At 41.8% G+C, this 255,239-nt stretch overlaps 1 protein-coding gene and 2 pseudogenes across 6 annotated transcripts; 2 read left to right on the forward strand and 1 right to left on the reverse strand.

Annotated features, from left to right (window-relative positions):
* Nucleotides 1-6,667: 6,667 nt before the first annotated feature.
* Nucleotides 6,668-190,204, reverse strand: EFHC2 (EF-hand domain containing 2). Of its 5 annotated transcripts, XM_021080072.2 has the most exons (15): nucleotides 190,059-190,204; nucleotides 161,189-161,377; nucleotides 125,173-125,323; nucleotides 113,723-113,946; nucleotides 110,559-110,810; nucleotides 107,085-107,198; nucleotides 106,476-106,614; nucleotides 100,206-100,371; nucleotides 90,452-90,594; nucleotides 87,788-87,984; nucleotides 84,334-84,464; nucleotides 37,990-38,187; nucleotides 36,204-36,296; nucleotides 23,693-23,798; nucleotides 6,668-6,988 (listed from the first exon to the last, which is right to left on the reverse strand). In XM_021080072.2, exons 1-15 carry the CDS (start codon nucleotides 190,098-190,100, stop codon nucleotides 6,887-6,889), a joined length of 2,247 nt encoding a protein of 748 aa, XP_020935731.1. In that variant the 5' UTR covers nucleotides 190,101-190,204; the 3' UTR covers nucleotides 6,668-6,886. The 5 variants fall into 5 exon arrangements, 3 of the variants coding, with proteins under 3 accessions (XP_020935731.1, XP_084863920.1, XP_084863919.1); XM_085007794.1 differs by lacking the exon at nucleotides 125,173-125,323; XM_085007793.1 differs by lacking the exons at nucleotides 161,189-161,377; nucleotides 190,059-190,204 and adding an exon at nucleotides 135,510-135,991.
* Nucleotides 135,845-140,506, forward strand: LOC102164967 (3'-5' RNA nuclease TATDN2 pseudogene; annotated as a pseudogene). The gene has a single exon (XR_014835289.1). The product of XR_014835289.1 is annotated as a 3'-5' RNA nuclease TATDN2 pseudogene (transcript).
* Nucleotides 190,205-199,805: 9,601 nt separating the features above from the next.
* On the forward strand, nucleotides 199,806-200,200 carry LOC100621665 (large ribosomal subunit protein eL27 pseudogene; annotated as a pseudogene).
* Nucleotides 200,201-255,239: the final 55,039 nt, after the last annotated feature.

Here is a 255,239-nt window from a genome sequence, read left to right on the forward strand (position 1 = left end):
AGCCTTGTTTACCTTGCTTTTCCTGGTCACCTTCCACAAGTGCTCGGCTCCCCCCACAACACAGGCCTTTCTTTTGTCTTTAGGCGAAGATGGTACTGAAGATGATGGCTTAGATCACCCTGGAGAGTGATTTTTCTGGCTATCCTCCATGTATACATGAGGCATACAGGTTAGTAAACTTGGTTTATTTTTCCTCTTGTTCATCTGTCTTTTATTATAGGGAGTCTCACCCGAGAACTCAGAATGGTAGAGGGAAAATTATTTTCCTCTCCAACAACGGGGATGTGTAGAAGGGAGGGATTTCAAAGGAGCATGAGGGAATTTGGGGGGAATAGGTTCACTATCTCGACTGGGATGATGTTTCACAGGTATATAGATGTGTCAGTTTATCAAATCTACACTTTACTAGAGTTCCCGCTGTGGCTCAGAGGAAATGAATCTGACTAGCACCCATGAGGACGCAGGTTTGATCCCTGACCTCACTCAGTGGGTTAACAATCTGGCATTGCCATGAGCTGTGGTGTAGGTGGCAGACGCAGCTCGGATCCTGCGTTGCCGTGGTTCTGGTGTAGGCCGGTGGCTACAGCTCCGATGGGACCCCTAGCCTGGGAACCTCCATATGCCGCGGGTGCGGCCCTATAAAGACAAAAGAAAATGTACACTTTACTATATGCCGTTCATTGTATGTCAATAAAAGCTCTTTTTAAAAAGAAATTAATAAGTAATACACTAGGGACTGTGATTATGAGACAACAAACTACCCTTAGCGAATCTTACCTAAGCTCACAATTACCAACCACACTCTGATGGATTTCAAACATGCATCTCCAGCCCTGACCATTCTGCTGAGATTCCTGTTCATCCAACTGGCTCATCAACATCCACCATTTAGCTATTCTACAGGAACCCTAATGTCACATGCCCAAGGCAGATTTTTTTTTTTTTTTTTTTGGCTGCACCTGCCAGGGAAGTTCCCGGGCCAGGGATCGAATCCACACCACAGCAGTAACCAGAGCCACAACAGTGACAATGCCACATCCTTAACCCACTGAGCCACCAGTGAACTCTCAAGGCAGAATTGTTAATTCCCCCTCAAACTTGATTTTTCTCTGGTATATCCCAGCATGACGAATGGCAACACCTACCTACCTTGCTGCCCAAATAACCTAGTCCTAATTTTGATTTCTTCTTCTCCCTCATCTTCAGTATTCTGATTGTGTCCTGAATCTCCACTTCCCACCAACCTCACAGCATCGCTGACATGATGTGAATCCAAACCACCCATCACTTCTCTGGCAACAGCCTCCTAGTCAGCCTTCTCACTGCCAAACTCACTCTTGTAGTTCACCCACACAAAGCAGCCAGAGAGTTTGAAATACAGACATAATCTTTTCATTCTCCAGATTAAAATCTTTCAGTCATTTTTCATGCCCTTAGGATGAAGTTCAAGCTCTTTCACGAGACTTACACACACAAGGCGGTCCCTATTCTCAACCGGCTCTCCCCAGCAATTGTCGGCTCTTGCCACTTCCCTTCTCTCTCTTCATCTGGGGTTGTCTGCGGCAGTCTGAAATGGCTTGTCAGCTCTGTTCTGTATTCAGTGAATGGCTTCACAGCAAGAATGGAAAACAGGGGTAGCAAGGGGAGGCAAAAAAGCAGGCACAAGTAACCTTATCAAGTTCCTATTACAGTCAGCTGTTCTTGTGCAGGCAAAGTAAGACGAAGGAAACACACAAGATGACTTTGGTGGAACTGTTTCTAAGGAAGAATGTATTTTGTGTTTTTCACTGAGCCATCGGCCCCTCTGGATTTTAATATTATAGTGGGGTCATAACAAGCATTTCCTCTATTGTTGGCTTTACACAGAAGCAAAGCGGTGCTCAGGAAGCTGGGAGATTGATGAATAGTTGGTTTGATGTGTTTGAACCATTCACCACTTTGAGTTAAATGTGCATATTCTGTTCAAAACAGACAATGGGGAGGGGCGGGCCCCCTTTCCCTCTATAACTTGCATAACATCAGGCCTCACTGCTTAAACTAATGAGTATTTAGAAGTAAAGGCTCCTACTGATTCTAGCCCGTCATTAATTCTCTCCTTGCAGAGCCACTGTGGAGTTTTTCATCAGCCACATTTTTCAGCCGTTTCCAGTTGCTTCTGAGCAGCAGTGCTGACCCTTGGCTTCCTGTGTGCCATCCACCACATAATGGGCTCCGAAGTCCCCACAGAAGGAATTTTACTGGGACCCCGGAACAAATGCAAAGGAGATGCACATTCTGGTCTTAGAACTCTTTAGTTTGGGGGAACTTAACTGAATTTGAATGAAAATGTTTATTAAAACCGATATACAACCTGGAAGAAGAAGGTGAGGGGGTGTGAATTACAATTTCTTTTCAACTAATTGCACAGTCAGCACTACCCTTTGTAATCAGGATGTTTGTTCCATTATCACTACAGGTTTATTTGTTAAATAGCTTCATTGAACTTGCCTCAGTAGGTTTTCCATTTTCACACATTGCGTTCTCTTGGGAATTGAGAAGCACTGCGTTTCTGAAGATGCTCACTCAACTTGAAGAGACTCATTTTTGAAAAAGTCTTAACCTTCTTTCAACTCTAAGCAGTTCAAACTTGGCCCAAACAAATATGAGGGCAGAGACTCGTCGCTTGAGTATATGTTTAATATCATCATTTGGAAGCTGTCCTTCTGAAAGACTATTTACAGACCAATTCTGAAGGATATTCAAAATGCAGAAATCTATATTCTTTTTTTTTTTTTTTTTTTTGGCCACATCTGCAGCATGTGTTAAGTTTCCAGGCCAGGGACTGAACTCACACCACAGCTGTCACCAGAGCCACAGCAGTGACCACACAGGCTCTTTAACCCACTGAGCCACCAGGGAACTCCAGGAATCTATATTTTTAACTAAAAAGAATATACATATAATTGGGAACATGACTATTCATTACTCAATGGTTTCTGCACTATTAAGCATCAGAAATATTTTGATGCTACTGCTATTTCATTAGTAGCAATGACTCCAACTGCCAAACTTACAGCAAAATCATAATGTACAGAGGAAGGGTCATGGAAATGAGGAACAAGTGAAAAGGCTATGAATCAGTTCTCACCCAAATTAAGATAAATAAACCCAAGTTGTAAAGGCAAGAGTTTGTTTGTTTGTTTGTTTGTTTGTTTGTTTGTTTTTTTGCTTTTTAGGGCCGCACCTGCAGCATATGGAGGTTCCCAGGCTAAGGGTCAAGTGTGCCGGCCTACACCACAGCCATAGCAATGCAGGATCCAAGCTGTGTCTGTGACCTACAACACAGCTCACAGCAACTCTGGATCCTTAACTCACTGAGCGAGGCCAGGGATCGAACCCACAACCTTATGGTTCCTAATGGGATTCGTTTCCACTGCTCCATGACGGGAACTCCTGTTTGTTTGTTTTTTTTTTTAACTTGGAGAGAATTCATTTTGTTCCATAATTCCCAACTATTTGAAAGAAGAAAGGGCAACTTAAATACCCAAAACTCATGACGGAGGTATCCATACAACTGCCTCGCCTGAAATCTAACTTCAAACAAAGACCAAGAATGGTGCATTTGACATTAATTGGATCAGAGGCAATCCACCAAAACTCAAGTAGGCAAAACGTTTAAGCTATCCTAAAGCTGAAAAGTTACAGTGCTCTTCATCTCTTCTCTATTGTCTAAAATTTTTAACTATTTTATTTAGTAAGCACCAATGTCAACCAACAGACATATCCACAGTGCTTCTCAAACAGGTCCAAATGGGTCAGTTGGGTTAAAAGGGGGGAGGAGGGCAAATAAGCACTGACAACCTCCAGATCTGACAACGATGAGTCCGCAAAACCATTTAATGTGAAGTTCAACAGCTTTTCATCAGTTTCTGATAAAAAGCCATGATGATGTGGGCTTTCAAATGACTTTATCAGTCATTCTCACAGTTCCAGGAATACTAAAAAACAAAAAGGTCTGCCTATATTAACTTTCAGCTCACCCAGACATCCACAGGCGGCACTTGCTTTTCTGTCAAAATGAGAAATATTAGCAGCTAAAAATGTAAGGATACGCAAAGGTTGTGAAACTCCTTTCAAAATTATTACCCAGGAACAATGACAACAGTTGGGATTTCTCTTTTTCAGAGGGATGGGAAGAGGCAGCTAAAAATTTAAGTGTATGCAAAAGTGGTGAAACTTTTAAAAGCTGTTACTCTGGAATAAAGGCAATAGTTTGGATTTCTCTTTTTCAGAGGGTAGAGACAGAAATTACAGCCATCTTCCCCACATCCCCCAGAGATTTGAGTTACAGGGTTTATTTCTGCTGAAAACCAGTTATCTACTGCTTGAAACCTAAGCAGACTGCATCAGCATTTCAGGACCACCTGGGACCAAAGAGGTGGGGGCCAGGAGATTTCCAGATGGATTGTAAGACAATTCCTTGATATTTACATAACGAGAATAAATGTTTTTCCTAAGATAACATTTCCCTTCAGTGCCTTGAGACCACCAGCAAAAGAGGGAGGTACAGAAATTCTATTACATTAATAGTCTTTGTTTTTATGGCTTTGGCATTTATTAACTAGTGGGAGCTGTTTATTGGGTCATAAACTTTACTAATGGGCATATTATCTCTAAATTATAAATCTCCTTCAGTATATGGCTTAGTTATAAAAAGAATAATTATTTAAAGTGTCTGTATGAGTGCAATGTATCATGTTTATCGGCATGATTCCTATAATGGCCATTTAACTGCTAATTGTGGGCTTGCACTGTGAATAACCAGGGCAGTGACACATATCTATGCAACAGAACAAGCAGTTGTCATCCTACAAACTCAGGAGCATATCACTGGCTTGCTTCCTTTACTTTTCTCCTCCCACTTCTCAAAAGAACTGTATTATGAGCCTGCACAAGGTCTGAAATATCTACATATTTTAAATCTTGAGGGAAAGAGAACAGACTGAAGAGTTGAATAGGTAAGTGACAAATGTGTCAGCCTGAAAAGTTCCAGGAAAGTGGCATCTTTCTACAAGCTTGTTCTCTGGGGAATGGAAAATCTTAAAGTGACAAAATGGCTTGGCACTGTCAGTTGTCTTAAAAAAAAAAAAAGACCTGGGACAAAAATCAAGAAGTCAAAATTAGATTTTATGAGTAAATGGTTCTAGTATATATTGAATATTCTAGTTTACCAGAAAATTCTAAGGGATCTATTCTAACAATGGCACATGTAGAAGTATCCTAGGTTTATACAGAGAAATGGCTTCTTGATGAACTTAAATTTAAAAAAAAAATGAAGGTGCCATTGTTGTTGAGCAAATTGGTACATCTGAGTATTAAGAAGCCAGCTCACTTCTAGGCAAAATACTATAGATGTGGCATGAAAGAATACTAAGAAGGGGCCCTTGAGATGTCATCTGTTCCTCTTCTTCCCCTCAGAGCTGTCCCTGAAGGTCAATGTCAACGTCCCTTCTCCATAAGCTTCCATTATCTCTGAGAACACTAGGCAACTGGATTTAGGATACATAGCACCTAACACTGAAGAAGAGGGTAGACTGAGACAAATGCCTCAAAGGGAACTCCCAGAGGTCTGTGGTTATGAGTTGTAATCAAATACACACTACACAACAAAAGTTCTGCTGAGATTCATCCTGTATAGTTCTAGAAGAAAAATACAAATAGGACTAGAAAAAAAAAGAAAGAAAGAAAGAAAGAAAGAAATCACACATACAAAAACAGCACTAGAGAAATGCAAAAGGGAAACATGTCGTCTTAGGATGTTAAAACTTCTGGAATGGGTGGTTACATGTGTGTGGAGAATGAACCAAAAAAGAGTTCTCAAGATCTTCAGTGTTCGCATCCTTAAACAGTTCAGACATAATACCTTTTTGGTGATACTACAGTTATATACTCATGTATATATTCCTAAGTTAACAAGCTAACTTTAGATATTAAAAGGGTATTAAAAACATAAATGCTGGGAATTCCCACTGTGGCTCAGAAGAAACAGATCCAACTAGTATCTGAGGATGTGGGTTTGATCCTGGCCTCACTTAGTAGGTAGGGGATCTGGCGTCGCCATGAGCTGTGCTGTAGGTCACAGACGCAGCTCAGATCTGGCGTTGCCGTGGCTGTGGTGTAGACTGGCACCTACAGCTCCAATTTGACTCCTAGCCTGGGAACCTCCATATGCTGCAGGTGCAGCCGTAAAAAGCAAAAAAAAAAAAAAAAAAAAAAAAAAAACCACGAATAAACAAAACCCATAAATGTTGCATATGTTTTAATTTCTCTCCCAAATTTTTGTGTGCCCGTGTGTGTTGTGGGAGGGGGGATTTTTTTCTTCTCATAGCTTTGCTAATTTCAGAAAATAAATGCCTTCACTCTACAGAGGTTTAAGAATTATTTTTGAAAAGGTGAGTTGCTACAAAGTTTAATTACATAAGTAATAATCTTGTGTCAAAAAGATTTCAAAAAATATTTAATAGAATCACAACTTAATGCTCTGGTATAATCTGATTTTATATTATCATATCTAGCTGTCAAAAGTCATTTTCTTTTTGTGTTGTAATGAATCAAATTATGTTGGATAGAAAATTACCATAAGATTCTTGGTATTAATAAATCATACATATAATAAAAATGCTCAATATTTCTCTAAATGGCATTTTTAATAGTGCTGGTACATTGGCAATATAATATAATGTTCTGAAAAACTGAAATGACAAGAAGAGAGTAATTTTGGTCTATGGATTTTAATACAAACTGTGTTTCTTTTTCGTTTTTAATGGAATTATACTGACTGAAATAAACTTGGCCAAATTAGAGCAGAAAATCAGGAAATCAAAGGGAGTTACCCAAAACTGCATTGTTACTCCTCCTCTAAGCCAAACACGTCCTTTAAAAGGTTTAAATAGCTGATGCATTTCACAGGAATAGGCGATGGCATCCCGAGCCACTCGTCTTCACATCTCTGGAAAAGAAACAAGAGATGGATATAATTAGAACTATGTGTCAAAGCGCAGTTGTGTAAATGCAACATCAGACTGTTCCTTGTTGTTATATAAGCTCTTGGTAAGTAGTTTGTTTTCCAAGCAGACGTTTCTACCATCGATGGGAGAAGTCCTTTCAGATGATAAGGACTCTGTGGCAGAGTGGATTCTTGGGCTTGATCCTCCACCCTTCCCTGTATTCGAATCATACACCGTGCTCTCTGCCATGTGACTCTGCAGAACCTCCTATGGAGTCAACTTTCCTGCCCCTCTGATGTGGACTTGGCAACGTGGCTGCCTTTGGCCTATGTAATCTCAGTAGATATACCACAAACAGAGGCCCAATATGCCTCTGCCATCACCAGGAGAAGAAACACGGCCCAAGATGCTGCTGGTCCCAGAATGACATAGGTGGAAAAAGCCCAGCTGGAATCAAGCCCAGCGGACCTATAGGCCCATGGACAAGAAAAATAAACATCTATTGCCATGAACCACGGAGATCTGGGGCGGGGCGGGGTAGGGGTGGGGTGGGTTGTTATGCAGCATTACTGCAGTGGTGGCTCCTCCTACACTTTATTAAGAACTCAATTTTTAAAATCCAAACTGTTAGCTGTACTGGCTGCTTGGTTGGTTACCATTTCTTCAGTCTAACAGTGAAAGGAGCACTGGATCATTCATGGTATGTTCTTGGGGGATAAGTTACTTTCTATATATGTATGTATAAATCTATACACACATATGCTTTATACATACTGTATATGATACATATATGTGTGTGTATATTTGTTAATTTCAGAAAGTAAATACCTTTACTCTAAAGAAGTTTCAGAATTATTTTGCTAAGGTGGGTTGCGACAAAATTCAATTATATAGGTAATAAACACATGTCAAGGAGATTTAAAAAATCTTGTATCTATAAATCTGTACACACATATGTATACATATACTTTTTATTTATGCGGCAATAGTGAATTGACATTATCATCAATGACGGGGGTGGAGTTTATAACTATGGCTGCTTATATTTCTATTGTCAAGGTTAATTGTTGCACATATCATAGGTGTTAAATCTTTCTCAGTGTTATATTAGTATCCAGAGTCACAAGGTATCACAGAAACTCAAGTAAGAGCTCAATAATCCTATGTGATGCAACCGTGGAAGCAATCTGAGTAAGTGACGTTTCACTTGGGTTTTATGAGATGAAGAGCAGTCCAGCAGGGGACTGAAGTGATGAAGGGTGTGCCAGGCATAGAGAACAGCATAAGCAAAAGCCTGGAAACCTAAAAATCTATTTTCAAGGAAGGGTGAGTAGGGAGTTCCCTTGTGGTACAATGGGTTAGGGGTCCAGTGTTGTCACTACAGTGGCTTGGGTGGCTGTTGGGGCATGGGTTCGATCCCCGGCCCAGGAACTTCCACATGCTGTGGGTATGGCTCAAAAGAAAAAAAAAGAAAGAGTGAGTAGCCCAGTGGGTCTGGGGTACACAATACAACGTGGCAAGAGAAGCAGTTGGAAGGAAAAGATGGGGCCCAACTTGGGTCCCTCTGTGCTAGTTTATACTTTATGCTGTGGCTAAGGAATGTTGCTGGTAGGTCTCACTGAAATCTGATTAGAAATGAGTTTGACAACTCATTGGATGTATAAAGAATGAAATCAAGGGGGAAAACTACTTGGAGCTTACTGTAATAATCCTGGGGAGAGATGACTGTGCCATAACCAGAGCTGCTGAGGCTGGGATGAACAAGAGCTATAACTGAGAGACTTTGCTTTGGTAGAATACACGATACCTAGGCGGTGCCTGATGTGAAGTGTTGATAAAAGAAAGGGCTCATGTAATGGGTTATGCCTCCTCAAAAAAAGATCTGGTGAAGTCTTAACCCCTTGGTACCTCAAAATGTGACCTTTGTATGGAAACAGGGTCGCTGCAGATGTAATTAGCTAAGATGTGGTCATATTGCAGTAGGGCAGATCCCCTAATTCAATATGACTGGCGTCCTTATAAACGACTACAGGTAAGGAGGGTTCCAAGACGTCTAAATTTAGTAGTAGCTGATGATGTCTATAGTAGTTTCCTAGGGCTGTCATAACAAATGATCCCGAGCACAGAGGCTTAAAGCAACAGAAATTTCTTCTGTCACTGTGCCAGAGACCAGGTATTGGCAGGGCTGGTTCTTTGCGGCGGCTCTAAGGGAGCATGCTCCTCTCCTAGGTGCTCATGGTTGATAGCTATGCCTTGAACCTGGCTTGCAGGTCCATCACTCTAATCTCTGCCTCTATCTTGTTCTCTGTGCTTGTGTCTCCGTCTTCACATGGCCTTCTCATAATGACACTAATTCCTGGATCTAGGGGTCATCCTAATCCAGTATGACCTCATCTTACCTTGTAGTACATGTTTTCATTGTATCTGCAAAGAACCTATTTCCAAATAAATTCATGCTGTGAGGTTCTGGGTAGATATAAATTTTGGAGGGATAATATTCAACCAAGGGCAATATTACAAGCACAATAAGGAAAGCAGGAAGAAGATGAGTTTTAAATACTTGTGAGTGTAAAGGACCACAGGGAGAAACTAAGCTCACTTTTGGACATTTTTATTTGAGGTAGCCAAAGGGTATCAAAGGGTATCAAAGTGAAGATTCTGGTAAACACCTGGAAATAGGGTTCTGCATAGCCTGGAGCTAGAGTCCAGAACTGTGTGAAGATGTGGAAGTCACTGAAATATGGGTGATATATAAAACTATGGTAATAACATTGAGGCAGAATCAAATCAGAAGAGCACCAAGGACTAGCATCTCTAACTAAAGCATAAAGCTTTAATTGAAGAGATGATTTATGATGATGACGAACTCACTGCAGACTTTTTCAGGATTATAGGAATCTTATAATTACCTAGTAGTGATGATGAGAAAAGCACTGGATATTTACTATACCACAGGTGCTCTTTTAAGTGTTTTACAAGTATGGCGCTATTTAATTAGTGCAATTTAAAAAATCAGTAAACAGAACTTCAATTAAATAGAGTCAGGAGACCGGAAGAGGAAGCTCTCATGCTCTGCGATGATGGCCAAGCCCAAGAGAGAGAAGAAATATTCCTTTCCTGGCAAGGACTCCGCCAATGAAAAGCCATGAACTTTTTGTTTATCATAGCCCTCCCAACTTCCTTTTCTTCTCTAGAAATGTTCTCCTTCCCCTGCTATGCAGGAACTTGCACTTGGCTCACCATGGTTGCACACGCTGAAATGCAGTTCTCTGCTCATCCCAAAGAAACCCACCTTGGCTAGAGAAATATCTGGCGCTCTATTTGTTTTTAGGTCAATAGTGGGAAAACCCTAAGAGGTAGGTATTATTATGATACCCACCTATAGAAAAAGAAACCAAGGCAAGAGAAGAGTTAAGCAACTTGTTCAGAGTCAGACTGCCAGTAAGTAGAGGAGCCTGGACCATAACCCCAGTATGAGGGCTCCAGAGCTCTGCTGGTCTGCTGGGCTACCCTCCAAAACCCAGGAAAGGAGTGGGCCTCTTCAGAAGCTGCTGGCTCTCATCCTACATGGCTACATTTGGTCCTATCATTTTCAACAAGAAAGTTAAAGAGGAAAAAATGTGATTGTTGAAGTGACCCTATACTTCTCTTTCAAGAATGCCTCCCGTCAGACGTTGGAGGTTGAGCCTAAACTGCTAACCAGCCGTGTAAAGAAGGAAATGACCATTCAGATGGATGACGGCTGAACCAACTCCTAGGGTGTGTTCTGTGCAGTTCATACTATGTGGAACTTAGGAAAATGTCCTTCCTAGGGCAAAAAGCAGCAAATCGTTGTATGTCTGTGTGTGTGCATATACAAAATGTATTTTATGTGTATATATACACAACATACATATATATCTATTTCTAATCAATGAAGGCTGAGATCAATAGTCATTCCACACGTCCTCAAAGATTTCATTATAAAACTTAAAGCAATTTTCACACTTAAGTGATACAGTGTTCCCTTGGTATCTGCAGGGGATTGGTTCTGGGACCCTCTGCAGATCCTAAAATCTGAGGATGCTCAAGTTCTGTACATAAATGGTCTAGTGTTTGCATATAATCTATGCATATTCTCTTGTATCCTTTAAATCATCTCTAGATTACTCATAGTACCTAATACAATGTAAGTGCTATGTAAATAGTTGTAAATACAATGTAAGTACTACGTAAATAATTGATGTGATGCAAATTCAAGCTTTGCTTTTTGGAACTTTCTGGAATTTTTTTTCCCAAATACTTTTGATCCACAGTTGGTTAAATCCGCAAATACAGAACCCATGGATACAGCGGGGTAACTGTATTTTCAAACTTTATCATGTTATAGAAAAATACAGTATAAATATGTGAATTCAAAAATCACTGTTCCCTGATGCCTACACCACAGCCACAGCAATATGGGATTTGAGCCAGATCTGCAACCTACTCCACAGCTTGTGGCAATGCCAGATCCTTAACTCACTGAGCAAGGCCAGGGATTGACCCCACATCCTCATGGATATTAGCTGGGATCTTAACCTGCTGAGCCACAGTGGGAACTCCCTTGACAGGATTTTTTTTTTAAGCTTTCAATAAAAAAGGAGTAATATACATTATGCAACTCATAATAATGCAATGAAATTATATGGGGAATGGATTCTCTAATGAAACAGGTCAGTACTAGAAGATCCTTCCTCATAACTTAAGCAGCAAAAGTTTTGGTTTGTTTGAGGTTTTTTTATTTGTTTATTTTATTTTATTTTTTTTGGCAACGAATAATGATTTAAATCCCAACAACGAAAGAGAAAGAAATAGAACTTACCCTGGAATAATGATAACTCAAGAATTCAGAGATGAGAATTAAACATATTAGCAACAAGCCAGACTTGGCCAAATGAAACTAAGTTAAGTACCCTGAGATTTGAAATTAAGGGTAATTTAAGATGAAAAATAATAGAGGGGAGCAAAATTTGCCACCCCAAAATGTGTCTCTCTGGCATAAGGATTATTTTAAGTTGATCATTTTTAAGAAACAAAAGACTCAGGAAGAGCTTTTACCTCCCACTTAACTGCCTAAAAGAATTCAGATAAAGCGCCTGTTCCAAGAAGGGAGCTATCACCACAGATAACTACATGTGTGGTAGACAGGGAGGAACCCAGTGAAGTCTGCTAAAATTCTTCTCTGTGTCCCATTGTTTCTGCATGGTCCAGCAAACAGTTACTTACCGAGCATTTGCTCTTTTCATTTTCCTGTGAATTGCTTTCTCTTTGCGTGCAGTCCCAGACCCCTGACCCCTTCTCCTTCATCAAGAATGACTTGTATACCTCATTTTGCCTGGCTGTCTTCAGAATCTCTCATGTTTTATATGAATTCCCTGTACATGCATAATTTTGCTTTTTTCTCTCCAGTTAATCTGTCTTAATGTCATTTTAATTATTTAACCAGCCAAAAGTACCTAGAAGAATGGGGGAAAAGTATCCCCCCCAACAATAACAACAGTCCATTTCTTTTCATCCTGATTGCTTTAAACGCCTCTGCTTACGCAATGCTTTCCTAACTGCTCCAGCCCCACTATGCTCTCTCTCCAAAATCAATACCACTTCCCTCAAGTTTATTTCCCTTTGTCACTTTTCTCTAGGTTCTAGGTGAAAGTGACCTTTTCTGCCTAAATACCTGATAAATGCCATAGGCATATTTGCAGTGCTTGAGGAATGCAAGATCCATACATTGGCAACATGATATCGTGATTTAAAATAAGAAATATATATATTTGGTTTTTGTCCCCATTTCTGGAACAGAGCTTTAAAACTCTTGGAATTGCCTAAGTGATGAGAGTGATAAGGTCTCTTTTGTGACCTTATCTAATGAAGCATTTGTGAAAAGCAACTAAGGATGAGGGCTGGTTGCCAGGAGAGCCAACCATGTGATGAGAGGGGCTGGAATTGTACCAGTCCCCCACCTCCACACCCCAAGCCCCCACCTTCAGGGAGGGGAGAAGGGATGGAGATGGGGCTCATTTACCAATGGCCAAGGATTTAATCAACCATGCCTACGTAACGAAGTCTCCATAAAACCCCAAAAGGATGGGGTCCAGAGAGCTTCTGGGTTGGTGGCACGTGGAGATGTGGAGAGCCCAAAAGGGCAAGGAAGCTTGGCGCTCTTTCCCCACACCTTGCCCTATGCATCTCTGCCACCTGGCTGTTTCTAAGTCATAACCTTTTATAATAAACTGGTGATCTAGCAAATAAAATGTTTCTCTGAGTTATATGAGCAGCTCTAGCGTATTAATCAAACCTAAGGAGAAGGTGGTGGGAACCGCCAATCTACAGCCTGTTGGTCAAAGCACAGGGGACAACCTGGACTTGTGAATGACATCTGAAGGAGGGGAGGTAGTCTTCTGGGACTGAGCCTTAACCTGTGGGATCTGATGCCATCTTTAGGCAGACAGTGTCAGAATTGAACTGAACTGTAGGACACTCCGCTGGTGTTGAAAATTGCTTGGTATGGGGGAAAAACACACATTGGAATTAGTATCAGAATTGTAGCTAATCCCCAATTTTAGGGAGATTTTCATAGGTACTAGTTTAAAGAAACTAACAGGAATCAAATTGGGATCCAAAGGAGGGAAGAAGCAGGAGATAAGATTTAAGAAATTTGGGGGTAGGGCATCAATAAAGTAGAGAGAAAAGATACCTTCTTCATAATATTGCCTGTAATCAGGTCCAGCTCATCACATGGTCAATCTCTTTGTAAAATAGAGGCCTTTGGAAACATGAGAAATCCCCACACTACCACAGCCTAATTATTCTAATAAATCTACAAATGTTCCAAACATTACATAATCTTTATGACTAGGCAGTGAGTTAAAATATTCTTTGTCCTCATTGACCTTTTTTATTCATCCCACACCATGAAATTCGAAGAAAGCTCCAGATCATATTGTTTCCCAGCAGTACACATAAGTTTTAAATGGAAATAACTGCATGGTAATTTTACAACAGGGGAGCTCATCCTTAGCTCAATCCCTCCCATTCCAGATAAGTATGAGATTTCTTATTTTCCAGTAAAACAGCCCACCTAAAGGTACATGATGAGAATTTTAAATATCTGTATGTAGCAGGTTCTGCCAGCGCCCCTCCGGATCCTCTCATCCTTTCCACTTCGGCACACACTAGCCTGACTTCCAACCACCAAACAGCACTTTCATTCCTTTTCCTGCAAGCTTCCTTTTGGCCTCAGAGGCCAGCTTTGGCTGCCCCTGTGATATGCCACAAGTGGCTGGGAATTAATTATTCCTGTCCACTTCAAGAGCAGCTCTCAAACAATGACTGATGGGAGTTGATGGATGACTACCACAGCTCCCTTGCACTCTGGGTGAGATAACTCTGAGGAGCATATCAGCCCTGTGTTTCCCAGAGGCATTAAGCTCCAGTCATTCACATTTTTACTTGTTTGATCATATGGCTTGTATCAGCTTCTTCTCTTCCATCTCTCACTTCCCTACTCCCCTGCTAGTGTTCCCTGTGCTTCCTCCAAAAAACTATCCACACTCAAATCCTTGTTTCCAAGTCAACTTCCAGAGGAAGTCAAACAAAGATACAATGCAATTTTGCATTTATCAAAATAATAAAATGTCTACGAAAGTCACAGTAAAGCTTGGAACAAAGCAACTTCTTGACAAACTGGTGGATGGATCCAGACTCTCCAGTGTGACCTCCAGATAACCCAAATCTCAAAACAAAATTCAATTTAATCCGGAGTATAAATAGTATGTGCTACATAGCATTTTCTGGAAGAAGGAAGAACTACAAATTGTAGAAGGAAATTCAGCAACGATGTAAAATCATGACTCTAAAATGGCTAGAAATCATTGTCTGCAAGAGGGTCCCATGACATCTTTCAATCTGGCTGTCACTAGAGCTACTTAAGATGTCATAGAAGTTGGCAATAAATTACTTGTTCATCAATGGTGAAAAAATGTAGCTGTCGATCTGGAAAACCACATATCCTTGAAATGGGAAGCAAAGATGGCACTGGATAGAAACCCAGTAAACAGCAGCTGCCCGGTGAGAACAGCAAAGCTGTGTGTGAGCTCATAGGCCCTGGATTTATTTGCTTTGACATTTTTAAAAGGAAATTTAATTGGATTATGTCTCCTTCTAGTTTAAAATTTTCTACTGTAGTTAGTACTGGCCACCAGATGCATGAGGGGAAAAGATTGGGAGCCAATTAAATTCCACGCTTCACTGAAACAAGGTTATTTTTATTCCTCCCAAATGTAAGGCTGATAGAGTCATGTTAGTGATTTCACTTTTACTCCCCCTCTGCTCACTCAAAAAAAGGAAAATATCTATAAATTGGTAGAAAAATATCCAGTACTATGTATGAAATTGAACTTGTGGTTTTTCTTGGATTGTCTTCTTTCTACTAGGTTGACATGGCCTTGGAAATAATCAAATTAAGTTGACAAAATTCATAAAACAATTAAATTTCAGTAAATCAAACTGAAATTAATTTGGGGAAATTTTTTGCAAATACTTGTTGAGATAATCAAGAGCATTCTAATGACATAAGGAAAAGCTCATCTATAAAACCAGGAAATTTGCTTATGTTTCTATCCATTCCTGCCTTTACTGTAATGCCGATATTTCACAATTGCTTCGCTTTGCTCTAGACCAAGCTTCAGTAGAGTTGTTATCTGTGTGAGCATCACTAAGACACAGTTGTAACTTTTAAACAAGAAACCTTTCCTTGAAATTATATTACAGGGCAAATCAAGTTTTCAAGAAGACATGAATTTTTTTTTTTTAGCTTTAGTGATAGGTTTATTTGTATAATTCAAGTAGACATCCTCCAGCACTTTAAATCACAGTGGATTTCAGCAGTATCATTTCCTACTAGGTTGTTGTTCATGTTATGTAATCAGTACATGTTTACCAGTTATTTTTAAAATCTAATGAGAATGATTAATAATCTTTTCTTTCAACTGTTAAATTCAACCCCAAATATGAAATATAACCTTACTCACTCAAAGAGTTTTAGCTCTTGCCCCTAACTACATAGTCTTGACCTTTAGGAATGCCTTTGCATCTTAGCTTCCTATCTATAAATTGGAAATAATACTTATTCTCGCAAGATGGTTGGGACAATAAAATGTCACAGGGTATTCCACCCTCTAGATGCCTAAAGGAAATCTTCAACAAGTGGGGTATCCAAAGATCCATCCCGAGGTGTGCCCGACTGTCCCCTTCTCCCTATTGTCAAGGCTATATATCATCATCCTGTTGTGACAAGAGAGAATTTTAGAGCCAACTGCTAATGCTTCTGTGGTTCCAATGCTCATAAAACGAAGCCACATCCAATTTTTCTCAGAAACGTCAAAAGATCAGACGCCAGTCACACAGTGCAAGTTATAAAGTTTATATGAGAACCGATTTAGTGTTATTTTTTAAAACGTGACTTCTGAGATTAACCAGGCAGGCTCTAAACAGCGGGACCTCTTTTGCCAGTTTTACAGCTACCATCTGTGAGCAAGCACAATAGAATGGAAATGGGGTCTCTAGGCCGTGACAGCGCCAGGGCAACATGCTGAGACCATAGATAGTCACATAATGGAGTGAGAATTAAATTACAGCCCCAGTGGCTCACCACGGGCTGCTGTGGCGGCCAGGCAGAGGCCCAGCCAAGGGAGCTCCTAAGAATTCAGGCTACAGGCCACCGTCAACAGTCATGGTGGGTGACAGGCAGCTTCCACCCGTCCCCACAGGGAAACCTCTCACTAAAGGGCAGCAGAACTAATCAAAACTGGACTACTGGAGTTCCCATCATGGCTCAGCGGAAACGAATCTAAGTATCCATGAGGACGCAGGTTCGATCCCTGGCCTTGCTCAGTGGGTTAAGGATCCAGCGTTGCTGTGAGCTGTGGTGTAGGTCGCAGATGTGGCTCAGATCCCGCGTTGCTGTGGCTGTGGCTTAGGTGTAGTCCAGAGGCTACAGCTCCGATTCGACCCCTAGCCTGGGAACCTCCATATGCTGCAGGTGCAGCCCTAAAAAGACAAAAGCAAAAACACCCTGGACTACCTACAACCACAGTCCTCTTTGTAAACTTTGCTTATTTGTGGTCGGTCCCCAGTCCTATTAGCTGATGCCGTGTAATGATCACAGACCACGTTATTTGAGCCCCATTTGAGTCAGAGGGACCAGTCCTAACATCCAGCAGACCAAGCTTCAGGAGCCATTAGTCTGGACATTTATGCTGGCTGTGAGGCTTGCTCACCGGAGCCCAGGTCTTTACTCTGGTAACAGACTGTGCTGGGTCATTCTCCATTTGCCTCTCGAGATCTATTTTCTGCCCTTCTTACCAAGCTCTCTGCCCTGGGAGTCTGGCCTCTGTGGATTGCATTACTTCTCAAGCTTCCTTGTTCTCTGGCTTCCAAGAGGGTCCAGCCAATGGGAGGCAGCAAGAGATGAGGGTATAAATTCCACTTCTCCTCTTCCCACCCCCTCCCTGCCCACCATGGTTTGGTACTGGCTACACTCTTCTACCGGCTGCCACTGCTCCAGCTCCTCCACTGAGCTCTGATAATACCAGTCCCTCCCCGATCCTCCAGACCTAGGGATGGCAGAGGCTTCCCACTCTAGCTAGGCTCTGACTGGTTCCCTTAACCCTACTCACTCCTCTGTCCCTTCAATAAATCCACATCCCGACTCCTCTGAGTGTGCCCTGCGTTTCCTGCTAGAACCTCGCTGGTATAGGGACTTAGCCTGCTGTGTCCCCCGGGTGGGGCTGAAGGCTTGGTTCAAGCCTGCTGACTGGCTCCTGATTGCCGAATGGTGTCAACTGCAGGACTCCCCACCACTGTTCCCTGTTTTGGAGAGATGCCCTGCTCCTCCAATCCCATGTCTTGTGTACTACCCCCTACTCAGCCTCTGATTGGCTAAAGCCCGTGGTCCTGTTTCTCTTCTCTTGTCCCTCCACATTCCTGTTCACTGCAGTTAATCAAGCTAGGGAAGGTGTGCCAAACCCCCACCCCTACCATCCATCCTATCCATTAATGCTCATGCAAACAGAATTTGGTGTTGAATCTAGAACTGAGGCACACTCAGTTTTCATCAGCTAAGAGGTCCCTTTTCATAAGATCCCCAGTTCAGAGAAGAGACCCTGTGGATGACAACATTCAGCACAAGAGTAAAGATTATCTAGGTTCTGAATGGTGGCTGGTGCTGGTAACTTCTAGAGAGATATTCATGGTGCCTCCGGAACTTGAGCCGGAGTCAGCCTGTCCAACTCACACACTGGAAGCGGTATACAACTGCCCCACTGCTGGCCTCCACCTGGGCTGTGCTTGAACAGAGCAGCTCATTCTTTCCTGTCCACAGTACTTTAATCTGTCATGTCACAATCAAAGGCTGGGTCACTTTCACCACCTCGTGGATTATGTCCTGAAGTCCCACATATAACTTTTTGGCTTCAGTAGACTCCCTAAGTGTTAGCGATCCTCAGAGCTCTAAGTGAGAGGTTTTTTTTTTTTTTTTTTTTTTTTGGCCAACTGGGCCCCACAGACCTACACATCTGGTCTAACTCCTCTAGTATAACCACTTCCATAACTGTGGCCTCTTCTAGCATAACCATGTCAGTTCCCTGCATGGGAGCAAGATCAGACAATAGCAGAGGAGCAGGTTGCATAGAAGGCTGTGCCACAGGCCAGGCCCCCAGTTGATGCCAAGAATAATCAAGAGTGGTTGGTTGCCGAGATATGATATTCCATCCAGAATCCCCCTGAGGAAGGACTTGGTGGCCCCGCTGTTAAGAGACCCCTTCAGGGACTGCCTCGGCTACAGAGCTGTTTTGGTTGCACAAAGCTATGCTATCCAAAGTCATATCCCTTTCTAAACCAACCCACAGGAATAAAACTAGGCCATTCTGGCCCAACTCAGGCCAGCTCTGAAAGGACATTCTAGCTTCAGAGATCCCTGTGGACCAGCCAAGGCTGTCTCTGGACCTACATCAAAGCTCAACTTCTCCTTCTGCCCGCTCCTATGTCCCTCTCTGCCGTTCCATAGGTTCTGATTGCAAGGACACTCTCAAATAAACATCCTCCACATTAAACTCCACCTACTTGCTGAGGAACCCAACCTACGATAGGCTCTGACCCAGAGTGTCTCAGGACATTATGAGATATCGACATTTAAGTATACTTACATGGTTCAGGAGATACTATACTTTTCATTACTCATTCTACGGCATGAAGTATGCAATATCATGCTCAACCCATGAACACTAAATATTTTCACATGAGATGACAGACTCACTGGTAATATTCCCAAGCTATTTTATATTCTCTTTATGAAACAATAACAAGCTTAGCAGTACCAGAGTGCTTCAGACTCTGGAATCGAATTAAGTTCTCATTATTGGTTAAGTTGATCAGGTGCCATTTTATAACTACGTTCTTCCTTTTTTAATTTTTTTTTTAAACTGCCTCCTTCCTATGTCTCCTGTAGACTGAACTGCTCCTAGGTTTGGTCAGCAGAGTTGATAAGAGACCTTAAGAGTAAAGTTCTTCTCATCATAAATGAGTAATAACTGGAAGAGCCTATTTACTGCTGAAGCACAGGCCTTCTCTGATGCTACATTCCTATTCTCTAACAGTTCTAATTCTTACTTTTATGGCTAGAATCACTGATCTTAGCATTGGAAGTTGACTACTCAAGGCCCAGCCCCCTGACTTGAAGGGGTAAGACATCTCCATTTTAGAAACAATAGTAATAGCTAATATTTGAACCCTTACTACAGGAGAGGTTTTCCAAAAGTCTCTCATGTGTATCGACTCAGTCCTTACAAGCAACCTGATGGAAGTACTACGCGTATCTCCATTTTTGAGATAAGGAGACTTAAAAGGAGACTAACAAAATCACCAAGTTAGTCAATGATAGAGCTAAGGATTTGAGTTCAGCTTCATGTGATTCCAGACCTTCTGCTCCATACTCTCTCTTTCAAGAACCTGAGGACCATGGCTCCGTAACTGTTCCAGTTGACAGAGTAGGTGAGTGATGAAATGGGGCAGGGGTGGCTAAAGGGAAAGTGGATCTTTGGCCTTTTCAGGCAGTGATTCCTCTTCCAACGTGGGTGGTAATCCTTTTGCGAGTCTTTAAATCAATTTAATGGGCAATGAACTGCATTCAAAAGACAGAAGAAGGGAAGAGAGAAGAGAAAAAGAAAAGAATAGAGAAAGAAGGGAAAAGAGAAAGGAAAGAAAAAAAAATCATACAGTTGGAATAGCATTGTTTTGTGAAACTTCTGTTCCATTGTATATGGGCATGCTGGGTTGCTATGAAAAATGTCTTTCTTACTAGAGGCTGTAGTACCCAAAGGTTAATTAAATTTCATTCAAACTTAGTCATCAGGAAAATAAAAATTAAAGTAAAAAGTATTATATATTTTCAGAGGCAAAAATGTGAAAATATTTGAATGTCCATCAAGAGAGAAACAGATAAGAAATTATTCTATATTCATACTATAATATTAAAGAATGGCTTATTAAATCAGCAAAATGCCCCATGGTGTACTATTAAGAAAAACACACTGTAGTTAAATGCATGTGGTATGATGATATTTTTGTGCATTAAGTGATGTACCCCTCAACATGTTAAGTAAACATTTGGGTGGTGGACTGCATGGAATGGAAAAAGAGAGGAGGAGGAGGTAAGGAAAAAAACAACAAAGGCAGTTACTAACTAGAAAAGTTAAGTATTCAGGTTCCCGTAAGAAATAGAGGACATGTGCAAGCTGTGTGTGAGAAGAGTTTAATAAAGAGAATTTACAAATGTGTGGGAAGTGTTTAGGAACACCAACAGGGGATCCTCCAGATGCTCAGGGATGGTAGCAACAGGAAGCCATTACCACCATCTGGGGCAGAAGGGGCATGTGAGGGTGGTTACCAGAACCTGGAGTAGGCAACCGTATGGAGAGAACCTCCAGACAGGTACTGTAGCCCTCGGTAGGAGGAGGCGAGTCCATCTATTTTGACTGTTCGGGGAAGAAGATGATTTCTTTCTCTCTCACCCTCTGCTCTCCTGCTGGTGCATCCCATTTAGCTACCCCAACTGGAGGCCAGAAGGCTAGGGGGGCCCACTGACGAAGCCCACAAAGATCAGCTGTCTATGCCTCAGAGCAGGATAGAGAGGACTACGTGGGACCCCAAGGCTTCTCCAAGGAGATAAAGCTCAAAAAGCCTCTGGCTAAGAATTGCTATACCCTTATCATCCCGCCTGTCTCAGTGTAATTGTTACAGGGTTCCTAAGGACCTCCCCACCCCAGCAACTTGGTCTGCTCCTTCCTGACCCCTACCAGGAAAGGGATATGGCCCACTTGTCACCTCCTTCCTTTGATCAACCTGGCCTACTCCTTCCTGCCCCCTACTAAAAAAGGTATGTAGCCCACTCCTTCCCCCACCCCTATGGGGGCAACATATGCCCTCAACCAACCCAGCAAGTGTATCAGAAGACCCCCATTCTTCCCCAACCAATCAGCAGGTCAACAGGTGTACGGCAAAACCATTCCTTGCCCTCCTTTGTCTTGCCCTCCGTGCACCCAGAGTCAGCTCTCCCTGATCATCAGGGAGTTGGCCCACTGTGTTAACAGTGTCTCTTGCCGCAATAAACTTGTCTTTTCTACACCTTGCTTTAAATCCGGAAAATTCTTTTTCTACCCATGTGCAGAAACCACAATGGGCTGGAGAAAAGTCCCAATGGGACAAATGGATGATATCCAATACAGAAAACTATGACCTTAAATGAAAAGGTAGAACATAAACACCATCTATCATTGTTCTTTTTACATGTAAAAATTACATACTTGCATGGGTACGAATTAAAAGGTTACCAAATGATAAATTTCATTCAAATACCAAATTAAATTTCAAAAGGTTACCAAATGACAATATTTGGTTTTGTGATGGTTTTGTGGACTTAAATCCAGTATCAATAATAATATATTTTAAAGATTTTTTTTTCTTTTTTTTTTTTTGGCAGTAAAACAGACAGAAGTTAAGATTCTAACTCTACTATACACTGGCTGTTCCTCTTAACATCCTCATCTCTAAAATGGGAACGATAAAAATATCTACTCTCAGAAGGCTGTGATGAGGATTAAAGACGAAATTGATTTTGAGGTCTTAGAGCAGTGCTTGACACTTAGTAAATGCTTCAAGTGTTTGCTGTTTTTGTGGTGACAATGGGACATCGAGAGCCCCCTAAGGGGCCTATTTGTCCATGCCCTCTCTCCAATCTACCCATCACCCAGGCAGAGCAAGCTCCTTGTAAAGAGCATACCTGATCACGTCACTCTCTTCTTTGAAGTTTGTCCATGGTCTCCAGACTTTGCAGGATGATGATTCCAAACCTCCCCCAGGCAGGTTATCTCCAGCCTCATTTGTCTCTACTCCCTTTGTGCCTCTGTTCCAGCCACACCAATTCTTTCTGAATCTATACAAGAGTCATGCTGTCCCATGTCCCAGAGCCTCTGCTGGAAACGCCTCTGGGCATACCATGCCACTTTTCCTACTTGGTAAAACTCGTATGATTCCTCATTGAAATTTCAAGCATCACCTCCCCTAAGACTTCCTGTCCCCTCACCTCCCCCAGCCCTCCTCAAGGTAGCAATCATGACTGTCTGTAGATCCCAGAGCAGAGCACAGAACCTGCTGAGCGGATACTTCAACATGACTGGCCTGAGAATTAAATTTGTAAATGAATGAGTTAAGTAACTGCCCCCAAAGTCATTCAGCTAAGTAAGTGGCAGAGTCAGACTTCAACCCCAGCTCTGTTTGATTCCAAAGGCTACCACTGTCTCCCAATCATCTGGAAGTTCTAAGGCTGCCTGACACTCCAGAATAGCTGCATGCCTGAGGGAACTCCCCAAGGACAGTAGACCAGTTCAGGCCAGAATGAGCTGGTCACAGCAGGGACCAGGAGGAATAAATGCCTCCTTTCTGGGAGTATCAACCACATGACATTTGCTTTATCAAGGGACTTTCCCAAGAAAATCAATTTCTGGAGCATGTTAAAACATAAACAAACCACCACCCACCCATCCACTCCTTAAAGACAATTGGTCCAAAGAGATCTTCGAGAATTCAGACAATTCCACAATGTTGAGAGCATCATCTGATCACATGAACTTTGTTTTCCCTAACTAGGCATTTTTCTACTGAATTTTTATTTGAAATTTGGTTCCACTGTGAAATATGCACCCCTCCCCCATTCTATACTGTTTCACCCAAGGCAAACCTGTGTGCGCAGCCACAGATACACTGGGGATTTTTGACATCTGCTCCATTTGAGATTGCTCTTGTGGCTCATGATGATATTACCAGAATCCCTTGATAACAGTGTTTATATCTATTTATAACTGTAACCTATTATCCTATTTTCCATATAATTGGATGCGACTTAGGCTAAAAAACATTCAGCTGCATAAGAAAAGTCATGCTCTCATACAGCAGATGTTCGCTCAGCATGGAAAGTGAATTAGCCTTTAACACAAATACCCAGAAATATATTGTGCTCTTTCCAAAAGCACCGACGTTAATATTTTATATTGAAAACTAATTTCAAGATAAAGGATATTAAAAATGCGAGGGAGGTAGCCACGGCTGTTTTTTAAAAAAGGCATTAATTTTACCTCTTTAAGGTATGATACTGCTTCCAGTTCAGGCATTGGATTCGCTCTCCAGTTCAGGGCACAGAAAAATGACTCGTAATTGATTTGCTTTTCACTGTCTTCAAACCTAAAAATATAATTATAAGATACGATTTGACTCAATCTACAGAATTCAGGACCAAAATGCCAGCTTAAATCTACCATGAAAACACAACATCATTCGATACTAATATTTTTCTTATTTCTTACTAGTTTATTATCTGTTTTTAACCCTCCAGAATATAAGTTCTTTTTTGGTTGTTTTTTTAAATTTTATTTCAACTGTTAATAAAGCACAGTTGATTTACAATGTTGTGCCAATTTCCGCTGCACAACAAAGTGGCTGAGTACATGTATATATGTACATTCTTTTTTATATTATTTTCTTTTTTTTTTTGTCTTTTGTCTTTTTAGGGCCACACCCACGGCATAAGGATGTGCCCAGGCTAGGGGTCGAATCAGAGCTATTGTCGCCGGCCTATGCTACAGCCACAGCAATGCCAGATTCGAGCTGCGTCTGAGACCTACACCACAACTCACAGCAACACCGGATCCTTAACCCACTGAGCGAGGCCAGGGGTCAAACCTGCAACCTAATGGTTCCTAGTCGGATTTGTTTCCGATGCGCCACGATGGGAACTCCTATATTATTTTCCACCATGGTCTATCCCAGGAGACTGGATATACAGTAGGACCATGTTGTTTATCCACAGAATGTAAACTCTTTGAGAGCAGAAACCTCACACATCTAACTCACCAAAGTATCCCCAGCACCTAGATCAACGTTGGCACATGGTAGGTGTTGAATAAATATTTGTCGCAGTTGACACGGAAACAAGTTAATTTATTCAGTAGTTAAGGTTATTGCTATATTTTGTTAAGAGTACTGAACTTCTTCTCAGTTTAATATGGTTATTATACATCAGTAAAATTTTTAAAATGTCCTTGTTTTTCTTAAATTGTATGCCTTTCAAGCCCAGATTCATTTTGTCTACTAATATGTTTTAGGGAAAAAGTCATTTATCATGTAGCCATTAAAGGGGGAAATAGGTTCATAATATATTGTTGCGTGGAAAGGATGTTATAAAATAGTATGTAGAGTTAGGATCTCACTTTAGGCTTATATTTGTATAAAACAGCATTTTAAGTCTAGTAGTAATACACTGAAGTACTAAGAACAGCTAGCTCTGGGAAGAGAGATTATAATTTTTGCTTTTTCTTTGGACTTTTTCTAGATCATCAGAATTGTTTTAAATTTATAATCAGAAAAATTAAGCCCATTTTCATTTTGAAAAAAAGATTATCTTGCACCATAAAACTCTATGTCAAAAATAATCGACTTGGCTACTACGTCCTAATTATGGACACTGGCATAAATTTATCCTTAACCATACAGAGTTTTGGCCATTAAGACCCAATAATTTCAAGACAATTACTACAATGACCTAAACACAAACAAAATACTTCTTATTGTAATATCTCAGTGCTACCTATTCTGAATTCGACCAAACATTCTGCCAATTTCTAAGGCTAAATATATACTGGCTGTGTAACACAATCTGGGGGAGAAAAAGACAAAGGTGGTCCCTCAGGCATTGTTCCAAGCACCCGGCTCCAGGCTCGTGCCCTTCTCTTAGGACCTCTAGCTCAACACACCCCTCCAACCAGCAAGTGAGGTGCGCAAGTTACTACTGCAAAAATGAACAGAGGATAATTAATAACAAGAAAACTCAGTGAAAACAGAAGCAGGGGAAAAAAAACATATTCATAATCAGTCAATAGGCTTTTCCCTTTTTCTCAAAGCATTAAGACAAGAATATTTATTATATTTATAAGTTAATATTACAATCAATACTAATAAACTAGTAAAAATTAGCAATAAATTAAATGTTACAAGGTGAAGTTACATAGACTCATCAACCTAAACAAAGTAGACTAAACAGAGTGATCAGAAGAGGGGAAAGGGAATTCAGTCATTCTTTTGTGTACAGTTTCTTTGGCCAAGGATTCTGGGATACATCTCCAATATGCTGCCCCCAGCCTGTTTAGTCTTTGAATTGTGGCTCACTCAGCATTTGAACTCCTTGAAAGGACATGATCTGTTTATGGAAATATTTGTAGCCAAACTGGAGGACCATTATGTCTTTTATTTGTATGTGTTTTTGGAGAAGAACTAAAACTCAAATCAATTAAAGATGTTCGGTAAGAAACTTTATTACGGTGCCTCCAAGAAAAGTATTCGCCAATACTCTGGTAGAAGCTGAAGTCAAAGAATGAGATCATGGAGGGAATTTTTCCTTCCATACTAAGGACAATGAAGAACCAAGGAGCATACTGCACACAACAGTTATGAGATCTAAGTTATATTTTCTGAAGGTCACTCTAGCAGATATATTGCAAGTACAATGTAGGGCCAAGGCCAAAGTGGTAAGAGCAGTTAGCAGTTTTCTGCAGTCATCTGGACAAGAGGTAATGGCAGCTTGGATGACAGTGGAGGGCAGCGAGGAGTGGTGAGGTCTGAATATATTTGGAGTACAGAATTTCTGAAGGACTGTATATACTATATATCTGAAGGGGAGGGGAGAGAATGAACAGGAATGGATTCAGGACAATTCCTAGGATTTTGCTTGAGCAATTGGGAAAACAGAGCTCCCCTAACCAAGACAGCAAAGACTGCAGGAACTATAGGTTGGGAGAAAATATCAGGAGTTTGGTTTTGGATATGTTACATTTCGATGGGATGTGAGCAGCTGGGTATAGGAATGTGAAGTTCAGGGAGAGGTTTGAGATAGAGGTAGAAATGTGGGAGTCATTAGCATAGAGATGATATTTAAAGCTACCAGCCTTGGAGTTGCTGTCGTGGCACAGTGGTTAACGAATCCGACTAGGAACCATGAGGTTGCGGGTTTGATCCCTGCCCTTGCTCAGTGGGTTAAGGATCCGGCGTTGCCGTGAGCTGTGGTGTAGGTTGCAGACGCGGCTCGGATCCAGCATTGCTGTGGCTGTGGCGTAGGCTGGCGGCTACAGCTCCGATTCAACCCCTAGCCTGGGAACCTCCATATGTCGCGGGAGCGGCCCAAAGAAATAGCAAAAAGACAAAAACAAAACAAAACAAAACAAATAAAGCTACCAGCCTGGAAAGAATGAACGAGATCACCAATGAAAGAAGTCTCTCTATCTGTTCATACATTATAGAATTTAATTGTCGATAAATTCCCATTACATCAATGACAAGAGGTCCTTACTGAATCCTAGAGGTTTCAGAAGTATACTATCCCAGTAATTTGGGAACCAGTCAAAAGACTATCCAACGGGATTTAGAATTACGTCTGGCCTCACCCCCACATACAGCTCACTGATGATCAGTCCTGTAGGTTCTACCACTCTAGCATATCACAAGTCCCTTCTTCTCCATCTTTCCTATTATTCACTGATTCCAAGCCACCATCATCTCTCACCTGGATCTCACCTGGATTACTGCTGCTTCTTCTCCTACCTTGCTGCAGAACATCCTTCCCCAGAATGATCTTTCTAAAACATACATATCAGCTCAATGACTTCCTTGTCGGCAACTCCCCAATGGCTTTCCAATCCACTTAGAATACAAACTGAACTCCTTACCAGGGTTTATCAAACCCTCCATAATCTGGTCCCTGTTGACTTCTCTAATCTCATCTGAAAACTCCCTGCTCACCGTGTTCCAGGTACACTAGCTTTCTTCTAGTTCTCTGAGCATACAAAGGTTGCTCCCGGCAATGGGAGGCATTTGCGGCTTCTGATCCTTTTGACTGGAAAGTCTCAATTCAAACGCTGCTTCCTCAGAAAGGCCTTCCTGAAGTTCCTTTTATCTGAGTCCCCACGTCTAAATTTGCATTTTCTCTGGATGAGGATGGCACTGGATGGGAGGGGAACATTTCTAGAAGTCAGCACTGGAAGTCCTATTATCTGACTTCCTTACCAATCAGTTTGATGTTCACTCGGGCTTACCTGTTAACCCCGGGCCCCCAGCATTCTTCCCTGCCCAACTCATGATATGTCAGACTCAACACATCTAACCATTTACCCACTTCAAAAGAGAGTTGGGAAGGATATTCTTAAATCAAATGATATTCAGGAGCAAAAGCTGTAAGCGAAAGACTACACAGCTTAGAAATGATGTCTAAAATCTTTTTTGAGAAAAAATGTTTGAAAGAGTTCATCTTTCCAAAGTCCCACAGCCAGCCCTCAGGGAAGAATTGAGTAATGTGGCAAAATACTCCAAGTTGTTCTTTTCAGTTCTGTCTTGGAGGGTTTCAACGGATATGCGAATCCCCCCTCCGCACCCCCCCCCCAGAAAAAAGAGGAGCAGGGGATAAAAGAACAAAGAATCTGTCCATTAAAAGGGATAAAATTAGCCAATGTTTCTTGGAGGAAGAATTCTTTGCTCTTGGGGGATAGAGTTGCAGTACATCATGATGGGTCACTCGCAAATATTTATCTCCCTTTCCCACCAAAATCTCACCAAAATGACAAAGAAGAAATAAAAACAGGAGATAATCTTCAATGACAAAGATAGCTGGGACAAAGGGCTACAGTGGACTAGAGATTTCACAATCTCTCAAGATGGAAATCAGTCTGAGGACTGGTAACTGACTTGGCAGAGCTGAGGATGGGAAGCTGAACTCTCAATGTCCATGGCAGAGGCGGGGGCACTTAGAGATTAGTCTCTGCGGCCCACAAACTCTTGAGAGGCTCAGCGATGGCAGACTCTGGGTGCCCGTAAAGGCAGGGATAAGGCGGGAGACTGAAAACAAGGACTCATAAAGCAAGAGCAGCTGGACCCCACGCAGCTCCTTGTGCACTGTATTCTTCTCTGTAGGGGAATGAGGCCTGTTTTCCAGAGAAATTCAAGTCAAGAAACTCTAGTCTTGGGAAGATGAAGTATAACGGGGGGGGTGAGGGGGGGCACAGAACAGTGCATCCTGAACTTGGGTCTCTCAGCCCCCTTCCTTCCCCTTTCCTGTTTCCAGAACACCAGGCGTCATGTTTAAATTCTCCTCTTTTACTCCATCCCACCCTCCTTGCTACCCTGGCAGGAGAAGGAAAGATTTTTCTCTCAATGACCCCAGAGAGATCCCTAGATTGTGGCTTCTGGAGATTCTCTAATGAAAATATGGGCTAGGAGATGGAGGACTCATGCAGTGAAACCCACTAATCAACAAGACGCACCCCCCAGGGCTTCCAACATTAAGGACAGAAGTCAAAACAGTAATAGAAACAAAGGTACCTGGGAACAAAGATAATTCGGGTGGCAGAGGGTAAGATGTGAGATAAGAGAATATATCACACCCATGAAAAAAGAACAGAAGATTACAAAAAAGGAACTAAGAGTTTGCTCTTGGAATAAAAAATATGATAGTGGTAAAGAGATGCAGTACAAGGGGTGGAATATAAAGTTGGGAAAACCCCTTAATAAGTTCATCATAATGACAAAGAGAAATTGGAGAAAAAAAAGATCTAAATTCAAGAGAGCCAAAACCTTGATGACAGGGGTTCTCATAAGAGAAAAATCAAAACAGAGGTGAAGAAATTCACTAAAAATTAATGGAAAATTTCTCAGAGCCAAAAGACAGCGACTCCAGACCAGAAGGACCCATAAACTGTCAAGCATAATGAATCTATAAAGAGACACACACACACACGCACATGCACGCACACCCCCCCACAAGGTCCCATCATGAACGTCCAGAACACCAGGAATAAAGAGAAGATCCTAAGAGCATCCAGAAAGAACACCAGTAATGGGAATCAATATTACGCTAAATTCTCAAGCACCACAACAGGAAGTTAGTAGTAGTATCTAAAAATGAGAAATCCAGAAATAGCAGGATGTACATGCTATTTAAAGGTCTGCAGAAATAGCCAGAAGGACTGAAAGGCTGCTTCTTGAGAATGGGTCTGGGCAGTGGGGAGAGATATGGCTGCAAACTGCTGTTGTTGGAATAGCTTTTTAGAATGACTTTTTTTTGCCTATAAGCATGTTATCAGTTTGATAAAAATAAAAATGGAAGAAATGTTTAAAAAGCAGACGAGAGACCTTCAAATGTGCTTTCCAAGGCAACAAACTTACACAAGCCCAACTTGGAAAGGAAGCAGCACCAGCAGTTGAGAGCATGTCGATGAAGAAATCATCCCCTGGTTTTCCTCCTGATTTTGGACTCCGTGCTCCAAAATTCAGCACACGGCTTCCTCCTCTGGACCACTGATATCGGAGATTTCTCATGGCCTCGTGCGCTGTCAGGCACGGTCTCTAACCATACGCTGTTGGTAGGTGAGCTTGTGAGAAAGAGAAGACTAGGGTACAAAGGGGGACTCCACTTCTAAAAATAGTCCAGGTCGGGAGAGAAGGAACTGGGGCGGGGGGGGGGGCAGTTTAGAGACGGAGAAAGGCTTGACTATGGGGGGGAGGAGTGAGGATAAGTAGATCAATTTCCCCCCAAATATCACTTCCCCAGCCGTCCTCCCTGCTGCCTGACTACAGGTCATCGTTCACCAAATCCTATCCATCCTTTCAAAACAATTCGGAAAAGCCTAGGAATTGCATAGGAATCTATCTCCTTCCTTCGGAGTCATGCTGTGTGTGCTTCTGATAAAAAAACATTAGCATCCTGGTTCTCCATCCGAATCCCCTCCTTCATTCCTCACCAAATGACATCTGACTCTTGCTAAGACAGATTCCTGGTCGGAGGATGAAGGTTTGTCAACCTGGAGGCAATGCTGTCGAAAAGGCTGTGAAGGCAATTCCAAAGACGGGCTTCCTGTGGCAACATGGCTGGAATCGGCACACAGCTTTCCAGGGTGACTGCCCTAAAGGGCAACGCTAATTCTGGCTTTTAAGGGCTTCTGTGCTTGTTAAAGAGTCAGCCTCACGACTTTCAAGTCCCAGCTCACAGTGCTCCAGTGTTTTCCTCAAACCTCCATAAATTCTCCTTTCCCTTTGATACTGGGGCGAGCTACCACTTCCTTCCCTACACAAACGAAAGGGCACGTTTGTGGAAGCAGAGGGAGGGAAGGCGATTTCTCTGGTTCTTCTCTAGATAATAATGACCCCCAAGCAGGCTTCCCGATGTCCCACTAGGTGGGAGTTCTTAGAAGTGAGTCTGATGTGTCACTTGACAGGGGCTCTTGCTCCCCCCCTCCCCAAAATGATGAATGGTTTGAAAACCCCAGAAGCCATCCATCTCCTTGCCACGGGGAATAATGCTGATCTGCTTTATGTCCACCATCTGTGGAGGTAAGAGGCGCAGCAGCAGCTGAATTCTGCTGAAGAGAAACATGGGTTCCCCTCCGCTGCAAAAGCCATCTCAGAACATAGGGGACAGCCTGAAGGCGAGGGAGGGCAGGGAAGACACATTTTTAACGTGCCTGGTTGTGTTTGGTTTCAGTTCCTCACCCAACAAACCCAGGGGTGTTCCCTGAAACACCTGGTGAGGTTCTTAAGGATCAGACGCTTGAGGAAAGGCAGTGCAGCTCGGGGCCACTGTGCCGCGTGGTCACAAAAACTTAGGAGCTGGCAAGATGGCAATGCCCAAGTGGCCGCTGAGTTCACGCCTGTGATCTCACGTCACCAGGCCTGTGAATTAATTGCGACTGTGGTCCCAGCACACATCTCCTCAGTGAGGCGGGTCACAGCTGCCACATGTGGACCATACGCACAGTCCACGCTCTGTTGGTCTGAATGGTTTGAGAATTTGTAAAAAATTTCTTAAACTAAAAAATCACCTCATATTTGAAAAGGGAGAAAGCATCTCTGTGTGTGTGTATGTGTGTGTGTGTGGGGGGGGGGGGAGAGAAGGTGGGAGGGAGAGAAGGGAGTTTCTCTCTGAAAACTTCCCAGCACACCACACACTCTGCCACAACAGCAACCACGTAGTTCAACCCTTGCCCCTCAGCTTCGCTGCCAGGTATTTTTGGGTGAAATCACTTGAGCCCAAACCATGCCTCTGGGAGGGGGGCAGGGGGCGAGGCTGGGTAGAGTATAATGAGACGATTTGAAAACCCTGTTAACTTTTTCCATTTTAACTGATATTTCTGGACGAGGCACCAGCTCTCTTGGGAAGCCAGTTCTAAGGCATTCCATGGAGCCCAGAGCCAGCTGTAAAAGACTAGTTCGGGGCAGAGCTGCTGGGGAAAGAGTTGCACTTGCATTTCCAGCTATTCCAAGTCCCGGTTCCGAAGGCCACGATCAGGGGAGGAGGCTGCCTCTTTACCCCCTGGTCCCACAAGGAGCACAGAATGGAATGACCTCAGAACACTCTCTACCTCTTATGGTTTGAGAACCACAATTTCTGGTTTATTAGCACAGAGGAAACATTCCTACTCAAGTGCATTAATACTCCTCTGAGGGGTCGAGTCCATTTACAGGGATCACATGGGCAGAAGGCAGTGGAGCTGGACTTCAGAAGCGAGTCTGGGGGAAATCCAGCCCCCTGCCCAGCGTACTAGCACAGGACAAGTCTCTGGGACTGCAAAGATGATGAATGAATGGTCGCGTCCCTACCCCTAGGAGCTCAGGCAGAAGCAAAGGTTTAGGGTATTTCCTAGGGAACCATCCTTCTACTTCCGTTCAAGTCTCATCTGGGCTGAGGCCTCCTCTTTCAGGGAGAGAGCCTGTACCTCAGTGTTTGTGCTCCTGAAATGAGGCATCGTGCCTACCATCCACTCAAATGTACCTCTGCATATGCCCAAGGATTTACAAAATATTCTAGGGCCCTGGGCGCTCTGTCAACAGAGTGTCACTCCTATTATGAAGGGGTAGTAGCTACCTCTACATAGAACATTTACGTCTGAGGCTCTGTGCATGAGTGAAATGACTTCGTTTGGCAAGTAAGATGACCTCACACTAGCTACCACAGCACAAACTGACGGGGATGGGGGGTGCTGGGGTAACTGGATGTGAAAAGAGTTTGAGGTCCTGATCCCAGCAGGAGCTCTGCTCATGAGGAGAAGACTTAACTGCAGCACGGGAAAGATGGAAATGGTGAAGAGGGGAGACATCTGAGTACCAAAGCCCAGGGTCGGGAGAAATGCACGGGCAACGATCACTGGGTGAAAGAATCATCCAAATCTTTAGCCATGTCGTCTCCTGATGAGAATTCCCACAGCAGCGGGGCTACGCGGCTGCTCGACAGCGGCCCAGCTCCATCCCGAGGCAGGTAAAACTGCCTCCCGCCCGGCCCCCCCACCCCGGCAGAGCGTGCGCTGAACCAAGTCAACAAACTCCGTGCCTGCCTCCCACGGGAGACCGCAGACGTCAGAGGGGCTCTGGCTTAGCGTGTCACAGGAGGGCTGTGCAGAAAGAGAGTCTGGTCAAGGCTCTGGAAAGCCCTGCGGAGTCTGTAGGGAACAATAAGAATGCAGAATATAAATGTAGGCTGCAGGCTGATGGGCCCATTAGGAATTAGGGCAGTCTTTGAAAGGAGTCTGCGGAGATGATGCAGAACATCAAGCATGTGACCCAAATCGTGGCAGGGCACATTGGAGGGAGAGGGGAATGGGAATGAGACATTTTCTAATCTGATTAGTCTGAAGTTTCCCCTGAGTGTGGAGAAGGGTCACTGCGCAATCCGAGGCAGAGTTAGACTGAACATGGTCTGCTCAGCAGCTCAGAGGGATGACCTCCTCCGAGCTGAGCTGGGCTCGGAGGCGGATGTGTTCTGAGACTGAGACGGCTTCGAAACGCGTTGGGGAATCGGCTTTCTGCCTTTAATGTCAAATCGTAAAGGCAAAGACAAAACAGTCTGCTGAGAGAGTGAGAGGATGGTGACTTGGTGGCCTCGGGGCTGGATAAGAACCATCTAGGTCCTCCAGAGGCCAGGCTCCCACATCACTGGACTTCCCAGGACAACTCATCCTTGAGGCCATCGAGGGATAATCTAATAAACAGCCACAGCTTCCTGACGAAAAGACAGTTTCATGTGTGAAAGGCATGCAGATCCAACTGTTTCAAAACAAGCTGCTTAGAAGTCGAAGGATACAGGTTTCTTTCAGTTTTTTTTCGGAGTCGGAGTGTGTGGTCTGTGGCCCCTGACGGAAACGTCTCTCCTCGTCCCCCGGCGGTATTTAGTACCAGGTGCTGCGGAGCTGGGGAATTTATGTCTGTTTTCTTAATTCACCCTGAGAACTATGAGGAAGGAGGTATTCTTATCTCATTCTAGAGGTGAGGAATCTGGGGTTCAGGCAGGTCAAAGTCACACACAAGATTACCCGGCTAGCAAGTAGACTCAAAGAATATAGGAGCCAAGGTAGGGGTAAAACTATCAAGATGTGACATCCCATGGCTTACGTTCAGGCAGTAAATCAAACAGGTTGGAAGCAGGTCTCTCTATATCTGAGAGGATCAAATGTCTAGTCACAAATCTTCATTATAAGGTAAGCGACAAAAAAATAGAAGAGAAACTAAATAGCGTCATGAGAATCCTTAGAGGAGATAATCACTGCCAGCCAAGCAAATCTAAGAGGCCTTCGTGGATATGGTGCTATTTGAAATGGGTCTTTTTTTTTAATGAGAATTTATTTTTTTAAATTTTTTTGTCTTCTGTCTTTTTAGGGCTGCACCCGTGGCTTATGGAGGTTCCCAGGCTAGGGGTCTAATTGGAGCTGTAGCTGCTGGCCTACGCCACAGCCACAGCAACGCCAGATCCGAGCCACGTCTGTGACCTATACCACAGCTCACGGCAATGCCGCCAGATCCTTAACCCACTGAGCGAGGCCAGGGATTGAACCTAGAACCTCATGGTTCTTATTTGGATTCTTTTCTGCTGCACCATGACGGGAACTCCTGAAACGGGTCTTAAAGCGCAGCAGACGAATTAAACTGGAAGTTATTTCCCACTGAAGAAACAGCAAGAGAAACGGCAAAAAAAGTGGGAAGGCTGGAGGTATCCACGTGAAATGCTAAATGGCCAATTGGCTGGACTATTGGGAATGGGAAGGGGAGCTTTGGGAGTGTGATAACTGTGGAGAAATCTGACTCCTAGACCTGCCTATCTCATCTCAGGTGCCTATTTACACCAGGATGGCCTGTTTATCTCTCATACTGTGGCTAGAAAATAAAAGCAAAGGAGCTGATAGTCTAGAAGATAACCCCAGGTCAATCCAGTGCACAGATGCACATCCAACTGGATTGGCTTCTTCTTGATTCCTCTCCTGATACCTTGGACCCTAGTTCTCCCACATGGAGTTCGTTTTTGTCTGTTCCTTTTGTTTCTTCGTCTCAGATGAGGACTCCCCACTCCAGCCCCTCTTTGAGAATAATGCTCCAATGATTACTCTAAGCCCCCCAATGGAGAAGGGAGGAAAGGAGCTCAAAGCTACAGAGCTTGGTCATTCCTCAGAGAACAAAGAAATGGTACAGAAGGCTTGTGCACTGAAGAGTCACACTGTGATAGGTTTGCTCTTAGGAGGTAATTAGCTGCTATATATAACGATGGATTTAAAAATTTAGAGGCTGGTGGAAGAAAGACCAGTGTGAAGGCCCAGCAAGAGTCAAGAAGAAAGGTGGGTCAAAATAAGAGCGAAGATAGTGGAAACAGAGGGGGAGAGAGTGGATGCAAGCAATAGGAAGGGGGTAAGAAATGTCGAGATGTTCGAATCTACCAGCCATCTGTAGACAATAATTCGAAATGGTTAGAAGCAGAAGATGTATATTTTAAAGGTTGAGGAGTTAAGTCACAGCTCTTCTTCCAGACTAGGCAACTTTGGGCAAAATGTTCTCTCTCTCAACCTCCGCGATCTCATCCAAGATAGGAGGATAACAGTTCTGACCTGACCAAGCTGTCCCTGCAAAGTAAACGAGGTAATGTGTGCAAAGCAATGACAACACTGCCTAGAGCATAGCGCCGATGTTCTCATGTCTGATTTCTCAAGATAAGTAAGTTGGAGGAGACGGTGGAGTCATGTCATGGGAAGCATAAAGACTGCCAGAGTCTGGGTGGCTAGGAGGATGGTGCCAGGTCATCAAAGGTCAGGTTCAACCCAAGAGGTGAGGTGTTTTAGAAAGCAGTTCACTGTGCTTTCCTTTTGCAATGTCACAACCTCTGCACGTGACATCTGGTGCTGCAGTTGGACAAAGTTCTGTGCTAATAACACGAGGTCCTCTGGCTACACGTCTTTAGCCTTTAGAAACTCCTGCTTTGAAAAAAATCTGTCTTAAATTTTACTCTCATACTCTCATAACCAATGCGGTTGTCTATTCTCATTCTGTCCCAAGAATCTGCATGCATGGATGTGGATGTTAAAAAGAGCAACTGATAATTCCTAACAGGCTCGCTAACATTCCAAATCACGACTGACTTTTCCTTTTGTGACACTTACAGGGAGGCGCGTCATCAATAACACCATCGAAACAGTCAAGGGTCAATCAAGGGCTACCAAAGGTGGAGGTAAAACGAGAAATTGTCTCCAAAACAAAAACATGCAGGACATTGCCCGTGAGGGTGGAGTTCTCACTTACTTGGATAGTAAGGCTCCTAGAAGATCATCATTAAAGGGTAACCTGGAGGACTTGCACAGCCTTTTGATGTCTTTGCTGGGTAAGACTTTTTTCCTGCATTAAAACAAAGTAAATGGGCTTTGATTTCCTTTGTGTCTCTTGAGTAATAATTACACGCTATAGGACTAGTGGAAATACAGATGTCTCCTAAAAGTGTGCACATGGAAATCAGTATGAAAGCTGGTACTGGAATCACAGTAAGGAAAAACAGGCATATTGCATTTCCTCAACTTTTTTCCATTTCAGAAGTCACTAGATTCTGTCCTTACAAAGGCCTTTTCCGTCAGGATTCAGATTCTTGGTCGGTGATAGTGAAGCCTATTAAGGCTGCAGGCCACGAGTGTTGCTCTAAGTAATAGATCTGCATTCTTGACCACTAGTCAAAAATGGTTCTGATATTTGAAAACATCTCTTAATTTGACTGGCATCTAGAGCCTCCAACACAAGTATTATATGACTTGAGGGTGTTTTTCTGGTCTTTTCCTTGGACCCAAACCTTCATCTAGAAGTCCCAACTGGGGCCTTAACATTCACCTCAAGTTTTTCTCCAGAGCAGCTCAACAATCACTTCTCCCAGGGGCACAGAAATGCTTGTCCAATGTTCTTCCAGGCATCAGGCAAAATGAGAACCAACAGGAAAGAGAGTGGGCTGCTTTCTTTGCAACAGGTTATAAAATGTTAAGAGAATGTTTATGTCTAGAACCAGAGGGAAGAACCTCAGGGTTGTCTGATCCACTAACCCCATTATTCCCAAGAGGTGTTCTTTGAGTGAGGGAGGGCCAGACTTCTCAGCCTGGGAAGGAGTACCACCAGGGTGGAAGGCAGGGCCAGAGAGTCACACAAAGCTCAGGCCACACAATCCTCTGGGAGGCTCGGGGAAGCTTAAAGATGCAAGGGAAAACACCCTCTTTATAAAAACTCAACAAGGGTGTATTAAGGACTAGGGAAAAAAAACCATATTCACTATTAAGATAATCTATAGGACCTTCAAAGATACTTAGGTTATGCAGGTGGCCACGTGAGGGCAAACTTCAGGTTTGGGGACAAAGGACATGGTCATGGGGAAAAGACATGGCAGTTGTGTGTAGTAACAAAACCAGAGGCTAGAGTTTGAGCTAAGATTTTTCTGACTCCAGATAACTATTTCCTCCCTCACTCCCATATATCAGGTCTGTGGATAAGATGAACACCAAAATATATTAAGATGGGGCTCCAGTTGTTTGTAACAATGACTTAATAAAGCTCAGGATAAACGTCAAAGTATTAGAAACAGATTATGCAGAGATTCATTATTTTCATGAAGAAATAATTTCAAAGAAATTCTACAGAAAGTTTACTTGCAAATCCCCTTTCTGTGTATTATAAAAGTCACATTTATAAATCCCACTTACCACTAAAATAATGTAAGGAGCTGACATCTCAGAATTAAATTTCTAACATTGATTTACTGTGTTTCAACTGAAGGCTTCTAGAAACCAATTAAAAGAAAATGCAAAGGGGCAATCCTATTCTTTTGAAGATACAGGGCCTCCCCTATTCCAACAAGCAAAGCTCACCATCCATCACTATGAAATATTTGTACCTACATAATCTCCAGAAATGATTTAAAGTGGCTCTGCCCAATAGTGAAGTATGAGGAGATATGTCACTTTTCTTTTTGCCTTTTGTGATAAAATACAAATTCCTTCATTACTCAGGTTCACAGAAACGTACATGAATTATTAGAATCAATAAGAGAAAAGCTTACTTCTCCCGATCTTGGTATACGCAGGCAGCAATGAGTCTTTCAAAATTCTCAAAAGCATGTTTCTTGAGCTGTTCATGGGCCTGTGCCATGACGATACATGTATCTGGACATGGTTCCTCAGGCACCCGGTAGTGACGTGCAATGGTTATAAGCTCTTGATCTGTGAGTTTCCCGACAGTTAGATTCATCATTATCTCTCTGAAAAAAGAAAAAAAAAAAAAGTAAAACACTCGTGAATTACATCTAAGACTGTTTCACCTTCCTGTCCATTAAAAAATGCCCAAATCCCATTTTACAAAACTTTATCAACTGCCTAGACGATAGGTTATTTTTCTTTAATTTCTCTACTTAGGGGCAACCGGAAAGCACTCATGCTAGAACGGAAAGCCATAAGCACTACAGCTTATAAATAAAATGGCATTTCGCCCAGTGACAAACTTCTACCAAATAACAGCCTACAATCAGGAAGTAACTTCTTACAGTCCTTGAATAGTCAAAAATCCTGTGACTAAATACATGATTTCATTCGATGCCTATTAATCCTACTTTACACAAAATAGGAACAGACTTGGGGTTCTGGTTTCCCGGCGTCTAAAACTTATAAATCAGTAAGGTAGAAAGGTGTTTCAGAGGTGGGGAAAGCAATTATGCACATTTCTGTAGTAAAAAGTGAACACTGACACACCCTACCGGGGAAAGCAAAAAAGTGAAAAGAGCTGTGTAAAGGTACAATTGTCCCAGTCTTTAGAAGGCAAATGGCACTGAGATTATGTGGCAGAGCAAACAAACAAAAATACCCACAAACGACAAAACATATTAATATGATGAGGCCTCAAAGCCTAACAAATTGGCTGACATGTCTTCAATATATTCTCTATATGAAAGCTATAAACCATGCAACACGCATTACAAAGAATTACATCAAAATGGTTAAAACACAAACTGTTACGGTGATTAAATGAATAGGCTTCCACCATCTAGAAAATCTATTTGCCGGAAATAATTCAATTCCCAAGAACTCCAAATAAATGAGGGTATTCAAGATTTTATTTGTTCCAGAGTTCCCGTTGTGGCGCAGGGGAAACGAATCCAACTAGGAACCATGAGGTTGCGTGTTCAATTCCTGGCCTTGCTCAGTGGGTTAAGGATCTGGCATTGCCGTGAGCTGTGACGTAGGTCACAGACACGGCTCAGATCCTGTATTGCTGTGGTGTAGGCCGGCAGCTGTAGTTCCCATTTGACCCCTAGCCTGGGAACCTCCATATGCTGCGGGTGTGGCTCTAAAAAGCAAAATAAATAAACAAATAAATAAATACTAAAAATCGTTGCAATTCTCACTTAAAATTAAAAAAAATTCTTCTTTTTTGCTATAGACTGGTCTTTTAGAATAATGGATTTTAGTTGTTTCATGTATTTCTTGTCATTTTCACTGTCCTTTAAGAGATCTAGGTTCTTCTGGTCAAGAATTTCTTTAGAGTGTAGGAAAGCCCACAGCTATGATGCCGACCTATCTGAAGGAATTGCATTTCACCTACATCCACTTATTAGGGTCTCTGGGTTTTTTGTTTTGCTTTTGTTTTTTCATAGGAAATGAAGTTCAAATTCAACCAAGAGGACCCTACAATTGCTGCAAGTTCAGTCTGGGTTAGATGATCAATCAGTAACATGGGCCAGCAGCTAATAATCAAATTTTACTTTCCTTGTCAGGGAAAAAAACGTTTGAAATCTTTTTCCTTTTGAGGGTAGAAAACAGCATGAAGAAGCGGCAGCAATAACTAGAAACTTTCCACACACCTTTAACTAAACTTACTTTAGCCCCACCAGGTCATAAAAATTCATTTTCCTTTTCATTGGATATACTGAAATTATCCCGGCCTCAGTGCAGTGAAAATTTCTATCTGCTGGGTTTCTGTACTCTCGGGTTTTAAACAGCTCAGTACTCCACTGCCGTCTTTATGTGAGAATTTCAAACAAGCTGCCCCAGACTGAAAACTGCCCTAGGTCATGCAGGATACCAGAGGCCCCTGAGCAGCTGCCAAGGTGGCCACTGCACCCACATGAGGCAGGTCCTGGCACCAGGGATCCCAACAAAGCAGTGAAAGCCTTGTCCTGCAGACCTCAAGTGGCGGCTACCCCTTTGCCTGTGTCTGCCATGTGTCCCTTCTTTAGGATCTGCCCGCCCATCAGACTTTAATGGGCAGCACCAAGAACAAGGAATCTTTTCAAAAGTAGCGCATTCCATTTCTTTTTTGGTTTTTTGTTTTGTTTTTTAGGGCCACACCTGCAGCATATGGAGGTTCCCAGGCTAGGGATTTAATTGGAGCTGCAGCTACCGGCCTACACCAGAGCCATTGCAACGCCAGATCCGAGCCGTGTCTGGGACCCACACCACAGCTCATGGCAATGCCAGATCCTTAACGATTGAGTGAGGCCAGGCGTCAAACCCGCAACCTCGTGGTTCCTAGTCAGATTTGTTTCCACTGCGCCACGACAGGAATTCCCGTTTCTTTTTATTGTGGTGAAATACATATAACACAAATTTTACCATTAGTGGCATTTAGTGCATTCATCCATAATGGTGTGCAACCATCACCATTATCTGGTCCAAAATATTTTCATCACCCTAAAGAAGCAATCACTCCAGTTTCCTCCTTTCCCCCAGCCCTCTCCTGATCTGGTCACTTTCTATCTCTCCAGACCGGCAAGTCTAGATATTTCCTATAAATGCAGTCATATAGCATGGTTTTTGGTACCTGGCTTTTCTTGCTCAGCATGATGTTTTCATATTCATCCACATTGCTGCAGGTATCAGCACTTCATTCCTTTTTACGGCTGAGGAATGAATGTACCACATTTTGCTTATCTACTCATAGTGTTGCTATGAATATTCATGTACAAGATTTTGTGTGAACACCTGTTTTTAATTCTTTGGGTATATATACCTAGCAGCAAAATAGCTGGGTCATACAGTAATTTTATGTTTAACTTATTGAGGATCCACCAAACTGTTTCCTGCATACCCCATTTTTGTGAGCAGCAGCCACAAAAACAAAGGTCCAACTTCCATCAAACAGAGCCCTTCCTCACTTCAACCTTCAGAGTGAACCTCAAATATGATCTGAGAGCCAAGTTTGACCTTGGCACTTCCTGCTCCTTCATTTAAGGAATTAAAATTAAAACACAGAACATGAAGGAAGATAGTAGGAGTAAAGGAATGTGTGTATATATACATATCTATGTATGACTGGGGCACTATGCTATGCAGCAGAAATTGGCACAACACTGTAAGTCAATTATACTTTAATAAAAATAATAAAAATGCTCTTTAAAAATTAGCTGTAATTATATCGATCTGGTATTTTGTGGTTATTAGCAAGATTATTGGCAATAATCTTAAAAGACTCAAGTGGCAATCATCTTTGCCTTTCCTCAACATTGCACTATGCTCCTGGCGCTGATATTTTATACAAATCATCACAGTAGTATTTAGTTAATCTTACAAGGGATGCTGTAATGATTTTCTCTCCGTTTTTGTAATTAAAGCCATAAGACTCAAAAAAAAAAAAAGCCAAACTCCTCTAGGGTATTGAGGTAACTATGCAGAATTCTGAAACATGAAATGCTAAACAGTTTTAAAGACATAATTCCATTAAAGCCATCCAGTCAAGTAATGGTGAATCAAAACTTCATCTTAAAGCTCTGAATTGCAGGGTATTTTCTTACATATTGAATTGTTACAGTCTAAGCAATGTCTTTCAAAGAAACTAAAAAATTAGTTCCAATGGAGACAAGGGCTCAAGAGTCTAAGCCTTGGGCCCTAAGGCTTATAAGAAAATCCGGGTGTGCCTAAATTAAACCAAGCAGCAATTTTAATGACAATTAGGTAGTGCCCTTTATTATTTAACTGGGTATTCAACAAATAAAATGTGTTGCACTTTCTCTAACCAGAAGCCAGGCACACCTGCTCACATCCCACATTCTCTCAGGCTTTCTCTTACACATGTGGGCCTAACCTGCCCATACAGAGCAGAAAACCCTGCCTTTCCATCCCTTACATCCCAGCCTGGCACATGCTGTTGGACTGATGTGTTAGCAGACAGCAGAGTGGTAGAGACAGCTGGCAGAATATGTTTCAGAGGAAGGAGGAATGGAAAGACAGATCAAAATGGACCCAGTGCAAATGCTGGACCAGATATTGCTACTGGCCGAAGCAGAGCTCAAAACCATTTACAGAGCTCTTCAGTCTCAATGGAGAACAAAGTGTAGCCACTTTGGCTGGGTACTGCCCACCTCCAGGGAGAACATTTATAGACCTATGGTATAAATGGTGTCCCCTAGAGTTGTGTGACATGGTGGCCTCACCAGAGAAGCCAAGGAACTCTGGAGACAAGGGGGAAAAAAGAGGTCACCACAGACTACAAGAAAATCATCTACCCCAGCCTAGGTCACAACCTGTTTGCAATTGGGAGGTGGCATGGTTTAGTGAGGAAAATGTGAGCTTTCAAATTATACAGGCCTGGATTAAAATTCCAGCCCCACTAATTTGCTAGTAAATGCGAACTTTGGTAAATGTTTAACTTTTCTGAGGCTCTGTTCCTTATCTGTGAAATTGGACAAGACCACCTGCTTCATAGCATTTTATTTTATTTCATAGGATGATCCTATTAAACTGTAAGTCAAAGCATGTATCATGCCTCTGTTTAAAACTTGCTGACACTGGGAGTTCCCATTGTGGCACAGGGGAAACAAATCCGACTAGTATCCATGAGGATATGGGTTCGATCCCTGGCCTCTCTCAGTGGGTTAAGGATTTGGTGTTGCCATGAGCTGTGGTGTAGGTCGCAGATGTGGCTCAGATCTTGTGTTACTGTGGCTGTGGTGTAGGCCGGCAGCTGTAGCTCTGACTCGACCCTTAGCCTGGGAACTTCCATAAGCCATGGGTGTGGCCCTAACAAGCAAAAAACAAAACAAAACAAATCCATATGCCCTGGGTGCGGCCCTAAAAAGCAAAACAAAACAAAACAAAACAAAACAAAACAAAAACAAAAAACAAACCAAAAAAACTTGCTGACATTGAATCCAAAAGCCTCAGGTGGCCTACCAGGCCCAAATGATATGGCCCCTCTTCTGCTCTCTCTGGGACCTCAACCCCTCTCTCTCTCTCGGCACCCACCACACCAGGCTCCTTCCTCTTCCTCGAACAAGGCAGTTCCAACTTCAGTGCCCTTGCACTTGATCGTCCCTCTCCTGGGACTGTTCTTCCTCCAAGACGGTTACACAGTTTGGTCTTTCACCACCTGCAGGGCATCTTCTCATTTGCTTGGATGTCATCTTTTCCATGAGGCCTTCTCTGACCAGCTTTTTAAAAATGTGACCTCTCCCCCTCCATAAGCCCGGCATTCCCTAACTCCTTCTCTGCTTTCTTTTCCTCAGTGGCATTCATCACATGCCAACCTAGGGTATGATTTATTTTCTTAGTCTGTATATCGGCTTTTTTCCTCCTACAAGAACCTAAGTTCACAAAGGGCAAAGCTATTTGTCTATTCTGTTCATTCCTGAATCCCCAGCACCTTAAATAGCTCCTGGCACACAGTAAGCACCCTATAATAGATCGTTTTCTGAATAAATGGAAAATGAAGGTTAAGTTAGCAAGGTATGAAAAGCATTTAGCAGAGTGCCTGGAACTATGAATGTTCAATAAACGATAGCAATTTTTACTATCGTCACCATTCCACAGTGAAGAGAGTTTCATGTTGTATTAAACTGGAAGAGTTATTTCCTTTAAGCAAGTTTATCTTGGAAAAATGTGAAATATCTCTGATGACTAAAACCAGAGAATTTATTGCAGAGTGTCAAAGGAAAATGTTTTAAATAGTCAAATTCAGGATTAAGTCTGAAGCGATAAAGTAATAAGCTCCAGGTGTGCCTTCCTTTATAAGAAAGATATATTTGAGAAGCTACACAAATGCTTAATTCTTAGAATTCAAATTAGATGCCCCTTTCACTCTCTATTAGATATAAAGGTACTCTCATCTTCATTTTGGTCATTTTAATTGGCGATGGCACCTTAGCTTTAAATTCCTCTAATTTCTGTCAAGTTGTTAATGACAAGCAAGCACGCTGAACTCTGAAATAAGTCCTTTGGAAACTAAAGTATCTTTCAACAGTATAATAATTACTGCCAAATTTGCCTGCTTTGTAAATTGATTTGGGGATATATTTTCTCAAAGAGACGTTCATCTGCATTGAAAATCATTGACCTTGTTTTCTTATTACAAATAAATGTAAGCAGCTTCTAGTTTGCTATTACTGCTCCAAACTTCACTGCACATCAAATACTATGGCTTTTCCTGTTTTGACATGTGGTGGAATGTACGTGGTAATTTTGATTTATTCAGTTTGAAATCCAGTATGTCTTGGTGCACTCAACTTTGGGGCTGTTTAAGTATAGCCAAATAAAATGAGATATTCTCATGCAGTTAACAGTAATTGCTGTATATTATTAACAATATTCTTCATAGAGTACAATTTTAGAAATGCTTTAAAATGCTCATCTACAATTCTTCTACAATTTGACACAATATGCATTTAAACAAGCTAAGACAAGAGTGGGTTTGGGTTTTTTTTTTTCATTTTTTGTTTTTTAAATCATGTCAAGATTTTTTTGGTAGCAGCAAATGGAAGTCCGGATGATGGTGCTTAACTTGAGATGTGGGCGAAAAAGAATGAATATGCATTTCATTTACAGGCAAAGTGATTCATTTCTTTTTTTTTTTTTCTTTTCTTTTTAGGGCCACACCCGTAGCATATGGAGGTTCCCAGGCTAGGGTGGAATCAGAGCTGTAGCTGCCAGCCTACACCACAGCCACAGCAATGCCAGAACCGAACCACCTATACCACAGCTCATGGCAACGCTTAACCCACTGAATAAAGCCAGGGATCGAACTTGCTTCCTCATGGATGCTTGTCAGATTTGTTAACCACTGAGCCATGACGAGAACTCCCCAAAGTGATTCATTTCTACCATCTTCCTTTTCATTAACATTCATCCCGTGTTCCGGGATTATCTGACTCCAAGCAAACCTCACTTGTTTGGCTTTTTGTTTTTAACTCTTTCTCACTGGCCGTCAGATGTTTTAGGCCACGCTAAGCCCTGTGACAACTGGAGGGACCTTACATGGACGGTGACCTCATTTAAGCCCATGGATATTTACAGGTCACATGACTGGCTGAACACAAGACAGGATCTGTGCCTTTCAGGTCTTAAAATCAACTCTGTAATTCAAGACTTACTCATATCAAAACATATCAAACAAAATATAATCAGATTCTTAATTCTTTCTGAGCACGCACTTTAAAATATAAAGTTTATTGGCTTTATTCCATCATAAAAGGTACATATTTCTAAATATAGAAAATTTGGACAATATATAAAAAAGGAGGAGTTCCTGTAGTGGCTCAGTGGTTAATGAACCCGACTAGCATCCATGAGGACAAAGGTTCGATCCCTGGCCTCGCTTAGTAGGTTAAGGATCTAGTGATGGCATGAGCTGTGGTGTAGGTCACAGATGTGGCTCAGATCCCGTGTTGCTGTGGCTGTGGTGTAGGCCGGGGGCTACAGCTCCAAATGGACCCCTAGCCTGGGAACCTCCATATGACGCCAGTGCGGCCCTAAAAGACAAAAAGACAAAAAAGAAAAAAAAAAAGCCAGGAAAAAACCCTTACCACTCCCACCATCCAAATATAACCAAGTAATCATTCTGATATGCTTCCTCACAGTCTCAAATCTATGCATGGGTATCTAATTGTCTTTTTTTTCTTAATAGTTGTGAACATATTTTCTGTCTGCTTTTTTCATTTAACTAATACATTTCTTGGTAACACATATTTTCTGAAACCAAAATGCTAATGAATCCTTCTCTTAATGGATATTTCAAGGGCTTTTCTCAAAGTTTTATATAAATAATGTCATCATGAACATATTTATGCATAAACATTTGTCTGTATTTAAAGATAGTGTCTCAGAAGTACAATTAGGTGGACAAAAGGACATTTTAAAAAAATCTTGATACCTGGTGTCAAATTGCTTTTACCTTCCCACTGGCAACAAGCAAGAGGCAACATCAACAGATATTATCATTTTGAAAAGTGTTTCCTAACTCATCATGTAAAAATAATGTCTCATTTTAATCAACAGTGATTTGATTATTGAACATCTCTTATTTGCTTAGAAATTACATGTCTTCTGGAGTCTTCTGTCTGCACATGTCCCTTACCTATGTATCCATTCATTCATTCGTTCACTCAACAAACTCTAAATGAGTACTTACTCCATATCTGGCCACATTAACTGATGGAGAATAAAAGAAGAATGAACCAGATTTGACCCCCAGCCCCCAATGCCTGCATCCTAGAGTTAATCATGGGCCAAGAGGAAAGCTAAGTCAACAAGGTAGAAAAAGGGCTGTAATAAATATATGTCCAGCTGAGGAAAAGTACCCCTCATCCAGTCTGGCATGTATACGTGTGAAGGAGGAAAGAGAGGAAGGCTCCATAGCAGAGGTGGCAATGGAACAGACCTTGAAGACGAAAGACAATTTGTGGGTCAGAAAAGTAGGGTGGGGAGGGGAGGGAAGTTGGGGGAAATGGGAGAAAGAATCATATCCCTCGAGATACAAGGAGAGAAAGAGGACAGTCCATCTTAGGAGTTGTACAAAGTACTGGTGATAGGAGCTACCATTTAGCAGGTGCTTAGTGTATGCCACACGCTGATGTAACTGCTTCACATGCATGAACTCATGCAATCTCACAACAACCCTTTAAGTAAGAACTCTGATTATCCCCATTTTACAGATGAGGAACTAAGGCCCAGAGAGCTCCAGTCAATTGCCCAAGAGCTCCAGTAAGTACCGGAGCCAAGATGTGAACCTAGACAGTCAGGACTCTTAGGATGACTAGAACATAAGGAAATGAAGCAAGAGCTAAGTCAGAGAGCTGGCAGGTGGGGCCACCTAGGTTTCCTTCCAGGTGAAGGGACGCTCTCTAAGAGGGTCAAACAAGAGAGCACCAAGAACAAAGAGTTGGACGTGAGAGCACTCAGGAAGCAATGTGAGTGTAGGGATGCCAGCGAGGGCTGCGGGGGCAGAGGAAACAGGGCAAGAGAATGAGCTGAGAGGCATCAACTAGGTTGGATGGGAGTTCAGTGTCTGGGAGACAGGGCTGTCGTGGGAGCTAGCAGACGGGGTGCCTTTTCTACTGAGGTGAGAAAGGAGGGACGCAAAGTTGAGGATGCAAGGGTGTGGGGGAGCTTTGTATTTCAGCACCCCTATATTCTCTGTTAACCTGGAGATGAGGTGTTCTGTGGTGACTGGGAGGAAAATGGTGAAGGTACGAACTTAAGAGTGAGAAAGTTTGAAACATCCATTGTGGGGCATGGGAAAAGGCATAACTAGGCCTTGACTCATCCTTAACTGCTTCTTTATCCTTAACTGCCCACTGATCCATCAACTGGCCAGCCTGTCACCTGTGCCTTTGATTTCTTGGTCCCTGTTGATCCTTTCCCTTCAGCTTACAGAGACGTTCATGTCTCTCCCAACTTAAGACAACAGCAAAACCTAGCTGTTCATCTTCTGCCCAGCTAAGTCAGCCCAGTGGCATCCATCAGACTGGCAGAATCAGTCTCCCAACAGCAGCCTTGTGACAGTAAGGAGCCACAGTAGTGGTCTGACCCTCTTTGGACAAAGTCACCCTCCTGGGGTTCCTGGACAACTAAAGGGGAAGTGGAAAGGAAGAGATCTCAGGAGGAATATACTGATCATTCCTCAAGAGAAGTTCCTGATCATATGGCCCATGGGAGTTAAAGGATCAAACAGGAAAGTAAGAGAGAGGTGATCATGTGCCAACCTCATGAAGATGGAATGTGTCGTGATGGCTCCAAGGGCAATCAGGGGGCTCACATTTTGGTCAAGACTTCTCTGAGGACTTTCTTCCCCTGTGTTCTGTTTTGGTGTTTTCAGTTTTTTATGTACTGTTGCCATTACCTTCTATTGCTGCTTGACTTTTGCAATAAACAGTATACTAGGTTTGCGCTTAGGTTCTGCAATATTTGTTTCCAAATAAGGAACACTGTTCTATGCTTATATTTATTTTGTCCTAAATAATAAGTTTTAAAATAATAAAATAATAAAAAAATAAAAATAATAAAATATATTTATTTTGTCCTAAATAATAAGTTTTAAAATAATATAAAAGTATAAGAAGTTCCACACTGAATCTCTGTACCACCTCAAGCCTAGTCCCACTCCCCCAGATTTTGTTTCACCCAACTTTACTGACATATAAATGACAAAATAATACATATTTAAAGTGTACAGTGCGATTATTTGATATACATATACGCTGTGAAATGATTATTAGATTCTGTGAATATATTTAGAATTCTATCTTGGTTAAGCTGAAATTGCCCTAAAGCATTTAAAACTTATATCTACCTAATTTTCAAAGATAAGGATGAAACAGAATTTTACTCTCAAGATAAAAGTATGGGGAATTCAGCCCTTAGTTTCCCTACTCTCTCTATTTGGCTATTTTATCTGTGGTATAAACCAAGGTGTCTTCCTTTTAAATTTTTCTAATAATAGCATTTGCTTCTTGAAATAATGTTTTATCTTTGAATTCAGATGGATAATCATGTGTGTGTGAGAAAGAGAAACTGTTTTAGTGTTCAGTGCTGTTCCAATTTTTCAAGACAAGATGTCCTCCTTGAGTTCTTAATTTTGACTTTTTAGGCTCTGTGGTCTTTTATTAAAGTAATATATTACTTTGAGTACTTTACTAAAGAAACTATACTATAGTTTGTTTTCTTGAATATTTAAAAACATCTGGGAGTTCCACTGTGATGCAGCAAAAATGAATCCTACTAGTATCCACGAGCGTGCAGGTTCAATCCCTAGCCTCGCTCAGTGAGCTGGGGATCCGGCGTTGTTGTGAGCTGTGGTGCAGGCCAGCAGCTGCAGCTCCAATTCAACCCCTAGTCTGGGAACTTACATATGCCACGGGTGTGGCCCTAAAAAGTAAATAATAAATAAACACACACATACATACATACATTTCTATTGTCTCCATGTACAAAAAACAACTTGTTCTCAATCTGTTCACTCTCAAAGCACTGAAGATTTAAGCCACCGTCTCCTTGCGTTAACTGAAGCCATATCTTTGTGATTTTCGGTCACTGGTTCTGTTGTTGGTGGAGGTTTTTTTAAGTTTTATTTTGTATATATTTTGCCTTGATAAGCCTTATAAGATTCTTATTTTTTAAAAAAATGTTTTGGGCATGCCCATGACACGCTAAAGTTCCCAGTCAGGGATCGAACCCAAGCCACAGCAGTCACAATGCTGTAATCCTTAACTGCTAGGCCACCAGGGAATGCTCAAGAATCTTTTCTTTAAAGATTTATATATATTTATATATTTAAATAATGATTTTTATTTTTTCCATTATAGCTGATTTATAGTGTTCTGTCAATTTTCTGCTGCACAGAAAGGTGACCCAGTGACACATACACATATACATTTTTTTTTCTCACATTATCATGCTCCATCACGAGTGACCACTTTCCGAAGTATTGCCTTTGGAACAGAATCTTTTCTTATATATGACCTCCAAATTTTTCCCAAGGTATATCTAGCAATCCCCTTTCATATATTTTGCATAGAACAAAGTGAAATCTCTTTGATTTCTGGACATGCCATTTTTAGCTTAGAAAGGATTTTTCTTTAAAAATTATCATTACTTTAGTTCCATTTGTTCAATTTCCTCACTACGTACATTTCTGCTCTATTCTTTTTCAAGTTTCATCTCTTTTTTTTTTTTTTTTTGTTGTTGTTGTTGTTGTTGTTGTTGTTGCTATTTCTTGGGCCGCTCCCGCGGCATATGGAGGTTCCCAGGTTAGGGGTCTAATCGGAGCTGTAGCCACCGGCCTACGCCAGAGCCACAGCAACGCGGGATCCGAGCCGCGTCTGCAACCTACACCACAGCTCACGGCAACGCCGGATCGTTAACCCACTGAGCAAGGGCAGGGACCGAACCCGCGACCTCATGGTTCCTAGTCGGATTCGTTAACCACTGCGCCACGACGGGAACTCCTTGTTTTGTTCTGTTTGAGGGTGTTTCTAAAGCTAGTTCTTTGGTTTACTACTGAGTTTTCTGCATTGTCCAGTCTCCTATTAGTGCCTCCTAGTCAGTTTTTACTTCAGAAAATATGTGTTTCGTACATTTTAATATAACTCTTGCCTTCCTTTGGTCTGTTTACTTTTCAAAATGGCCTGCTCTTGTTGAGACCACCATACATCTGGTTGTAACCATAACTAGGTTCTAAAAACAAATAAAAACCAATTTTTTATACAAGAAATCACTTTCAGAATCTGCATGGATTCTCCTACACTGCATGGTTTGGTTTCTCTCTGTTCATACGCCCTTATGAAGACGTTTCTAGCGCGGGCTGGGCATTGGTGTGAAGCTGTACTTAACCAAATTCCACAGGTTCTGTCACAGGATGGGGTGTAAGTGTATCTGGGCCGAGGGCGGGGGGGGTGGTTATTAAGGAAAGGAGGGATCCAGTCACGCCCATCCTCAATAAATGTATCTAAGTCAACAGGAAAGCAGGAGGGAGGGAGGGAGGGGAGACAAGCTTTTGATTCCGAGACCAAGAAGCCAAATTTGAGGTGGAGGATCGGTAGGGAAAGAAGAAACTAAGTTGCAGAGAAAAGGCTGGGAGCCTTGTCCCAATACCCCAAACATTGGCAGAGGGACTCTAAAAGAGCCTCTCCATGCTTGTTGTCCCCAGAGCTGTGCAGGTCACAATCTGAACAGCCCTTACGGTGGTCCTTCCCTAGAACCACTGAATCACATGGAAGCCCCAGGGCAGACTCTTTGGCTTACGCTCAATTGACAGATTGTCATTAAGGCAACTGGGTCTCCTATGCCAGGAAATAAATCAGAAAAGGAAGAAATATAAGTCCATCAATGAATAAAATACTTCCTTATCACAATATGGAGAAGGACAATTTCTTTCTTTCTTTTTTTTTGGCCACACCCATGAAAATATGCAGAAGCTCCTGGGCCAGGGATAGAACCCATGCCACAGCAGTGACCACAGCCACAGCAGCGACAATGCAGATCCTTAACCTGCAGAGCCATCAGGGAACTCCAACCATTTCTTACATTTTATTGTCATGGCCTACTTTTTGATTTGTTCTGGTCTTCTATTAAGACTGCTGAGCTTGGGAGGGAACAGCACTAAAATGAGGATTAAATCACTTATCTGAATTAGAAGTCACAGACAGAACCTAGGCAATTGACCTGACTATGTTTTGACAGTGGCTGGAACTATTAAAGTTTGCCATGTCCGTAAGAGATCATTTTCAGTCCAGGTAACATAATGAGAACTTATTCCTGCCTCCTTGTTTTAAACACCCTGTGCTTAAATTACATAATGAATCCTAGTGTGCAGCTACAGACCATCAGACCTAAAAATAGCAGTTTTAAAATACTAGAAATCATATGCTGATAGCCTCATCTATAAAGCATACGTGGCTCTACATCAAAAATAAAGTAAATATGCTCATCTATTAAGAGTTTGACATTTCTAGAAAAAAAAGAGAAATGAGCTGGAATCAATTAAGATAAAACAAAATCAGGAAGCTGGCTATCAGTCACAAGCCTAACTTGCCTGCCACTTCAGGAGCCATGTCCTCCACCCTGGGCAGGAGGGAGCTTCTCCAGCAGGCGCTGGACATGGTCCTTCCTAAGCCACACAATGGTCACACCCAGGGTCTAGTCTGCCCAGAGCTGACCTGCAGCACCAGTGACTAGCCAGGGTCTCAGCAACTTCAGGCCTGTCTCCTGCAGGCGGAATGAACCCAGACGGTGGCAGCAGGTACAGCCAGAACAGGGAAGGGCCTCCATGCCTCAGGAGGGTGATGAGCTTTAGTCATTTCCATCTCCTCTGCGGGATACTGTGTCACATCCCCCAATTCTCCATTTCTCCCTGTACCTGCAACCATTCCCACGGGACTCTGTTGTTTCACCTTCCAAAGGGGCACGATTTCTTCCCCGCTCCTTGACAACGCGGTCAGCCATAGGACTTGCTCTGGCCAACACAATCATGTGGAAGTCAAGGTGTGCCAGTTCTGAGTCTAAGCCCCAAGAGGTCTTCCATGTTTCTTGTTCCCTGACTGCACGTCCACCGTTGCCCTAAGATTGACCTGCTCAAGTCAGCCCACTGCTCCCTGGAGAAGTAGAGATGTGCGGAATGGAGCTGCCCCAGCTGGGTCCAGCCCAGATGAACTGGCTCCCAACTACCCCACAGATGTATGAGCTAAATAAATGCTTCCTTTGCATGCCACTGCAATTTTGAGGTCATTTGTCAAACAACAAAAGGGTGGCAAAAGATGACTGATCCCCTCTCCCAGGGCCTACCTTCTTGCACTTGCCTCTCCTCCTTTGTGTCGATGTCAGCAAGAGGCATCTTCATGCCTCAGGTTAAGATGGACCTCAGGAAGCTGGGCACCTGGGCCATGGCACATGATGCCCTTAGCAGAAATGCTCTGACTCCACAGCAGTCTGGTGGAATGCTACGGTTGAGTTCTGAGGGATGCTGTCAGAGACAGCCCCCTGGAGCTCGTGTCCCTGGCTGCCCTGTGCCTACCATGCAGCTACCAGAGGGTCCTCTCTGTGAGTGGCCAGGGAAGAATGTCTTTCTTGGGCTCCGCATTAGGATTCCTTCTCCTAAGCAATGGGCTTCATATGTTGCTTCATGCTCACGGTCTCCTGCTTTGTGCTGGCCTGTGGCTGACCTCTGATAAATGCCCATGACTTCAGAGTCTGTAAATACACTCTGTGTGTCAACTCTGCCCTGGATCCACAGTTCTTTCCCACTTTTATTTTTTCCCCTCACTTTTATCATTTGTATATCCATGTTATGAGACAGAAGTGTTGGCATCTTAGTAACTCACTTAAAACCCTTTTCTGAAAAAAAGGCAAAGTATAAATAAATATAAAACCCCATATAATAGAAGAAAAATTGAAGAGGTATATACCCAGGAAAATTTTTAAATCCTACCCCAACTGCTCTCACTCCAGAAGAGAGCCTTCTGGAAAGGATAGAGTCAAGAAAGACTGAAATGAGAGCAGCGATCTCAAGCTTGATACAAACAATTGCTGGACCATCCGGAAGCACACACATGCCTTCTAGACCCAGAAAGTGTTAAGTTCTGTGTGGCCAGTGGTGAGAGGAAGTGAATGGCACGCATGTAACTGGGCATTTACTGGCTTGGTGTTTAACATATTGTAATTCATTTTATCCCCTCAGTCATCTCCTGAATTATTCTCATTTCACAGATGAAGACCATAAGGCATTAGAGAGGCACAATGAGGAGTCAAACTTAGCTAGTTTTACCCTAAATCTTAACTCATGACGAAACTGCTAGACTACCTGGTGCAAATCCCAGCACTGAGACTTAGTACGTGACTTGGGTAGCTTTCTTAAAGCGCTCTGTGCCTCAGTTTTCTCACTGGCAAAATGGGTGTAAGAATCATATGTATTTTTCAGGACAGCTGTGAGGATTAAATAAGCTAATATATAGAAAGCATTTAGTACAGCACTTGTCATGAGGTAAGCAGCATAAACGTTTTAGCTATTTTTTTATTGAAATATAATTGACATGCAATATTATATTAGTTTCAGTTGAACAACACAGTGATTAAATATTGTTACACATTATACTCCATGTAAAGTTACTACAAAATAATGGCTGTTTCCCTATGTGGTACAACATGTCCTTGTTGTTATTTATTTTATTCATACTAGTGTCTGTCTCTTAATAGTATACCCCATCACACCCCGACCCTCCTTCTCTGCACTCGTAACCACTAATTTGTTCTCTATATCTGAGTCCATTTCTGTTCTCTATTTTTTTTCCTCTATTTCACTAAGTTTAATAATCTCTAGGTCCAGCCAGGCTATCACAAATGGCAGAATTTCATCCTTTTTATAGCTGAGTGATATTCTGAATATTTCACACACACACACACACACACACACACACACCATTATCTTCTTTATCCACTCATCTGCTGATGTACACTTAGGTTCCATCTATATCTTGGCAACTGTAAGTAATGCTGCTATGAACATTGGGGTGCATGTACCTTTTCAAATCAGTGTTTGTGTTTCCCTCAGATACATACCCAGGAGTGGAATTGCTGGATCATATCATAGTTCTGTTTTCCGTTGAGGAAACTCCATACTGTTTTCCATTGTAGCTGTACCAATTTTCATTCCTATGAATAGTGTACTAGAGGGGTTCCCTTTTCTCCATATCCTCGCCAACATTTGTTATTTGTAGACTTTTTTTATAACAGCCTTTTTTTTATACAGTTATGGGGTGATATCTCATTGTGGTTTTGATTTGCACCTCTCTGATGACTAGCAATGTCAAGCAATTTTTCATGTGGCTATTGGCCATCTGTGTATCTTCTTTGGAAAAATGTTTCTTCAGGTCTTCTGCCCATTTTTAAATTGAGATCTTGGGTTTATTTCTGGGCTCTCTATTCTGTTCCATTGATTTATGTGTCTGTTTTTTGTGCCAGTACAATGCTATTTTGATGACTGTAGCTTTGCAGTATAGCCTGAAGTCATGGAGCATGAGGCCCCCAGCTTTGTTCCTTTTTCTCAAGATTGCTTTGGGAATCTGGGGTATTTTTTGGTTCCATACACATTTTAGGATTATTCTAGTTCTGTGAAAAATGTCATGGGTATTTCCATAGGGATTACATTAAATCTATGGATTGTTTTGGATAGTATGGACATTTTAACAATATTAATGCTTCCAATCTAAGAATACAAAATATCTATTTCTTATTGTTTTCAAACTCCTTCATTAATGTTTTATAGTTTTCAGAATAGAGGTCTTCCATTTCTTTGGTGAAGTTTATTCCTAAGTTTTTCATTCTTTCTGATGCACTTGTAAATGGGATTGTTTCCTTAATTTCTCTGATAGCTCATTATTAGTGTATTAAAAAAGCAATAAATTTCTGTATGTTACTAATGTATCCTGAAACTTTACTGAATTATTTATTAGTTCTAATGGTTTTTGGGTGGAGACTTCAGGCTTTTCTATATGGAGTAACATGTCACCTGCAAATAGTGACAGTTTTACTTCTTCCCTTCCTATTTAGATGCCTTTTATTTCTTTCTTGTCTCACTGCTGTGACTAGGACTATGTTAAATAGAAGTGGCAAGAGTGCACATCACATCCTTGTCTTGTTCCTGATTTTGGAGAAAAAGCTTTCAGTTTTTCACCATTGGGTCTGATATGAGCTGTCAGCTTGTCATAAATGGCTTTTATTATGTTGGACATGTTCTCTTTAAACCAACTTTGATGAGTTTTTATCATAAATGGACACTGAATTTTGGCAGGTGTTTTTTATGCATCTATTGAGATGATTATATAATTTTTATCCACCTTTTTTCTTAATGTGGTATATCACACTGATTGATTTGCAAATAACTGACCCATCTTTGCATCCCTGGAATAAATCCCACTTAATTGTGGTGTATGATCCTTTTTACATACTGTTGAATTTAATTGGTTAACATTTTGTTGAGGACTTCTGAATCTATATTCATCAGAGATACTGGCCTGAATTCTTTTTTTTCTAGTGTCTTTGTTTGGTTTTTGTATCAGGTAATGGTGGCCTCATGGAATGAATGTGGAAATGTTCTATCCTCTTCAATTTTTTGGAATAGTTTGAGAAGGATAGGCATTAGCTCTTGTTTACATATCTGGGAGAACTCCCATGTGAAGCCAGCTGGTGCTGGAGTTTTATCTGCTGGGAGTTTTTTCAAAAATCATCATTATAAATTCAATTTCACTACTAGTGTTTGGTCTATTCAGAATGTCTATTTGTTTCTGTTCTAGTCTTGGATGGTTGTATATTTTTAGAAATTTGTCCATTTCTTCTAGGTTGTCCAATTTGTTGGCATATAACTGTTCATAGTATTATTCTCTTATGATTTTTTTTTTATCTCTGTGGTATTGGTTTTTATTTCTCCGCCTTCATTTATTATTTTATTTAGATCCTCTCTCTTTTCTTCTTGATGAGCCTGGCTAAAAGTTTATAAATTTTATTTTTCTTTTCAAAGAACTGGCTCTCGGTTTCAGGGAACTTTTTCTATTGGGTTTATTTATTTATTTATTTATTTGGTCTCTATTTTATTTATATCCTCTCTGATTTTTATTACTTCCTTCCTTTTGCTGACTCCGGGCTTTGTTTGTTCTTCTTTTTCTAATTCCTTTAGCTAAAAGGTTAGGTTGTTTGAGATTTTTCTTATTTCTGAAGGAGGCCTATACTGCTATAACTTTCCCTCTCAGAAGTGCTTTTTACTACATTCCACAGATTTTGGAAAGTTCTGTTTACATTTTCATTTCTTGCAAGGTATTTTCTGATTTCTTCATGACCCATTTGTTTTTTAGCAGAATGTTGTTCCATCACGTGTTTCTGCTTTTCCCATTTTTCTTCTTGTATTTGATTTCTAGTTTCATATTATTGTGGTCAGAAAAAATGCGTGGTAAAATTTCTTAAATTTGCTGAGACTTGTTTTGTGGCCTAGCATGCGCTCTATCCTGGAGAATGTTCCATGTGCACTTGAAAAGGATGTGTATTCCGCTATTTTGGGATGGAATATCCTGTAGATATCTATTAAGTCCAACTGGTGTATGATGTCATATAAAACCACTGTTGCCTTACTGATTTTCTGTCTGGATATGTCCATTGATGTCACTGAGGTGTTAACATCCTCTAATACTAGTGTATTGTTGTCAATTTCTCTGTTTAGGTCTGTTAATATTTGTTTTATATATTTAGATGCCCCTGTATTTAGTGCACATATGTCAATAAGTATAATACCCTCTTCTTATATTGATCCTTTTATCATTATATAATGCCCTTCTTTGTCTTTCGTTATAGACCTTAAAGTTTGCTTCACCTGAGCATTGCTTTCTTATTGTTTCCATCTACATGAAATATCTTTTTCCATACCCACACTTTCAGTATATGTGTCTTTAGTTCTGAAGTGAGTCTCTTGTAAGCAGCTATGGGTCTTGTTTTTTATCCAGCCACCCTATGTCTTTTGATTGGAGCATTTATCCCATTGACATCTACAGAAATTATTAACGTGGACTTCCTGTTGTGGCTTGGGGGTAACAAACCTGACTTGTATCCATGAGGATGTGGTTTGATCCCTGGCCCCAGTTAGTGGGTTAAGGATCCAGCGTTGCTGTGAGTTGCAGTGTAGGTCACAGATGTGACTTGGATCTCATGCAGCTGTGGCTGTGGTGTAGCCAGCAGCTGTAGCTCTGATTCAAACTCTAGTCTGGGAACTTCCATATGCTATGGGTGTGGCCCTAAAAACCAAAAAAAGAAAAAAGAAAAACATTATTGATGTATATATTGTATATATACTTATTACCATTTTGTTATTTGTTTTATGGTTGTTCTTGTAGTCTTCCCTGTTCTTTTCTTTCTTTCTTTTTTTTTTTTTTTTGTCTTTTTAGGGCTGCACCTGTGGCCTATGGAGGTTCCCAGGTTAGGAGTCTAATAGAAGCTGTTGCTGCTGGTCTATGCCAGAGCCACAGCAATGCCAGATCCAAGCTGCATCTGTGACCTACACCACAGCTCACGGCAATGCTGGATCCTTAACCCACTGAGCGAGGCCAGGAATCGAACCCTCAACCTCATGTTTCCTAGTCGGATTTGTTTCCGCTGTGCCACAACAGGAACTTTTTTCTTTCTTTTTTTTTTTCTTTTCTTCTTTTAGTTTCCTCCCTTGTGGCTTGATTACTTTCTTTAGCGGTATGCTTATGTTCCTACCCCTCTTGTTTTTGTGTATTTATTGTAAGTTTTTGATTTGTGATTACCATGGGGTTCATATAAGTTGACATATAACTATATTTGCTTTAAACAGTGAGTCTTAAGTTCAAACACATTCTAAAAGATCTACATTTTTTACTCCCTTCCCTGACACTGTTTCTGATGTCATATTTTACATTTCCATGTTTATCTCTTTATTGGTTATTGTAGTTATACTTGACATTAAAATTTTTTGTCTTTTAATCTTTGTACTAATTTACCTACATGGTGGTCCTCAACCTTTAGTATATATTTGCCTTTGATAGTGGGATTTCTCCTTTCCTATAGATACTTACTGTTATAATCTTTTCTTTTCCACTTAGAGAAGACCCTTTAACATTTCTTTCAGAGTTGGTTTGGTACTGATGAACTCTTTTAGTTTTTGCTTGTCTAAGAAGTTCTTCATCTTTCCTTCAATTATAAATGATAATCTTGTTGGATAGAGTATCCTAGCTTGCAGGGGTTTTTGTTGTTGTTGTTGTGTTTTGTGGGTTTTTTTTTATTTTCAGCACTTTACATATATCATGACACTCCCTTCTGGCCTGCAGAGTTTCTGCAGAAAAATCATCTGATAAGACTTGCAAAGAGTCCCTTTGCATATGACTCTTTGTTTTTCTCCTGCTGCCTTTAGAATTCTCTTTAACTTCTGCCATTTTAATTATGATATGTCATGGTGTGGGTCTGTTTGGATTCACTTTGTTTGGGACCCTCTGTGCTTCTTGTACCTGGAAATTTGTTTCCTTTTTTTATATTTATATTTAAAAGTTTTACTTTTTATTATTATATTTATATCTTTTCACTGAATGAAAGATTCTTTAAATTCTATAGTGCTTTACAACTTTCAAAAGTTCCCAAAAATTACATTAATAAGTTTCACACACGATTTTATGTAATCCTGTAATAATTTTTTTCCCTCTGCCCCAATTGACCCTCGCCCTTCCCTCTCTCCATTGGTAACCACTAGGAGTCACTTCTTTTTTGTTTTATGCACAAGATTATTATATTTTTTAGATTCCACCTATAAGTGAGATCATACAGTACTTGTCTTTCTCTGACTTCACTTAGCATAATACCCTCCAAGTCAATCTATGTTGCTGCAAATGGCAACATTTCATTTTTTTATGGCTGGGTAGCATTTCATTGTGTGTATATATATATACATACCACATCTTCTTTATCCATTCATCTCTTAATGGACCCTTAGTTTGCTTTCATATCTTGGCAATTGTAAATAATGCTGCCATAAACACTGGGGTGTACGTATCTTTTCAAATTTTAGTAGTTTTGGGGTTTTTTTCAGATATATACCCAGGCATAGAATTGCTGGGTCATATGGTAGTCCTATTTTTAGTTTCTTGAGAAACCTCCATACTGTTTTCCATAGTGGCTAAAAGAATTTACATTCCCACCAACAGTGTATGAAGGTTCCCTTTTCTTTACATCCTTGGCGATATTTGTTGTGTCCTTTTTGATTTTCTACTTCCTTGTTAAAATTCTCATTGTGTTCATTTTTTCCCCTGATTCGCTCAGCATTCTTATTATTAATGCTTTGAATTCTTTATCTGTTAAATTGTTTATTTCTGTTTCAAGGGGTTTTTTTCCCCCAGAGGTTTTTCTTGTACACTTCCGACTGAGACAAATTTTTCTGTCTTCTCATTTTGCCTCTCTCTCTCTCTCTCTCTCTCTCTCTCTCTCTGAAATTAGGTGAAACAGCTATCTATGGTGGTCCTAAAGAGATATCTTTGTATGGGAGCATCCCTATACAGCTGCACATGCCCAGTGGCTTTGGTGAAAGAGCTGGGTTTGATGTGAACACAGATCACATCTTTCTTCAAGATGTGCTGGAAGCTATCACCTTGGTAGGAGATGGGGCTGGAGATGGAGGAATAAAGGCAGAGATAGGTGTGAGGTGGGGCTTCTCCTCAGCTCAGGGACCATCACCACCCTATCAAAGGCAGAGTCAGGTCCCAAGTTGCTGGAGCAGAAATCCTGAAGGTCATGTCTGAGCAGGCTCAGTTCCATTTAAGTGTGTGGTGTTGCCTCTCTCAGCAGCAACCTTACCCCACAGAGGAGCAGTGCTGGAACAAGAAGGCTGGTGTGGGTATTTGGTGAGGGTTGAGGCATGGGCTGTGCTTATCTGGCCACTGTCAGGAATCTAGACTGCCTTTGATGCACCACCTGTGTGATCTCCAGAAATGGCTGTCCCCTCCCTGCTCAGACTGCTTAGAGTTTGAACCACCTCAGTGTCTCATGGCTAGGCTTTTTCCTCAGTCATGGCATCCCTCAATCCAGCATGGAGCTGCAATGTAAGGCAAGTAGTGCTGGAGCATTCACTTGGCTCAGGCTGGGGCTTGTGCTGGGGTGGTTGCAAGAAACTAATTAGCCACCTATGTGGTTTTAATCACCCTCTCTGACCTCTTTCAGAGCAAGCAAGCATTAGTGTGCTCCTCATAAGCCAACTCCATGCTTCTCACAGCCTTCCTTAGTGACAGTGGCACTCTAACCAAGGGGGCTCATGCTCCCTTTGTTAGACCTCAGATCGGAGACACCCAACAGGTGGCATGAACTACTCACTTCCCATGGAGGGTCTCCACCAGCGTAACCTCCCTTTTATTCTGAATCCTCTCCCAGGGCCACAGGTCCCAACCTGATGGCTTCTCTTCCCTTCCTACCCAATTCCATATGAATCTTTCTCATAGCCTTGATTGTATGGGAGTCTTTCTGCTAGTTTTCAGTTTTGAGTGAGAACTGTTCCACATGTAGATGTATTTTTGATGTGTCTGTGCAGGGAGGAGAGCATGTCCTCTTACTCTGCTATCTTGATACAGGTCTCCAAAATCAAGGATTAGCTATTATAATTACTAGAAAGTATTAGAATAAACTGCCCTTCAGGAAAGGCCAAAATCAGTTAAGACTCCCCTTTTGACAGGATCCTAAGTACTATGTGAATGAAAACTGAATACAAACAAAGGTCACTGCCTTTGTTCATGCATGTATTCATTTATTTTTCAACTAATGTGCATGAGGGAATAAAAAGATGTGCTGAGCGACACCAGCCATAAATGCAATGAGGTCAAGGAAGCAGGGATCACTGTGAGCTGGGCTGGTCAAGAAAATCTTAAGAGAAGAAATGGAAACTTTCTCTTCAAGGGTAGGAGAAAGCTGGGCAGCAAAGGAGAGACACCCACTCCCCTCCAAAATGGTGTGGAAAGAGAATGATATAGATTGGCCCAGAAATAGTAGTACCAGGTCCCACAGTGGTTGATGGAGGTTCACAGATGAGGCTGGCATTCTCTGAGGGCAGCTCATTCATCTTGGAACCTCTATCAACCACCATGGGACCTGATACAGAATAGCTACCTAATATATATTTACTGAATGAATGAATGAATGAATGATAAATGTACATAGCTAAACATCACACTATGAAGCACACCTTCCATAACTGAGTTGCATAATTTACGCTGATGAAAATCAGCCAGATGGGATTGGCCCTGTGGTGGCCCAAGTGTCATTTCCTCCCTGCCCTGTAGTATTCTACTATCATTTTACATCATAATTTTTACATCATAATTCTCCCCCTTAGGAACTAAAATTTAGCATATAGTTACTGTTCTCATTTTTAAAAAATAAAATTTGGACTCTAATTAAAGAAAGCCTGGGTGGCACTAACCCAGTCGTTTGTTAGCAACTAATGGCCACACAGTTGCCTTGCTATTATTCATAGAAACTTCATTTAGAAAAGAGACCATTAGAACACTGTATTTTGGATGAAATAGTAGTTTCACTGTTAACGATTTACCCACTCCCACAAGAATATAATCATGGAAAAAGAAATAAAAGAAACACAGTATAAATATATATGTATATATAAAACCTCAGAAAAGGAGTTGGTCCTTTTTCCACTCTTTAGAAACATAAAAAAATAGTCTATCTGTTTTGGCACAACATTATATAGTTTATTTACTCTAAAATGCCAAGAATTTTTTCTAGCATCCTATAAAACTCAAGGCTTTAAGAATGGATATGCTTCAAAAATAGAAAGAGAAAAGCCTGAGAGTTATTAAGATTTTTAAATAGTGGAGCTGATTTAACTAGGTCTATACGAGCAAAGCCAAATCCACTTCAACATAGGTATTAATAATGATGTGACATTCTCCAATAATGTGTCTAGTCTGTATTTTCTCCAGTGTAACTTTAGAGAGTCTGTATGATGTGGTAGAGAGATTATGTGTGGCAAAATGGTAGATGAGACAGCAATTAAAACGCACACTCCAGGCTGAGTTTGCAAAAAATGGAAAGAAAACATGCCAGATACCAAGGTAAAGAGGGAGTTGATAATATAGCCAGAGAAGAAGGTGTACAAACTAAGAGGGTGGCACCTGGGGGAGGTGGAAATCAAACACTATTAGGAGGTAAGAGCTTGGATTTTAATGTTCACTCAGGCACAAGACACAACAAGGCTTCTGGCCAAGGAAAGTAGCAATTTGGAACTCCTACACATGAAACCTGGGTATAAAGCTAGAACTATTAAAGACTGCAATTGAAATGAAAGAAGGATTAATAAATTCTAACATTTTACAGAGATGACAATGAACCTTTTCTCTGCATCTCTGTATAAAAAGGGAGGGAGAGAGGAAAAAAGGGATGGAGGGATGGAGGGAAGAAGGAAGGAAGGAAAGGATAGACAGATTACCTGATAGAACTCAAAGCCAATATTCTGCCTAATACGAATTTGTAGTACATACTTATTTTACCCACTATAGAAAGCTCCAAGGCAATACATTAATATCAAAATTAAGATTAAATTAAATTCAGTTTATAAGCATGTCTGGAGAGACAAAATCAATACTCTTGCTGGATGCTAAAATTAGTGGGTGAAAGCTTTGAGGGAAAGCAGGATTTGCACAGTCTCAAAGTATCTCTCTTAATGTATGTATTCACTATGAAAGGAAAGACGCAGAAATTTGACAAATACCATCTTAATAAAGTGACCCAGGTCAATATCACCAGTAATAAGACATATCGACATCATGAGCCCCTTGATACGATGCACTAAGAAGGATGCATCATTTCTGCAGCATTCGTGCCAAAAATGCATGATCTTAGTCCAACCATGAGAAAGTATCAGAAAAATCCAAATCGAGGGACATTTGATAAACTACCTAATTCACAAAACTTAACAATATCAAGGTCATAAAAGACAAGGAAAGAATGAGGCACTGTTACAGATCACAAAAGACTAAGAAGAAACAACAACTAATGCAATGTGGGATCCTAAATAGGATCCTGGGAAAGAAAAAAAAGACACTGGTAAAATTCAAATAAATTGTCCCAGTGTTAACTTCCTGGCTTTGGTAACAGCACTATGGTAAGATGCTAACATTGGAAGAAGCTGGGTAGGAGTATATGGGAACTCTCTGTACTATTCTGTAACTGTTCTGTAAGTCTACAATTAGTTCAAAACAAAAGCTACTCTGAAAGGCTAACTCAAGCAACAAAGGAACAAGGAAGTGGAGGAAGAAAGTCCAGTTTAAGATGAGCTTAGAAGACAAAAGGAAATAATCCACCATGAATGAGAGTCAGCAGATGTAACAGAAGGACTAGTACCCCCATGAACTGGGGACAACAGAACAAAAATCAGTAATGGACTATGAAATTATTATGATTACAATGACAGAAGAGATAAAAATGGAGAAACAATAAGAACAAAATGTCATGGAAAATAATAGAAAAATTTAAAACACATACATGCATGCATGTGTGCACACACAGATGCACACAAAACTAAACAGCATTTAGCGAACTGGAAGGTACACTGAATCAATGAACTGAATGATGAATTTTAGGAAAATTCCAAGAATGCAGCACATAATAAAGAATAAATGAAAAGAAGCAATGAGAGGTTAAAAGACATGGAAAAGAGAGAGAAGTCTGACAACTGGTTAAGAGGAAAACAGCTTCAGGGTTTGAGAAGAAAAACAAGAGAGAATGGGTAAGAGATAATAGCTGAGAATAATTCTCAGACTGAAAAATTACAAATAGTACCCAGAGACACTGTAATGAAACTTCAGAATACCAAAAACAAAGAGGCAACCAGAAGGAAAAAAAGGCATATGACTACAAGGGAACAATTACATTAATAAGAAATTTACCAACAACCACAACGGAGGGCAATAGAAGACAAGAGAATAATATCTTCAAAAGGTCAAGGGAAAGTAACTATAAATCTAGAATTATTTACCCAGTTAAACTTCAAAAATAGAAGAAAAACACATTTCAGAAGATGAGGTTACTCATTTGCAATAAATAGCAAAGAACTGGTATCATGAAAACCATACTCTCCAACTAAATGTAACAAAAAGAGATAAAAAGAACTATAAGAAAGCTAATGTCATACACATTTGGAAACTTACAAACAATTAATTGGCCAATTTTAGGAAATATTTACATATGAAGGACAATAAACATTTAACACACTGAAGCCAAAGTAGTACTTACAAGACAAATCAAAGTCTCAAATAAGAAAATAAAGACTGATATGATAATTAGTGAAACAAATGTCCAACTCAAGAAATTAGAAAATAAACACAGAGGAAACAGAAAAAAGGACATAATAAAAATAAGAGTAGGAATTAAACAGAAGAGTAAAAAGAAGAGGATTAACAAATTGAAATCTGGTTCTTTTTAAAATTAATCAAATAACTTAAAAAAACAGAAAAGGCACAAATCAACAGTAATAGGGCTAAAAAGGTGATAAAATTTCAAAATTAGATGAAATGGAAAAGTTTGTAGAAAATATATAATTTTCAAAACCTACTCAAGAAAAAATAGAAATCTGGAATAACATGTATTCTCCTTAGAGAAAGTGAGTCATTGGTTAAAAACCCACCCCCAGAGAAAAAGGAAGGGCTACACGATTTTACATGCAACTTCTACAAAACCTTCAGAGAACTACTAATACCTAACTTTTACAGAAAGTGAATGTTCTGAAATTTATGAGACTGTTATAAAGCTCTGATATCTAAACTGGACAAGATAGTTATGAGAAAGAAAACATATAGGCCTATTTCCTTTATGAAAAAAGATGTGAAAAACATAAATAAAATATCTTAATCTCCCGAAAACTTATGACGAGCAAAGTATTTAATGATTAAATATTAGAAATGCCTCTTTTAAAATCAGGAAAAAGATAAGGATACTTGCTGTTATTACCTGTCTTACGTATTACATTCCAGCTCCTAGCCACTACAGTAACAAAAATAGAAAGAAATCATATGGATTAAAAAGGAAGAAGCCGATCTGTCATTATTTATAGTTTATATGATATGGTCCAAAATAAAATCCAAAAGAACCCACAGACTCTGAGGACTCAAAAGAGAAAATGAGATCAGCATACTCCCCCCAAAAAAACAACAACAAAAAAATCCAAACACAAAAATCAATAGCATTCATATATACCAGCAACAACCAATTAGAAAATGTAATTTTAAAGTTAAAAGGCACTATTTTTGATGGCAAAAAAAAACTATACAGCATTATAAAATAAGTTATACTATAGTCAGGGATGGGAAATCTCTAGAGTTGTTACAACAATTCTGCCCCTACTAATCTACAAATTCAACACAATTCCAGTCAAAATCCAATTTGGCTTTTTAAAGAATTAGAAAAAGTAGCTATAAAAATGATATGGAAAATTAAAAGCCTAAGAACATTCAGAAGAAAAATAAGAACCGTGCTAAATATCACGACTTATCATGATGCTACAGTAATATATTAAAACAGGTGGTACTAGCCTAGGGCTAGATAAGTCGAAAAATTTAACAAGGTAGAGAGCTTAGAAACAGATTCATATTGATATGGGACTAAGAAATGCGTCAGATACGTCAACACAAACCACTGGGGGAAAAGGGATAGACTTAATGCATGGTGCTGGAATGATTGGAAATTCATACGCTATTCATGATTTCTTAAAGAGGATGCAAAATTCACAAACCATAAAGGAAAAATGTATGTAAATTCATCTAAAATTAAAAATTTAAACTTCCACATAACAAAAAACACCATACAGGAAGTGTGAAGAGAAGCCCAGACACAGAACACAACTGCAATGCACAAAACCAACAGAGGACTTGCATGCAAAATGTATCAAGAACAAAGCAATAAGACTTAAATCCCAACAAAAAAATGAGAAGTATGTAAAATACAAAAATATAAATTGGTGCTTCCACTTGGAAGAAAAATTTAACAATATTTAGTGAAGTTTAAGATACCCATAGCCTATAGTCCAGCAATTCTACTTCTAGGTTCCTATTCCAGAGAAACTAGCACATAGCCACAGAGACGTGTACGAGGATGTTTCCTTGCAGCTGTTCATAATAGTAAACTAGCTGTTCGTAAGTATAGGAGACTGAAGAATGATTCCCAGTGCTACACAGAAGGATCTCACTGCTCATCCATTCCAAAGGCAATAGACTGCATCTCAACCCCAAGCTCCCAGTCCAACCTACTCCTTTCCCCTCCCCCTTGGCAATCACAAGTCTCTTCTCCAAGTCCATGATGTTCTTTTCTGTGGAAAGGTTCATTTGTGCCACATATTAGATACCAGATATGAGTGCTATCATATGGTATTTGTCTTTCTCTTTCTGACTTACTTCACTCAGTATGAGAGTCTCTCATTCCATCCATGTTGCTGCAGCACTGGGAACTATGCCCCGTCACTTATGATGGAGCATGATAATGTGTGAAAACAGAATATGTACATGTATGTGTAACTGGGTCACCATGCTGTACAGTAGAAAAAATAATTTATTGGGGAAATAAAATAAATAAAAAGGAATTTGGGTATTAAAAAAAAAAAAAGAATGATTCCCAAAGATATCAGGTCCTAATCTCTAGAAACTATGCATGTGACTTTATCTGGAAAAAGGGTCTTGGCGATGTGATTAATTTAAGATCATGAAATAGATTACCTTGGATTATCCAGATGGGTATTAACTGTCATAATATGTATCCTTTTAAGAGAAAGCATGAATCTCTCTCCCTTTCTCTCTCTCTCTCTCCCTCTCCCTCTCTCACATACACACACACACACACAAGGAGGAAGTGATGTGAAGACAAAGGCAGAGATTGGAGTAATACCACAAGCCAAGGAATGCCTGCAGCCACAGAAACTGAAGAATCAAGGATCAGATTCTCCCATAGAACCTCCAGAGGGAGCACGACCCTGCCGACACCTTGATCTTGGCCCAGTGGTATTGATTTGGGACTTCTGGCCTCCAGAACTGTGAGAGAATAAAATTGTGTTGTTTTAAGCCACCTAGTTTGTGGTAATTTGTTACAGTGGCCATAGAAAACCAGGAAATTGGTAAATTGTAGTTTATTCATAAAGTGGAATACTATAGAACAATGAGAATAAACAAACGAGAGCTACATGTATTAACATGGAAATAACTCAAAATTACACGCTGACTGAAAACAGCAAGTCACAAAAGGATATATACAGTTTACCACTACATATATATATTTTCTGGCCACATCCACAGCATGCAGAAGTTCCCAGGGCAGGGATTAAACCTGAGCCACATCAGTGACAACACTGAATCCTTAACCACTAGGCCCCCAGGAAACTCCCTACCATTATGTATATTTTTAAATGCACAAAAAATATTATAAATTTTTTATACGTATATATGTGGAAAAACTAAGCATGGGGATTATATACACATGTTGATACTGGGAATGGAAAGGGATGTTGAGGGAGCAGGCATTCGCTGTATACCCACTCCTTATTTTTTTAAAAGAGATAAAAAATGTAGAAAAATGTTAACATCTGCTAATTCTGGGTAATGGGTAAACAGTGTCTTTCAGTGCATTTTGGTATATTTAAAAATTTAATATTTACAGTTTTATTTAAGTTTTGAAAGAGAGAATATAAATTAGACTTAGTAAGAATTTAAAACTTTTGCTCTTCAAAACTTTTTTAAGGGAATAAAATCACAAGCCACTGACAAATATACGATATTTGGCAATCATATATCTGATAGAGGACTTTTATCCAGAATAAATAAAGACCTCTCAAAACAGGAGCAAGAAAAAAAATGTTTGGAGAAAAGACCTGAAATCCCCTCTGGCTTCACCAAAGATTTATGGATAGCAAAGACGCTCACGAAAATATGTTTAACATCATTAATCATCAGGAAAATTCAAAGAAAATTACAATGAAATACTATGACACATCTATTAAAATGGCTATATTAAACAGACAGACCATACCGAGTCTGGTAAGCATGTAGAGAAACTGGAATTCTCAAAGGCTCTTGGTAAAAATGAAAATGATATAATCACTTTGAAAAACAATTTGGGAAGTAAAAGCCGAACAAACTGAAAAATCAACAACTCTTCTTAACTCCATCAGAGAAGGGAGGTCACTGGGCAAACCACTGGCCCTCAAACTGCAAAGACAGACATACAGATACAGAGAATCAGGACAGACTAGAAACCCACAAGCAGAAACCCCTGTGGGAACCAGCAGCAGGGTAGGAAAATCTGAACTATAATTAATGAATTTCTGGAGGCTATGTGTGAACAAATCTAAGAGAGAAAAACGCCAGGGGAACCCAGTTATGGAGGGAGCCCCACACTTCTGTGAGTTTTATCTTTAAGAGCTTAACCTGGTTATCGCAGTGAATAGCAAACACAAATACCCTCTGGCCTCTGGCAGGAAACTAACCATTCTGAAATATGCAAGATCATTCTGTTCCTCCTAACAAAGTCAGCCTCTTCAAGGGAAACCATTTTACCAGAGCATAACCTATTGGGTTTTTGAAGGAAAGTACTCAACTCTAGCCCCTCTCAGAGCCCTCCACATGAGGGAAGGGAAATACCCCAACCTAGCCTTTTCCGTGCATCCTAGAGGGGTGGAGAAGAAAACCGAAAGGTACTTATTTAGGAAGTTCACAGCTGAGAGGCACAGACACAGTAAAAAGACTCAGGCCTAGTCACAGCAATAGAGAACACTCCCCCCCCCCGCCCCCCGCCGCCCCATAGCTTAGCACCACATCACTGAAGGCGTATTTACCAGAGTTTGTTTTATCTAGCACATCATGTCTGTATTTCAATAAAAAATTACAAGGCACAGTAAAAGGCAAAATACACAGAGCTAGCACCAGAACCAGAATGCTGTAATTATCAGTCTGTGAATTTAAGATGGCTATGATTAGCATGCTAAGAACTCTAATTCAAAAAGTAGATACCGTGCAAGAACGCATGGATTATGTAAGGAGAGAGATGGAAATTCTAAGAAGTAATCAAGAAGAAAGAGTAGAGCTCAAAAACACTAATAGAAATGAAGAATGCCTTTGATGGGCTCATTAATAATAGTTGAGGAAAGAATCTTTGCATTTGAGGATAGAAATATCAACAGAAACATCCCAAACTGGAAAAAATGAAACAGAATATCCAAGAACTTTTGGAAAACAACAAAAGGTTAAAACATATGTGTAATGGGGGAGTTCCCGTCGTGGTGCAGTGGTTAACGAATCCGACTAGGAGCCATGAGGTTGCGGGTTCGGTCCCTGCCCTTGCTCAGTGGGTTAACTCCAATTGGACCCCTAGCCTGGGAACCTCCATATGCTGCAGAAGTGGCCCAAAGAAATAGCAAAAAGACAAAAAAAAAAAATGTGTGTAATGGGAATACCAGAAGGGACAGCAGAAATATGTAAAGCAATAATGACTGAGAATTTCCCCAAATTAATGTCAGACACCAAACCATGGATCCAGGAGCTGAGAGAATACCAGGCAAGAAAAATGCTCCCCCCAAACTACCCCTGAGCAAATCCTATTTAATTTGTAGAAAGTCAAAGATTAAAAAAAATCTTGGAAAGATTTTCAGAGGGAAGAAATACTTTGCCTACAGAGGAGCAAAGACGAGAATTACTTCCTACTTCTCAGAAACCATGCAAAAAGCACAGAGAGAGTGATGTGAAATATTTAAAGTGTTGAGAGAAAAAAACCGCCAAGCTAGAATTCTGTAAAACTACTCTTCAAAAGTGAGGGAGAAATAAAGTCTTTCTCAGACAAATATTGCGGGAATTTGCTGTCAGTAGACCTGCCTTGCAAGAATATTAAAGGAAGTTTTCCAAAAAGAATGAAATTGACATAGGTCAGAAACGTGGACCTACATAAAGAAATAGCATTAGAGAAGGAATAAGTAAAAGTCAATCAAAAAAACTGATTTTTAAGTGATCTAACACAATTTGTTCAAAACAATAGCAACAGTGTATGCAACTGCGTGTACATACACATATATAAATATATACATGCTTCTGTGTAAGTGAAATGAATGACAGTAATATTATTACGAGGCTCTCTCACCGCCCATGGAGTGATATAGTGTTATTTAAAAGTGGACTTGGATTAATTATAAATGTATACAGGATGACAAACTCTGGAGCAACCACTAAAAAAGATGCCATTTATAATGGCACGCGTTAGTATCAAATATCTAGGCGAAAATATAACAAAAGATATAAAAAAATCATCTTAAAAGTGACAACAACAAAACCAGTTTGGTAGCTTCTCAAAAAGTTAAGATGTGCCTACCATATCATCCAGACATTCTGCTCCTAGGTATTTACTCAAGAGAAAGCATTCTTTCCACTTTGGCAGGGGGCGGGGCGGGGGGTGCCAAGGAGGCAGATGTGATGGAACGTTCTGTATCTTTATTAATGTGGTGGTAGTTACGCAACTCTAGGAATGTATCACAATCAGAGAACTGTACAGTAAAAACAGTGATTCTTAGTGTATGTCAATTTCAAAATAAATTAGTATTGAAAAAAGCAAATGTGTGCTTGGAAAATGAGGCCACATCTTCTTCTTTGAATGGAAAACTCATCTAAATTCATAAAAGCCCCCACCTCACCTGGCTCAGTTCAGGTAGGAGGAAAGTTTATTACTATTCTTCCAGATGGAAGGTACACCTACAAAGAATCTTTACTTTTTTTAATATATAGATATATATTCTGTGTTTAAACTAGTGTGGAGATTTTCTTTCACAAGAGCAACTTCTAAGGTATGGCACAGGATTTCTCCAGCTCCGCAATTAAAGAACTGGGAAGCCATGACTCTGGGGGCACTAAAAGATACCAAATTGTCTCTCAAAAAATTAAAAAATCATGTACTTAATTTGAGGGCTGCATATTTTCAGTATTCTAACTCCATGGAGTGTGCGGGTGCATGCTGTTAATACTGCTCTTTAACAAATTAATATTGTTTATTTGGCTCTTTTACAAATTACCCTAAAAGTCAACAGCTTAAAACAACTATTCTGTTATGTTCATGGATTCTGTGGGTCAGGAATTCAGAGCACAAAAGAATGCTTGGAGTTTCAACCTGGAAGATTCTGTAACTGGGGCTTGAATTACGTGAAGGTATCTTTGCTTCTAAGTCCAGCGCATGGCAAGGGACATCAGCTGAGATCTCAGTTCAGGCTGTCACTTGAAATACCTACACATGGTTTTCCCATGCGGCTTGGGCTTCTTCACAGCATGGCAAACTCAAGGTGGGAAAACTTCCTGCTTGGTAGCACAGGGCTCCAAAAGCAAGTGTCACATCAGACAATGTAGAAGCTGCATCTTTTCTGACCTGGCCTCAGAGGTCACACAGCATCACCTCTGTCACATTTTAATGATTACAAGTAAATCACAAAACTAGTCAAGATTCAAGTGGACTTGGCAAAGACCCCACCACTCAGGAAGAAGTGTCAAGTGCATACTATAGATGAACATGTTGGATGCGACACTGTTGCAGTCATCTTTAGACAATGCAATCTGTCATGCATGTGTACTATACAGTTTCCTTCACTTAACAAGATCACTGGTACCCAGCATTTCTCAGTCAACTGGGATATTCACGTAGTGAGGATACTTCAATTCGCAAGAAGTGAGAATGTACTACATAAGGAAACTGATCAGCACTTCTGTTTCCTTTGCAAAGGAGAGTGTACAGTTTTAATAGTCAAAATTATGCCACAGAAGAAGAAAATGAATTAGTAAAACACTGTCACTAATTTAATAAGAATTTGAAAAACTTTTAAACTCTTCCATTTCAAAATAATATTTTAAAGCTATGGATTTTTTTTTACTTTAAAACATTCTGGTCTGTATTAGAAAATTTTCAAATAAGCATTTTAACAATATAAGTAAAATAAACCTCGCTTATCCCACAGCTCACACAAAATTTAATTTGAGATGAATCATAGACTTAAAAGCTAAAATCATAAAGCTGTTAGGGGAAAACATAGAAGAATATCTTGGTGACTTTGAGGTAGCCAAAGACATCTTAAACAGATTACAGAAAGCAATAACTTTAAAAGAAAAGACTGACAATTTGGACTTCATCAACATTTAAAATATATACAGTATTCATCAAAGGACACCACTGAGAAAGTAAATAGGAAAGCCAGAGATTGGGAGAAAAACATTTGCAAAACATGCATCTGAGAAATGACTAGTATCCACGAAATATGAACAACTCCTCTAACTCAATAATAAAACAACAAAAAACAGTAAAAATTGGCAAAAGATCTGAAAAGACATTTGATAAAAAATATATATAGACATACATATACACACACACACACACACACACAAACACACATGTATATATACTACACACACAAAGAGCCAATAAACACATGAAAAAAGTGCTCAACATCACGGGTTATCAGGAAAATGCAAACCAAACTACAATGGGACACCACTACGTACCTACCAGATGGCTCCAATTAAAAAGCCTAATAATACTGAATGCTGGCAAGGTTGTGAAGCAATTAGAACCTTGTACATTGTTAAGGGAAATGTAAACTGGTAATAATCACTTCGGTAAAAGGTCTGGCAGTTCCTTAAAAAACTAAACATACACCTATGTTCTAGCAATTCCATTCATAGTTATGGAACCGAGACCAAAAAATGCTGCTCACAAACTATTACATTTAGAATGGATAAACAATAAGATCCTACTGTATAGCACAGGGAATCATGTCCAGCCTCCTGGGATGGACCATGATGGAAAATAATATAAGAAAATAATGTAAGAAAAGGAGTGTATATATATATATGACTGGGTCACTTTGCTGTCCAGCAGAAACTGGCACAACATTATAAATCAACTATCATTTAATTTTAAAAATGTTTAATAAACATTTGTACAAGCATGTTCAGAGCAGGTTTATTTATATTAGTCAAAAATTGTATCCATTAACAGGGGAAAGAATAAACAAATTGTAGTATATGCATGCAATGGAATACTACTCAGAAATATAAAGGAATGAATTATTGATATGCCCAACAATATGGATAAATCTCACAATAAGAGAATTCACAAAGAATATAGCCTGTATGATTCCATTTACATGAAATTCTAGAATAGGAAAATACCATCTATAGTGAAAAAAATCATAAAAGTGTTTACCTTTTAAATGGGGGATGTAGTCAGGGATTGACTGAGATGGAGTGTGAGGAACTTTCTGGGGGATGGTAATACCATGAGTCCTAACAGGGATTTGGATTGCATAGGTATATGCATTTGTCAAAATTCAGCAAATGTACACTTAAGGTTTGTGTATTTTATTGAATATAAAGTTTTCATCAGGAGTTTCCGTCGTGGTTCAGCGGAAACCAATCTGACTAGTATCCATGAGTATGCAGGTTCGATCCCTGGCCTCCCTCAGTGGGTTAAGGATCCGGCATTACCATGAGCTGTGGTATAGGTTGCAGATGTGGCTCAGATCTGATGTTGCTGTGGCTGTGGCATAGGCCAGCAGCTACAGCTCTGATTAGACCCCTAGTCTGGGAAGCTCCATATGCCGTGGGTGTGGCCCTAAAAAGACCAAAAAAAAAAAAAAAAAAAAGGTTTCATCAAAAAAATGAATATTTAGAGGGAAGTAACTTACATCTGTGATTTTCTTTGAAATGCACCAAAGTTAAGATGGATTAATGGGTGGATAGAGGGGTGTATGAAAGGAGAGATGCATGATGAAGCAAATATAGTAAAATATTAATGATATAATCTAAGCAGTGGGTATGTGGGTATTCACTGTTCAATCCTTTCAAATTTTTCCCAATGTTTTAAAAAGTTCATAAAATGTTTGGGGAAAATAAATGGGTAAGACTTTGTTGCTAATTTGATGAGAATCTGAAAATTATAAAAACTATTCCATCCCAAATTTAATTTCAAAGCTCCATAATTTTGTAACAAAAATATAAAATATTCCGGCTCATAATAGAAGAAATTTAAGTAAGCACATTAAAATTATTTTACTTTAATCAATAATAAGAGTAGAACATCAAATGAAACAACTCATATCCTGCTCTACGATTCTGAGACTCTTGACTCTTGCTCAGAACATTCTGCCAGCATTTGCCATTAGCTCTTTCTGGACACCAGAGCAAGGAAAAAAAAATGTTCACTGCTCTTTGCCCAGGCCTTTTGGTTTTATTTGCTTGAACTTTATTTATCTTAAAAATTTTTTTTTTTACAATTGCTCATTGTTAAAAAAAGAAAATCAAAGAATAAGGCAGCTTGGTGTGTAGCCTGCTAGGATTTCTTCAAAGGATACACAATCCTTGAAATATTTATATAAATACACATGCACACATAACCTTTAGATTTCTGGCATAAATAGGATCATATTTTTTTCCCACTGTACAGCAAGGGGATCAAATTATCCTTACATGTATACATTACAATTACAGTTTTTTCCCCACCCTTTCTTCTGTTGCAACATGAGTATCTAGACAAAGTTCTCAATGCTATTCAGCAGGATCTCCTTGTAAATCTATTCTAGGTTGTGTCTGATAAGCCCAAGCTCCCCATCCCTCCCACTCCCTCCCCCTCCCATCAGGCAACCACAAGTCTCTTCTCCAAGTCCATGATTTTCTTTTCTGAGGAGATGTTCATTTGTGCTGGATATTAGATTCCAGTTATAAGTGATATCATATGGTATTTGTCTTTGTCTTTCTGGCTCATGTCACTCAGGATGCGATTCTCTAGTTCCATCCATGTTGCTGCAAATGGCATGATGTCATCCTTTTTTATGGCTGAGTAGTAGTCCATTGTGTATATATACCACCTCTTCCGAATCCAGTCATCTGTCGATGGACATTTGGGTTGTTTCCATGTCCTGGCTATTGTGAATAGTGCTGCAATGAACATGCGGGTGCATGTGTCTCTTTTAAGTAGAGTTTTGTCCGGATAGATGCCCAAGAGTGGGATTGCGGGGTCACATGGAAGTTCTATGTATAGATTTCTAAGGTATCTCCAAACTGTTCTCCATAGTGGCTGTACCAGCTTACCTTCCCACCAACAGTGCAGGAAGGTTCCCTTTTCTCCACAACCCCTCCAGCACTTGTTATTTGTGGACTTATTAATGATGGCCATTCTGACTGGTGTGAGGTGGTATCTCATGGTTGTTTTGATTTGCATTTCTCTTATAATCAGCGATGTTGAGCATTTTTTCATGTGTTTGTTGGCCATCTGTATATCTTCTTTGGAGAAATGTCTATTCAGGTCTTTTGCCCATTTTTCCATTGATTGATTGGCTTTTTTGCTGTTGGGTTGTATAAGTTGTTTATATATTCTAGAGATTAAGCCCTTGTCGGGTGCATCATTTGAAACTATTTTCTCCCATTCTATAAGTTGTCTTTCTGTTTTCTTTTGGGTTTCCTTTGCTGTGCAAAAGCTTTTCAGTTTGATGAGGTCCCATGGGTTTATTTTTGCTCTAATTTCTATTGCTTTGGGAGACTGACCTGAGAAAATATTCATGATGTTGATGTCAGAGAGTGTTTTGCCTATGTTTTCTTCTAGGAGTTTGATGGTGTCCTGTCGTATATTTAAGTCTTTCAGCCATTTGGAGTTTATTTTTGTGCATGGTGTGAGGGTGTGTTCTAGTTTCATTGCTTTGCATGCAGCTGTCCAGGTTTCCCAGCAATGCTTGCTGAATAGACTTTCTTTTTCCCATTTGACGTTCTTGCCTCCCTTGTCAAAGATGAATTGACCCTAGGTGTCAGGGTTTATTTCTGGGTTCTCTATTCTGTTCCATTGGTCTGTCTGTCTGTTTTGGTACCAGTACCACACTGTTTTGATGACTGTGGCTTTGTAGTATTTCTTGAAGTCTGGGAGAGTTATGCCTCCTGCTTGGTTTTTGTTTCTCAGGATTGCTTTGGCGATTCTGGGTCTTTTGTGGTTCCATATAAAAGTTTGGATTGTTTGTTCTAGTTCTGTGAAAAATGTCATGGGTAATTTGATAGGGATTGCATTGAATCTGTAGATTGCTTTGGGTAGGATGGCCATTTTCACAATATTGATTTTTCCAATCCAGGAACATGGAATATCTTTCCATTTCTTTACATCTTCTTTGATTTCTTTGATTAAAGTTTTATAGTTCTCGGCATATAGGTCCTTTACCTCTTTGGTCAGGTGTATTCCGAGGTATTTGATTTTGTGAGGGGCAATTTTAAAAGGTATCGTATTTTTGTATTCCTTTCCTAATAGTTCATTGCTGGTATACAGAAATGCAACTGACTTCTGAATGTTAATCTTATATCCTGCCACTTTGCTGAATTTATTAATCAGTTCAAGGAGTTTTGGGGTTGAGTCCTTAGGGTTTTCTAGGTATAGTATCATGTCATCTGCATACAGTGACAGTTTGATCTCTTCTCTTCCTATGTGGATGCCTTTTATTTCTTTTGTTTGTCTAATTGCTGTGGCTAGGACTTCCAAAACTATGTTGAAGAGCAGTGGTGAGAGTGGGCATCCCTGTCTTGTTCCAGATTTGAGTGAGAAGGCTTTTAGTTTTTCCCCATTGAGTATTATATTTGCTGTGGGTTTATCATAAATGGCTTTGATTATATTCAGGAATGTTCCCTCTATACCCACTTTGGCGAGGGTCTTGATCATGAATGGATGTTGAACTTTGTCAAATGCTTTTTCTGCGTCTATTGAGATGATCATATGTAAAATCTTTATTATTAATCCATTCTTTGTCTGCTGATTTGAAAATGTCTCCATACCTTAGAATAAAGTCCATAAAAAAGGAGTCTTTATGGGCTCTATTCTCTACTTCACTGATATTTCAGTTTATTCCTCTATTAGTATACATTAGTGTTTTCAAATATCTCTAAATTATATAAAATATAGTATCTAGACTTTAATATTCTTCATTTTCAACATTTTTTAATCCCTGATTTTTGAGGGAGCTCATAATCAATAAGTCAATTTTTCTCCCCTAACTGTGTGAAATAAAACCAAATCTAACAACAGCAACAACAAGAACTCACATCGTAATTCTGATTAGAACTGCTTCAAATCTTGATTATTTTGGACAGATCAGAGTTTTCAAAATAGTGTTTTCCCATTCAGAGATATATTTAAGTTTTGAAATTGTATTCATTTTAGCTTTACACACTTCTTGTCCAATTTATCCCAGAGTATTTCGTAATTTTTGTTCTATAGGGAATAGCATCCCCTATCACCTAACATTTCCTGTTTATTACTAGTATAGAGTAAAATTATTGGGTTTTTTTTTTGTTTTTTTTTTGTTTTTTTTGCTTTTTAGGGCCACACCCATGGCATATGGAAGTTCCTGGGCTAGGGGCTGAATCAGAGTTGGCGCTGGCCACAGCCACAGCCATAACCGCACCAGATCTGAGCTGAGTCCACAACCTACACCACAGCTCACAGCAACACCAGATCCTTAACCCACTGAGTGAGGCCAGGGGTTGAACCCATGTCCTCATGCATACTAGCCAGGTTCGTAACCCAGTAAGCCACAACAGGAACTCCTAAAACTACTGCTTTTTCTGTAGTTTTCCTATGTTTTGCTACTCTCCTGAATATTCTTAATACTTCTGACCATTTTTAAATTGAGTCTCTTGGATTTTTAGATACACAATCATATTTAGGTTCTAATTTAAAAATCAGTCTTCGGTTCTATTTTTTAAGGCTATTTACATAGTGATTCCCTAATGTCTATTTCCACTATACCTAGGATAATCAAATAATGGAATTTAATGGCTGGAAGGAACCTTATAATGATCTAATCCAAGGGTTACCTAGTCAAGTACCTACTGGGATATGCAAGGAAGATAAATGGGAGAAAGTATAAGACAACAAGGAATTGGACTGGTAAAAAATGGAGAGAACAGGCACTGTCCGAGGAAGACAGCTGCCTCTCACCCCCAACTTACTGTTGACATGGAAAAATGTAGGCCCAGTTTCTATTTTTTAAGAAGTCAGAAATATAGATTTTTTTTATGTTTAAACTCCTAATTAAAAAAAAATTAAGTAAAAGCCAAACAAAACACAATCGCCAGCTATCAATCCATAAATTTGAAGCTAATCCAATGCCTTCATTTAAGGCAATTTAAACTCAAAGGTGTGTCAGAGATTGCAAAAGTAGTGGAGCATAGGAGATGACTTTGTGTTTTGTTTAGCCGCTTGGGTGGATCAGAACAATGTTTGCAAAGTGCTAAAACTAGGCCAATGTTTTCTTGGTTTGGTTACAAACCAGTTTAGTCCCTAATACTGACATTTTATGCCCCCTGTTTGGCTCATCTCGGCTTGGATTTGCTATCACGGCAATTGCAAAGGGTACCTTTTTTTTTTTTTTTTTTTTTTTTATTTTGGCTGTGCCTGAGGCATGTGGAGTTTCCTGAGCCAGGGATCAAACCCATGCCACAGCAGCAGCCAGAGCCACATCAGTGACAATGCTGGATCCTTAACCCACTGAGCTATCAGGGAACTCCAAGGGTACCTTTTAAATCACCCATCTGTGTATTTGGGGAAATTATCACATTAGAGTCTCTGTCACCCCAACATGGAAGTCAGAGCTCAATTTCCCAGACTTCCTTACAGTTGGAAACACTCACACGAGACTTTCGCTTGGAAGGGATTAACAGGAGCAAACCTGCTAGGTGTTTGGTGTCAGAGTGGTCCAGCTTTCAGGGGTAGCAAAGGGCATGAGGTTGCCCAAAGCAGTGATAGTGATGGCTGTGGCAAAGCCATTGGCAGCAGTGCAAATGTAGCAATGAGTGTGGGTGGTGCCGTAGTAACAGAGGCCATTTTCTCATCAGACAAGTTCTGCAGCCCAGTTCCGGGCACTGTTCCTAGAATTTAGCCTCAAGCTTGTTTCTCCAGCTTTTCCAAAGATACTGTGAACCACCCAGGATCCTTTTAATAAATTCCTTTCCTCCTTAACTAGCCAGAGAAGATCTGCTTTTTAAAACTAAGCCCTCACCAATACAAACAACACCATCAGGCAATGACAGAATCAAATCAAAGATCTCGGTCTTTTTGATTCCCAGGCCAGTATTTTTTTCCATGACATCACATTATTTATATTTAATGCTTTTAGGAAGGTTCAAAATGCTGTTTTCAAAAATGTATGCTGAGGCTCACATCTTAAAGATATGGTATGGACACTATCAAAGTGTCTATTTGGTTCATGATGGGAGTACATGTTTGAATGCTTCGGGAATTTGTTTTTATTTCTATTCATTTCTATTCACAGACTAGTGGCTTCCTTAAAAGATGTTAGACTTATTAGAAAAGCACCAGGAACAATGTACATAGAGTTGTTCAAAAAAAGATAGGGCAAAACCACATAAAAGGAGAGATAATTGTCTGAGATAAAGCAGGATGAGATCATTACAATGTTCTAAGCATTAAATTTACAATCTTCCTTGAAGTAAAGGACAGTAATGGGGTGGACTACATGAATGTTTCCCAACCTTCATCCACCAGCGATGACGTCTACTTTCCACCTTCACAGCCTCCAAGATTTTAAAGGGTTTCTTCCAACTTTATTTATGTTTTCAATGACCACATCAAGAGTAAATGCACAACTTATTGAACTACCAAAAACAGGACACAGCGTCTTCCTACTACTGTATTTTTTTTTTTTTTTTTTTTTTTTTTTTTTTTTTTTGCTGCACCCACAGCCTATGGAAGTTCTCAGGCCAGGGACTGAACCCATGCCACAGCAGCGACCTGAGCCACAGCACTGACAAGGATGGATCCTTAACCCACTGCACCACAAGGGAACTCCAGATTCCTACTGCTATTTTTGATGACTATTTCGAATTACTGCAACTACCGGGTAAAGGGTTTTCCTTTTCTAGTATCCACTATGCACTACAGTTTGCTACAATAAGAACTTTATATACATGATCAGATTTATTCATCACAACAGCTCTGTGCAGTAGGTATTATTATCATCCCCATTTTGTAGGTGAAAACATTGTTCAGCAACTTACTCAAGGCCACCAAGCCAACAAAGGGCAGGGCTGAGATCTGGAGACAAGTCTGCCAGTCTAAAATCAGGTCTATTTACTACAGTATGCCACCTCTCTCAGAAAGAATTTTAATTTTACGAGAAAGAAAATTTCCTTGCAGCTCTAAATCTCAGAAGGGATGCATTACATGGTTGCTCACAGGAAAAACCCCTGATCCTGCAACTCATCCTGGGGGCTGAGGAAGAACTGGATAACAGTTTACTGCATGTTATTGAGGCCCGAGACACTGGGTGCTGGAGCTCTTTGGGAAAGACACGAGGGTGAACTGGGCATGGGTCCTGTCCTCTGAGGCTCCACCCAGGTAGGGGAGAGACGTGAGCATCAGGCACAAAGAAGATCAAAATACACGCAGGCTACATGGGGCAGGGGTCATCTCTGATGGGGAGATCAAGGCTCGGGGAGGTGGCTAGAGGGAGGGAGTGGCCACATCTGCCCTGGCACGGGGCCCTCGCTGTTGCTGTTGTGGGTGGTTCAGAGTCCAGGGCCCACATCAGGAAGCCTCAGCCTGCCTGTGTTCCCAATTGCAGGAAACACCAGCCCTGCCAAGCCTAGTCCCTGCCTGGCTCCCTGCTGAAATCTGTGCCGCTGTTGTGGAGGCTCTGAGAAGGGCTCATGGCACTCTCTTCACTAACAATCAACAGGCCAATCTGATGGACCAGGAAAAAAGGGTCCCGGAGAAAGAGGCCCAGCCTGGAGGCAGAACCGGTGACCCCCCCAAGGCAGAAGAGACACACTCCCTCCCCAAACTGCCTTCTGCTTTCACCTGTCTCTGCGTTCCTTCAGGTCACCTTTGAGGCAAATATCTCGGGAAGGCCCACAAGTTAATCCATTAGTCCATTATCAACCTATTAGCCTGCAAGGTTTCCCTAAGAAGAGGAGCAAATCTCTGAGAAAAAAGCAAATGTCCGGGGCTTGGACCACTGCCCAGGGCAGCAAGCCCAGGCTCTGAGCCCTCAGGTACGTACTGAGAGGGACGTGCATGGAAGCAGGGGAGAGAACCAGGGCCGCAGAGGTGAAGCTCAGAGGCCTACGCTGCTATCCTGCCTCTGCCTGCCCCACTCTACTATTTCAGTGCACAAATTTGTTTTTGTTTTTGTTTTTGTTTTTGTCTTTTTGTCTTTTCTAGGGCCGCACCCACAGCATATGGAGGTTCCCAGGCTAGATGTTGAGTCGGAGCTGTAGCCGCTGGCCTACACCACAGCCACAACAACAAGGGATCTGAGCCACGTCTTTAACCTACACCACAGCTCACGGCAACACCGGATCCTTAACCCACTGAGCAAGGCCAGGGATTGAACCCGCAACCTCATGGTTCCTAGTCGGATTCGTTAACCACTGAGCCACGACGGGAACTCCTATGCCAATGAACAAATTTGAAAAGGGAACATTTTATAGGTATAATTAACCACCTACATTTTAAGGGTTTCAGAACGTCAGGGTCTGGAGGGGGCCTTAGAGATCACTGTATGGACAAAAGCGTGAGGTGCAGGTAGGTGAAGTGAGTTGCCCAAGTCACCTGACTTGTGAGGGTCAGGGACTAGCTCGCCCTGACGCCCTGACAGTCAGAGATAGATTTCCTTTCCCCTGGGCAAGGTAATCAATTATTTACTTGTTTGCTGCAAACTTTAGACAGTGTTCCTTGAGAAATAGGACCATTCATTAAATTATTCAACAAACATCTATTGTACTTGGCAGGCACTGGTTGTGGAGGCAGGGAAGTAAACAAATAACTCAAGAGGGGCTACCAGTGGATAAGACACGAAGAGCACTTAGCACGATGTATGGTGCAGAGTAAGTGCTCGATACATGGTGACGTCTACAAAGGAAAACTCTTCGAGTCAGATGGCAACAAGGGCAGAGAGGTGGGCAAGGCTGGGATCATGACCCAACTCTCACAAAACACTAGAAGGGCGGGATGGGCCCTAGAGCAAAGGAACGACATGCTCGGATTTTAGGAAGATGGCTCTGGCAGAGCTTCAGAGGATGAAAATTAGGAAAAGGAGAGTAGTCGCGTAGCTCTCAAGAGAGTCCAAGTGAACAGATGAAACGCTGAACTGCAACAGTGAAGCTGTGGATGGAGACAGGTGGTTTAGGAAGTGCAGTTTCAAGAGGCTGGGAGAGGTTGAGGTAGGGGGAGGGGAAAGACAAGGCAGACCCGGGCCCAGGCCCCATGGACAGGTGTGGTGGCCTTTACCAAGATAAGGGTCCCTGGCTACAACTTTATGGGAGAAGAAAATGAGATCAAGTTAGAGAAAATTATTTTGGGACGCCTAAGGGACAGCCAAAGGGGAGATATGCCGGAGGTGTTTGTGTTTCCAGATCTATAGGTCAAGAAACACGTCTGAGCCTGGGGAATTAAGGCCGGAGAAAAAGAAGTGATGACACTGGAAACAGAGTCGCATCACTCAAGGCCCTGCTGACTGCAATGAAGTATTTGGATCTTAGTGTAAGAATGATGACACGCCACTGCAGGGTTAAGCCAGGTAGAGTCTGATCTGATTTTCATCTTAAGGAATTTCTGGCTGGGAGAGGGTCTAAATATCTGTAGTTGGTTCTTTCTGAGCATCTGGGGCCTTGCGGTCACCCTGCAGTCACACAGTGTGGCTGTCCTTTATTCCACCCACAGTTAGGGTCAGGCCTCTGTCCACAGAGCAACTTTTCCTCCTCAGATCTCCTGCCTGACCTAAGTGCTTCCCCCAAAGCCCCAAAAACTCACTAAAGTGTCTCTGACAGCCTTTGCTAGAGTGCTAGGAGAATGGATGCTTTGGTGAAAGAACACCAAATAGTAAAAGGAAACCACTCCTCATTTCTGATGGAAATTCGTTTTCTCCTCCACTGCTCTCCATCAGTCCACGGCCTGAGCGATTGTCTTTGCTCTTTACCCAGTCTCCATTTAGTTTCCAAAAGGCCATGAACATGTGTACCGCGATGAACTATAACAAAGAACTATAAATTCTCATTGATCCCAGAAGCTTGGGGATTCTAAACAATAAAAATACGTCCTCTGACTGCTGCTCTCAAAAGAACACTTCGGAGACACAGAAGAGCTTTGTTAACACGACAAATGAGCTCTGGGGACCCTCTGGGCCTAAGGGTGGGCGCAGGTATCGATGCACTAGGCAACTTCAGACACAAAGTCAGAGAGACCTCCTGCCACCCTCTCTTGGGCGCACGTCTTCATGTCTCAGCCACATCTTGACTGCATCAAGCCGGGTTTCCTACATAGCTTTCAGCCACTATTGTTTTCAGGAGCCAGAAGTCTCAGCCTAAAGAGAAAGTCCCCTTTGTTCTCCATCCATGATTTAATTTACATTCTCCTGAACGCTCCATTCACTTTCTTTTCAGGCTAAGAAGTCTTGCAATTGTACCAGACCCTGAATGTGAATTTCCCTGTGTTTCTGCTGTTTGGAAATTTGCCTAGGTCAGTCACTGGACAGTCCTAAAATTCAGCTCGACCTTAGAGAAAATCTTTATTGTTCATGATTTCTTATAATATTTCTAGCCACTGTCAGTTTCCCCTCGATTTCTACACTTTTAGGTCTTTAAAAATACAGAGATGGGTGTGAGCGTGCATACACAAAGATTCACACACATCACCTTCTCCCTGATAATTGGCGAAGGTTCCACTCTCTCTTCCAGCTGGATCACATTCTTAGGGCAATGGTGCTCAGATTTCAGAGGGGTGCTCTGGGCTCCACCGTTTTCGGCCTTTCTCGCTCAGATGCATCCTTCCTGGCCCTGCCCTGATTCTTCAACACCATGCATGATTCACAGGACACTGTGCCTTACTATGCTTTCGTCTTTCTGTTCTCCCGCCATGAACTTCTTTTATTTGCAAATGCATAAAACCTGAAATGGGCAAAACTTGATCGCAAAGTAATACGAATGTAAGGAAATACCAATACTTCATAAAAAGTGTGTAGGAAATTAATTAGGAAATGCTAGGGAAGAAATCGTTCTTTCTGTTCTTCGGACACTCCTGAGAAGCAAAAAGGTTCCTGCTAGCAGAGCATGGCTTACCTGAAGGTATTATAATCCACCATCTTCGTGTGCTTACAGTCAGCGGCTGTAAACACCTGCTTGAGCTCTCTGGATTTTGATTCCTCTTCTTTTACCTTTTGTAGGGCAAGTTTAATGTTGCTCCTAGGAAACTGGAAGGGAGAAAAGAAAAATATTTAAGACAGGGACTCAATCTTTCTGATGGCCAGCACAGACTGCATACTGTGAACCTGGACTTAGCTGGGGACATCTTTCCATAGAGACCAGCACACACAGAGAAGACACGACTAGATTTGGACCTCTTCAGCGAAGGCTCTAGAACAACAAGTGACATTAGCAAAGGCCCAGATCAGAGAGAAATGAGCTTAAGGGACAGCAGGCCACAGGAATCAGAAAAGAGCCCCTACTCCTACCTTAGCCTCCTCCCCTTAACCCTTGGACATTGACCCTACTGGAGACAATGGGGATCCAAAGTTGAATAAGAGAACCTCCACTTTTTTCCAGCTCTTTAGAGTGGGCCCTCTAGAACTGCTGGCCACCAGGCGATACACGGAGCAGAGCGAGCCTGGGTACCAAGGGTCTACATGCACTGCAGTCCGCTTACGCTCACTCCCCAGGCAGCCCTCAGTTCCCGTCTCCTACACCGTGATTTGGTTTTTGACTCTGGAAGAATATGTCTCATTTGATCCAGTAAAGCATAAGGCTGTAACAAATTACAGTGAGGAGCTAAAAAAAAGGAGAAGACTAAATACAAAAATAAAAACACTGATGGTATCTTAGTATCAAGCTCCCTCTCTGCCACCAGGGGGGCCGGCACCTTCTGCAGCCCCCCCACTCCCTCTCTTTTTTGCATTTCCTTTAATCTCTTTCTATAATAGGATCTATTAGCTCTTTCGAAAAGACTCCCCAGACTGGTATTAATCTTTCTCTGCTTTAGAACATCCCTGTTGAGGGTAGCTTTAAAATAATGCACTTTTCATTTGGGATGCTAATACCAGATAATGTCCTACACTGCTTTTATCTTCCTAAAAGGAGAAAAGCCCTTTATGTCTCTCTAATATATATATGCATCTATTTATCTATCTATACACACATACACATATTTATGTGTGTGTATATGACATATAATGTATATATTATATATATTCGTGCTATATATATTTTATATTAAAGTAGTTTTTATACATGTATTTTATCATATATATTCATGCTGTATATATATCTTTTATTTAAAGTACAGGTTAGGGGAGTTCCCGTCGTGGCACAGTGGTTAACGAATCCGACTAGGAACCATGAGGTTGCGGGTTCGGTCCCTGCCCTTGCTCAGTGGGTTAACGATCCGGCATTGCCGTGAGCTGTGGTGTAGGTTGCAGACGCGGCTCGGATCCTGCGTTGCTGTGGCTCTGGCGTAGGCCAGTGGCTACAGCTCCGATTTGACCCCTAGCCTGGGAACCTCCATATGCCGTGGGAGCAGCCCAAAGAAATAGCAAAAAAAAAAAAAAATAATATAAAGTACAGGTTATATATATATATATATAATTACATATATATTCATGCTATATATATATATATTTTTTTAAACATTAAAGTACAGGTGGAGTTCCCGTCGTGGCACAGTAGAAACAAATCTGAGTAGGAACCATGAGGACGCGGGTTTGATCCCTGGCCTCACTCAGTAGGTTATGGATCTGGCATTGCCGTAATCTGTGGTGTAGGCCGAAGATGTGGCTCGGATCCTGCCTGGCTGTGATTATGGCAAAGGCTGGCAGCTATAGCTCCAACTGGACCCCTAGCCTGGGAACCTCCATATGCCACAAGTGCAGCCCTAAAAGGCAAAACAAACAAACAAACAAAAAACAGTTCTTTAAACAAAAAAAGAAAAAAATTTAAAATACAGGTTTTCCCCGTGTTCAAAAATAAAGCTCTAATTTACAATAGCTACTGTAAATTGTACACTGACTGAGCTTGCCATAGGCCACATAAAGCTAAGCACTTAAAACACATCATGCATCTAATCTTCACAGCAAATCTCTGTCACAGGCCCTGTTCGTGCTCCCATTATAAAGATGAGGAAACGTGAGATCCAGGCAAGACACATGCCTAAGGCCCCTCAGCTTTTAAGGAGTCAGGTTTCCTAGCCAAGCCTGCTGGTCTCCAGAAATCTAACTGTCCTCTCATTGGGCCTCTCACCTGAACTCCGTGCTCTTGAAGGGTCACCGGCTGGCGGAACTGAGCCAGGTTCCTGACACTGCAAAGGGGGAGCTGGCGTGGCAGCCCTGGAGGGCGCTGCCCAAGCCTGCCATCAAGAGAGCCACACGGACAAGAGCACTGTTAGCTGACAGCCCCCAGCTGCTGCTCCTTCGGGATCTCTGCAGCGCTGCAGCTTTCCGAGATCCCACCGAGACCACACTCTCCCCAGACTCTCCCCAGCCAGGGACTGAGCATGAGCTGGGCCATTCCTGCCTGATGTGTGGCTTCTCTGATGCTCAGGCTTTGCTCCGGGCTCCCCATCAGCCTGGTGGATATTTTCTCAGAGCTGTGCTGTGTCTGAGGCTCTCCCCACCCCCATCCTCCCGCCTTTCTTCCTCTTCCTCAGGGGTCAGACCAACCTCCCAGTCTCTCCCCCTACTCTTGCTCCCTCCCCCTTGATGCTTCCTGTGTGTGCCCCTCAACCTCACCCCTGAGCCTTTTATACATAAATGAAAGAGAATTGGTACTGTGGACATATATAATTGGCACACAGATATTATTATTTGCAGGCAGACCTTTTTAATAAGTTACTTCTAGATAATTCTTCAATACTGGGCAATGGTTCTGAAACACACGGGTTTGCCCACCAAACTAGTCTACCCTTTAAAAATCAAGATTTTGTCAACATGTTATTTTTACTGAAAAGCCCGGCCACAACAGTACTCTCAGTAATAGTACCCATCTGCCATCTTATTTCAAATGAAAAATCCCTTTGAGCTCACTGCGGCCAATTTGTCCTTGCAGGCTCATTGAGGCCTCAGGTGGCTCCTGTTATGGGAAGCTGCAACCCCAGCAACTTTCAGATTCCCCTGGGGTTTCTGTTTGTTCGGGTCTTGGCCTTCTCTGCAGGCCTGTGCCAATTAACTGGGACGGCACAGTGTGTGGCACCAGATTTTCTTCCTTTCCGATCGTCGCTGAATTTCTTTCTGAAGATAATGTCAGAGTCAGCAGAAAACCCAGGAAACTTGATTCAGCCCTGGGCCTGCCTCCTGCCTGCGCCTGGCATCCGTGATGCTGGGCAGCGGAGAACCCAGCACGTAAACAGAGGAGACCGGGCCCTGGCCTCTGTGACGGGACCTGCGGCCAAGTCGTGCAGATCCATTATTCATGCCCACATGTGCGAATGCACAATGCAAAACGGGGGGCAAGATGAAGAAGAAAAGGCCTGGAGTAAGAAAAACACAGGCTGCAGAGTGCTGGGAGGCGAGCCGAGAATGACACAAACCTTATCTGAATTTTTTTCCATGTAGTTTAAGGTGTACTCATCAGCGTTGAGCAGCAGAAACAGGTAGCCATTCACGTCCACTTTGGCTCCAACATACAGCTCCTCGGCCTTGACGTATTCCGAGAACTCACTTTTAAAGACTTCTTGTCCAGGCTTCTTAACACGAGTTCTTTTCAAGAACATCCCACCAGTATATCCTGCGGAAGAAGAGAGGAAAAGTGAAGGAGGAGCCTTTGTTCTTCAAAGAACCATTCCACTTGCCTTTAGAGGTACTTCGTGCTCAAACACGGGCCATACAACTTAGCTGGGAACTCACATTGCCCGTAGTACTTAAGGGAAGAATGAGGCAGCAGGCGAAGAAATGAGACTTCCCAGGTGAGCGTGTCAAGAGGAAAGATCATAGTATGGCATTCCAGCCTTTTCTTGCCTCGCTCTACTCCCTTCCCATTCCAAACACTTTAAACAAACACTAAGCGAGGACGTGCTCTGTGTCGCGCAGTGACCTAGGCACCAGGACATCGGGAACATCTTAGGGTATGTTTGAACACAACCACATAGAACATTTCTCATCTGAGCTTATTTCCACCTATTTGTCCCAGATGATGTCTCCTGCTTATTCTGACTCACTGATTAAATGTCAGATGCCCCATTTCTGGAAAGGAACTCACCTAATTGTTTGCAGATAACTATGGGAGCCCCCTTTACTCTTTTTTCCTACAGGCAAACTATCTTTGCTTCTTTTAGCAATGCCGCAGTTTTCTTCCTTTCCAGAATTCTCACCATTTCATCTCCTCTTTTCTGGGCCTCTTGGAAGGTGGTGAGCAGAGGTGAACACGGAACTCCACTATTTTCTAACTAATACTGAATTGAAATCTTCCGACCTGTGCACACAACCCAAGACCAGATGAGCTTTGGGGATCAGCTTCATCACACTCCTACCACATTCAGAAACCAGAGGTGGTGCAAAGACACAGGCTTTGGAGCCGAACAGAGCTGGAGCCCACCGTGGCTCTGTCATTTGTTTGCTGGATGATCTTTAGGAGTTATTTCATCTCTCTGGACCTCTCCGAATTCTCATCAGTAAATGGGAAGAACATTTGGGGGAGGCGGGTGGCGGGAGCAGATTGCCTGCCGCGGGAAACACAGTTACCAGAAGGCTCCAACTGCTATGTTCTGAAATCTATCCCCAGATTTGTGCCCAGGTCATGCTTCCCACAGGTGGCTGCCAACACCTGACTGAGCAAGGCAGCGACACCAAGGCCTATGCCTGCAAGATGGGGGCTCCTCCGACTGGTGGCTTTGGCTGCAGGACTCCCGGTCAGCCTTAGCAAAACTTTCGCAGTGGTTCACTAGAGTCGAAGACTTTGCCCCCTTTGCCTTTCCTCTGTCCTTCACAGGAGTCATTCGTGCACTGCAGTCCTGCAGTCTGGCGGCTTTCCTGGCCTCGTCTGGCTCCTGCCATGTTTTCCCTCACTGGCATTTCCCCTAATAAATCTCTTGCACGTTTAAACTCATCTTGGGGTTTGCCTCTTGGCGGACCTGGATTCATCCAAACTTCACCTCATAAAGGTCTTACAACGATAATAGTGCGTGCTCATCCAGGGCTGCTATTATAACGCAGCAGCTTGCGGCTGACTGCCATCCTCCTTTCTGTTTGATGAATGCTGTCATTTGTTTGGCCAGATCGTCCCCATTCTAGCTGTATAGAGTTGATTGTTTGACCTTTCGGGGTATGACTTTATATTCATCCTTATTTGATTTCATACTTTAGGATTTGATCCATTATTCAAATCACTGTGGAGCCTGATTTAGTTATACAAATTATTCATTATTCATTGGTGTGCTGAGTGGCTCATACTAGCTCATAAGGGCTGACTGTGAAATGTTCAGGGATTTTGCAAGCCAGTTGTTGAGCTGTTGGCTGCTTGAAATTGGCCATGGTTTGGGTATTTAACATCATGGAAATTGACAAATTGTACAAAATAGGGCTAGTGAACCAGCACACCACTGATTATTCTTCCCAAATGTGTGTCTTCAACACAGGTTGTAAACATGTTGGGACAAAGAAGAGAGCCCTAGAGTTCTATAATTTATAGGTCAAAATCAGTGACTCTCCCCAGCAACGGCCACCGTATCGGTCCACTGCAGTGATGCATTCCATTCCGTGGGCCTGGGAGCGGGAACCCTGCAACAGCCTCGACAGACAGACAAGCCAGCGGGAAAGAGGTTCTAAAGATTAAAATGGCTACTCTGGGATTCTTGTCTTAGAGTTAAAAATTCTCCAAGTGATCCTATCAAGAATACAGATTTCTTCTTACCCCGCTAGCTATGAGTGAAACGTGGTAGCCAGACCATGATTTTGAAGTCCCTGGATTCCACAGTGGTGCCTCGGAGGCCACAGAGGAAGTGGGAAGAGTGCCTAAAAGGAGGTGTCCTAGTCGTCCAGTCCTGAGCCAACCCAAACTCTTCCTCTTTTATAATTTTATATGTCTGGGCTCCCATTTAAGAGATCTTCGTAAATTGAACTTCAGTGGTTTTTAAAAAAATGGAAGCCACTATCTTAGATCATCTAAGCTATAAAAATCAGATCACATCGCCTAACTTTCAACATGAAGAGATACGTGATTATTCTGAGTAAATTGCTAGGAGAGGTATGTCTCTTACCTGAATTCCTCTCTATTGGTTCGAACACTGAAATTGTGTCATCACTGAGAAAATATGAAATAACAAACATCCTTTCCACGTCAGCACACTTGTGTGTGATTAGTTTTGCAAAAAACCGGAGTGTGTTGCTTATGTTGCCATAGCTAAATGGAAGAAAAATGAGGGTTATAGCATTATGTAAGTAACCTTCCACACATTATGCATGTAAAAAAGTCTGCAAAAGGTATGCATGCTGTACTGCTTCTTATTGAGGCATAACTGACATATAACGTTGTATTAGTTTCAGGTGTACAACACAATGATTTGATGTTTGTATATATTATAAGATGATCACCACAATAAATCTAGGTAACATCCATCACCACACTTAGTTAAAAAAATTTTTTTCGGAGTTCCCGACGTGGCGCAGTGGTTAACGAATCCGACTAGGAACCATGAGGTTGTGGGTTTGATCCCTGCCCTTGCTCAGTGGGTTAACAATCCGGCCTTGCCGTGAGCTGTGGTGTAGGTTGCAGACACGGCTCAGATCCCGCGTTGCTGTGGCTCTGGCGTAGGCCAGTGGCTACATCTCCGATTCGACCCCTAGCCTGGGAACCTCCATATGCCGCGGGAGTGGCCCAAGAAATAGCAAAAAGCCAAAAAAAAAATTTTTTTCTTGTGATGATAGCTTTTAAGATCTACCCTCTCAGCAACTTTGAAATACATATTATAGTATTATGAGCCACAGTCACCATGCTATACATTACATCCCACTGGCTTATTTACAACCGGAAGTTTGTACCTTTACCCCTTTCACCCACCTCCTATCCCACAGGTGTGCTATGAGGGTTTTGTTTTGTTTTGTTTTTGTTTGTTTTTTGGGGGTTTTTTTTTGTTGTTGGTTTTTTCTTTTTTTCTTTTTTTTTTTTTTTGTCCTTTTGGCTTTTCTAGGGCCGCTCCCGAGGCATATGGAGGTTCCCAGGCTAGGGGTCCAATCGGCCACCGGCCTACACCACAGCCACAGCAATGCAGGATCCGAGCCAAGTCTGTGACCTACACCATAGCAATGCCGGATCCTTACCCCCCTGAGCAAGGCCAGGGATCAAACCCGAAACCTCATGGTTCCTAGTCGGATTCGTTAACCACTGAGCTACGACAGGAACTCCAGGTGTGCTATGTTTTGAGAGACTAGTATAAATTCTCCAGAGGTTGAGAAAGTTCAACCATCTTCTTATTAAGGCTCTAAATCTATGTGCAGAGACATCTTCGCAGTTTATTAAAATATCTCTTATTCTTTCGATGTCTAGTGTAACACATTGGGAAGATATGCCCAAAATAAATGTCATAAACACACTGCTCAAACCATGTGCATTAAACGGTTGCTCCCTACTCACAAGGCTGGTCAACGATCCAATCATCAGGCCAGCCACTATGCTCTGCTGGTGCCTGGAGCCACCTCCCCGATTCACTACCCACTTCCTCATGCCCGCTTCTTTTCCTTCTTCCGATCCCACAGCCTCTCCTCTCTGACTCACGATCCCAGCTCCCCAGCATTCCGCTAACTCCCTTCAAAGGAAAATTTACCTTTTCCCTTTCAAATGCTGTATTAATAGACCTTCCCTTTCATAACACTTATCACCCATATCATAAGTTGCCGTTTCAAGTCCATTTTCTGAGGGCAAGGACTGCATCTTATTAATTGTTGTCTAAAATAACACGTTTTACATTCTAAGCACTCGACAAATGTTTATAGAAAGTTGCTATAAGATCCGTAGATTGAAATTTGCACTTAGAATTCTAAGGATGGCAGTTCCCTGGTGGCTCAGCAGGTTGATGGTCTGGTGTTGTCACTGCTATGGCTCTGGTTACTGCTGTAGTGCAGGTTTGATCCCTGCCCCGGGCAACTTCCACATGCCACGGGTCAGCCAAAAAAAAAAAAAATTTCTATGCATGAGTAGAAGAGTCTACTAGACTGAATATAGGATCAAATTCTGGAATCGAAAGTTCTCCAAACTGATTGCCTGGTCACTGAAAGTCACTTATGGGCTGTTAGGAGAAGGTGTCTGTAGGTATCAGCTAGTGAAAGGTGCACTTCAGAACAAACACCAAACCCTCTGGGAGGGCTTTGATAACCAAAACCACTACCCCAAGGAGGCACAGAGTAAAATAAACCAGGTCCTTCGCCTCTTCCCTGTCACACCTCTAAGCAGAGAGGTGCTTCACTTTCAGAGTCTCCTGTGCTGAAATGCCTTCTTTCCTTCTGGTCACAGTGATTTGCAGAGGCAGAAGGTGCTTTTCTCTGCTCCTTTCTCTTGATTAGGGAAGCAGGGCTGAAAGAGCATGGCGCTCTTGATTTCCCAGCTTGAGGCCTCAAGTGAGATGGAAAACAGCAATTTGGAAGGCGAGCCCCAGGACGGCCCAGGCAAAACAGCCAGATCTGTTTTCTTAGTCCCTAGTTTCCCAGGCTTCAGACAAACCTCGTACAGCATGGGCGGGGGCAGCTATGTCTTTGTCAACCATCTTCTCTGGCACACAATTGGATTTAAAAGTAACAAATAGATTTGAGAACCCTCCTCTCACGGAAGACCCATAACTTTTACAGATGCCTGAAATAGCACTGAAGCAACTGAATGAGGCCAAATGAACACTACTGCAAATTTAGCTTCTTAGAACTTAAATTTGTAAGTGTGTATGTGAAGCATGGACTTTTCATGTTTAATATGCCTTTTGTTCCAGCTAATTCTAGTGTTCTGGACAGCTTATCAATCAGGAATATTATCTATTCAAACAAAATCTTTAGACTAGCACTTCATAACCTTTATTGTATATGAAAGTCACCTGGGGAGCTTGTTAAAGATACAGAATCCAGAGTCCCACCCCCCCAGAGATATGAGCTCAGTAGTTAGCCTGCATCTCCAAAATCCTGCATTTTTAATAAGGCCCCCAGGAGATTCTGCTGAAGTCACTCCTAGAGCACCCTTTGAAAAACACTTGCAAGTATCTTCAGATATTTCCTTGACTAAAAAGTGCTGATTATCGTAACGTCTCTAGACACTCTTTTTATCACAATACTCCTAGCACTCAAAAAACATTAGCATTTTCTCTGTTTCCTATCATAGCACCTACACTGCTCATTCTGACTTTCTGGCCCATTAATAGATTCAAATACATATACACACAGCTATTTGTCATGACTACCTATAATGCACTCTCTACTCAAGTGACACAAGCCACTTCATTTAGTGTCCCACACTGTGCTGTTGCTACTTCAAGGCCTTCACTTGGTGTCATCCCCTCCCCTCCTCCTCATCATTTCCTAAGCCTGCCCAGAGTCCTGTCTATCCATGTGGGCCCCACTCAGTAGAGCTCTCCTTGACCATGGCTGCTGGCTGCCTCTCCAGCTGACCACCCACCCATGCCTCCTGAACGTCATTATCTATGGCACTCAATTGAGCTGTATAGACTTGTATTCTTGGCTGTCTTTTTAATGTATTTATTCCCAATGTCTCAAAATAAATGATAAATTCCTAGGTCCAGCAGTCATGTCTTAACTCTTCTATACACAGCCCACAATTATCTATACTCGTTTTCTTGAATTCTTCTTCCATTCTCTCTTAAATTGACTTCCAATAGGTTTGCTCTACTTAAACTACCCTTGTCAAGGTCAGCAACGATCTCCACGATACTGATTCCAATGGTTTCTTTTGGGGTCTAACTTGATGAATCTGCAGCGGTTGGTACAAATGCTCATGCCTTCTTCCAGGACACTCTTATTTCACGTGGCTTGCAGGTCCTGTATTCTCTTGGTTTTGCTTCTACCTCTCTGCTCGCTCCTTTTCAGTATCCTTTGCTGGTTCCTCCTTTTTTCCCTCAGTCTCTTACTTTGGGGTGTCCTGGGGCTAACAAGGAATAACTTGGGGAGTTCCCTTCATGGCTCAGCAGTTAACGAACCTGACTAGGATCCATGAGGATGCAGATTCGATCCCTGGCCTCACTCGGTGGGTTAAGGACCTGGTGTTGCCATGAGCTGTGTGCGGTGTACGTCGCAGATGTGGATCGGATCCCATGTTGCTGCGGCTGTGGTGCAGGCCGGCAGCTGTAGCTCTTATTGGACCCTTGGTGTGGGAACTTGCATATACTGCAAGTGTGCTCCAAAAAGCAAAAAAAAAAAAAAAAAAAAGAAAAAAGAGTAACTTGGTCATTTATTTCTCTGTATATATTCACTCCTTTGATGATTGCTTTTAGTTTCAGGCTTTAAATACTATCTACATGCTAATGATTTCCAAAGGTCTATCTCTAGTCTGACTTATCTCCCGAACCTCAGACTCCTATGTCCAACTGTCAACTCAATACCCTCACTTGATATCTAACAGACATCTCAAACTTAACTAGCTCCAAAACTCAACTTCTGCTCAGTAGATGGCGACTCCATCTTTCTAGCTGGAGAAACCTTGGGAGTCATCTTTATCTCCTCTCTTCTTTCACATCTCATATCTAATCTGCCAGAAAGTGCTACTGGCTCAACCTTCAAAATATTTCCAGAATCTGCTATTTCTCAAAATTTCCATAACTCATCCAGATTAAGCCATCATAACTTTTCTCCTGGACTCCTGGAGTAGTCTGTGAATCAAACTGGTCTTTGATTCCATCATTGCCCTTCTATAGCCTACTGTCAGTGGGACATCCAGAGTCATTCTTTTCATATGTAAATCAGATCAAATCATTCCTCTGCTCAAATCTCCCAAGGAGTCCCCCTTATCACTTGAAGTCAAAAGAACCCTTACAATGGTCTGCAAGGCCCTACGTGCTCTGACCACATATTACTTCTCTTCATCTGTCTACTCTGCCCATTACTCATCTTTTCTAACCTTGTTGGCCTCCTGCCTGCTCCTTGTGGATCCCAAGCCTGCTCCATGCTCAGGGTCTCTACACTATTCCTTCTGCCTAGAACATGTTTCCTCTCCTCAGTAAGGTCTATCCAGACCACACTGTTTAAAATTGAAACCAGGGGAGCTCCTCAGCCCCACACTCTAAGTTACCCTTTATTCTTTTCATAGAAACTTACTACTTTCTTTATTTTTTCCATGGTACTTTAATAACTTCCATAAATTACAGAATATAGTTACGCATTACCTTTTTTGTTTAGTATCTGCCTACCTCCCAGCTAGAATGTAAGTTCTCTGAGGGCCAGGCTTTGTGTCTTTTTTGTTCACTGATGTATTCCAAGCCCCAAGACCAGTGTTTGGCACAAAGTGGGCACTCAGTTAGTATCTGTTGAATAAGAAAATGAACGGCTCACTCAGGGCTACATACATACTGAAAACCTTACAGAAGCTATAGCTATAGTCTTATGCTTAGAAGAGACATGAATGCTTATCTTTACTGATGGGAAAAACTTTTTTTTTTGCTTTTCAGGGCTGTACCTGTGGCATATGGAAGTTCCCAAGCTAGGGGTCTAATCTGCACTGTACTTGCTGGCCTATGCCACAGCCACGCTGGATCCGAGCCGCATCTGTAACCTATACCACAGCTCACAGCCACACCAGATCCTTAACCCACTGAGTGGAGCCAGGGATCGAACCTGCATCTTCATGGATACTAGTTGGGCTTGTTTCAGCTGAGCCACAACGGGAACTCCAAAAGCTTCTTAAAAGAGGGAAAAAAATGACTTATGGAGACAGCAGATCGACAATATCTGAAACAAGTCAGCGACTAAGATGAAATCATAATTTTTTAGATGTTATATGATTATGAACGCACAGCTATGGACTAACAGCCTTCCGGGGAGGAAGTCATCTATCTCTTCTATCCATCACTAAGAACTAAAAGGGTGAATGCTCATACTACTTATTCACTTATTCATCATTCCTCCTCTTATTGAACAAAATATTTATTGAACCCCAAGTATATAGCCAGCACTGCCCTAACTCTGAGAGAAGCAATAAAGCCAGTCCCTGCCCTCAAAGAGCTTTTGGTCAAGACATAAACAAGTAACTGCCACACACCATGGTAAGTACAGGTTCTGTGGCGAGAATAGTCAATGCCAGGAGTCAGACTTCCCTGAGTTCATATCCTAGTTCAAGTAAAAGTTAGCTGTGCGAGCTTGGGCAGATCCTCTGAGCCTCAGTTTCCTCATGTGAAGAATGGATACGATGATAATATCTACTTTACGAGGTTGTTCCGAAGAGTAAACGAAATCAAGTACTGTGGTTATGAGCACACCGTAACCTCAAATTGCTTGTTGTTAGTAATATTATTATTATTAGAGGTATGATCACAGTACTGTGAGCACAAAGGGAACAGAGTACCTAATTCAGCCAGCCAGGTGCAGCAAGAAAGATAGGATTCTGGTTCTCCCAAGTCAGACTAGACAATCTGCCCAGGAGGCCACCGCAGTGAATTTTTACCCAGACCATAAAGGTTTTCATTCCATCAAAAACCTCAGATGATTTAATTTGAAACTATCTCCTCCAATGACTCACAGTAGATCACCATTAACTTCATACAACAATTGGCCGGTAACTTTTAAATAGCAGGATATATAATCAATATATGTCATGTACTATGATTGCATGTCTCAATTCATGCTTTATTTATTTGCATTAAGAAACTGTTCTTTGTATGCTTTGTGAGATCATCTTCCTTAGGTTCTCACGGTTTTAAAACCAAGGGTTATTCAAACTCATGTGTAAGTCTCCAGCTGAATGTGCCAGTTTCTATGGAAACAAGGTCACTGTGTGGGAGGAGCTTGAGGGAAGTATATTCCTGGCATGGAACGAAGAGTGGACAGAAAGAAAAGAAATTAGAGCCATTTGTGCCTGTACCACCGTCCTCCAGCCACAACAGGACAAGAACGTGGAATGCTGTCTACAGGCAGTGCTCTGTGGGCCAGTTGACATGGTGCAGACAGAGAGAGAGACGAAGGCAACTACCCACAAGGAATTGTTTTCCCCCTGGGTTCCAGAAGCAACACCCTGGATCGTGTTTCATCTTGTTTACTTATAAGAAAAATTCCCTCTCCTTTTACAATAGGGACATTCTTCCTGCCCGCCTCCTTCGGGTGGCTGCCCTTAAAAACAGCAGTCAGTGAAAAGTATCCATCAGAGGTCCTGCCCTCAAACCTTCCTGAAAACATGGCTATCTAGAAGGGAGGACAGAGTACGGGTTTGTGTCCCTCTTCCGTGAAGGAAATCAGTGGTTCTCAAACCCTGGTCAAACCCATCATCAGAACCTCCTGGAAGGGCTGTTAAAACCCAGTACCAGGTTCCACCCCCAGGGATTTGACCCCAGTAGGTCTGGGGTGAGGCACAAGAATGTGTATTACTAACTGGTGTGGGGGCCACACTGTGAGCAGCATCAACCTTGAAACTTAGAAACCCACATTGAGAGTCCTTAAAAGTAAAAGATTATTTCTTAGAAGACAAAGGACATCACGTCATGGCAAAGGTAGCCTTTTAGACATGCTACGCAATTCTTAACATAGTTTCACTGTGTTTATGGTCATAGCAAAAGTATACTCTCTACTTCAAAATATTCCACGACAGCATCCGACGCCATTAAATGTTATCCAATTCAGGATCCTGCCTTCTGCTGCTGCTGCTGCTCTTACTACAGGTTGCCTTTATCATTCCTTCACCGATTCTCCCGATCCGTTATTTCCCTCACCCAGGACTTGAATGTTTAGCCCGCCTCCTATTCAAGCATCTGCAACATGTGTCCGCCACTCTTCCCCGCGCCCACGACTCCTTTCTCCAGGGCCTCCTTTCCCTGCAGAAAAAGTAGCCATGGGCAGGGCCCACATCTATACACAGGAGTCAGGGGCAGATTTTTTCTCGTGTGTATTAGGAATACTTTTGAAAGTGCCTCTTTTGAAATTATATTCCACTCTGTGAGCAATCTATGGTTCCTAAACTCAACCAAGGCTCTCAAATTAAAACCACATCGGTTGCCAATTAACATTCTAAAAAACACTTATAAATCACAGACACTGCTACAGCCTATGGGCCAAATATAGCCAGCCGTCTGTTTTCATAGGGCCTATGAGCTAAGAATGGTTTTTATATTTTTTAATGGTTGAAAACAATCAAAAGAATAATATTTTGTGATATGTAAAAATTATATGAAATTCAAATGTCAGTGTCCATAAGCAGTTTTATTGCAATGTAGTTACGCATTTATTTGCGGACTGTCTGTGGCTGCTTTCATGCTACAACAGTAGAGCTAAGTGGTCCTGACAGAGGCCGCATGGTCTGCAAAGCTGAAAATATTTGCCATCTGATCCTTTAAGAAAGTTTGCTGACCCCTACTCTACACCATTTCCTAGGGACCATCCTGAGAAGATATATCTAGATAGATAGATAAGACATACGGAAAGACATACACACACACACACACACACACACACACACACACACATATATACTTACACATGGAAAGGCAACATTGATTGGGGATAACATGGCTCTAGGGGATTCCAGATGACACATTAAAATAACCACTCAGTGTGAGCATGTGGAGAAAAGGGAACTCTGGTGCGCTATTGGTGAGAATGTAAACGGGTGCACCCATTATAGAAATCAGTATGGAGGTTCCTCAAAAAATTAAAAACAGAATTACCACGGAACTCCACTTCTGGGTGTATATGCAAAGGAAATGAAATCGCTGTCTCCAAAAGATATCTGTATCCCCAAGTTCGCTGTAGTATTAGTGGCAATAGCTAAGACAGGGAAACAACCTAAGGGTCGGCTGACACATAATGGAATGTTATTCCATGCACAACATAATGGAATATTACTCAACCATAAAAAAGAAGGAAATCTAGCCATTTGTGGGAAAAACAAAACAAAACAAAACAAATATGGGTGGACCTTGAGGGCATTACGCCAAGTGAAATAAGTCAGACAGAGAAAGACGAATATTGCATGATCTCACTTAGGTAATGAATTTAAAAAATCCAAACTCATATAAAACAGAGATCAGACTGGTGGTTGCCAGAGGTAGTGGGGTTAGGGGTTTAGGAGGATGGGGTGAAGGTGATCAAAAGGTACATACTTCCAACTCTTAAGAGAAATAATTCCTGGGGCATAATGTATAGCGTGGAAACCACAGTAAACAATAATGTGGAGTTCCCGTCATGGTTCAGCAGAAACGAAGCTGACTAGCATTCGTGACGACGCAGGTTCCATCTCTGGCCTCCCTCAGTGAGTTGGGGGATCCGGAGTTTCCGTGAGCTGTGGTGTAGGTCGCAGATGCAGCTCGGACCCCGCGTTGCTGTGGCTGTGGTGTAGGCTGGCGGCAACAGCTCTGATTCGACCCCTAGCCTGGGAACATCCATATGCCATGGGTGCGGCCCTTAAAAAAAAAAAAAGACAAAAAAACCCCAAATGATAACGTATGTCTGAAAGTTTCTAAGAGAGTAAATCTTAAAAGTTCTCATCACAAAACACTGTGAAACTATATGAGGTGATGGATGTTAATCAATCTTATTATGGAGATCATTTTTCAATATATACATATATGGAATCACTATGTTGTATACTTTAAAGTCACACAATGTTATATGGTGATTACTTCTCAATAAAGCTGAAAAAAATCAATAAAATAACCACTGATAATACTGACATATTAATCAAGTGCATTCAAAAGCTATAACAACATATCCCTGGACATGAAATTAGATAAATTAAGTGGCATCTGTGTTGTCATGAGGACAATAGTATAAACCCCGAAGACATCTGGGAAAGGATCAGACTGAAATAATGGTTCCCTCAAGCACCTGTCTTTTTCCATGAACTTCTTGAAGTTCCTCCGATGAGGGGTGGGCACAAGGCCTATGCAGGAGCGGAGAGAGTCCTCTTCAGAACCAAAGCCAGTGTAAGGTGGAAATTTCCTTTCTATTTTTGGAGGAGGCGGGGCCTTGCATGAAATGGAGGTAAAGTTCTCTATAACAAAACAAAGGCAGATGAAACATCAATATTTTTTTTTGCCCTGATTAGGGTTGTTTTGAAAGGTTTGTTATGTTTTCAAGATGAACATGAAGATCTTTGTAGACTATTTTAAACTCTTTCAAAAAAAAACACAGCAAAATCCTGTGAGGGTAGGTTTCAATCATGTTTACAAAAACCACAGAACTCACTCAATAATCGCCATTGGTTCAAACGAAAGAAAAAAAAAAACTGTGTCAAATAAGTAAACATTTATCTTCTGTCATCACATCCCCATTTTAGAATATTTTTTGTTCTTCCCTGATTTTTCCAACAATACGAAAATTCAAACTTGGAACTTTATGCGACCCATTCCACATTTGAACCTACAATGAAGCCCTCTCCTATCTCGAGTCAACACTCACTAATCAAATTCCTTTCCAAACAGCACTGACTCCTGACTATTTTGCCTTTACCTTCCCCATCTGATGCCCCCTCCTCCTGTGCCTACTTTTTAAGCCCTCTCTCCTTCCTCCAGCTCAACTCCAAGCCATGGCACTTCACCATCTAGGTCAAAAACAAAAGCAGAACTTCTCACTGGCCACCACTCCAGGTTGCTTTTGTTACTGCCCCAGAAAAGACTGTAATTGTACCAAAATGTGACAAAGCAAAAAAAAAATCTTTTTAAATAAATGATAAACAAGAAAAAAACTTTTAAAAACAGACACTGCCTACTCTCTAAGGGAGTATTAAGTGGTAAATACTGTTGACTTCCTTCATTCATTTATCATCTGTGAGAAAGGAAGGATGGAGAGAGAGCAGGAGACATGTCTCTAACAGCCTAGGAGCTGTTAGGTTCTCATTTGTGAGGCTGTACAATCTCTGAGAAGAAAGCGTGCTCCCCAAAGCAAGTAACACATCGACTCATAGATTCCAGTCACCTGTGTCTGTCCCACCACAAATGACAAAGAAGATGCCAGGGTCTTTCTAAAAACCAACCAAAACAAAGGCACGAAACAAAACAAGTCACGGAATCTAATTTCAACTTCTTCCCCAAGGCTGACTATCATCTAGGTGTTTCCACTTGTGACTGAAAGGAGTTTCACATAAGCCAGCACTTCCCTTTCCACTGCCAGAGTTCTAACAGAAGGAAGAGTACAGAGTTAGCACACGTCTCCAACTGAAAATGTGCATCAATTTGTCATCCAAGGCAACCTAACTCAAGATTGAGGGATTTGGGATACTGATTTGGTCCAAAGGTTAAGGGGCTGCTGCTGCTTCTAACTCTGATTTGAAAACATTTGCAACCTCCACATTTCCTTAGACTTCCTAACAGCCTTTGTCTGAAATCTCCTCGAGCATAATCCCCACAAGAGCATTGTTCCAGCCTAACAGAAGCTGCTTACAGAAGACATACTGGCAAAGAGAAGGCCATCAAATATTTCTCACTGGCTCAGGGGAAGGGGGCAGCCAGACCGCTGGTATGGAAGTGACTGGTGAGTCTCTGCTATTGCTATTTTTGTGGCAATTAAAGAGAAGCCTTGGTCATAGAGAGAAAAGTTCAAATCTTGGAATTAGGCAGAATTACAGTAGACTCTATCATTGGTAATCACTACATGAAACACACCACTAACTGGTGCATTCGTTTTAGGAAAAGGACCATAGGGATGGCAGGGACAGCTCTACGTGATTATTAGAAAATTGGGGCATGATCGGTTTCTTCTAATAGGGGACATAGCCATACAACTCTATATACACACCTAAGCATTCTAACCAAAAGAGGACACACATTGAATCTCAAAGTAATTAAGAATGCATTCTACACCTCCCTCCAAAATTATAGGTTTTATAATACAGTGTTGTTTTCTCAACTACATAATTTTTGCAATAGATTCAAGTAACAAAAGAATCAATTTAGAGCTTTCCTCTGCACCCACAGTGCCATCTAGTGTATAAATGCCGAGAGCTCTTCCACTCCACCATGTCCGACTTTTGAAACAATCCAATCTTTTTGGATATCCTGACCTAAGATTTTATTTTTCTGGGTAACTGCGTATATTCACAAAGGTTTGGACTTAGCACCTGAATAAGTCTCTTGTCTTCAGTTCTCCATCATCTCAGCATCCTGCATGTTTCAGGGGTTTAAAAAAAATCTGATGAAAAAGTATACAAAATTTTTTTGCAAAGCAGCTTCCCAAATACAATTCTTAAAGTGATACTCTGCTGGCTCCTGAGATACATGTCTTTCAAAGAGTCTGATTCTTCTAACTCCAAGAGACTTGTAAAAACATAAATACTGAAGGTCCATCCACAACTGACTAGATGGCAACAAATATACAGAGAGGCAATAGATTTTTAAAAGAATAAATCTTAGTGCTCCTTTCAGTGATTCACTAGTCACCATCTCATTTGGAAACAATGCTGGGAAAAGCCTTCAATGGCCTCAAAGGTCATCTCCAAGGTTCAAGTAACCCAGATGTGAACCCAGGTTTGGGGCCGGCCTTAAGTTTGGAGATTTGGGCAGAAGTTCGTCAAGATCAAGAATGTCAAACGATTAAGACAAAATTAGGCCCAGGGTCTTGGAATGGGGCCCCTGCAAAGAAAGAACCCTAATGCTTAAGCTTCATTAACTTCAAGGTAAATCCACCTCTGCTTGTACCCAATACCCAAGTCAAATGATTCTGGTATATAGCACATTCATTTTTGTGTCAAATAATCAGTGAGTCACATAATTTTCTAGCTCTAGGCAGAGAACCCTTAGAAATCACCTAATCCTCAACTCTCTTCACTTCACTGGGGAAATTTTTTATTAAAAAAGCAAAACTGTCAGGTCCATCAAGGCCATGCTGTGAGACCAGAAGCTAATTCTACCCCTGTCGCTGTACCTTGGGATGGCTAATTTGCTCAAATGATCATTAAACTCTCATATTGGATGCCTGCTGCTTCTAGCACCAAGAGTTCAGAAATGGCCATAAATGACCACAAAATTAAAGGTGCTTTAAGTTTTTTTCTCATCCTTTGTGTCAGTAACCTAGTAAGTATTCAAGACCAATGCAAATGAATGGTCTTATTACTAGTTTGGTGGTCCCAACCACGAAGAATCAATAAGAAAGTCCTCTTATAGACCAATAGTAACCCAAGGCAGGAATTCTAGGAAAGAACAGTTTCCATACACATCCCTGCGCTTTCAGTGAAAGAAACACCTGCTAGAGCCCCTGGAGCCTTTTCCAACCTTCATGCTACAGGAAAGTCCAACAGGCCTCCATCTGCCAGTCTGTGTTCATGCACATGAAATAATGAGGGAGTGACGTGCCACAGCCTGGCAGGCAAGCCCAGGCCAGTGGGATGGCCAAGCTGCCTAGTAGGGGAGTCACACTGGACTGTTTTGTGGAAGAAGTTGCCTTATCTTAGAATCCTTAATTGCACAAACGAATCTCATCTTTTTAGGAGTCAGATTGGGCTTTACACAGGGATATGTGTATCTCTTGGAAGTCTATCAAGCCCTCTGCTTCTACATAAATAGCAAGCTTACTCATGCACCTTTCTTAGGACTGTGGCCAACTCTGTCTCTTAATCCTTCTGCCATCTTTTCTCCCCCAAAGTATCCTGGGGCAGCATTAGGTAAGAAAAGGTACTGCAGCACCAAGGCTACATACTGCCTTTGAAATCTGCCCCGGCTTCCTCTGAGGGAGGTCCCTAGCTGTGGTGGCAGTTGTTGGCTCCTTCCTGTGGAGTGGAGATACCATGTATTCTAGTGACCACGGTTACTGACAAGGAAGGAAATGTGACCACAATTATTGCCAGGGCTTTATCCGGGTTTGGGCTGCAAGGATGACACAATATAAGGCATAAAATTTGGTCGGATGAATTTTTAGAACCAGATGAGTTATAAACAAAATTAAAATCTCAGAAGTAATTGCATCTAAGTAATATTACGTCTATTAATTGAATGTTACCAAAATGTCAGGAAAAGCAAATGTAAAGATTATCAGAGAATACTGATGCACTCCCGTCTTCCCCAAATTATGGACGTAACTGCTAGGCATTAGTTACATTAAGTACACTGTTGTTACTCAAGAAATGTGTAATAATAGTGTCTGTTAAATGGGATATTTTAACATATGTTATGAGAAATACAAAAAGTCAGCATGACTATAAAATGCATCATAATTTTGTATTTGCATAATTTTCCGTTTAAATGCATAATGCTCACGTTACATTAGCTTTAAAGGCACAAATGACTTTTTTTTTTTTTACATAATACAGTACGTCTATAGAGTAAACGAAAGAAGTGAGCAGAAAGAAATTAAGCACTAGGGCTCAACTGAAATGGACCACAGGACATGGGAAGCTGACAGATTTGCTGACGGCTAGAACTGGAGCACCCCGGTGAATTCACTCTGCCTCTGAAAGTTCTCTTCTAACCCGTTAAGAGACCAACAATGCACCATGTCTCTCCAGCACGACGTTCATTTTCCCAAATGCAACCCTTATATTCTCAAAATCAAGCTGACAAACATCAACCCAATGCTGGACTTCAAAGGATCATATGATGTTTTGGAACATTTACCACATCCTTTACATTAAGGTAATCTTTCAGTGGGACACAGGTAAATATTTTCAGTGACTCATGTTATATATATAAATGTGCATATGTATATATTTATAAATATAAATTTATATTTTTATATATATATCATTTTTCTGAATTTTCTTCTCTATACTGAAGACATGTTGATTCTGAATAGGCATTTGTATTTATTAAAGGCCAAATTATCTTTCCCAGCTCTCTAAGGGTCCCTAGCAACTTCTCTACTATAGGCACTACCTGCACATTCCTGACTGCATCTTGTTCCGAGTCCCCAAAACAAGTATGCCCAACTGTGTCCACGAAAGAGAACTAATTATAGAAAATCATATGAGAAGAGGCCACCGATTTGGACCCAGGGGCCCACACATTTTGACAAATCTGGCATGCGGATGCAGTGGAACCAAAGAGCGAAATTGAGAGTCTTTTTTTTTTTTTTAATTCTAACCCCTTTGTGCGCTGTGTGCCTTCTCCCATAATATAAAGATTCCCAAGAGGCCAGCAATACTATGCAGTGGGGACACCAAGACACACAGGGTGGGCCTTGTCTCATTCTAGAGACACAGCCCCCTTGTCTTTTAGGAAGCAGTATCCATCCTGGCTCCTATCTCATGGCTCAGGGAAGGGTGCTCATATAAATACTCCAAGGTTCAGAGAGGCCTATGGGAACAAGAATCCCCCAGCCGAGTGCCAAGCCCCAATCGGGGAGGCTGGCAACTTTCACCACCTCCACTTAGCCAAGCACCTGCAGGTACCTGGAGCCTGAGGTAGAGGGCCCAGGAAGAGGGCAGAGCTGGCTGGCAGGATTAACAAATGGAAGGTTTCACCTCAGATCTTCCACCAGCTTCTATGACTCTTATAACATCGTACAACATGCAGTAGGTCCTAGCTCCCCTTTCCAGTCTAGAAACTCCTTATGCAACTCTGTAGCTCCTACGTCTACTGCATCCAGCAGGTGCTTAATAAACTGCCGGTTTTCCTTCTGAATTGAACGAACCTGATCTGAATGGAATGGACATCTACAAAGAGAGAAGCTGGAAAACTGGCTGCGCCTCACCAGGAAAGGCGGACAAAACTGGCACAAGAGAATTCCCCAGAGAACTCAAATAAGTACATGCACTGTGGTAAGCCAACATTCAGTGAAAAGAAAAGCATTTAGATTTCCATTTCAATTGCTTGACCAAAGCATTTACCCATACTCTGGCGAGGCAGAGGGCTGGATGGGAATATGGAAGCCCTTGGAATGGAAGTTCAAGTCTTGGCGCACTCTTCACTTGCTACATGACCTTTGACAAGTAAGCCCCTTGTAAGCCACAGTTTTCTCACCTCTAAAATGGAGGTATTGAGCCTACCCTTCTAGAATTGCTGTTAGCAATAAATAAGACAACAAACACCCGGTAGTTAGCAAATGTTCAATCAACAGTAGCTATTATGACTTTAGCATTTGAAACTCAAGAGTAAGATCAATCTTAACTAAGGAACAAAGATTCTAAGTTTTAAATATAATTTTCTAATTGATAGAGGTATCACTTACCAATTCCATATTTAGTCTTATAATAAGTCTTCGTGAATTCATCACAGTCACAAAGGAGCACTTTTCTTCCCCACACATTGATGGTGGTTCCTATGGACAGGTCACTATCTTTGTAAAACTCTTGGTCTAAATTTCCTAGCTAATAAAAACAAAGGGGCATGACATTGGCACCACAGACCCACCAAAGACCTTGGCACCCCTTCCCAAAAGAAAAAAGAAAACAAATGATATCATTTATAACCAAATGTTTTGGCCCCACCTATGGCATGAGGAAGTTCCCAAGCCAGGGATCGAACCTGTGCCACAGCAATGACGCCAGATCCTTAACTACTAGGCTACCAGGGAACTCCATATAACCAAACTTTTAAAATAAAATCAATATTAACATATCAGAACATTCTTTTAGCAATGCAGTGCTACGAAATGGCAATGCATATGTTTATATACGCACTTAAGCATGTTTACCATTGGTAACAGCAGGGCAACACATACATTTATACATTCATTGACTTCAATCCATCTCCCAGAAGAATACATAAGTCACCCCACATGCCAGGTTCTAGGTAAGTCACACTGGAAATAGTGATGATAAAGTGTGAAGTTCCTTACCTTGTATTTATCCAACAGGTAGCTATACACTCGTCTCCGTGACAAGCCACCATACACGTTGAGAACTGTTCTGTCTGCTATCTGGCCTGGTTGATAAACTCCAGGCGGGCCATACTAGAAGATAAAAATCAAATCAAGATTGGGTGGATGGATGGAGTTCCCACTGTGGCTCAGCAGGATGTGGGTTTGATCCCTGGCCTCTCTCAGTGGGTCAAGGATCCAGCATTGCCATGAGCTGTGGTGTAGATCACAGACATGGCTTGGATCCCACACTGCTATGGCTGTGGCGTAAGCCGGCAGCTGTAGCTCTGATTAGACCTCTAGCCTGGGAACTTCCAGATGCCACGGGTGTGGCCCTAAAAAACAAAAAAGAAAAAAAAAAAGATTGGGTGGACGGCCTCTAAACACACAAACCCTGGTCCTGCTGAGGGACTCAAGCAGGAATGGGCATCTTCTCTGCCATCCCCAGGAAGAGAGGACACACACTCCAGCCACCGTTTCCGATCCCATGCTTCCCAATTCCGTGGGCTGCTCTATACTCCATGCATCCTTCGAGGCCCTGATGAAGCCCCACCCTTCCCTGTGCCCTCTCCTATCCTCCTGACCTGTCCCCCGTCCAAACTCCCATATCGCCTACCATGGGGTTAAACCACTTTTTGCGGTTCTTTAACTGCTTCATTGGCAGTCATCTTTTCATGAAACGCCTGACGGAGGAACCCTGCCTTGTCTTCCTTTTTTTTACTTGCCTAGCACCCTGCCCGATGCTGAGCAAGGACGCGCTTGCTGGCTGAGAGAGGCACAGTGGTGGGGTAGCAAGAACAACGGAGTGCAGTCGGCCTCTGACAGAAACTGCGGCCGGGAGCAAGACAGGGCACTCCCTGGTTCCACATGTACTGGAGGTGGTCCAGGCAGGAACTATCTTAACCAACTCAGAGAAACGAAGCGTGATCAGTCTATCCCATACAAATGAAAAACCTGAATCGTCCCTGATACCTGCCACATAAAATGGAAGTTGATTTCTCTGTGCTACCCAGCAGGTCCCCACTGGCCAGTCATTCCACATACTACAGTGCGCATATGCCAATCCCAAACCCCCAGTCCACCCCGCCCCCAGAAGCCCGTGAGAAGCTATATGGGAAAAGAATCTGAAAAACAATGGATGTGTGAACACGTATAACTGAATCACTTTGGTGTCCAGCAGAAATGATCTCAACCTTAAAAATCAACTCTACTTCAGTAAAACTTTAAAAAATGCAAAGAAATGTAAATTGAAACATGAGAACTTATGGCGTGTGGGGTGTAAGTAAGCCACGTGACATGGAAAAACAATACATTGGCATGTGAACCCTCTCTTTGCCACTTCCTAGCTACAGGACGTGGGGCCAGGAATAGATCTTCTCAGAACTTCAGTGCTGTCATCTATTTGCAACAGTACACACTCCTTTCCTGATTTCTCAAAGGACGTGGTACCTATTAGGGGAACACCCAGCACTACTGTATCTCTTCCCCCATGAGAATAGAAGCTCCGTGCAGCAGGACTTAATCCATTTTCTTTCTCAGTATAACCCAGAGCTGGCACAGAGCTGACACTCAATAAGTATTTGTTGAATGAATGAATAAATGAAGCCACTGCTGTCGAGGAACACTGAAAATGTCAGGTGTGTCATTATTATTTTATATTTAGCCTATTTTTCTTTTTTTTTTTTTTTTTTTTTTTTTTTGGTCTTTTTGCTATTTCTTTGGGCCGCTCTCGCAGCATATGGAGGTTCCCAGGCTAGGGGTCAAATCGGAGCTGTAGTCACTGGCCTACGCCAGAGCCACAGCAACGCGGGATCCGAGCCACGTCTGCAACCTACACCACAGCTCACGGCAAGGCCGGATTGTTAACCCACTGAGCAAGGGCAGGGACCGAACCCGCAACCTCATGGTTCCTAGTCGGATTCGTTAACCACTGCACCACGACGGGAACTCCAGCCTATTTTTCAAAGCCATCCTAAAAACAGGCTTCCCTGCCACCTCCTAGCCACCCACTTTGCATACCCCAGAGTTCCCTCCAGGACAAATCCTGCCCCCAGTCCAACAAACAACACAGCAGGGCTTCGGCAGTGACTCAAAGAAACTCCTGTGATAACCAAATAACCAATGGTTGTTTGCATCAGAAATTAGTGTTACAGTACTCTTTCCGTAGTACTAAGAATTAAGTTTAAAAATACTTTACCCAAATAAGAAATAAAATAGAACACAGAGCTGTGAATAAGCCTTAATGTTTTCATGTGTCCTTAGAAGTGTTTATACGTCCTTAGTCAGTGCTTTTTACTATATGATCTCATCCAATCTTTACAGTTATCTCAGGAGGGAAGCCTAGTTACCTGCATTTTAGAGACTGGCAAATAGCTCAGAGAGGTTAATGACTTGCCCAAGGTCACAGGGCTATTAAGTGGCAGACCCACAGGTCTCTCTCTCTTTTTTTAAACAGCTGCACCTGTGGCATATGAAGGTCCCAGGCCAGGGGTTGAATCAAAGTTGCAGCTGGGGCCTATGCCACAGCAACACTGGATCCAAGCCACATCTGCAATATACACTGCAGCTTATGGCAACACCAGATCCTTAATCTGCTGAGCAAGGCCAGGGATTGAACCTGCATCCTCACAGAGACAACATCGGGTCCTAACCTGCTAAGCCATAATCGGAACTCCAGAGCCGCAATTCTAACCCAAGTCTTCTGTCTCTGTGCCATTCCTGCTATACCCAAGTTACATTAGCTCTCAAATGGCCATAAATATGTGTAAAATCAGTCTGAGAATTCTTTTTGAACAGTAAATAAAATGTAAAAGCTATCATTGTTGCTAGCCAGAGGCTAGTTGGGGACTGGTGGCTACCTTCAGAAGCATCACTCTTGTGTATATGTTTGTGTGTGTGTGTGTGTGTGTGCGCGCGTTCACAACCCAGACCAATACAATGGGATCTCTTCGGTAGGCTATAAAGACCAGAGGCCAGTGGCCTGCCCAAGGCCATGAGCAATTCTTTTTTTCTTTTTTTCTTTTGACTGTGCCCATGGCATGCGGAAGTTCCCGTGCCAGGGATCAAACCAGCGTCACAGCAGCAACCCAAGCCACGGCAGTGACAACACCCGATCCTTAACCCACTGCGTCACAAAGGAACTTCATGAGCAATCCTTTTACTAGACAGTCATTTGCCTTCAAAAGACTCGTTGTGAACTCCATGATGAATAGGCAGTTCTCTTGCATCTGACTTTTTTCCTTCACTTGCCTTATGTCCTGAATATCCCCCCGTTTGTCATATCCCCTGTATTACTTTCATAGATGTATATTAATAGAGGGCACAGAATGAAAAGTCTTCCAAACACCTGCACTAATACATGGTAACTTGTCATCACACATGACATTCCAGACAGTGAGTGACTAGAATCTTCACAGGCAAACTCAGAAAAGTGGTCGCGTGTGGCCTGCTCACCTTTGGTAGCTTTCTCCTCTGGAGGAACAATGACATAGCATCTCTTCCCGAGTTATGCGGCATCACTTCTTTGATTTCGATGGTATCATCAGACAGAAAATAATGCAGGATGAGTTCTCTGCGGTCCCCAAACAACGAGCCCGAGTCATCCCACAGGCAGAAGAAGCGCAAAACCTTCCTGTCATACTCAAGGAACTGTTTGAGGGTGTCAAAGGACTCATAGGGGCGTAAGGGCTCCACGCAGTCTAGCTTCTGCAAATGGGGAAAGGGTTAATGATAGCTGCAGCCTTTCCACAGTTGTTTCCGGGATGCAAGCCATCAGAGAACATAAAGATATTTTGTCCATAGACCATTCTGTGATTTTTTAAAAATTCCCACTAACAACATACATGATAGGCGTATATAACCAGCCTTGACCTTAGAAATACAGACAATCAAGTGTTAGGAAGCTTTTCATTACACAGTGGTTTTTTAATACACTCAAATATATTTCTACAATGTTTTTGAAAATGGCCTTTTCTCAGACTTAAAATTCTTATTTAAGAACAGACAAAGCTAATACACGGTGACAGCAATTAGAAGAGTTACTGCCTCTGGGTAGGGCATTGGTCGGAAAGGTGGATGAGCGAACTCTGTGGGGCGATGGAAATATTCTCTCTTGATTTTCGTGTCGGTTACTAAATTGTATACATTTTTCCAAACTTGTCAGTGTGTATGCTTAAGATTTGGACATCTGAGTCTATGTTAATTCTATTTCAACCAAAAGATTTTTCACTGAAAATTCATATATATCCTTCTTACTCATCCAAAGATTTTTGTGAAGGTAAAAAGGGAAGAAAATACATTCATGGTTTTATTTTGCTCAAAAGCTTTAGATAGCGAGGATCTGAAAGCCATGGAAACGGGAGCAGAGCAAATGGAGAATGTTCCAATCAGCAGGGAGCCACTGGGCACGGGCTCCAACCCCCAAGCCAGGACCCACTAGCCTGGGGTCTTCTTGGTGCAATTCTTCTCTAGCTGCACACTCTCAGCTCCATCTTGGAGCAAAACTGCCCCCATTCTATCTAATGTGGCATAACAGGATCACTACATAAAGAAGGGCTGACTAGCAAGAGAGATGTGGTCCCACATTGGGTTATGTAACCTTACTTGTAAATTCTCAAAATTTTCTATCTGTCCAGGGCAGTCTAGGTGCAGACTTAATCCCAAGACAGTGGGGGAGACACGATAACCTTCCAGAGGCTCTTCTGTCTTATTCGTCACATTTAAATGAAATCACAAGATCTCTACTTTCATCTATTGAAAAATGTTTCCTTGGCACGATAAGGCCTCTAAGAAATGCATTATTGATTATACACCGTCGAGGCTCTTTTCAGTTCAAGTTAAATTGTTTAATTTTAACTTTACATTTCAAGGCAGCAAACACTGGAGAAGTAAATGCATTAAAGTCAATATGAAAGCCTCTTATTAAGCTCCTAATTTTCCACAGATTTCTGTATTTATTGAAGAGCTTTCTCCCTGAGGGAATAAGCACTAAAATTATTCTCCCAATCTGAAAGGAAATTGTTTAAAACATTTCTTGCCTGCTCTTGGTATTTAGTCTTGATTCCTGGAACAAAAGATTTTTTTTTTCTTTATAAACCTATGAAACCACACAGTGTTTTATGTATTTCATATAATGCATCATCATTCACAATCACTATCGTGTAATACCACTGTTAGGGAATGAGTGTAGCCAGATGCAAAGTGGTAATGGTATAGATCCATTTATTTTAGGTTCTCTCTGCTAGTTCTAAAGACTTCTGTATTTATCTAGAGTCTTTCTTCTAGGGCGTTTGGAAAAAAATGAACATGAATCCCAACCATAAATCTTGCACGCCAACACACACAAGTATAATGCCACAAGGATTTTGCCTTCAATATTCCAGGATCAACAATATATATTTCTCAGGAGGGTTGTACGCCTACAACATTAAAGGATAATTCTGCTGGGGCTAGGAGGCAGGAACAGATGAATGATCCTGCGTGCAGCTTTTAACAAGAGATCAAAGCAGAATCAAAGAAGAATTTTATTCTAAATTTTATCTTTCTGCAAAGAAGTTAATTACAAGTTTTAGAAACAATAAAAATGAGACTAAGCTAACCTATAGGGATAGAAATGGGAACAGTGCTTATCCCTGGGTAAGGAGAAGGAGAGATTGGAAAAAGGCACGCAGGAACTTTCTAGGGGAATGGAAATGTTCTATATCATGATTTTGAGTGTGGCTTACATGGGTGTACGCACTGGTTAAGACCTATTAAACTGTATTATTATTTTCCGTGTATTTTATTGTGTATAATCATACTTCAATGAAAAGAGAAAAGAGAAACAAATGCCAATAATGAAAATCCGGATAAGAAGCAAGAGATGGGTGTTCAAGTCTCAGCAAGAAGACTGGTGAGGTATGTGACCTTGCACATGACACCTACCCTTCTGAGTATTCAGATTCTCCTGTTAAACATAAAATTTGGGCCAAGGGATCATTAAAAAAAAAAAAAAAAAACAACTTTGGAAATACTACAATAATACCACTAACACTGATTCTTCCCTCCCTACACTAACTAGGGTCAGACCTTGAAATCAAGCATCCTGTCATCATGGGGGTACATTGGAATCATGGCCCTCCTCACTCCTGAATATCTCTGTGTCTGATACCACTATAAAGGGGGGGGGGGGGCATCCCGAGGAAGAAGGGAAAAGGTATACCCAAAGCTTGGTTCAGTAAATCAGTAGCACAGAAGCAAACAATCATCCCAGGGTCAGGCAACTGAAATGGGGTAAGAAAAGCCAGGTACGTGTGGGCCCAACTCTTCCACTGTCAGTGACCACAAAACCCCTCGTGGGCTCTTAGAAACACTGTCCCATGCGGGCAGTTCACTGCAGACTCTTACTGCCTGCCAGGGAGGCTGTCCGTGGAGGGAAGTGGGGGCGGAGGCAGAGAGTGACTCTTTCCTACACTGACGCCAACACCCAGCCTCCCTCCAGCCCAAAGGAAAACAGGACAACTCCAATGACCATGGCCCCCAAAGCTCGTTCACATCTGCCTCACAAGTACCAATACCTTTTACTGGCTCCAAAGGGATTCTCATCCTGAAGACAAAAGGCCATGGACAAATCAACTCACCTCTCTCCGGGTCTTCATGTAAGGATCTTCTGGACACTGTCCTGGGGGGTTTAATTTGACTCCTATTTTCTTCAAAAAGTTTTTTGTGAAAGTATCACAGTCATAAATCTTGAAGGTTCGACCATATAAGACAATGTCTACGTTGATATTGAAATGATACACGGTATAAAACTGATCCTCATCAGGAGGTGGGAGAGAAATCCGATGACGGCGGATAAAAATTCCTATGGTGGGACATGAAATACAGTTGTTTCAGCATGTGGCAAACCAGAAAGAGATCACAGCACATCTTTATAACAACCCTGAATGCACCACAGTAAAGCGGGCAAAGGGCTGGTTCTTGGAGGCAGTAGCATCCGTACGTTCAAACTCCGAGGGTGCCAGAGGAAGCTGAGACTTCTGAAGCCGCTTGCATGTTGTTCGCCTTGCATGTTGTTCGAGCTGCCTCAGTGGTGCTAGGAAAGGACTTGTTTTTATGGCCACACCTGTGGCACATGTGAGTTCCTGGGCCAGAGACTGAATTTGAGCTGCAGCTGCAACCTACGCCACAGCTACAATGCTGGATTCTTAACCCACTGTGCCACAGCAGGAATTCCAGGAAGGACTTGAATAAACCATAAAGACTAGGGCAGGAGGGAAGGAGGAGGGGTAAAACAGAGTGGCCTACTGAGCCAGACACTGTCATCATGTCTTTTCCCAAAATAGGCATGCTCACTTTCACCTACTAGCACTCAATGAGAGCAGACCAAACAAGCAACTAAGACATTTCTAACTTCTACAAGTATGAATGACTTTATGCTTCTTTGAAGCTTCTTAGAATCTTCTTTCCTCTACCGACCTCTTCCTCCTTTAGAGCCAACAATCCCCACAAAGTGAGGGTTATCAGAGGCTTCACAGTTTTAGACGGTGCTCTGAGCTAAAGGTTCTGGATCCTGTCCCATCTTCAACTTCCAACCCTATGATGCCCATTCACTTCTTCTCTTGAGAATATGGACCTCGGGTCCCCAAGTATCCCCAAGTGGTAATTAGCCACTGGAGGTAAAAAGGTTCCCTAACTGGATGAATGTACCAACTACACCATACCATACCCAACTCAGCCAAACACTGCTGAAACCTGTTGTCAAGAATTGTTAAGGGTTTGAGATTTTATTCTACTTGCAATTTATTCTGCCAGTTTGCCCACTATAGTTTCAGGGATGCTGGTAGAAGACATGAGATGCTTTGTTTAGAGACAAGCAACAGTTTATTACTCACAGTAATAACAGCAACCAGAACATCAGCATTTTGTACCAATTCCCACAGGATGACCCAACAAGGGCCAGGTAACTTCTGTACATGGGGTGGGTTACCTTATAAGACAGGAACCCTGGGCTGAGGGAACCCAAATCTTTTAAAATGGGCAACAGCATGCCTGGCTTTTCTGTCAGAGGGAAAGATGATCTTTATAAGACTGGACAGTAAACATATCTGCCCTTTGTTCTGGAGAGAGATACCACCTCTATCTTTCAAGGCTGTGAGCAAACCTGTACGTTGCTCCAGAAAGGAAAAACTCTCTTTTGTCTTCCAAAGCTAGGTGCTATATATAAACATCCTTGAAAAGACAGTCCGGAACAAAGAGCAGTCAGTACCTCTGCTTCCAAGATCCACAGAAATGCAAGATACCCGTAGAGATCTGAACCTCAACATCTGTAGAGTGACTTAAGCCTGAGAATCTACTCCAGGAACAAAGACACAAGGAGAAATGGCAAGCAGAGCAAACTGAGGCTCTAATGGTTCAAGAAAAATTGGCTTGTGTAACCTCTGTATAAAGATGTCAAGCAATCTTCTTCATATTTTATATAGCACTGAGAATGGTGCCTTTTCCCAAAGTCTAGAAATGCTTGGAAATTATTCATTCCTTATTCATTAAGGAACATTTAATGAATATCTTTATGTGCCAGGAAGTGTGCTGAGCTCTGTTCCATTATTCTACTAATCATCTTTTCACTATGTTGAGAGGAAATTAACTAAAATCATTTTCATCTTCTTTTCTTTGCAGCAATTTTTAATTACTTGGTACATTAAATTAAAATAATAAAACTATAAAATTAGAACAGGCCTAGAATATTTTTAAATGTACTACATAAAAGATGATACAATTTTACTGCAAAAAATTATACTTCAATTAGCCCTTAATTCATGCCACCGAAAACAGTATGCAAATTATTTAATCATTCAAGATTAGACATTTAGAACAAATTGCATACTTAAACACCCATAAAAGCATGGGCATTTCAGGTATTTTCAGGAACCATTATACAGCTCTTTAAAAATACTTATATTGTGACAGTTTTTAAAATATATAAGATGTATTCACCAGCCAGAGCTTCTTTAGGAATTCCATCTATCTCGCATTTGTACTTCATTATAAAAATTCAAATAAGTAAATAAGTGCTGATTTCTGATTTGAAGTCTGTTCTATGACTTCAAATAGGAATCCTATATTTTTCGAAGTGGGAAGAACTGGCCCACCCACTGAGCTTTTAAGTAATAATCATCACAGTCATCATCATAGCCCTGGGATGTGCTTTCATACGTGTTTCTCCTTTAATCTCCAATAATCCCATGAGGCAGATAATGCATGAAATACAAATATTCACTTTACGGATGAGAAAATCAAAGCTCAGAGTAGTTAAGGGACGCGCCCAAGGTCACATCCTCATAAATGACAGAAAGAGGTCTTGAATCTGGGTTTTTAAGCTCTAAGTAAATACCATTGCTTTCCACAGTTTGCACTGGACTGTATGTCACTGTGCTACAGCCACAGATTACTTAAGCGGAGGAGTGGAGGGAGTGTCTCAGGTGAAACAGGACAGAAATGGGGAGAAGAGTTGCCAGCCGCCATGAAAGAGAGATGCTGGAGCTCTTCTTCCAAAAGAAGTGCCTCTCACTTCCCTAAGAGTAAATTTCTGGAGAGGGCCCACTTGCCAGTGGCAGCAATCCCCACCCCAGGGCCAACACCACTGAGTCCCCTGCCCCTCCCTCCGCTTCCCTGAGGCATCCATGTATCTGTGACCTTCGCACTCTTCCTTATCCTTGGCCCCTTCTCTCGCTAGATGGTTCTCAGAAGACGCCAGGGAAGTTCTCTGTGGTAACAAGAGAGAGTCCCGACCATTCATGGGTTGAAAAAAGAAGGCAGGTCTAACACTAAATGAGAAAATTTTAGAAAACAAGAAATCCAAAGTCACAATGCCATGTTAATCAGAAAACTAACGTGGGCTGTTTCAAGTGTACAGTTACACATGAGAGCCTTCAAAGATATATCTGTGGGATCTCTCAACTGTGTCCTTTGGGGATTGAAATTTCTAGTTATTGGCATTTGTATGGTTATAGTCTTCCATGATAAATGGCAGAAACTCCACCAGCAGCAGTTTGTCCCGGAATATCAAAGAAACATGCAGGATGCCATGTCTTTGGCACAGGCTGATGAGCACCTGAGATCAGCAAGGTATATAAATAAAAACATTACAAAATGGAAAGACAACAAACAAAAGCATGATATTTGCCCTTTAAATTTTCAGATGTTTAACGTCTTAATTAGCCCATAAAGACAATTCGGGCCCATGTCCAGGCATCAGGTGTCTGCCTTTAAACTCTTCCTATCTTCATATTTTACATCTCTCTTACTTTTAAAGATCCTGCTATATGACTATACTCTGCAAGTTTTAACTTTCTAACATTTCCCCGTGGTTTAGATCAAAACGATGATATATCCACTTACATTTAATGCGTTTTCATTTCATTCAGTTGGGAATTGCTTTAGATCTTTGTTCATACACTAAATTTAGATTTTAGGAATTCAACCTTCAAGAATTAAGACTCCAACCTCTTACCTCTATCTTAACGTTAAGTATGTTTAGTTTTATTTTAGTAACACTGCAGACCTACGGTACATCCAAGTCTAGATGCGGGCATTTCTTAGGTGAATAAATATACAGGTGGAATTGCCACTTGTCGTCAGATCTACTAAAGTCTGTATCCTAAAACTACTAAGAGCATTCACTGTGATCAGACCTGATAGAGTATATTTTCCTCTTGTGTTCACTATAACTTCTTCACTAAAATTACTATTCCATTTTCATTCTTATAGAATGTCATCTCTGTGGAGTTTTGGCTTCATAAGAATAATTTTTTTTGATATAGCTTAGCCTGACACTGGCCTTGCAGCAAAAGCATAGAACTTTTTGAATTCTCTATCTCTGACCATAATAAGAAACAATAATCCTCTGCCCCTCCTCCCAGCCACTGAAGGAGCCCCAAATGATAGCATTTGGGGAGGCCTGTCCTCTCGCATTACCACCTTCTTGCAGTTTTCCTTACATACCTCCATGATCCACTCCCAAATACCTCCCGACTCCTCGCCTCACTGCTCTCCTACCTCTTTATCTCATGCTGTTCCTTCCAGCTAATGTGCCTTCCTTTTCCATCTTTAGCTAGAGAAACTTTTGCGGTACCAGTCAAATGCCTTCTTCTCTAATAGACATTGGTGTTTTCTCCTCTGATCCCTCCGAGTACCATTTATGATGCCTATACTGTGTTGTGGACATTGTCTAGCACTTTTCCTTTCCTTTTTTCCTCCCTCCCTCCCTTTCTTCAACAAATTTATGGAGCAGCCACCATGCACCAAGCGCTTATCTTCACAGACCAGAGACTCATCTCCACCCCTAAATTCTGCTCTGTTCCATTCAGTGACAATGCCCACCCCAAGGTCCACCCTCTGGGACTATCAGATTTAGCAAAATGAAGGATGTGATGTCTGGTTAAATTTGAATTCCAGATAAACAATGAACAATTTCTAGTATAAGTATGTCCCATGCAACATTTGGGACATAGTTATAGTAACAACTTCAAATTTAACCAGATGTCCTGTGTGTTTTATCTGGCAACCATACTACCACCACCACCCTACCATTCCAGTTTATGGGCTGCATGCTTATAGGAAATGCCCAATAACAATAAATGACTTCTATTCTGTGATTAATTTGCTTGATTTAGGTACAGTATCTTAAAATATAAATAAAAACATATATAAAATATATAAATATATATACATTAAAATATACCTCTATGCTTATATAAGTATATACAAATATATATATGTATACATGATATGTAAATTATATACATAAATGTGTACATTTTATATATATATAAAATACTACCCCACTGAGGGGCCAAAAGAGGTCACTAGTGGAGATCAGTATGCTCCCTTTCTTTTTTGTTTTGTTTTGTTTTGTTTTTTGGCAATGCCTGATGCATGTGGACGTTCCCAGGCTAGGGATCAAACCCACACCGCAGCAGTGACCACAGCCGCTGCAATGATGACGCCAGATCCTTAACCTGCTGCACCACAAGGGCACTCCAAGATCAGTACTCTCAACCAAGGATGCACTGAGAATCAAGTAGAAGCCACTTTTTGACCCCAAGCCTACAGAATCAGAAATTTGGGGGGTGGACCAGGAGGTTCTGACGATCACTCTCCACTAAAAACAACTAGTATAGACCTTATCAGAAAACCATGGCATATTTCTAATGGTTATCCTTTCTTTACCACAGATTAGTTTGGACTTGGCAGTATTTGACAAACAATTGCTCTGTTAGACAGTTGCAGCTAAAACTACTGGGATTAACCTCTGACATTCTTGGCTTGGTATAATGTTGTTTTAACTATATTCCAGAGCAGCAACAAACTCTATAAATATAACACATCAAACCCAAAAGAGAATGATGTCCTGGCAAGAAATGAAAGCAAGCCTTGAAGCGCAACAGTGACTTGACTTTTAACACACATATATCTCTCTGCCAACGGGGATTTGTGAATATGTTGTACTGATTAGAAGCTGCACAAAACCAAATGCCTGTTTTGGCACTATGCTAAGGGATGCCCCTTTTGTTTCTGGCTTATTCCAAACCACCCCCCTCCCTAAAAAAAATCACGTGATAGGCAAAGCAACTAAAAGGAAGGCTATAATTCATCCGGGTGCACTAATTTCTGAATGGTCAGCGAGACAAAAAAACCCAGGTGCACCTGATCTCCCAATTCATTTGGAAAATATAGAAACCTTACGGCAGTAACACGAGCACCATCAGAGCACAGCGCCTAAATGTGACCCCCTAGCCTCTTCCAAGGGCCCACAGGCGTGTGGAAGGCAGTCCTAGGACACAACTGAAAGAAACACTACCTACCCCATCGCACCAAAGTCTGAGCCACTGGCTCAGTACGCTCATTTCCTTTTTCCCAATCATTTAATTTAGGAAAGCTTGAAGGACTCATTTAAATGAATTTCCAATGTATCCTCTGTTCTAACGGACCCTCCTTAACAAGAATAGCCATATTAAATATTTTAAGAGAGACTGGTTTCTCGCTAAACAAAGCTTGATGACAGAGTGGTTATTTGTGTTTGCTCTCCACAAAGCCCACCAGGTATCTCCACTCTGCTAACAAATTCAGTCTCGTTACATTCTGTGATTACTGTGTATTTTGTACATACCCCCTGATTAGAGTGAGCCAATCAGAAATTCTGAAAATTTCAAGAGAGATTTTAAAATGGTCTTTTCCTGGGGTTTTTCTTCCAAGTCTTTCTCAGTAACATTCCCACCTACTTACATAAAAATTATTTTCAAATAAATCATTATAACTATCTTCGATTGGCCTTTGGAATCTGCCCATGTGAGATTTTAAATTAAGAGACAGAAGGAATCAAAAGTCTTAATAAAAGCCTTTCCAAGATCCTCATAGAGGCTGAATTTCATTTTTCTTCTTGGAGTTTAATAAAACTAAGATTTACTGGACAGGGGCCAGTGAGCTACAGGAATATGAACTTTTGCTTGCAAAGTAGTAACAATAAAAACACAATATAAGTCACTAATGCAGGTTCAGGATGTCCTATGACCTCTAGTCTATCACCTGTGTAAATCTGATGTCATGTGGGAAAGTCAATCAAAAAATAAGCAGGAGTTCCCATCGTGGCTTACCAGAAACGAATCTGACTGGCATCCATGAGGATGTAGGTTCGATCCCTGGCCTCACTCAGTGGGTTAAGGATCCAGCATTGCCATGAGCTGTGGTATAGGTCACAGACGCAGCTCAGATCTGGCATTGCTGTGGCTGTGGTGTAGGCCAGCGGCTACAGCTCCAATTTGCCCCCTAACCTGTGAATCTCCATATGCCGTGGGTACAGTCCTAAAAAAAAAAAAGGCAAAAAATAAGCAAAGCTTGGGAGTTCCCATTGTGGCACAGTGGGTTAAGGATCCAGTGTTGCTGCAGCTGTGGTATAGGTTGCCTCTGTGGCTTGGATTCAATCCCGAGCCAGGAAACTTTCATACGCCATGGATGGGGCGGGGTGGGGGGGGAGCAAAGTTTTGTTAGGGAACATTGGAGTAAAATATTTAAGTGAAAATTTATAAGAAAAAATTTTTTTGCTAAAGCAATAATGTCACTTACCTAGACAAATGCACTTAAGTGAAACAGATCCTCATAGAAATTAAAAGTTATCAATTTTCTGTTTTGAAAGAATTAAACATTTTCTAATCCATTCCTGTCGATATTTAAAAACTGCATTATATATATTCAAAATGACCCTAAAGAGTAAAATGAAATGTCACACTTCCAACCTTAAAAGTTTGTGAAAACCTTTTCTTAAATATCAAAGCATTTCCATACTTCCTAAAAGATTTATCCTTAAGCCATAAGCTCTCCAAATACAAGCCAGGATGTAGATATTATATCAGAACAAAGAATAATGAGGACAAATCATACTGTCTCCCCATACCAGTCCTCGCCTTCTCCCTCCACTAGTAAAACCAAACACAACCCTAAATCGAATCTTCTTCCTTTCTTTCCACCACCTCAACAGTGACTCTTTCCCAGCATGGTAGAATAGCCTGATGCTGTTCATGATCTGGGCACTCTTGATTCGCAATCCACATCTCTAGTCTCGACTTGTTTCCTGAAAGCACATCCCAAATCTTCACCTGCCTTGGAGGCGTCACCATACAGATGTCCCAACACAACTTCCAAAGCCTCGTGACCCAAACAAACACAGCCCAGCTCCAACCCCAATGCTGCTCCTTACCCCACGCTGGGGCTTGACACATCACTATTCTTTCAACCCCAGCATGAGCTCTGAGGTGATCAGTTAAGATGCAGGGTTGGGGGGGGGGGGGGAATGTATACATGTAAGGATAACTTGATCCCCTTGCTGTACAGTGGGGAAAAAAAAAAAAAAGATGCAGATTGAGCAAGTTACTTCTCTAAGCCTGTTTCTTTTCTGTAAAAGCTGATGGTTACCTATTTCAGAAGGTCAGTGGGGTGATTAAATGAGATAATGATAAAGTAGGTACGTTTTGTTTTCTGGATTTTAGGGCCACACCTGAGGCATACGGAGATTCCCAGGCTAGGGGTCGAATCGCAGCCTTAGCTGCTGGCCTACACCACAGCAACACAGGATCCGAGCCACATCTGCCACAGCTTGTGGCAACACTGCATCCTGAACCCACTGAGCAAGGCCAGGGATGGAACCCACATCCTCATGGATACTAGTCCAGTTCTCAACCTGCTAAGCCACAATAGGAATTCCAAAGTAGACACTTTATTCATTAGATATTCCCCTTCTCACTCTCTCTATTTAATCACTGGGCAAAGCCTAGCAACTACCAAAAAAAAAAAAAAAAAGTCTCTAAAATCTTTCCCCTATTTTCCATCCGTACTATCACTGTCCTGGTTTGTGTACTCAGCATTTCTAGCCTGAATAATTGCAAAATTCTTAGACTAGTCACCTTGCTCCCTTTCCTTGCTTGCCTATAAGCCCCATGATATAGGGATATAAAGAGTCTTATTCCTTTTGTCCATTTTCCCAAAACCCAGCACAGTGCCTAGCACAGAGCAGGTATTCAACAAACACTTTATTACAATGCTGACTGGCTCCAAAGTAATCATCCATACAGAGTGAAGCCATGCTCTAAGAAAAATCTCAATCTCATGAGTGTTTAAGGAAGTCCTTTGCATACTGACTGATCACATTATACTCAGAAGCCTATGATCCTAAAATTTCTGTTTCTCCCCTGGGAACCCACTGTGGTATATCAATATGAGGGCATTGGACACAGATTAGCAGTTTGTAAGCAAAATGTTTATTCAACATAGGCAGAAAAATCATGTGTTAAATAACAGTAATTTTGTAATTAAGAAGAGTGCGTGCAAGTTAAACTATAGAAAGAGAGGGCTGGAAGGACCAAGAGACACTCGGGTTCATTATGCATTAAATATACATAAGGTACCTGGGTTCTAAGTATTCATAATACACTTAATATACAAAAGGCAATAAATATTCATGAGCACTCAATATTCATGAGGCCTTAATTCAGCCACTCATTTAATGGTGACACCCTTTCTGGGCCCATGTGTCCTTTGCCCAAGAAACACAAAGAGGAGTTCCCATTGTGGCTCAGCAGTAATGAACCCGACTAGTATCCATGAGGACATGGGTTGGATCTCTGGCCTTGCTCAGTGGGTTAAGGATCTGGCATTGCTGTGAATTAGGGTGTAGGTCACAGGCACAGCTCAGATCCCATGTTGCTGTGGCTCTGGTGTACGCTGGCAGCTACAGCTCCGATTTGACTCCTAGCCTGGGAACTTCCGTATGCTACAGGTGTGGTTCTAAAAAGACAAAAAAAGAAAGACAGACAGACAAATAAAACCCATCATTATTCAGCAGGCCTACTGGCAAGCTATAGCTGTGGCCAGGCCCACCTGTCCCAACATCGTTCCGACAAAGTGTGTGCCATTAGCCTAATGTCCCTTCTGTCTGTTGTCTTCCTTGAACTTCAACTCTGGTCTCTAAACCACACTGTTATCAGCAAAGGCTGATGCAACAGAAAGAGAGAGAGAGAGAGGACCACTGCTTACCCCAGGATTCAGGCAGGGTGGTCCTTCTACCCACTTGTACCTTGCCCAAAGTGTGTGAACCTCTCTGCCAGAAAATTCTTCCTCTTAGTGACCTGAATTCTGACCCCCTAGGTCCTATCCTTGAGGATACAGAAAACTAGGTCAGCCCTCCTCCACATGACAACCCTTTAGATTCCTTAAGACATCAGGCACACATAAGTCTTCCCTTTACAGACAATATCCTTTTCACTGTTCTGCCTTAAGCATGATCGATTTGCAGTCCTTTCACCATCATGGTTGCTGTCCTATGAAGGCATCCAGAACTCAGAATCATCCCAAGTAAAGGACTCAGAGCACACGCAGAAGAAACCAGTCACCTCCCTTGACCTCTGCCTTGCTTTTACTAATGCAGCCTAGGATCAGCTCTCTGGTGGTCACATCACAGAGCTAACTCTTGTCTGGCCGAAGCAGAGCATGCATAAAGAAGACTGGCATGCGTGGGGCGAGGGAACGATGGTCCTCTCTGGAAGCGCTATGAAAGTCTGTGGTCAACAGCTATGAAGATGAGAAGAGTGCTTGAAGCAAATGATGGGGAATTCAAGAAAGGAGAGAGAACACCAGTCTGGAAGTGGCAGTAGGGACCAGTCTTCTCTCCTCCTCTGAGGGTGTGGTGAAAGAGGTAATGTGGTCATAGCAAAAAGACAAAAGAGTCTGAAGAAAAAAGTCAAAGACACAAGAGTGTTTGCTCATACTAGAGCAACACATGAAAGGATACCAGTGTGCCACAGAAGAGCGAGTGAAACGGCAATGCTGACATGTGGGGACAGAAAGCCGGTAAGTCACCATCAAAAACGACAAGCTAATAGTATGTTTATATTCACCACTGTCATAAAATTAGATACCTATGCAGTAGCATGGGGTCGTTTAAAAAGCGAGAGAGGGAGTTCCCGTTGTGGCGCAGTGGTTAACGAATCTGACCAGGAACCATGAGGTAGCGGGTTCGATCCCTGGCCTTGCTCTGTGGGTTAAGGATCCAGCGTTGCTGTGAGCTGTGGTGTGGGTCGCAGATGCAGCTCGGATCCCGTGCTGCTGTGGCTGTGGTGTAGGCCGGCAGCTACAGCTCCACTTCAACCCCTAGCCTGGGAACCTCCATATGGCGCACGTGCAGCCCTTAAAAATAATAATAATAGAAATTTCCGTCGTGGCTCAGTGGTTAGCGAATCCGACTAGGAACCATGAGGTTTCAGGTTCGATCCCTGCCCTTGCTCAGTGGGTTAAGGATCCGGCGTTGCTGTGAGCTGTGGTGTAGGTCACAGACGTGGCTCAGATCCCTCGTTGCTGTGGCTGTGGTATAGGCTTGTGGCTACAGCTCCGATTCAACCCCTAGCCTGGGAACCTCCATAGGCCACAGGTTCGACCCTAGAAAAGGCAAAAAGACCCCCCAAAAAAAAAAGGCGAGAGAAAAGTAGTATATAAAGGTAGGAGTTAGAAGTGAAAGACCCATAACTCTGCTTTAAATAGATACCTTTAGGCAGTCCGCTATTTTTCAGCGCTGGCTCATTTACTTGAATTGTGTCATCTTCAAGGTAGAAATAGATTTTATAACATCTTATTCTATAGTTTTCTTGACTTTTATCAGGCACTTCATCTTCTAAATAGGCATCAAAAGATAATACCTGTTGGAATCATAATGAGGCAGTAAAAAATGAAAAAAATTCAGCAAACTTAAAGTCAGTAAAGCTACTACCTGTGTATTTTTTGTTAATGTAAAAAAAAAAGTTGAGGAATTTTTGCAAGAAGACATTCTCCACATCAGCTATAAGACTGAATATACAATCTAGGTTACAGTATGTAAAGATTATTTTGTATTTTCATCACCGTCTGGTTAGAATGAGGAAATGATATTCAAGCAATAAATCCATCAGTCAGCTCTGCCATAAATTGAACTAGCATCTGTCTTTGAAATTTCACAGTGAGATTCTATATGTATGTGTTACAAACAATATTCCTTCCCACAAGATGGATATAAGTTTTGTCATTTTTTCGCATTAAAAATAACACAAAGCTACCTTGGTTCTAGGATAAAATTATTCTGACTTCTGGTCCTGCTGATTGCTTGCCTGGAGGCAATTCAGAGGCAGAACAGAAATTTTTCCAATGCACTGGAGATCGCACCCTACACTTCTTCAGGAACCTCAAAAAGCCTAGCTCAATGCTAGACCCAGTCTTATCTTATTGTGTGTGTGGGAGTGAGGGGGGAGATAGATGTGGGTAGAAGAAGTGGATTCTGAAGTTGTTACAATAAAAATCAGAGAAAGTCAAAATATACTGTGCCTCCGAGAAAGTACAAGACAGACCACTTCCCTCTCAGGTTGAAGCAGAAGACTGACTGTCTCTCCAGTTGAAGACCAGTTGAAATAGCTTCCTTAGGTTTAAGTGCCATGTTGTATGAATAATACGTATCTTTAACCATTAAAATCACTCTCAACACAGTGACCTGCTCATACACACTAAGAAAGACACGGTAGGAGTTCCCATCGCAGCTCAGTGGTTAATGAACCCGACTAGTATCCTCACTCAGTGGGTTAAGGATTCAGCGTTGCCATGAGCTGTGGTGTAGGTTGCAGACGAAGCTCGGATCCAGTGTTGCTGTGGCTGTGGTGTAGGCTGGCAGCTACAGCTCCAATTCGACCCCTAGACTAGGAACCTCCATATGCTACGGGTGAGACCCTAAATAGACAGAAAAAGAAAGACACAGTAATTGAGGACAACAGAGAGAACAGTAGATTCAGGCTACCATTTCAACTTGACTTGGGGCACAGGCTCCTTGAGAGCTCCATTTTAATACTTCCTTTGCTCTCATTTTTGTTCAATTTTTATAATTAAAGTTGCAAGAGTTAATTGTGCCTACCAGGTTAATTCAACATAAACAATATGATATATATGAGTGAGTCTGTTAGGTGCAATCTACTCTCTAGTGGTGGTCAGTTACCCTAATTAAGACTACATGCTCAGAGTTCCCGTCATGGTGCAGGGGAAACAAATTCTTTTTTTTTTTTTTTTTTTTTGCTATTTCTTGGGCCGCTCCCACTGCATATGGAGGTTCCCAGGCTAGGGGTCCAATCGGAGCTGTGGCCACTGGCCTACGCCAGAGCCACAGCAACGCAAGATCCGAGCCACGTCTGCAATCTACACCATAGCTCATGGCAACGCCGGATCGTTAACCCACTGAGCAAGGGCAGGGACCGAACCCGCAACCTCATGGTTCCTAGTCGGATTCGTTAACCACTGCGCCACAACGGGAACTCCGGAAACGAATTCGACTAGGAACCATCGGGTTGAGGGTTCGATCCCTGGCCTTGCTCAGAGGGTTAAGGATCCGGCGTTGCCGTGAGCTGTGGTGTAGGTCGCAGATGCAGCTCAGGTCCTGCTTTTCTGTGGCCGTGGCGTAGGCCAGCAGCTGTAGCTCTGATTCAACCCCTAGCCTGGAAACCTCCATATACTTTGGATGTGGCCCTAAAAAAAAAAAAAAAAAAAAGGCAATATGCTCCAGGATCACTTAGCAAATTTCCATCAGAAACCCATACCTCAGAAGAGGCTGACAAAATACTTCAGCAGTTTATCAATGATCCACAAAACAAGCTTTGTTAACTACCATAAAGAATATCAGAAGTGAGTTTTAGTCAAATAATTAGACTCAAAATGAATGGATCAGTTATAAATATTGACCACAATACTGTCTTTACCACAACAGGTTCTAGGAATCTAGTGAGCCCAGAGATTCATACCCTTCCAAATGGCATCTTTGGTTTCATTCCAAAATGGTCCTAAGTTCTACTCTTTCTTGGGGGAATTTATCTGGCCTGATTCCAGTTAGCTAAACCCCCTACTAAAATGTTGTCATATTTGTGTCGAGTGCACATTTCCGGTAGGATGCTATTGCATGGGTTTCCTTCTGGGGTGATAAAAATGTCTTGGAACTAGATAGAGGAAATGGTATATATAACACTGTGAATATACTAGATGCCACTGAATTGCACACTTTCAAATGGCTAATATAGAGTTCCCATTGTGGCTTGGTGGTAACGAACCCAACTAGTATCCATGAGGATGCGAGACTGATCCCGGGCCTCAATCAGTAGGTTAAGGATCCACTGTTGCCATGAGCTGTGGTGTAGGTTGCAGATGTGGCTCCGTTCTGGCATTGCTGTGGCTGTGGTGTAAGCCAGCAGCTACAGGTGCAATTCGACCCCTAGCCTGGGAACTTCCATATGCCATGGGTGTGGCCCTAAAATGACAAAAAAATAAAAGATAGTAAAATAAGTTAATTTTAGGTTATGTGACTGTTACCTCATTTTTTAAAAAAAGATGTTGGCGGCTGAGTTGTTTTGAAGACTAAAACGGTAAATTTTATATTATATGAATTGTATCTCAAATTTTAAAAGTATTAGGAAAAAAGGATGCTGGAACACCTAAAAGGAGGAGAGCTGGCGCTCCATCAAGCTTTTAGTAAAGGTAGTGAGGAGGAGCAAAACATGCCACCCTAGAATACGCCACTTAGGAATGTAGATTATTTTGAGCTGAAGACAATCAGAGCCTAGCAGACTCCGAAAGAACTTGTTACCGCCTCCTTAACTGTCTGAAAGAATTTAGATTGGGAACCTACACCAGGAAAAGAGCTATTACCAGAGAAAACTTTTTACATCAGAAAGACTTATCAGCACGGTGTGGCAATCACTTTACCAAACACTTGGTCTTCTCATCTTTTTCCCCTTTGAAGCCCCAGACTCCCACACCTGTCTCCTTAGCTTGGGATGGTATCTAAGCATCAGTTAACCTGACTGCCAAGGAAGTTCTGTTCTTTTTTTTTTTTTTTTTTTTTTCTTACTGTGCCTGTGGCATCCAGAAGTTCCCAGGCCAGAGATGGAACTCATGCCATGGCAGTGACCTCAGCCACAGCAGTGACAACACCAGATCCTTAACTGGTTAGGCTACCAGGGAACTCCAAGAACAGCTTTAAGTTTAGGTTTAAAAATTGAACAGATAGTACAGAGAATTTCCCATGTATCTTCCCCAGGCCCACACCCAGTTTTCCCTGCTTAACATCTTAACATTGGTGTGGTACATTTGTTACAATTAATGAACCAGTCCTTATATGTTATTATTAACATAATAATAATCCAGTGACAAGGCTGGATCTCAACCCTCTAGGCTACCAGGGAACTCCAAAGCATCTCATACTTTTATGGGCTCCCCTTTGTACAAAATACCCTTTTCCCCCATTAATATGTTTTATATCGATTTAATTATTAGTCCAACCAAAGAATCTAGACAGGAAGAAGGGAAAAGCTTTCTGCTCCTACAGTAGTATTCAACCCCCAATTTTTTTCTTGAAATCGGGCAGGAAAGTGTAGCAAGAATACTCATATCTCACCTACCTCTATGTACTGAATGCTACTGCTAATAAATTTGTGTATGACCAAACTGCCACAGATCAGTTGACAACATTGTCATGTTTGTAATCACTAAATATTTATCAAACAAATAATTCATTAAAAGAGAATAAAGGGAGTTCCCATTGTGGCTAAGTAGATAATGAACCCAACTAGTATCCATGAGGATGCAGGTTCGATCCCTGGCCCTGTTCAGTGGATTAAGGATCCAGTGTTGCTGTGAGCTGCGGTGTAGGTCACAGACGTGGCTCGGATCTGGCATTGCTGTGGCTGTGGCGTAGGCCGGCAGCTGCAGCTCTGATTCAACCTCTAGCCTGGGAACCTCCATATGCTGCGGATGCAGCCCTGAAAAAGAAAAAAAAAAAAAAAAAAGAGAGAGAATAAAAGATGCTAGGTGGAAACAAAGAAAGAGAAAGACATTATTTTAGGCTGGCCTTCAGTACTTCTAGAAGAGAAACAGACTGATATTTCATGTTCTGGTCCCCTGAGAATACAGGGCTGACGAACTCTAGCATGAAAGGTAGAGAGCAAGTCAGAGCGGGAGCGATGGAAAGATAGGAAAGGAAGACGGAGGGGAAACTGTAAAATGCAGCAAAGTAAAAACTGGAGGGAAGAGACACCAAACACATTAAAAGTGATCTCACGAAGGTGAAAAACTTAATTGCAATGGAACTTGATGCATCAGAGAATCCAGAGAGAAGGATCTAAAGTAAAAATTGCTTGAAATGAAATTTTATGGAAACATAATTATGATACGAGTTTTCATCATAATTTATGATGTCAAGCAGAGACTAGATAAATAAGGTCCTAGAGGATGTAATTGGCTGTAATTTTCTTGAAAACGAAAGGTAAATGTCACTTGGCAAGCTGTGTGATCTTCGGTTCCCCACAGGCCTCTACAAGCCCTGTATTATATGAGGTTACCTGCCTGATTCCCGAGGCCTGTGGATTTTCTGAAGCAAGCCAAGAGGATATAACATCTGAAATCTATTAGCTTTAAATAATAGATACGTGATATTTCCTCATTATAAATGAAAAAAAATTAATGTTAACATTTCTGAAATCAGAATCCTCTTACAATTAAAGCCAAGAGAAACTCAAAGCGGTCAGGAATGCATTTCAATGAGGAACATAGATGTAACTTGATGTAAGTTGTAAATTGAGCCTTGTGGGGAAGGAGTTAATTCTATTTTCCTGTCAACTGAGTACTTGGCTTTGCATTGCACATCCCAAATAGCTGGATTTTAACATCAACTTGGAGTCCTAATTGTAACTGAAAATGTTTTCAACATGATTCCTGTCTGATTTAGCAATGACACAAAAATAATTGTGTGTAGAAAATTGTCCATCGCAGGCTAGGCAATGCAATAAGGCAAAAACAAAAGCCTAATCGCTCAGAAAAAATCACAGAATTTTCAAGGATGGTGATGTTGGTATGACCAATGCTTGAGTCATAACGACTATTACTCAGGAACCAAAAATCTAAGTGTCAAAAACTTACTTACAGCTGAATTTCTAGAGAAACTGGTAGGAAGGAAAAAAGCATTAGTAATGTTCAATAAGGCTCAACATTTTATAAGAGATCAGCATCAAAAGTCTAAGTTTAAAATGTTCTCTTTGAGGAAAAAGGCTCAAATTGTGAAGTACTAAAGAAAGTGCATAATAGTAAAGACAAATGCACGCTATTATAGGTTAGTTAGTAGACAATAAAAATTTGCGTACATTTAATGCAGTGTTGCTTACTCTTCCTGTAAAACCTGTTATTAAATCACTGGTTTTTCTTAGGATTACAGAATCTGAGAATTAAGGAAATAAACCACAATGAATTTTGTACTGCATATAGAGAGGATGGCTCCTTTATATGTGACAATGGTATATTTAAAGACATTTATCATAGGTAAAGGGGAGTAGAATATAACACCCCAAAACATGCCTCTTTGGTATAAGAATTATCTTGAGCTCATTATTTTTAAGAAACAGCAGACAATGGAGAAGCTCTGAAATCTGGGTAAAAGTTACCCTGATTTGTAAGAGACATTTAGATTTATGAGGGAAATCTTCCTTTGTAAGGATGTCTCCCTCTCTGGACTGGGGAGAGGAAGATGACCAAATCTCTAGAAACTGATCAATGGAGAAGGCATGGACTTAAATCTGCATAACGGCTATACCATCCTTTTAGGTGCTTTGCCAGATAACCTCCCATAACTGGCTCCCCCACCCTAACATCTTTTGTTTTTAGCTGGAGCTAAGTATTTAGGGTGGTGGCTTGGGCCATTTTGGGGAGTTTACTCCGTTTTCCTGCTATCTCCCACGTGTACAGGAGGTCTGCATGCTATTAAACTTATTTGTTTTCCTCCTGTGAGGCTGTCTTCATCACAGGGGGGCGGCATCTCAGCCAAGAACCTTGAAAGGCAAAGGGAACATTATTTTTCCTTCCCTACATAGGCTAATTCACACACACACAAAAAAAAAAAAAAAAAAATCTAGTAAATTTAAAATACATAAACCATAGTTCTTGACCACAAAATTATTACAACTTAAAGGCACTGTGTAATTATAAACGAATATTGTCACCCTTAATAATTACCAAGGAAAATAAATTTTAAAATACAAAAAAATAAATGCAGAATTTAATAAAATTCAAAGAGGTACAAACCTGTAAGATACAGGCAAATCTGTAATCTTGGGTAAATTACTGGATATAGATTATTACGTAAGAGAATTTAAAAAGAGCTAGCTCAGGTAAAGGTACTAGCTAAGTGATTCTCAGCCTTGGCTTCTCAATAGGAACTTTAAAAATTTTTAAAAGACCATATCTGAGCCTAAAGGAATTAAACTGGAATCTTGGAGGCAATTAACAGGGGCATTTTTTTTTTTTAAAGCTCCACAAGTAATTCCGAAATGCAGTCACAATGAGCAATGGACTGAAAAAAACTTTTTCAAAGTGCAAAAATTTGTCATAGGGAGAACAAGTAGAAAGCAAAAAAGGATGGAAGCACAAATAGATAAATCTGAAAGGAGAAAAACAACTGCAATAAATAAATCTGAGACTTTTTAAAAATAAATAGTATACATAAGATTCTAGTGTGGGGAAGGAAAAAAAATCTTTCCCCATCTATGTTTTTCTGGCTGGTCTAAAAAATTAAATTGACATGAGATAGATTAACAGGAGAAAAACCAAATTTCATTATATATCCATGGGGTTTCATAAGAATATGAGGCCCTAGGACAAGTTAGGCGATTGACGCTTATTTGCCATTTGAGAGAATGGAGTAGGGGTTTGGGACTTCCAAGAGTAGGAAGGCAATTCACAGGAAAATTAAAAAGAGCAAATGTTTGATAAACAAATGTTTGCTGGGCCGTATAGAAACAATGAGGCACAGAAGGGAATTTTCACCAACACTGCAATTGCTAGGTTCCTCCCTGACCAGCACACCTAGTTCATATTACATTTTATTTATCACTGTGATTGTTCCCTTCCTGGAACAGTCCTCTAAATTCTTTCAGACAGTTAGGGGGAAGGTCAAAGGTTCTTTCTGAGTCTTTTGGGCCTTGACTGTTTTCAGCTCACAATAATCCACATGTCAAAGAAACACTATTTGGGGTGGCAAATTTTGCTCCCCTATGCTAACAAACGTAATCAAAAAAAAAGAGTATAAATAAATAAAATCAGAAATGAGATAGTGAATAGCATAGAGATGTAATAAATTATAAGATGTAAGTTATCCTATAATAAATGACTCAAGCCTCTATGAAAATAAATCCTAAAACCACGATTAAATACAAGATTTTCTGTAAGAACTGTGAATTATCAAAACGCAATGAATAAGCTAATAACTGAGTAAGAAGTAAAAAAAAAAAAAAAAATTACAAAAGTATTGCCCCAACAAAGGCTCCAACCAGCATGATTTTTTTCAAACGTTCAAGGAAAAGAAAATTACCACTTTATACAAATTCCCATACCAAAAAAGATAAAGCCACAAAGGTGAACTCCAATGCCTGATAGACAAACCATTAAGAAAAAGTAAACTGTGGAGTAATAGTTGTCACCCTGGCTTCACATCAGAATCATCTGCACAGCTTTTTAAAATCCTGATGTTTAGGCCACATCTACACCTACACACACCCACACACAATAAAATCAGAATCTCTCAGATCGGGCCCAGGCATTAGTGATTTTCAAAGTTCCCCAAGTGATTACAATGTGCAAGCCAAGGTTGAGAGCTACTCCTCCACAGCAATTTCCCTGCTTATGATTATAGAAAAAAGATTCTACTAAAATACAAGCAAGCAGAATTCAAGAGTCTGCTACAGTTATAAGTCCATTACAGAAAAAGCAGCATTTTCCTCATAGATGCAAAGATGCTTCTAAATTAGGGAGTAAGAGCAAATATGTAATGATCTCATACTGTTTCCTACCACATACATTTTAAAATTCAAGAGTAATTCCTTAACAGAATTAAAAAGCATCTGCTTTAAAACAATAGCCTAAATATCCAGTATTATATTCAATTAAACTATGTGTCTACTATAACCAGGAACAGAACACAAGTGCTCCTACCAACATCATGATTTAATATTGCTTTTAGGAGCTCTGGACAATGTAAGAAATAAAAATATTAGCAAGAGAGAGACAAAATCATCATAGGCAAAAAAATAACGGCATAAGCAAAGCCTGAAAAACTAAAACTAAATAAAAGATTTCAGCATAATCACAACTGAATCAAAACCATTCTTATGTACTAGCAATAACCAGCTGAAAATACAATGGAAGGAAGAAGTATATTCACAACAGAATAAAAATTTACAAAACACTTAAAGTTTGGTTTAATGTAAACTCTGTGACCCACATCAAACTCTAAAAATATTTACTAAAAGATACAGGAGAATTTGACTAATAATAGGACAGTTGAAGTATATTATGGATAAGCAGACTAAAATCACAGATTTCAAGGGGATATTTCATTGGTGTTTTGGAAGGACCTGAAAAAAACAATCTGAATTCCACCTCATGAAATAAACAGGTCAGTCTATTAAAGATAATTATGAAAATTAAGGGTAATGTCAGACCTAACTCTCCCAGATTTTATACCTTACTATAACGCTTCATTACTAAAACAGAGCAAAACCAGATTAGTAAGAGACATACTATTACGTAAAAAAGAATAGATGGTCTGGAAATAGATTCTATTACACATAGGAATTTAACACCTGATCAAAGAGGAGTCATATCAATAAGCAAAAAATGTACTAATTTGAAAAAGCATCACTGTATATCTCCCCCTAAATAAATTATAACCCAAAATGAATACCAGATGGATTATCAGCTTAAATATCACAAATCAATCCCTTTTACCCTCCAAAAAAATTATATATGTGTTAAAGCCTTGAAAAGGAAGATGACTATTCTAGGCTTAGGAGAAAAAGAAAATTATGAAAAGAAAAATGTTAAAGTCTAACTACAAAACAAGTTATGACTTCAACAGGTTAAAGTATAATTTAAAAACAAGCAATACATGCATAAAAATTTTAGAAACTATGACAAAAGTTTATTTTATAAAAAATGTTTAAAGATCCTAAAAGAGAAATGAAAACAGAACTTAAAATGCACAACAGAGGATCAATAAGAAAAAGAAAATGTTCCCTCTAAAAAATTATTAGGTAAGTATGAATTAACACTGAGGTACTGGTTTTGTCTGTTTCTCCTACTAAATGAGCCTGGAAGGATTATTCGCTACCCATGGGATTTTAAATTAATACACTTCTTCTGAGGGAATGTGGTGCTCTGAGGAACAATTTTCAAATTCCTGTACTTCTTCTCAGGAACTCCATTTCTGGGCATATAGCCCAAAGAAACAAACCAAAATATAGAGAAACGTATGTGCAAAGATGTTCTCTGCAGCTTTTTTTTTTTTTGCCCTCCACCTGCGGAACCTGCGCTACGGTGGTGACCCGCCATAGCAATGACAATGCGGGATCCTTAAGCCGCTCACCACCAGGGAACTCCCTGCAGCATTTTTTTTTAATTCCAGAAAAAATTAAAGATGTGACAAGAAAGGAAGGGTTTCGGTGAATCGCGGCACATCTATGTATTCCATGGACTATCTTGAAGGCACTAATTATGTTTTTGAAAACGATAGCGCAATAAGAAAAATGCTTAGGATACGTGGAAATAACTCAGTGAAAAACAAAAACATGACTGAAAATGGTAATGTACTACAATTACAACCATGTTTTCACGAGCATGTATATTTAACACTTGTTTTAAAAATCATAACTGTATTTTTCAAAAAGACCGGGGGGTGGGGGTGGGGAGGGACAGAATGCAAGCAATGGCGGCGGCTCCAATGGCGGGCTGGTTGGCACGTAGGGTGGGGGGAGGGGTAGCTGTGGGGAGGAGGGCACAAACCTGAGGTAGAGGCAAAAGGGCACCACGCCGTGGGTAGGGGGGAGTGCTTCCGGTGGCCAGGGCTGGTGGGCGGGATGATCTCTGCCCTTCCCCCTCTCTTTCAGCGCTGGGTTCGGCACTGCCCTCTTGCACATCCTTGGCAGCGTGGACCTCAGGGCCACCAGCTGAGCTCAGGAACCCCTGTGCGGGGTCCCTAAAGCCCTTTGCAGCCTTTTTGAGGGCTCTGGCATCTCACCAGGGCCTTCTATTCCAAACCAAATGGAAGAGCTGTCTAGGTCCGGAAGTGCTCTGAACTCCGGAAGTACTTTGACGGCCGGAAGTAGTTCTGTGCAAAAAAAAGTGCTTCTTAATCCCGGAAGCTCACTCTGGGCTCGGACGCCATGCCGAGCGCTCCGTGAGTCTTGGGTCTTTGTGACTTTTCTAAATCGCTTTGCGATCTCAAACTCAGCGGAAGGCCTCCAACATCTCTGGAACACTGAGAACTGTGATGGGCGGGTGAAAGAAAGGAGAACCATCTCTAAGCTGTGGGAGCGGCACGCGGTCGAGTACCACAGGAGCGGCGCTTAGGTAGGGTCCCCCAGCAAACGCCTCGGGGCGGGGGGCCCACGTGGCCCCCTCCAGCCGGCCAGCTGACAGCTGTGCACTACTTTCGGGAGAGACTAGCAGCCCTAGGTGCCTGAAAGCCTAAAAGGAGGACCTTGTGGCCTTCTAGCCAAGGTTTTGCGGAGCTCATCGGGCCAGGGAAATTCCTCCTCCTCCTCCTCCTCCTCCTCCTCCTCCACCTTTTCCTCCTCCTCCTCCTCCTCCTCCTTCTCTTCCTACGCTTCCCACTCCTCAGGCTCGAGTGTGAGTGGAGCAGCCGCCAAAGACTGCTTTGATTCGGAACACTTGGGGTTCCCTTCGACCTCCGTGGAATCCCCTCAGCGCCATCCGCTTTGCTCTGCTAGCCCCTTTCTGGAAGAAATGGCTTCTCTAGAAGACTACAGCTTTAAGATTATTCCCAAACAGAGTTCCGGTACCTCCACAAACTCTGAATTTGCAGCCAGCACTGAGGATCAAAATAACGAGCCTGAGAAAGCAAACGGGGGCCAGAGAAGGTGGGGTGGAGAGCCAGACCAAAGCTCTTCAATGATCTACGTGAATGCGATCCAGGGCATCCTGGGCACATTGATACCAGAAGAAGAGGCCGTCGCTAGTACAATATGGAGCCCAGGACAGCATGCCAATCCTGAAGAAGAACCAGCTGGGACTGCCCTCTTCTCTGCTCCTCAAAGTAGGAACGTGTCAGCCCCAGAGGTCAGAGTGGGGGAGATGGAGATGGACGACTTCTTTGACAGAAGAATGATGACACCTCCTGAGGAGAAACTCTGTGAGAAGCCATTTGGTGACCAAAGGACATTCATCTTTGAAAAGAGCTCTCCAGCCCTCCAATTTCCAGATAGACGTGACTATCATTCAGAAATCCAGGTGCCTCAAGAAAGGGGTATGGTGATTGAGCACCCTTGCTCAGGAAGGGACTGGTCTGATGTGGATGAGGTTTCTGCATTCAGATTCCCTCAGGAGGAATCCGCCTCACTCAGTCTCCCGAGAGTTTCACAGCCTTCGTCCTTCACACCCGAGCCTGTCATGTTCTGGCCTAATTTGTACAGTGGCCCTTGGCATGACTCTACCAGCTACTGGACCAGCAGTCCCAAGCCTCCCAGCTATCCTTCCCTGGGCGGCGGCGGCGGCGGCGGCAGCAGCAGCAGCATCAGCAGCATCAGCAGCATCAGCAGCAGCATCAGCAGCAGCATCAGCATCACCTCTCAAGCTGGGATAAGCAGCCAGAGCTACTTGAGTGATTATTCCTTCAATTCCACCGTGCACTCTCCAGACTGGTCCAGAGATCTGAAGGCCTCAGAGCAAAGTCCATCCCTGAATTTGCCACTTTGTTTCTCCACAAGTTCAGAAGCAGAGGTGAAGGAGACAAGATGCCAGCTCCAAGAGGAGACATCATCACGCCCTTGGGGAAGATACGTATCTCGCCCCCTGCCAAGGAGCCACTGGGAGCAAAGCCTAGAGAAGGGTTTCATTGATACCCACTGTCACCTCGACATGCTCTATTCCAAGCTGTCTTTCAAAGGAACCTTTAACAAGTTCAGAAAAATCTACAGCCGCTCCTTCCCTAAGGAGTTTCATGGCTGCATCTCCGATTTCTGTGATCCTCGCACGCTAAAGGATGGCCTATGGGAGGAGCTGCTGAAAGAGGATCTGGTTTGGGGGGCCTTTGGCTGCCACCCCCATTTTGCACGTTACTATAATGAGAGCCAAGAAAGAAGTATTTTGCAAGCCTTACGCCACCCCAAGGCTGTAGCATTCGGAGAAATTGGCCTGGATTACTCCTACAAGTGCACCACACCTGTCCCACAGCAGCACAAGATATTTGAGAGACAGCTGCAGCTGGCCGTGTCTCTAAACAAGCCCATGGTGATCCACTGCCGAGAAGCTGACAGAGATCTGCTGGGCATCTTGAAAAAATTTGTGCCCTCCGACTTCAAGATCCATCGGCACTGCTTCACTGGCAGTTACTCAGTCATCCAGCCCCTTCTGGAGTACTTCCCCAACATGTCTGTGGGCTTCACAGCAGTCCTGACTTACAGTTCCGCCTGGGAGGCCCGAGATGCTCTGAAGAAGATCCCGCTGGAGAGAGTCATCGTGGAAACAGATTCTCCCTACTTCCTCCCTCGGGGGGTTCCCAAAAGCCTCTGCCAGTTTGCCCACCCCGGCCTGGCCCTGCACACCGTTCGAGAGATTGCCAGAATCAAAGATCAGCCACTCTCCCACACCTTGGCCACCTTACGAGACAACACGAGTCGTCTCTACAGCCTTTAAGCGGAGAAGGCACAGTCAGGAGTCTTCCAGAAAAGGGGGGCCAGCGACCTGACAACACAGACTTGGGCTGAACTCTGCCAATGTCCCAAGTGAAGGATGGGTTCGACAAGCCCATTGGAACAGGACAGGATGTCTTCCTCAGAACTTCTTAAGACTTCTGCTTCTGGCTGGTAGGGTGGGGTGCAGTGGGGTGGGAGGAGGGCTAAGGGGATGGGATCAGGGGCTTTCCTCCCAGCCCAGTTGTGCCAGGGTATTTGATAAAGAAGAAAAGAGTTCCATAGGGTTCAAGTTTGCTAATCCAAATCCCTGTTCTCTGCAGCCTGTGTTTTTTGAGCAGTTGGTGAATAGTCACCCTCCTACTTGTCTTCAAAAGGAAAGAAAGCAAGGAATGTTGGATTGTAAAAGTAAGCTAGGTGATTTGTTCCATTTATCCCAAAATGTATTTCTTATCATAGGAGTTCTATAGTCCATATGGTTTGTTGTTAAATTTGTACATCTAGTGACTGTTCAACTTACAAGTTCTTATTTTTAAAGATAACTAGCTGTAGCGTTTCATCTAAGAGGAAACCAATTTAGTAAAAATTAGTTAATAGTCATAATGTGCCAAGGGGAGCTGTGGGGGAGCTTAGAGTGATAGGAGCCAAGCTGGTTGAATCTTAGAACCACTGAGACGAGTTTGGAATCTGAACTGAACTCCCAGCACTTGGGTAATTCCACAGCTCTTCAGATAGCCAGCATGTAATAACCAACTCTTCAGTCAAGTTGCTCTGATCCTTAACAAGGCCCAAATGTATACCACTTAGAAATGCTATTTTCTAGGACAGAAACAGAGGAGAGCTTCAGCTGCCCACTTGGCAAACATCCGTCTTTCCTGAGAAATTACAGTGAGCTCACATTTTAAGAAAAATATTTGCGTTTAGAAATTGAAGTTTGCTAGCCAAAGCGCACACCTAAGTCCAGGAGTCCCATTACCAGACGAGATGTTCCATTTTTAAAATGCTCCAGGCTTCTCTAGGTTCCTCTGTGCCCATGTATATGGACCCAGAAAAACTCAGCTGGCTCGTCACCATTTGGTCCACAGTTCAAAAGAATCTTCCACAGAGGAGCCTTCCCTGACTGCCAATCTATGGTGTTTGCCTCATCTGGGAGGAAAAAAAATCCTGGACTGCTTCTTTGGATTTGATCGTAGCACTTGGCCCTGTCGGACTGAGATTGTGTTGTTAATTGATGTATGTGTTCACTGGTTATCTTCCCTACTAGGTTGTAAGTTGACAAGCATGTGGGTCACATTCACACTGTACGTACATCCAACGGCAGATTAGTGCCTGGATCAGAGCAGGCACTCAGCAAAGGCTTCTTGAATTAACATATGAATGAATAACTGACTTTGTTAACACCTGGTACTATTCGGGTAAGGTGGCAGATATTAGTAAGAGAATGAGAAATAAGGCATCCTAGTTCCAGCAACCCTCTTTAATTTACAAGGCAAGGCAAGGTTTAAAGGCCACCTATACTCTGCCGTAGATGTCATCTATAATAAAAGAAAGACATGTCAAAGCTTAAGCCCTACCACAAATTTTGACAGTTCATTTCCTGTAAGTAACACTGACTAAGCCTAGATTTTCCCCTTTGCTGGGAATCCAGTCTTTTGAGAAGAAAGCATAAGAAAACTGTAGCTCAAGTTCTTCACTCTCCTTAGTAGAACAAAAGAAGCTGATGCAATGTTAAAAGTGCAGTTTGATTATGTTTTTCAGGGTTAGGAGAATTTCCAAAATTAAGCCAATGTTTTGAGTTAAGAAGGTTTTGCTTTTTTTCCACCTAATGGTACACTTTAAAACAGACTTTGCTCAAAGTGTGTCCATCAACCCACTCAAGCCCTGAGCTTTTGATAAATGGTTTTAGAAACGAGAGTTCCATGGACACATATTTTTGATAATAACTAGTTGTACATAGTTCCAGAGTTGTTTCTTCTTTCTCTCACAAGTCCTGTGATATGCTCATGTGAGCTACAAATACCCAAGAAAGTGTTTCTCCAAGTTACTTCTACATTAATTTAACTTGAGTTACAATTCAATGAGCTCAAGTTCTTTGGAAACGTGAGCTTGGGAAAGGCAGCCTTAGTCACACCCTTCCTGCTGCGATGCCCTCATCACTTTTCGTACCTGTCTCTGCTCATCACAGTCTGACATCTTTCATTTACCTTTCTCACCATATAAGATCTGTAGAGAACAATGTGATGAATCTGATCCTAGCGAAGGGACATTACCAAGTGGGCATTTTAAAAATGGGTGTGAGTGAACGGCTGCATTTGTAAGTACACAATCAACAAGATAAACAGGATAGACACATAGAATTCAAGCAAGTTTCTTCTTCCAAAAAAAAAAAGATCTCCTCTTTTTAATTTTTGTTTTTTCCATTATAGATGGTTTATGGTGTTCTGTCAGTTTCTGCTATACAGCAAAGTGACCCAGTTACACATAAAAGATCTCCTCTTTATATGGAGAAAATACTTGTCCTACACCTGCTCCTCTCTTCTACATTTTTGATGGCAAATGCCAACTACACCCTAAAGTGTTTCCAACTGGCAGGAGAGAGCCTTGCCATGATTCAGCTTTATTGTCTTTAGGAACGGGAGTGAGCAATACCATCTTCTCTGACTGTAGTATATCCAGAGTGGCCTAAGGCAAAAATCACCATCTTCCTTTACTTCTTTCATACACGCAGTTAAAGAACACTTCATCTATTCATGTTACTAGTTAAAAAATAAATAAATAAAAACAAGCAAACAAAAAAAAAAAAACAAAAAACAAAAAACCCCACACCAAAAAAAAAAATACAAAACACAAAAAATCCACAAAAACAAAAAAACCTCCTCCTGGTGGGCAAAATTTGAGCACTCTGTAAATAGTTTTCCACTAAAGTGGTGGATATTCCATTGAATCTCAAAGAATGGTTATTTAGTATTCATACGTTTGTATGGCACTCGATGTGTCTCCGCTCCCGTTCTGGAGACATCAGAGAGCCGTGAAGGCAGCCGGTGATCTAGAAATTCAATTTGCCGTTAGTGGTCCCTGGGCCATCAGTCAGCCCAGAGTCACCGGGCCTCTCAGGCCCATTAACAGGTTCCCTGAACCTTGGCGGTCTTTTCACTGCACGTCGATACTGTGCTTCACTTAAATTTTAGAAAGACAGCAATTTCTACCCTTTTAAGCTCAAAAAGAACAAACTGCTCACTTTGTCTTGGGAGATAGGAGGATTCTGGTTTTTTTTTTTTTTTTTTCACTTGGTCTTCATTCGTATCTGACTTTGAAATGAGTACCTGCTTATTGTTGAATTTTTGAGACTTCTAAAGAGCACAAGGTGAGGGGGAAAAGTTCATAATCTTACTACTTAGACAATCATTTTAACCACTGGAGTAGCTCTTTGGAGTTTTTCTCCATTTCCACAGTTAATTGGCCAATTTCAGCATTGTACTCCTTGAGTCAACTCTGCCAATTAATATTTACTATAATATGCAGTTCATGATTAGCATAATAAGCAGTACATTTTACTTCCTCTAAAGTTGTGATTTATATTATTTTGTGTATTTTTGTTTGCTTTCCTGAGCAAACAAGCTAGAAGTTTGTTAATTCTGTTGTTTGTTTTTAAGACTCAACTATGACTTTCTGTTCAGATCTATTGTGTTTACAGATTTATAAAATTCAGCTTTTAAGTTTATTAATTTTTTCCTTCAGCTCTCAGATGTCTGGGGGTTTTTTTCTGTTTTTTTCCTAACGATTTAAGTTAAATGCTTGATTCATTTTTAATTTGAGGGGAAAGAACAGAGCATTCAATACTATAAATTTGCCTTAAATTATAACTCTGCTGTATCCATAGGATTTTTTATTTTAATGAAGTTTATATTCTCATTGTAAAAATTAATACATATGCATTCCAAAAATATGAAAATAGGAACAGAAAGAAGGGTAGGATACTTTTACTACCTAGAACCTACTGTTCTGTTAATGTCTTTAACATAATTGTGATTCTGTATCAAATTACATATACTTTTAGAAAATTCATATTTCCCTGATTATGTCAAATTATATGTACTTTTTAAAAAATGCATATGTTTTCATACCCATACTCACTGAAGATTTATATGCCACAAAATCCCAGCACCAATCTGTAAGCAATGTTCATGTTCGGGTGTATTTTTACTTTACAATCTTTTTTTTTAAATGTAGTTTAAAACACAAAGTATGTATGTTTATTAATCAGAGTTAAAGAAGGGATATTTACAGGTCCTAGAGAAAGATGATATAAGGGGGCTTTTTTCCTCTGGATTGAGAGATTTCAACTCTATTCATTATTTCAATTTGTAAAGAATTGTCAGTTGAAGTGTTAATTCCAAAAATTAACATCTATTGGAATTCACCTGAATGGAGAAAAAGAATTATCATCTCTTTTAATATCCCTGTCTTGCATTTGTCGTTTTATTATTGTTGATTATTCTTCATCTTCCAATAAACATTTAAAACATTTACATTGTTTTCAAGTTTATTTATATTTGTAATGACGTATAAGTTTGTTTGCATTGCTCATCACTAACCCTTTTATTTCATGACATCCCCCATGACTGAACTGTTTAATTTGCTTTATAATTGGCTGGAGTACATGTTCGAGCAGTTTTCTCAGGAAAAGTATGTGGATGACATATTTGCGAAAAATCAGAGAACACCTTTCTGCTGCATTCACTAATAACACCTTGGCTGAGTCTAGAATTTCTGGATCACAAACATTTTCCCCTAAAAGTTAGAGACACAGCCTCATTGTCTTCCGGTATTTAACAATGCAGAGAATTCTGATGTCAACTTGCCTTCTTTGGAGGTGAAGCTACTTTTTCTCACAGGATGCTAGGTAATTTCTTTGCTTTATCCTTGAAATTAACATAAAAATGGCCAGACTATCTAATTATTTGTCTCTCTCTTGTTATTTTCTCTGTACAAAGTAAGCATTTGATCTGTAGATCTGTGTCTTTTTATAGTCCATAAAGTTGGTTTTGTTTGTATTATTTTCTTGTGGTATGCTTGATTCAGTTGCTTTTAATCTAGTTTCTAATTCTTGAGGAACAATTGTCTATATATTAGAGCTCCATCCTCTGTCCAACTTTTCATTACCTATTTCATCACTCTTCTCTCTTTTTCCTTTGCATTTTGGGAGAATTTCTCAAGTTTGCCTTTTTAGCACTCATCTCATTTTCTCCAGCTTCAGTTTTTTTCTTTACTACACATAATTCATTTTTTTCTTTAGTTTCCTCACATTTCTTCTTTCTTCAGCAAGCTCCCTTTCCCTCTTCAGCTACAGTCTTATTCAGCAATATTTTAAATGTATTCTCTTGTTCTTTTTTCTCCTTCCAGCCTTCATTTCGGTTTGCTTTAACTGCTTACCTTAGTTTGTATACTTCTTTGCACTCAATAGAAAGCACAAAGCAAACTGTTATCAAAAATACTCATTTTTCTATAGAAAGCATACTTTTAGAACAAATTTTTTTCCTCCTCTGCCTCTTAAATGCAATGTTCTCCTCCATTTATGCTGCGGAGCCTTTTCAGAAACCTTCTGTTGGGTTTCTTTGTTCATCCTTGAACAAAGAGCAGTCTATCCAGGCTGGTGTTTTTCTAAAAATAGGGTGGGCAGGTCTTCTTTCCCTTCCTTCACCGGCCTTCCAACATTCTGATTCCTCCTCTCAGTGGGAGGCTGGTTGATAGAAATTCTAACACAGCACGTTAAGAGAAGCAGGAAGGAAGCTGGGGCCACAGAGAGTCCTCTGCAGGAAAAACTTCAGATGTTTTCATACAAACATTTTATAAATTGACCTGGCCACCACTCTGGAAACGTAGGTGTGTTGCCTGTCACATCGGAGAAATACCCTAATGCAGGGCCTGCTTTTTCCTTCAGTGTGACTATTCCTGCGCCTCCTAGTGACCATCTTAATCCATCAAGAGCTGTGAAAGTAAACCAAGTGGAAGCCGCCACAGGTTGTCCTAATCCCCCCAATTCGATCCTTGTCACTTTCTTAGGAAGTAAAACTGCAAGTTGGTTTTGGTTTATTTCTTCAATATGATTTCATCTGCACTATATCTAGCGGAGATTCTTCACAGTTTGCAGCATGAAGATGGAACTCCTTCTTGGCTTCCAACACTGAAAGGTTTTCTCCATATTTAAAAATTTTGCAGTCATTTTAATTGGGATTGTGAAGGTGGAAAGGTTCATATAAACATCAAGGCCTAAGTTAAAATCTCACTCCAAATTCTCATTTTTTTCACACTTTTTTTTTGATAAATTTATGTTTCTATGGATACTGTGTTTAACTAGGCATATCTTATTTTAGGAAATTCAAGTTATACAAATCTGAATCTCATTTAGCTTGCTGAACATAAGATGATATGGTCAATAAAATTAAATTCAATAAATAAATGACAAAAAACACAAATTATAGAATGATGATTTCCTGAAAATGTTTTGTATTATAAAAATATTATCATCCTAAATCTATAATTTATCCTCCAATTTTCATGACTAAATCTAGAGTAAGATGATATGTACCTATATGGACAGAATAAGCATTCATCAAAATTATTTTTACTTGCCTGCTTCTTAAGACCTGATTTTGTGGTGTATAAAAGGGGGGAAAGATGTGAACTAGAATGCTAGAATATTGTTCTTGTAGCTTTATCACGCATTAACCATACAACTGGTGCAAACCACTTAAACCCTTTGTTCGCTGGTTAAACTTTTAGGAAAAATTAGAAAATCAACACTTGCTAACCATAGGATGGTATAACACTATTTAAAGGATTAAGAAAATTATGTATATATAACAGCGATTTGGAGAGAAAATGAGTGTATAAAAATACTGAATAATATATAAATCAGTGTAGGATGCAAAGCTAGAAGCTTAAAAATACTGTCAAAACCACATCTAAAATTGTCTTTTCACATCCTTATGGAATCTATTGAGCAAAGCAACTTAAAAACAGTTGATATTACTGAGAAGCAGTTCAAACCCAATGCTTAAAATCAGACTTTCTGGAAAAATAATTAGGCCTGGAAGAAGGCAATCACCCAATCCAACAGAGATCACATTGCTAATCATGGGGCTTCATAAATCGAATAGAGAAGAAGGAATATTCAAATATTCAATATTAAAGATACAAAAGAAAAATAGTACCTAAAATATAAATATAAGCGATAAAGGAAAAACATTTGATTTTATATATATATATATAAAATTTACCAAATATTACATGTATATTCAGAGGAAATAGGAGAACTGAGGAAAAAACTCTTTCATGCCATCATTTTGAAATATTAAGTATTTTAAAAGGATGGATTTCACCCAAAAGAGTGAGAAGAAAGATGCTTAGATGCCTTTCATATTTTCCAGTCAAAAGAATCTATTCTATAATTCTAATAACTACTCAATAAGCTGGACTCCCCTGTACACTGGATTACTGTACTGATTTCAAAGTATGTTATTTACTTCCCACAAGTGCATCAACAGCTGGGATCACAAAATGGATAGTTGATAATGGAAAGGCTCCTGTATCAAGAGCAAAGTAACACAGACCAATCCAGTTACAGAGCACCTGCTTAAGTTCAAAGCTCTATGTGGAGGGCACCACATTGAATAACACCATCTCTCCAGCTACAAGGATTACACAGTCAAGAGCGATTAGACCTTATGCAAATAATTGCAAAAGAGGATACCTCCAAATAATAATAATGCACTGGAGATGAAGCGAAAAGCCATTAGGAAAGACTCAATAATATTCTTACACATCCATTCGGTAGACATTGCTGAGCACCTGCTATGTGTCAGGCACTGTGCTAGGCTCTGAGAATTCAAGGATCAATGAAAAGAGCCAACACCGAATAAGCACTTATAATGGGTCAGGCGATGTGTTAAGTGCTTTTTAAACTCTTATCCCTTCACTTTTCACAACATACCTATAATACAGGTGATACTGTGATCCTTATCTTACAGAAGTCAAAGTTTAGGATGTTAAATCATATACCCAAGGTCTCAAGGCAAGCAAATAGGACTCCTGGGATTAGAACTCAGGCTGCCTAGCTCCAGAGGCCACAGGTTAACCATTATCTCCTGAACTGCCACAAAATCCCTACCATACTTCAGCTCAGTGGCAGACACAGAGAGGAGTAATAGGGCTATTCTAACAGGGGGTTGAAAATGCTCCAGCAGAAGGCGGAAGTGCTGAACCACCCAAGAGCATCATGAGGAAGGCATCACAGTGGAGGTGACATGTGAAATGAGTCGTCAAGGCTGAGAGAACAGGGAGTTCCCATTGTGGCTCAGTGGGTTATGAACCCGACTAGGATCCACGAGGATGCGGGTCTGATCCCCGGCCTCGCTCAGTGGGTAAACGATCCAGCGTTGCCATGAGCTGTGGTGTAGGTCGCAGACACGGCTTGGCTCCTGCATTGCTGTCGCTGTGGTGTAGGCGGGCAGCTGCAGCTCCGATTCAGCCCTTAGCCTGGGAACTTCCATATGCTACAGGTGCAGCCCTAAAAAAAAACAAAACAAAGCAAAAAAAGACTGGGAGATGAAAGAAGAACTGCATGCGTGGACAAGCAGGTAAGGGCATTCTCTGCAGAGGGAAGCAGCTGTACGACGTTACAAGGGCACAGGAGGCTACGGTATGTGGGGTCCTGCGAGTCGTTCTGCGGGGCTGAGGGCTGCATGGGGAAGGGGCAGAAGAGCAGATGAGATGGGCAAGGTACAAGAGCCAAAAGACAGATGCTCTCTGGGCCATGCAGTTAGGTCATAGGATGCTAAACATTTTTAGAAAGTTAACTCTATAGTAGAGTGGACAGTTGAAAAGGGGAATCCGACTGTAGGCAGGGATGCAGATGTAGAGGCTACTCTCTGGGTGAAAGATAGAAAACAGGGCAGCAGCAGTGGCTGTGGAAAGGAGACTGATGAAAGGAAGATCTCAGAAATGAGACAGGACTGGGATCAACTGAGCAGTGACAAGAGGATTCTCTTGTTTAAATATAAACAAAAATATATTATTTACGAAGTTAATGTTTAGAGGTAACTCTTAATAAGCAGCCAGTGCGGTCACGGCTCAGCATGGCGATATATTCAAAGAAAGGCTGGGCAACCAACAGCAACTGAAAAGCCGGTCTCATCTTAGATCTCTGAAGACACTCTAAAGGTGATCCAATTTATGCTCCACATCTCCACTTCTCAAAAGATGCCTTTCCTCTCTTTTCAAGTTTTACAAGTCTCACATTTCCTCACCATCGGCTCTGACATCTTTCTCTCCCTCTTTCCCTCCTCCCCCCAACTTCTCCAGCCCTTTTGCCTTTCCTATATCCCCCAAAGCCTGAGAATCTGACTGAAAACTTCAGAAGAATCCTTAGCGGATGGAGGAGGGGAAAAAGGGGAATGAGCAAAGGCCAATTTTTGCTCAGCAGGAATGGTGTGGGCAAAAGGAGAAAGCTGGGAACACACAATAATACCATCCCCGGAGTTTCGGGGCGCAGCAGAAACGAATCCGACGAGGAACCATGAGGTCGCGGGTTGGATCCCTGGCCTCGCTCAGTGGGTTAGGGATCCGGCGTGGCCGTGAGCTGTGGTGTAGATCACAGACGTGGCTCAGATCTGGCGTTGCTGTAGGCCGGCAGCTGTAGCTCCAATTGGACCCCTAGCCTGGGAACCTCTGTATGCCATAGGTGTGGCCCTAAATAGACAAAAGATAAATAATAATAATAATAATAATAATAATAATAATACCATCCCCATTACATATCAGTAAGAACCAAAGCTTCAAGCTTCAATTAATAAAGCTGACTGTAAGAGCCAACTTGACCAGAATTGAAAATAATTTTTGAGCTATACATAGGACCTCATTGCTCATCCATTCTAAATGTAATAGTCCTACCGTACAGCACAGGGAACTATATCCAACCTCTTGGGACACATGATGGAAGACAGAATGAGAAAATAATGTGTATATACGTATGAGTGGGTCACTATGCTATATAGCAAAAATTGACACGACACTGTAAATCAACTATACTTTAATGAAAATAAAATAAATAGGAGTTACCACTGTGACCCAAGGGGATTGACAGCATCTTAGGAGCCCTGGGACACAGGTTCAACCCCCGGCCTGGCACAGGGGGTTAAGGATCCTGCGTTGCCACAGCTGCAGCTCAGATCTGATCTCTGGGCCTGGGAACTCCGTATACCGCAAGGTGGCCAAAAAAGAATAAGTAAATTCATTTTTAAAAAAACAAAAAAAGAGAATAATTTTTGAAATTCAAACACAAATGCAAAAAAAAAATTTTTTTTTTCTTTTTAGGGCCACACCTGCACCATGAGTAAGTTCTCAGGCTATGGGCTAAATCAGAGCTGCAGCTGCCAGCCTACACCACAGCCACAGCAACGCTGGATCCAAGCCACATCTGCGACCTACACCACAGCTCACCGCCACACCAGATTCTTAACCCACTGAGCAAGGCCAGGGATCGAACCCGGGCCCTCATGGATGCTAGCTGGGTTCGTTAACCACTAAGCCACAACAGAACTCCTCAAATGTAAAAATAAATGCTCTGGTAATCATCAGAAAAATGCAAACCAAAACCACAATGAGATATCACCTCACACATGTCAGAATGACTATCATCAAAACATCTGCAAATAACAAATGTTGGCTAAAATGTGGAGAAAAGGGAACCCTTGTATACACTGCTAGCGGAAGTATAAACTGGTACAGCCACTATGAAAAACAGCATAGAGGTTCCTCAAAAAACTAAAAACAGAACCACCATGTGATCTAGAAATTACATTCCTGGGCCTATATCTGAAAAAAAAAAAAAAAAATGAAAACACTAATTGGAAAAGACACATGCATCCCAATGTTCATAGTAGCATTATTTAAACAGCCAAAATATGGAAGCAATCCAAGTGTCTATCAACACATGAATGGATAAAGAAAGTGTGGTAGGTATATGTATATGGTGTGGTATACATATGTGGTATGTACATATGTGTATGTATATGTATTATACATATGTACAATCCAAGTGTCTTATTTAAACAGCCAAAATATGGAAGCAATCCAAGTGTCTATCAGCACATGAATGGATAAAGCAGGTGTGGTCGGCATATGTATACATACATATGTGTATGTATTATAATATAATATACATATACACACAGAGAGCCTCCCATAAGGGGGGTGTTGCAGGAGGGCCATGTTCCCCAGGGGCACCCCAACCAATGTACACAGAGTTCACTTTCAACAACATTCCATTCAGGGAGACACATGTACCCTGGGTCCAACCCTAGAGGTAACAGGGAAGGAAAAGACACTGGCAGTAACAACAATGACAATGACGAGGGTTATGATGATACTTCTACTTCCCTAAGAAGAGAAGTCGGCAATCCCATCACAAGGTTTAGAACAGAAGACGACAAAGTAGGGAAAGGGAAGAAAGCTAAACAGGGCGCACACGATGGAAGATGAATCAAAATGCGTGAAAGGCAAGAGAATGAGATGAAGAGACAGATGAACTCCAATAAAAGAGAGAAAGAGGAGTTCCCACTGTGGCTCAGCAGAAATGACCCCAACCAGTATCCATGAGGTTGCAGGTTCCATCCCTGGCCTTGCTCAGCGGGTTAAGGATCCGGCGTTGCCGTGAGCGGTGGTGTAGGTCACAGACATGGCTTGGATCCCGCGTGGCTGTGGATGTGGTGGTGGCCAGTGGCTACAGCTCCGATTCGACCCCTAGCCTGGGAACCTCCATATGCCGCAGGTACAGCCATAAAAGAAAAACAAAATTGTCTTAATAAGAGAGAGAAAGAACTAGAGAAAAAGGTCAAAAGATGGAAGGGGAAAGAATAAGGCAGTTGAGGGGGGGAAGTAAGAAAAAGAAATGGGAAGACATTGAAAAAATAACGGAGATCAGCATCTCTGCCTCCCTTTCAATAATGTGCAAATCATGCCGTCCCTGCCGCCTCCCCATTTCTGATGTCCTAGAATGAACAGCCATGCGCCCTCAATTATTTATACCTCTGATAAAACGTTTATGATAATGACATGTGTCCCTGAAGAATCCTCTTTATTAAAAGAACTATTACCGCACTAAATAGCACAATGAATTTCTTCGTCAGAATAGGTATTTAAATAGAGGAGCATAATCAAACTAAGTAGAAGGATATGAACAATTCTAACGTATTTAAATTTAAAAATTAACAATTCGAAATGTTTTAAAACCTCTGAAGAGAGTTAGGAGAATAATTTATTTTTTTAAAAAAATAAAACCTGGCGTGTTTAAAAATAAAGGGATATCAAGCCAGAGACGACTGAAAAACGATTACACAGCTACCCAGAAATCTGCCCACGGTGAACTGTTACATGAACTGGCTGCACTTTGTTTATATACGTCCATCTTATCAAAGCTGTGCCTCAAATCTTAAATCCCACACAGTGGGCCCGACTCCAGAGGAGACACACTCTAGGATTTCATGTCCATGAAGTTCAAGAACAGGCAAAGCTCCTCTGTGGTGGTGGAAGGCAGAGCAATGGAAGAGGGCTGAATGGAAGGGGGCTGAATGGAAGGGGGCATGAGGGAACTTTCTGAAGTGGTAGAGATGTCTCAACAGTGTCTGGGGTGGTAGTTCCCTGTGTATCCCTTTGTTAGAACTCATGGGACTATAAGCTGAAAACGGGCGCATTTTATCACATGTAAATTACACCTCAATATGGTTGATTAAAATGAAGACTCAATCAATCAAATCCTGGAGTTCTCTTGCAGGGCAGCGGGTTTAGGATCTAGCGCTGTCACTGCAGGGGCTTGGGTGGCTGCTGTGGTGCAGATTCAATCCCCGGCCTGCAAACATGGCCAAAATAAAATAAAATAAAATAAAATTCTAAAGGAATAGTTATTCTGTATCCTGGTTGTGGTAGTTACATGAATATGTACATGTGAAAATTTTTCATAGGACCATAAACTAAGTGGGCAATGTGAGGGCATGTAAAAACTGGTGAAATTCAATTAAGGTCTGCAAGTGTAGTATTATACCTATGTCAATTTCCTGGTTTTGATAATGCTCTATTATTATATAAGATGTTATCATCGGGGGAAGCTGGGAAAAGAGTACCCAGGAACTTAAACCATTTTCATGGGGTTTTTTTTTTTGGTAAGTCCAAAACTAATTCAAAAAAAATTTTTTTTAAAAGAACACAGATTAATAGTATTTGTACCTTCACCTACCACCAGTGTTACAAAAGGGAAGAATCCTGCAAATACAAAATTCAGGAAGGTAAATTATTATTACCATTATTATTAGTCTTTTTAGGGCCGCACCTGCACAATATGGAGGTTCCCATGCTAGGGGTCGAATCGGAGCTGTAGTGTTTTTAAAAAAATTCCAAAAAACCTGCAGCAGGAATGAATTCAGAGAGGGAAGGTAGATAAGTAAGCATACAAGATTAAAAATTCAGAACAAAATGTAAATCAGCCTAAAATGTAAGTAAACCAATCAAACAGTAACGATTAGTTCTTAAATTGTGGACTAATATGTTACACATGACAAAGATTCTGTGCTCCCAAAAATCCCAAAAAATCCGTGGGCACAGAGAACCACCATGTGAAGAAGCAGCAAGAGAGCAGCCGTCTGCAAGCCAATGAGAGAGGCCTTAAGAGAAACCAATACTGCCAGCACCTTGATCTTGGACTTCTAACCTCCAGATATGTGAGAAAATACATTTCTGTGGTTGAAGGTACTCTATCTACGGTATTTTGGTATAGCACCTCTAGAAGACTAATATATTAAAGTATAATTCATCTGCCACAAAATTTACCTCCTATAAAGTATCCAGTTCAATGTCTTTTAGTAAATTTATAGAGCTGTGTAATCATTACCACAATCCAGTTTTGTGGGGTTTTTTTTGTTTTATTTTGTTTTTTGTCTTTTTGTCTTTTTAGGGCTGCACCCACAATATGGAGGTTCCTAGGCTAGGAGTCGAATCGGAGCTGTAGCCGTCGGCCTACACCACAGTCACAGCAATGCCAGACCCTTAACCCACTGAGCGAGGCCAGGGATTGAACCCGACGCCTCATGGATACTAGTTGGATTGCTTCCACTGCACCACGATGGGAAGTCCCACAGTCCAGCTTAGAACCTTTCCATCACCCCCAAAATAGTCTCTCTCTCACTGCCGGCCCCAGGTAACTACTGATCTGCTTTCTCTGATATATTTGCCTTTTTTAGGATTTCAGATAGATGGACTCATATAATATGAAGTCTTCTGTGTCTGCTTTATTTCACTGAGTAAGTTTTTGAGCTGTATCCATATTGTGTTATATACCAGTAGCTGCTTTTACTTGACAAAGAGTTTCCATTGTATGGCTAAACCACATTTTGGTGATCCATCCATCAGCTGATAGAAATGTGGGTAGTTCCCTATTTTTGGCTATTACGAACAATGATGCTATAATTTGATTTATAATGTGATTATAAAGGTAATCACATACCAGTTTTTTTGTGTGACTATGTGCTTTAATTTCTCTTAGAAATATATTTAGGACTGGAATTAACTGAGTCATGTGGTGAGCATATGCTTAAGTATTTAAGAAACTGCCAAACTGCCTTCTGAAATGGCAGTATCATTTTACGTTCCTATCAGGAATATATAAAAGTTGCAGTTTTTCCACATCCTTGCTAACACCTGGTATTGTCTGTCTCTCTCTCTTTTTTTTTTTTTTTTTTTTTTTTTGTCTTTTTGCCTTTTCTAGGGCTATACCCGGAGGTTCCCAGGCTAGAGGTTGAATCGGAGCTGTTTACCACCAGCTTACACCACAGCCACAGCAACGCCGGATCCAAGCCACATCTGCGACCTACACCACACCTCGTGGCAACACCGGATCCTTCACCCACTGCGCGAGGCCAGGGATCAAACCTGCAACCTCATGGTTCCTAGTCAGATTCGTTAGCCACTGAGCCACGACAGGAACTTCTTGTCTGTCTTTTTAAGTTATAGCCATTCTAATGGGTGTGCAGTGGTAGTTACACAAGTTTAAGCTCAAAAAGACAATTTTAACTTCAGGCTAATGAGAATAAGCCACAGGCCTAGTTATTGATAAAAGTTTAACCCTGAGGAGGGAGAGTTCTAAAATTTTGTTTAGTAACTAAACTCTAAGTTTTAGAACAGAAGAGAGGAAGAACTCTCTCTCCTTCAATAACAAACTCATTTTGAACCTCATTCTTTTTATTTCAGAAAGACTTATTCCAAATTTGGGGATTTTTTGAAAATTAAATACCTATTTTTTTGGCTGTGCCCGCAGCATACAGAACTTCCTGGGCCAGGGATCAAAGCCGTGCCACAGCAATGACAACGTCAGATCCTTAACACGCTGTACCACCAGGGAACTCCCATTAAATACCTTTTACACTTCAAAAGATTAGAGAAAGCCATAATATATGATAAAATTGGAAACTTTATCAGTTTATTATAAATTTCAAAGAATGCAACTTTGTGTTTTAGTGAGAAATGCAGAATACATAGCTGGGAATTTGGAGTATGATGCATTTGATTTCAGGCAAGCCATCTGACTCCTTCTTTAAAATTAAACAGGAGTTCCTATTGTGGCTCAGTGGTTAACGAGCCCAACTAGTATCCTTGAGGATGCAGGTTGGATCCCTGACCTCGCTCAGTGGGTTAAGGATCTGGCGTTGCCGTGAGCTGTGGTATAGGTCATAGACACGGCTCGGATCTGGTGTGGCTGTAGCTGTGGTGTAGGTCAGCGGCTGCAGCTCTGATTCGACCCCTAGTCTAGGAGCCTCCATATGCCGCAAGTGCGGCCCTAAAAAGCAAAAAAAAAAAAAATTGGATTTACATGGTGGTACCCTGCAATTACACTGTGTTATAAATATATGCACTGGTGTCTTATAAAATGATTTTAACCAATTTCAGATAATCTGAAAATTACAGAAACTTACAGAAACTTTTTCAATTGACATTCTGGGTATGGTTTAAAGGCATAATATCTAACATATTTTATAGTTATTTTTAAATTTTAATTGTATACTATTTTTATATACTCTGATTATATTTTGTATTCCTGGTTGGCTTTAAGCAAAACTTCAAGGACCTGTAGTCATGTATTGTTCTCTGCCAATCATACGAAATTTTAATGTACTTGATTGTACCTTGATCCCCCTGCAGGAAAATTTAAAATGTTGGCTGGTATTGGGTGAGAAAGAAAAAAAAGCAGCCCCTGACATCCAGGAGCCAGCCTGGCACTATCAGCTGGACTTGGTGGTGCTGCTACAAGTAGGTCTGGCAGCCACAGCAAAACCTTGCTGTTCTCTCTGCCAAACATGAGCATTTTCAGAGAATACCAGCCTCGGACAAAGCCGCTCTGTGACAATGGATCAAGACAAAAGAGAGAGAGAGACCACTCCACAGCTACATCTGAACCCACAGAGAACACAAACATTGTCCAAGCCACAAAATGCCAAACACCCCCCAGTCCAAGCTCACAGGAGTGATGGCTGCTTCTCTCCCAATTATAGATGGAGCCTCACGCTAGTCTACTGTCGCTATAAGTGAGAATTACTAAGATACACAATCATTTGAAAATGTGAAGAACTGAATATTTTCCCAAAGAGGAAATGCAGATGGCCAAGAGGCACATGAAAAGATGCTCAACATCATGAATCATCACGGAAATACAAATCAAAGCCACAATGAGATAGCACCTCACACCTGTCAGATGATGGCTATCATCAAAAAGAACACAGGTGACAAGTGTTGGCAAGGATGTGGAGAAAAGGGAACTCTTGTACACTGTTGGTGGAAACGTAAACTGGTGCAGTCACTGTGGAAAATAATACAGACAAGAAGCTAAAAACAGAACTACTATATGACCCAGGCATTCCACTCTTGGGTCTATGTCCGAAAAAAACAAAAACATTAATTGGAAAAAATACATGTGTCCCAATGCTCATAGCAGCATTATTTATAGTGGCCAAGATGTGGAGGCAACTTAAGAGTCCATCGAAAGAGGAATGGCTCAAGAAAAAGTAGTATATGTATACAATGGAATATTACTCAGCCATTAAAAGAGAATGAAATGTTGCCATTTGCAGCAACATGGATGGACTTGGAAGGCATTACGCTAATAAGCAAAATTAGTCAGACAGAGAAAGACAAATACTGTATGATATCACTTATATGTGGAATCTAAAAAACACAACAAACTAGTGACTGTAACAAAAAAAAAAAAAAAAAGCAGACCCACAGATATAGAGAACAAAGTAGTGTTACCAGTGGAGAGAAAGGAAAGGGGCAACACAGAGGTCAGAGGCAGGGGATTAAGAGGTACAAACTCCCAGGTGTAAAATAAGCTACAAGGATATATTATACAACATGGGGAATACAGCCACAATTTTATAATAACTCTAAACGGAATACAACCTTGAAAAATTGTGAATCACTGTATTATACACCTGTGGCATATAATAGTGTACAACGACACTTTCATTTTAAAAAGATACACAATCATGGCAGTAGCCTTGCTTCTTGACAGCACCCCATCCAAGGCCTCACTTCCTTAAATCGTCTCCAAAATTACCTAATACAGGCCCAAGACTTATTATAGGCTTTCCAACACCTGCTTACTTAGGTATCCCACAGTCCCCCGGGGGTATGTGTTTTCCCTCTCACTGCCACAAGTAATAAACCACTTTGTTCAATTAAAAATATATACCTCGAGGTGACCCAAGAGATGAAATGATATTTAAAATTTTTATGTTTATATTGTTCAAAGTACAGAGACCTACACAGTATTACATAAACAATCAGCTCGCCGCAAACCCAATGTCAGTGAATGCAAAGTGGTACAAATTCTAATTCTGTGGTCAGTAGTTTTGATCATCATTACCATGTTTACAGTAGGTGGAAAAAAAAATGAAATACTGTTTTTCAACGCACGCATACCCCATAGGATCAATCCTTATCCTGCCACTTACTATAAGGGAGTCGTTTGCAAATCAGCAAACAAATGAGGCTAACTGGGAACCACTGACAAATGAAAAGGAATGAGAGCATAATTGTTGAGTCTATGTAAATGATGCTTAACACCCAGATAAAAGTCATCAAAAAGCATTCAGTCATTGGAGTATTTCTCACTGGCCTTTTTCTAAAAGCAGCTAATGAGAGATCATACATGGCAGCAACAGCAGCATACCATACACACTACTAAATGCCAAACTTCAATCAATAATGAAGCAGTAGGTGCCTGATGTAATTAGAAAGAGCCTCGGGCCAGGACATCCAGGGTCTGGCCTCAGTTCTAGGATGAACAAGCTGAATTTGCCTTTCTCTAGTCACAGACTAAATGTCACAGACTAAGACTTAAGTCTTAAGCATAGACTGCTAGAGGCAAACAGGCACGCGCAACCAGCTAGCCAAGCCCCGTACCACGGTCAAGGAACCTGAGGCTCAGGGGGGTGAAGTGACTGTGCCAATGATGGCAAAGACAATTAGTTCCAGGGCCTCCAACACGCAGCCTCAGGACCCCGGCCCCAGCCCCACTTCTGGCAAATGATCCCTCATTGACAAAATGAGACCAATCATCCACGTGTGTTTCTTCCTAATAGAGGTGCTGGGAGGCCGACTGGAACTAACAGGTGGAGTGAATATGTGCTGGCTTGTATTTAAGTCAGTTCGATGAAATAACTAGTCTCTGGGCAGTGGGTGCAGTATCAGGCAAAATTATGTTTGGCTGTTTGCATAAATCCTCCCAATGCCAGGGGTTGTAAGCAAGAACATTCTCCTTAGTGGGGGGCAGGGGGGTGCCCTCCCCATGTTTCAGGATGTAAAATAAAAATTCACTTTCGGTCCCCAGCTACTCAACAGCAGTAGCACCTCTGGATCAGGTCTGGCCCTAGGGTGAGGCAACTTCAAACATCCAAGATTAATGCAAAAAATCCATGACAAACAAAACATCCACATGATAAATAAAGATGGAATCAGTATTACCGATTTTTCCTTCTGCCTCAGGCGCTATTATGGCTCAGCATGGCACAGTTACCCATCTTTATTTAACATGTTGGTGTTTTGCTCATCATGAATTTTTTGCATTGATTTTTACGGTATTTCATTGAAGTATTATCTAGCTGAGTACTGAGTTTTGGGGGTGCCCCTCAATTGAACACTCAAGACAAGTGCCTAGCTTGTTTACCTTCATCCAGTGCTGCTCCCGGTCCCTGGGACAACCCAAAACACCCCGATGCATTTCCTAAGGCCTCCCAGGTGGAGAATCTCTGAAATAGGAGCTAATTTTTCTCATATAACAAGAAGTCCAGAAAGGGCAGGAAAAACATACCAGCTGAGCCTGACTCTTCTTTTTTTTTTTTTTTTTTTCTTAGGGCCACACCTGCAGCATATGGAAGTTCCCAGGCTAGGGGCTGAACTGGAGCTCCAGCTGCCGGCCTACACCACAGCCACAGCAATGCCAGCTCTGAGCCACATCTGCGACCTATGCTGTAGCTCGTGGCAACGCCAGATCCTAAGCAAGGCCGGGATCAAACCCACATCCTCACAGACACTATGTCAAGTTCTTAACCTGCTGAGCCACAACTGGAACTCCTGTCTGACACTTTCAAAATTTTATGATTTTTATTTTTTCCATTACAGTTGATTTACAGTGTTCTGTCAATTTCTACTGTACAGCAAAGTGATACATTCATACATATTTATAGATACACATAAATTCTTTTTCTCACGTTATCCTCCATCATGTTCCATCACAAGTGACTGGATATAGTTCCCTGTGCTGTGCAGCAGGATCAGCCTGACTCTTTTAATTAGAAAAATAACTTCGCCTCACCCAGTTAATTTTCACTCACATATCACTGGCCAGAAATGAGTCAAGGGGCCCGGCCCTAGCTGCAGGGAGCCTGGGGAGGTGAACGCCTTTAAGTGGGCACATCTCCAACCTGAAGAAAACTGATGTTCTTGCCATAAGCATAAAGCGAGAGCAAAGAAAAGATAAACAGCTAGAAATGCCTGCCATGAGGCCTGTGCAGGACAATAAATGCTGGCGCTTTGGGGGGCGTTGTGAGTAGTATCTTCTCTGCTTATGAGCTGAGGGTCCACCTGAGCAGAGCACTTTAATGGTGACGTTTAGAATTGTGCATAAAAATGGCAGTGCTGTCTGAGCTTGTGCTCCACAGAAGCAGAGCCTGAAACAGGGAGTTAGATGCATGACATTTATTACGGGCACACTCTTGGGAGGGAGCTGCAAGGGAGCAAGGAGAACAGCCAAGCAAGGATGTGCTCTCATTGGGCATCTGGCCTGGGCCTACGGCACAAGGGGCTAGGAGCCTAAATCATGACCCAGGACTGCCCTGCCCTCAAGAAGCTCAGCCTTTTACCCTCGACCAAGCAGTCAGCCACTTACTACCCGGTCTGGTGGTGAAGGGGTCGCCATTGTAACCTCCCAAGTCACCCCTCTGGGTGATGCGATACCCACTGGCCAAGAGCAATGCTCCACAGAGGCTTATAGGTGTGAGCTGGCTGCCAAAGCACCTGCTGCTGCTGTGGGGGATGGGTGCCCCACCCCTAACCTGGATCTGGGTGGGCACCAGGAGCACCTATGACAAATGTTAATTCTGATACACTTGCCAGAGAACTGCCTTTATTTCTACTTTGCATTGTTCGAGAATGTAACCCTAGATATAGTGCTATGATTAAAAAGCTATTGGAGGCGTTCCTGTCGTGGCGCAGTGGAAATCCGACTAGGAACCATGAGGTTGCGGGGTCGATTCCAGGCCTCGCAGTGGGTTAAGGATCCGGCATTGCCATGAGCTGTGGCGTAGGTCACAGACACAGCTGGGCTCAGATCTGGTGTTGCTGTGGCTGTGGCACAGGCCGGCAGCTGTAGCTCTGATTCAGCCTCTAGTCTGGGAACCTCCATATGCTGTGGCTGCAGCCCTAAAAAAGCAAAAAAATAAAATAAAATAAATAAAAAGCTATTGGAAAAACTGGCCACGAGTTCAAAGTGTCTCATTTTCGAGAAAAATGATTAACAGGTGTTGACTCGTTTTGTTGAACCACAAATGTAGAAAAGTGCTTTATAATTCGCTCTGTGTATTAACTGAGTAGACCCAGTCTGTGGTTCACAATCTCATCAGAGCACGTAAATATTTCATAGTCTTAGTGTCTCATTTAAAGCCCAATGAATATTTAATTGAAGTTGACCAACAAAATAACTGAAAGAATTATGTTGCATTTAGTTAGGCCTGAAATGAGGAAGCTCTTCATTTTCTCAAGTAGTTTGAAGCTAAAATGATTCCAGCTTCATGAAATATTCTACATAATTTTATAAGTAATTAAAGGGCTATAAAATAGGCTTGAAAGGCACGTATTAAATATTGAGAAAAACATGAAATAAAATGAATTTTCAACTTTAAATGCAAGAGATTAGTTTAATATATTGTGAAACTACATTATTTATTCAGTGGTGGATATGTTTAAACTATTGTCAATATCCTCTTCTGACACAAGAAGTGAAACTAAAATTTTTTCTTTGACCCTTGCAAATTAAATATTCTAGAAAGATGATGTGCAAACACCTATAAGATTGATATTAACAGGAAACCACACACGATCCTTCCAAGCAAGTTGGCCCAGAGATTGTTTTTGAACTCTGGGTCCAGCACTAAGCCATGTAATGAAAATAATCAAAGAAAGAGAAATATTGGTCCACGCTCCAAGAAGACATGGTTTCCCAGGAAAGAAGCTTCCCCACAGTCTGTGAGATCTCCATAAGTGTCAGAACTGGGCTTCCAAAGAAATAAGCACTTTGACTGACCTAACTCAGATGACATGGGTTATGTTCCTTCTACCAAATTTGGAGACATTTTCATTGGAATCCAAGTTTTGCAACCAATCCATAGTAAGAAGGTGCTAAAAAAAACTACCCGGTAAATTTAGCACACTAAGGTTTAAATTCTTTAGTCCTGAATTCTTTTTTTTAATAACAAGAACTAAATAATCCCACAAGAAGTTCTTTTTTGGAAAACAGGCCACAGGGCACGACACAAGATTGTGTCATAAACTGAGCACATCCACATAGCAGCCTTATGAGAAATAACTGGTCACCTTGTTTTTCCCTTTGATCTTAGTCCCTTGTTAAGATGGTCAAATGGATCGCCTACTTCCACTGTTAATATGCCAGTATACGCGCATGTATATGTGTACAAACATATCACTTAAGAAGTTCAGACTCTTATCTAATAATGGCACCCTCTTTCCTGCAGTAATTCTTCCCATGTCATCCTTTGGTTCTCAGGGATAGGGAACCATAATTCGTATGGGGAAAAAAGAAGAGAAGGCACTTTTCTGTTGCTATGCAATGGCACGCTCGGAATCAAACAAAATTCTTTAGTTAATGGCAGTCACTATGCAAAAGTGGCAATTTGACCAGACTCTTACTGTCTATAGGAGGGTAGACTATCCCGTCCAGGGCAGGAGCTGAGGGAATGGTTGATGCGCATTGGCCAAGAGGGGTGATGAGGATCTGGCATCCTAGAACCAAGGCGCCTGGTCAGAAACAGGCTCAGGGATAACTTTTCTTCGTTTAGAGTATTTCAGCTCTAGAATCTATCATTCCAGACAAAAAACTACATTTACACTGAAGACTCTTATTTTCTCCCACCTATGGAACATTTAGTACATGTAATTATTTTCAGGCTGCACGTCTCCCAACGTCACGTGACTTACCTGTTTATCAAAAGCCACCCAGGATGGTAAGCCAGTTCCCATTTCTTTAGGAAATACACTATATTTTGGCTTCATCTTTTGTCCGAGAAGCAGTTCTCCACCAATCCCTGGCTTATCTTCACTCACCAGCATCCTCACATTGTTGCAAAAGCCCCAATGTTGAGATTTGTGGAATTTCTCCTTTCCTATCTGTGAACATAAGAGATAACAGAAAATGGCCAACGTTACTCTTTGTGACTTGACTTCTTTGTTTTAAAAGGTAAACACATTTCCCATCATTCGTTTTTTCCCATCACAAAATGCATTTGAGAGTGGCAAATAATGATGATCAACCTTTATCATGAAGTTGTGTCTCATCTTCAGTTCAATTCATTTTAACAAATGCAAAACCTGGAAAAGCAATAAGAATAACCCCAATGCTCCATGCTACTTAAAACATTTAAAAATAACTATTACTGGAGTGCCCGTCTGGCACAGCAGAAACAAATCCAGCTAGGATCCATGAGGTTGCAGGTTTGATCCCTGGCCTCGCTCAGTGGGTTAAGGAACTGGCGTTGCCGTGAGCTGTGCTGTAGGTCACAGACGTGGCTTGGATCCCGTGTTGCTGTGGCTCTGGTGTAAACAGGCAGCTGTAGCTCTGATTTGACCCCTAGCCTGGGAACCTCCATATGTCGCAGTTGCGGCCCTAAAAAAGCAAATAAAATAACTATGACTGCAAGTGAACATTGAGGACATTAGCTTGCTAATTGGTCTGTGCTACTTATTTGCCAAGAATGCAAATGGGGGCAGGGGGACTCCTCTACTCCAGAGTAAAAATGTAATGGTTTTCCCGCAGAAGTCTAAATATTATTTTCAACCAGAGAATAAAATCTTTTCCTCATTAAAGTAAATGTCACAGGAAATTCCTCAGAGCTGACATTCTCCTCTTAATTGCAGAAAAGAAGGGCACATAAAATTTGATCATTTCATATACATGAAGTCTGAAAATATTAAAAAATAGAGTAATATTTATGGATAATATAAGCATGGAAATGATACACAGCAAATTCAAGATAATATAATATCTATGATAATACATGATACATGAAACAATAAATATCACATCATATAGTGAACATTCACGTAGGCCACAATCTTGTATAATAAAATAAAACATTTCAGATACAATGAAAGGCCTCTCTCAGAGTTCATGCCCAATGCCTCCCTCTCAGAGGTAACCAGTATCTTGAATTTGCTGCTTGAACTTTAATACTTTGCCAGGATTGTACACAGCCAGGGCAACGATCTCTTACAAAGCATGATGTATTGGCAGAGAAGTCTGAAAGGAAGTTCAAAAATACTTTGTTTCAAGGCAACCTTCGAAATGGGATAAAATATTTGCAAAGAATACACCTGATGAGGGGTTAATATCCAAAATATATAAAGAACTCATACAGCTCAATAATAAAAAAATCTGCTTAGACATTTTTCCAAAGAAGACATACAGCCAACAGGTACATGCAAAAGTGTTCAACATCACGAATCATCAGGGAAATGCAAATCAAAACCACTATGAGACATCACTTCACACCTGTTAGGCTGGCTATTGTCAAAAAGACAAGGAATAACAAGTGTTGGTGAAGATGTGGAGAAAGGGAATCCTTGGGCAGTGTCGGTGGCAACACATGCTGGTGCAACTGCTATGGAAAAGAGGATGGAGGTTCCTCAGAAAACTAAACAGAGAACTACCATATGATCCAGCAATGCCAGTTCTGGGTATTTATGCAAAGAAAATGAAAACACTAACACTAAAGCTGTGTGCACCACCATGTTCATGTGCAGCATTATTTGCCACAGCCAAAACACAGCCACAACCTAAATGGCCATTAATGGATGAGTGAATAAAGAGAATGTGGTATATGGATACGATGGATATTATTCAGCCATGAAAAAGAATGAAATCCTGCCATTTGCAACAACAGGGATGGACCTGGAGGGCATTACACTAAGTGAAATTAGAGAAAGACACATAGCCTATGATCTCACTTATATATGGAATCTTAAAAAAATGAAATAAAAAATTTCAAAAACCAAGCTCATAGATACAGAGAACAGACTGGTGGTTGCCAGAGGTGGAGGGTGGGGGCAGGGCAAAATGGGTGAAGGGGGTGAAAAGGTACAAACTGCCAGTTATAAAATAAGTCCTGGGTGTGCAATGTGTAGCATGGTGACCGTAGTTAAAAATACTCTATTGCATATCTGAAGGTTGCTAATAGAGTAAATCTGAGGAGTTCTCATCACCAGAAAAAAACAATTTCTTAACCCCATGTGGTAGTAGATGCTAACTGGATTTATTGTGATCATTTTGCAATATATACACATATCGAATCATTACACTGTACACGTGCAACCAATATAAAATGTCATCTACAACTCCAAAAGAATTACTCAACATGAAAAGAAGAGAAAGGAAGAGACAAGACCTCACTTCCTCTTAGAGAGACTGCAGCCTGGGAGACCCAGGTAGGGCCTGAGTATTCTTGCCTGGGGGAGCCAGGGCCACAACAGCCACCTCAGGGCAGATGAACAGCCCAGCTCGAAGGCCATGGCAGGAAAGCTAGAGGCAGTGGTAAAGATGGTGACCTGCAGCCTGGCTCTGTCCCATAGAAAATCCATTGCCACTACCTCCGGCCTCAGCCCATTCCTCGCTCTCTCTCGCACGCGGGCACGCTCACGCGCGTGCTCTCTCTCTCTCTCACACACACACACACACATTCACACTCACTCAGTTTGCCACAGTCAGTTCCAAATCACCACAGCAAAGCAAAAGCTGGGTTGGTTAAGATGAATGGCGGAATAACACAGAATGTTATAAAAATGTCCCCTCTGGCAGAGCAAGTAATTTCAGGTAAACACAAACTCACCTCAGGTCAAACCAACAAATGTTTCTTAACCATTTACTATATTCCTAGCTTTATGCCAGACAGACTACTCAGAAGAAGCTAAGACTCAACCTCTGCCCTGAAGAGGAAACGCACTATCTTGTTGATGAGTTAAGGTTTAGATATATAAAACAACCAGGAAGCAGTAGAGCTACATTTGAGACCACTTACTATGAGCTAGACCCTTTACTGAGGGTTTCATATACATTACCTAATTTCACCATCACAAAACTACTTGAGATGCATTATAACTGCCATTTCACCAGTGAGGAAAGCGGGGCAGAGACAGGCAGACTAGCACATCCATGGTTATACAGTTTAACTCGTGGAGCCTGCACCTGAACCTAAGTTCATTAACTCTAAACTCTGGTAAGTTTATGCCCAGAGCCATAAACCAATGGGCTGGAGTAGTACTGTTAAGGTCTTGCAGGTAGCTGGATAGTGTCTTTTTTTTTTTTTGCTTCTTAGGGCCGCACTGTGGCATATGGAGGTTCCCAGGCTAGGGGTCGAATTGGAGCTATAGCTGCCGGTCTACACCGGAGCCACAGCAATGCAGGATCTGAGCCGCCATCTGTGACCTACACCACAGCTCACAGCAACACTGGATCCTTAACCCACTGAGCAAGGCCAGAGATCGAACCTGCAACCTCATGGTTCCTAGTCAGATGCGTTTCTGCTGCACCATGATGGGAAGTCCTAGATACTGTCTTAAACCTGGAGCAATGGGACGAATTAGGACAGGAGGAGCAAGGATGCTCTGTGCACAGAGTTATGAGTCATGTACCACAGCTGAGCTGACAGCATCCAGTGTGAGGAGCAAGAGAGGAGTGAGTCTAAATAAAAAGGACAAGTTCATGTTTGGAAGAGGGTGAGACAGAGGAGAAAGTGTAAGGAGGCCCAGAGATGGGATTGAGATGGCAGAATAGAAGGATTGGAACTCAACTTCTCTCCTAAAAACAACAAAATTTACAACTAAATGCTGAGCAATCTTCAACCAAATGGACCGGAAACTTTCAAAAAGATATCCTACTCCAAAAGACAATGAGGAGGCCACATCAAGAGGTAGGAGGGGTGATTACACGATATAAGCAACCCCATACCTTCCAGGAGGAAAGCCCCACAGACTGGAAAGTAACTGGTTCACAGAGACTCACCTGCAGGAGTGAGAGTTCTGAGCCCCACATCAAACTCCCACGTGTGGGGATCTGGCACTGGGAGAAAGAGCCCCCAGAGCATCTGGCATTGAAGGCCAGTGGGGCTTGTGCATAGGAGCTCCGCAGGACTGGGGGAAATAGAGACCCCATTCTTAAAAGGCACACACAGACTTTCACATGCACTGGGTCCCAGGGCAAAGCAAAGTCTCCATAGGAATCTGGGTCAAACCTGACTACAGTTCTTGGAGGATCTCCAGGGAAAACAGGAGTGAATGTGGCTTGTTGTGGTGGAAGGACATTGAAGGCAAAGCTCCTGGGAATATTCAGCAGCTGCCCTTCTCTGGAGGTGGCCATTTTGGAAAAATCTGGCCCCATACGTCAGTCAGTCAGCCGCTGAGAAGCCCCAGGGAAAACAACAATCCAGGTGGGATCACAGCCCTGCCCCTCAAGTAAACAGGCTTCCTAAAGACCCCTCAGGCACAGAGCTTCCCCTAATCCCATCCAGAGGCTAAGCCCCACCCACCAGAGGGATTAGAATCAGCTCCACCTACCAGTGGGCAGGCATCAGCCCCTCCCATCAAGAAGCCTACAGCAAGCCCCCATACCAACTTCAGCCACAAAGGGGACAGACACCAGAAGTAAGAGAGGCTACAACTCTTATCTGTCAAAAGGACACCACACCAAAAATCTATAGAAATGAAAAGACAGAGAACTATAACTTAGATGAGGGAGAAAGGAAAAAACCCCAGAAAATCAGCTAAGTGATAAGTAGATTCTCAGCCTCCAGGAAAAAGACTTTAGACTGCTGGTGCTGAAGAGGATTCAAGACATTGGAAATAAACTGGAGGCAAAGATGGATAACTTACAGGAAACACTGACCAAAGAGACACAAAATATAAAACTTAAACAAGAAGAGATGCAAAATACAGTAACTGAAATAAAAAATTCACTAGAAGCAGCTAACAGCAGAATACAGGAGGCAGAAGAACGAATAAGCAAGGTGGAGGACAGATTAGTAGAAATTACGAATGTGGAACAGAAAAGAGAAAAAAGATTGAAAACAAATGAAGAGAGTCTCAGAGAACTCTGGGACAACATTAAATGCACCAACATCCATATTATAGGGGCGCAAGAAGGGGACAGAAAAAATATTCCAAGAGATAATAGCCGAAAACTTCCCTCACATGGGAAAGGAACCACTCACTCAAATCCAGGAAACACAACGAGTACTATATAAAATAAACCCAAGGAGGAATACACCGAGACACATATTAATCAAACTGACCAAAATGAAAGACAAAGAGAAAATCTTGAAAGCAGCTAGGGAAAAGAAACAAATAACATATACAGGAACCCTAATAAGGTTACTGGCAGATTTTTCAGCAGAAACTCTGCAGGCCAGAAGGGAGTCACATGATATACTTAACGTGATGAAAGGAAAAAACCTCCAACCAAGATTACTTTACCCAGCAAGGCTCTCATTCAGATTTGAAGAAGAAATCAAAAGCCTCACAGAGAAGCAAAAGCTGAGAGAATTCAGCAACACTAAATCATCCTTACAACAAATACTAAAGGAACTTCTCTGGGCAGAAAAGAAAAGGCAGCAACAGGAAACAAAAATACCACAAATGACAAGGCTCACCAGTAAAGGTATATATACAGTAAAGGTACAAAATCATCCACACACAATTATGCCACCAAAATCAGAAATCGTGAGAAGAGGAGGGTACAAATGCAGGACAATGGAGATGCACTTGCAATTAAGAGACCAACAACTTAAAACAATCTCTTATATATATAGACTCTTATATCAAAACTTCAGAATCACTGCAAACCAAAAATCTACAATTGATACACAAATAAGAAAAATCAACGCAAATACAACACTAAAGATAGTCATCAAACCAGAAGAGGAGAGAACAAGAGAAGAAGGGAAGAAAAAAGAGCAAAAAAAAAAAAAAATCCAAAGCAATTAATAAAATGGCAATAAGAACATACATATCAATAATTACCTTAAATGTGGATGGACTCAACGCCCCAACCAAAAGACATAGACTGGCTGAATGGATGCAAAAATAAGACCCATAATTATGCTGTCTTCAAGAAACCCACTTTACTTCTAGGGACACATGCAAATTGAAAGTGAGAGGATGGAAGAAAATATTCCATGCAAACGGGAATCAAAAGCTGGAGTAGCAATACTCATATCAGACAAAATAGACTTTAAAATGAAGAATATTTTAAGGGACAAGGAAGGTCACTACCTAATGATCAAAGGATCAATCCAAGAAGAAGATATAACAATTTTAACTATCTACGCACCTGACAAAGGTTCACCACAATATATAAGGCAACTGCAAACAACCTTAAAAGGACAAATCGACAATAACACAGTAATAGTGGGGGACTTTAACACCCCACTTACAGCAATGAACAGATCATCCAGACAGAAAACCAATAAGGAAACACAGGCCCTGAATGAAGCATTAAACCAGATGGATTCAATAGATATTTATAGGACATTCCATCCAAAAGCAACAGATTACACATTCTTCTCAAATGCACATGGAACATTCTCTAAGACTGATCACATCCTGGGCTACAAATCCAACCCTGGTAACTTTAAGAAAATTGAAATCATATCAAGCATCTTTTCTGACCACAACGCTATATGACTGGAAATCAACAACAAGAAAAAAACTGCAAGAAACACAAACATGTGGAGATTCAACAACATGCTACTAAACAACCAATGGAAGAGAAATAGAAGCGGAAATTTAAAAATACCTAGAAGCAAATGACAACGAAGATACAACATTCCAAAACCTATGGGATGCAGCAAAAGCGGTTCTAAGAGGAAAGTTTATAGCAATACAAGCCCACCTCAGGAAACAAGAAAAAGCTCAAATAAACGACCTAACGTTACATCTAAAGCAGCTAGAGAGAAGAACAGACAAGACCTAAAGTTACTAGAAGGAAAGAAATCATAAAGATCAGAGCAGAAATCAATGAAATAGAAATGAAGAAAACCATAGAAAAGATCAATGAAATGAGAAGCTGGTTCTTTGAAAAGATCAACAAAATTGATAAACCCTTAGCCAGACTTATCGAGAAAAAAAGAGAAGACTCAAATCAACAAAATTAGAAATGAAAAAGGAGAAGTAACAACAGACATCACAGAAATACTAAGGATCATAAGAGACCTACTATATGCAACTATACACCAATAAAATGGAAAACCTAGAAGAAATGGACAAATAAATTCTCAGAAAGGTACAATCTTCCAAGACTAAACCAAGATGAAATAGAAAAGATGAACGGACCAGTCACGAGTACTGAAATTGAAACTGTGATTAAAAAACTTCCAACAAACAAAAGTCCAGGACCAGAGGGCTTCACAGGCAAATTCTATCAAACATTTAGAGAAGAGCTAATTCCCATCCTTCTGAAACTATTCCAAAAAATTGCAGAGGAAGGGATACTCCCAAACTCATTCTATGAGGCCACCATCACCCTCATACCAAAACCAGACAAAGATACCACAACAAAAGAAAACTACAGGCCAATTTCACTGATGAACATCATGCAAAAATCCTCAAGAAAATACTAGCAAACCGCATCCAACAATACATAAAAGGATTGTACATCATGATCAACTGGGATTTATCCCAGGGATGCAAGCATTCTTCAATATCCGCAAATCCATCAGTGTGATACACCACATTAACAAACTGAAGAATAAAAACCATATGATCCTCTCAATAGATGCGGAAAAAGCCTTTGACAAAATCCAACACCCATTTCTGATCAAAACCCTTCAGAAAGTGGGCATAGAGGGAACCTACCTCAACATAATAAAGGCCATATATGACAAACCCACAGCTAACATCATTCTCAATGGTGAAAAGCTAAAAGAATTCCCACTGAGATCAGGAACAAGACAAGGATGTCCACTCCCACCACTACTCTTCAACATAGTTTTGGAAGTCCTAACCACAGCAATCAGAGAAGTAAAAGAGATAAAAGGAATCCAAATTGGAAAGGAAGAAGTAAAACTATCACTATTTGCAGATGACATGATACTATACCTAGAGAATCCTAAGGACTCTACCAGAAAACTGTTAGAGCTCATCCACGAATTTGGCAAAGTCGCAGGATACAAAATTAAACACAGAAATCGATGGCATTTCTGTATACTAACAATGAAAAATCAGAAAGAGAAATTAGGGAAGCAATCCCATTTACCATCGCATCCAAAAGAATAAAATACCTAGGAGTAAACCTACCTAAAAGAGACAAAAGACCTGTACTCTGAAAACTGTAAGACACTGATGAAATAAATCAAAGAGGACACAAATAGATGGAAAGACATACCATGCTCTTGGATGGGAAGAGTTAATATTATCAAAATGACTATACCACCTAAGGCAATATACAGATTCAATGCAATCCCTATTAAATTACCAAAGACATTTTTCACAGAACTCGAACAAAATATGCTAAAGTTTGTTTGGAAGCACAAAAGACCCAGAATAGCCAAAGATATCCCATAAAAGAAAAATGGAGCTGGAGGAATCAGGCTCCCAGACTTCAGACTATACTACAAAGCAACAATCATCAAAACCATATGGTACTGGCACAAAGACAGACCTATAGATGCGTGGAAGAGGAAAGAAAGCCCAAAATTCAACCCACGCACCTACAGCCAACTCATCTATGACAAAGGAGGCAAAAACATATAATGGAGAAAAGACAGCCTGTTCAATAAGCGGTGCTGGGAAAACTAGACAGCCGCATGGAAAAGAATGAAATTAGAACACTCCCTAACACCATACACAAAAATAAACTCCAAATGGATTCAAAACCTAGATATAAGACCAGACACTATAAAACTCTTAGAGGAAAACATAGACCAAACACTCTCTGACATAAACGACAGCAACATCTTCTCAGATCCACCTCTTAGAGTAATGACAGTAAAAACAAAAATAAACAAATGGGACTTAATTAAACTTAAAAGTTTCTGCACAGCAAAGGAAACTCTAAATAGCACGAAAAGACAATCCACAGAATGGGAGAAAATCTTTGCAAATTAATTGACTGACAAGGGATTAATCTCCAAAATTTATAAACACCTTCTGCAGATCCATGGGCATGAATTTCATCATGGCGGCCCCATCCTCATGACCTCATCTAAATCTAATGACCTCCTAAGGCCCCCTCTCCAAATATATCATCATGCTGGGGCTTCAAGATATGGATTTAGGAAAGACACACAGCACCAGATGTACAAACAGCACCGCAGATTCTGAAAACATATCGTTGGTGAAAAATGGTAGCTACAGCATACAGTATCATTTATACATCTTTTACAAACCAAAAAAATGCTACATATTTCACAAGAACACATACAGATTCAAGAATGTGCCTCCAAGACGTTTGTAAGTCAGTCTGTATAAAGTAGAAAGGGAGTGAGATTAGGGATTGAGAATGACAAGGAATAAAAATACCTAAAACAAGAGACCTTGCACAGATCAATGACAATATTGTGCCATAAATGGAGGGACACAATTAATTCACCTCTTTGCACCTGACATTTTAAAAAATGATGGATGGAATGAGAAGTGAGAGGTAGGCAGGCGAAGCAAGGTGCTAGTGCAGCTGAGAAGCACAAGGTGAGAAAGGCCTGCACAAGGGTGAAGACAATGGGAATGGGAAGGAAGGGACTTCCTACAGGGCAGGGACCTTTGAAACTTGACCTTGAAGAAGTACAAGTTTGATCTTTTCAGATGAGTACATTTGTACAATGCAAAAAAATTAATTATAAAAAATTGAAATAGGGAGTCCCCGTCATGGCTCAGTGGTTAGCGAATCCAACAGGGAACCATGAGGTTGTGGTTCGATCCCTGGTCTTGCTCAGTGGGTTAAGGATCCGGCATTGCCGTGAGCTGTGGTATAGGTCACAGACGCAGCTCAGATCCCGAGTTGCTGTGGCTCTGCATAGGCTGGCAGCTACAGCTCCAACTGGACCCCTAGCCTGGGAACCTCCATATGCTACGGGTGTGGCCCTAGAAAAGACAAAAAGACCAAAAAAAAAATGAAATAAAAAACAAAGATATAAAAACTTCTAAGCCCAGTGATCACACCCTCAGATATCATGGCAATATCAAATTGCTATATAAGTTTCTAAAGGCTCCCAATATCGCAAACACACACCATACTTGGAGTAGCGTTGCTACTCTAGACATCAGGGAAAAAAGCCAACATCTGTGATTGGATGTGTTAAGAAAGGAAGAGTGATGGGAGGTGACTTGAAAGTTTCATGCCAGCCTCACTTCCGCTTTGGAAAGGGGAGGGGGAGAACAGAAAAGGCAATAAGGAGAAGAGTTCCCATTGTGGCTCAGCAGTAATGAACCCAACTAGTATCCATGAGGACGCAGGTTTGATCCCTGGCCTCGCTCAGTGGGTTAAGGATCCAGCGTTGGCAAGAGCTGTAGTTTAGGTCACAGATTCGACTTGGATCCTGCATTGCTATCGCTGGTGTAGGCCGGCAGCTGAACTGTAATTCAGCCCCTAGCCCGGGAACTTTCATGGGTGCAGGCCTAGAAAGACGAAAGACAAAAAAAAAAAAAAAAAAAAAAAAGCAGTAAGGAGGACAAAAGTACTTTTATCTCCTGGCTCCTTCGCCTACATCTCACTGCAGCTTCCAAACATGGTTATAACAGCACTGGTTGAGTTTCTCATTTCTGAAGGAAACTGAAGCAGTGGATTAGGGATGAAGTGCCCTCAGGGCGGCTGGTCTTTCCTTTCCTGGTCACCATCACAGCAGCAAGGGGAAGAGAAGAGACTGGTAGAAGCAAAGATCAAAGGAGGTGTACCTGCTTCCCGGCCCCCCAATAATACACATACACAACTGCTGGGAACGTGTCAGTACATTTTTGTCCAGCTAGTGCCAGTGACTAGGTATACTATACAATGGGACCTCTGCCTTTAAACATAAGATCTATCCTGCTGTACAGCACAGGGAACTATATCTAGTTTCTTGTGATGGAATATGATGGAGGATAATGGGAGGGAAAGAATATATGCTTTTATACATATATATATTCTTTTCCTGGGTCACTGCTATACAGCAGAAACTGACAGAATACTGTAAACTAACTATAATGGAAAAAATAAAAATCATAAAACATTTTAAAAAATAAACACTCAAGAGAAAAAAAAAAGATCTACCAATGCTATGAAAAGGGAAAAGAAACCACAATGTGCAAAATTCAGAAGGTAATTCAACCAAGTCCCTGCTAAACTGATGAGCAATTCTCTATCCAAAGAGTAATAGCTAGATATTTGTTAAATATTTCCAATTCTTTTGCTAAATAAAATGAAGTCAGCCAGACCAAAGTCTTAAATACGTTTAATATGAAAAGAACTATTACAAAAACCCTGCCAAAACTCTTGGTTTGTGAGTTGCGAATTCACACATTCAAACTCAACACAGCAACAATACACACAGGCTTCCTTAAAGCTCAGTAATGTCAATTTCTATGGTTATTCTCATCAGCACAACATGCAAAATTCCATTTCTGCACTATCGGAGTATTAACTTGAAATTTCAGTTCAAAATTCTATACCTCAGGTTACCAAAGTGGAAACCATGGGCAGGGGGGCATGTAAGTTAGGGGGATGGGATTGACATATACACACCATTATATATAAAATAGGTAGCTAACCAGGACCTACTGCATAGCACAGGGAAATCTAGTCAATATTCTGTAATAATCTACATGGGAAAAAAATGGATATATATATATATATATCTCATATAAATACAAATGATTCACTTTGCTGCATACCTGAAACTGATACAACATTGTTAAATCAACTATACTCCAATAAATTTTGTTCTAATTCTATACCTCAGAAAGTAATTGCTTGACGATTTGTTTGGTACGATGCAAAAATACATAGCACACCTGTTTCAAAATGTTTGCCCTAGGAATTCCCGTCGTGGCTCAGTGGTGAACAAACCCGACTAGGAACCATGAGGTTGCAGGTTCGATCCCTGGCCTCACTCAGTGGGTTAAGGATCCAGCGTTGCCGTGAGCTGGGGTGTAGGTCGAAGACACAGCTCAGATCCTGAGTTGCTGTGGCTGTGGTGTAGGCCGGCAGCTTCAGCTCTGATTCGACCCCTAGCCTGGGAACCTCCATATGCCACAGGTGTGGCCCTAAAAAGCAAAAACAAAAACAAAAACAAAAATGTTTGCCCTTCCCAAGACACACACACACACACACACACACACACACACACACACACACACACACACACGCATGCACACATACAAACTTGAGATTTGCCATTATAATCTCTTTGGCTCACCTGTCAACCTGCTAGTGACTGTGAAATGGTACTCAATCTCAGTCCAAAGAAATTTAGCAAATGATAAAATCGGGAACATACTAGCCTCAGATCCAGTATTCCTTTACCTCCTTGGGTCCTATTCCACTGATGGCACCACTGCTGGAAAGGCAGCAGCCAAATCCAGACTCTCCTTGATGTTTCCCAGCAAATAAATAGCTGATACCACCATCCCTTCCTTGTTGCTCAAGACTGGAAGAGCAAGTCTATCACATGATTGGGTGGATTAATGAATAATCAATAAGCTGCCAAGGCCATTATGGAAACAGTAAAGCTAACCCGAACAGCGTCGGGAGTTGTTTATCCATTGTATAATCTCTCTTTCAGAGCTCCAGCACATCAGAGTCTCCTTGCTTCTATCTTAACTGCATAATATCTTAAAAGCCAGATATTTCACAACCTTATACGACAAAGGCAAGAAGAATAAGGTACTTGGTAAGAACCCAAGTGCTCACTGAGGTCACCAGGAGCTAGAAGCCAATGTCTACAGATGTGACTATCACTCCGGGGGCCATCAGAGCTGACATGTGTAGCACTCCTCTAAGTACTTTAGAAGCACTAAATTCTTTTAATTCTCAGAGCAGATCTCTGAATATGCTATTATGACCCCCATTTTACAGATGGGGACACTCCGGCACAAAGAGGTAATTTGCCCAAGGTCAGCCCACCGGTATAAATAGTTGAATCCAGGATGAAAACTCAGTGCCTGAGCCCTTAAGCAATCGGCCTTGCATTGTTGGAGCCCCCGTCCAGAAAAGGAATAGACCTCCCTTTGTTCAAAGTCATCTGGATGGAATGACGACTTTTGCTTTTGACAAATACAGTAATGGAAATGACCTCTGTGACCTGGAAGGGAGGGAACACGTCAGATAACTGGACCTGGACTCAATCCCTTAAAAAGCAGAACACGGAGTAAAGGGTGCTGGAGAAACCCTTTTGTAGCCACCAAAAGTCACTAAAACGGTGGGGCCTGAAGAGAGCCAGTTAAAGATTTAATATTTCGATATATATCAACAGCACTTATTTTTCCAACTACTTTTTAAGGTTGATGGAAAATATGACATAGAATTACCTAAAACTATTGTTCTTAGAGATTCCTGCCTGATCAGGGTGGGAACTAGTTTGCTTCTACTTCATGAATAGTTTTTTTTCCTCTCCCTTCAGAGCATATTTATTTTAGAAATTCATTCTCTCTTTTCTTATTTTCTGTAGTTTTATGGAGCAAAAAAGTCATTCAGCAAATACTGTGACCCTCCCAGAGAAAATAACAACAAAATTGCCTCGGGTAGAGCGGGATCTTAGCGCTTGGAACCAGAAGAACACGAAAGCTATCATTACTTATTAATGAAGCTAAATCACTCAAAAAGAAACCCCAAATGTAAAAATCTCATTTAAGAAAGTCAAACAAAAGAAACCTTCTAACATTTTTCAAGCTAATGTTCCCCTTTCCAAACCCAACTTGCAAAAATGTTGTGCTCCCGATTCTTAGCCATCGACTCAATATAACAATATGAGTGGGTTTATGTCTTTAATAATATATTTAAATCAGGAGAGGGACAGATAAAGTTAAACCAGTAAGATCTAGAAAGCTGTACAGCCCCTTCCTCAGAAAATGCTACATATTTTTTCTCTAAATAATTCAACTCAAAGCACTGATCCATAAAAAGAATGCTAAAGACTTTGCCCAAAGCCGGTTAGCATCACTGGCTCACCACAGCTGATCAGTTCATTCATTCCCAAATTCCTTCTCCCTGGCCCCTTGTATCCATTTAGAAGCTAGAAAAGGCTAAAAATCCATGTGTTTCTTCAGCCTCCTTTTCAGAAGTCTGTCCTGGGATTCTGGAAAAGGCTCTTGTCCTCTTGAGCCAAGGGACAAATGCAGGTGATGCTGCCCCTAGGTCATCTCTTCTGGCCTTGAGATGTCTACACAGCAGCCACACTGGGATCCTGGCAGGAAGGTGGAGGTGGGGATTACAGAGAGGCTGACTCAAAGTTGAGCCTTTAAATGTATGCCAACAGCACCTCCCTTCAGATGTGCTGCTTCGTAATAAATAAATACATAAATCCCCGCTTGTTTAAGCCTCTACTGGTCAGGGATTCCATTACTTGCAGTGTGAAGCATTACAAATTAATGCATTTAGTCTCGACAAACTGTGCTTTAACACCTTTTTTTAAAAAAGCAGAATAAGATTATTAAGGGGTCTAAAGGGTAATTTTCTTTATATGTTGAGAAAAACAAATTATCTTCTCAAACTTTGAGCACAACAACTATTAGCACAATTTATCACCTTCACTGACATAAGGGCTTGGAGATTAATTCTAGAATTTATGATAAGAACTACTGATAAGAACAATCTCAAGGCAGCAGTGAGCTGTACACACAGGAGCAGTGCATCTGGAGATGGAACCAGGAGTTTATGATCTGTCCCAGTACCTTCGTTATAGATATTATGGAAGAAAATCTATGTCAAGGTCAAACCAGAGAGTTGTACGTGGAATCGAGGTTCATGAGTATGAGAGTGTATGTGTATTAGGAGTAGGGAGGCTGAAGTAAGCTCCTGTAATAACATACTGGCTGTGGTAGCATCTGGTGCAAGTTGATAGTTAAAGTTTGAGCATCAAAAAACAAAGCAGGAGCTCCCATCATGGCTTAGAGGAAATGAATCTGTCTAATATCCATGAGGACACGGGTACAATCCCCAGCCTCGCTCAGGGGGTTAAGCATCCGGCGTTGCCATGAGCTGTGGTGTAGGTCGAAGATGCGGCTCAGATCTAAGCGTTGCTGTGGCTGTGGTGTAGGCCAGCATCTACAGCTCCGATTTGACCTCTAGCCTGGGAACCTCCATATACTGTGGGTGTGGCCCTAAACACACACACACACACACACACACACACACACACACACAAAAGTACCTGCAACACAGTACAACAATCACATCTGACCTCCCTCTCCCCCAGCAAAGAATCTGTGGGCTTTAAGTACCATGGGCCACTCGGGGTAAGGCCTAAGGATTCAAAAACCCTGGGTCAGAGTGGTGGGGTGAGATACAAGGGCAGCACAACTTCCAAATATACTTCATTAATTGCTAAAGACTTTCAGGGACAGAGGAAGCCTTTTCCCATAGCTGCGAGGACAGTGGATGATGGAGGCACAAGGGTAGGAGAGGGTGGTGATTGTGTCCTTGTGCTGAGTGTGTTTTAGGACTGGAATCTGAACATTTGCATCAACAGCCCCTCATGCCACAAGATCAAGATTAAAGCAAAAATTGTAACATAATCTGATACTCCTGACAATGATATTTAAAAGTGGGTAAAGTCATAGGGACCTAAATGGAAGTGAGGTTTCCACAGTGCATTTGAAGGGATACAACACTGATAGCAACAGACCATAATCTATGGAAATCATGTATATATACTGCAATACCCAGAACCACCACTATGAAAACTATACTAAGAAATAGACTCAAGGAGTTCCCGTCATGGCACAGCAGAAATGAATCTGACTAGGAACTATGAGGTTGCGGGTTTGATCCTTGGCCTCACTCAGTGGGTTAAGGATCTGGTGTTGCCGTGAGCTGTGGTGTAGGTCGCAGATGTGGCTCAGATCCTGCGTTGCTGTGGCTGTGGTGTAGGCCAGCGGCTACATCTCCCATTTGACCCCTAGCCTGGGAACCCCCATATGCCACAGGTGCAGCCCTAAAAAACAAAAAACAAAAAAGGAAAGAAACTCAAAAACACTATAAATAAATCAAGATAGGATCCTTAAAAAAAAAAAAATGGGAGTTCCCGTCGTGGCTCAGTGGTTAATGAATCTGACTAGGAACCATGAGGTTGCAGGTTCAATCCCTGGCCTCACTCAGTGGGTTAAGGATCTGGCGTTGCCATGAACTATGGTGTAGGTTGCAGACATGGCTCAGATCTGGCATTGCTGTGGCTGTGGCATAGGCCAGCAGCTACAGCTCTGATTAGACCCCTAGCCTGGGAACCTCCATATGCCATGGGTGCGGCCCTAAAAAGACAAAAAAAAAAAAAAAATGTTCCAGTTGCCCACAGGAAGGAAAGAAAAATAAACAGAAAACATAATAATATATCAGATACAAGCATTAACAAACCAATAATCATCTTAAATGTAAATGATATAAATACATTAATCAAAAGACAGATTTGAAGAGTGGATTTTTCTTTTTCTTTTTAGGGCTATACCCGCAGCACATGGAGGTTCCCATGCTAGGGGTCGAATTGGGCTACAGCTGCCGGCCTACACCACAGCCACAGCAACATCAGATCTGAGATGTGTCTGCGACCACACCATAGCTCATGGCAACGCCAGATCCTTAACTCACTGAGCAAGGCCAGGAATCAAACCTGCATCCTCATGGCTGCTAGTCAGATTTGTTTCCAATGAGCCATGATGGGAACTCCACAGAGTGGGTTTTAAAAACATGACAAATAACATACTGTCTTCAGGAAACTCATTTCAAATTCAATGATATAGGTCAGTTGAAAGTAGAAAGATAGAAAAAGATAATCAGGGAAACACTAATTTTAAAAAGTAGGAATGGCTATGTCAGTATCTGATAAACTAGACTTCAGAGCAAAGAAAATTTCTAGAGAAAAGAGGGACATTACCTAATGATAAAAGAATCAATCTACCAGGAAGACACAACAAACTTAAATGTGCATGCAGCAAACAACAGAACCTCAAAATATATGGAACAAAACCAATAGAGCTGAAAAGAGAAATAGGTAAAACCACAATTATAGTTGGGGGCTTCAAAGAAACTGTGGTAGATAGACAGAATACTACTCAGCAATTAAAATGAATGAAGAGGAGTTCCCCTCATGCATGGCTCAATAGTTAATGAACCCAACTAGTATCCATGAGGACACAGGTTCAATCCCTGGCCTCACTCGGTGGGTTAAGGATCTGGCGTTGCTGTGAGCTCTGTAGTGTAGGTCACAGACGAGGCTCAGATCCTGCGTTGCTGTGGCTGTGATGTGGGCCGGCAGCTGCAGCTCTGATTCAGTCCCTAGCCTGGGAACCTCCATATGCTGTGAGTATGGCCCCAAAAAGACAAAAAAAAAAAAAAAAAAAAAAAAAAAAAAGAGAGAGAGAGAGAGAGAGAGAAATACACTCGCACCAATGAGTTCAAGTAAATCTGGGAAAAATCTGAATAAGGTTGGTTGATTACATTAATGTTAATATCTTGGTGGTGCTACTATACTATTGTTTTGCAATACATTCCCAATGGGAAACTGGATAAAGGACATACAGGATCTTTCGATGTCATTTCTTACAACTGCATGTAGATCTACAATTATCTCCATAAAAATTTCAATTAACAATAAAAGAGAGGGTTTCCCCTCCTCAGTAACGAGGAGAGGCTCTACTCAGGTGCCTGTTATAAGATGTTAAGTATGAACATGAGTACAGATGAGCAACGAATGCCAAGAGTCTCACAGAAATGATATGGAAATAGTCTTATAAATGACCAAACATCTCTGTTTCAATTACCACACTCAAGTGAAGAAGGAAAGGCACTCTAAATTAACCATTAAGCCATGTGAATCCCACCCCCCCCCCAAAAAAAAATTCTAGCAGCTGTGAGCATTGGGATGCCAAACACATAGGAAAGCAAAGAATTTGTTTGGCCTTCAACTAGCCATGCTTGTTACTTGGTCACTGTGGCGGTCCCGGGCCAAATTCAGGCATCCTGGGGCCTGGTTAATGAGGGAGTGAAAATTCCCACCTCTCCTTTCCTTTGACCTTGGGGAACCCCCTCCCCCCTGCAAAGTTGTCTCTGCTCTTTCTCCAGCTGTAGGGACATGATAAACTCAGGAAATGACTCAAGAAATTCCTTTACATTTGCATTAGTGTGTATCTGGAAGCCTGTTCTCAGGAGACTGGCCTCCTAAACGGTCCTGCCTGATGAATGCTCAGAGGAAAAACATGGTTGTAAGAAGTTGTGACGTCTGGAACTGAGGCAGCCATCTTGCAACCATGAGGTCACAAGCCTAAGAAAGAAAAACCAACATTCAGAAGACAGCAGAATGGAGAGATAACAAGAATCTGAGTACTTTGACATTCATCAGCCACTTCTCTAGAGTTCTTAATACATGAGACAATTAATTTGGCTTAAGCCACTGTTAGTCATGTATTCTGTTACTTACAGGCAAACGTACCCTAAGTGACACAGCCATAAAGTTTAGGACAGAATACAAAAGCCACCAAAGTCAGGACTTCCCTTGTGGTATAGCAGATTAAGGATCCAGCATTATCACTGCAGTGGCTTGGGTTGCTGTTGTGGCACGGGTTCAATCCCTGGCCCAGGAACTTCCACATGCCACAGGTGTGGCCCCCCAAAAAAAACCCCACAAAAAACAAAAACAAAAGTGACTAAAGTTAGGTGTTTGATTCCCGAATAGGCAGAGTGACTCTAATTTCCAAAATGCAAGCCAACATTTAGGAATAGCAATGGAGTTGTCCATCATTTCCAAAGTACGAACAGCAGCTTTAAGAAGTGGCCCAGTCTGAAATTGTGCAATTTCAAGGACATTTCAGTGGTTACCAGGAACGAGTTACAGAAGTCTAAATCAAAACCATCCTGCGATCTGGCACAGTAAACACCTACTTTTTCTCTGTCCAGAAATTCTGCACCACCAATTGCTTTCTTTGGATATTTATTTCTTTTAACAGTTGCATTGAGGTGTAATTTATATATCATGGTAGTTCTATTTTAAGGGGTTTTTTTGGGGAACCTCCATATTGTTTTCCACAGTGGCTGCACCAATTTACACTCCCATCAATAGTGTACAAGGGTTCCCTTTCCTCCGCATCCTCTCCTCTTGTTATCTGTGGTCTTTTTGGTGATAGCGATTTTGAGAGGTATGAGGTGATGTCTCACTGTGGTTTTGGTTTACATTTCTCTGATGATTACTGATGTTGAGCAGACTTCTCATGGTCCTGTCGGCCATCTGTATGTATGTCTTCTTTGGAGAAGTGTCTATTTAGGTCTTCTGCTCATTTTTTTTTTTTTTTTTACATTTCAGAAATATACTTTTTGCCCTAATTTTAATTTTTTTAAACATTATTGTAGCTGACTTCACAATGTTGTATTAGTTTCAGGTGTATAGCAAAGTGAATCAATTATAGGTAGATAGCTACACATTCTTTTTTCCCATATAGGTTATTACAAACTATGTAGATTTCCCTGTGCCATACAGTAGGTTTTTGTTAATTCTCTCTTTCACAGTCCTGTCTATATTATTTCCATCCTCCTAATTCCTCCCTGGTCCTCTGTGGTAACTATAACGTTGGTTTTGAAATCTGTGACTTTGTTTCTGTTTTATAAATAAGTTTTTCTGTATCACTTTTATTAAAGTCTACACATAAGTGATAAAATATTTGTCTTTCTCTGATTTACTTCACTCGGTACGATAATTTCTATGTCTATCCATGTTGCTTCAAATGGCATTATTTCATTCTTTTTTATGGCTAAATAATACTCCACTGTATTTTTGGCTTTTTATTTCAGCATTAGGTGTGATAGTGAAAGACTGGAAATAGCGCACCTATGCATCAAAAGGGGATGGGTTAAATGAACTATATATACTATGTCCACACAATGGAATGCTGTGTAGCTACGCATGCCAATGGAACAAGGGTAGCTCCATATACTACTAGGAAGAAATCTCTAAGATATACCGTTAAAAGGAAAACTGGAAGGTGCAAGGGAATATGTAGAGTATGCTCTTATTTAATAAGAGACCATGTGAATATATTTAAGAATCTGCTGTTTTAAAAACCAAAAATAAATAAAGGAAGGATAACCCAAAGGTCAACAGTCTTTATAATGGTACTTACAGAGGGAGGGAGGGAGGGAGGGAGGGAACAAGACTGATGGGATAGGGAGAAAAGCCAGACTTGTCTGAATGTAACTCACTTTGTAAATTTGACTTTTTAAACCACACAACTGTTTTACATTATATTAAAACAAAACTTTTTTAAGTTAAAAATTTACAGCAAAGTGAAACAAATGGAAGTAACTCAGTATCAAGTTAGTGACTTAACCGTACTGTCTGGAATCATTTAAATGAAATTAAAACCCAATAATGTGACCACACATTCTGGGTTAGATCCGAAAAACCTTAACCACAAAAAAATCTTTTTTTTTTTTAACTACGAAGAAATCTTAAACGACTCTGAAAACTCAAATTGCTAATAATAATGTTATTAATAATCAAAAACTATTATAGGGGTAAGTATTTTTATTTATAGTAGGAGAAGGTAATTATGCTAATGTCCTTATGAATCAACATTTTCAAAGAAGTTAAATAAAAATTCTACAGTCCTTAATTTGCATTTGAAATATCAGCTTGGATTCAAGTGGCATTTTATCTTTAAAAATGTATACACGTTCTCTAGCCTTGTTTTAAGAGAATGAAAATTCAAGCCACAGACTGGGAGAAAATATTTGTAAACCACGTAGCCAAAAATGGACTTGTACTCAGAATGTATAATGAACTCTCAACAGTAAGGAAACATACAATCCAATTAAAGATGGGCAGAAGCCATGAACAGACATTTCACCAAAGAGAATATAGGGATGGCAAATAAGCACATGAAAAGATATTCGACATCATTCATAAGCCATTAGGGAAATAAAAGTTTAAATTAGGATGAGTTACCACTATACACCTATGAGATTGACCAAAATCCAAAATACTGGTGATGCCAAATGCTCTCAAGAATTTGGGTTCGTTGCTGGTGGGAATGCAAAATGGTACAGCCACTCTAAAGACAGTGCAGCAATTTCTTTACTTATGGCCAGTTCCATACTTTACATATGTGAAGTCAAGTATCCTGCCGTTCATAGAAAAGTAGCAAGCATTTTGCTGCAATTTTCACCTTCTCACCTATATAAGCAAAGCTTTCCTTGTTTAACAGGTATCAAGAGAAAGGCGAGAAATCTTCTCATTTCAGGTGAAAATGAAATCTGTGTGTGCTTATCTCTGACTCAGAATTGTGTGTCTATGTGGCACAAGTGTATGTTTCACAATGAAGAGCTAATTTTTACTTTATTTTTAATTTTTAAGAAATCAGATTCCTATGGAACATCAGTGCATAGGGAGATCAAGATTATGACCTATATTTGAGCCTGATCATGTCAGTCAGTAAAAAATCTTAATCTTTAGGTGTCACATAAAACTATACCTTAGGGAAAAAATACTTTTTCTATTTCTTTAATTTTATATCTCTATAAGATGATGGCTGTTCACTAAACTTATTGTAATAATTATTTCATGAGATATCTAAGTCCAATCAATCAATATGCTGTACACTTTAAACTTATACAGTGCTATATGTAAATTTCATCTCCATACAACTGGAAGGGAAAAAGAGAGGAAGAAATACAAAGCAAGAAAATTGATACATAAATTCAAAAATAATGTTCAATTGTAATTTTGTATTTCATACTATTTTAGACTAATAACTCATGATCTTGAAAAAAATTTTTCTTAGGCTATATTTTTATTCATATTGCTTTGTCAATATGATTTTAGTAGCTTTGCTTATTAAACGTTGTCTATATCTTCATGGGTGCTTTTACGCTGCACTCATGTCATGTGAAAGTTCCCAGGTCAGGGATCAAACCCACGCCACAGCAGCAACTCAAGCCACTGCAGTGACAACATGAGATCCTTAACCTGCTGAGCCACAAGGGAACTCCCTATATATATATATATATATATATATATTTTTTTTTTTTTTTTTTTTTTTGCTTTTTAGGGCTGCCCCAAGCATATGGAAGTTCCCGGGCTAGGGACTGAATAGGAGCTGCAGCTCCCAGCCTACACCACAGCCACAGCCACAGCCACGCCAGATCCTTAACCCACTGAACGAGGCCAGGGGTTTCACAGACATCCTCATGGATCCTAGTTGGGTACGGTAACTGCAGAGCCATGACGGGAACTCCTATTTTCATGTTTGAAACACCATTAATCAAAATAAATTTGTAACCTCTATTTAAATTAAATCAACTGAGCATACTTTTTGAAAAAGTAAATCCCACCTTGGATTAAACCAATTATTAAGGGGAAAAAGGGGGGAAAAAATCAAGTAGGACATTTTAAAACAAGAAAAAAAAAAAACAGTTCCCATTGTGGCTTAATGGGTTATGAACCCAACTAGTATCCATGAGGACCCAGGTTTGATCCCTGTGAGCTGTGGTGTAGGTCACAGATGTGGTTCGGACCTGGTATTGCTGTGGCTATGATAAGAGGCCGGCAGCAGCTCCGATTCGACCCCTAGCCTGGGAACTTCGGCCCTAAACAGTAAAATTAATTAAATAAATTAATTAAAAAAAAAGTAAAACCTAAGAAAGGCTGATTAGGATCTGTTGAGGCTTCCTGAAGGGTGAGTGGCTAGATTTGGCCTTGAAGGATGCTGAAGATCAGAACTGAAATAAGAATTGGTGTAGATGGCTCTAAAGAGAGTGTTTTTCAAAGGCTGAGGGTAAACCACAGTCACAAATAGGTGTTAGTGCCACGCAGTTCGGGTACACGTGACAGCAACAAAATTTCATGAGACAATTCTGACTCTTCCCAGCACAAAACACTGAATTTTTTTTTTTATTCTATTCTAGTCTATCCTGCTTCTTTTTGTTCTTCTTCTTTTTTTTTTTTTCCCCTAAATGCTGGTCATGATTTATTAGATTGATCTCACAAAACTCTAATGGCCTGGGGTTTGAGGTGAAGGGGTTGGGACCTGAGGCAGGTTACTTTAAGGCAATGGAACTGACCACTAAGAACTTAGCGAGGAATCTGTAGGCAGAATTTTAGGCTGGAAAACCCTCTACCTTGTGAGTAAGGCGACTGTTTTATGATCATATAAATTTGAATTATCTAACATCACATGATGAAGTCATTACATATACTACTATGTATTACTCATAGGTTTTCTCTCTCAGTTGTTTATCACTTAAATTGCTGGTAAATCTCCCAAAGAGTGAATTTTTTTTTCCTACATTACTACAGAGGCTTACATTAGTCTGGATAAAAATAAATTTCAAGGTATTTCTATAAGGGAGACAGATTCTAAATTTCTGTTGTATTTTAGCACAGTGAATTCAAATAATCTCTTTTTCTTCTTACGGAAGCAGTTGCTTCACCATAAATTAGATGATGGACCTTTTACAACAAACCCCCCTAAAACGGTGGCAAGGTAGCGTCATAAAAAAAACAAAGTGTGCTCCTCATTATTCATTAGAGGCGTTCAGGATCAGCTACACAACCATCTGTCTAAAACGCTGTCGAAAGGATTTTCAGCTTTGGCTGGAACTGTCCCTTTCAACTCTAATATCCTATCATTTTTGACAATATGCCTGAGATTCTCTTAGCTCAGTACAAATCCAGCATGTAAATTGTTGGGGAAAAGATACCTCGTGTCTGGAATTCAGTTGTGACGCTTTCCCTAAGGTTTTCAATTAATTCACAGAAAAAATGATTTTAATGTCATCAGTGGTACAAATGCTTATATTTTGGAAAGCACAGGGCTGCTGCTTGTAGTTCAGAGATAAAAGCAGAGGTCACATGGCACCGAGCTGTGGAAAGAAATCAATCCACTGCTCATGACTGACGACCAGCAGCTAATGAAGGAGGAAAGCGAATTCCTTTTTCAATTTCTAAAAAAAAGCAGTAGAAGTAAAAGTTAGTCAGCCTGTGTTATAATTTTAAACCCAAACAGCCAGCAATTATGCTAACTCCAGGAGGCCAAGGTTGCTTTCTTGATAATTTAATTCAGCAAGCAATGCTCTGTGATAGGTAGGAGGGAGGTGGAGATAAAAAGGCCAGATTTGGCTCTCTGACCATTCGGTGCCAGAGAGCATCCCATCTTTTAACTAAGCGCAAGTTTTTTAAAAAAATATTAATTTTCTGGCAACACATGGCACATTTAGTCCCCAGGCTAGTGTAACAATTTTTTTTTTTAATGCAGCCACCTGCTTTGGGCACATACTAGGATACTCAATATATAAATATTGATTTGTTGAATGATAGCCCCAGGTATCTAATAAGTATACTGATTCCCCAGCGCACATGCACAAACACACACTCACACACACTTCTATTGGTCTGAGGCATAAAGTAAATAAATACTATTTTAAATACACTCACACGTCTAGAAGCAGACACGCCTATATTTTGGATACTTGATTTATGACAAAAGCAGCTTCACAGAGAAGTGGAGTAAGAGTGGCCATTTCCAAATCTGTGTTAATGACAAGACAACAGGACCCAAATGGAGTCCCTTATGCTAAGCCCCAGGTCACCAAACTGAAACTTAACTGAGTTACAGTTTTAGTTCTCCCAGAAACAGAATCTCAAACCAGTCAACCATGAATCTGGATCAGCATGAGTTAGGTAATCCGTCTGATAAACCCCTATCATTCCCTAATAAGGAAAGTAACCTTACAATAACCAATCTGGTTTTTGCCTACTACAACTTTCCTATAAAATCTCTTCCCTTGCATAGCTCTTCAGAGCTCCTTTCTATCTACCTGACTCATGAACCACTGAATAAATCCAATAAGCTCTTTAAAATTTACTCAGGGAGTTCCTGCCATGGTGCAGCAGAAATGAATCTGACTAGGAACCATGAGGTTGCAGGTTCGATCCCTGGCCTTGCTCGGTGGGTTAAGGATCCGGTGTTGCCATGGGCTGTGGTGTGGGTCGCAGATGCAGCTAGGATCTGGCCTTGCTGTGGCTGTGGTGTAGGCCGGCAGCTGTAGCTCTGATTAGACCCTTGGCCTGGGAACCTCCATATGCCACGGTTGCAGCCCTAAAAAATAAATTAATTCATTAAATAAAATAAAATTTACTCAATTTTGTTCTTTAAATGCTTCTGGGTTAATTGAATATCCATATGGGAAGAAATACAACCTGACCCCTACTTCTTTTCATACACACACACACACACACGTATTCTAGTTGGATTATAGATCTAAAAGTGAAAGGAAAAAAACAACCCAATTTCTGGAATATTACACAGGAAAACAGCATCACGAACTTGGTGTAAGGAACTATTTCTTAAATAGGAAACATGAAAGCACTCATCTGAAGGAAAAATTCTTCATCAAAAACACCATTAGAGAATAAAAAGGCCAACGGCAGACTCAAAAGATATTCACAACACACATCTGACAAGGGAGTCATACCCCAAATCAATCCAGAACTCCCATAAATCACTAAGAAAAATGCAGGCAACCCAATCAAAATTAAACAAAAAATAAATAGGCACGACACAGAAGAGAACATAAATGACTGATAAATGGGTGAAATGTGCTCCATTTCATTAGGAAGCAGGGAATCAGACATTTAAACTACAGAGTCACACTACACCCAGTAATCAAAATAACGAAAATTTAAAAGACAGTTTTGCGTGTTAGAATATGGAGCAACAGAACTTAAAATGCTGTGGGAATTTAAACTGGTATAGGCCTTGTGACAGCATCCACCAAAGTTGAACATAAGAATGTCATTTGAGGAGCTCCCATTGTGGCTCGGCAGGAACAAACCCAACTAGTACCCATGAGGACTTGAGTCTGATCCCTGGCCTCACTCAGTGGGTTAAGGATCTGGTATTGCCATGGCCATGGCATAGGCCAGCAGCTACAGCTCTGATTGGACCCCTAGCCTGGGAACTTCTATATGCTACAGGTGCAGCCCTAAAAAGACAAAAAAAGAATATCATTTGAAAATTTTAAAAATATATTAAAAAAAGAACTTTACTAAAAAAAAATTACCTTTTGATCTGACAATTATACTGAGAGACACAAACAGTCAAAGCAAACTATTCTTAATAATCCCAAACAAACCAAATCTCTATCAAGAGTAAAATGTGTATACAAATGTCATACAATGGAATACTACAGAGCAATAAAAATATACAAACTATCTCTACACACAGCCACATGAATGAATCTCACAAACAATGCTGAGCTAAAAAAAAAAAAAAAAAAAAAAAAAGCCAGTCACTGGAGTTCCCTGGTGGCTCAGCTGGTTAAGGATTCAGCGTTGTCACAGCTGTGACTCAGGTCAGCATGGACACCACCATGGTTCGATCCCTGGCCCAGGAACTTCCGCACATCATGGGCAGGGCCAAAAAGAAAAAAAAAAGGGCGGGTTACAAACGAATAAACACCAGACATTTTCATTGATACAAAGTTCAAAAGCAAACCAAACCTAACTATAGCAGCAGCAGCCAGCAGAGTGGCTGCCTTTGGAGAGTGCGGAAGGGGTAATGACCACAAAGGGTCATAGGTAAGGCTGCCATGTAAAATTCAAGCTGCTCTGTGATATCTGAATTTCAGATTAAGAACAAAGAATCTTTTCATATAAGTAGGTCCCATGCCAATCTTTGGGACATGGTTTTTCGTGGGGGGTTTATTTTGGGGGGAGGGGGCATGCCTAAAGCATGCAGAAATTCCTTGGCCACGGATCAAATCCACACCACAGCAGTGACAACCCAAGCCACAGCAGTAACACCACCAGATCCTTAGGTTGATGCTTTTGGAGTCCTGGTAATATTTCCTTCCTCCCTCCCTCCCTCTCTTCCTTTCTTTTTTTTTTAAATTTTATGGCCACACCTGTGGCATATGGAAGTTCCCAGGGCAGGGAATGAATCTGAGCCACAGCTGGGACATATGCCACAGCTGCAGCAACGCCAGATTCTTTAACTCACTGCACCGGGTGAAGGATGGAACCTGCGCCTCCTCAGCAGCCTGAACCACTGCAGTGGGATTCTTAACTCACTGTGCCACAGTGGAAACTCCCAATATTTTCTTTCTGGATAGTCGCTCTGTGATCATCCACTGTGCATTTTTCTATACATTTGTTATACTTCACAATAAAAAAGGTTAAAAAAAAAAGCAAAAGTACACTCAGAACAGCCTTGCAGATTTTAAAATATCTCATCCAACCACTGTTTTCCCTTCCCACTCCTCATCAGTACGTGTGAGCTGTGGTACTTCTGCAGGAGATGGGCGTTGGGAAGCTGAAGTGTTGCTGGGCCCAAAGCGGTGGGCTCTACACTCAATTTTTATTACAATTACTTTTACACAGCACGCTTCTTCACTTCTGGAATCGTTTTTCATGCCATGCCTTTCAGGAGTCTCATTTGTGGGGCTGACTTAATTTTGCCAAAGGGCAACACTAGGTTGGGAGGCCAGCCTCTACCCATCGGCCAAGCAATGCACATGCCAGTGTTCACGAAGCAAGTTGGACTGGCCAACCTAGCCGGGGGGGGGGGGGGGTGGCGGGGGGGGGGGTCAGGATGCAGTGGCCTGAAGCTGTCAGGAAAACTGGTACTTTAGGGACAACAACTTGGATACAAACACTGGTCAGCATCCATAATGTCCAGCGCTTCAATCTGCTGCCTGCTTTCTCAACCGAGATTTACGCAAATACCTTGAGGAGCTCCATGCAGTTGCCTCCCATCTGTGCATTACTTACCTTCTTCCTACAGACACAACTGGAAACCCGAGCAAAGAGGCGCAACCAGCACAAACAAAAACCTGAATCATTTTCAGAAGATGCTCTTTACTGGCAAAAGTTCTTTCATGCTCAGGTTTTTAATGTTGCTGTGTTGAGTTGTTTTGCTGTGGTTTCACCTGGTTCTGAAATGAACCACTCCCAATTCTAAATGAAGAAAAAACTCCTCCAAGTGTGGATCCTTCTATCAAGTTTAGGATCCACCTCTATAGGCTAGTGGAACCCTTACTTACCGGGGCCCCTACCAGCCTTGAGAATGCCAGATTTCTTCACTTTAGCAACAGAAACTCATTCACAAAGGGTATTAAGGATAGTGAGTAGGCTCCCGGGCTGTGAAGACCGGTTGCCTGGAAGAAACCCAGCTTTACCGCTGAAATTGTGTAGCTCTGGCCAGTGCGTGAATAACGCATCGCTCTGTGCCTCAGTTTCCTCCACTGTAAAAATTGGAATTTAAAATAGTATCTAATACAAACAGCTGTTGGGCGCATCTAATACCGTGTAAGGAGATTAAAGCACAGTGCCTGGCACACCTTAAATACTCAACAATGATTATCACCGACACTACCAATGGCTAGTGGGTCCTGCCACCACCTCATAAAGATTCAACTTATATGCTTAAAGTAGGTAAAGCATCCGGATGCAGTTGGAGAGAGGCGCGGAGGAAGGTAGAGAGGAAGGGTTCCACCAGCCTACAAAGTTTAGTCCAAGTTGCGCCCAAACCACACAAGGCGAAGCTGCGTCAGGAAGCCTCAAGGAGAAGCTGGGAAGTGGCCACGCCTGGACCCCAGACTCCAACCGGGACCACTGACTTCGGCGCCCTCACTACTCACGTTGCGGTTGAAGCTATTGCCAGGCAGCAGCGGCAGGGCCATGGCTTTGAGCGGCCAAGGGTCAAGGGTCCGAGAAGAAGGGCCTGCGGGCAGCGGCTAGCTGGCGGCAGCGTTGTTTGACCCGCCGCCCCCCCCACACACACACCACGTTACCTAGAGACGGGAGGCGGTGTCACGGGAGGAGGCGGGGCTTCGGGGGCCGGGGCGGGGCCAGGCGGAAAGTTCCCCGCGCGCGCCTCCCCCCGCCCACCCCACCCTCTCGGCCGGGTACCGGTCTCCTGAGGGTTTTCTCTCCACACGCATTGTGAACACACAAAGGCTGACAACCATGCCGTCCCCCGCCCCCGCCGCCGCTTTCGGGTTTAACCCTTTGAAAGGGCTAAGCCTCTCCTGTACTGAAGCTCCTCTGATTCTTGCACATTTCTCGCCATTTGGTTATTAAATTTATTTCAAACACACAGAGACGTCCAGAAAAATAATATCACCCCTGTGCTCCCTGAAATGCAACACCAGTTAATGTTAATTTACGTCAGCATTTATTTTGTAATTAAAACGTTCCAGATGAAGCCAAAGCCACCTGGACCCCATCCGTCGCCCTCACTCCCACCCCCATCACCAAGAAAACCCACTCGGCGGTAACCATCATGCTCAGGCCTTCCTCTGACGTTTTTAGAGTTGAACTAAACATTTGTAAGATGCTCGTTTCCGGTCCAATCCTAGGGGGCAGGGGCAGGTGGCACAAAAAGTGGCCCTCTGTCACTCCATCATGCACCCAAGATGGCCAAGGCAGGAGCTCCTGGATTCCTCTCCCAGGAATCCTCCAGCTAATCCCTCCCTGAGTCTTCCTCTGTTGGTTGGACACGGGACTGAGGTTTCTCTCAGCCACCACCTCCTCTGTGTCAGTCGAGACCCCATTATTTCTTGTCTGGTTTTCTTTTAAAATGAAAACCGAAAACAAAAACTCCAACTAACTGATCTTGCCTCCAGGGCCATCCTCTTCTATAATTCATGATGCATCTGTTATTCTTCTGCTTCAGTATTCTTCTAGCCTTCCTGCCGCCTTCCCGAGGCAGGCCAACTCCGGAGCCCACTCAGAGCCTCTGTCGGGGGCGCCCGCGACGCCTTCCATCCCTTTCTCTGCCCCCCACCCCCGACTCCGGCTCTGAGAAACCCCTGGCGGTTTCTAACCCAGGCTCTGCGGTCTCTCCCCTCCGGAATTTTGCAACTGTCACTATCTGCAAGAAACACCCTTCCTTCCTATCTGTCACCTGGGTAGCCCCTTCTTATCTTTCAGAAACTTGGTTCAGCGTGGGAGAGAGGTGTGGAAGGCTTTGCCATTTCTGGAAAAATGTTCCTCCACCTTCCCCACCCCGCTGCCATCGGTATTAGGTGCCCATCCTACGGTGGATTTGGTGCACTGCATTGTCAGCACGCAGTGCCTGACTCCCTTCAAATGCCCCCAAATACTTCCAGGGCAGGGACTCTATCTCCTTTTGTAGGCGTAATAAAAACGTACAATACTGTTTTTCCTGTGTTTGTAACCTTTACACTGTCAAATTCTGCACCTCCTTTTTTCACCTAAGATTTTGTTTTTGAAATTTCTACATGTCATCACATGTAGATCCATTTCATTCATTGTAAATGAATTGTATGGTTATAGCACAAATTACTCATCCATCTGTTGTCATCTGTTGATGTCATCTGTTGATGACAATGAAGTTGCTCCAATTTTTCACTTGTTATCAACAATGCTGCAGAGAGCAATCCTCTCCTGCTTCTTTGGGGCTTATCTAGGCTACATACCTAAAGGCAGAATTGTTCACACCTTCAGCTGTACTAAACTAGATTTTGCAAAACAAACTCCAGAATCTTTGAACCAGTTAAGAAAGTTCCTCTTTCACTTTCATCCGTTCAACAACAGGTATTATCAAATTGTATAATTTTGAATAATCATCTGAATAAATGTGAAACAGTATGCCATTGTATTTTGTTTCTCCCCAATTCCTAGTGCAATTGGTCATCTTTTCACGTGGTTGTTACTTTTTTCTGGGACTCGTTCATTCATATCCTTCGCTGATTTTTCTATTTGAACATGTGTAATTTTAAAAATATATTCTGGGGGTTCTCCTGTTAAGACCCTGACATAGTGTCCTTGAGGATGCGGATTTGATCTCTGGCCTCACTCGATGGGTTAAGAATCCGGCATTGCCATGAGCTGTGGTGTAGGTCGCAGACGTGGCTCAGATCTGGCATTGCTGGAGCTGTGGCGTAGGCCGGCAGCTGCAGCTCTGTTTCAACCCCTGGCCCGGGGAAATTCCATATGCCTCGGGTGCGACTAGAAAAAGAAAAAGAAAATATATTCTGGCTGCTAATCCTAGGCATAGCAAATATCTTCTCACCATTTGTAGTTTGTCTTTCCATTTATAGATTTCTTTATTGTACGTGACTATATCATTTTACCTCTATTCAAATACATCATTCTTTCCCATTATGGTTTGTGCTTTGTATGTGAATTCAAAAAATCCTATAGAACAAAATTATTCCCCTACATGTTCTTACAAATATTTTCAATGTTTCTTTCTTCTTACTTTTTAAATGGAAATAAGTTCAAACCAATAGAAAAATTGCAAGAAAAGTACAAAGAACTCCTGTTTACCCTTCTCCCGGATTCCCCCAATGGTTTATATTTTACCATATCTGTTTTATCATTCCCTCTAATATACACAATTTTTCCATTTTAGAGTAAGTAGCAGACACCATGCCCCTTTACCCCTAAATATGACAGTGTATATTTCCTAATAACAAGGACATTCTCTTATGTAACCTACATATGCATGATAATCAAAATATGAAAATTGGTATCAATAAAGTACTATTTCCTAATCTAAAATATTTAATTCCAATTTTGTCTAATGTCCCAAAATGTTCTCTTTAACAACAACAACAAGAAAACAGTTTAAAAAATCTGGTTCAGGAAGGTCCCGTGTGGCACAGTGGGTTAAGGATCTAGCATTGCTGCAGCTGCAGCTCAGGTGGGGCCTACAGCACAGGTTGGATCCCTGGCCCAGGAAGCTCCGCGTGCCACAGGTGCAGCCAAAAACATATACGTATCTCTGGTCCAGAATCTCATCTAACATCACATATTAATTGTCGTGTCTCTTTCTTCTCCTTTGAACAGCGCTTCCATCTTTCTTTGTCTTTCTGACCTTGATATTGTCGAAGAGAATAGGCCAGATATTTGGCAGAATGTCCTTCAGTTTAGGTTTGACCAGTGTGTTCTCCCGAGTAGACTACTGGCTTTTTGTTCAGGCATTTTATCAGGAACTCCCCAAAAGAAGTGCTATGTCCTTCTCATTCATCAAAAGAGCAGGTACAAAATGTCCATTTTAACCTTCAGTACTGAAGTTAACCTTGATTGCTTGGTTCAGAGAGTGCATGCCAAGTTTCTCCACTATAGTGACTTTTTTTTTTTTGGCCTTTCTAATCAGTAAGAATTCTGTGAGGAGATCATGGGGAACTATGTAAATACCAAATTCCTCATTAAACCACTAGCATCAATTGGTGATTTTGCCCAAATCAGTTATTTCCATGGTGGTTGCCAAAGGGTGATTTCTTAACGCCATCATTCCTTGCACATATATTAGTTGACATTCTACCATAAGATAAGGAAGAACTGTTCCTTCTCTCCATACATTTATTTATTCATTAACTTATATCAGAATGGTCTAGAGATTACTGTTTCATTCAGTAGATCATAATCCATTACTATTATTATTTACTTGGGTGTTAAAAGTGTCCTACATTTGATCAGTGGAAGAACCGCTAAGCTGACTCCTTTGTCCTTTTGATTGTCCCCACCATTTTTTTTTTTTCTGCCGCACCCACAGCATATGGAAGCTCCTGGGCCAGGGATCACATCCAAGCCACAGCTGCAGCCATGACAGGCCCTTAACCTACTGCACTGCAGTGGGAACTCTTGCCCCCACCATTTTTCAAGCACTTCTTTGAGCTCTGTCACTAACAAGATATCTGAGATATCTATAGATACAGGTAAATATAGATAGGCAGAGATAGCGCTGTCTCTTTCCATTTCTGTCTTTGGATAGATGGATACAGATATAGATATATGTAAAAATGGATGTAATAAAACTCATGAATTTATACTGATAAGTCTGATTCCAGTCAACACAATAGAGTCCATGCTCCAGTTTCCCTTTTCACGCCTATCATGCGCTTCTCAAACTGCAGGAAACCTGATTCTAACTACCCTGAAAACATGGACTTATTTGCTCCATACTAAGAGACCCCCCAAAAGCAGTTCCAGAATATCAAACTCATGCCATTGTGAAAACAAACCTATGAAGGAGAGAGTTCAATGTATGTTTTCAGGGTTTTTTTTCCCTTCAGTCTTAAGTATATAGTCAAATCCTGGGTTCTAAAATGCCTCTCATCCTCCCTTCCCTGTTTAGAGTAATTATGTTACTTCTGTTACTCTTTTGGAAAACAGTCTGGCTCATTCTGTTCCCATTTTTAGCCCACACCAAGTTTTTTGTCCATCCTTGTCTATTTCTTCTTTGTCTTTCTTATTTTGTAGTTGTTTTTCTCCTTTTCGGGGTTGATTAATTGAGCTAGTGGTTTATATACTTTGTTACTTTCTTCAAAGAACCAGGATTTTTATTTATTGGTGGGACCTACTGTTTCCTATGCCTAATCTTCATTATTTCTCCGGTTTTACCTTTGTGTTTTTCTTCCTTGTACTTTCTGTTGACGCATCAGTGGTTCTTTCTCTTGCTTCTTAAGTTGATATGTCATTCATTTTATTTTTATTGATATGTGTTTACAGGTATGACATTTTCCTCCGATCCCTCCTTTAAATGCCTCCCATAGTCTCTGCTATGCAGTGTTTTCATTACTTGCGTGTTTGCTTGTTAAAGCTACTCTATAATGTTGGCTTGTATTTTCCCTGTCACTCAAGAGTTGTTTAATAGAAGACATTTACATTTCTAGTTGAAAAATCTTTTTTGTTGCCTTGTGATAATAACGTATTGCTTGCAATACTTCTGTTGTATAGAACTTATTGTCACATTCTTTGTGACCTAATAGTTGATGGATTTCTGTAACTATTCTGAGAAGGAAGGCATACTCTCTATTATTGGGTCCTAAAGTTCACTATAGATCAATGAGATCTATTTTTTGATTATGTTATTTACTTCCTCTATATCCTTACTTATATTTCTGCCATTTGCTCTGCACTGGGGATGCCCTGTTAACAGTCTCCTATTAGCAATCTGTTTCTGTCCATATCATCTTGCATCTGTAGTTTCTGCTTTTTAAAGAATTTGGTGCATAGATTTTCATAGCTCTTATACCTACATAGTGAAATCGGATTTTAGCATTACAAGATATACTTTTTTGTCAGGTTTAATTATTTTTTTTGTCCTGAATTCTACTTTGTTTGCTATAAAAGATCACAGTCTCCACTTACTTATTATTTACATTTGCCCATGCCTTTATTTTTAGCCTGACTGAATCATTTTGATTTAGATGTAGCCTCCATACACCGCATATTTGGGTCTTGCTTTGTGAGCCATGTTGAAAATATTTTACTTTTTTTTTTTTTTTTTGTCTTTTTGCTATTTCTTTGGGCCGCTCCCACGGCATATGGAGGTTCCCAGGCTAGGGGTCGAATTGGAGCTGTAGCCACCGGCCTACGCCAGAGCCACAGCAACACGGGATCTGAGCCGCGTCTGCAACCTACACCACAGCTCACGGCAACGCCGGATCGTTAACCCACTGAGCAAGGCCAGGGATCGAACCCGCAACCTCATGGTTTCTAGTCGGATTCGTTAACCACTGCGCCACGACGGGAACTCCTGATTAACTTCTTGAAGAGACTTGAACATCTTCAATGTTACCAAATAGTATTAAATGTTTTAACAGTGATTAGAGCCAACACACTGAACTTATCGTTTCAATAAACATACTTTGATTTCTAGAAGTTTCCCTCCTTCTTTTTAAGTCTGTATGTTCTTTCCTTTAAATAGGGTCCTCGTCTTACAATTTCTTTTGCATATTTTCTCTTTAATCATTTTAAAAATACTTAATTCAGGGTTCTTAACCAACAAGTCTACCCTTTTATTCCACTTCCCCTCTTTCCTGTGTTGGCTGACTCTTCTTCATGGCAGATTGTTCCCTCGTGTGTTTATAAATGATGATCCCATCCATGTGGCAAGAAGCAGAGCTGCGACTCCCACCTTCTGATTCCAAGTTCGCTGTCCTCTTCCATATGCCACAGCTCACACACTGACCACTGCACAGTCACAGCCACACTCCACGTGCAGAAAGCCTCTGCCTGCTGCAAGGGATAGTTGCCAACCAGAAAAGCATCTGTAAGAAGAATGACTTTCTTAAGAGAGTCACAGAACAAAATATCATATATTAGAACTCTCTGAAACTCATCTAGGGCCTGAGGCTGCCACACACACCCATCTGTTGCCCTGGTTGTTCACACATGCTATCTCCTCTGAGCACACGGACACCCCCACTTTTGTACATCTGGAGACACTCCCACACACTGTGTCCCATACACACATAGAGCCTTATATGCATTAATTCAATAATGTTTTGTTTAGCAGAGATTTATTGAGCATCTACTCTGATGTTCCATGCCTGCTTCCAAACAATGGGATAAACCAGCCATTAGGACAAGAGTGAACACTTCTCAACAGCCCAGATGGGAGATTCTCAGTCCTCTGTAACTTGCAACTTTTCTTCTTGCTTTGTTTTTCTTCCACAACACCTGTCTTGCCACTCCTCCTCCTGTGACACATCTACCACAAAGGAATATCTGAAATAGCATGTATCTCTTTTTAAAATACATTGAAGGTACCTAGCTCTGAGAATTCCAAGACACCCCCTGAAATAACTGAAGACACTTGGGGGCATGTCAGGACCAGCGCTGCAAAGCGCTGTTATTGATGTTCAAAGAACCTGTGTTACATACACCCGTGGATCAAGAAAGCGCAGGGGAGGCCAGCAGAGCTAACACTTCTGAGCAAGCCCCAACCAGCCTATGAGCGAGGACATAGTTGCCCAGTTGGAGAATTTCTTTTGAGGAATGAGGTCACCCTGCAATCTAGAGCCTTTCCACAAGATGCAAGAGCCCTTGGCAGCAGGAGGGCGTGCCTTTGACAATATTTCTGCAGGAACTTCCTTTTCTCCCCCATTGAAGCCTTGCCTCTCAAATCTCCCTTGTCCTTATGTTCTCATAAATATCACTGCCCCATTCCTCTGAGCGCCTGAGAGTTGACCCTCTTCATTATTTTGTGCTCACTTGGGTGACATCCACATTTCAAGTCCTCAACCTGAGCATTTAAAAGAAGAATTCGCACCAATCCTTCACAAACTCTTCCAAAACATACAAGAGAAAGGAGCGCTTCCAAACACATCCTATTAGGCCAGTGTTACCCTGACACCAACACCAGACAGAAGTATCACAAGAAAAGCTATGAATATCCCTCATGAATAGAGACACAGAAATCCTCAATAAAATACTAGCAAGCCAAATCCATCCATATATAAAAAGGATTATACATCATGACCAAGAGGGATTTATTCCAAGAATGAAAAACTGGTTTAGCATCTGAAAATTAACTGATATATCACATGAATAGAATGAAGGACAAAACCCATATGTGATCATCACAACAGACATAGAAAAGGCATTAGGCAAAATCCGACACCCTCTTTTTTTTTTTTTTTTTTTGTCTTTTTGCCATTTCTTGGGCCACTCCCGCGGCATATGGAGGTTCCCAGGCTAGGGGTCAAATCGGAGCTGTAGCCACCGGCCTATACCATAGCCACAGCAATGCAGGATCCGAGCCGCGTCTGCAACCTACACCACAGCTCACGGCAACACCGGATCGTTAACCCACTGAGCAAGGGCAGGGACCGAACCCGCAACCTCATGATTCCTAGTCGGATTCATTAACCACAGCGCCACGAGGGGAACTCCCGACACCCTTCTTTGATAAAAACACTCAACAAACTAAGAATAGAGGGAACGTCTTCAACCTAATATAAGCCTCACATGAAAAAAAATGAAGCTAACATCACAACTGCTCTCTAAGATTAGGAATAAGACAAAGATGTTCGCTTTTGCCATTCTGTTCAACATTGCTCTGGAGGATATCTGATCAACACACAGAAATCAACTGTATTTCTATACATTAACAATGAACAATTTGAAAACTAAATGAACACTTACAATAGCATCGAAAAGAATAAAATTCCTGAAGAATCAATTTAACAAAAGAAGTACAAGACTCCTATACTAAAAACTACAAAACATCAATGAAAGAAACTAAAGAAAGACCTAAATAAATGGAAAGATATCCGCTTCATGGTTTGGAAGAAATATTGGTAAGATTGCAATGCTCTTTAGATGGATCTAAAAATTCAACGCAATCACTGTCAAAATTTAAAATTCTTTTTTTGCAGAAATGGGCAAGCTGATCTGGAAATTCATATGGAAATGCGAGGGACCCAGAATAGTCAAAACAGAAAAAGAAGAACAAAGTTGGGGGACGCACACTTCCCAATTTCAAAACTTACTACAGAGCTGCAATGATCAAGGCAGTGTGCTACCGATATAAAGTCTACACACACATCAACAGAATAAAGTTGAGAGTCCAGAAATAAACTCATATCTTTGGTCAACTGATTTTTGACAAGGGTGCCAAGATAATTCACTGAGGGAAAGAATAAGCTTTTCCACAAAGAGGGCTGAAACAACTGGATATCCATATCTAAAGAATGAATTTGTATCCCTGCTATATGCCAATATGTGGTCATTACACTAGATACAAAAATTAAGTTAAAATGGACCAGAGACCTACATGTAAGAGCAAAAACTATACAATTCATGGAAGAAAATATAAGAGTAAATCTTTTTTTTTTTTTTTTTTTTTTGTCTTTTTGCCTTTTCTTGAGCCGCTCCCTCAGCATATGGAGGTTCCCAGGCTAGGGGTCTAATTGAAGCTGTAGCCGCCGGCCTATTCCACAGCCACAGCCACAGCCACGCCATATCTGAGCCGTGTTTACAACCTACACCACAGCTCACTGGCAACGCCGGATCCTTAACCCACTGAGCAAGGCCAGGGATCAAACCCGCAACCTCATGGTTCCTAGTCGGATTCGGTAACCACTGAGCCACGATGGGAACTCCAGGAGTAAGTCTTTTTGAACTTGGTTTAGGCAATGGTTTTCTTGGTTATGACACCTAAAGTATCAAGCAGCAAAAGAAAAATATGAATTGATTTCATCAAAATTTAAAACTTTCATGCTTCATGGAGTTCCTGTCATGGCTCAGTAGAATCAAATCTGACTAGTAACCATGAGGACGCAGGTGCCATCCCTGGCCTCACGGAGTGGGTTGAGGATCGGGTGTTGTGTGGCTATGGTGTAGGCCTGAAGCTATAGCTCCAATTGGACCCCTAGCCTGTAAACCTCCATAAGCTAAAAAATGGACAAAAAAAAAAAAAAAACTTTCATGTTTCAGAGGACCTCTCAAGAAAATGAAAAGACAATTCAGACAAAAGGAGGAAATACTTGAAAATCATATATCTGCTAAGGAACTTGTTTCTAGGATATATAAAGAACTCTTACAATTCAATAAAAAAGACAAGTAACCCAATTAAAAAATGGGCAAAAGGCTTTTTGCTCTAGGCCGTAATGGTTGCTGCCCAAATGGGCAAGTTCATGAAACCAGGGAAGGTGGTGCTGGTCCTGGCTGGTTGCTACTCCAGATGCAAAGCGGTCATTGTAAAAAACATTGATGATGGCACCTCAGACCAACCCTATAGCCACGCTCTGGTGACTGGAATTGATTGCTGTCCCACACAGTGACAGCTGCCATGGGCAAGAAGAAAACTGCCAAGAGGTCAAAGATGAAGTCTTTTGTGAAAGTTTATAATCACATCATGCCCACAAGGTACATCCCCTTAGACAAAACTGTTGTCCATAAGGAGGTGTTCGGAGACCATGCTCTCAAACTCAAGGCTCGGCAAGAGGCCAAGATCAAGTTCTAGGAAAGATTCAAAACCAGCAAAAACAAATGGTTCTTCCAGAAGCTGCAGTTTTAGGTCTGTCTTATTTCAGTCATTAAAATTACAAAAAAAAAAAAAAAATGGACCAGGGACTTGAATAAGACATTTCTCCAAAGAAAATATACAAAATGGCCAGTAAACACATGCAAAGATGTTCAATATCATTAGCTGTTCGTGAAATGAATATCAAAATCACAATGGGATGCTACCTAACACCCACTAGACTGGTTATACTCAAAAAGATGGACAATAACAAGTGTTGGTGCAGATGTGGAAAATTTTGAACCTGCATACATTCCTGATGGGGATGTTAATATTGCATCTGCTTTGGAAAAACATCTGTTAGTTTCTCAAAAAGTTAAACACAGAGTTACCATATGACCCAGAAAATTCATCTTGAGGTATATGTTCAGGAGAACTGAAAACATATATCCACACAAAAACTTGTATGTGAATGTTCATAGTAACATTATTGATAAGAGTTAAAAAGTAAAATTCACCCAAATGTCCATCAATTGATGAATGGATATGCAAACTGTGGTATGTACATACAATGGAGCATTATTTGGCCACAAATTTATATAAATTAACTGATACATATTAATGCATCAGCTGAGCAACCTTGAAAACATCATGCAGAGTGACAAACAAGAGATACAAAAGGCTATTTATTGTATAAGTTCCTCATATGGAATATTCAAAATAGGCAAATACATAAAGACTGTAGATTAGTGGTTGCTAAGGGTTGGGGCAGGGGTAATGGGGAGCAATTGTTAGTTTCTTTTACGTGACAAATGGTGATCAATCCACGACTTGTGAATATATTAAAAGCCCCTAAATTGTACACTTTAAAACATGAACTTTGGGAGTTCTCTTGCGGTGCAGTGGTTTAAGGACCTGGTGTTGTCACTGCAATGGCTTCAGTTGCTGGTTTGATCCCTGGCCTGGGAACTTTCACATGCTGCAGGCATGGCCAAAAAATATATACATTAAAGTAAATAAAAGGCGAACTTTGGGGTATGTGAATTTTCTTTCAATAAAGCTATAAGCAAACATTTTACATTAATTAAAATTAAATAATAATTAATTTAAAGTTTAATTAATTAAATTTAAAATTCATTTCCTTGGTTGCACTAGCCACATTTCAAGAGCACAATAGCCATATATGGCTAGCAGCTACCATACTGGGGACACAGATACAGAACATTTTTGGTTATCCCTGAGAGTTAACAAAATACAGCAAGTATATAGGTATAACTGATTTACTTTTCTATACATCTGAAACTGATACAATACTGTTAAGTCAACTGTACACAAATAAAATGTATAAAAGAAAGAAAGAAAATTATCAGGCACATGCAGTGTAAGGGTCTTATTTGAATTCTTTTTTGAACAAACAGTAAAATAAAGTTGCGAAAATGGGTAACATTTGAATATTGAGTGAATATTGGCTATATTAAGGAATTACTGTTACTTTTTTTAGGTTTGACAATAATATCATGGTTATGTTTTCTGGAAGCACTTATCTTTTAGAGATAAATACTAAAGTACTTATGGATGAAATGATACAGTGTTTGGGATTTGCTTCGAAATAACCCAGGGGTCAGAAGATCAGCAAAAATAGATATAACAAAACTGGCCATGAACCAATAATGGTTGAATTTCAACAATAGGTGTCTGGGAGCTTCTTATGCTCTTCTTTTTTATCTTTGAAAATGCTTAAAAATTCTCATAGTAAACAGTCAATAAACAAAAAGGCAGCCACTACTTATTTATATCTAATTGATTATTATGTCATGAAAAAAGTGTTGTCATATTTTCTAATTTTTTGAAAGAATTCAGAAATCCAGATTCTTATATAAAACCTTTGGCGTTTCATTGCTGGTTCATTTGCTTAATCCTAAGGCACAAAAAAACAATCATATCTGGAGCTTGGGTTCAGCATACAACCCACACTCTACAAGGTCCAATCTGGAATAATCAATAGAATTAAATTAATGGATTCTGAGGTCATCCATCATGAAAGTGATTTTATGTGGAGCACATAATTAATACTGTGTACCTCATTTTTAAAAATTATGACCTATTTCAAAAAGGTACGAAGAATAATAAAATAATCACTCATATGCCTGTTTTGCAGCCTGAACAAAATTTACTATTTAGCCATATTTGCTTCACAAAGGAATAAAATGTTCTAGATACCATTAATGTCCTCTTTCTGCCTCTCCTTGATCCCATTCCCTCTGCTTCTCCAAATAACACTATCCGGAACTTTGTGCCCACCTTTCCAACCAAATTTACAGACTTTCGCTACAGCTATATGTATTCATAAACAATAAATGTATTGCTTTCCTGTTTCCAGATTTTAAATAAGTTTCTTTTTTTAAAAAAAATCAATTGCATTTCTATCTACCAACAACAAACAGCTAGAAAACTAACTTTTTATGAGACCATTTAGAATAATATCAAAAGTAATATGTATCTAAGAATAAATCTACCAAAAGATCAGCAAGACATTTAGGAAGAAAATGACAAACTGCATTGAAAGGCATTAAAGAAGACCTAACTAAATGGAGAGATATATTACATTCATGGGCTGGAAAATTCAATATCATGAAGATATCAATTCTCCTTAATGTCATTCTAGTCACAATCCCAAGAGACATAAAGTGGAGGGGGAAAAAAATCAAGTTGGAGAAGACAACAGAGAGAACGCTCCAGGGATATCAATTTCAAAAACACAGGAAAGCAAACTATATAGTGTTGAGCTGTGCAAACATATATGCAAACAATAATGAAAAGTAAGAATATGAGAAGTAGAAATACATAAGAGTTACAACTGAGGAGGAAGAGAACAGAAATTCAAAGGTAATGCTCATGTTCTATTTCTTTCTTTTTCTTGTTCATTTTATTTTGTCTTTTTGCCATTTCTTGGGCCGCTCCCATGGCATATGGAGGTTCCCAGGCTAGGGGTCAAATCAGAGCTGTAGCTGCCGGCCTACACCACAACCACAGCCACACCGGATCCAAGCCGCGGCTGCGACCTATACCACAGCTCACGGCAACGCCAGATCCTTAACCCACTGAGCAGGGCCAGGGATCAAACCCGTAACCTCATGGTTCCTAGTCGGATTCGTTAACCACTGCACCACGACGGGAACTCCTAAAGTTCTATTTCTTAAACAGGGCGATGTGGACGTGACTGCTCATTATATGAAAATTCTTCATACCTTACAGATGTGTTATAAATATTCTTTGGTGTTCAATCAATATGTAATAAAAACTAATTTCTAAAAAATGATGAGATACACCTATAACGCTACTCTGGACATGTCAAAAGTATATATGGTTAAGTGATAATGTTAAAAACCTTTATGCACAATACTAAATAAAGTATGTACCAAAATCTCAATAGCGGCTATGCAAAATATTACATAGAATATTTACAAATTGTTGCTAGTGGAAATAAGCACCAAAATGTTATGTATATTACATAAAATATGCACCTAATTTTAATAATGGTTATGTATGTTAATTAAATATGCACCTAATTTTAATAATGGTTATGTATAATATTAAATAAAATGTGTGCCAAATTAACAGTGGTTAGGTCCTAGGGGAAGTTTGGTAATCCTTAATTTACTCTCTTGTGTGGGAGCTAGAATTTTTACAATTCATCATCAGGAAAAAAAAAAGAAAAAATGTAGTCACAAAGAATCACAGACTTGCAGGATGTATTCAAAGTATATTATATGGAGAAAAGACTTCATGAATTAAAAGAGAAAAATCCTGAAAGCAAAGCAAAAATCAACAAGGGGGTGGGTTCTTGAAGTAACCTAGGCATGGGGTCAAGTGGGGTGGCCAAAGAACTAAAAAGAAAGGGCTAGATTCAAAACTGCTTCATGGAAGGGCGTTAGGGGCAGTGAAACAAGAAAGAGCCTAGAGGAGTTCCCGTCGTAGCTCAGTGGTTAACGAATCCGACTAGGAACCATGAGGTTGTGGGTTCGATCCCTGGCCTTGCTCAGTGGGTTAAGGATCCAGCATTGCCGGTGAGCTGTGGTGTAGATTGCAAAGGTGGCTCGGATCCTGCGTTACTGTGGCTGTGGCGTAGGCCGGCAGCTACAGCTCCGATTCGACCCCTAGCCTGGGAACCTCCATATGCCATGGGAGCGGCCCTAGAAAAAGCAAAAAAAAAAAAAAAAAAAAAAAAAAGAAAGAAAGAGCCTAGGGACTTCCCTGGTGGCTCAGCGGGTTTGGGATCTGGTATTGTCACTGCTCTGGCTCAGATTACTGTTGATTCAATCCCATGCCATGGGCGTGGCCAGAAAGAAAGGGAAAGACCCTAAATCTCAGGGGTGTGGTAGAAAGAGGGGAAGATGTGCTTTTGGGGGAGGTAGAAATTATATGTCTGAGACAAAATAGCAAACTTACTATGGTCTCTTTTTATAAATGAAAATATATTGGAGTTCCCGTTGTGGCTCAGTGGTTAACGAACTCATGAGTATCCATGAGGACAATGGCTCCATCCTTGACCCTGCTCAGAGCATTAAGGATCCGGGGTTGCCGTGAGCTGTGGTGTAGGTGGCAGACGCGGCTCAGATCCGGCGTGGCTGTGGCTGTGGTGTAGGCCGGCGGCTGTAGCTCTGATTAGACCCTTGGCCTGGGAACCTCCATATGCCGTGGGTGCAGCCATTAAAAAAGACAAAAAAAGAAAAAGAAAGAAAGAAAGAAAAAGAAATTAGAGGTACAGAGAATTTGAGCAACTTGTCCAAGTTACTCAGCTGACGAGTGGTAGAAGCAGAATCCCAGCCATGCACATCCAAAGGCTTGGCTGCTATACAGCCATACCTCTTTTTTTTTTTTTTTTAACTTAAAAAAATTTTTTTAAAATTTTTATTGAAAACACTGTACTTCTTGATATCCATTAGGCAGTGTCCAGTTCCGCTTCTTTGATATTAGTGGTCAAAGGACTTTAAAGAAGAGGTTATCACTAAGGACAGAATATTTGGGAGTATTTTACATAGAGATAGCTGTTGAAATTGAAAATGAGTTCTCTGATAAGAGATTATAAATAATGCAAAGCAGAGAACCGAAGAAGAGATCTTGGAAAATTGACCCTTTTACTGCTACTATTATCTTAACAAAGTCAAGTGACTTGAGAGAAAAGACAAGATTTCGAGAAAGACAAGTTCAAATCCCAGCTCTGCTACTTGCCAGCTGGGTGATCTCGGGGAAAACCGCTTAACCTCTCTGTGCTGTAGTTCCTCATCTGTAAAATAGGTGGTCATGAGAATTGCATGAAAATAGATGTACTTAGTATTGTAGCAGCCACATAATTGGTGCTCAATAAGTGCTACTTATTTTGTATTAGATTTGTATTGTATTCTAATTTTGTATTAGAAACAGGAAGGTCAGAGGCTGAGAAAGTAGTATTTAGACATGTAAACATACTGTTGGGTTTTTTTGGGGGGGGGGGTTGTTTTTTGCTTTTTAAGGCCACACCCTCGGCACATGGAGGCTCCCAGGCTAGGGGTCAAATCCGAGCTGTAGCTGCCGGCCTACACCACAGCCACAGCAACGCTGGATCCGAGCTGCATCTGCGAAGTACACCACAGCTCATGGTAACGCCAGATCCTTAACCCACTGAGTGGGCCCAGGGATCAAACCTCATGGATACCAGTCAGATTTGTTTCCACCACACCACAACAGGAACTCCCCATAAACATATTGTTGAAACTCTAAAGAAATGTTCTTTTTCCTGATATTTTCATAAAAGTTCTCCATTTCCTATCACAAGCTAATCTCTCTCCTGCCTCCCAATTACCAAATCATGCATCATTTTATTATTTCCCTTCTAAGTAGAGATGCCCTTTCCTTCTTTCCTTTCTTTCTCTTCTCTAGGTGAATCACAGGAGTGAGAAAGCAAGGAAATAGAGCAGATCTGAGAACTGTACCACAAAGAAACCCCGTAAAAGAAATGTGTTAATTCTTTTTAAAATTAAAAAAAATTGAGAAAAGGCCAGTAAACTATCAAAAAGGATGAGGAAAAATTGAAATATGAATTCTAGAAATAACCAATGTTATCACTAAAATTAAAACCTTGATGGACAGGTTAAGGAATTGGATCTGTCTGAAGCGAGAAGTGAGGACTGGAAAGATATTTCTCAGGAAATTTCCCATAATGCAACACAAAGAGACAAAGAGCTGGAAACTATGAGTGAGAGATAAAAGAGGCATGTGGAAAAGCATGAAAAGGTCCAACATACACTTAAGAGAGTTCCAGAAAGAGAAATTAAAGAGAGTGTGGAAAAAGAAACTTCCATATCACTTATAACTGGAATCTAATATCCAGCACAAATGAACATCTCCTCAGAAAAGAAAATCATGGACTTGGAGAAGAGACTTGTGGTTGCCTGATGGGAGGGGGAGGGCGTGGGAGGGATCGGGAGCTTGGGCTTATCAGACACAACCTAGAATAGATTTATAAGGAGATCCTGCTGAATAGCATTGAGAACTATGTCTAGATACTCATGTCGCAACAGAAGAAAGGGTGGGGGAAAAAACTGTAACTGCAATGTATACATCTAAGGATGACCTGACCCCCTTGCTGTACAGTGGGAAAATAATAATAAAAAAAGAAAAAAAAGAAAAAGAAAAAGAAAAAGAAACTTCCAAGTTGTAATGACTAAGGATTTTCCACCATGCTTGAAAGACATGAATCTTTTAGTTACAGGAAAACAGCAGATGTCAATCCAAATAAATAAAAATAAATTCCAGCCACAAAAGCTCACCATGAAAACTCATCAAAATATGCAATCAACAAGCCACCATCAACACTGTAGAGAAACATAGTTAAAGACCAGTGAACAAAAACGAGTGATGCTGGAACTCATATGTTGTCAGTGAGAAGATCAAATGGTAGAACTTCTCTGGGAAATCATTCAGCAGTTTCTTATAAGATTAAACATACATTTATCATGTGACCCAGAAATGCATCTCCTAGGTGTCTAAAGAAATGAACTTATATGCTGAAAAACCTGTGTGCACTCGAACACTTGTGTGCAAATGTTTATCATGGCTTTAGCTGCGATAGCCCAGAACTGGAAACAACACAAATGTCCTTCAATGAGTAAACAAGCTGTGATACATCCATAAAATCGACCACGACTCAGCTATAAAAATGAACTGCCCATACATGCAACATGCTGGATAAATCTCAAATGCATTTTGCTAAGTGAAGGAAATTTGACATAAGGTTCCATATGGTATGAGTCCATGTATATGACTTTCCTGAAAAAAACAAAACCGTAGTGATGGAGAACAGATCCATGGTTGCCAGGGCTTAGAGGTAGGGGCAGAGTATGACTATAAAAGGGAGCATGAGAAGGTTTGGGGTGTTGCAACTGTTCTTTATGCTGATTGTGGTAGGGGATAACATAAATTGACATGTATTAAAATTTATAGAACCAGGAGTTCCCAACGTGGCACAGCGGAAATAAGTCTAAGAAACATGAGGTTGCAGGTTCGATCCCTGGCCTCACTCAGTGGGTTAAGGATCCGGCGTTGCTGTGAGCTGCAGTGCAGGTTGCAGACGTGGCTCAGATCCCATGTTGCTGTGGCTGTGGCATACAGCTCTAATTCAGTCCCTAGCCTGGGAACCTCCATATGCCACCAGTGTGGCCCTAAAAAGCAATAAATAAAAATAAAATTTATAGAAACCATACATCAAAAAAGGTCAGTCTTACTATATGATAATTTTAACAATGAGAAGCGGAAACTCTGAATAAATCAATAACCTTGAAGAAATAAAAAAGACAATCTAAGATCTACTGTTAAAACATCACCAGGCCCAAAGGGTTTAATAGGATATGACTCCTAACCCTTCAAAGAAGAGATATTCTCCTTGTCACACTGATCATGAACTTCTAAAAATATTGTTTCCAACTCTTTATTATGCTAAACGCTAATGCTGATATCAGACAAAAAGAGTGTGAAGAAGAAAGAAGAGAAAAAGGAAAGGAGGAAGGGAAAGGAAAAGAGACTAAGAAAAAACTATAAATGAATATCGCTATGAACACAGATGCTAAAATCCTAAATAAAATCTTTGAGGCGTTCCCGTCGTGGCTTAGCCGTAACGAATCTGACTAGTATCCATGAGGACACAGGTTTGATCCCTGGCCTCGTTCAGTGGGTTAAGGATCTGGCATTGCTGTGGCTGTGGCATAGGCCAGTGGCTACAGCTCCAATTTGACCCCTAGCATGGGAACCTCTAGATGTTGTAGGTGCAGCCCTGAAGAGACCAAAAAAAAAAAGAAAGAAAGAAAACTTCAAAAACGGAACCTACCATGTGATCCAACAATCCCACTCCTGGGCATATATCTGGACAAAACTTTTTCAAAAAGATAAATGCACCCATATGTTCACAGCAGCACTATTCACAATAGCTAAAACATGGAAACAACCTAAATGTCCATCAACAGATATATGGATTAAGAAGATATGGTGTATACACACAATGGAAGACTACTCAGCCATAAAAAAGAACAAAATAATGCCATTTGCAGCAACATGGATGCATCTAGTGATTCTCATACTAAATGAAGTCAGTCAGAAAGAGAAAGACAAATACCATATGATATCACTGACATGTGGAATCTAACATATGGCACATGGAGTTCCCCTCATGGCACAATGGAAATGAATCTAAGAACCATGAGGTTGCTGGTTCGATCCCTGGCCTCGCTCAGTGGGTTAAGGATCCTCCGGCATTGCCATGAGTGGTGGTGTAGGTCACAGACACGGCTTGGATCTGGCATTGCTGTGGCTGTGGCATAAGCCTGGCAGCTGTAGTAGCTCTGATTAGACCCCTAGCCTGGGAACCTCCATATGCTGCGAGTGTGGCCTTAAAAAAAAGGAAAAATAATAATAAAATAAAATATGGCACAAATGATCTTGTCTACAGAACAGAAACAGACTCACATATAGAGAACAGACTTGCGGTTGCCAAGGGGGAGAGAGAGGGGGAAGGAGTGGGATGGACTGGGATTTGGGGGGTTAATAGATGCAAACTATTACATTTAGAATAGACAAGCAATGAGCTCCTACTGTACAGCACAGGGAACTATATCCAATCTCTTGGTATAGGCCATGAAGGAAGATAATATGAGAAAAAGAATGTATATCTATGTATGTATGTATGGCTGGATGACTTTGCTGTACAGCAGAAATTGACACAACATTGTAAATCAACTGTACTTTAATAAAACAATTTTTTTAATTTAAGAAAAAAGAAAATGGAACCTACCAACATATTGAACGAAAGACACATCCTGACAAGGAACAAAAGAAAATCCCTAAAGAGTATTTTTGGCTGTAGAAGAACTCAATAAAACAAAAGCTCAAGCTAAGTTGATAAAGGAACAAAATAAGACAGGTATGGGGCTAAGGGAAGACGCTATGTATATGCAGTGTATTGAAATGTGCAGAAAAAGATCTGTGTTTCTATTGCAGGCGATATTAGACAGTAGATATTCTTTTTACTTTATTGAAGTACAGTTGATTTACAATGTTGTGTTAATTTCTGCTGTATAACAAAGTGATGCAGTTATACATATACGTATATCCATTCTTTTTTCTATATAGGTGATTACAGAATGAGTAGAGTTTCCTACTAACAGCAGGCCCCCATTGACCATCCATTCCATATACCACACTGTGCAGAAGCCAGTCCCGAACCCCTAATCCACCCCTCCCCCCCAAACTTTCCCCTTTGGTAACCATAAGTTTGGTTTCAATGTCTGTGAGTCTGAGTCTGTTTGGAAATAAATTCATTTGTATCATCTTTTTTAGATTCCACATATAAGTTATATCATATGGTATTTGTCTCTCTCTTTCTGACTTCACTTAGTATGAGAATCTCTAGTTGCATCCATGTTGTTGCAAATGGCATTATTTTGTTCTTTTTTCTGGCTGAGTAGTATTCCATTGGACATACGTACCACATCTTCTTCATCCATTCATCTGTTGATGGACATTTAAAAGACAGTAGATGTTCTTTAAAATCCGCCACTAGGGGACATATATAAAGCCTACATATCCCTATCTCTATCTTCATCTCTATCTCTATATCTATATAAAGTCTTGGAATAGCAAGAAAGCTTTTCTTGAGCTGGACTTTGGATACCTCTCTAGTATCTTTCCACACTGACTGTGCCCAACATATTATTCACCAGCAAACCCAGTGAGGCTCTCAGTAATACACAAAATCCCTGGTGTTTCTTATCTCTGGGCCTCTGTGTTTCCTGCCCCCAACCTCCTGGTCAGTTACCACTTGTCCTTGTCATACCTAGCCTCTCTCTTCCAAGAGAACTCCTCCATTTGCAAAGTCTCCTGCACGGGTCACCAGCATACATATTCTTGTCCATAGATGTGTTTTTCTCTCCAACTGAGCTGAAAGGTCCATAAGGGTAGAGACCCCATCTGACTCAGAACCATCTTAGCAGAGTTCCCATTGTGGCTCAGTGGGCTAAGAACCTGACATAGTGTCCATGAGGATGTGGGTTCCATCCCCGACCTCACTCAGTGGGTCTAGGATCCTACACTGAAGCAGACTGTAGGCTTAGGTCACAAATGTGGCTTGGATCCAGTGTGGCCATGTCTCTGGCATAGGTCTGCAGCTGTAGCTCTGATCTGACCCCTAGCCCAGGAATTGCCATGTGCCACAGGCGCAGCTGTAAAAAATTTTTTAAAAAATCATCTTAGGAGTTCCTGTCATGGTGCAGTGGTTAACGAATCCGACTAAGAACCATGCGGTTGCGGGTTCGATCCCTGGCCTTGCTCAGTGGGTCGAGGATCCGGTGTTGCCGTGAGCTGTGGTGTAGGTCGCAGACGCGGCTCGGATCCCGAGTTGCTGTGGCTGTGGCGTGGGCAGGCAGCTACAGCTCCAATTCGACCCCTAGCCTGGGAACCTCCACATGCCACGGGAGCGGCCCTAGAAAAGGCAAAAAGACAAAAAAAAATCATCTTAGCCTGTAGCCCAGTAGAAGCTCAATATCCCTTTTTGCCTGAACTGAACCTGAAACACAGAAAATACATTTTTTAAATCAACCAATGACAAATTGATTTTTTATACAAATGAGAAATGCTCTGTATAAAAAAAACTTCAAGGAATCTATCAAAGTGCAAAGAAGAAAGCTGCCCATCCCCTAGAGTCCCCAGCACATGGCAAGATCCAGCATCTACAGAATATGATGGAAACAGAGGATGTAACAGGCAATATACTCTGAAATAAGTGCATAAGAATACAACTGGACTAGCCCGCTAAGTGTAATACAACATATGAAATTTAATAATATTTTAACTTGAGAAAGAAAACCTGAAGTGAATCCGCAGGAATTTTATGAACCATCCATGAATGTTTCTGCACCATGAACGGTATTAGGGAGCTTTTAAAAGTGATTCAAACTCCCAGGCAGATGATCAGCATTTGGGGAAGTAGTTAACAACTTCAATTACTGTGTCATTTGGGAACTGGTTAAGGAGTTCCCAAGAGGAAAGAAAAGTTTTACTCAGAAACAAAATGTATTGAGTTAAGCAATAGGGAGTTCAAAAACAATTATTATTAAGAGCTTCACTGTTTTTTTTAAACTTTGCAAAATTGGTTTTCATTACTTTCACTCTTGGTTCAATGAAAAGGCTTTTAAATTGGCTCTTTTTAGGATTTAATAAGCTCCTTAAAAGTCATGCAAATATTTCTTAAGTCCTGAAATAAGCTTCTACTGCATCCAAAAGCACCCATCTGAAAAGGGTGATTCCAATCAATGGAATTTAAGAGATGCGCCACCGAATTGAAGGATTACTTAGTGAGATTCTGTACTTACCTACAGAATACAATGTAGGAGAGCCACCGCCCCCGGCTTTTCTGGACGTTGCAGTCCGGTAGAAATGCGTTCATTCATTCCGCAAGTATTTTCCACAAAAGATGACAATGTGCTCAGCGCTGTACAATACACAGTGGTTGTGATGGTTCCGTCACACCGGGGGTAAATGATGAGATAAGAGATGGCTTTGGACTGATAGTCACAGAGCTCAAGCGTTTCATCAGTGAGGTCTCTGCCATTGGGGTAGCATCATTAACAGAGAGGAAATTCATGAGGGCAACTAGATGAGGTTTGGTGTTACCAAGATTTTTTTTCAGTTGCCTGGTCTCACAACTTCAGAGCAAATGGTGTCTGTTTTGGGGGGTTTTGTTTTTGTTTTTTTTAAGCACCCACAGCATGAAGAAGTTCTGGCTCCGGGGACTGAACCCCCGCCACAGCAGCATCATGAGCCGCTGCAGTGACAATGCCACATCCTTAATCGGTTGTGCCACCAGCGGAACTCCCAGATGGTGTCTGTTTTAAGTAAACAGATTTTTGAGACCCATCTGAGGACGTCATCAAAAAAACTGTCAATGCTCAGTTCACGCCAGCTCAGAACTCTACTGCAATTGGTTTCCAGACCCTGAACATAAGGGTCCTGCTTCGTAGATGCTTTCCAGAAAGAGGGATAGAACTGATAAGGGTCTGAACTCTGGAACCAGGCTGTCTGATTTCGATCCCAGCCTCTCGACCCCTCGCAAGCTATGTGATCATGGACTACTGACTAAATCTCTCTGTGCCTCTGTTTCCTCATCTTTAAAATGGGGATAACAATACTGCCTATATAAAAATGTGAGGCTTAAATTGAATAGCAGAAGCTTGATAATTGTTAAGTATCTTATTTTCCAAGTGAGGAAATGGAAAGAATAGAGGGCCATGGATAAAATACGAGTGAAGGAGCACACTTATGGGGTAGGAGGGAGATGGACAGCCAGAGAGGAAAGCAGCCAGAGGACAGAAAAACTGAAAGGGAGATGACAGATTGCGGTGCTCTAGAAAACAAGGAAAGAGAGTCTCGAGAAACAGGAAGCCAACAGCTTCAGACACAGCAGTTGAAGGAGAAAAGGCCATTGTATTTGGGAAGTAGGAGGTCTTTGCTGATCTTTCAGCGACCGGCACCACTGGCCAGTACTGCTTCCTTGTTATCTGGTTTGCTTTGAAGTAGTACAACTCTTAGCCCTTTGCTGCTTCCTCTGTGATCATAGTTGGTCGATGTCGTAAAAGATGAAATACGGGAGTTTCCGTGGTGGCGCAGCAGAAATGAATCCAGCTAGGAACCATGAAGTTGCGGGTTCAATCCCTGGCCTCACTCAGTGGGTTAAGGATCCAGCGTTGCCGTGAACTGTGGTGTAGGTCGCAGACGGGGCTCGGATCTGGCGTTGCTGTGGCTGGGGTGTAGGCCAACAGATGCAGCTCCAATTCAACCCCTAGCCTGGGAAGCTCCATATGCTGCGGGTGCAGCCCTAAAAAAACAAAAAACAAAAAACAAAAAAAAACAAAAAAAGAAAAAAAAAGATGAAATTGTGTGTCATGAGAGACTGTCTGGCTCCATACTGGCTCTAGCAAGAGCTGAACCAATGATTCTTAACTTCACATTTTCAAAATGCCAGGACTTGTATTTTTTATAATAATACAAACTCATCATTAGGTGATGATGATGAATAATAATGAGTAAGGTAGTGCTCTACTTTTCAGAAAATTTTCCAGGGCACGATCTCACTCAGTTATATCTCAGAGTACCACGATGAATGAACGGTCTTGCAAACATATATCTGAAATCATCTATGAATCAAATAGATGCCTAGCAATTCATTGAACATTTCTGCTTTTTGTCACATGCTAAGGTACACTCTGGGAATTGGTGGATGGTTAGATCTAGTCTTGAAACCCAAAGTTCAGGAGAGAGAGGTCAACAATTTTAATGGAACATGATCGGTCTATGGAAGCAGTGGGCACAAAATATGATGTGCAAACTGACAAAGGAAGGACCCCACTTGGCCTGGAGGATCTTAGACGCTGCACTGAGGAGGTGACATTTGAAGTGAATCTTGAAGGCCGAGCAAGGATTTTCCAGGTGAAGAGGAGAGAAAAGGAGGATCTCACTTTGGGGGAAAGTGAATCACAGGTGTCTTGACATCAAAACAGAATATCCCCAGAAAGCTGCGCGGAGATGTTTCATTGTCAATTACAGCACGCAGACGCTTTAAGTTTAGAAAGAATCAGCTGGCTTATGGTGGGGGGGGGGGGGATTTCAACTTCTAACTCTATTTCGTTTTCTAGAATTCTGTATGTAACAATGAACTTTTGTTAAAGCAGACTCGGCTTTAACCAGATACTTGTAGCACATCAAATAGGAAGATGTGCCAGGAGACCCGGGTTCGATCCCTAGCCTGGGAGCTTCCACATGCTGCGGGTGTGGGCTTTCCCCCCCAAAAAATTTTTTTAAATAAATAAAGATAATATTTTTTTTTAAAAAAAGAATGCTTTTCAAGGAAGGTCATAAAAGCACTCAGATTTTGTACTTGAGGGTGTTATCAGGCGTCCCAGGGAAGGCTCCCAGGATTCAGCATATGGATGTACTCACAACTAAGACGTGTCACAGTGAAAGGACACGATCAGCACAGGGAAAAGGCGCGTGGGGCAAAGTCCAGGGAAGACCAGGGGCAGTTTGCCAAGAGTGTGCTCCCAGAGGGGTCACAAATGAGTTATGACAACACACATGAAATGTTGCCAATTATGGGAGCTCATTAGAGATACAGTACCCAGGGTTTTTATTGGGGGCTGGTCACGTAGGCATCCCTTGCTTGGCACATACCCAAATGCCACACTCCCACAAGGCAAGCAGGTGTTCAGCATAAACCTTAATGTTTGCACAAACAGTTTAGGCCCGACCAGCCGCTCTTATCAGTTCTGGAAATGGTGGGAACTCTCCTGATATCCAAGTTCCCAGACTCCAGCCAAGGCCCAATCTTGTAAGCAGTCCTTTCCAAGGATAGGCAATGAGGTGTTCTGTGTTAACTCTTTTCTACCCTAAGGGTAAGATTTGTCTCATGAGTACCTGTTTTCTTTCTTCCTGGGTTGTATCATCATTTCATTCTCTTAAGATCTAAAGCACCAGCATACTAGCAGAACGGATCAACATATATTTGTATTTTGAGTGAGTGTGTGTGTGTGTGTGTGTGTAAAATAATCATTGTACCTGAGTCAGCCTAAACATTTTGGGTTGCAAATGTTGTCTGGAGTCTTTCCTTTATGGCTACTCCATTTTGAAATCCTCATCCAGATGAGAAAATAGAAGAAGGCATTCTTGGAGTTCCCATCGTGGCTCAGTAGTAACAAACCCGACTAGTATCCATGAGGACGCCGGCTCGATCCCCGGCCTCGCTCAGTGGGTTAAAGATCTGGTGTTGCCGTGAGCTGTGGCGCAGAACACAGATGCAGCTTGGATCTGGTGTTGCTGTGGCTGTGGTGTAGGCTGGCAGCTGCAGCTCCAATTTGACCCCTAGCCTGGGAACTTCCATATGCTTCAGGTGTGGCCCTGAAAAAAAAAAAAAAAAAAAAAAACCCACAGAAACAAAAACAAAGCAAGCAAGCATTCTGTGGCCTACTACCAATGTTCTATTTTAAAATCATCCTTCAGTCATTAAAATTTGCTTCACCTTCCTACTGGACAGCACAGGGAACTACATCTAATCTCTTGGGATAGAACATGATGGAAGATAAGATGATAAACAATGTATATACATGTATGACTGAGTGCCTTGGCTGTACAGCAGAAATTGACACACTGTAAATCAACTATACTTTATGAAAATAAAATAAATTTTTAAAAGTTTGCTTCTCCTGCTCTTTTTTTTTTTTTTTTTTTTTTTTTTTGCCACACCTCATGGAATTTCCTGGGCCAGGGATCATATCGGCAATGCCAGATCCTTAACCCACTGCACCAGGCCAGGGATTGAACCCTCGCCACCACAGAGACAAAGCAGCATGCTCAACCCACTGCACCACAGTGGGAACTCCCTGCTACACTTGCTCTTAATTAACATCAGTTTTCTATATACAGTTGCTTGTGGAGAGAACAGAAAAATACACCTCTGAGCAACGCGTCGTCTTCATTTTGGTCACATTTTTTTCCTATAATGTCGACAACTCATTTGTCATATGAAATGGTAATTACATTTTTAGCACTGAGTCTGCTTATGAGTCTGATTTTAACTTCTCTTTCTTCGTTTACTGTGTGGTTGACATGTATGTGACACACGATCCTATACAAAGCAAGGTCAAAGCTTCCCAAGCTGGGAAATATTTGAAATCAGTGATAATCACATGTTAGTCAAATAAAACTCTCACTTCCTGAGAATTGTTCTATATCATCTGATGCCCAAATCTCATAGATCGGTTACCTTTAATTTTTTACTCCCAGATGATTATTTCAAATAATGACCCTCCTAGATACATTCTTCTTCAAACCCTTATCCCCCCAACACTGATTTCAATTGATTATGTATATATTTTTATTTCTTCATGGAATAATGATGTATTAAATGTATATCACATGGCTTTTAGGTGTCAGGTATACACATAATGAAGAAAACAAGGTCACTATCCTCAAGGCATTAAAAGTCTAATAAAAGTCAAAAAGGCTTAAAAAATCCAAAAATCTAGAAAACAGGGCACCGAGAAGGTAGAGTCAGAAAAGGTTTCAGACACATGAATTTAGTCTTGAAAGATAAGTAGGAATTCATTAGAGAATCTCCAATATTCCGCATATACAATACTTATAGAGGAGGAAAACTTTCTTCTAGGATCTTTTTTCTTTTCTTTTTTTCTTTTTTTGCTTTTTAGGACTGCACCCAAGGTTCCCAGGCTAGGGGTTGAATTGGAGCTGCACCTGTTGGCCTACACCACAGGCACAGCAATGCCAGATCCGAGCTGCATCTGTGACCTACACCACAGCTCACAGCAATGCCAGATCCTTAACCCACTGAGAGAGGCCAGGGATCGAACCTTCGTCCTCGAGGATACTAGTCAGGCTTGTTACCGCTGAGCCACAACGGGAACTCCCTCTTCTAGGATCTTTGGCTGGCCTAATAACTAAATTGACATAAGACAGATTAACAGGAGAAAAACAAATGGAATTCAGATTTACTGGAGCTCACAAAAATGACCAAAATAAGGAGCTTTCATACCTTTTAGACAAAGAAATAATACATTTGTGAAGAATTTACAAAACAAAGAATTTGTTGGACTTAGGATAGTAAGTTAATGAAGAAGCAACAATGTGAGTTCATAGAGCCTTCTCGGCCCTAAATCCCCTGTCTCTGGTGATAAGGATACTCTCTCCCCTCGTGGTACCAGGGAGGGTACCTCTCACATGATAGATTTATTTCCTGATGTCAGGGAGACAAAGAAGAGTCAGAGGGTCTTTCTTGCACCAGCTGTTTCTTAAGCCTTTTTTTCGTCTTTTTTTTTTTTTTTTTTTTTTTAAGGGCCGCACCCACAGCATATGAAGGTTCGCAGGCTAGGGGTCCAATCGGAGCTATAGCTGCCAGCCCAAACCACAGCCACAGCAACACGGGATCCGAGCTGCATCTGCGCCCTACCCCACAGCTCATGGCCACGCCGGATCCTTAACCCACTGAGCAACAGCAGGGATCAATTCTTCGTCCCCATGGACGCTAGTCAGATTCATTACTACTGAGCCACAACAGGAACTCCCCTTAAGTAACTTTAATTCAAAAGGATGAATGTGCCAAAGTGGCATATTTAGAGGTGGCCTGCCCTGAATCCCATCAGACCCAAAGAATGGCATGTTCCAGGAACTACCAGCTTGCCAAGGGGTGAGGCATGTGACAAGAGATAGAACCGAAAAGATTATTAGAGGCCAGAACACTTAGGCTTGTGAATGTTGATGTCCTGTAGGCAATGTTTAATCCTTCAAGAATATTAAGCAAGAAAAAGATCTAATAAGGATTATCTTAGGAAAAAATATCTCTCGGGGCAGACTGAAGGGGGTTAAAGCAGACACGATGGAGTCCAATTAGGAAGAAGTTGGCTAATCCCAATAGGGAATTCGGAGGGCTCAACCTCAAGAGAGAATTACTTATTCCTAACTCCAGACTATCTTTTTTAAACATTTACTTATTCAAGTATAGTTGATTTCCAATGTTAATTTCTGTTGTACAGCAAAGTGACTCAGTTATACATATGTATACATTCTTTTTCATATTCTTTTCCATTATGGTTTATCAGAGGATATTGAATACAGGTCCCTGTGCTATAGAGTAGGACCCTGTTGTTTATCCATTCTGCACGTAAGCGTTTGCATCTGCTAATTCCAAACTCCCAGTCCTTCCCTCCCGCTACCACTTCCCCTTGGCAACCACAAGTCTCTTTGTGAATTCAAGGCCATCTTTACGCTATCTTCAAAAAAGCGACTTTGAGGGGCTTAGACATCTGTAAAAGACCATCTCTCGGGATCATCCTGAGTAACAGCTACCCACTGTCTAGCAGAGTGGCCAGTCACACGAGAGGTGCTTTGCAACACTTCCCTTTTCCCCTTTTCAAAAGTAAGGAAAGGAGCTCCCGTTGTGGCTCAGCAGGTTAAGAACCCAACAAGGATCCATGAGGACGTGGGTTCCATCCCTGGCCTCCCTCAGTGGGTTAAGGATCCTGCGTTGCTGTGGCTGTGGTGTAGGCCGGCAGCTATAGCTCCGATTCAATCCCTAGCCTGGGAACTTCCATATGCTGCAGGTGTGGCCCTAAAAAGCAAAAAAAGGAAATGGAAAGAAAAGTACGGAAAACATCTTGCTTTTACTTCCTTAGATTCATGGGTCACGTGACCGTCGTGGCGGTGGTGTGGGCGTGAGTGAGACGAGCTGGTGATGGTGAACCTGACGGAAGAGCCTGCAATGGACAGGAGACTGAGGACCACGGGACGCCAAGGAGACTGATATGGGCGTTTTAAAAAATTAACTCTTTCATGGGACAAAAACAAATCCGTGAATAAAGGTGAGTTGTAAAAAAAGGCGACGTGCCAAAGTCTATTTTAAAAAACTGAAAAATCTGCTCTAGTCTACTCCCATCTTCCTAAGTAGCCAGTGTTACGAATGTGTGTGTATATAAAATAGATAATTAAGAAGGACCTCCTGCATAGCACAGCAAAATCTACTCAACAGTCAGTGATAACCTATGTAGGAAAAGAGAACGGATATATGTATAGGTACAATTGAGTCCCTTTGCTGTACACAGGAAACTAACACAATATTGTAGGTCAACGATATGCCAATAAAATTTAAATAAACTGTCTCTTTCCAAATTTCTTTAATACACTTGAACATGTATGTGCAAGATGGGGTTGTTGATTGTTTTGTTTGAAAAAAAAATCACATTATACCTTTTGTTGTACAACTCGCTTTTTCCACCCAAATGTATCCCTTGGGGATCATCTTAGCACATGAAACTTTGTCCTTTCTAACCAAGGCACAGAATTTCAGAGTGTGGTGAAATTATACATTTACCATGATGGAGGATAATGCGAAAAAAAGACTGTATATAAATATATAACTGGGCCACTTTGCTGAACAGCAGAAATTGACAGAACAGTGTAAATCAACTATAATAAAACTTTAAAAAAAATCATACATTTAACCAGGCTCCTACTGATGGACTTTCAAGTTGCTATTATTTTTATCGGTACTAGAATTGCTACTGCAAAGTGCTATAATTTCCAACCTTGTGTATTTATCTTTGAATGAGTGTATACGTATTTCTGAATAATAGGTTCCTGGAAGTAGAGTCAATAATAGGTATTTCCAACTTTCACGAATAACATTGCATCTCTTTTGCCCAGGGGTTCCCACCTGAATTAGAGACAGTTGCCCTTCTGTGTTACAAGGGAAATTTGTGAAAAACAACTGCGCCCACTCCCCCTGGACCATCCTGACATGCTCACCCCCGCCAGACTCCAGCGGCTAGAGAAAGGGGGGAAACGGTATGTGCAGTTCCCTGGGTGATTTTGTTCCATGCCTTCCTCTCTTGAGGACCATTGCTTTGGCTTTTCTAATTAGGAGACTGATGCTCTGAGTTAATTCACTTTCCACTGGAGAGAGCGGCATTGGCCACAAACCCTATGAGAGAAAACACTCCTTTAATATTCGCTGGCCCTGTATTCTTCAAGAAGCACCTCTTTTTTTCCCCCAGAGTCAACATCGTTTAATGTGAACACCTCCTGGTTCAAAAGAATAAGTCTGTGATGGTGGACGAAGCAGGAGAGAACCCAAGAGTTTTTCTATTTCATGTCCAGGCCTTTAGTCCAAACCATATTTAACCATCTAGAGCCTAAGTGCCTCCCTCGCTTCATCCTCGTCCCAACCCCATACTGCAGGTGACTTTTCTGAAAACTCATCAATAAGAATGTTAATATTGGGAGTTCCCGTCGTGGTGCAGTGGTTAACGAATCCGACTAGGAACCATGAGGTTGCGGGTTCAGTCCCTGCCCTTGCTCAGTGGGTTAACAATCCGGCGTTGCCGTGAGCTGTGGTGTAGGTTGCAGACGCGGCTCGGATCCCATGTTGCTGTGGCTCTGGCTAGGCCGGTGGCTACAGCTCCAATTTGACCCCTAGCCTGGGAACCTCCATATGCCGCAGGAGAGGCCCAAGAAATAGCTAAAAAGACAAAAAAATTTAAAAAAAAAAAGAATGTTAATATTTATATACAAAAAAAGTAAGTAGACAAAACAGCAAGATGGCTTCAATAAGATGGGAACCTGAAACTGGACATAAAAGGCAAAAAGACGGTTTCACCCCTTTTTGTAACTTTCAGACAAGCAATCGAATCTTTCTGTGACTTTCTTGAAAAAGAAACTTGAACGTCAAGGGTCAATGCACTTTCCTAGAACTCAAAGGTCCAAGATCTAAAAGAAAGGACCAAACTTCAGAAACTGGGACTAATCATCTAAGAAGAGAGAAAAATGGAAGCTGGGGATATTTTTTAAAATAGCTTCCAAGCACAGGAAACACAACAGCATGGAGAAGAATCAATAGCTGCTGTCGGTTTTCACCAGGAATGAGTCACTTAGAGATTTGAATTACACATAAAGACAGATTTATCGCATTGCTTAAAGCAACCTTTCGTTCTGGTTCAAGCATTTAGATGCATTTAAAAGAGAGATAATAGATTATCCTTTCCTTCTGGAATGAGAAGTTATATGAAAATTGTGCCAAGTAGTATTTATGCCACCCCCAACTCTTCAGCCTCCCCTACTTCTTCTTCTTCTTCTTCTTTTTTTTTTTTTTTTTTTTTTTTTTGCTTTTTAGGGCCACACCCGTGGCATATGGAAGTTCCTGGGCTAGGGGTCCAATCAGAGCTACAGCTGCCCGCCTACACCACAGCAACACTGGATCCCAGCCTCGTCTGCGGCCTACACCACAGCTCACGGCAACGCCGGAGCCTTAACCCACTGAGCGAGGTCAAGGATCGAACCCACAGTCTCGTGGTTCCTAGTTGGATTTGTTTCCGCTGTGCCGCAGCGGGAACTCCAGCCTCCCCTCCTTCTGACAAAGCCTCTCCTTAACCAAACCTGAATCAGGCTCCTCCGAGTCCTCTTCTCAACCAGGCCCCAACCTTGGGTTCTGTCTTTGGCCCCCAGTGTTAGCAAGAATCCTGCTGGGTCTGTTTAGCAAAAATCCCCACTCTCCATACCAAAGTCCTTTTCTCTCACTTTCCATATCTTATCACTCTGGCCAGTCTGGCCTGAAGACAGAAATCCCATCAGGTCCATTTGTATTCAGATTGGGGCCTAATCGCACACTGAAAACTCCCACTGCAGTGGTGCCCAGAGAATGAGGTCTACCTTTTTATCTTTACCAAGCCTATGGGAGGTTATCAGGAAAAGCCGGTAACCTTTACCCCGAGGATAAATCTGCCATGCAGATTAGATCCTTGCCTCCTCCACTGATAAGCGTGCCTAGAGGTTAAGGCTTCTCTCTCTTCCTGATACAGTGAGAGAGGCTGACAAATGGAGGTTTCCCTTATAAATATACATTTCTCTTTCAGAGGGTAACTTCTGCTTGGTTTTCAGATCTTCTCCTATTTCTTACCTTTCTTAAAAATAACTAGCTTCGAGTTCCCGCTGTGGCACGGTGGGTTAAGAATCTGACTGCAGTGGCTCGGGTCACTGTGGAGGTGCTGGTTTGATCTGGTGTTGCCCCAGCTGTTGCTTAGATTCAGTCCCCGGCCTGGGAACTTCCATGTACCACAGGTGCAGCCACAGAATAAAATAATAAGATAAGATAAGATAAGAAAAGATAAGATAAGATAAGATGAGATAAGATAAGATAACCAGCTCCAGAGAATCCTTATGCCAGAGGCATATTTTGGGGTGGGAAATTCTGCTCCCCTTCAGTGGTAATAATAATATTTACCTTCCTTCACCCTCAGCCTCTTCCCCATTCATTTGTTGCTCTCTGAGGAGAAGAGGAGCAAAGACTTAAGTGTCCCCCTACCCTGCTGATGAGTCCTTGGTGGCTCATCTTGGGGGCTGCTTTGGTGATTACTTGCCCACGGGTCTGATCAAAACTTTTGAGGAGTGCCTTTGTGGCACAGCAGATTAAGGATCCGCCATCGTCACGGCAGTGGTTCCAGGCTGCTGTACCTCAAGTTCAATGCCTCGTCCAGGAACTTCCACATGCTGCGGGTGCAAACAAAAACAAAACACAAAACCCCAACGTTTGAAACAAGAAAGTGGAAAGGTTTATTTACTTTCTCAACCAATGGTTGCCTTTGACCCTGTGAACTGAGCTCTGGCACTCGCCAGCAGCCTCTACATGGATTCAGCTATGAGCCACTGCAGCTGCCAACCTGCAACACCCACTGAGCAGGGGAACCTCAGGAGTGAGCCCCTCTGTGCTCTGGGGAAACTGGAAGAACAGGCCTTTAGAAAGTCAGATCGTTTTAGGAGAAGATTTTATGTGCCCAATTCTTGCATCTCCTCCTATCTAGAAAACCACTAGAATCCTTCATGGTGACGTCTGCTCCTTGGGACTGCCAGTGACCTTCAGGAGATCAGCCACAAACTTTTGCAAAATGCGTGTGTGCTGCACGCCCCTCCCTCCCACCTTGATCTTATCCTGATATTCCCCCTCTTCCTCCTTGGGTCTTATTACAGCCCCGTCTGAACACCACCCAAGGATTCACATCTGTGAATGCGGTCACCTCCAAGCGTGAGAGCCGGTGAGTCCTGCAAAAACTCAGGATGCTGGCCCGGTAGCGGAGGTGCACATCAAAGGAATGATTTCAGCGAGCCCGGGCCTCTTTTGTTCCTGCTCCCTGCCCTTTGTGGCAAAAACTCCTATATATCCCAGCTCCTCCCTCACCACCTTGGGGGCTACCTGAGATGCTGCCTCCTGGGCTTAAGTCCTAATTTCACCCCAAATAAAACTTAACTCTCAACTTTCAGGTTGTGTGTTTTTTTGGTCAACAACCCCATTCTCAGTCCAGTGGGAAGAGAGGAAGGATGATCTCACTCTTGCCATTACATTTGTGAATCATGCAAATGTCACTTTGTCATGCATGTTACTGCTGAGCCTCGCCTCCCCCATCCTTTAGCTGTCAGATTTTGGACACAAGCAGGAAAACAGACAGGTCAACGGGGTCAACCTGTCTTCCTTAACAAAACAACAAAAGTGATATATGCATACAGTGATGTTTGTCCCGGCCGATTTAGAGACACAAATGTGCACAATAGTGCAGAGATTAAGACTATGGGCTCTGGACCCAGACTACCTAGCCCAAATGCCTGCCCTGCCACTGTATCTCCCAGGAATGCTTTAGGCTGCAAGTGACAGAAAAGCAAACCAGCAGTGGTTTAAAGAAACAGTTCGTTTTTCTCCCATTATACAAAGTCTAAAAACAGGCGGGGCCTGGCATTGCTTTGCAGGCTTCACAGTGTGTTGGGGACATGGCTCAGATCGTCAGTGTCAGAAAACGGGACACGTGAACATGAGGCCATCTCGACAAGGCTCTTGACTTCTGCAGAAGGGCATGGGTGCTCAGAAAGCACGCACAAAGAAGCAGAGACCCTCCCTATTTCTCCTGAAGGCAAGTGATGGACCTGTCCCCTTCCCATGGGTCAGGTCAGGGCGCACATTCTTCTCGGTTGGCTCATTTGAAACGAATTGTTACTGGGAGAAGAGGGAAAGGGGGGGGTTGCAGGAAGGCGATTCAGCTGAAACCAGAGCAAAATGGAGTCCCCAAGATTTCCTTAGGTTGAAAAGACATTATGTTACTTTCCACAAGTGTCAGGTCTAGCATCTCTGCAATTCTTTGGACCTTTCACTTATGCTTGAAAGATGGTGAGATGGCTGCATAACCTTAAATTGTCTCTCCCGTATTTGTCTTTTCTGTATTCAAGGGGATGATCTACGAAGTCTTTGCTAGAAACAAGCCGCAAACTTCTGCTTAGGTCTCGTTGGCCTCTCCTCACAGCAAAGAAAGCTGGGGAAGCAGAATATGGCTTTTCTCATCTAATGATGAAGGTAGACAAGGGAGAAAGTGTTGGAAACAGGCATTGAGTTTGCTAACCAGAGGAGCTGCTTACGACCTGGACGGTCTTGGGCAGATTACACCCTTGTCTCACCTCAGTTTTCTCATCAATACTGGGTATAATAATAACATTTACTTCATAAGTTTTGCTGTGAGTATGAAGTCAGGTATCATAGATGCATGTTTAGAACAGTGCCTAGACCCTAGGAAGTCCTTGATTGTGGTAGATATTATTTAAAAATAAAACATAACCAAAATGTGTATCACAACAGGCTCAATTATGTCAATAAGTGTGTCTTTGTTTGGGGCTGCTATGATAGAATACCATAGAATGGGTGGTTTGTAAACAAAAGAAATTTATTTCCCCCAGTTCTGGAGGCTGGGAAGTCCAAGATCAAGGTGTTGGCAGATTCAGTGTCTGGTGAACAGCCTGCTTCCTGGCTTACAAATGACCATCTTCTCCCTTTGTCCTCACAGGTCAGAGGAGACCAGGGAGCTCACTGGAGTCTCTTCATCAGGGCACTAATCTCATTCCTGAGGACCTCACCCTCATGACCTCATTTCTCCCAAACCTCACCTCCAAATACTATCATAGTGGGGATTAGATTTTGATAGGTACATTCAGTCTAGAGCATTCCACTGACCCAACTGAAATACTAGGTAGCCATGAAGATGTCAACGGATCGTGATTGGCACTGAAAGATCTACCACATATTGTTCAGTGGATACAACCAGGTAAAGGACAATACAGAAACTATGACCCCTGTTATATAAAATTATACTCAGAGGAGTGAAATTAGTATAAAAAGAAACATCATTTTCATGGATCAGAGATCTCTGAGGGCCTCAACTACTTCCCACTTAGGTGAATCTTGTGCCATTTTCAGACAAAGAGTTGACTTTGTTCCCTGAGGAGATGACTTAAAACTTTTTTTAAATGTCCTGGAAGATTTTAAGAAATCATCAAGACATCTCATTTACAATTGTGAAGCTGAGTTCCAGAGAGCGTTTGACTCAATGAGTATGCCCTATATGGTTAAGAATTTGGATTTTTATTAGAAAGAAAATCAAATCTTTAAGTGGCACACCTTAACTTCTCATTTTGACAAGTCAGACAATGTTCCCCATAGAGAATGCTAATTTTAATTTGCATATTCAAATACTCAAATACTAGAATCCTCAGGTTTTTTTCTTAACAGTCCAAGAAATGTAGACAATTTGTTTTCTCTGAAAGTATCCTTCTGTCTATGTCCCAAAGGTGGCTCTGATGGCTTCAGACAGACCCTCTCATCCTATCACTGAGACCCATTACTTCTCTGGCTGATTTTCAGGGCCAGTTTTCTGTTACTAAAATAGAAGTGTTGACCAAACTCTTTAACAGTAAGAGTTTATCAACCTCTAAGCTTGAGCTTCAATGTAAAGGAGCACTACCTTTCAGGGTTTCATTGTATTTTTTATTTTTTCAATCTCTTTCGTCTTTTTGTCTTTTTAGGGCCGCACCTGCGGCATGTGGAGGTTCCCAGGTTAGGGGTCCAATCGGAGCTGCAGCCGCCGGCCTACACCACAGCCACAGCATCTCGGGATCCGAGCTGCATCTGCGGCCTACACCACAGCTCGCGGCAACACCGGATCCGTAACCTACTGAGCGAGGCCAGGGATGACACCCGCGTCCTCAAGGATGCTAGTCGGGTTCACTAACCACTGAGCCATGATGGGAACTCCCAGGGATTCGTTTTAAAGTTGTACCCTCTCAGTAAAATATTCAGTGTGATTTGGAAGAGCAGATCCTCCATAGGGTTTGTCTATTTCACAGGCCTCTGAACTCAGGTGCACAGGGAAGAACAGATCAGGCAGAAGTCGAAGCTAGAATTTAGACTGGAGAGTAGAACTGCAGATGAGATTTAAATGACATGCTAATTGCTAAGAGACCTGGGAGAGCCTTGCCAAATGTTATGCAACATCCAGGAGCCAGGACCCTGGGCACCAAAGACGCCCGTGGTTCCCCAAGTGTCTACACCTCGCTTGCTTCACCTGTTTCACTTCAGGGCCCGCCAGCCTGACCTTGCCTTCAGTCCCTCCATTTCTTAGGCTCGAAGGCATTCTCTGGCCACCAGAGCCAGCTTTGCCTGCCAGGATTTCATGCCCCACCCCCACCACAGCAACCTTCAACCAAAGTCGGTCAGGAGTAAAGGATATGCAAAGGCATCAGCTTCCTTGCCTTCCAGGCAGGATAACTCATTTTCTAAAGTTCGGCGGGAGTGAACCCCAGTTGCCCACAGTGGCAACTTGCTCAAGAATGGACCATGGACCGGCTACCTGCTCCTCCCTTCTCCCTTCCCTACCAGTGTTTCCTGGGATCGCCTTCAGAATAAACTACCTGCTTTCCAAATCCTTGTCTCAGAACTGCCTCTGGGAGAATCCCAATGTGGAGGTGTCCCCTACTCCAGCCTGATCCGGGCAAGGAATATGCTCTAACATCTAAGAGATGAAAATTCCCCAAGTTTCTTGAAAGGTTAGTGTCTGTCCCAACGCATCCCCTGAAACCAAGCAGAGGGTCCTCAGTCACAAACATCACTTGAGATTTTTCCACAGTAGCCATTTACATCAGGGCAGCAACGAAGCCCATTAAACGAAAGCGGTAACCTTCTGGGAATTTGGCCAAGTTGACAGAATATTTCACTTCCCCAAGGGACCCCAGCAAATGTGTGGTTTCATCTGGTCCCCAGGGTATTTAGAGGCTGTATTTTGGGATTGGTCTGGTGTGTTTGAATCGTGGAGGTACCACCATCTCCCTTAAGGACTGGATAATAACCATGCCGTGAATTTGCATAGCACTTTTACTCCTTTAAGTGTGTTAATACGTCGTATTTTGTCTTATTTTGTTTTCCAAGACTTCTCCCATCAAGAAATTGCTCCTCTTTTTCAATCAGAATTTTTGTCAACCACACCGTATCTCTCTGTTCCCTTGGGATTTATAGACCAAATAACTCCCTCCTTCGTGATAACACCTTTCAATAGCTGTAGATCGCAGCCATAGCCCATTCCTTTCCCTCCTTTCATGCTTTTATCCATCAAATTCACTTCAAGCCTATTGAAAGTCGGGGGGGGGGGGGGGAGAAAGAGTGCCAGAAAGCACCATAAAACTCCATCGGCAGTGTCTTCAATATACCTTGTCTATTTCCTCATTCTTCTTGCCTGCCATTTCTTTAGTTATTTTTGTGCCTCTTCTCTGGTTTCAAGAGAAAACAAATATCCTAGGTCAAAATGTCAGCCACATCACAGTGAGGAAAAAAAAAAAATTCAACTCTCAGGCCTGCAGAGTCTCTCTCTCTCTCTTTTTTTTTTTTTTTTTTTGTCTTTTTGTCTTTTCTAGGGCCGATCCAGCAGCCTATGGAGGTTCCCAGGCTAGGGGTCGAATCAGAGCCTTAGCCGCCGGCCTATGCCAGAGCCACAGCAACGCGGGATCCGAGCCACGTCTATGACCTACCCCACAGCTCACAGCAATGCCGGATCCTTAACCCACTGAGCAAGACCAGGGATCAAACCTGCATCCTCATGGATCCTAGTCGGATTCATTAACCACTGAGCCACGACGGGAACTCCTGCAGAGTCTCTTTAAGACAAAACCAAAACGATGTTGAAGAGCAGTGGTGAGAGTGGGCATCCCTGTCTTGTTCCAGATTTGAGTGAGAAGGCTTTCAGTTTTTCCCCATTGAGGATTATATTTGCTGTGGGTTTATCATAAATGGCTTTGATTATATTCAGGAATGTTCCCTCTATACCCACTTTGGCGAGGGTCTTGATCATGAATGGATGTTGAACTTTGTCAAATGCTTTTTCTGCATCTATTGAGATGATCATATGATTTTTGACTTTTTTTTTGTTAATGTGGTGTATGATGCTGATTGATTTGCGTATGTTGAACCATCCTTGTGAACCTGGGATGAACCCAACCTGGTCATGGTGTATAATTTTTTTGGTATGTTGTTGGATTCGGTTGGCTAAGATTTTGTTGAGAATTTTTGCATCTATATTCATCAATGATATTGGGCGATAGTTTTCTTTTTTGGTGGTATCTCTGCCTGGTTTTGGAATGAGGGTGATGGTGGCATCATAGAATGTCTGGTTATAAGAGAAATGCAAATCAAAACTACCATGAGATATCACCTCACACCAGTCAGAATGGCCATCATTAATAAATCCACAGATAACAAGTGCTGGAGGAGCTGTGGAGAAAAGGGAACCCTCCTGCACTGCTGGTGGGAATGTAAACTGGTACAGCCACTATGGAGAACAGTTTGGAGATACCTTAGAAATCTATACATAGAACTTCCATATGACCCTGCAATACCACTCTTGGGCATTTATCCGGACAAAGCTCTACTTAAAAGAGACACTTGCACCCGCATGTTCATTGCAGCACTATTCACAATAGCCAGGACATGGAAACAATCCAAATGTCCATCGACAGATGATTGGATTCGGAAGATGTGGTATATATACACAATGGAATACGACTCAGCCATAAAAAAGGATGACATAATGCCATTTGTAGCAACATGGATGGAACTAGAGAATCTCATCCTGAGTGAAATGAGCCAGAAAGACAAAGACAAATACCATATGATATCACTTATAACTGGAATCTAATAGCCAGCACAAATGAACATCTCCTCAGAAAAGAAAATCATGGACTTGGAGAAGAGACTTGTGGCTGCCTGATGGGAGGGGGAGGGATCGGGAGCTTGGGCGTATCAGACACAACTTAGAATAGATTTACAAGGAGATCCCGCTGAATAGCATTGAGAACTTTGTCTAGATACTCATGTTGCAACAGAAGAAAGGGTGGGGGAAAAACTGTAATTGCAATGTATACATATAAGGATAACCTGACCCCCTTGCTGTACAGTGGGAAAATAAAAATAAAAAAAAAATAAATAAAAGTGCATACTTTCTTAGAAAAAAAAAAAAAAAGACAAAACCAATTCTAGCCATCTCAGCTTTCCTTGCCTTTCTTTGCTTTCCTCCATTTCTGGTTGAAGGCATTTAAATCCTTCTGTACCATGCCTACAAAATGAAATAATACAGCTAATGTGGACTTAGGGATTTCTCTTCCTCATAGGCCATTTAGACATCTTAATCTGACAGGCCTGAGAGTTGAGAATAGTTCCCTGTAACTGTACACACACACATACACACACACACACACACGCACACGCACACACACACACACACACACTCCCACGTCTGGGCCATTCTGCCTTTCTGCTGCTCACCACCCCACTCTCGATCAGAATCCAGTCTCCATGGGACTGGGCCATAGCCAATCTCCCACCAGGCTGTGTCCTAGATTCAGCTTCTGCCTCAATTAAGGAAACATGGGAGACAAAGCAGCACTTATTTTTAAATTAAAAAGCCTCCTGGCTTCCTCCCTTACAGACTGTCCGGAGTATGCTGCCCTGATCAAAGCCGCTTTGAACGCTCTTCTGCTCTGGCAGGCAAGAGAAAGGACGTTGCCTGTAGAAAACGCCCATGTAAAGCATTAGAGCATCAGGACCATGTGAGGGGCGGAAGTCCACGTGGAGGAAGCTCGAAAGTTTGTTTGTCTTCATTCCAGGAGTTCTCAAAGAACGTGATTAAAAATATGTTTCATGGTTCTAATTCTTTTTACTTATCTAATTGTATGGGCTTTTCTTGTTTCTCATTTATTATTTGATTGATTGATTCTTCTCTTTTTTCCTTTTTAAATTAATTCCCCCCCTTGGATGTTCTTTCTCAAAAATCCCATTTGTTTCACTTTTCATCACCCCTTCATCCCCAGTCTTTCAACTGCATCCTCTGCTTCTCCATATCTTCTCTTTAAAAAGAAAACAAAGCATCACTGACTCATCTGTTATTTCATACCATTTCTCATCCCCTCTAAAACGGATCTGAAAAAAATTGTTAGAAGTAGTGTGATTCAGGAGTTCCTGCCGTGGCTCAGCGGTTCACAAACCCGCCTAGTATCCATGAGGATGCGGGTTCGATCCCCGGCCTCATGCAGTGGATTAAGGATCCCACGTTGCCATGAGCTGTGGTGTAGGCCAGCAGGTGTAGCTCTGATTCAACCCCTAGCCTGGGAACTTCCATATGCTGCCAGTGCAGCCCTAAAAAACCAACCAACCAACCAAAGTAGTATGATTCATAATAGACCCAAATGGGAAACAACCCAAATATCCATCAACTGATAAGTAAACAAATTATGATATATCCATACAAGAAATATTACCAGCAATAATGAAGAATGAACTACTGATAAATACAACATCATGAGTGAATTTCAAAATAATTGTTGAGCCAAAAAGAAGTCAGACATAAAGGGGTATATACTGCATAATTCCACTTAGATGAAGTTCAAGAATAGGCAAAACGAATCTATGGTGATAGGAATCACAACAGCGGTTCTGGGCAGATAGGGAATTGAATGGGAGGAAACATGAGGGCACTTTGGGGGGTGATGGGAATAATATTCTTTATCTTGATTAGGGAGTGTTTGCATTTGTTGAAACTCATCAAACTATATATGCGCTAGATCTGTGCATTTTACAGTCTGTCAATTATATCTTGATGTTTATTTTTATTTTGCTTTTTAAGGCTGCACTCTTGGCATATGGAAGTTCCCAGGCTAGCGCTTGAATTGAAGCTGCAGCTGCTGGCCCACACCACAGCCACAGCCATGTGGGATCCGAGCCGCATCTACGACCTACACCACAGCTCACGGCAATGCCGGATCCTTAGCCCACTGAGCAAGGCCAAGGATCGAACCCACACCCTCATGGATACTAGTCAGATTTGCAATCTGCTGAGTCACAACAGGACTCCCTATATCTTGATTTTTTTTTTTTTTTTTTTTTTTGTCTTTTGTTGTTGTTGTTGTTGCTATTTCTTGGGCCGCTCCTGCGGCATATGGAGGTTCCCAGGCTAGGGGTTGAATCGGAGCTGTAGCCACCAGCCTACACCAGAGCCACAGCAACGCTGGATCCGAGCCGCGTCTGCAACCTACACCACAGCTCACGGCAACGCCGGATCGTTAACCCACTGAGCAAGGGCAGGGACTGAACCCGCAACCTCATGGTTCCTAGTCGGATTCGTTAACCACTGCGCCACAACGGGAACTCCTATATCTTGATTTTTAAGGGAATGTTTTAAAGAATAAATAGGAGTTCCCGTCGTGGCGCAGTGGTTAACGAATCCGATTAGGAACCATGAGGTTGCGGGTTCGGTCCCTGCCCTTGCTCAGTGGGTTAACGATCCGGCGTTGCCGTGAGCTGTGGTGTAGGTTGCAGACGCGGCTCGGATCCCACGTTGCTGTGGCTCTGGTGTAGGCTGGTGGCTGCAGCTCCAATTCGACCCCTAGCCTGGGAACCTCCATATGCCGCGGGAGCGGCCCAAAAAGACAAAAAAAAAAAAAAATAAAGAATAAATAAAGGAGGTAATTATTAACTGTGGTATTTGCATAGCATGGCTTATAATGTGACTATTTATAATTATTTTTCTGATTTGATACCGGAGGTGTGGCCAAAATGTCAGAGTGGGAAAACCTTGAGCTCTCTTGCTTCCATGGGCACACCAAAATTGCCATGATTTACAGAACAACTATCTATGAAAGCAACAGGATAACTAGCAGAAAATTTTTTCCACAACTAAAGATATAAAGAACAGCAACAAGATGGGTAGAAGGGGCAGATGCAACATAGTCAAGACATGTAGCCCCAGGTGATCCACAAAGAGAAGGATGATCACGATTGCAGATGTTCTTCCCAAAGAGTGAGGGGTCCAAGGCCCACATCAGGCTCCCCAGCCTACGGGTCCTGCACCAGGAAGACAAGTCCCCAGAACGCCTGGCTTTGAAGGCCAGCGGGATTTGCCTATAGGAGAACTGGAGGGCTGCAGGAAACAGAGACTCTGCTATTAAAGGGTGCCTGCAAAATCTCGCACACCTCAAGACCCAGTAGAGGAGTCAATTTGTTTTGGGTTTTTTTTGTTTGTTTTTTGGGGTTTTGTTGTCTTTTTGCCATTTCTTGGGCTGCTCCCGTGGCATATTCAACCCCCCAGGCTAGGGGGTTGAATCGGAGCTGTAGCTGCCGGCCTACGCCAAAGCCACAGCCATGCCAGATCCGAACCTCGTCTGCGACTCACACCACAGCTCACGGCAATGCCAGATCCTTAACCCACTGAGCAAGGCCAGGGATCGAACCCGAAACCTCATGGTTCCTCGTTGGATTCGTCAACCACTGCGCCACAACGGGAACTCCAGTGGAGGAGTCATTTGGAAGGACCCTGGGTCAGGCCCATGTGCTGATCTTGAGGCACCTTCCAGAAAAGCAAGAAGTAACTAGGACTCTCCCCGAGGATGTAGGAGCTTATTCTACCACGAGGACACAGGTGCCAGCAAGTGCTATTTTGGAATCCTCCCTTTAGCTTATAACCACCAGGGGCTTACCCACCCACCAGCCAGTCGGCACCAGTCCAGGAGCCCCCCCCCCGACCAGCAGGTGGCAGCCTCTCCATGAGGTAGGGCCTGGCAGCCAACCGGCTGGGGACAAGTCCCGCATACCCGCTCACCCAGAGTATGCAGTCCCCCCTCAACAGAAGGGCACCTCAGCCCACATAAGAGGCACCACTAGATCATACAGCTCTGATGTGCTGCTGGGCCATATAGGCTGTGTCCTACATAAAACCACTTCTCTAAGATCAGGAAATGTAACCAATTGACCAAATACATACAAATATACAGAGAATTAGGCAAAATGACGTGACAAAAGAATATGTTAAAAAAATACATAAGATAAAACTCCAGAAGAAGAACAAAGCAAAATGGAGATAATCAACCTACCTGATAAAGAGTTCAAGGTAATAATCATAAAAACGCTCAATGAACTCAAGGAAAAGCTGGATGAACACAGTGAGTGTAACAGTTAGAAAATATAAAGAAGAACCACACAGAACTGAATACACAAAAACTGAATTTAAACACACACTAGAATGAATTGACAGTAAATTAGATGATACATAACAGATTAGTGAACCGGAAGACAGAGTAGTGGAAATCACCCAAGTTGAGCAGAAAAGAGAATTTTTTATTTTTTATTTATTTATTTATTTTTATTTTTTTGTCTTTTTGCCTTTTGTAGGGCTGCTCTCTTGGCATATGGAGGTTCCCAGGCTAGGGGTCGAATCAGAGCTGTAGCCGCCGGCCTATGCCAGAGCCACAGTAACGTGGGATCCAAGCCGCATCTGCAAACCTACACCACAGCTCACAGCAACACCAGATCCATAACCCACTGAGAAAGGCCAGGGATTGAACCCGCAACCTCATGGTTCCTAGTCGGATTCATTAACCACTACGCCATGACGGGAACTCTGAGAATTTTTTTAAATGAGGAGCATTTAAGAGATCCCTGGTACAGCATCAAACATGCTAGTATTGATATTACAGGGTGAGATCTGTAATAATCAGATATCAAACGATCTAACAGAAAAAGAGTTCAGAAGTTCCTACTGTGGCACAGTGGGTTAAGAATCCTTCCACAGCAGCTCAGGGTGCTGCAGAGGCACAGGTTCGATCCCTGGCCCAGGAACCTCCATGTGCCATGGGTGCAGCCATTAAAAAACAACAACAACAACAAAAAAGAGTCCGGGTTAGGGTTACCAGAAGTGGGGGCTGGGGGGAAGGGGGAATTGGATGAAGGTGGTCAAAAAGTACAACCTTCCAGTTATAAGATAAATAAGTACTAGGGATATAATATGCAAGGTGATAAATATAACACTGCTGTGTGTTATATACAAGGGTTAAGAGAATAAATCCTAGGCGTTTTCATCACAAGGAAAACCTTTCTTTATTTTTCTTTTATTTTATATCTATATGAGATGATGGATATTCACTAAATATTGCAATAATACTTTCATGATGTATGCAAGTGAAATCACTATGCTGTACACATTAAACTCATAAGTGTTGTATGTCAATTATATTCAATAAAGCTGGAAGAAGAAAATCAATATCCAATATCTTCCCCCCAAAAAATCATTTTTCTGAAGACTAATAATGGGGAAATGCTTAAATGTGAAAAAGGCAGGATGTGAAATCATCCGTAAGAATGGCCCTTTTCTTCATAGGAAACGGTTTTACACAGCATATGCATGGAGTAAGACGAGGAGTTTTTTAAAAATGAAAAGGCAAGAGCATTCCTCTGCTTTCCATCTAAGAGATAGCGCCTTCTCGAATGTTTGATTCTGATGGTTACACAAAGCAGGATCTTAAATAATTCTTCCAGAAAACCGCAAGCTGTGCCTATTTAGTATGGTCCCCTGAAAGTTCATACTGGGTTGGCCAGAAAATGAAGGGATCTTGGAAGTCTGCTTTGTTTTTCTTCCCAAAGTCCCAGTGTTTGGCTCAGCAGACCTCTCATTTGGTTTCTGTCCCTTTGTGCAAGTGGCCAGAGCCCTGTAAGCCTACGCTGCTGAGGGCCAATGACCATCACATGCGGTGAATTACGGTAGCCAAGCTGTCGGTGCAGGGTTTCCTATCCAAGCTACCAACCTCAGTAATTTCGAAAAAGCAAAATAACTGTGAGAAAGCTGAGATCCATAAAGAATGCTACTGATAAGCCACATTCCTTTCAATAAGCATCTGATGGGAATGGCAGGTTTGTTTTTTGTTTTGTTTTTTTCCCAGATCGGTTTAGCTGAAGAAAGTGCAAAACCTTTAAGAGATGATAGTGGGTTTATCTTGGTGATTCTTAGACTTTTTTTTTTTTTTTCAGAGATGATACGAAGAAGCTGATCACTCTTGAAAAGAAAAAGAAACTAAGCAGCAGGTAAAAGGAACTAAAGCATGACAGGGTCTTGATAGATACCAATCAAGAAGAAAGTGAATTAAAAAAAAAAGAATAAAAACTTGGGAAGGACGGACTACATTTTCCCATTCTCTCCTCCTTTTCTTAATTCACTGATGACTGTACCTTTAGGGGAGAATCAATTCTCATTTTTGTGGTGATATAGGAATAGTTCTCCTTGCTTGACTAGTTCGATTCCTGTTTTGAGGAAGGGTGGCGTTGCGGGGGTGAAGATGGAGGAAGCAGAGTTCTCGTCGTGGCTCAGTGGTTAACGAATCCAACTAGGAACCATGACGTTGCAGGTTCGATCCCTGGCCTTGCTCAGTGGGTTAAGGATCTGGCGTTGCCGTGAGCTGTAGTGTAGGTCGCAGATGCAGCTCGGATCCCGAGTGGCTGTGGCTGTGGTGTAGGCCGGTGGCTACAGCTCCGATTGGACCCCTAGCCTGGGAACCTCCATATGCCACGGGAACGGCCCAAGAAATTGGAAAAAGACAAAAAATAAATAAATAAAAAAAATTTTAAAAAAAGATGGAGGAAGCGGTGAAGAGATGGAGCACGGATGATTATTGGGGCAGTGAAACTATTCTGTATGACACCATAATGATGGATACGCGTCATTATACATTTGTCCAAACGCATTGAATGTACAATAAGAAGAATGAGCTCTAATGTAAACCATGGACTTTGGGTGATAATGATATGTCAGCGCAGGCTCATCAACTGTAACAAATGTTACCGCTCTATGGGGATGTTGATAATGGAGGAGACTATACCTGCATGGTGACAACTGGTATACAAGAAATCTCTGTACCTTCCTCTCCATTTTGCTGTGAACCTAAAACTGCTGTACAAAAATCAAGTCTTTGATAAAGAATTTTTTTTGCGGGGGGGCTGTGCCCACGGCAAGCAGAAGTTCCTGGGCCAGGGATCAAACCTGTGCCGTAGCAGTGACAGCACCTGATCCTTAACCACTAGGCCGCCAGGGAACTCCTTTAATAACGAAATGTTAAAGAAAGAGAAATAATAATGATAAATTTTCTTAAAGAAGTGTGGTGTTGGAGTAGACACCGTTATTTGCATACGCAGTATCCATTTCCCCTTTCTTCCTTCCTAACAGAAGCCAATTCTGTTCAAGCATCCTGCTCACTTCCCCAGAGCCCCACTGACTCAGGAGAAACTGACTCCTTCGTCAGCTCCAGGAAAAGGTCTTGATTAGGCTCAGCTATTCAGGGTTACCCCATCATTCTTACCAGGGATGGGTTCAGAAACCCAGGCTTAAGGGCAATCAGGGCAGGGCATTCCCCAAGCAACTGTGGTCACATGACCTTACCCTGCCCACCCCCAATCACACTGTAGGAAAGGACTTTTAGGCCATGGTTGCGGAAGCTGCTCTCTTGCTCTCTCCCACTGAACGTAAGCAAGGAAGCACATTGTCCGAGGTGCTGCTGGCACTGGCAGCCACTTTGCAGCTATGAGGGAAGCTGAAGACCAAAACAAAAACCAAAAAATAAAAATAAAAAAACACATGAAGGAAAGCAGAGCCAAGAGAATTGAGAGAATAGTGCCTGAGGCTTGTATTACCTTTGGACATGGTAATAGATTTCCTTATTTTTAAGCCAATTTGAGCCTTATTTTTGTTACCTGCCCCTAGAAGTAACCTGCCTGATACAGAGGTTCCCTACTTGCTGCATATAAATTGGTTTTTATATCATCTTTTGTTCACATATATCTATAATTATTTTTGCTGCACTCTTTGGCAACCAAGTATTTTCAAAACATATCATACTTAGTCAATTGTGTTAGTAATATAATAATAATAAGGCACCAAAAGACTAACCAAAATCCTACACTCACAGGATTTGATCGAACGGGCCAAACTGGCCAGTCATGTATTTATTCATCCAACAAGGAGTTATTGAGGGGCAAATATGCATCAGGCATTAAATAATGTGAAATCCGCTGCACCCTGATTCTGTCCCTTTAAATTACATTGAGTACAAAGAAAATAGGGCAATCTGTGATTATGCATATATTCATTACAAACTACTGCACAAATATTTGGCTCATAACTATGAGTTAAATGGTATGACATTTCCATGGGAAAATTAATTACTTGAACATGTGTTGTATAAAATATGTCAAATCATTTATTTGGATGTTGTAGACTGCATATTAGATTTTAACCAAAGGAAATACAAGAGAAATAAACATGAAATGCACATTCTGCACATCATAAATGTCATGTCATGCCCAAGGGCCTATCCCAAGTGAACCATTTTTTTCTAGATGAAGAGAATGGCAGCTGAAAGATCATAAGATCACAGATCCAAAGAAGGGAGTCAGATTGCCATGAGTTCTTCGTGTATTAAGGTTCGCACCTATTGATAACTGGTCTATTTAAAGCCGAAATTTCATACATATAGCTAGTGTAAAGAATGAACAGATTAATCACTGCAGATACCAAACTGTCATCTTATTTTAGATGGAACTCTATCCATTTAGTTTGGAATTCTAGCTGCCTAGGAATAAAAAAGAAAGATTTATGATGTGATATGAGTACCTACATTCTGATGCTTTTTATGGTTTCAAGCAATTTTGAGGCAGAAGGATCTATATAAAGATCTGTAGGTTAGAGACTATAACAAATGCCACTCGAGATAGACATGCGATACCACAGTAAATGATGGCACAAGATAACTAAATGGAAAAAAAGAAACCAGTGAAGTCAGATATATGCACGAACAAAATGAAGCTCGTATTTTGTACTGAGAGCAAAGAAACTGTTCATGAATGGAAAGGAAATTGCACTCTGTGTGCTCCAGAGGGAACCTGCTTCTTCAGTCACACAGCAGGACCTTCTTCATACTGAGATAGAGACAGGGTAAGAGTGACACCCATCCCATAACCTGACCATGGTATAGCAGGTTGTTATTATATATGCTTTGGCTTTAGGCCAAAAGATGTGTCCTGTACAATATCCAAGCTCACAGAATTAGGATGTCGCATGTCCAATTTCTGATTCACAAAATGGTATTTGTCCTCCAAGTCAGAGAATTTACAAACGGCCTCATGAATTTCTCATTTTCTTAACTTTAGGACAAGCATCCTCTAGACTAGACTTTTTGTTGGTGGCGGCAGTGGTGGTCTTTTTAGGGCCGTGCCTGCGGCATATGGAAGTTCCCAGGCCAGGTGTTGAATCGCAGCCACACGGGATCAGAGCGGCTTCTGCCACCTACTCCACAGCTCACAGCAACACTGGATCCTTAACCCACTGGGCGAGGCCAGGGATCGAACCCGCATCCTCATGGATACTAGTCAGGTTTGTTACCACTGAGCCACGATGGGAACTCCTAGGCTAGACTTATTGACTTGAACACATTTGCATTGAGACCGTACCTTTTCTGTAAGGCACTGAAATGCATTCTTTTGCTCTGGTTAAGTCTTTACATACGAACGAGTATTATCAAAATTGCAGTGGATGAGGGGAGTTCGCCAAGAGTAATGTTCTCAGAGGCTGTGGACGTTTTGCTTTAGAGAGCAATAACAAAACCTCTTCGGTGTTAATTTGGACACAGTCCATGGTGTGAACTACTTTTAAGTATGTGGGTGGAGGGCACGGTATTGTTTATTTTAAAAAGCAGGAGGATATGTGTGGGGTGGAGTGGAGGAATGGATAAAGAAATGTTCTCTGGTAAAGCCAGTAACCTACACCTGCAATGGTTAATTTTATATGTTAATTGGACTGAGCCACTGGATGCCCAAATATTCGGTTAAACATTATTCTGGGTGTGTCTGCGAGGGTGCGAGGGTGTTTCTGGATGAGGTTAACATTTTTTTTTTTTTTTTGGTCTTTTTCGGGCCGCACCTGTGGCATATGGAGGTTCCCAGCTAGGGGTCCAATCGGAGCTACAGCTGCCGGCCTACACCACAGCCACAGACATGCGGAATTCGAGCCCACATATGGCATCTGCCACCTACACCACAGCTCACGACAACGCTGGATCCTTAACCCCCTGAGCAAGGCCAGGGATCGAACCCACGTCCTCATGGATGCTAGTTGGGATCGTTAACCACTGAGCCAGGCTGGGAACTCCTGGATGAGGTTAACAGTTGAATTGGTAGACTAAAGAAAGCAGATTGTCCTCCCCAATATGGTGAGCCTCATCTAATAAGTTGAAGACCTGATTAGAACAAAAAAGCTGCATAAGGGAGCACTCTCTCTGCCTGACTCTCCTCAAACGGGGACATCAGTCTTCTGCCTTTGAACTCAGACTCAGGCTGAAACTCTATTACCGGCTTTCCTGGTTCTCAGAAGTTGGTACTTAGCCTGGAACTGCACTACTGCCTCTCCTAGGTCTCTAGCTTGCTGACTGTAGATCTTGGCTCTTAGCCTCCTTAATCACGTGATCCAATTCCTTATAATAACTATACCGATTCTGTTTTCCCAGAAAATCCAGACTAATACACAAACCTATTGAATCTGGTACCCAGAGTGGAGCATCTTTTAGCACGCTCATTTCTATATGAGAAAATGTATCATTATTTTCTTGATTCTTTAGTTTGGAAATGAACAATTAATGACGACAAAGAATACATGTCAAGTTTAACAGTATTATTCAAATAACTAAAAAAATTTCATGTATGATCTAATATTTTCACTTACCAGCAAGAATACTAAATATCACAGTTTGCACCTTGCTTAACTGTTTTATTTTATCTTATTTTATTTTTATTATTATTACTTTTTTTTGTCTTTTGTCTTTATAGGGCCACACCCATGGCATATGGAGGTTCCCAGGCTAGGGGTCCAATTTGAGCTGTTGCTGCCGGCCTGCACCACAGCCACAGCAATGCCAGATCCGAGCTGTATCTGCAACCTACACCACAGCTCATGGCAATGCCAGATTCTTAACCCACTGAGTGAGGCCAGGGATCGAACCCGCAACCTCACGGTTCCTAGTTGGATTCGTCTCCGCTGCGCCACAATGGGAACTCCTTAACTGTTTTATTTTTATCTTTTGTCACTATTATTATCTTTTTGACTGCACCCATGGCATATGAAAGTTCCCAGGCCAGGGACTGAATCTGAGTTGCGGCTGCGACCTACACCACAGCTGCGGCAATGCTGGGTCTTTAACCCACCACAGTGGGCCAGGGATCGAACCTGCGCCTGTGCAGCAACCCGAGCTGCTGCAGTGGGGTCTGTAACTCACTGCACCACAGTGGGCACTCCCTTCACTGTCTTAAAGTTTAAAAACATACAAACTCAAAGTGGTAACAGAGATCGATGCATCGCATGTTCTGTTTCTTCTGGTTTACACTCCCTGTGATATTTTTTTTTTTCTAATCTGCTCTTTATTCTCAGAAATATGCAGTACCACGGGAATTAGAGACAAAAACTGCTCCTGCGAGAGCTCTATGACTTATGAACCATTACAAACGTCCTCTCCTGTCCGACAGAAAAAAGACAAATACAGTATGAATTTATCACTTAGGTGTGGCACCCCCAAAGGCCAAACATATACAACCGGAGAGTAACATGGTGGTTGCCAGAGGCTGGGGGTGGGGGGAATGGGGAGATGCTGGTCAAAGGATCCAAACTCAGAGCTAGCAGCTTAACCAATTCCCAGGAACTAAGGTACGGCATGGCGATTGTAGCTTATAATATCGCATCATATACTTAGATGTTGCTAAGAGACTAAAATTTAAATGTTCTCACCACAAGAAAGAAATGGTAATTATGTGACAGGATGGAGGTGTTCGCTAATGTTATGGTGCTAATCATTTTACAATACATAACTGTACCAAGTTAGCACATTATACGTACACTTCAAGCTTACGCAATGTGTCAATTACATCTCAGTAAAGCTGGGGCGGGGAAGAACAGAAAAGGTAAAAGGCTAAAAAGTAACTCAAAAAGTTAGAAATAAAACCAGTAGAAGGAAGGAATTTTTTAAAAGGAAGATGAGAAACCAGTAAAACAGAATACCAAGCCAAACCAAAAGGAACCAAATGAAACACTAGTTTTTTATACGAATACGAAGATGACAAATAGACATGCTAGATACACCAGGATAGGCGTCACCTCATAAACTTAATTGTTATGGTAACAGATAATTATTGTTTGGGGAGGTTGGCCACCGCCCCCCTCCCCCAAGCATGTCCAGGTTTGTTCCTGGACCAGGCATCAAACCTGCACCACAGCAGTGACAGTGCTGGATCCCTAACCCACTGAGCTACCAGGGAACTCCAACAGATAATTATTGTTAACGTTTGTATTTCTTCTCATGTATAACTGAATCCATACATTTTAGGGGCTGACTAGATAACCAGGAGTCCTCCAAACTGACTTCCGTGTAGCATACAACATTTATTAAATGAGAAGTAATAACGGTGGGCTAATTTGGAGCTTCTAACTTATTATTACAATGCAACTCTAACCAAAGCTTTTGTTTAGATATAAAACATGTGCAGTGCTATAGCCGTTAGTCACATGTGACTACTGATCACTTGAAATGTAGCTAGTCCAAACTGAGCTGTACTGTAAGTGGAAAAAACACACCTAGCATGAAAAAAATCATATAAACTATTAAATAATTTTTATATTGATTACATATTGAAATAATATTTCAGATGGATTGGGGGTAAATAAAACATATTTATAACATTAATTCATATATTTATTTTTATTTTTAAAATGTAAATCCTGGGAAATTTAAAATAACATATGTGTGGCGTTCCCTTCGCGGCTCAGAGGTTAACGAACCTGACTAGGATCCATGAGGATACAGGTTCCATCCCTGGCCTTGCTTAGCGGGTTACGGATCTGGCATCGCCATGAGCTGTGGTGTAGGTTGCAGATGCGGCTCAGATCCCGCGTTGCTGTGGCAGTCTGGGAACCTCCATATGCTGCAGGTGCAGCCCTAAAATAGCAAAAATAGAAAAAAAAAATAAAACAAAACACGTGGCTTGCATTCTTTTCTTTTGGACAGCACTGCCCTAGACTGACCATAGCTTTGGGGAGGGAGGGGTATTTTAGGACTGACCTCATTTAGTGCAAGGACATTATTTGTCCATTCAAGGTGAAAACAGAAAGCCGAAAGAAGGCTACGCCACTTTAATATTGTTTTAAAATTTCCTATAGACAAGGCACTCACTTACTGCTCGCACTCAAGGTCTGATGTCTCCCCTCCTCTACCCTTGATATGCCACTAAATCAAACTAGTTTAGCTCACACCCCTGGAGGGTCCTCACCTTGCCCACAGACTGCTCAGCTGGACGTTCATGGTTCTGTCATGGGGTCCTTGCCCCGTTTCTCCATCCCTGCTCCCATCGCCAGGCTCTGTTAACACTGTTTCCTCTCACCCAGAGTTGCATCTGAAATGCTCAACCATCTGCCTCTTCCAGCTCAAGAACCACCCACCTCCCCCATCTTCCTCCAAGACTCCAGTGCTCCGGGATCTCTTCTCTTTCCACGCTTTCCCCACTCTCTTGCCCGACTTGAGGCAAGCATGGTCTGTGCTCTTGCCTTGAGTGAACGAATGGCACTCCGTCATTACTCAGAAAATTGTATGTGGGGGGGGGTGTAGGTACCATCAAGAGGTTCTTAAATAGCTTGGATTTACATGTCATTTTCGCCTCATTCTGGGCTTAGCACAATGTTATGACATTTTAGATGTTCGAAGGATAACTGATTAATGAGTAAATAAATGAATGATTGGCATCAGGGGTTAGACTGATTAAAATGAGTTCATCTGTGAGTGACAGATCGGGTAAAATCATCCATATTTGCCCAAGACAGAAGTGTGTTTTTCTCTTGCATAGTTGTCTGAGCAGATGAAACAAAGCTCTTGGGATACTCCACTATGTAGGGTGCCTTGACTCCTTCCAGCTTTGGGTCTGCCGTTCCTAGGCTATGACCCTCATCCTCCGGGTTCAAGAGCACATCTCATACCACAGCATCAATAAGAACAAGATAGTTAAGGATGCATTTAACAAAAGAAGTGCACGGCTTGTACACCAAAACCTACAAAACATCATTGAAAGAAATTAAAGCTTTTTTTTTTTTTTTTTGGTCTTTTTGCTATTTCTTTGGGCCGCTTCCGCGGCATATAGAGGTTCCCAGGCTAGGGGTCCAATCGGAGCTGTAGCCACCGGCCTCCGCCAGCGCCACAGCAACGCGGGATCCGAGCCGCGTCTGTGACCTACACCACAGCCGGATCCTTAACCCACTGAGCGAGGGCAGGGACCGAACCCACAACCTCATGGTTCCTAGTCGGATTCGTTAACCACTGCACCACGACGGGAACTCCCATTAAAGCATATTTAATTGAATTAAAAGACATCTTGTGTTCATGGGTCAGAAGACTTAATATCGTTAAGATCAAAATAGATCCCCCCCAAACTGATCTAGATTTGACATAATCCTAATCAAAATGCTAATTAACTTCTTTGCAGAAATCGACAAGCTGATCCTAAAATTCCCATGGAAATGCAACAGATGCAGAATAGCCACAACGAGCTTTCAAAAGAAGACCGAAGTTGGAGGAATGAAACCTGCCAATTTCAATACTTACCACAAAGCCACAGCAATCAAGACAGTGTGGTACAAGCATAAGGATAGGCCAAGGGAATAAAAGTCCAGAAATAAACATTCACATTTATAGTCAGTTGATTTTTTTTTTTTTTTTTTTGGCTGCATCCATAGCATGCAGAAGTTCCAGGGCCAGGAATCAAACCTGAGCCACACCAGCGACAACACCAGATCCTTATTCCACTGAGCCACCAGGGAACTCCAATAGTCAATTGATTTTGGGCAAGGAAAATAATTTTCTTTTCAATAAATGGTACTGAAACAACAGGATATACACATGCAAAAAAAAAACAACAACATAAAAAAACCTATGCTACATCCCTACCTCTCACTACATATAAAAATTAACTCAACATCAATCCTAAAACTAAAGTTAATAGCAAAAACTGTAAAGCTCTTAGATGAAAACATACTTCTCTCGTGACGCTGGATTTGGCAATAGATACTCAGACATGACATCAAAAGCAAAAGCAACCAAAGGAAAAATAGATAAATGAAACTTCATCAAAATCTAAAACTTGTGCATCAAAGGATACTATCACGAAAGTGAAAAGGCCACCAAACAGAATGGGAGAAAATATTTGCAAGTCATATCTCTGATAAAGAATTTGTATTCAGGATATACAAAGAACTTATAATTTAACAGCAACAAGAAAAGACAAGTACCCCTATTTTTTAAATGGCAGAGGACTTTCTCACAATATGGTGGTCTCACAGTAATTAGAATTCTTACATGCAGGGAGCATTCTAAGTAGCAAAGGCAGGAGTTCCCGTCGTGGCTCAGTGGTTAATGAATCCGACTAGGAACCATGAGGGTGTGGGTTCGATCCCTGGCCTCGATCAGTGGGTTAAGAATCTGGTGATGCCATGAGCTGTGGTGTAGGTTGCAGACATGGCTCGGATCCCGCGTGGCTGTGGCTCTGGCATCGGCCGGTGGCTACAGCTCCGATTCGACCCCTAGCCTGGGAACCTCCATATGCCACGGGAGTGGCCCAAGAAAAAGCAAAAAGACAAAAAAAAAAAAAAGTAGTAAAGGCAGAAGCTATAGATGTCTTCATTCCTAGTCTTGGAAGCCACCCAGCATTACTTCTGCTACATTTTATTAGTCAAAATAACTCAGAGGGCCAACCCAGGTCTGAGGTGGGGCGGGGGCAGGGGAAGACTCCTCTTCTTGATAGAGTTGTGACCAGGTCACAGTGCAAAAGAGCTCATGGGATAGGAGAGGGTTTTGTGGCCATCTTTGGAAATACAATCTATCACAGCCATCAAGTGCCGCAAACAAGCTGTATACTGCACAGTTCCAGAATGTACCATTTGCCCAGACGGCAAAGTAAATAGAGCTGAGCAGTATACAACCAGCATTATGGGTCTCCACAGCCCTAGACACTCACACACATATGTTGATCATTAAAAAGTAAGTCACGGATGTGTACATACAATGTTACACCACTTGCACAACGTTCAAAATGTCAAACAGGTTGTTCCCATCATGGCTCAGTGGTTAACAGACCCAACTAGTATCCATGAGGGCGTGGGTTCGATTCCTGGCCTCGCTCATTGGATTAAGGATCCAGTGTTGCCGTGACCTGTGGGGTAGGTCACAGATGCGGCTCGGACCTGCCGTTGCTGTGGCTGTGGCACAGGCCAGCAGCTATAGCTCCAATTTGACCGCTAGCCTGGGAACTTGCATAAGCCGCGGGTGCGGCCCTAAAAAGACAAAAGACAAAAAAAGAAATAAAAATAAAAAAGCAAAATGTCAAATAGAAAAACGTATTATTTCAGGATACAGAAAAATATAATTAGCCTGTAAAGACAAGCAAGGAAATTACAAACACAAAAATGAAGAAAGGCCTGGAGGATGTGGTTTTTAAGAGCAAAGAAGATACAGACACTTGAGTGGTCTTGGTAATAGCCTGTCGCTTCGGCTGGATGGTAGCTACGTGAGTATTTGTCAGCTATACGACATTCTTTTGTAGGTACAAAATTAAGAAGGAAAACAAATAAATGATATAATAAAATAGAAAAAGTAAATAAAGATTGATGCTGGACAGTAGCAGCCTCTGGAGCAATGAAAAGGGATATGAGAAGAAGAGGCTATTGGGAATCCAGCAGTATTTATTACGTTGTCTTGGTAAGTACTTCTCACATTTTTCTTTATACTTTATAAATTGATTACACACCTCCTTTTGTTTATGGCTCGGAAATGATGTCTACCATAGAATCAGCAGGAAACAGAATGGGGCCTTAACAAGAATTATTCCCATCTGGGGAGACCTCGTGGTACCCCAGAATATACAAGAGAGGCAACGTCTAAACTTATTCTAGAAAGGCCGTAGGTAAGCTTGCCAACAAAGCAGAAAGACCTACTCAGCTTCTCCCTCCAGGATACAAGATGATAACGTTAAACTCCATCTAAACCAAGAGCACTAAATAGAAAAGTTGAAGTGGGAGAGCATCACAATGGCAAGAAATCTATTTTGCACTGAGTATCATCGAAAACGGTGGCAGATGTCATCCTATCGTTACCTGTGTGGGAAGAAAACATGGAGAAGAAAGAGTCCACTGTTCAAAGACCACTCATTGTGTTTGTATCGTGGTTAAATGTAAAAGATCACCCAGCCGCGTGAAAGGGACACCATTTCCGTGTTTAGCCGCTTCCATTGTAACGGCAGCAATCACATGGGAAGAGCCTATTGTGCTCTTTCAACTCCTAAATTTCCATCCCGCATTCTCAAGAGTCACTCAGAAGCAAAGAGGACCTGAGGAATGCAGTGTCTGTCACGCGTCCCTCTCTTTTCAGAGAATCGGGACGGCGTTCGGCAAGAGGTAGGTTTTGAGAAAGCCAGGCGCACGCAGACGGAACGATCTAGGTCATTTGTTGTGACAGTAACTAAGAAATTGAGTTAGCGATATTTCCACAAAAGAACACGTTTCTAAGGAGAACAAGGACTCGCATTGTGTGAGGATGAAAACTACGCGTGGCTCAGGTTTTCACAAAAGCCTGGGCTCTGTTTTTCGCAGGCTGGTTCACGGGCGTAGTGGAATATACGGCGGGAGTTGTAGGCACAGAATTTTTCCCACATCTAGTCAAACGCATAGGCGAAGGCTTATGCGTTTCTACAATTTTTAACGCTTCTAAAATTTTTAAGCAGTCTTGAGGAAACAATGACAGAGGCAGACAGCCACTGTGATGTGCCTCCCGCGTTCCCTTCTTCTAGAAAGAGCCCTCCGCATTTAAGATAAACTACTCCTTCCCCACCCAGGTGCTCTCACTGGGGCGACCAGCCATACGTGTGGCCATGTCACCCCTGTGACCTTACATCCCCCACCCCACGCCCCTTTTTGCTTTTTAGCAGTGTCTGTGGCATGCGGCAGTTCCCGGGCCAGGGATCGAACCTGCGCCACAGCAGTTACTGACAACCCCGGAACCTTATCCCGCTAGGTCACCGAGGGAACTCCATCCCATTCCAACTTGAACTGAAGCAGTCCCTCTTGGCGAGCAACCCCGGTCCAAGCCCTTTCATCTGGATTCTTTCAATAGGCAGCTGGTCTCTGTACTCCCATGCTTGTCTCTCGTTCATTTTCCACACAGAAGCCAGAACCGAATGCAGATCAGATACTGTTACTCTGCTTTGCAAAACCTTCTAGTGGTTTCCCATCTCATACTCATTCAAAGTCAAAGGCTTTATCAGGACCCACAAAGCCCCCTGTGTTCTGCCTTGCCTCCCTGGCTTCATGGCCCAGTACCGTTGCCCTTGCTCACTCTGGTTCAGTCTCAGTGGCCTCGCTGGTGTTCCTCGCACATGCCCAGTGCAGGCCTACCTCGGTCCTCTGCACTTGCTCTTGTCTCCAGCTCCAGTTATTCGCATGGCTCACCCCCTTTCTTCCTTCAAGTCTTTGCTCAAACATCACCTCCTAGAGCTCCCACTGCGGCACAGTGGGTTAAGAGCCCGGCTGCAGTGGCTCCGGTCATGTTCAATCCCTGGCCTAGAGCAGTGAGTTAAAGGATCCGGAGGTGCCACAGCTGCAGTGTAGGTCGCAGCTGTGGCTCAGATTCAATCCCTGGCCTGAGAATTTCCATATGCTGTGGGTGTGGCCAAAAAAAAAAAGTCTTCTCCCTCTTAAGGCCTTCCCTGACTGCTCTATTTGTTTTTGTTTTATTTTGTCTTTTGTCTTTTTAGGGCGGCACCTACGGCCTATGGAGGTTCCCAGGCTAGTGGTCCAATCGGAGCTGCAGCTGCCGGCCTACACCATAGCCACAGCAACACAGAATCCGAGCCACGTCTACAAACTACACCAGAGATCTCAGCAACACCGGATCCTTAACCCACTGAGCAGGGCCAGGGATTGAACCTGTGTCCTCATGGATACTAGTTGGGTTTGTTAACCACTGAGCCAGGACAGGAACTCCTAACTGCTCTATTTAAATTGCAATATCCGGAGATCCCGTTGTGGCTCAGTGGAAACGAATCTGACTAGTATCCATGAGGATGCAGGTTCGATCCCTGGCCTCGCTCAGTGGGTTAAGGATTTGGCATCACAGTGAGCTGTGGTGTAGGTCACAGACGAGGCTCAGATCTGGCATTGCTGGGGCTGTGGCATAGCCTGGGAGCTACAGCTCCAATTTGACCCCTAGCCTGGGAAACTTCATGTGCTGCTGGCATGGACCTAAAAACCAAAGTAAAATAAAATAAAATAATAAAATAAAATAAATTGCAACATCCCCCCACCGCCAGGACACCCTATCCCCCTTCTAGGCTTGATTTTTTTTCCTTCCATAGCACTTATGTCTTCCTGATATACTATCACGTGTTCCTCGTTCCTTTTGTTTACTGTCTGAATTTCCTCCCCTAAAATATAAAAAGAGGGCTTTTTCTCATCTTTCTTTCCCTGCTATTCCAGCATCTAGAACAAGGTCTGGCATGCCACGGATACTCCATGGATATTTGTTTTACGAATCAAATGAATGAAATCTGGGAAGATGAGAGCAGGCAGCTGACATCCATGGACAAGTCTTCTGGGCAAATCTGTCTAAAAGAGGAAAAGTGACACAGAGAAACCAGCACACTCCACCCTAGTGGGGGACTAGCTTCTGTCACTCTACTGCCAGAAGCCTGCTGCGTCTCAGCCTCTATCAGGGTTGTCTACATGAGCCAATAAACTAATCCCTCTTTTTCCCGAAGGTCGTTGCAGGTGGGGTTCTGTCACTGGCAACCACAAAGGTTCTAACGTGTGAGCGTTCTCTGCACAGACGTACCCAGAGCAAATTTTTCCTTTTACTAAGTAAAAGCCCCTCCGAGTCATCTACATCCTCAGCTCTGCCTGACTTAATACCTGACTCCACGCTAGGAGGCTGCTGTTGGGACACGGTTTGCAGTCATCTGAAAGCTCTCTGTTCACCAACCTTGTGCAAAGCAGGATAGAGAGACAAGGCAGGGTGGGCGAGTGCTGCCTCCTGCCTCCTGCTTCACCCCATCCGGCCCTTTGCTGGTCCAGCTCCATGGCCACCCACAGCCCAAACACCTGACCTCTACATGCTCACATACCGGCCTGTGTTGTCCCACCTCCTCTCTCTACATCACCTACCCGCAGTCAGAAATCGATGACGAAGAAGGAGGAAACCAAGGGTACTGTGACACCTCAAGAGCATCTCTGCCACCGATCGAAGTGTCCCAACTAGCCAGTTGGGAAACAGCAGCTCAGAAAAAGCACCATATGTGCTCTTTGTTTTGCAAAACGGCCAGCCAGCCAAATGAAAAAAAAGGATTCCGAGGATTTGAGACAGTTGATTGCCAGTGTTCTAAGAGCCTGAACAAAAACATGCGATGTGATAATGGACCTACTTAATAATTTCTAAGCCAACAGGACTACGCACCTGCCAGTGCTGTTAATGAACCCCATCGTTCTTCCACCCAATCATTCACTTAACAAACAGGAGTAGAATCCCCATTATCCGAGTCAGACATTCCCAGGTCCTGGGCCCTGAATGGGGCTCCCCATCTGGAACGAGAGACAGACACGCACCCATAGCGTGGTAAAGATACATGAGGCGCAGGATACTTTGTTAAGGGCTATGGAGAAACGTCTTATCTCGTTTTGAGGAGCCCAGCAAAACATCCCAGAGGAGACAATGCCCATAGCGAAGAAGCAGAAGTTAGCCCAAGAAAGGAGCGGAAGAACATTCTAAGAAAAGAGGCAGCACAGAGCAAAGGCGTGGAATAAAGGGAAGACGAGGATGGCGGGGGGGGGGCGGGGAGGAATAGTGCAGAAAGGACTGAGAATATGGTACCGTGCCTCCCAGCACCCCCTGCAAGGAAGGACTTGACACCCCAGCAGCGGGCAGACAGCCTTCAGCATCCCACCCCCCACCCCAGGGTCTGCCTCCCCTGCAGAGAACCCCCAAATCCAAAAAACACCCTCTTCTGGGGACAACCCACATACCGTGAGAGATTGAGGCAAGGGCTTTACGGACGCGTCATCTTTTTCTTTTTCTTTTTCTTTTCTTTTTTTTTTTTTTTTTTTTGGCCACCCCTCAGTTCCCGGGCCATGGATCGGATCGGAGCCAAAGCTGCAGCCCAAGGGCAGCTATGGCAACGCCCATGGGACCTGCGTCCCCACGCTCCCAGGAAGCCGCCAATCCCCATGCGCCGCAGCAGGAACTCCAAGACCCAATCATTTTAGCCCCACCCGGGACAGCTTTGAAGGGCCGTCTAGCTCTAGCGCCCCCTGCAGGGTAGGTCCCGAAGCTGTCTTGGGACCTGCGCGGCAGCTCGAGGCTTCCCTCTGCCCACGCTTGCTTCAGTCGCCTCGCTGCCACAAGCATCTCAAGGGCTTTCCCTCCTGAACCCCCTGCACGCTTCAGTCAGTCTCCGCTTCCGTCTGCTTCGGAAGGGAACTGAACCTGCAACACAGGCCACGGATGTCTGTTAAGAAACCTGGGGGGAGTTCCCCCTGTGGCTCAGCAGAAACGAATCCGACTAGTAACCATGAAGTTGTGCGTTCTATCCCTGGTCTCCATCAGTGGGTGATAAGGATCTGGCGTTGCCTGGAGCTGTGGTGTAGGTGGAAGACGCAGCTTGGATCTGGCGTGGCTGTGGCTGTGTCGTAGGATGGCAGCTGAAGCTCCGATTTGACCCCTAGCCTGGGAACCTCCATATGCTGCCGGTTGGGCCCTAAAAAGAAAAAAAAAAAAGAAAGAAACCTGGACTTAGAGTTATGCTGGGGTATTCAAGAAATTTCACTTCCAATACTACAGCGTTATCACCATAAGCGTTCATGATCTGTGCTGTCAGAGGCAAGCGTCTTTCACTTAGCCGGTAACCACGCCTAGGAGTCCCACTCTGCCCTTCAGTTTTCCCTGAAGGTGACCTGAGTGTGTCTGAGAAGGTGGGCGAGTCCCTTCTATAGAACTTCACCCATGGCTCAGCCATACCCATCCATCTGTTTATTTCTTTAAGAAACACATCCTGTTTTGGATTTGTTTTTGTTGCTCTTTTTTCTTCCCTTCTCTTGTTCTCTCCTCTTGTGGTTTGATGACTATCTTTAGTGTTGCATTTGAGCTGTTTTTCTTATTTGTGTGTGTATCTGGTGTAGATTTTTGGTTTGCAGTTACCCTGAAGTTTTGATATAGGAGTCTCTATATATTTATATATATATATATATGAGATTGTTTTAAGCTGTTGGTCTCTTAATTGCAAGTGTACCTCCAGTGTCCTGCATTTGTGCCCTCCTCTTCTCACGATTTCTGATTTTGGTAGCATATTTGTGCATGGACGAGTTCCTACCTTTGCTGTATATATGCCTTTACTGGTGAGCCTTGTCATTTGTAGAACTTTTGTTTCTAGTTGTGGCCTTTTCTTTTCTGCCTAGAGAAGTTCCTGTAGTATTTGAGACACCAACATCAAATGCTATCACCTGCATGAGGAATCTTAAAACAAGGACATAATGAACTTCTTTGCAGAACAGATACTGGCTCAAAGACTTTGAAAAACTTACGGTTTCCAAATGAAACAGGTTGGGGGGTGCGCTAGGGGTTGGGCTGGAAATGCTATAACATTGGATTGTGAAAAAAAAAAGAAAAGAAAAGAAAAGAAACATGTACTGAACATATGCTAGGCACTGTACACCTCTTTCCCCAGAGGTCTTTAAGATTATTTCAGAATTCTCAGCTATGGTCATTAAAAAAATTCAGTTAAATTCCCTGGTGTTCCTTGGTGGCTTAGCAGGTTAAGAATATGGCGTTGTCACTGCTGTGGCGGGGGTGCCATCCCTGGCTGGGAAACTTCTGCACGCCAGGACCAAAAAAAATTTTTTTTTCTTTCAACTAAAAGAAACTTTAGTCATTGGAGCAGTGATGTGTATGGTTTGCCTTGAAATTCCTTAGCTGTTATCTGAGTCCAGACTCTCTAAGGGCACCTTTGTTTGGGGTTTGGCTTCCCATAGGGTGCTTGCAGTGAGAGCCAGGGCCAACCAGAGGGCCCTCAGAACTCTCTGCAGCTATGGTGCCTATTAAGAACCCATCAGCAGGAGTTCCCATTGTGGCTCAGAGGTTAAAGAACCTGACTAGGATCCATGAGGATGTGGGTTCGATCCCTGGCCTCACTCAGTGGGCTAAGGATCTGGTGTCGCCGTCGTTTGTGGTGTAGGTGGCAGACACAGCTCGGATCTGGAGTTGCAGAGGATGTGGAGTAGGCTGGCAGCTACAGCTCTGATTTGACTCTTAGCCTGGGAACCTCCGTATGCCACGGGTGCAGCCCTAAAAAGCCAAACAAACAAAAAACTGGACTCCCTTCTCCGTGTGATCTATCTATGAATTATGGGATACAACATGGAAATTCTTGGTACCAAAACCAAACTAGACCTTTTTTACCCAGAAGTGGCACTCAGTTCAACCACATTTAAGAAGCTCTTAGTGCTAAGCACTGTGAATACAAGGATACGCAAGGCATATTCCAGCCTCTCCCAAGCCCACAGACCCATGAGACAAGTCTGCAAATGACTGGTATCATCAGTAAAGATACCAGATACGGCGAAGGGAAGCAGAAAGGAGAGCAGGAGGATCTCACACTTGGGCACCTCGCATGCACCAGGCACTTCATCTGTGTTATTCCATTTAATGCTAACCACAATCTTACGAGGTAGCTTTTTCTTCCTTTTTAAGGCTGCACTTGTGCAGCAGGTGGAAGTTCCCAGGCTACGGGTTGAATCAGAGCTGCAGCTGCAACCTACACCACAGCCCCAGCAACACCAGATCTGAGCCACGTCCATGACCTAAGCCACAGCTTGCAGCAGTGCTGGATCCTTAACCCACGGAGCGAGGCCAGGAATCGAACCCAAATCCTCATGGATACTCGCCAGGGTCTTAACCCACTGAGCCACAGTGGGAACTCCTTTTTATCTTATTGATGAGAAACCTGAAGCGTCTGTGGTCACACAGCCAGTAAGTAGAGGAGTTCCAGCCTGCTTCACTCCAAAGTCCAATCTCTTCCCTTACAACCTGCCAGCTCCCGTAGCCCCATAAGGGACAGATGAAAAAAAAACAAAAAAACAAAAAAACAAAAAAACCACTTCTGGTGGGGTTTCAAAGGGAAAGCAAGAGTTTCCGGGTTCAAAAGTCAGGAAAACCTATCTGGAATAGGCGATGTTAGGGGGAGGCCACAAAGTACCGGTGGAGTTTTAACTAGCTGAGGATTACGGGGCAGACAGATCAGCATGATCAAAGGTCTCAAAGAATGGGGAAGGCTCAAGGGACCTACAGGATGTGTTTTATGTCGGGTTTTGCAGGAAGCAGACTCTGAGATGGAGTTTAATGTTCTGAAAATGTATTAAGGCATATCCTTGGGATCTCCCCCTGTGGAGGAGTCAAGGAAGTAGGATGTGACAAAGGAAGGTGTTAGGCTGTAATATAGTCACACACACACACACCAAGGCCTTAGCCAATCTCATGGATTGTTCTGAAGCTGGAATAACTTTTCAGAGTTGCCTTGCCTGGAGACACAAGGGATAGGTCTTTGTAGCAACCCCTCCCTTTTTTTTTTTTTTTTTTTTTTTTTGGCCATGCCAGTGGCATGTGGAAGTTCCCGGGCCGGGCCAGGGATCGAACCTGTACTGCAGAGGTGACGACACTGAATCCTTAAACACCAGGCCACTAGAGAAACTCCAACCCTTACTCCACCCCCCACCACCACTTTTGACCAGTCTTTGGATGTAGGCTGTCCCCGAGAAGGGAATATGAAGGCGTGGGTGAGGTGGGTCCCTTCTTCTGACAGCATGGGAGCCATCATCCACCAACACGCCCAGCAGCTGGGGGAGAAGGTACCTCCGTCCCGAGGGGGAAATTCTGGGTGGCTCGCCACGAAGTTCACTACAGGATGTGTGCCCTGGGCAGTAAGCAGGCGCTGCTCTGGCAGATCATGAGCGTACAGGACGAAGGGAAGAATGCATTTGGAAAGGGAAGGCCAGACTGTGTGTTTCATGAAGAAGGAAAAGGGGTCACACGGAGTTTTGCACGAGGCAAAGTCATGGCTAGAAAAGACACTTGTCGTGATGCCTGGAGCATCTGAGAGTGGGGAGAACCTAGAGGAGAGCCAATGGGAAAGTCAAGAGGGGATGACCAAGCAGGTGGCAGTGGTGATGGAAAGGAGGGGATGGAGGCAGCTGAAGCCTTGGGGACTCACAGACGTCGCATGCTAAGCACTTCCTACAAAAGGCCCGGAAGACTGAAAAAGCGACAGTACCTTAGCACTGTTCAACCTTTCCATGAATACTACCCAGCCTTTCAGTGTCAAGTCCATGTAGGCAGGGATTCTTGTTGTTTTCCCTGCATCTAGAGCAATGCCCAGCCAATAGCAAGTATTTGTATCAGTCAGATTTTGCTGTGATTGTGCTGGGTTACAAAAATTCCAAAATCTCAGAGGCGTACAGCAACTAGTGCTTATTTATTGCTCATGGTTCTATGCCATCCATTGTAACGCTGTTCTGGGCTGTGGGTTGGGTTCGGGTCGGCTCCATGCATCTTCTTGTGCTAGGGACCTGGCTGAAGAATATAGGGAACATACTATTTTTTAGTGAAAGGCAGGAGCTCAAGAAGGGTAGCAGAACTTGCAGTACTTCTAAAAGCTTCTGCTAGGATCTGGTCCATTGGC

This window comes from Sus scrofa, chromosome X (assembly GCF_054392235.1).
Source record: "Sus scrofa isolate SSC_HxYL_T2T_F1_AM1 chromosome X, Sscrofa_HxYL_maternal_Yorkshire_Landrace_v2.0, whole genome shotgun sequence".
Taxonomy (NCBI): domain Eukaryota; kingdom Metazoa; phylum Chordata; class Mammalia; order Artiodactyla; family Suidae; genus Sus; species Sus scrofa.

Bases quoted from the DNA above. Each gene is read 5' to 3' on its own strand.
- EFHC2 (XM_021080072.2), bottom strand. From the start codon at position 190,100: ATGGCCCTGCCGCTGCTGCCTGGCAATAGCTTCAACCGCAAC. The intron at 113,947-125,172 runs GTATCTATTTAA...GTCCCACCATAG, and splicing joins AAATAGCGGACTGCCTAAAG to GAATTTTTATCCGCCGTCAT. The intron at 23,799-36,203 runs GTAAGTGAGAAC...TTATATTTTTAG, and splicing joins CTAGGAGCCTTACTATCCAA to GTTTGAAGACAGTGAAAAGC.